At 30.7% G+C, this 288,358-nt stretch overlaps 10 protein-coding genes across 20 annotated transcripts; 2 read left to right on the plus strand and 8 right to left on the minus strand.

The window, feature by feature from the left end:
* Positions 1-15,744: 15,744 nt before the first annotated feature.
* Positions 15,745-27,737, minus strand: LOC132948498 (calsyntenin-1). The gene is made up of 15 exons (XM_061018989.1): positions 27,271-27,737; positions 22,945-23,105; positions 21,705-21,826; positions 21,434-21,642; positions 21,172-21,318; positions 20,905-21,096; positions 20,293-20,556; positions 20,085-20,212; positions 19,508-19,685; positions 19,244-19,417; positions 19,022-19,154; positions 18,758-18,957; positions 18,390-18,694; positions 17,899-18,303; positions 15,745-17,829 (listed from the first exon to the last, which is right to left on the minus strand). Exons 1-15 carry the CDS (start codon positions 27,359-27,361, stop codon positions 17,614-17,616), a joined length of 2,925 nt encoding a protein of 974 aa, XP_060874972.1. The 5' UTR covers positions 27,362-27,737; the 3' UTR covers positions 15,745-17,613.
* Positions 27,738-41,981: 14,244 nt separating this feature from the next.
* On the minus strand, positions 41,982-47,053 carry LOC132949589 (synaptotagmin-15-like). Of its 6 annotated transcripts, none has more exons than XM_061020566.1 (9): positions 46,922-47,053; positions 46,498-46,660; positions 46,109-46,305; positions 45,412-45,522; positions 45,054-45,340; positions 43,737-43,937; positions 43,548-43,674; positions 43,315-43,420; positions 41,982-43,169 (listed from the first exon to the last, which is right to left on the minus strand). In XM_061020566.1, exons 2-9 carry the CDS (start codon positions 46,550-46,552, stop codon positions 42,838-42,840), a joined length of 1,416 nt encoding a protein of 471 aa, XP_060876549.1. In that variant the 5' UTR covers positions 46,553-46,660; positions 46,922-47,053; the 3' UTR covers positions 41,982-42,837. The 6 variants fall into 6 exon arrangements, with proteins under 6 accessions (XP_060876549.1, XP_060876546.1, XP_060876548.1 ...); XM_061020563.1 differs by having other exon boundaries at positions 46,109-46,352; XM_061020565.1 differs by having other exon boundaries at positions 46,765-47,042.
* A 9,788-nt stretch (positions 47,054-56,841) lies between these two features.
* LOC132948154 (RNA-binding protein lark) lies at positions 56,842-70,091 on the minus strand. 6 transcript variants are annotated; one of them, XM_061018500.1, is made up of 11 exons: positions 69,619-70,091; positions 66,346-66,527; positions 65,969-66,205; positions 65,220-65,359; positions 65,043-65,087; positions 64,809-64,947; positions 62,748-62,801; positions 62,490-62,686; positions 62,356-62,406; positions 58,215-58,355; positions 56,842-57,097 (listed from the first exon to the last, which is right to left on the minus strand). In XM_061018500.1, exons 1-10 carry the CDS (start codon positions 69,698-69,700, stop codon positions 58,334-58,336), a joined length of 1,149 nt encoding a protein of 382 aa, XP_060874483.1. In that variant the 5' UTR covers positions 69,701-70,091; the 3' UTR covers positions 56,842-57,097; positions 58,215-58,333. The 6 variants fall into 6 exon arrangements, with proteins under 6 accessions (XP_060874483.1, XP_060874486.1, XP_060874482.1 ...); XM_061018503.1 differs by adding an exon at positions 58,649-59,634 and having other exon boundaries at positions 56,842-58,355; positions 69,804-70,087; XM_061018499.1 differs by adding an exon at positions 58,765-59,634 and having other exon boundaries at positions 56,842-58,355; positions 69,619-70,085.
* Positions 70,092-80,246: 10,155 nt separating this feature from the next.
* Positions 80,247-90,163, plus strand: LOC132948644 (uncharacterized). Its single transcript, XM_061019207.1, has 3 exons — positions 80,247-80,501; positions 84,592-85,440; positions 87,200-90,163. Exons 2-3 carry the CDS (start codon positions 84,592-84,594, stop codon positions 88,538-88,540), a joined length of 2,190 nt encoding a protein of 729 aa, XP_060875190.1. The 5' UTR covers positions 80,247-80,501; the 3' UTR covers positions 88,541-90,163.
* Positions 90,164-120,128: 29,965 nt separating this feature from the next.
* On the plus strand, positions 120,129-121,974 carry LOC132949131 (opsin-2-like). Its single transcript, XM_061019910.1, has 3 exons — positions 120,129-120,364; positions 121,109-121,239; positions 121,331-121,974. The coding sequence occupies exons 1-3, from the start codon at positions 120,129-120,131 to the stop codon at positions 121,972-121,974; spliced, it is 1,011 nt and encodes a 336-aa protein (XP_060875893.1).
* Positions 121,975-130,742: 8,768 nt separating this feature from the next.
* Positions 130,743-132,763, minus strand: LOC132949345 (uncharacterized). Its single transcript, XM_061020195.1, has 2 exons — positions 132,019-132,763; positions 130,743-131,763 (listed from the first exon to the last, which is right to left on the minus strand). The coding sequence occupies exons 1-2, from the start codon at positions 132,224-132,226 to the stop codon at positions 131,516-131,518; spliced, it is 456 nt and encodes a 151-aa protein (XP_060876178.1). The 5' UTR covers positions 132,227-132,763; the 3' UTR covers positions 130,743-131,515.
* A 1,298-nt stretch (positions 132,764-134,061) lies between these two features.
* LOC132949344 (zinc finger and BTB domain-containing protein 41-like) lies at positions 134,062-139,773 on the minus strand. The gene is made up of 4 exons (XM_061020194.1): positions 139,451-139,773; positions 138,132-138,302; positions 135,188-135,451; positions 134,062-135,121 (listed from the first exon to the last, which is right to left on the minus strand). Exons 1-4 carry the CDS (start codon positions 139,604-139,606, stop codon positions 134,360-134,362), a joined length of 1,353 nt encoding a protein of 450 aa, XP_060876177.1. The 5' UTR covers positions 139,607-139,773; the 3' UTR covers positions 134,062-134,359.
* A 2,603-nt stretch (positions 139,774-142,376) lies between these two features.
* LOC132948114 (paired box protein Pax-5) lies at positions 142,377-221,177 on the minus strand. Its single transcript, XM_061018434.1, has 12 exons — positions 220,506-221,177; positions 207,926-208,081; positions 207,430-207,483; positions 168,267-168,432; positions 164,486-164,683; positions 152,921-153,303; positions 149,095-149,201; positions 148,743-148,974; positions 147,664-147,771; positions 146,751-146,990; positions 146,370-146,477; positions 142,377-144,751 (listed from the first exon to the last, which is right to left on the minus strand). The coding sequence occupies exons 2-12, from the start codon at positions 208,050-208,052 to the stop codon at positions 144,522-144,524; spliced, it is 1,953 nt and encodes a 650-aa protein (XP_060874417.1). The 5' UTR covers positions 208,053-208,081; positions 220,506-221,177; the 3' UTR covers positions 142,377-144,521.
* On the minus strand, positions 198,268-199,677 carry LOC132948115 (uncharacterized). The gene has a single exon (XM_061018435.1). The coding sequence runs from the start codon at positions 199,003-199,005 to the stop codon at positions 198,397-198,399; it is 609 nt and encodes a 202-aa protein (XP_060874418.1). The 5' UTR covers positions 199,006-199,677; the 3' UTR covers positions 198,268-198,396.
* Positions 221,178-267,054: 45,877 nt separating the features above from the next.
* LOC132948720 (uncharacterized) lies at positions 267,055-267,435 on the minus strand. The gene has a single exon (XM_061019346.1). It carries the CDS (start codon positions 267,433-267,435, stop codon positions 267,055-267,057), a length of 381 nt encoding a protein of 126 aa, XP_060875329.1.
* Positions 267,436-288,358: the final 20,923 nt, after the last annotated feature.

Below are 288,358 nucleotides of genomic sequence, written 5' to 3' on the forward strand. Positions count from 1 at the left end.
ATGACGGTGAGCACCCAACTTTATTTTATATATAATATATTAATATCTATACAGAATACAGATTAAAGTTTATCTTCATATTAGTATAGGTACCTACGACCTACGTTTCTCGGTTTCCATAGTAAATTTATATTAGTGTAATCCTAATTCCTGACTAGTGTGTTTTACGATTGTCATTTTAGTCATTAGGTACTTACTGAATAGTTTAGTTACAACTTACAAGGAAATATAGTTAAGCACTTCAGCAGATAAAAGAGCTACGGGCTGAACTATGACGAGTCAAGTGTATTTATTTACTTTATTAATTCCGGCATTCCGGTGGTTATTATTTATTATTAAATAATAGACAATTTTTTTTATTATTTATGTGAGGTTTCATTTGAATGTTTTAACTGTTTTGAACATCAAAAATTAGGATTACTATAGTCTATAATGTTAATAAATTGTCACTGACGTATAAATATTGTTTTCTATGAATTGGTTAAATATCGATTATTAATTATTTTTAAGTTTGATACGATGAAACTTCAGGTTCCGTTATAACGAAGTCACATGGGGAACAAAAAATTTTCGCATTATATATAAATTCGTTAAATACATTCAATACTTACATGATTGTTTTAATTTAATTAATTGCATATACAATACATATAATATATTATACATACATAGGTAAATTAGGGACATTTTAATTGAACTTGTTTCATATATTTTTATTTTTTAATCTTTGTTATGATCTTAATTTTAGTCAAAATAATCTGTTAGTTTCATTCGCTTATTATTTTTCTAAATTGTAGTTTTTTCATAAAAAGGTTAATTTTTTTTTTCATCAACAAGTAGGTATTTTCAATATCTTAAATACATCGTGTTTTAATAATTTAGATTTTTCTGATATCTATTATAAGTTTAGAAAGATACAATTTTAATATTAATGACAATGATTTGTTGTGATTATTTATTGTATTATATAACATTATACATTTATAAATGTATTTACATATTATAATTATAATAAGAAACATTGTGCTTTTTTTTGTTTGTTTTTAATTTCTTATAGTTGAAGAGTTACATAATATCAATAATCTACATTACTCATTAACTATTATAATAGTTAATAAATATAATAAACTACCTATATTAAATATAAAAATAAACTGTAATTTATACATGCTCCACATGTTTGGTTGCAAATGATTTAGTGTCATTGATCAATTTAAAAATTATGGGATGTTCTTTCATCTGTATTAATGTGGTTAGTCCAGTTATCAACAATACTAGTATCTGTAACAACAAAAAAAAAATGATTTAAACAATTGATAAAATTGAAAAAAAAGATATGAAAGAAAAACCAAATTATTATTAAAAAAAAAAAAAAATGATGATATTTTATTTATCAACTACAACTGTCTTATACTTATACTATAATGGTTTAGTTGAATAAGTAGTTATATAAAGAGTTTGAATTTACATGTATATAACATTCAAAAACATGTATATTAAACATGTTTTTATTTCTTTACAAATAATATGTAGTTAAACATGCAAAACATGAAAAAACAACAATCCACACGCTATGTACTACAACCGTAACGTTATTAGGGGGTATAGTTGGGGTATTATCCCTCTAGACCATTTTTCCTTCAAGTAACTTATACTGTAATCAGTGGCATGACAAAAACATTTTTTTCCTTAATACAATATAATATTCAAATTAAATCGTACCACTTACCACAAATCAACTACAATTATTTAGGACCTATATTTTATAGTTAGTAAGTTTATATTTTTATGCTTTGGTTATGCCTATGTTAGCTATGAGCAGAAAAACTTTTATGAATTTCTGACTGAAAAATAGTTTACAGAATTTGAAAATATTATCATGGCTATAAATAGTTTGAAAATATTACCATACATGGAAAATGGTAATTTTAACATTTGGTTAAAATTTCAAGTATCTAGGATTATTTGTTTTTGAATTACAACAAAATATCAAAAAATGATTGATGAAAATTCGTTAATAATTACCAATAAAAATCCAATATCGTAAAAATTTTAAATTCAAAGTTTGGATGCTTTGAAATTTCAAATAATTTTCAATAATAGTACGCTCATAAAAAATTAATGTTACTTTTCGGTAAATTTTTAGCTTCTGAACGGACTGAAATAATGTATTGATTTTATAACGCTATGTGTTTTTTAGATTCTGAGTGGAACGATGAATATATTGATTTAACAATGATGTGTGTTTTTTTATTTTTTTATTTTTATTTTTGTGCCTGTGCCTGTGCCTTATGCCTGTGTACACGATAAGTAGTCGAAATAATGATTGGATTTTAAACTTCAGTATCTTGTTCGATAGGGAAGTGAATATCGTTGGTGTATTGGAGAGGTCAAAATTTCCAATAGTTTTCAAAAGCGCTGGGAAACACAACATAAAAATTAAGGAAAAACGGGAATTTTTACGCAAAAACGATTTTGGTTTTTGGTGTAACTCTAAAACAAATGAACGTGTACACGTTTTCAATGGTGATTTATATTAGCATTTTCTATACACTATAAAATTTTCAAAATATTTAGATTTGTTTTGAACTAATTAGGAACATTTTCAGTTTTCAATTTTATTTGTCTTTTTGTCTAAGGATGTCAATAAAACTTTATTTGTTGGGTAAAAAAGCTTGAACATTTAATACAAGGCTCCTATTATATTGTTACAATGAAATTTGAAAAATATTAAAAACTTTAGTCAATGTTTTTATTTATAAGCATTTAAAGTTCAAAAATTGACAAAATATAGAAAAATCACGAAAATTACCAAATTATTTTGAGTTAAGAATTCATAAAAATGTCTTTTTAAAACTAAGATTTTAAAATGTAATACAAGATTCCTTATAAGATTGTCTATCTTTATAAAAAAAAAAAAATGTCTATAAGAAAGTCAAATTAAATTTTTACGAGCGTTTGAAGTTCATATTTTCACAACATTGGACATTCACTCGATTTCTCATGTAGCGGTTTTGTTATTTTATTGTTATTAAAAAACGAATAACTGTAGATACATGAAAATTTTACCGAATGTTTATATTAGCATTTTCTATACACGATAAAACTTTGAAAATAATTTGACTCTTTTTGAGCTGTTTACGGACATTGTCAGTTTTAAATTGTTTTAGTTTTTTTTTTCTATAAATATCAATAAAAAATTTTTTGTTGGGTAAAAAAGCGTGAACATTTAATATAAGGCTCCTGATATATCGTTCTAATAGCAGTTGAAAAATATTAAAAATACATAGGCACAATTTTTTTTTATAAGCATTTAAAGTTCAAATTTTGACAAAATTTATCAAATTTATAATTTAATAATTATTGTGTAGTTAAAAATGTATAAAATGTTCAACTTTTATAGCTAAGGATTGACAATTGAAAACAAGGCTCCACGTAAATAGTTTACATATAAATTACTTTATTCACAATAATATCATCAAATATACTTGGTAGTTGTAATATCATAGGCTGACTGACCGTTTTTGCTCAGAACCGTTTTTCTTATACAATGATATTATATTATTGAATTCAAATTTAACACCATCCATTACAGTGACCCACTTGTATCCTACTGTACGGCAGAGCGACATCCACTTACCCACCTTTTTTTTATTGCGATCATTAGACATTTTAATAGAAGGTTTCCAATAAGTTTTACTACCTCTATCAAAAAGAAAATGTTCACCGGAAAGTTACGCTATTTATAGCCATGAGATATTTTCGATTTTCAGTTTTTATTGATTTTTTTTTTAACTACTAAATTTGATTATTTATACAATTTAAGAGGTTACACAACGTCCCCCGCTCAGAATCGTTTTTCGTATACAATAATTTATCATTTAATTCAAACATGATATATCCATTACAACGACATGCTTGACAACTATTAAACAGGAGAGCGATACCCACCTTTTTATTTATAATTATAATTGGAACCATCAATATATTATCAATTATAATTTATAAAATTGGATGGTCAAAAGAAAATTGTTAGGAGCTATTAATACAGTTATATGGTTTTAAAAACGTATATGAAGCTACCAGCAAGAACACGTTCATAATTGTACTACCTACCAGTGGCGTATTTACGGGGGGGGATCAAGGGGATCAATCCCCCCCCCCCCCCATAGACTGTATACACACAATTAATTATAGTCGTTATTCGTTATAATTTGACGATTATTATTTATAATATCATGATTTTTTTTTTTATCAATAATTGATTACATTTGCAAGAATTGAAATATTATAATATATTGTACAGTATTCTCATTGGTATCGCTGGTCACTGGTCTGTGGTCAGTGATTATACCGGGTCATACTCTAAACAGTATCATATGGTATCAAGTTAGTAATTACGGTAAAAAGTCATATCCCCCCCCCCCCCCCCCCACCCATGACAAAAACCTTAATACGCCACTGCTACCTACTAACGGCTGCATGTTACTTGCGTCCCAAAAAAAGATATATTTTTCAGGTATTAAATTTTACCGGTAACTTGCGTCCCCTTTGTGGGTCGCAAGTCGGCTATATAATTATTATCGATATTATCTAATAAAATCACTAAAATCGATAATATCGTGTCATTAAAATCGATAGTTCATAAACCTTAATAATTAGGTACCTACCTAATATATAAATAACTATTATATTAATAACTTATGTGGGTATTAATTTATGTGAAGAAGTCAAAAGGTATGGGAACATGTATACATAGGTAATACAACTTATTGGTTGTTACTTGTTAGATTCGATAAGATATAGCAATTACGTCGATAATCTTTTGTATTTTACTCGTACAAATTATATTTTCACATATTACATTTATTCAGTACAATTCGTCTTGTTAGACCAATAGTTGTTTCTGCAAAAATACCACTCATCAATTAAAAAAAAAAAGTTAATTTAATAGTTAAATAGTTAAATTTTTTCAAGCTATGGAAAAAATGTGTATTTCTAAATTGGTTTTTATATAATTGATGGTTATAAGTTTGGATATCATGACAAAATGTAAAACATGAATTTTTTTTATTTAAATTTTGATATCGATAAATCGATATTTTTGGGACGCAATTAGGTTATAAAAAAACGTACACCGGGACGCAAATAGACTATGACCTTTTTTCCAACCTTTTTTTGCGGGACGCAACTCACCTACTGATAATAATTTCGGACGCAAGTAGTATGCTCCCCTACTAACACCAGGCACGCCCGGAGGGAGGGGGGCAGGTAGTGCAAATGCACCACCTGAGAATTTTAATAATTATTAGGATTTTTAAAATAAAAAATAAAATATAAAAATTCCTTCTATGTTAATTTATAATTTTTGTCCATGATCATTCCCAATATAGTAAATACCTATTCTAAGAAACTGCCGTCTTATAGGTATAGGGTCCAGTGATACCACGCGTCTATTAATACATTTATTTTGGTCACTTATAACATTATTATTAATTTTGTTAAGGGGCCTCACTACGGCTATTATTTGAGAGGCAAAATGTAGGCAATTTTTAATCAATTACAGTACCTATACAATAATATAAGTTTTAATTTTTACAAAGTGTTCCGTACTATCTATAGACAATTTTCTGACGAGTTCGGGTTTTTCAGAATAAAAATCGGACAACGTAAACTAACTTTAAATTTGTTAAAACTTAAGGTCGTTTGAGCTAAAATTGACGGCAGTAGCGAGGCCTTGTAACTGTGGTACATTATTATGGGTAAATATGTTTGATCCACTCATTACAATAATATATCGGTGTTTACTGTACAATTAAAATATTATGATAGCATAATTACTATTGTACACTTATAAACCTAACACTACCTATGAATTGTTTATTGTATTGTTATACAATTATATTCATATTTTAATTGCATTGTATAACAATTGCATTTAATGCTGAAAATTACAATTAAAATTTTAAAATAAACTAGTGATGAACTAGTTAAAAAAAGCTATGTGCTACATAAAATAAAAATATATTCCCTGTAACTCCAAAGCTCTAATTGAATATAAAAAATTAAACTAATGTAGGTATCAATAAAATTAGTGCTAATTCATTAAATGGTATATTTTTCAAACAATTAATAATTTTATATTACAATTAATAAAAAATTTATATTAACCATTATGAATCCTTGTATTTTTAAAAATTCATCATACAGATGCCATTAAATTAGGGTTAGGGAATGTGTGGTGGGGGTGGGGCAAAGCCCCCCACAGCTTATAGGTATTGTCACTAAAAGTATTTTGCACCTAGTGAGCTACTTATCTGCGGGCGTGCCTGAATAACACCCTAGGTTAGGTAGGATCATAATAAAAGAAGTCACTTATATTATTATATAATATTATTGTATACTTACTGATATGACAAGATTTAAATTTATATTGAAAAATCCAAAAGCTGTAATTTCATCCGAACCCATAATAAATATTTGATTCATAAACATTTTAACCTAATTGAAAAAATATGAATAATTACAAAAAATAACACTAAAGTATTACTAATTAATTTATATAGGTACTGTAAAATCACATATTATTAATCAAATAGATACCTACCTAATACATAGGTAATTATAAATTTAAATGCATAATAAATTAACAGAAATATTATTTATAATACAAATTTTATTTTACTTGTCGTTTTATTTCTTCAGGTAAGTTTGAAATTCTATATAATCGTAAATATGATATTATCTTTCTTTTCTGTAAAAGTAATTTTAATAATAAAATTATTGATTTATAATGTTAATTTGTGCCTAAATCACAATATTTATATTATTTTATAAATTTAAATAAATTAATGTTTAAAAAATTATATAACTATGATTTCAGAATATAAGTTATAGAATAAAAGTTTTTTTAATTTCATACCTAGGTAGGTACATATTATAGTTATTGATTATCATATGAATACATCTATTGTTGTTACCTTTTCATTTATCAGCGACACGGCCACGATAACAGACATCATAAAAATAACTAATTGTACATTCAATAAGTGTGGGAATAAATTTCTTAAGAAATTGTCAGTGAAATTTGAATCTGATAAAGATAAATTTAGGCAAACCATAAAAAAAAAATGAATAAGCATATTGATAAAGCTGAATACAAAAAAAAAAAAAAGTACTGGACCGTAACCCAAACTGAATAATTTCAATAGTTCACATAGTTCAGCGTGTAACAGCCGTATACTTTCCATCAAAACTGCAACATCGGAATTAGTCCATTTGCCGGACACAGCGACCAACCCCTCCGGAAGACATTTCCATAAATCATTTAATACTTCGAATCTGACTTTTAAGTTATAGAGGAAGAAACACGAAGAAGTTACAACTGAAATGTCTATAATGAATGGCGCAGAAAATAAATAGTATGATATTGTGTTAACTAATGTTGTCTTCGGGGGCCACAAAAACATCTGATAGAATTCAAATACAACAAAGTATACGAATAATACAATTAAGGTCACCCTCCAAAACTTTTTACTTGAAGCATCTCGCTGTTCAATCGTCAAACACGTTAAAAGCTGTGTAATTTTTTGATCAAATTTGATAATTCCATTAATGAACCTTGAAAAAATAAAACATAAATGTAAATTAATTTTTCTTTTTTTATTAATGGAACACTGCCCCACGGTTTAACCGTTTTTCATAAATTGCAATTTTAGGTATAATAAATAATTCCAAGTCAAAAAGTATTTTTTTTATGTAACTTTTTATTATTATTATTATGTTTGAAACTGAAATATAAACTTAATTATTATTTTTAAAAGCTTTTACTTTCATTTTTATTTTGTTGATTTTTAGATTCTGAACAAAGCATGATTTTACAATGATGTGTGTGCTTTATTAAAAATTTTTTTTTGTGTCTGACATCACCTTTTAGGACAGTAAAAGTGCTTTGATTGAACAGTAACTTTTCTGACAGGAAAGTGATCCAGTTGGTGCTTTGGGGGGTCAAAAGTAAAAAATTCCCAGTAGTTTTCAAAAGCAACATGAAAAACAAAAGATAAATTAAGGAAAAACGGCAATTTTTACGCAATATCTGTTTTCGAGAAAAATAAATCGATTATGATTTTTGGTGTAACTCTAAAACAAATGACCGTAGCTACATGAAATTTTGACTGAATGTTTATACTAGCATCTTCTATACACCATAACATTTTCCAAATATTTTGAATTATTTTGAGCTGTTTACGGACATTGTCAGTTTCCTTTTTTTTTTTAGTTTTTTTTTCTACAAATATCAATAAAATTTATTTGTTGGGTAAAAGAGCTTGAAAATTTAATACAAGGCTCCTAATATAGTGTTACAATGACAATTGAAAAAAATTAAAAATTCTTTGTCACAGTTTTTATTTATAAGCATTTAAAGTTCAAATTTTGACAAAAATACGGAAAAATCACGAAAATTAACAAATTATTTTGAGTTGAGAATTCATAAAAATTTTTCTTTTTAAATCTAAGATTTGAAAATGTAATATAAGATTACTCATAAGTTTGTCTACCTTTATCAAAAAAAAAAAATGTCTACAAGAAACATAAATTAAATTTTTATGAGCGTCTGAAATTTATATTTTTACAACGTTTGATATTCACTTAATTTATCATGTAACAATTTTCTTATTTTATTGTAATTGAAAAACGAATGACTGTAGATACTTGAAAATTTCACTGAATGTTTATATTAGCATTTTCTATACACCATAAAATGTTTAAAATATTTTGACTCTTTTTGAGCTGTTTACGGACATTGTCAGTTTCCTTTTTTTTTTTAGTTTTTTTTTCTACAAATATCAATAAAATTTATTTGTTGGGTAAAAGAGCTTGAAAATTTAATACAAGGCTCCTAATATAGTGTTACAATGACAATTGAAAAAAATTAAAAATTCTTTGTCACAGTTTTTATTTATAAGCATTTAAAGTTCAAATTTTGACAAAAATACGGAAAAATCACGAAAATTAACAAATTATTTTGAGTTGAGAATTCATAAAAATTTTTCTTTTTAAATCTAAGATTTGAAAATGTAATATAAGATTACTCATAAGTTTGTCTACCTTTATCAAAAAAAAAAATGTCTACAAGAAACATAAATTAAATTTTTATGAGCGTCTGAAATTTATATTTTTACAACGTTTGATATTCACTTAATTTATCATGTAACAATTTTCTTATTTTATTGTAATTGAAAAACAAATGACTGTAGATACTTGAAAATTTCACTGAATGTTTATATTAGCATTTTCTATACACCATAAAATGTTTAAAATATTTTGACTCTTTTTGAGCTGTTTACGGACATTGTCAGTTTTCAATTTTTTTAGTTTTTTTTTTCTATAAATATCAATAAATTTTTATTTGTTGGGTAAAAGAGCTTGAAAATTTAATATAAGGCTCCTGATATATCGTTCTAATAGCAGTTGAAAAATATTAAAAATACATAAGCACAATTTTTTTTTATAAGCATTTAAAGTTCAAATTTTGACAAAAATACGGAAAAATCACGAAAATTAACAAATTATTTTGAGTTGAGAATTCATAAAAATTTTTCTTTTTAAATCTAAGATTTGAAAATGTAATATAAGATTACTCATAAGTTTGTCTACCTTTATCAAAAAAAAAAATGTCTACAAGAAACATAAATTAAATTTTTATGAGCGTCTGAAATTTATATTTTTACAACGTTTGATATTCACTTAATTTATCATGTAACAATTTTCTTATTTTATTGTAATTGAAAAACGAATGACTGTAGATACTTGAAAATTTCACTGAATGTTTATATTAGCATTTTCTATACACCATAAAATGTTTAAAATATTTTGACTCTTTTTGAGCTGTTTACGGACATTGTCAGTTTTCAATTTTTTTAGTTTTTTTTTCTATAAATATCAATAAATTTTTATTTGTTGGGTAAAAAAGCGTGAAAATTTAATATAAGGCTCCTGATATATCGTTCTAATAGCAGTTGAAAAATATTAAAAATACATAAGCACAATTTTTTTTTATAAGCATTTAAAGTTCAAATTTTGACAAAATTTATCAAATTTATAATTTATTAATTATTTTGTAGTTAAAAATGTATGAAATGTTTAACTTTTATGGCTAAGGATTGAAAATTTAAAACAAGGCTCCACGTAAATAGATTATATATAAATTACTTTATTCACAATAATATCATCAAATATACTTGGTAAAATCATAGGCTGACTGACCGTTTTCGCTCAGAATCGTTTTTCTTATACAATGATATTATATCATTGAATTCAAATTCAACACCATCCATTACAGTGACCCACTTATAACCTACTGTACGGCAGAGCGACATCCACTTATCCACCTTTTTTTATATGAACTTGTTTCTAATATTAGGTACCTATGTGGAACTTACCCATATTTTATTGTTCATTGTTTATTATCTATTAAGTCATATTTTATTTTATTTCAATATATTGTTTTTATAAAATTTATAAAAATACCTAAGTAATTTTTATTTTACTTTTTATTATTATTATTATGTTTAAAACTGAATTTTTATTTAAAAATATAGTATTAGTATTTTTAAAAGTTTTAACTTTCATTTATATTATCTTGTTGATTTTTTTTTATATGAACTTGTTTCTAATATGTGGAACTTACCCATATTCATTGTTTGTTACATAAAAAATATTCATATGCATATTATGCATATTATTTTCTAAAAAAAATTGATCCTTTCTTAAGCTGCGTATTTTTATAATAATAATAAACATCAATACGTCATATAACTCAATATTATTTAATATTATATTATAGTTGGAGTCTTGTAGATCAGTTTTTTCAGTAATATCTACAGATGAACTAAATTAACAAATAATATGTTTATGATTTCATAAACTACATTAGATACATTAGGTACTTATTACTTATAGCTAGGGCTCGGAAGTAATAGGAGCTAAGAAACAAAAAATACGCATGAAAAAATTTCAAACGAGTAGGTATGAAAAAAAGTTTGATGATTTATTCAACTTTTGTATTTATTGTTATCGTCGCAGTCGACAATTAATTTAACGACAACGGTGCGATGAGCATTTAATCTCTATATTCAAATATTCCTATGTACAATCTTTTCGAATATATATTATTAATTTTAACTATTTTTCTCAGTTCAATAAAATGTAAAAATGTCATACAATTTTCCGCCATATTAGTGGTATTTTAAATATTATAAATTTATTTTTCCTCCTTTTAAATTTATTTTAGTGCAAATTAATAACAACATAAATGGTTTTTTTCGAGTATTGAATTCTTATGAATAAATAATCAAACTTTTTTGCATACCTACCCGTTTGAATTTTTTTCATGCATATTTTATAATTTGTTCGTGCATATTTTTCGTTTGTTATCGCCTATAACTTCCGAGACCTAACTATAAGTAATAGGTAAGTACCTAATGTATTTCATAAAATCATAAACATATTATTTGTTAATTTAGTTCATCTGTAGATATTACTGAAAAATCTGATCTACAAGACTCCAAGTATAATATATTAAAATTGAATACATATTATATTGTTGGTAGATACCTAAGCTACCTAACCTAACCTAAGTACTAAAGTACCTACCTAACTATGAGTATATTTTCTAAAGTACAATAGTTGAAACAAGTCTTAGCGGTTTGTGCAGTATAATAAATAATAATTAATAGCCATAATTTACGTAATAGGTATCTATACATAATTATTAATTATTATAATATCTCCTGTTATTATTTACTTTTATAAAACGTATTTTTTTACATGCGTTATTAAAATTATTTAAAATAGACAATAGTGAAATTCATACTTGATCGTCCACATTTCTGATATTCTTGCTGAAATAATGACAACCCAAAATTTCATAAATAATATTATTTGTATGAGTGGAAAGCTTGGATCATGAAACACATAGTGTAACGGGATAAACCGTCACTGTATTAAAGTGGTCCTTTTCAGGACCACCAAACACAACAGTATGGCAACATAATGCGACACAAGTAATAGACGCGACATATTAGAATAAGTAGTTTACCAACAGGAAAATTTCACGGAAATAACAAACAAGAACCACATTAACAAAGCGAACACCAACGGGTCGAGGTGTGGTTATTGCTTATCAAAGCAACCATCCTCGACCAATCACAGGACAACAAAGGGAAACAAATAGTATATATACCGGGACAGTTCACCGGTCAAAGAATCCACCACACCAGTCTTCAACATATCTTCTACAAGTCAACAAGCACTATAGAAGACCCGAAGACCTGAAGACCCGAAGACTATCAACGCAGCAGCAACACCGACCTGAACGACACCGGCGAAGCTGATCCGACCTAACCAGTCCACGACGACGCACCCTGAACGCACCGATCTAACGTGATCGCCCGATACCGCCGAGACTCAACAGTACCCGGCATACCTGGCTAATAAGCGCCACTTCACGGACCGACGACGCCAAGCCTACCGTGTACATCCAGCGATCGACGACAACGGAAAGCCGCCACACCGGGACCTGATTGACCCACCGACGGCAGCGTATAATATAATTATACTCCGGCGATCCATTACTGACAGTCCACCCGTTCAATCGAGTCCAGTCACACCGTTGGACGAATACCAAGACACGCCGGGAACCGACTTCGCGACGTAACTTGGCCAATCGACTATTCAGCAAGCCGACAAGTAGTACTTCGTTCCCCCCTACGGCGAGCTTATTCGAGTTTCGCCGCGAGGAAGAACCGAACCCACACGACTTGCTCGAGTCCGTGCACGGACGGTTTCTACTCTCCCCTATTATTGTATTACTTCTACGAAACGTATAGGCAAGTCCCGACTATTGTTTTGCTCGCGCCTCTTCAGGCCCGAACCCGCCCGCCGCGGCCGCTTCCTTAAGCCTGCCGCGCGGCCCGGGATAACTTGCCCCGATCATTGTAAACATTACTTATTGGTTATATAATAAACGAATCATAACAATACACAACGCATTGGTATTTACGACACGGGACGTCACGAACAGACGCTCCGTATCAATAGGTACACGCCATTAATACAAACATTCGAATAAATTCTAAAAACGTGTAGTATATTGTGTGTGTATTTTTAACTAAAAATCCAGATTTTTCCATAGTGTAAGATATATTAATCAATCCAATAAGCTTGCTTAACATCAAAATCGTTCTTAAGAAGGTTATTTTAAATACAGCCATCGTAGTAGGTAATACACAATATTTCAAATACTAGAAATTTAAAATAATAAATATTGTAATTTCCAAGATAGTAAATAATTATTTATAAATAATAAAAACCATCAAATTAATAAACTGTCAATCAATCATTTGAATACCTAGTCGTGCATATTCAATTATACCTATTGTAATATTGCTTCATAAATTATTAACAAAGCTGTGCAATTAGGAAGCACATTAGGTAGTCAACAAAATTGGTTTTTAATTTCTTCTATAATAAAATATGAACTATATGTACGAAAATGTGCTTTGTGCTTACAATATTTTTGAAAATCAAATTATAAGCCACCGTTTCATTACCGACCTACAAGTGAGCAGTGGCGGATTGGCTTCAGAACTTGGTAGCTTTTTAACGTGGTTCAAAGTTCAAACTACTCTCTAAATTTTACTGATATCTCTAAAAACAATCTTCTATGCAAACGCAGTGATTTGATGTATTGCTCTTACCTCATCTGCCCAAGCGACCAATAAAAACCATTTATACACAAAAATAATTTCTATTTTTACTATTTATCTACTATAACATATTTATATTAATCTGTAACCAATGGTTCATGCTTATTTTAGATTCTGAGCGATGCGATGAATGTATTTATTTTACAATGATGTGTGTTTTTTAATTTTTTTTTGTGGCTGTCATCACCTTTTAGAACAGTAAAAGTGCTTGGATTTTCTTCAACAGTAACTTTTCTGATAGGAAAGTGAATCTAGTTGGTACTTTGGGGGAGTCAAAAATTTCTAGTAGTATTCAAACGCGACGTGAAAAACAAAAGAAAAATTAAGGGAAAACGGGAATTTTTACGCAAAATCAGTTTTTGAGAAAATCGATTTTGGTTTTTGGTGTAACTCTAAAACAAATGACCGTAGGGACATGACATTTTGACTTAATGTTTATATTGGCATTTTCTATACACTATAAAATTTTGAAAATGTTTTGACTCTTTTTGAGCTGTTTACGGACATTGTCAGTTTTCAATTTTTTTAGTTTTTTTTTTCTATATATATCAATAAAAAATTTTTTGTTGGGTAAAAAAGCGTGAACATTTAATATAAGGCTCCTGATATATCGTTCTAATAGCAGTTGAAAAATATTAAAAATACATAGGCACAATTTTTTTTTTATAAGCATTTAAAGTTCAAATTTTGACAAAATTTATCAAATTTATAATTTAATAATTATTGTGTAGTTAAAAATGTATAAAATGTTCAACTTTTATAGCTAAGGATTGACAATTGAAAACAAGGCTGCACGTAAATAGTTTACATATAAATTACTTTATTCACAATAATATCATCAAATATACTTGGTAGTTGTAATATCATAGGCTGACTGACCGTTTTCGTTCAGAATTGCTCCACAAATGTGTACTTTTCCTGAAATATGATGAAATATGCAAATTCAAACTTTGATAAATAATAAAACTATATAATACAATAATTTTTTTAATGTAGTTACATTGTTAGAATTTTTTTTTATTCAAAAATTGTCAATATTTGTATAATATACATGTTTTAATTGATTGATTAGCATTTTTTGTTAGAATTTTACTTAGGTACCTACTACCTATTTTATATGATACCTACCCATGTACCTACCACAAATTAATTTTAGAAAATTTATAATTTTATAAAATATCTTAATTAAGAAAGCATAGATAATTTAGCAATAAATTCAAATCTGCTTTCAAAATTAATATCAGAACATTAAATTGGGCGTAGTGATTGAAGTCGTGAGCTATGTTTTCGACCAAAAATGAATCAAGCTCCAGCCCCCTTAACTTATTAATTGAAGTTAAGTTAATGGTGTTTGTCAACTTAATTTTAAACTTAATTGATGTGTTAAAAATGTTTAACTTAATTTTTAATTTAATTGAAAAAATAAAAATTAACATAACTTAACTGAGTTAAAAATATCATTACATTGCCCAACCTTGCATTTATAAAATAAAACTATAAAAAAATTCCCTAAAAATGCATTTAACATGTAAAATTGTGTGGGTGCTTAAAAAAAGTTGGTAAAAATTAAATTTGTAATACCTACACATTTACACTGTACTACTGTATTACACAGGTGGGAACCCATATGGTGAGCAGTTTGCTTAACACATTTGTGATATATATTATATATAGCACAAAAAACTTGGAAATTCGAATTTCACAGAGGTTTCTAGTAACAAATATATTTTATTCATTTAATTTTAAATTATCGCAAAAATCAGCAAATTATGCATGAATTATTAAAGTAAAATTAAGCTCATCTTCTTGGTAATATTTGGAACAGATTTTACACTTGACATAGTTGGTTTAATATACCTTATAAGAAACATGTGTTTAAATTGAATCCCAAGCCACATATATACATGAGGAATATTATTAAACCATTAAAATTTCTGCATAAGTACAGCCAACATAAATTAGACGACCAATCAAATTTAATAATATACTACAATTTATTTCCTTTATATTAGGTAGTACAGATAACTTGTTTGGGATGTTAAACATTACACAAAGAAATAAGGAAAAATACAACTGGGTATGCTTCCTTTTTTGTTTCTTGTAACTTTGTCAATAGAGAGCAGCTGAACAGCGACAATTAGTAACAGCAGTTATACTTATCATAGTGATCAGTAGAGTACTTGTAAGTTACAGGTATAAAACAAATTAACATGGGTGTCATAACAGGTGTAGGTGATTTATTTATATTAGCAGAAAAAAAAAATGTTACATTGCAATATCTAAAAATACACACAATACAGAAAATATGTTTAACAAATTATTGCACATCAATTTTTTAAAATTTTTTTTGATTAGGAATAAATTATAATTTTACTAATAATCATTAATTACAAAGGATAAAAAATAAAAATAATAATACATTTACTATTAAATAAAAATCATTAAGGATAATAATTATTATAATACCACCAATCACTACCTACACCCTAATTAGTTAATAATATATACTTATGATATACCAAAGCAAGATGTTATAATTAATACTTTTAAAATGTATGTGTATAATCTTACAATTTACTCTAAATTTACATAAAAATAATCTTATATACTTTTAATTCATTTATTATAATCTTTAGATTTTAAATATGTATTTAAATGTAATGATAATTTATTTTTCATTATTTATTTAGTAGTTATTAATTTATTGGTTATTATTTTGAATAAAAATTAGAATAAACATAAAATGTATATATTATGTAACAATATAAATCATAATATAATATGTATTAATTTGTTCACTTTTTTAACTAGTATAAGATAAGGTGATATTTGTCCATAGTAAGAAAATGTATAAATATTCACCAAGTTTACATTTGTGTCACATAAATTTGATGATACAAAAAAAAATATCACTGACAAAGTAACAAGGTGCACAGTAATTTCATCATTAACGTTGTTTTTATTATTATAATATATTTAAGTACTTTATTGCACAACCAATAATACTAAACTGCAAAACACAGTTCTTTAAAAAATAAAAATTCACGAGGAAACCTATTTGGACGGTATCAAATATATAAATGGAAACACGAACATAGGCAAGAAGTTGGCTGCTCAGGTGTTGAGAAGACGACAAGCGAGTGCATTGGAATGAATTACGGAGTAAAAAGGAGAACATTTTTGTTAATGGTTGTGATTTTTGAAAGCTTTCAAAACTATAAAACTAAACATATAATATTGATTGATCGAATGGCACATTAAAAATGCGAATATTAGCCTTTTAATTTTTTTTTCTTTTTACATTATTTACAGTCTTCTCCATTTAAAAAAAAAATTTTTTTTCTATATATATATATATGTATACATTTTATGTAAGAACACTAAATTAAAGAAAGAGTGGGGATAGTGCTAGTTAATAATACAATTTAGGATATGTCTGAAAAAAATATAAAACAAGTAAAAATTAATAAAAAAAAATCACATAATAGTATAAAGAAAGTTGCGCGGTAACAGTGTCAAGATTATAATTATACATTAAATCATGTATATTATAATATATAAATTGATATCTTTGCAAACAAATAATAGTGTAAGTTATTTGAACTTAAGTAAAAGTCTGATTGACTCCCAACAATGCCCCACTCTTTAATTTATTTAAAACTTGTATGTCTAAAAAACGAATTTCAAATATTCTAAAGCGCGTTAGTCAAGCGTTTTCGAAAGATATGCAAAAAAAGAGTGATTTTTGTTTAGTATTAAAAAATAGAATCACCATGTAACCTATAAAAGGACAGGTGCTGCAAGTCGTATTGGTGCGCATGAATTTTTGATAATAAAACACGACTTAGATAGACATGGTAGAATGATCCCATTCTAAACGAGGTGCACAGCCTCTGTGGAGACCGTCATCTTCTTCATTGCCACCACCATCATCTGAGCTATCATCATAATCATAACTCATATTGTCATCAGAAGAATCGTCTTCATTTTCAGCATGCCTATGTTTGCCAGCTGATAATGCGCCACCAGCTGCACCACCACTGCCATCACATTCCAATTGCTAAAAGTAACACAAAATATAATATTATAATATGAATGTAATCGACAGATAATAACAGTTGAAGTTTACCTCCATAGGGTTTATGGTAATATTAAGAGCCGAGTCATCCCAAGCCATCTCTGTGTCCTGGACTTCATCCTGTGATGCTTTTTGGTGAGCGGCCTTAATACGCACAATGCCTAATGTAATCATTAAAACTAAAAATCCAACGCACACTACAATGATAATTGTAACAGCATGTCCACCACCAGTAACAATAGCCTGTGCTCGTTCATCAATAGATCCATCCAAGTAATTTCCAAATATAGTTTGTGCCTGTTTTGCTTCTACGGAATGTTGAACAACTTGAGCATGAGCTGGTTTTGGTTCAGCATCATTTTCTTCTACTAATGAAGCAGCAGGCAGAGTAGTCGTCGGAAGTGATGTAGTAGTAGTGTAAGCAATGGTTGGAGATTTTGGATGGACTACAGTCAACTGAAAATATCAATTTCAAAATCTAAATAAGATATTACTAGATAAAAAAATATGTGAACAAGTAATGTTTTAACAATGTAACTCACAGTTTGTATGTATTCATTACTCAAAAACCTCCCATTCATTTCTGAACAGACCAATTTGAATTGACGATTTAGGTAGTACGCAGGCTTGAAGTTGGTGTAATGGACATCACGTAGAGCTTCTTGATAATGGAATACAATATCAGCATTGTTGAAAGCTACACCATCTTTTGAAACTTTAGCTGAAATACCGAATTTAGCCAACATATCAGCGGGAATAGTTAATGTCTCATGGTCAGGATTCAGTGAAGGATAAACAGATATTATACAGGAATCGACGCGACGCTCTAATACATTTGTCAATTCAGCTATAAAATAAAAGTACAACATTAGAAGTTATTTCAAAAATAAAATATTAAGTCAGTACTTACGATTTTTAGATTCGTAATCATAACTTTCCGGCTCAATGCTAATGGCAAGATCAGGGAAAACTTGTACACCCTGTCTAAATTCATGGTATTCCCTAGGTACTGTATTAGTACCGTTAATGATAATATTAGGTTGTTGAGGTCGGTGGACCATTATATAGCTTTCAGCAGGAGGCATCTTGACTTCACGACCACCATCACAACTTTATAAAAATAATTATAAATTAAAATAAAATAATAAAAATTCTAAAATAAATTTCAACTTACATAAGAGATGTAGTTAAGTGAAGATTGCGTCTACCGGGAGTTGGATAATCACGGCTGTTAGAATAACCAATTTTCCTCACTAATACTTCCAAATTTGTCTTGTTATCACCCTCAATTGATAATTCAGTTAACTCTAAAATAAATACATAAAAACAATAATATTAAATGTTTTCTTTAATTGACTTACTTATATATTATAAGTGTGTAATTAATGGCACTTACCACTGTTAGTTAGCAGTTCCATTCCAGGTTCCAACAACTCCATTGCAGGAACTTCTAGACTTTCTTTACATTTATGTAAGCATGCGAGTACTTCAGGTTTCTCAAGTTGATGCAAAAGTACTGATAAGCCAGCCAAATATCCTCGAAGATGATGTTTCATTTTATTTTCTGAACCTAAAATAATATAATAAAATATTATTATTATTATTAATAATTTATATTATTAGTAGTAGTAAATACTAATACAAGACTATTTAATTTTACCTTGCCAACAGGCTCCAACAGTCAAAGTAGTATTAATACCCTTAGTTGGATGCAAAGGCCAATCATCAATAACTTCAGGATTTTTGTTTTCAGATTTAAAAAGTACTCCATCAATGTATAATTGTACATTGGGAAATTGTACTGATACAGCATAGTGATGCCATTCATTGTCACATACCTGAAAATATAATTTATGCAATAATTACACTTTATTCACACATATTACTAATAATTAGGCTTCTTCAACAATATCGATATCCCAAATTTTTTTTTTTAGTAAATTTGGATTTTGGATATTATGATAATTGTAATATACCGTAATTGAAATTAATTTTTAATTTTGGATTACCAGAAACCAACTGATTTGAACACCAATGAACTTGTATAATATAATTTATTAATATTAAATATTATTTAAAAAACAATTTGTTCGAAATATCGATAATTTGGAATATCGATACCTACATTTTTTTTTCGATAACATGATTCAATATTACACAAAACAAAACGATATTGATATTTAAAAATATATTGTTGAAGAAGCCTACTAATTATTATTTATATTGTTAATATTAACCTGTGGAATTTTCCATCTCCATTCAGCTGGTCTAAAGATATTCAAATCTCCTTGCGAAAAATCACGTCTTAAAAGTAGTATAAGACGACAATTTCTTACAAACCAAGCATAGTGATGACGATTCATTTCTAATTAAAAAACATCAATAAAAACAAAAAATGTCAGCAAAGATGGAACTAAAAAATAAATAAATAAATAAATAACGTACTGTGGTCATCAGCAGAACATAAAATGTGTTCTTTAACATGCTTATCTTGGTGTGGCATAGGCTTATGTTTCATCCATGTAGAAATAGTGAATGCCGATGATAAGCCATGGTCAAGAACATCATTGGGTATAGCAACAGCAGTGCTACTGCCATCAAACTCATACATCTGATCAGATTCACGACCTTCGTCATGTTTAATTGCGTTTCCAGCAGATAAAGGTACATGATTAGCGGGTAAAAGTTCTACACTTTCTTCACTTGCTCCTATACAAGATTATAAAAATTAAAAAAAAAAAAAAATGTAATTAATTATTTAATTTCTTATTATTATTTATTAGTTATCAGTCAAAAGCACACACATTATTGGGACAACAGTTATAGACTTCAGATTATTAAATAAAAAATAAAATTATCCATATTAAAATCAAAAGTTGATAGACCATAATGGTTTCCTAATAAGTACAAAATAATAAAGGCAATATAAGATATAAGAATTGGATGTATCTTATTTATTTTTTTACAAATAAGTAACACTATTCAAGATAATGAGTGATTACTGTTAAAAGATTAATTATGTAAATAGATATTATATACTTTCAGGTTACCACTTACCACATAGTTTTCTTTGGCTTTGAACAGAGTATGTATCACGGTCACAACCTTTACCAATATGCGATGTTGCTAGAGTCAGCTTAGCATTAACATTTTTCACGTGGCATGGATCATCACATAATCTTAACTGTGCATTAGGAAACAAATCTTTACGACCGGAAGTAGGATAGTAATCAATTTCTTCTGGGATACCTAAACAATTATATAAATACTTAATAAATGTATATTAAAAATATAGTTTAGTATTGATTGATATGGTATACACACTTTTCCAACCCAATTTACAAATTCGGTTCACCTTAATAGTGACCATGACAGGAGCAGACTGCTTCATGCCACAGTCATAAGCAACAACTGACAATATGTAATTATGACTTCTGTCATAGTCTAATGGTTCAGTATTTCTGATACTTCCTAAGAAATTAACCATACAAGCAATTTAAACACATATTTTTAAAGAATATTTAGTAAGTAATAAAAAAAAAACAACAAATAACTAATTTTTTTTTAATATACTTATTAATTATACCTTCATTGTTAATAGTGAAAGGTTGATCATCATTAAGTATGTCATATTTGCAAATGTCACCAAAACGTGGAGTGCAATCACGGTCTGTGGCTTCTACTCGTATTATCTCTTCATACAACTGGCCTTCATCAACATCTTTAACATAAGATGCATCTAAGAACAGTGGAGCATATTCATTGATGTCAACCACAGTTATATGCACAGTAACACTATAATATTTAAAAACAAATTAATATTAAAAATAATTAAATTAAAAATACTCAGAACTCACTTATCCGATATCAAACCAGAACATGAAACTGCAGCAATTTCAAATTTATATGTTTTACGTTTCTCACAATTTAAAGTTTTGCGAGCTCGAAGTTCAGCATAACCATTTGGACGAAGAATGATCTGAAAATGAATTTTAATAATTTAAACTGAAACATTATTTGAAATTTAAATTTGAATGCATAAATTATAAATATAAATTTCAAAATTGATTAGGTAGACTTCCTCTGACTTGTATAATCATATATTTAATTTACACTTGTCTCATAATATAAAAGTAACCTCAGGAAGCAGGTTTCTGCGCACGGCGGCAATAATGAGTATAGCTAACGCACGCACTAAGTCCAGCATTCCTATGAAACAGGGTGCTTTATTATTCCAACATCCACAAATTTGTATTTTCATAAGATTGGTTGTCTATCGCTAGTGGCACAGAGCCACAGTCGATACTCGGTCATCAGAAATGAAAAAAAACAACAAATGCTTTGCCAAGGAGCGTGGTTTTGACTACAACCCTATAAAAACTGATCGCCACCCAAGGTTACTTTTATATAATACAGAGTATATGTTTACATGTTTTAGATTGTAATCTTTAATAATTTAACTGAATTAAATATAATTTATAGCTCAAACATTTTAGTCATATAATTTTATAATTTTAAAATTTATTTTTTTAAAATATTAATTAATTTCCAATATTTTAATTATTTTAAAGTTTTGGTTCTGATTTTACTTACATGTTTGTAAAACCAAAATACCTATTATTTTAATTTAAAAAAAAAAAAATTAAATAACAAATTAAAATGTTATATATTTATATACTCTGTTCAAAATAAGACAATGACCCGGCAGCTGAGTTGTACGCATGGTCTTGGTTTAGTTTCGTGGCAGCGCCTGACATGTCGTCGTAGTGGGGACAGCGTCTGATCGTCGCGGAACGAAAACTAGTCGCTGCCATGTCATCGTCTTATTTTGAACAGTTATAATAAAACCTATAATATTATTAGATTAATTACCTAACTTAAACTCTAGTATAATGTTTGAAAGCTAGAGTTAAAGCCCACTAAATATGACAATACATTTATACACAATTACAAAATGTAATTAAAAAATAAAACAATTATAAGAAATACTTGAAAAAATTCAAATATTATCTGCTTAATAATAAAAAAATTATTTTAATTTTATATGTCTAATAGATGCTATAATAATTAAGCAATTTCTAGAACAGTTGCGCTTACTTCAAAAGGTGCTTCTCCATGATGTTTGTTAACTATGTTAAAATTACAAACATCACCAATGGCATAAATTTCTGGAACAACTTCAACAAGCGTTTCATTTTCTTTTACTAAGCCATGATATCCACTAAGTTTATCATCAATCACCAATTTGGGTAAGATTTCTGAAAATCAAAAAAGTTATTTTAAACTATGAAAAACAAATCTGATTATTATCAAATAATGGAGTTAAATGTATTATTATCAACTATTATAAAATAACATCTGGGGGACGAGCGGTCTAAGGCGTCGGTTGTGACACACACCAGCGCTGGTTCAAACCTCGGTTCACGGGCGGCATTTTTCTTCTTAAGTCACGGTGTCTGAAGAGAAGTGCCGCCATCCCCCACCCGGGCATGGCAGATACCCACGGGTGCCCACTAAAAAATCTGCCAAAACTACACACACGTCTTACTCCCCAACAAACAAAAACAAACAGCTAATGGCTAAACTTGCCAGGTTTCACGATCAATAAAAAAAAATAAAATAACATCTGCAACAGTCTTTCATATTAAAAATTAAAATGTCTGAAATCAAATATCAATAGACTATTTTTTTAATATAAGTAATAGGTATACGATTAATGATAAACCTGCCTAATTGAAATGTAATACCTCGCTTATACTTGATTATATCTAATGATAATAATATATGGTTTGTGGAATAATCATAGATAATAAAGACATGGATAGGACATAACGTATTCATTATGTGTTAGTTTTGCGGTACAACATAGATAAGAAATTGAGGCCGTTAGCTTACATTTTTATACGTATGATTATCTATAAATTCGCTAAACTAGACCGGTTTAAAATTATCCCACACTATCCCGCACCAGGATAATGAACCATGTAAATGATAGGGTCCAAACATCCTAGTGCATTATTTTTTACACCAGTTTAGTTTAATCTAGTGAATTTGTAGTATATCTATATAGATAGTCAGATAATCAATATAGGTATACTTTTTTTGGCCTCAAGTCGTATAATTTCAATCTTTACCGATAAGACGCTATGTCCTATCCTCAGTCCTTTCCATTTTTATTATCGATGGGAAAAATAGATAATTAATTATCATTTAACATTATCTAATTAGCAATGCATAAAATATATTTTAATTGTTATTTTTAAAAGAACTACCTAGTGAAATTAGAAAAGATATATGAACAAGTAGTCACAATAAAATTATTTTATCTTTATTCATTAATTTAATTATTTTTAAAAACATTTTTCATTTTAAAGCTATTAACATTTTAAGAAAGGCTATCTTTAAACAATACAATCAGTATTAAGTTTTAAGTGCTTATAATTAATATTACAAGACATTAGGATTATTAGGTAGGTGCATACTGCCTACCTACTATTAATATCTGAATAATAAATAATACTTAATATTACCCAAGTAAGAAATGTTTAAAAAAGAATCACTTCAAAATGTTTTATTCTTTAAGAACATGGGTATTATTATGATATGTTTAAACATAAATAGTTTATTATTAGAACTTACCTATTTAAAAAGTTTAATTTACTAAAGAAAATTTAACAAAAAGTTACCGACATTGAGTGGTACATTATTTGTTAAACAAACATTTGTTAAACTGACAACTAATATATTCATTTATTAGTGCATTTGTTTTCTCCAATACTCAATTAGTACTCAGTTAACCTACCTATATTGAATTAATGAGTAACTACATACCTACCTACTTTAAGGTTTTTTTTTGTTTTTTATTAAGTATTTGGTACCTAATTTAAATATTCTCTAAACCATCTAAATAAAAAAAAATGAATGCTTACTGTCTAAAATTTAACTGGATTTTATTAACGAAATGTTTTAACTGAATAATCTTAAAATAAATGGAGCACCTAGCACAGAAATACATTTATTGAGTCCAACATTTAACTAATAATTTTACTATTTGACCAATTGTAGATACCTGGTAAGTACCATTTGAGTTATAAATAATCAAATTAATCTTGAAATAATTCCAAATATTTGATAAACAATTTGTTTTTGATAACGATAAAACAGATAAAATACCTAAGTTATTTTACGTGACATATCTATCAATATATTATATGTACCTACCTAAACGATCTGGTTAAGATTTATTATCCTTAAAAAAATTTTTTCTTTTTAATTTTAATCATAATGGTAGGTATTTAATTTGTTCTGTAACAACCTCAATAACAAACCATATTTTTAATTTGATAAAATTGAAATTGTGCATTCTGGAGGCACAATATTTTTATAAAAACGTTTACATAACAAAATATCTAAAATATAACTAGGTACCTATAGCAGATATACTACCTATATTGTATAGATTTGTTTTGTACTAAGATGAAATACTCTCAGAAATAGGTTAGTTGGCTGCAGCCTTCTCCCCCGAAATTACAGTCTTTTTCTATAGAACAACAATATATTTTATTAGGTACTAATGTACTATTATAAGTTATAATATTTCATAGCCTGTTGAAAAATAACAAATATGAATATATTTATAGAAACTGTTAAATATATAGTAGACAGTAACCTCATGAAGTAATAGATAACTTGCTAGTTTCTATCTACTATATTCCACCCCAAAAATGATTTCTATATAGGCCACTGGATATGAGGTATTCTGGATAATATGATTAAATAATAAAATAAAATGTAGGAGTGCTCAAAATAAAATTTAAAAAAGGATAAGAAATACTTACCTAATTAGATAAGTACCTACCTACCTATATATTATATTTTATTAATTTTTGTATTAATATACCTATTAAGGGGATTCGATACCGTGAATTTTCTGTTTTTATCTAACACATGAGCAACATAGTATTTTAGACGTGTTTTTGCCAAACATTCCAATTGAACTAGTGAAGCGATAAGAATTCTGAAAACAGATTTGAATTTGCCGTCAAGTCTACTTGAAATCGACTTTCCCACATCTTTGATATTATCCCCCAAATTCTTTTAAAAGTTAAAATCAAAAAATCGAAAATGTGGGAGTCGATTTCAAAAAAACTTGACGTCAAAATTCAAATCTGTTTTTAGAGTTGTTATCGCTTCATTAAATCAATTGGTATGTTTAGCAAAGAACCAGTCTAAAATTCCATGTCGCGTGTGTGTTAGACAAAAACAGAAAATCACGGTATCGAATCCCCTTAAGTTTGATAATTTAATTAATTATCAGTTATCAAAATATGCCGACATATTTTGTTTATCAAATTTACTAGGTAGGTAACTAACCTAGATAACAAACAAAACAAATTTCATAAACTCGTATTACCTAGTTTATCACTGAGCGGCACGATTTAAGATAATATAACTTAAATTGTGTACAAGTGGTAAGTTAAGTGCCTAGCAGAGTACACAGTTGAAGTTGAATAATTACATAGAATATAGTAATGTTGCGTTGAAGAATTAAAAAACTCTTATCACCGAGACAAAATACCAGTCTCAGGATAGTAAGACTGTAAGAAGAACACAATGAGGAAAACAACTATTGGCAATGCCGTTTTTTTTTATGACAGTATTAACTTTATCAGTATTCAGTAGGTACTTAAACAAAAATATTATGCAGGAATGTCGGTATCTTTTTGTACAGTCACCAATATTGTTGACGGTTTAAACAACTGACACATACAAGAGGCTTACCCGAGGGTCTTAGTTGATCGGAAAAGTAATAAAATATAATGGTTGTGTGATAAAATAAAGTGTACAGCGAACAATCTGTCGTATAAAATGATTGGGTGGGTAAACGTGTCAGAAAAACTCGAAAAGATACCTACAGATACGACACCAAGACGCCGCCATTGAAGATGAAATAAACCAAAACAGAGGCCCAGTCGCTGCGATCAACAACACTATCACAGATTCGCGGCCTACACTCTCACCACAGACTCCAACCGGCCTCCGCGCATCTCTTTCCCAATCTGCGGCACACCACCTGCCCGCCACCCACCTACGTGACCAAGCTTCGGCACGTAAATCACGTTTTTTTTAATTTTATTATCGTTATTTTATTGAAATCTCTCTTTGTCTCTCTCTTTCTCTCTCTCACTGCAACTTGCAAGCACTTCCGACGCCCGTTACGCAGACGGGTCTGCCACCGATCTTGACCGACTCCCTTCCGGGCGGCCAGACGAGGCAATAATATAGCCGTGCAAACGACACGAACCCATCGTAACACTACGATAGGTAAAAGGTATACGTGCTGGTATACGGTATATCATAATAACAAACGACGCAGCGGCCGTAAACGTCGACAAAGTCAAGTAATAAACGCGTTAAACTTACCGTCAGACGTTGAGAAACAGGAAACGAATGGGACGATCAGAGCGATAAAGGCGGCGGCGACCACGACCGACGACGACGTCTTGTAAGACATTTTCTCGGCACTGCGGGCGTTGTTACGGACGGGAGGAAAAAACTACGACGGATGACGCGAGACGGAGTTCACCGTGATTGTGTGTATTTATTAAAAACTCATGGATAATAACGGTGTTTACAAAAGAATGTACATGAAAAAAAAAAAATAACAAACTACCTAATATTAAAAAAAATATATTCCCAAGGGTCGCGGTATATGACAACCCTCAGATTGCACGTGAAAAACACAATTCCGACGTTCGGCAGTAAAATCGGACAGCGTACACGCACGCGGAGAAGCGAAACTATACACTGACATAGAAAAAACGAAAAAAAAATCAAGTAGCACACGCACGCACTCACGACTCACCATACACGATACACTCGTACAACGTTACATTACAAGAACGATGTCGGCGGCGGCGGCGGACTCTCTTCCTCCTCCTTCTCCTACTCCTCCTCCTCACACTACTCCACCACAACCGACGATAGCTGTTCCTCCACCAACAGCACACCACTTCGTCCCGCTCTGCGCCGACGACCGTTCGCGCCCTCCACCACCGCCGCAGCCGCCACCGCGACGAATCAATAATTTACATGAGTCAGAGCGCATAGTGCCGTTTTCCTCTTTTGTCCGGTGTCATGGAAGAAAAAACCTAAGCGCACCGGTGTCAAGGTCGGTGGTATGTCAACACAACGCATATTATACTGTTTTAACTTAATAATAATATAATAGGTACAACACTGCCTATTGCCTACAAAATGTACATTGTTAAATTAGGTATAGCATTATGTGCACAACAATGTGTGTGCAGAGAATAATCTGAATTTACGCTTTCGTGCATAAAAATATTCAATTTTCAACACAATAATATCGAAGAGTAAAATGTAAATGATATGGGCCAACGAATTTCACATTTGATTGCATAATGCACATGCACGGCAATAAACTCGCTGTGGCAGCCGGCAGCACCAGCCACCCTGGGTGGATCGTGGTACTGACTGGCCAAAACCGTGACCCGTCCATGGTGCATGCCTCCCATACGTCCCAGCTAGCACGTTTCGGTCGCGCCAAAACTTTAAACAGTTTAAACCCTGTGGATGGTGTGTCCGATGTCGTATGAGACATATAGTCACAAGTCACTAGACCATATAGTGCATACTGCATGCCTACATTTTTTAAGACAGATTTGAATACATTTGTACAATCATTGTACCCATCTAAAGGTATTTATGTACATGCATATTGTATTATGCAAATATAATATAATATATTGTATACTTACCTTGTGGCTTGTGTACACTTAAATTTATCAATCATTTTGAGTTTCGACAAAATATTGTTTAACATTGTACATTTCCACGTACATTTATTCAAATATTTATCTATGAAATCATTCAGATGTATTTTAAAATAAAATGTTTATTTAAGAGGACCCCACCCGCGTGTGTTGTCTCCGTCTAACGACAAGTGCGTAACATATAGCAAATTAACGCTCAGCAGATCACGTTTAGCCACATTAGTTTAAAAATTAGAGTGAATCGACCTATTATGAAACTTGATGGTAAAAACATTTTTTGTATTCGTTTGTTAGATTTTACGATTATTCAGATTTTATAAGTGAGTTATGAGCATTTTTAATTTACGCTATATTATATATGCATAACTTGCTAAACAATTTAACTATTGTAAAAAACCAACATACAAACACAGATAATGTTCTTACCATCAAGTAATAGGTGGATTCACTCTAATTTTTAAAATCACAAAGCTAAACGTGATCTGCAGAGCGTGAATTTGCCATGTTACGCACTTGTAAGACGGAGACAACACATGCGGGTGTGGCGTTCTCTTAAAATGACTAATTATTTGAATAAAATACCCAAATCTCTATGGAATTATTAGAAAAACTAAATTGTTATTGAAAATATTGAGTCTTATATAGGTACCTATACCTTATATGCCTAAATGCCTTCAGACCTTCTTACGTGAAATCGGTAAAACAAATTATTACCGAAAGTAAATATTTTAAATTTGGAATAATGGATATTAATAGGTAATGTAATGCATACATCGATATTTATTTATTCGTATGTACCTATTTTCATTGTTGGCTGTAGGTATAATATATTGATTATTGACTATAGACAATTGGTTTCCCTACAGTTTTTAGAAGTATGAATTTGTTGTGTGATTTTATCACTGTGATAAACAAAGAAATTAACCTGTAAGTACCTTGTATCTCATATAGATATGCTATATTGCAATAGTCAAGTATACACAATACACATTACACATATACATATTATGTTCATTATATTTCATATACTCAATAAATCATAAAAAAAATTGTACTGAGAACATATTTGAAGATTCTGAACGGCGCTCTCAGAGAATTTGCCCCTTTTTGCACTCCTAAAATGTCTCATGTTATATAGTAGTTAAAATGCGATGTATAAAATGACCTGTATATTGATCAAACTTAAAATTAATAATCTATATTCTCGTCTCAACTCACCAGCTTTTTTCTTTTCGAATTTGCTTAACACTTGTAAAAGTTCTCAACTAGAGACTTCTGGTTACTTTAAACCCCAACTTTTTATGCGAGTATCCCTATACCATCTAGTATCTTAGTGATTTTATTTTTATCGCCTGCGAGCCATAAATTTCTTCAAGCTTCAACTTCAACTATTAAATTTCTTAGTCATTATATGAAATTGAGCCATACTTAACACTGGGGTAGGCAGGAAAATAAATTTAAAACGTAGTACTCGATGTGTATCTAATCAGCCGGAGAACTAATTGTATGAAAAATGAAAACCATTTTTCAGAATTTGATCATCACGCGTACTTTGATGGTAAAATATCACAACGCATGCGATGTAGCATATATTACTAACATCCTCTTAGTTAGTCTAACCTATAGAAACATGACGTATGTGCACTGCAAGTTGCAACAATAGCTAAATAAAATAACTATATCCGAATTTATAACACGCTGCAAGTATAGCCTATAGGTACAAGTATATTATTATATTAAAATCTCAAGTCTCAACACATTTACACACGTTGGTATGATGATATTATGTTATGTAGATATTGTAGAGGATTTCACGATTTTCACGATGAGTACTTTGCGTACTTGTAGAAATATAGAGGTAACATGCTTAACAGCTATCTCCGCTGACTGTATAATACGATTAATAAATAACAAAACATATTAATGTACCTATATTATAATGTCTTTAATAATATATTAATAGGCAGTAGGCACCACGTATTAGGTACCGCGATAAGCAATAGATTGGCAATTCATTTTTTCTAATAAATCGATTTTAATTTTTCATCAAAGGTAGGTTATTCGAGAATTCTAGATATATCATATATTGTTACGCTTGCGGCGTACACTCAAACTTATAATTATATATTACTAGGTATATTAGTGATTATTGTCACGTAGAGTTTTAATGAATTTATTATATTCTGATGAAGAAATTTTACTATTTATATCATATGAGTAATTTGTACTCGCCTGCAGTCACCAAACATTTCAACAATATACCTAAACCTAACGTAAATACTATGTTGAATCTTGACTTTTTCATAATACAGCTATACACGGATCACTGATGCCATAATATATACCATCATCATCATAAATTATAATCAATTATAAGAACACGAATAACACCCGTTAAACTTTTCGTCTTTATAAGGGGAGTACATCAGTACATGTGTATTATTACATCTCATTCAGATACATACAATTAAAAAGTAGTAAAAAATAAAGGAATGTTATAACATCAAAAGTTTATCAATACTTGAGAATTCGCATCGATGTATAGTAAGTTTAGAGTGTAGCCCGTCATTGAATAGTTCACATTATGGATGTTTTAAATTTAAATTCAGTAATAAATCAAATTGTACCGAAACGAAAAACGTTCCTGAGTGCGGAGACGGTGCAGTCAGTCCCGGCGCGTTCCAGATTGGTGAAGGGGATGGAGGCGACCTCCCCCATAAGTCGTGTGGGTGTTCTGTTTTTGATAATAGAAAAACAATTTTTATAAATTTTGTTAATTATTTCTACACTGCTTATATATATATATATATATAATATATAATATATAATATATATATATTCAATATTGTATACAATCCGTTGATACAAACTTCAAACATATAAGTTATAAGTTTAGCAAAGCGGTATTCAAGACTAAAATCCCCCCAATCCCCCCACCCCCCGATGGAACTGACGTGAAAACGTCCCCGAGTCAACCTCAGTGTCTGCGGATATTTAATAATCTATTAATATTATTATAATCTATTTATCTATACATACAAATTAAGCGTTAAAAATGTATGTTACCTAATAAATAGAGAACTGCTGGTCCGATTTGGCCGATTCTTTTTTTGTTGTGTTTGTAAAAAAAGGACAAGGTTCTTATGAAAGAAAATTTTAGGAAAAATAGAAAATTTGGATGTAAAAAAATACAATAGTGATTTGTCCAGAAAAAAATAAACTAAATAATAATAATGTAATGTATATTGCTTGCTATTGATTATGGGCATGTAAGCATGTTTGTTGATTTGTATTATTATTTTTTTGTCAATAAATATATTTATAAATTAATGTTTGGGTGTAGATTAGACCTCTGAGAAAAAGATAAGCTAATTTAAAAAGGGTTAAATTCGCTTTTTTTTATTCATTGCAGGATTTTAGTAGGTACAGTTAAGTTAGAATTTTGTATTAATTGATTATATTAATCCACCGTATGTTAAATTAAGTAAAATCGACAAACTTAGTATAATTTTGATACTTTAGATTTAAATCATACACTTACGTACTAACAGCACGGGGTCCACGATCTACCGCAGGGAGATTGCCTACCTGATAATATACTGCTGTGAATCAGAATTTTTATTCCGGGCAACGGAAAAGTTAAGATAAGTTTTAAACACCATACACCGAATATTAAATAACGAATTGAACAAAGTTTAAGTCATATAAAGTTGGTACATTTATCGGGCAACGAAGTGCACGGGATCAGCTGGTATATTATAGTATGCATATTGTATAATGTATATAATATACAGTTATACCCAGAAAACTAAGCCGGGTTTAATTGAGCTGGGCTTTTCTGTGTCAACCCGGAGTTATATACGTTATGTATTTTATAGAAGTATATATAATATATTAATAATTAATATACAGGGTGATTCACCAAGCTAGCTCAACCCCTTTTTCAATTATTCAGTTACTTATTAAAAATCTGTATTTTTGGAATTTTTAAATATATTTAAAGACCATATTTTTAAATTCTTTAAATTTTTAAAACTACTTAAGCCTTATAAGGAGTACCTATCTTTTGGAGATACAAACTTCCGTTTTCGAATGAAAACCCCCTACATTCTACTATAGATTATATTTTAGTGAATAATTTTTCTGAAAATTACGTATCATAATCAAAATTTGAACGAGCAGTTGTCGATGGTTATATAATTTTGTGTAAGTACTAAGGATAATATTTCCACGATAATAGGTATGGAAATGGAATATAGGGGTATATAGTAATTTATATTAAGGGGGCTGGAGCGTAATCCATTCTAAGGAGTAAAAACTAGGCATTTTATATTTTAGTTTATATGGGTATTGTGAATGTGTTGAAAGTAAATAAACATTAGTGTGTTTAATTCGTAGTACCGATCACGTTGTATAAGGGAATCATAGTGACTGGATATGTACTTCTGTCATTTTACTTACGCGCATGCACAAGTCACCACATATTTCTTTATACAATTATAAACATTTTTTTTTCAAATATATTGCCAGGGATTTCAATTATTACGCTCAGTAGGATGTTCCGATTTAAATTTTGAAAGCAGATTTGAATTCTCCTCTAAATTTACTATGCTTGAATTGTCGTAAATTTTCCATATTCTATTTCAATGTATTTAAATTTAAATTATGAATATAATCTTTTTTTACTCATTTTGTTAGTAAATTTCAAAGTAAAAACAAATAAAAACCAGAAAAATAAAATTTTCAAAGCATGGGTAGATAATTTAGTGATGAATTCAAATCTGTTTTCAAAATTAATATCAGAACATTATATTGGGCGTAGTGTTTGAAGTTTTGAGCTATATTTTCGACCGAAGTGAATCACGCTCCAGCCCTCTAAGGAGGGGCGATTCTAGAGTTTATTTTCAGGGGGGTTTGAAATGAATATTGACGACTTTCAAGGATAAATCTGCCGACTATATACTTAATATTATATAATAATTAAATTTTCCTATAGTAATAATCACAGGGATCAAATAGTTATGAAATTACGTATTTTGTTTTCTATTTATTCATTTTAATGCTCACCTAGAGAAAAATTTGATTCATATTCAACTGAATCAAAAAATACTATTTTTATTTATTATATATTAGGGTTTTTATTTTTATTGCATATATAATGATATTTTAAGAACATAAATGCATATACTTTCTTAATAAATATACAGTAAATTTAAGAACATGATTAAAATAGTTTAAGTTAGAAACCTAGGTTACTAACCTAAGCTATAAGAACATTCATTTTTAATTAATAACTAATAAGGTTAGGTTAGTAATTAGGCAAAAATTCGACTTTTATGTACTTATCGAAATACTCTATCTGAATATTCTGCTTTAAAAGATGAAATTAAAACTGAATGTTGTAATTTAAAAAATGTGGGTATGTGGATGTCGCTCTGCTGTACATTAGGTTACAAGTGGGTTACTGTATAATGGTTGATATTAAATTTGAATTCAATGATATAATAATATCATTGCATACGAAAAACGATTCTGAGCGGCGACGGTTTGTCAGTGTAAAAAATCAAGATAACGTGTTTTTCATTAAATGCAAATTTTCTGGATAGTTATTTTCTCTAACCCCACACGGAACCTATATTTGGTAGTAATATTACTGAAACTCCCCGTTTTAAGTGCTATGGTTAATGGTTAAAGCTACATATGTACATGAGTTGGATCTAAAGGGGAAAGGACGTATAAAGATAGGTATCTATAAATATATCACAACAAAAACACTCCGCCACTCCTTGTAAAAAAAAGATAAGTATATATAAAAAAAAAGTGGATAGGTGGATGTCACTCTGTTATACAGTAGATTACAAGAAGGTCACTGCATAATGGATGGTATTAATCTTGAATTCAATGATATAATTTGATTGTTTACGAAAACAATATTTTGAGCGGAGACGGTTTGTCATTGTGGATATTTTATATTTTATTTATTAATAATACGGAAACCGGTAAGTTGAATTAATGTTATAAACCTACAACAAAATAAATAAAATCGTTATTCTTGTTTATTTAATAAGTGATTTCGTCGAAATTTAAACATAAAATAATTTTTGAGAAAATAAAATGAGAATATAAACATTTAGTGAAATTATCATGTATCTACAGTTATTCGAGTTTTTTGAATTGCAACAAAATAACAAATTCGCTATATGAGAAATCGAGTGAATCTAATCTTGTAAAAATATGAACTTCAAACGCTCATAAGAATTTAATTTAATTTGCTTCTAGGCATTTTTTTTTTTTTTGATTAAGGTAGATAACCTTATAAGGAATCTTGTAACACATTTTAAAATCTTTGATTTAAGAAGAAAAATGTTTATGAACTTCTAAAGTTCTAACTCAAAATAATTTGCACATTTTCGTGATTTTTATGTATTTTGTCAAGATTTGAACTTTATATGCTTATAATAGAAAAATGTGACTATGGATTTTTAATATTTTTCAAATGTCATTATTGTAACAATATATAAAAAGCCTTGTATTAAATTTTCAAACATTTTTACTCAACAAATAAAATTTTATTATAAATTTTAATTTCATAGAAAAAAAACTAAAAAAATGAAAATTGATAATGTCCTTAAACAGTTAAAAACAAATCCAAATTTTTTGAAAATTATATCGTGTATAGAAAATGCTAATATAAGAAACCAGTAAAAATTTCATGAATATACGGTCACTTGTTTTAGTGTTATGCCAAAAACCAAAATCGATTTTGTCAAAAACTGATTTTGCTTAAAAATTTCCGTTTTTCCTTAATTTTTGTGTTGTTTTTCCTGGCACTTTTGAAAACTATTGCCTTATTTGACCTCCAGAATGCGCCAACTATATTCACTTTCCCATCGAACAAGATACTGAAGTTGAAAATTGATGCATTTCGACTACCTACTTATCGTGTGCACAAACACAACAACAAAAAACACACACATCATTGTAAAATGGCTCTTGTGATATAATTATTAATTTTATAGTTAAATATTTGAACCATAGATGATAGATATCATTTATCTTTAAATAGTCTGCTTAATAATTGAATTTAGCTTGGCGTCTTTAAAACACTTGATTACTGATTATTAATACACTAAATATTTAATAATAACGTGCTATAAGATAAATATTAAGTAATAAGTTTTTTTAAAACAATTATGTAAATTTATTATGGTAGCTACAGAAAATGAATTTTGAATTTGAAACTGGTCGTTAAATATTAATCTAATAATACTCAAGGCTACGCTTTATTTATTTATATATTATACATGTTTGTATAAATAATATAATATATATTATTATTATTCTTTTTAATATTCATATTGTTTATATGTTATTACTATAGGGTTCGGGACGTCTTGCTTTTGCATGTTTTTTTACAGTGGTCGTAGTTTATTCTAGGTATGAGATTTGTGGAGGCTGAAGCCTGAAACCCTACTATTATAATATTGAAAAAGCTAAAAAAAAATTTAGAAAATGCTTGGGAGGGTTGTTATAGTTGTTGGGGGAGGCTTCTAAAAGGCTCCTAAATCCCCCCCCTACTTGCGCATATGTTACGTAAGTACGTAAGATTGTATTATTATTAATTTAATTCTCAAAAAAAGAAGATACTGGGCCTCACTGCAGCGGTGTGGTGAACGGGGTTTTATGACGCCCATTTTTGGATAGTGGAGTGGTTGGATACATTATGGTAACCAATAACATAAAACAAAAATTAAAATATTTACAGTCACATAATAATTATATGTACAACATATTATATTAAGGGGATAAAGAATGGGTAGGTACTGAAATATATGCTGGGTATCATGATAAATGTTTACCACGCCACTGCCTCACTGAGTACCTATTATGACAACGAAAAAATGAAATATCAACGAAGCACAAAACTGTGTTAAAACTAATTGACATCTAGATTGTACGAAGAAATTAAAATCAGCAGATACGTGTTCGTTTATCACGGTGTTCGCATATCACGTTATTCGTTATTTATTATCCCATTACATATTTTTTTTAAATTTAGTTTTATATTCTGAGCGAAGCAATGAATGTATTGATTTTACAATGATGTGTGTTTTTTTTTAATTTTTTAATTTTTTATTTAATTTAATTTTTTATTTTTTATTTTTATTTTTGTGTCTGTCATCACCTTTTAGGACAGTAAAAGTGCTTGGATTTTCTTCAATAGTAACTTTTCTGATAGGAAAGTGAATCTAGTTGGTAATTTGGGGGGTCAAAAGTAAAAATTTCCCAGTAGTTTTCAAAAGCGACGTGAAAAACAAAAGAAAAATTAAGGAAAAACGGGAATTTTTACGCAAAATCTGTTTTCGAGAAAATCGATTTTGGTTTTTGGTGTAACTCTAAAACAAATGACCGTAAGGACATGAAATTTTGACTGAATGTTTATATTAGCATTTTCTATACACCATAAAATTTACAAAATATTTTGACTCTTTTTGAGCTGTTTACGAACATTGTCAGTTTTCAATTTTTTTAGTTTTTTTTTCTATAAATATCAATTAATTTTTATTTGTTGGGTAAAAAAGCGTGAAAATTTAATATAAGGCTCCTGATATATCGTTCTAATAGTAGTTGAAAATATTAAAAATACATAGGCACAATTTTTTTTTTATAAGCATTTAAAGTTCAAATTTTGACAACATTTATCAAATTTATAATTTATTAATTATTTTGTAGTTAAAAATGTATAAATTTTTAACTTTTATGGCTAAGGATTGAAAATTTAAAACAAGGCTCCACGTAAATAGTTTACATATAAATTACTTTATTCACAATAATATCATCAAATATACTTGGTAGTTGGTAATATCATAGGCTGACTGACCGTTTTCGCTCAGAATCGTTTTTCTTATACAATGATATTATATCATTGAATTCAAATTTAACACCATCCATTACAGTGACCCACTTGTAACCTACTGTACAGCAGAGCGACATCCACTTATCCATCTTTTTTTTTTTTTATTTCACAATAGTTAAAAAATGCCCAAAACATGTAATAGTGTCCACTGTTCATCATATTAATCAATATAATATATTCAAATTAGTAAACCCGTGTATAAATTATTTTTATTATGTTTATGTACCTACTACCTACTAAATTTTGAGTTTTTAATTTCCAAGATTGTAATGTTAAATGGATTTTTCAATAATAGTATAAAAATTTAGCTGTAAATATTTAAGCATATTTCGATAATTTTTAGTGCAACAAGTTCCGAATCTTATTTATTACTTATTGCCGCAACAACGAGAGTAGTGGGATGGATAAGCAGCGGATCGCGGGGGCAATATTAAAATATTTTATGATATTTTCGTCGCATAGGTACGAAAAATCAAATTTAAAAGTACTTGAACATTTTTGGTTGTAACTTTTAAACCATACAACCAATCTGCTTGCGAGTTCCTCCTCACGCATCAGCACAATATTTAATATCGATTGATACCTTATATTATGGCCTTATATGTTCAGCCGTTCACCCTGTAGAGTGGGCCTATAGATTAGCACAAATTAGCATGTGTTTTCAATACTACAACCCTGGCTCCTGTTAATATACGTTAGTGACTACTCGCTTTTGTTTTACTTAGCTTCGCGCCACTATCGTCGCGCTGGATAATTATATTTTATATATTAAAAAAATTCTTACCAATACATAGGTTTATACCTTTAATCTATATAGTATAATAATATACTAGGTAGCATTAAATTAAAGTATTAAACGACAAACGTAGGTATATAGTATATTATACTATAATAGGTATACATATTATATATAATAGAATATAATATATAGCTGGTTAAACCAACACGCATCCAAACCCCTGTCATAAATGGCGGGGGAGATTTTCAGCCAAAGTATATGTTAATTTTTCATACGAATTTACCAGTTCAAACAAAATATACATGAAAACCTGAAATTATCATACTGAATAGTGTATAATATTGTATTTTTATGTGTCTGGGGTGTGAATGCCGAATGGTATATTGGTATGTGGTACGTATGTGTACTGTGTCTGTGTGCACCTACTATGTACTGCATGTCTGTTTATCTACATATTATATTTTTATATATATATTATGTATACAGTATATAAATTGTAGTCATTGTACACGATATAATATACTCTATAGTCTATATTGTACGTGTTTATACTCCGCTATTAGTATTAACGATAATAGTGGACCGTTCGACCGTCGTTAAACGGTTTAAAAAAATGCTATATAGTCGCGAATCGCAATATACGTAATATACTGCGTATATAGTAGGTACCTACATTGCGAGGACAAATCAGAACTGGTTTTAAATGCTTTAAGTAATAATTGCTATAAAAACGTATACATTATTATAGCTTATTAAATTTATTCATAATAACAATAAAAGGAGTTATGCAGAAGCCATATACGATATACGAATACGCATTTATAGTTTAACTGCATAATAAAATATTGAACCAACAGATTTGCGTACACTCCAATGTAAGTGGCGGCAAAAACGCACGCGCATATACACAATGGTATTAAAAATAACTAATAAATGTAATAATTATAGAAGCAAAACGAACATGATCAATTATGCGTATGCTATAATTCTTAAATAGTTTTTCATTTTTTTAATGCACTCTACTGTGGCCTGTGGGTAATTGATAATACTAGGTAGTTTGATAATTGTTAATTGTTAATAATAATTAGTATAATATTACCTACTGTTTAGATAATAGCGTGTGCAGTGCGTAGTGTACACAAATGCATACATACCACCACACACAGAGAACCTATGTCCTATACACTTAAGCTAAACACGTAAAATATAAAGACAGTCAATTATGAGTGTTGTTTCTCGCAGTTATGTGTTTCAGTCAGTAAATCATAAATACTACGCAGTTTTCATAATTGCGTTTATCATTATATAGCCGCACACCAATGACAAATGTTGAAATGTTATGAACAGAGTGATTCACCAAGCATCATCATTATTCCCTATTTTTTTCTCTAATAAATTTATTTGAATTCTGATTTTTAGAATCAGAGTATATTTTTTGGAAAGACCATTTTTTCTAATTTTTGATATTTTTTGTAGTAGGTAGGTACTTAAAGAATTTCCTACAGTCATACAAACTTCTGGTTTTCAAATGAAATGAAAACCCCAATTTTTTATTGTAATAAATTATTTAATGAATAATTATTTTTAAAAATGTTGATGTACCTACCTTACAATTCAAAATTCAAATAAATAGTTTTTCAGTTACTAAAATATTAGTATTAAAGATAGGTAATATTCCTTAAAAATGGTTTTACGATAATATTAGGTATAATATATTATATGTAATATCTGATCTAGTATTTTTAGATTCTGAGCGGATCGATGAATGTATTGATTTTACAATGATGTGTGTTTTTTATTTTTTTTTTGTGTCTGTTTACACGATTAGTAGTCGAAATAATGCTTCGATTTTCAACTTCGGTATCTTGTTCGATGGGAAAGTGAATCTAGTTGGTACTTTTTGAAGGTCAAAATTTAAAATTACCAATAATTTTCAAAGGCGCCCGGAAAAACAAAATAAAAATTAAGGAAAAACGGGAATTTTTACGCAAAATCGGTTTTTAGTTTTTGGTGTAACTCTAAAACAAATAAACGTAAATACATGAATTTTTCACTGGTTGTTTATGTTTGCATTTTCTATATACGATAAAATTTTCAAAATATTTTTATTTGTTTTGAACTGTTTAGAAACATTTTCTGGTTTCCAATTTTATTAGTCTTTTAGATTCTGAGCGAAACGATGAATGTATTGATTTTACAATGATGTGTGTTTTTTTTTGTGTCCGTCATCACCTTTTAGGATAGTAAATGTTCTTAGATTTCTTAGATTGCTCCTGATATATCGTACTAATAGCAGTTGAAAAATATTAAAAATACATAGCCACAATTTTTTTTTATAATCATTTAAAGTTCAAATTTTGACACTATTTATCAAATTTATAATTTAATAATTATTGTGTAGTTAAAAATTTATAAAATGTTCAACTTTCATAGCTAAGGATTGACAATTGAAAACAATAAGGTTCCACGTAAATAGGTTATAATATATATAAATTACTTTATTCACAATAATATCATCAAATATACTTGGTAATATCATAGGCTGACTGACCGTTTTCGCTCAGAATCGTTTTTCTTATACAATGATAATATCATTGAATTTAAATTTAACACCATCCATTACAGTAACCCTCTTGTAACCTACTGTACAGCAGAGCGGCATCCACTTATCCACCTTCTTTCAATTACACTCCGGTACAAGCCAATGTATACATATTTTACTGACCAAATGTATTTCCTTAAATTTCATTTGAGTTTTAGTTTTAGAAGCAAGCAGCAATTAAAAATAATATGACCTTTTAAAATAATTATTTTACGACTGAAGTTTTCATAAGAGGATACACGACACTACGACAGTAGTATATTAACCTAAACTAGCAATGTAGCCAATGTAGGTGATAAATAAGAATTCTATAATAGGTAGGTAGGTATTAGGTTATTAAAATTACAACACAGGGAACATCACTTACTTTTTAAGTTTATAAACATAAGTTAGTACTTAGTAATAATACTATACTCATTAGGCTCAACTAGGGTTAAAATACTGGGAACTACAGCCCACCTTACAAAATGTTTAATTTAAAACAACACATAAGCGGCTTATATCTATACCAATTAGGAATATTTTGGGTGGGGGGGATAAATCGTAGTCAGGTGGGGGGATAGCCCCTCGTAGTTGCGTCACTGAATATACTAATTTAACGGTTCAATAAACAAATAATTTTATAATAGTTCCACTCAATTATGAGTATTTAATATAGACTTAGACTAGCCAATATTAAAAAATATGTCACAAAATATAAAGGTTACCAAATTTTGTTTAAATTGTATAATATACAATAACACAATATGGAGCTATAGTTTCTTGATTTGTATTAAAATACGTTCCAAAAAAGGGATTTTACCACGCTCGCAGTGAGCTTTCCTTAACTGTTTTAAACCTACGGACCAGGCAACATTATTTAAATTAAAAAACGATAAGAATACCAAACAGTTTATTTAAATAATTTTGAAACTTTGCTAATTACAACCTTTTATGTATAGTTTTGTAACTGGTGATTTGTGAATATTGAACTGTGTTACTTCATACACAAATGTTTGTTTAGATATAAATAAACACGTTTTTAATAACTGTTGGGGACGTTAAGGAAAATTATTAAAACTAAAATACTCAACAAAAAAATAAAAAAGTAAAATTATAATAACAATAATAACATTAGACAAAAATATCATAACAAAAATTGAAAATACTCCAATACTTGTTTTCATAGGTACTTACAAAGAAGTTAAAAATTATAAACACTTACAATTTATAAATACAATTGTTTTCGGAGACAGGTAAATTCAATATAATATATATAATATATATAATAAGGTTTTCTCACATTATAGAAATATATTTTATCATTATTATTTTTAAATCAATAAATGTGTAGTTAGCTTTATACATAATGTCATTGATGAAATTAATATATTCCAATTAGGTAGTGTTTATAGTTAAAAATACTAAATATTCAATCTCAAAACCTTCTACATAAATGGAAAATAAAAAACCTCTCCCCTTTGCGACTGCGGACAAATATAAAACACCAGACACACTGTGGAGGAATGTCCTCAAACTAGATACAAAGGAGGAATTGAGGGACTTCACAAGGGCGATGGCGAAGCAATGGATTGGTTGTCTAAGACTCACGTTCGCCTTTAAATATAATTTGAGCTTTTATTATTATTATTTTTGTTATTGTTAAATTTATTAGTTTATTGTAAATCTATCTACCCTAGTCCTCGTTATTTTGTTAATTTAATATTTATTTAGTTTTGTTTTCATCAATAAACCTACGCCATATTAAAGAAAAAAAAAATCTCAAAAAAGAAAAAATACAATTTTACCGAAACATAATGACATTTTATTAAAAAATAATTTTCAATTTGGTAAACTACAAGTTTCAATACAAATAAAACGTTCCATTTTAACGATAAATATTATACTACATATTATATTTCAATATTTACCTACTTATATTTTTGTTCTGTGTACACTATAAATATGTTTTAAATGTATCTGAAACACCTTCTTTAGTTAATAGAACTTTTCCCCAAGGAGTTAAATCATAGCCTCTCTCTGTATACAAAAAGGGTCCAAATATTACTCTCCCTAAATTACTTTCATTCCTTTTTAAAAATCCTTTTTCTTTTAAACCAATTACTACATAGCCATTTGCGGTGGAATTTAAATCTAATCGTATAGCAGCTTTATATTCGTATGTTGCCTTAGGGTCATTTTTTGTGTTGGGCACTGATGGTGATTGATATTCCTTGATGCGTTTTCCCTTGCTAAAATATGCTATTTTCACAAAAGTTCTGGATTTTTCTAAACAAATATATTATTTCATTATTCAAAAATTTATTAGAGAACGTTTTATTAAGAAAATTACAGGTTTTAAATCATACAATATAATTGTATAAATATAATACTTAATAGTTAATATAGGTAGGTATATTATTATTTTACTAACCGTGGGGCAGATTTAAATTGTTAGCTTCATGGACCACTATATGCAAAGTTTCTTGTTGTTTTTTATAACTTAAACTGATATTGATATTGCAAAGATTTATATCAGGCTGTAGACAAACAATTATAGGTACATACATATATAAATAAAATGTCTACAAATATTTGTACAACACTAATTATTAGATATTATATTATTATAATACCTATTATTCCATTTAACATTTAAACACTTACCCAAGAATGTTTATAGAGTTTAACACTTTGCGCACCGTCGTTACTTGGTGATATATTATCTAAATAAAATAAAGCATGTCCAACTGCATCATACTTTCCTTGATATTCATGATCAAAAACAGATATCCTAAATAAATTGTGACATCGATAAAAATGTACGCAAAACATTCTCAATAAAATATTATTTACCTCAAAACTTTGTTTGTAATACACTTGGTACTTATAAAGAAATCTTCATTTACAACGGGGCTCATAGCAGCAGCAATAGTTTTACTAGTTTTTGTAGATTTTTCCTGAGGCAAAAGCGTAAGTTTCAAAACTGTTTTATATGGTCGTTTATCTTTTCCTTTTGGCGCTAATCCATCCAAGTTGTCCACACGAACAAACAGTCTATTTTTTTTTACAAATGTTTTAAATTATAGCTGTTTTATCATTACATTTTAAATAATATTATTTAAAAACATAGAGTCAATAATTAATAAACATATCGACTTAAAATAATTTAATTGTACCCTAATGCTTAATACGTTTTATACAATTATAATAACATATCATACGCTTCGTGTCTTCATATTAAGATACATATTTATACACAAACAGGCAATACAAAAGAAGTATAATAATTGGGGATTCTAATTGCGATTGCGAAAATTGGGGACAAACCTAAACGCTAGACACAATACAGTGATGGAACGAATTAGAAGCTTGGGCATAGAGAAACAAAATTACTTTAATTCACGATAATAAACTTCATCCATCAATAATGTAGTGGGTGGTGGCAACTCCCAGACAACATTTTTGTGGACGAATCCTTTCAAGCCCGTAGCCTTAGCGATTTTAGTTAATTTGTTGTAATTCAAAAAATTTAACTAAAGGGACTTGAAACTTTTCACCATTATTAACATTAATATTTTCTGTATGCAATGAAATGTCCAAAATACCTACTTGGACTTATTCTAAGCTATTTATACCGTACCTATTCACATAATTATACGGTACAATAATCTTATTTAGAATTATAAGTTAATAACAATAATACCACATGGCACTAGGCACTATATCAGTATGGCACATGATATTATGATATACACGTGATATTATGATATTAACAAATAATAAAATAATAAGTTTTTGGTAAAATGTAATAATTCAATCTACCGTATATTACTAGTTGAAAAATAAATTGATAATTTTTTTATAAATAAATTATAAAATATTCTTAGAAATATAAAAGCAGACACCACAGTCTTCGTTTGGAATCGTAGTTTGCATGCAGATTGCAGAGAATATATCATTGAATTTAAATTTAACACATCCATTACAGTGACCTATTTAATGACGTAGGTAGTACACTTGAAACCTAAGCTTACCAGGTTATACTATAATTTATACAACAGAGTGACTTCTCCGGTTTTATTTAGTACCTACCTAATAACTTTGCAGCCTGCTGCATGTACAAAGGGTATATAAATAATAAGGTTATTCATATTTTATTGATAATATTACTTTTTTGTATGTTGATCATATGTAATTTTAAAATTAACGTTCCCATAAGCTTGTTCTTGGTGTGCATTAGGATCAACCGGAGGCGCATTGTCTACTGGTGTTTTCCAAGTATTCGAAACCACCTCACTAGATTTTGATCTTATTGATGTCAATCTACTAGTGACATTAATCATAGATGTTGCAACTGATCCAAAACGATGAGGACGTGCAGTTGAACTTGATGTATTGTCGTCGGCACTTTTTGACGATAATGCAAAACTATCGGAGTCTGTAGTTGAGGTCATATCCTAAGATTAGAAATCATTGTATTATTATTAGTTAATTAGTTTTTAATCGAAAGAGGAAACTCCCTTTTTACCTGCATACTCTGAGATTTAAGCCAACCTGTAGTTTCTTTACATGATGCAGGAGAAAGATAATCCATCTTATCCTCTTTCTTCGAAAATTCTTTTTTACTAGATGTTAAACTCTTAAAAAAATAATAACGATAAAAACGCACTAACAGTAGTTTGAACGTCAATATCTAAACAATTTTCTATATTCTTGTACAGGTTATTCTTGAGTTTTTCATTAAAACTATTCAGTTTTTACAATTTAAACATATTACCGCCGTTTATATTCGATATATTTTAATGTTCAACTTTGTACAGCGACAATAAAGTATTTAAAAAAGAAATTCTATAATTCATTTGAAAACCATACCATAGTCATTAGTCAACCCTATGTACTTCAAGAAAATCATTGTTGAAGATTTAAAATTAAATATTATGATATATTATAATATTGCAGCTCATAGCAATAATCATGATTCATGATAAATACCAACCATTGTGGTTTAATTAACATGTTTTTAAATGTTCAGCCATGCTTTATATAATAATATACTTTTAATCTTCTATATTATTTATAAATTACATGCACATTTAAATGAATATACTTAATAGAATTCAATAAAAAATTTAAAAAAATGAACTGTGTATTTTTTAAGTTTTTAAGAATCTATACTACACATCCTACCGGGTATAATATTTTAAGTATTTTAATACCTAACTCACCAAGTCTGGCGTGGAAGTAGAACCAGCTCCCGCTGTTATAGGCTGTAACATCATCATACTGACACCAGCTAGTGTTTGGAATGAATTTGGAGTTTTTGGATCTTTGGGTTTATTCATTGGTTTTCCCCATTTTCCTCTTTTCTTCATGGTTTGTGTTTTCGGCGGAGGGTCATCGTCTTCGCCATCGCTCGTAAAACCTGACACAGAAAGTCCATCCTCGTCGTGAGAAATATGTCGACCAAAACTGTAATATGGTGGTATTGTGGTAATAATTAATTTCGTACGAGGTTAAGTTGTGTGCTCGTAGTTAATGTATTATTTATGTACATGAATCTATATATGCAATGCATTCGTTAAATCGTTTTCGTCATAATTTTATAAGTACCAACCTCGATATCTTTTGAACAGTGTAGTGTTCGGTACTGCCGGCAACCGAGTTTCCATTTTCCAACAGCCCTAGATTGAGGCCCACGTCTTCGGAACGACGACCGAAACCAAAATAAAATAAACAGCATCGGTAACAACTTTTGAACATTTCAGTATAATTTCACTCTGAAAAAACGAATAAACCATTGACACTCTGTTGAAAAAGTTTCAAAATCAAACCATCTGTTCGATATCATTTTGACAAACCGCAAACGTATTATAACTTGTACCTGCAGCTAATCGAGATTAGTCTATAAACCATTTTTAAAAATATCTGTCATTACTTAATAGTTAATAAATAAAACCAACTATAATAATTTACTTTAAAAAAGTTACACGAGAACATAGAACATTAAAAAAAGAAAGAAAGAATTTGATTTTGTGTACCTCTACTGGCGAATACACTCAAAATTGAGTATTGCCACCTAAAAACACTCTTGGATATACTGAAACCTCAATGTAGACAGATGTTTCGGTCAACTGTGTAAACAGTTCAGTATATTATGCAGGCGAACATCGGTGTATTGGCCCCTATCGGCGTAAAAAAACTACACAAAAGTATACCATGTTTATCGGCATAGGAAGTACATATCTTTTTATGGCGATTGTTTTATATATATTTATAACCAATCTGAAACCAGCTATTATGTATATTTAATATTTATTTATTTTTATATACAAATAATATCTCATAGGATCGACGTGTCGCATTATGATAAAAATAATATTGTATGTTGTTAAAAAAAATCTATGTATTCACCTATAAAATACGTTATTTTATAACTAAAATTGCTAAATATTATATTATGTGCATATAATATAAGATATAAAATTAGAGCTCTAGGCACTACGTACAAGTCGCACTCGAGTGGCCTATCATAATTTATCATCATTGTTTTCGCATAATAATATCACATATGACATTGAAAAGAGGCTCTTGAGATGCCGCTTAAAAAAAGTCAAACATGTTCCTTTGTTTGCACAGACTCTCCAGATTTTCCAGTTCTAGACCTCTATATTTCAATATATATAACCTACCTAGACTTTAAGGTAGAACCTTATAACAGTGAAAAAAATTAAACTAATTTTATTTTATTATTTAGCAGTGTACACACTGCTAAATATTTTATAGTTATAAATAGAAATGTATAGCCAATTAATGTAGCGTGTTAAATGTTAATTTAAATTTTAAACCTATCAAATATAAATATTGATGATTTATTATATAATGTCGTAGTGTCTATAATATAAGTGACGATTTTTAAAATAGCCTGACAAAATCTGATGAATTTCGTTTCTTTTAATGTAGGTATGCAGTTTAGATAAAGTAGACTAAGCATTTGTTTTTAACCATTTTATGACCAGTCTATTTTTTAACATAATATAAATTATAATCGTAAATATTATATTATAAAAATAATAATATTTACTGGCCAAGAAATTACAATTTTCAGTAAGTAAATATATTATATATGGCATAGTTAAATGGCCCATCTCACCACTGAGAATAGCAGCTCTTATAGATGATGATGGAGTACTATTAAAATATAAGTATACATTTATACATTTTATAATATTTTTGATAGGTATTTTCATAAAAACTGCGTCATAATTGACAATAATTCAAAAACATAAATAGACATATACCTAATATTAGTAATTATTAATTAATAAAATAATAATAAAAATATAAATAGCAATTAATGAATATATAAAGAAGAAAAACTAAATGGAATAGATAAATAAATAGACTACATTATTATATACACTGATACATTACATAAACTGTAGGTCACTAGTACTATTTAACAACCATATAGTTTAATAGAGTGTTTGTATATTTTATAAGACGTACTGTTAATAATTTGAACCGGAATATCATTCAGTAATCTCAAACCCACTAGCAAAAAACATTATTATCTTTATTTCCTGTAAAAGCAATTTTATTATAAAAAAGCGGGTAAGTGGGTGTCACTGTGCTTTACGCCTTTACAGTAGTTTACAAGTGGGTCACTGTAATGGATGGTGTTAAATTTGAATTCAATGCTATAAAATCATTGTATACGAAAAACTATTCTGAGCAAAGATGAACTGTCAGCATATAATTTTACTAAGTAGGTATATTTTATGATATTATTGTCATTAAAGTAATTAATTTTAGTATTATATGTATTAGTATTTAGTAGGTACCTATCTATAAGCTACTATCTACTACAGTAGGTTAAATTAATTTTTGACAAAAAATTACATTTGAAAATATCATTATGCGTATAAATTATAATTATATACTGTAAAAGTTTCATATACCCAAGAATAATATTTTTAAATTACTTCAAAATAACTAAAATCGTTATTCTTGGTTTTAATATCTAATTTCGTCCAAATTTGAATTTAAAACGTCTGTAAAAATAACTGTGTTTATATATTCATTAGATTTTTTAGTTACAGTATGAACTATTTATGAGAATTTTAGATTTAAATTTTCAATCCTTAGCTACACAAATTAAACATTTTATAATTTTTTAATTACAATAATTGATCATTTTCAAGATGTTGATAAATTTTGTAAACATTTGAACTTTAAATAGTTATAAAAAAAATGTATCTTTAATATTTATCAACTGATATTATAATAACTTATAAGGATCCTTGCATTACATTTTTAAGCCTTTTTAAATAGTTATAAAAAAAATGGATCTTTAATATTTATCAACTGCTATTATAACAACTTATAAGGATCCTTGTATTACATTTTTAAGCCTTTTGACCAAATGAATAAAATTGTATTGACATTTATAGAATAAGAAACTAAACAAATTGGAAATTTAAATTGTCGTGAAATAAATAATAATACTAATAACTAGTCGGAACCATCCTGCAGTAATCAATTATGTCGGAAGAAGTTAAGTCATAAACGGAATGAATCGCCTAATATTGAGGTATAATTAAATTTTGTGGATTCAAATTATCTAAGTTAAAGGGGCTGGGCCCTTTAAAACCGTAATAGATGAAAGTTATATAGGTAGGTTCATATATGTTATATTCATATTAATAAACGATGTAGATTACTTTGGGGTCATATAGTAATGAGAAAGCGGTTCCTGCACGGCCGTCTGTTATTGTAAGGGTAAAAAGGGTTTATAGGACGTATTGAGTTACTAATTAACATAATATAAAGTTATAGGTATATTTTGTACATGTATAGCCATATAGTTAGGTACCTACCAAATAAAGTAATGTTATATAAATTATGTGATTGTATTATTGTAAAACCTGACATTTTAGTTCATAATATTCTAAACGAAACGAGACAATAATGAGTAATTGAATAATATATTATTTTTGTATATACATATTACCAGACAAGTCCAGAATAATATTATAATAGCGATGTTATAGATGTTCAATAGCCATTTTAATAAATAAAACAATTTATTATACGATTTATTCATCGGTAAAATACTAAAATTTAAACTGCTCAGAATGTGACGATGATAAATCACTGTCAAATTTTGAAACGACCGTCGTTTCTTTCTTATACACTCGTTCGATACACCCACTCAAAACTTCAGCGCACACAATTTGTGTACAAAATAACATAATTTATAATATTATCATATATTTTTTATTTATCATACCATTATGTTATATACCTATAACAGTATCACTCAGTATGTCAGTAAACATATACGAGACTGCACGTTCGACCGGTTTTTCACGGATCCTTGAAAGTTAGGTAGGTACCTATTTATTGAAATCAAATACTGACGTTTCATATTTGTTAAATTATAAATTTATAACGGTTTTCTAATGTTTCGCTATTATTGTTTTGCATTATAAATGTCAATAATTTATTATTCTTGTGGAGTGCATTTATAGATACCTATATAATATATAGGTATAGGTACTAGCTGACACAGTGACACGGCAATGCTTTGCTATTGCTGGGTTTTTGTGATTGTTTTTGGGTGTAACACGCTGTGGGAGCAATGTTTTTTTTTTTCATTTTATATTTTAATTTTTAGCCATCCCGACCGGCATTGTCCGTGAGATTCGCTTGAGATTATGCGAGCAGTATATTAGCGGTAGATCGCGGACACAGCGCTGGATAAATCATATTATTAATATAGAATAATATGTTGTGTAATTACTATTTTTTTCTTTTAAGACTCGTTCAAGGCAGATTCAGTGTTGCCTCCCGAGCAAAGCGCTCCCTGGCAGACGTATATTTACCAGCGTTCGCTGAGGAAAGTCTGCCAGGTCGCGAGGGTGTAGGCCTGATGCCGTTTATGTTTAACAACGTTCTTATGTCAATAAACGATGGTGGCCGGAGGAGAAGTAATGCTAACGCGGTTCCTCCTCTATCCCACGATTAACTTGAAAAAAAAAAAGGCAGATTCAGTGTACTTACAATGATATAATATAATGCGACTAAACGGGTTTTATTAGTATTTAGTTCTGTGAATTATTCATATGTTCAGATTTCAAATAACTAGATAAACACAAATCCGTGATGAATTCGAAATAATCCGGAATAACAAAAACTATTTAAACTTTAAAGCAGGGCTTGAAACCGATTTCAAAACTGGTTTCAGAAATCGGTATAAACCGTTAAAAAATCGAAACCGAAATCAATGCCGAAAAACTTTAAATATTTTAAACTGCTATATTATTTATAATTTATATCTTAGTATATAAGTAGGGACAGTAGGGCGTAGGTATAGCCGTATATCAGAGGCGTATTTACGATTTTGGCGCCCTAGGTACACACATTTTGGCACCCATTTTTTTTATCAATTTCCTATTACTCATTGACACAAAAAACTTTTAAGCCCCATATAATTTGCATTTTACTTATACTCTCTGTTAAAAATGCAGGGCTTGAACTGGTATAAACCGTTTTAAAACCGAAACCGAAAAAAAATTGGAATGTTGTATTATAATTAAAACCAAAACCGAAATAATAATTTAAAAAACGGTATTTTTTTTGAAAATCTTTGTATCTTGACATTTTGGAAAGTTTACTTTACACAACAGGCGATTCGAACGCTCAATCCGGCGATTCAAAAAAATTAACTAACTAAGAATGAACGTAAATAGTCCAGGCCTTGAAACCGATTTTAGGAACCGGTAGAAACCGTTTAAAAACTGAAACCGAAAACAAAATCAAAAACAAAATTGGAAACCGGTATTAAATACAAAACCGAAATTTCCTAATACCGGTGTGGAAAAATTTAAACCAAAATTTAAAAAATAAAAACCGGTGTAGAAAATCAAAACCAAAACCAACATTTTTTCAATCGGTTTCACGCCCTGTAAAAGTGATAACCTAAAATATATATTTTTCCCTTATTGCATTTATGCTTCCACTAATTTAGAGAACACTTTTATTTTTTTCACTCCATTTATTCCTAGTAAAAAAGTCAACCTTTATATTCAAATAAGACAAATTATAATTTGGATTTTAGCCTTTTTTTATGACAATATAATAAGATACATTATATATAGAGAAATATGTATTATTAGAAATGTAAAAGATATTATAAGTTAAGTACAGGTTATCATTTATCAGTTATCACTGATATAATTTCTCAACAAATCCAATAAAATAAAAAATAAATAATTTTTTTTTTGTTATAACCTCTAGCGACGGCGCCCCTTTGAGGACTCAGAATTTGGCACCCTGGGGCAATTGCCCCCCGTCGCTTCTCTGAATACGCCACTGCCGTGTATATAGGTATCTTAGTACCTACCCAATTTTAAAATTATGTGTGCTGCCTAAACTTACCTATTTAACATAACAAATTTTACGTTTAAAATAATTCATTATGGTAGGATTTTTTTAAATATTTTATATTTTAAACAAGTTGTGAGTATTTTGAAATTTACAATCTTAAAATTAAAATATTTAAAAATCCTACGTGGGTCTCTAACTATTATTCTTACCCTTTTTTTAAATTCGTTAAAAACTGTTAAACCACTTTGATAAAGTAGATAAATATATATATATAGGTATGTAAATATAATTTTATGTTATCACTTTTAGAGGTCCCTAGGCGATTGTCTGATTTACTAGGTATATACTATTAAAAAAAAGTAATAATAACAGAGTAAAATTAATTATTCTGAACGTAACATTTGCCAATTGCCATGGTTTGCACTTATGCGTTAGACTTCGATAACTACACATGAGGGTTCTCCTAAGTGGTTTTGACTTATGGATATACAATTTTTATCACATAATATTAAGACAGCAAAATATAATATAAATGTAGTAATATATAACCATTTAACTTATTATATTAGTACCTATGCATATAGGTACGCATTAATATTTAATTCAGTAGGTATATATATACAATTGTAGGTATTTATATAAATGTAGCTGGTTGTATAAGTATACGGAAACAGTTTAGTTACAGAATAATTATCAATAAAAACTAACACTATTTTTAAAAAGCTACTAGGTATGGAGGTGTTTATCCTCTTCACACTCCAAAACCTTTTATAAAGACGCCCTTGATGATGAGTTATGGTAATGATGACACATGCCACATGGTAACATTGACACCTAAAATATAATATTTTATTTACAGAGATAAGTAAAATTTATCATACTATAGGTATAGTATTTATTGTAAAGACATGAATCTACTTATACTCTATAGCAGGGGTGGATCTAGGGGGGGTTCAGGAGATCAGCTGACCCACAGTTAATATTTGCTGATTAAATTGGCCTCTTTTCAGATATTGGGTAGTTCGTAGTTGGACACTTGGACCCTCAAATAAACACACATAGGTACAGTATAAATAAACTTTTTTAGTTTTATATACCTAGTACACAAGTATAGATTTCTAATCTGGTTTTAATAAGTGGCCCCTTGAAATGTTCTAACCCACAGTTTCCTAACTCTGGATCCGCCCCTGCTCTAGGTATAGGCTACCTATACATTATGGTATAGGTGTACTGTATGTCTGCATACTATAATATGGATATTGCAGGATATAGGACATGCTACGTGTAATATGTACCTAATATATGTATAGTATAGTATTATAATGCAATTATGGATGTGGAGAAAAAAAACTATGATTTTGTTGAGCAATAAAAATGCATATAGGTATAGATTGGTAGGTGGGTATTTACAATTCATACGTGCGTTTCTTGCACACCCGATGTATAAAATAAAAGTAATTTACGGTTTACTTTTACAGTTTTACATACAAAATATTAAAATAAACGAATGAATAAACTGGCGTGCCCTATAAATCTTTTGACGTGTACGCCACTTACGTATAAAACATATTATGTATACGTACGTGAGATACATACCACATACGCGCTTCGAGGGTGCAGATCGCTGCTATTACAATTTGCAGTAGGTACCTTTTATAGTATAGTCGACTGAATCGTCGGCGTGACGTCCGTCGTCGCCGCTGACAAACGGCAATAAGATTTATCGTATACATAGCTTGTGCGAAATTTCATTGAAGAAAAAAAACGAAAAGATCAAGCCGATCACACATTCCAAAAACGGACGATGCGTGACGGGTTCGATGAATTTTTCGTCGTATTCAAATCGACAGAAAAAGTACATACCCATCTAAATTATAGTAGGTAGGTTAGGATAGGTACCTATGGTTTCTGTCCAGTAAATTATATTTATTATTTATTTGAATCACTGCTAGTTCAGACTCAAGGGACCAGGATGACATGGTCCATTTTTCCTCTCTCAATTACCCAAATCAACAATGCCATTACAATTATGTTTTATTCAGTTCAGGACTTTTTAAGGCTGTTGACGGCGGGTTGTAGTTTCGTAGGTACATTTAGACCAATTAGCGGAAAAAATATTTGAATTTTTTCACTATTATTGTCTGTTTTATAGGAAATTTTTTTACCTAAAGTAGATGGGAATTTAGAAAAGAAAATTGAGTGTGTGAGCCCACCATTACACTCTGGGGAAGTAAAACTTCTTTCATAAGTATTAAAGCCCGTGAAATTATAAAAGAATTAAGGAGAGAATGAAAATAATCAATACAATAATAAAAAAAGTGCACGCCGCGCCGCCACCGTGCATGACTTGCAAAATAAATAAATAAACGTGTCGTTTCATTTTTCGTTACGATTTTATTATTTTATTATTCGTTAGCGTAGTCAGTGGCGTAATTGCAGGGGGGAAAGGAGGGGCACTTGTCCCCCCAGAAATGTTTGTGGGGTCAAGAGTATCATTTTGCCCCTCCAATTAATCCACATTTAAAAAGAATTCTTAACGAGACTGTTAACATAAAATTATAATATTATAAGAATTTTTTTCCTCAAATTACTTTATAAAATTTTATATTTATTTTAGGTTTCTCTTGTTGAATAATATTATGTTGACGTGTTGTCAGTGTTATCACAATGATCGCATTATTCGTGACTATTATTATGCGTGATTCCGGATTCGTGAACACGTTATTCTCTTAAAATCGCGATTATGACTACAGGAACGGCCCAACAGGAGGTAAATTTTTTGCTTTGGAAAATGGCTACGGCCCAAAATTATTATATGACATGTGCGTGCGAGATCCCTCCGTAGTCAGTACCTATTGCAACCGCAAGTCCGCAAATATCAAATATATTACAAAGTTTAGGTATAAACGAGTTAAAAAGAACTTTTTAAAATGTAATTTTCATTAACTTCATTTTTAATTTAACTGATCTATATTGATTTAAACTTAATAAATAACAAGTACTATTACTTTTAAATTTTAATCAAATCCAAGTTATGATAATTTTTAAATAATCAAATAATAAATATAATAAAATTATTATTGAGCAATGATGATACATGTTATTGCATTAACATATTTTACTGTTTATTATTTTAATTACTGGCTATTTACATTTATAAATTAAAAATTAATAAGTTAATTGTAAGTTTCTATATAACTTTCAACTTAACTGGGTTAAAAAAAATAGAATTACATTAACTATAAACTTTTAAAAATATTTTATTTTAATTAAAAATTATCAATAACTTGTCCAGACTCGAAAATTAGACTATTACTGACGCGTTTATAGAAAAATCAGAATATCCGGGTTACTACTATGATTTACAAATAACGACAAGGCTGATTGCCTTGAATGTAAAAGAAGTAGCCTATAAAATGTCCCTTTTCCAGTAGTATGGAGGCCCCTTAATTAGGTAAGGTTATGGTTATCTTTTAGCAAATTGGATCAAGATGATAGGTACCTTTAGAGGTCATTTTTCGATTTTCTCAATAGTTATTTCATGTTACGGGAAAAATCACCGACAAATTACAAAAACCGCTAAAAATGGGATTATATAATTTCTAAAGCTTTGTTTATCATCGTAGAAACAAATAAGAACAAAAATAACGATTTTAGTTATTTTGTTGTAATTTATAATATTTATTCAACTTACACGCTCAGAATCATTTTTCATATACAATGATATAATATCTTTGAATTCAAATTTAATACCTTCCATTTTACAGTGACCCACTTGTAACGTACCGTACAACAGAGCGACACCCACAGCCTACTTTTTTTTTTTTTGTAACTGCGTCATCAACTTATGGAACAGTAAAAATTGATTTTTTGATATACTGCTAATATATGAATAGGTACGTACTACCCAATAATGTAAGTACGTACCGTGTATGACACCACCAATTTTGGAAAATACAACATTGCAAAACAATGCTAATAGTATATTATTATATAGTTTATTCCTGAGTCAGTCAGTCAAGCTCAAACAACATTGTATTAATTAATACTGAAATTTAAAATTTCTTTTATTATTAACCATTTGTAAAGTGGGGATTTGTATGTATGCTTTTAGTAACAACTTGGCATAGATCACATGCACTCCACGATGGTGGTAAATGTTCTTGGTATTACTTTAACCATATGTTTTGAATTTAACAATGAACTATTATATGAAATATTAAAATTCCACATAGAAAAATATTGATTTTAGTTTTATCAATAAATTATACAGCTTTTTTCAGTGTTGCTGAAACATCTAGATAAAAAAATAATAACCTACCACTTATTTACCTCCATCCAGTATAGGCTCACTTCTGGATCTACCTAATAACAAGGTAGTAGGTACACTTGAAACATATTATGTAGCAGAGTAACTTAGTAACTAGTTTTTATTTAATATAGGCAATAATAGATCATTGTTAGTTATCTATTAATACTTCGTAAACTAAAATAAAATTAATACAACAAATAAAACAACTGTGAACAGTGACGGATATTAGAAAATGTATGAATAAATAATTAACAACAATGAGTATACTATTTATATTTATTTCAAATATAAAAAAATCATGAAATAATTTATTCGGCTCCACATTTTAAACTTATTATAGATATTGTTAAGATTTATGAATGCCAATTAATATTATTAACAAGTCTATAAATGGTCAAAATTCGAACCCACTTTCCAGAGCATAAAATCAACTCACATTATTTTCAAGAATAAAACATGTTTTAGGGCATTATCACTTGAAACACTGGTACTCCATACATTAAATAAGGAAGCCCTGAAAAACATAAACATAATACATTTATTCAAATTACAAAATAGATAGTCAGAAATATTGGGACACATGGCATTTTTCATTGTATAAGTATATAATAGTTTCTACTTTAAATATTAAACTCTGCAGTAATAGTTTGTATGATATTCAAAACAGTAATTTAGAGTAAATGCATTTACATTTATGCTATAACTTTATTACGTTATAGTAAAAATGAATTATTGATTAATTAAACTTGTATCAAGATAATGCTTGAATAACATTTTTAGATTCCTCTAAATGACACCGTTAAGGTGTTATTCCAAAGTTGTATACTAACTAATTCAAAATAAAATATAACATAATAAAACAACAATATTATTAAAATAATAAATGTAATGACTATTGTGGCTTTAACTTAAGAGGACACAACCACACCCACAATGTATTGTCTCTTTCTTCAAAATGTATTACATAGCAAATTTTACACTGACAATAATCCATTTTACTGTTATTTTTTGTGTTAGACTGAATAACCTATTATAAAATTTAAAAGTATGACTAATATATTGAAGGGGTTTATTGATATTTTAATCAAAATAGTTTTCAAATAATAAAAAAAATTGAATAAATTGCTTCATAATTAAAATATCAATAAAAGCCTCAAAGATACCTTAGATAATCATTTAACTTAAATGTTACAATAGGCCAATTCACTTTAGTTTAGAAAAATTTTTTTTTTTTTGTTTTAATTAGTTTTATTACACAATCTGTAAATATATTATTTTTACAATAAGCGTAAGTGTTGTAATAGATTAATAAAAAGTAACTGAAGACTTGAGCGAAGAATCCATCCAGTGATGGGACTTCTTGGAGTTGTGGATGGGTTTGATTTAGTCAGGAGGTCCCGACACTATTTTCGTTTTAAAGGGTCACCTGGAATGCTGAGGGTAGATAGGTTTGAGATTAGAGGATTTTGGTGATTGGAGAGATTTGAGTGGAATCGTTTATATAGTTTTAGCTACGACGTTTAAAAAATAACAGAGTAAAAATGAATTATCGTAAATGTAAAATTGGCTAAGCTTGCATTTGTAGGACGGAGACAACACATGCATCTTAATAATAATTATAAGTAACAAACCAATGATAATCATTAATCACGGCAAATATCAAATACGTCAGAAGTTGACATTCACAATAATGATTCATATTTAAAATGCACAGTTTTGTAGTATGGTCACTGGTCAGTGTTATTCACATTCAGCCACATGTTAATAATATTCTGCAACATAATAACCAACATCTTAAAAATGTTTGAAACCAATTTATATAATATAGGTAACAGTTAAATATATAATTTTACACAAAATATTCAAATATTTTTAATACTTTAAATTAATACATGAATAATAATATACTCTAAGATCAGATATAACTTTCTGTATTTTAATTATGAAATACTAAATTGTTGATGATAAAATCATTATTTAAAATGGTTATTGTATAAGATTGGTATTACAATCATTAATTACTGATTGAAAATGGCCATTTAAAAAAAAAAAAAAAAATATTTACCGCACGGATTTAACCACGACGACCAAGTATTCTTGGTAAATGAGTGGCCTGTTTCAATCCAATGATATTGAAATACACACAGACGAACAAATTAAATTAATTTAATGTTTGTTTACCTAAGAATGAGTATTTTACACGAATCGCAAACGCACCGGCTTTGTTCAAATAGTCCTCGGAACATCGTACGCACCGAACAGTGTACGAAAATATCACGTTTTCGGCAAACTACGAGATCGGTCGGCTGTAACGGTCAAACTAAAAAACACTTAACTAATATATAAGAGAATATAGGGACTACAAAATTAGATGGTATTATTATACTTATTTTTATTTTATTTTATTATAATTTTTTACAATGAGAATTACAATGTACTGTTGTCATAAAATTATTTGGGCTTACAATATTAATATATTTTAGTAATTTAATTAATATATTAACCTAACTGTAAAAACCTTTGACTATAAAGGCTTACATTCTAATTTTCTAAAGAAAATTTGTTAAATAACTCGACAAACAGAAATTCCAGAAATAATTGTTAATATGATTGATGTGATTATAGTGATATTGAAAAAAAAACATAGTCAATGAATCTTAAAATAATTCTAGAAAATTATTTTGTGTACATTTAAGGTAGAAAATATGAATCAATATAAATAATCTAAGAGCCCAGATAATTTAACCTTTTATGTCTAATGCCTATAAATAAAATAAAATTGTAATTTGTGACACTAAGAAATTATACTTTTTAATTAAACCTAAAAAAAAAAACCTATGTAGACAAATAATCTTATTAAGATTTCGTAAATATAATTTTGGCTCCTTAAAAACTTGAGCCGATTAAAATAAAAAATTGTTGACGGTCGGCGATGTGTGAGTGTACGGTTATCCGATCCGGCGGCGCGAATATACGGCGGCGGCACGATAATATATACACGGTTTTTTTTAATACGGCGTGTAACGCGACGAACCACGAGATCCCGAAACTCTGACGGAAAAAGAAAAACATAATCGGGGATTAACCAAATACATTTATATATGCACACATACACATACATACACACACACACACACAAAAATAAAAACAGAATAATATTAAGGTTAATAAACATGCACACTTAAATTATTTAAATAAATATCACGTATCATTTTTATCTTAAGTAAAAAGCAAAAAGTAGTATATTATAGTTTGTTTTATGCTATTGTTAATTTTTAATGAAAATAACAATTAAAGAAATATAAATAGCAATCATTCTCAATTGTTCAATATTTAGATATATTAAAATAAAAATTAATTTTATGTGCATATTTTTATTGATTGCATAGTTTCAGGTTCTCAAGACATTCAATACGTATTACCCATATGTACGATTTCTGTCTTGATAACACATTACATAATATATTTTATGTTAAGAGGATGTCAGCACACTATTTATTATATTTCTTTGGCCAACAAAATTATCCTCTATAATTTTTGCAACAGTTGATGTTAGACACAAATTGACTATGCACACAGACATTAGATAACTCAAAAATCATAAAACAATTTTAGGTAAAAGTGTTTTATCTATATTCCGCTTGGGTCTGACAGAGAAAACAAATATTGTCTTAAACATCATCTTAACATAAAATTTGCTGTTATGCGTTATCAAGACAGAAACAATATGGGTTATAACGTACTCTTAATGGCTTGAGAACCTAACACTCTATAAAGACAACTAAAATATGTACATAATATATTTTAATATATCTAAATATTGTACCAATTAAAATCTCTTAAGAATATGTTTTACATTATTATTAATACTTTAAATTTATCTATTTTCAAATTTAAAATAAAGGCAAGAGTATTATCTAGGGTACCTCAAAAAGGGTTTGATATTTTAATATTGAAGCATCTTATAAGAGTTTTAAAGTTGTGAATTTTGGGTATTGAGGCTGTTGAAAGCAAACCGTCGGATTTAGGTATTATACTATATCTATCGTGAGTGATATGTGACTGATCATTAGTGTAAGTGATTTCCTGAACGCTTTATGTAATCAAAGATAAACTACGACTAAGATTATAGGAAATCTGGTATGTACAAATGTGCAGTCGCATGTCACTATATTTTGCAATCAAAAAAGTTTCAACACAAATGTCTAAAAGACGAAAGTTTTATGTAGGAAATGGATTTTTGAGTTTTTGTATTGTTTAATTAATTAGTATAGTACTAAATTAATTTTTTTTTAGTATTCAAAATTCACCTTTATTTCAGGGTTACTAAAAAAAAAAAATCTATTTCCTTTTTTTTCAAAACTAAGATATGACTTCTGGGAGTATAATTTAATTTCTTCCGCTTATTGATCTAAATGCAAAAATTAAAGACAAAAAGACCAGCTTTCCACAGCCCTTAAATCCTAATATTGAAATAATGGCAAAAATCTAAATTTTTTATGTTAAGATAGAATAAGTAAAGAAAAAGTTTATGTTTAAATATAATAAAAAACCCTAATATCCATATTTTTTTTTTATATCCAGTTTCCCTTGTTTAATTATAGATCTTACTTACGCAGAGATAAGACAAATATTATAAAAATCTATAACTTCAATTAATGGAATAAGGTTTATTATTTTCTGGGAATAATAATGTAGTTTAGATGATTTTGTCACAAAATAGTGTTCACTGAACTTTTTTTTATAATATATAATTATTAATTCCTATAATATACTAACTTTTTATTTCAATAAAATAATTAAACAAGCTTAAAATTAATAAAAAAAAATCTAAAAGAAAGTTGTTGAAGTGTTGTAAGTGAAGCTAATTTGATGTTAATTGTTAATACAAAATTAGTTTAAATGTGCATTAAAAATGTTAAAAAAATTACAAATTTATATCACCTAAAATATTATTTTGAGATCAATTTCAAAAATATTTGTTAATATTAGTGCAAATTGTATGTTTTGTATGCAAAGACTACCTACCTCACAAACAAATAAATTATGGTATAATTTTTTTTTTTAAAAAATATAAAATTATGTTTTTTTTAAATGATAATGAAAAGAAATCGAAATTCATAAAAATTATTTTAGTAAACTATACTCTATTCTATTTCAGAATAAGCTGACTATTTGAAACCAATAATTTGTTTTAGTTCACACATAACCTATGAATAGAGCTTAGTAATCCATTGATTAATATTAATATTATGGTGCATAATAGCCAATTAATTTGGATTCGAAAATAAAAGATGGATCGATCGATAGTAATCAATGAAATATTAATGTAATCAAAAATAATTGAAAATAAATTTTGAATTATCATTGGCTTTTATCAACTTACGCTAAATGGGTACAAAAATAATTATAAAACCATATAAATAGTAAAGACACACATAATATATTTAATTTAATGACAACATTTGATTATCAAAGTCAACAATCAATCACCCAGCCTTATTTATGATAATTATAGTAAAGCTATCTGAAAAGAAAGTGTCAAGTTGTTTGTTGATTATTTTTCATACACAAGACAGTCTATTCTTATTTGGAATAGAGTATATATTATTATAATGTATTTTAGTCTTTTAGAATTTTATTAAAATATAATCAATTTATTTGTTCACTAGGAGAAATCAATTATAAATAATATATTCTTATAACAGTACTCATTCCAACATTAAAAAAGATATTTAGAATTAAAGTAGATTTAACTAAAAACCAACTTACCGACGATCATCATACGAATCCCTAGAGAAATCATCATATGCATGAGATGAACTATAAATAATGAAATTAAATGGTATACAATTATGGATATTATTTTGAGAATATATTATGTATTTTGTAGTTTTAATACTAACGATGTACGACTGCTTGACAATGGTGATCGGCGTGTGAATACATAATCTTGGTCACGCATGGTTGTTCCAATACGTGTGGATGACGATAAGTAATCGCGGCTAGATGGCATTCTTGGCATTCTTCTATCCATGCCATAACCATCAGCGGCTGTTCGCATAAGACTACGATCATAGTAACGGTCATACAAGCCTTCAGTCTAAAATCGAAATTATTAATCAGCATAAATGATAAATTACTAAATATTTTTAAACACTTACTTCATACATATGACCACCTAGTTCAGAGTGCGATAACATTGAATAATCTTCCATCTATAAAAGGGAAAATATATAATAGTGTATTACAAATACATTAAATTGGAATTTTTAAGTATGAATAAAATTAACTTTGAGAGTTTTACAGTATATACAATATATTTTACAATATTCTTAAATACCAAATACCAGTAAATACCCAACATTGAAATTTACCGGTACACCAAAAAAATACTGCCAGCTTTAAGTCATCAAAATGTATGTATTCTAATTCATAATAATTAATTTTTGAATGTATAAAATAATATAATAAATTATTTTATACATTTAATACAAATATTAAAAAAACAATGTTTTTTATACTTGATTAATGCACAAGATAGAATATCAAGAGTAATAGAAACGTTATGTACAATATCTTCTATAATAATGGCTGTTGTACTGGTAGACAAGAAACTAAACTTTCTCTGAATAATGATATCAAAAAAGTGGACTTAGGTATTTAGTGATTGCATTGGTAACTCCAATTGAAATAAATAAATGTTCTTTACAACCCACAACTCCTTGGTATTTTTACAAAAAAAAAAAATTATCACTACAAGAACATTATATCAAACTCCATGTAAAAATTGGCTAATCAAAAAACAAAATCAATTTATAAGATCATTAAGAGAACGCTACCCATACATTTTTTGTCTCCATCTTACACACGCACGACATACCAAATTGTCGTAATAGTGTGCTGTTAGTTTTGATACTAGAGTGAATTGACTTATGATAAAACTTTTAGGTAAGAACATAATCTGTGCTTAATTAACAATTAAAAATGGTCATGTATTGCTTGAAAATTAAAATATCGAATAAAAGTCAACGCTTAAGCACAGATAATGTTATCATCTAAAAAATTGATAATAAGTCAAATTACTCTAATATCAAAACTAACTGCACACTATTGAAACTAGTGAACGGAAATTGTCTATCTTACGCGTGTAAGACGGAGACAACATATGCATGGGTAGCATCCTCTTAAGCACTGTAAAATTGAAATATGAATAAATGCTGAATAAATTGAACGAAGACTGTTGAAAGGGGTTGTTTTTTTTAAGTATTTAGACCAATAAGTAGAAAATAAATAAACCTTTAAATAAATATACTTTCAGAAGTCTAATTTTAATTTTGAAAAAACATTTGAATTTGTTCACTTCTTGACTGTACTGTAGGAAATTATTTTTTTTTCACTAAAGAACCTATTACGATTTTTTTTTTTTAAAAAAAAAGAAAATTTATTTGGTACTATACTATTTAAAAAATACAACAAATCAAAAATCCATTTTCTATACAAGATAGAAATTCAAATGTTTTAAAAATTAAAATCGGTAGTGGGTGAATTTTTCTTCTGCTTCTTGGGACTTTCATGTTGAAACTTTTTTGATTGCAAAATATAGTGATGTGTATTTTTGTATTTACATTACGGATTTCTAAGAATTCCATGCACACTTATGATCAGTCACACATCAATCACAATGGATATAGAATATGGCCTAAAACCGACCCCTTAAAAATGGTTTGCTTTCAACAGCCTAAAGTACACTTTTTTTGTTTCAATAATTTATTTACTTGGTGAGAAATTATTTTGACAAGTGTACAAATGTCCATAATAATATTATTACTGTTGTGCTGGAATATTAAAATTGTTTTTTTTTTTTATTTCTGATATATATTATTAATATATCAACATATTATTGAATGTAGGTGTGTTTATTTAATTATTATGCTTAGAAAACAGAAATTTAATCTTCTATGCAGTGACTCCCTAGGCCAACACTAATGATACCATGTGGAACTGTGAAAGTTTGAATATCTCTGAACTAATCTTTAAATTTTATGATTCAATTTGATTTAATTTTATACCAGTAAAGATTATTTTTAGAACTCAAAATTAAAACTAATTCCAAGTTAGTTATTTGATACTCAAAAGTTTTAAGTTGAAGAAAATGTAAATTTGAGGCAAAATTAAAACATTATTATTTAACAGTTCCAGTTTAAGTAATACTTATTACTTACTCTTGTCATATCAGTTTTTAATCCAGTACCATAAGAACCAAGAATGCGATCACGAACAAATGAAGGCGGAGGCGGTGGTGGATAAAGCAAGGCACGTGGTGGTGGAAGCGGTGGTAAAGCATCTCTTCCATATCCATACCTAAAAAAAATACCAGTTTTAAATACAAATTTCTATTTTTTTAAATTATGGCTACGAGTTAAAGAACAATGTGCGAAATAAGTTGTAAGGCTCACCCTTCACGACTGCACTCCCGAGACCAATGGCCACCCTTGCCGCACCTGAACAAAATGTCCCATTTCATTTTTAATGAAATTCATTTCATTTTTATTTTATTTATCAAACAAAACATGTGACTAGCAAGTTACTTCTAAACACATTTTCTTTAAACTAAATAAATAAACAGTTTATACCTATAACACTGCTCTGGCATGCCCATTCCAGGTCTCTGACGAACACGGCTATTTGAAATTTGCACCTTGATTGGTTGACCATCTAACATATGTCCGTTTAAATCTTTTATGAGTCTGCTTACATCAGTTGAATCAATATGCTAAAGTTAAACAAAAGTCAATAAAAAAGTGATACTGGGATATTGACCCCACAAATTTTATCAATTAGGTGTAACTGTTTTTCTGGATTTCGAATGAAGATGGCTGTAACTGCATTGTATTGTATAGAACGTCTTTGATTGATTTATGCTACAATCTTAGTTTTTTTTTTTTTTTTATTAGGGTTAAAGCTTCGACTGCTCAGGTCATTAGCCTGTATCTCAGTTTTGTTGAAACTCCAGAAAAACAGTTATAGTACGGCCAGCAAAAAATGAGCTGCGATTGTAGCGCCCCGGGTGGCGTCTTTTCGGTAGGGCTATAGTTTTTAGATAGCCCCACTGAAAAAAAGCCACTTGGGGTGCTACAATCGTGGCTCATTTTTTGCTGGCCGTACTATAGTTTAGTTTTAAACCTTAGTAACAACTTTATTAACTTTAGTTGAGGGGTCAAATTATGTAACAAAATAAATTTTTAAACATGTTAGAATTAATTAAACATATTTAATTTATATGAACCAATAGGTAAAACTGCATATATGTATCTAATATATTGAAATATGAAGAATAAATTTACAACAAATATAAGTACACATTTAATAGATTAACACTTACCACAAAACCATAAGTTCTAACAATGTCACATTCAACAACAGTACCATATCTTCCAAATAATTCTCGTACTTCATTGGCCTTTGTTGTTTCAGAAAGATTTCCTACAAAAATTTTTGTAGTTGGGGTATTGGGACCACGGCGACTAGTGGCAGCTTCTACTTTCATGGCTAAATCATTTACCATTGAACCATTCAAAGCTTTGATAGCTGCACGGCCAGTAGTATCATCATCCATATGCTAAATTGGAAAATTCAAATTTTTGGATGAATAAAATATAAGTGTATACTATGTATTTGTATGCAAATAAATTATTTGTAATTTTACTAAGTTCCAATGCCATAAAACATTACAACTATATATTAATTTTAAATACTTACAACAAAGCCAAAATTTTTCATTACATCACATTCAACAACTTTGCCATACTTCTCAAACAGTGGTCTGATATCACTAGATGTGGTCTTTTCAGAAAGATTTCCAATGAAAATCTTAAAAGTCCGTACACTGCTGTTGTTAAAACTTGTGTTACTTTCAGTATCGGACGGCATTTTTTCTTTTACTGTAAAACATAATGTTTCATAATATTAATTATTTTTTAAAAAATGGAGTTAGCAATTAGTATAAAGTGTGGTTCACACACTATTGAATATTTCAGCTGGATGACCTAGAATTGAAATGAGGTTCTTCAGGAAATTAAAGGAGTACCAAAATAATCATTTGAGAAAATTTTAAATGTTAAGAGGAAGTAACACAAGCATACACTGTTTCCCTTCTTACAAGTGCGTATTATAGCAAATATACACTCAGCAGATTACGTTTAGCTTTGTTAGTTAAAGTATTTGAGTGAATCGACCTATTTATGGCAAGAACATTATCTGTGTTTATATGTGGTTATTTTTACAATAATCCAGGTTTTAAGTGAGTTATGAGCATTTTGAATTTATGTTATATTATAAACACAAAACTTGCTAAAAAATCCATATAGATACAAACACAATTTTTTTTTTACAGTCAAGTTTTATAATAGGTTTAGGTTTAATCACTCTAATTTTTAAAATAACAAAGCTAAACGTGATCTGTTGAACGTAAATTTGCTGTGTTACGTACTTGTAACACTGAGACAGCAAATGCTTATGTTACGTTCTATTAAATCCTTTAATACAGGAATGAACAACATAATTTGCTACTTTTTTAAAAAATAGTACCTAATGCTTACAGATTTAGATTATTTTCTGAAAATAATTTTTGTATTAAAATGTATTTTTCTAATTGGTACCTAGTTGAATTTATGAATAATCTTATAATTTGTTTTTATTAATATGTTTTCTTAGATACTCTAGTTCTACAGATTCTTACTTGCGAGATAAGGTATAAAAATAATTTTTATAGTTAGCTACTTAAAATTATAGAATATTACAGAAAATTATAAATTTGTTTATTTAATAAATATTAGTGTTTGATTACATTGTATCTGTGTACAAATAGTAATTTAACAATATTACCATTTACCACAATAATATAGTTTCTGCTATCTCTTAACTTTGTTAACTTAGCAAATAAAGAAGACTTCACTAAAATGGTTTTTAAAAATATCATTGCTTTCAATAAAAAATTAAATTATATTTTATATGTGCATACCTCGAAATAGTTAAACATTTGAAATTTTCTCAATATGTGTATTATTATACTTACATATTTCCTATTAGGTACCTCTCAACAATCCCAAATCATCCAGCTGAAATATTTAGATATACTCTTAATATTTAAATAGTTAAGAAAACAAGTAGTTACTCAGATGCTAATAATATTGCTTAAAATACTGAATTGTTTCCTTAGGCAATACGATTTATAAGGAGCTGAAAGTAGAGAGTTAACAGATGGATAATTATGTTAAGCTAGTTAAGTAATCATATAGATTTTATTTTTACCAGAGTATAAAATATGTGAGTAGGTACCAGTGTTAAGTAAAGTATAATATTATATACAAAAAATGTGTTTTCAATAATATTTTAGTAGGTAATCAGTTTTGTTAAAAGTTTTAAACAAACAGGTGAGATGTATGTATAACATGTCTACATAAACATAACTGGGGAAAGGGGTTCAGCCCTCCCAAGATTGTTTATAATCCACTTTGATCTTAGAGTCAACAATGAACATGTATGGACAGATAATATTCCTATAACTTTATTTTGCCTTTAATTAAAATTTTAAAAACACCTATATTATGTTTAATACGAGTTTAATACAACCTAACACAAAAAATATTTAGCTAATGATTCAGTAGGTAATAAAACCACAATATAAATATTTGGAAACAATAAATTATATTTCTAATAAAAACATCAGTATTAGATAATACATAATAATTATTTTTATCTGGTAGTAATTTAATACTGATTGTCGATATAGGTGTAAAAGTATTAATTATGACTAGTTTTTTAATTCACAATATTTTTATTTTTAAATTTTCATTATTTTTTAGAGGAGATACATAAATAATATAGAGACTAATATACATATTACAAATGTGATTATAGTTGTATTTATAAGGTATAAAGTATAAAGGAAAAAAATAGAGAAATGTTTAGTCCATTACAAAAATGTGTATACCTGGGCACTAAAGTAAAATAATGTTACTTAACTGCGAAATGTATCATCAATATCATTGATAGGTACCAATATAGGTACATAAAATATTAAGGTACAACTAAGTATTTTTATGTAGTAGGTACTAACTTACTTTAGTATTTACTAACACATCTATATTTTACGGTAAAATGTTTGTAGTCATGAAGTAAAAACCAATTTGTGTTTAAATAGATCTGCACACCATATGGGCTAAATATATTAGGTTTATTTAACGATTACCTACTATACGATAGGACGCAATCGGAAAAGATAGAAAAGATCGATAAAGCAATCGACGATCTCCATACCTTATTTTACAATCAAAATGTCAAGATATCTCCCCCCCTCCCCATAACTTAAAGGCCAAGTTAGCGCGATGCATGTCTACCTGTTAAAACAAGTTAGTACTCAGTAAATCAAAAAGTTGCTTACTGTAAAATAGGTATGATATTCCTATAGATAGATAATACTACAATTTTTATCAATCAATATAATATAATAGCAATACTCATAGTAGGTACACCTGATCCACATTAATTGCCGATATAAATTTGAGAATTATTTGAAACATTAGTGTTTGGAAATGAACTAGGTAGCACTCTGAAGAAATACTTCAAGCAAAACAACAAATATTTTATGGAAATCAAGTGAATAAAAACTAGGTATGTGAAAGGTTTGATGACTCACTATTTATAGATGGGAGCGATATCACAATATACCTACACAGACACAAAGATTTAGAATTCATTTAAATTAGGTTCCAAAGAACGAATTCTACCACCAATTGAAAACAATTCTTACACACAGACATGATCTGTTCACGAATTACGAATGCTAAGTACAAGACAAAACGCAGACTGTTGAGCTTTAGACAGGCTCCAAGAGGAATTTACTGAGAAACGCCAACACTGGCACACTTAAAACGCAGAACGCAAGTACATTACTATCGTAACTCCGTTAACAACAATCGCGCGCATGGGACAATGCGGAGTCGCGGAGACCCGGCGGCTTATAATACTGACCGGCTGTCTCCTCGGCAACGGTGTCCTCTTCAGTGGTACAGTCAACCAATTGTCTGCCCCGTTTGTGGTCAAAATCTCGCATTTCTCGTCTACACTGTGATGTGGATCGAGTGTTGTCGTTTTCGTTATTTACAGTATTTTCGTGTGCGTTCAAGACAACAAGGGCCACCACGTCATACACTCACCACACACGGACGATACACGACAGAATGCAGCAGCAACAGCAGCAGCAGCAACAGCAGCAGAATCGGCGGCGTCAGTCAATCGGTGGCTACCGTAGTTGTAGCGTTGTGCACACAGCGGCCAAGACGAGTTTACGTTACGTGCCAAAGTATCTGGACGGCAAGAAATTAATGAAATTTACGAACAAATCACGAAAAAAAAAAAAATGTCGAATCGTCAACGCTGAACGCACGAACAGTACACAAGAGAAGGCGGCAGTGGTTGGTCTGGTGGGAGTCGGAGAGAACCAATTCTCGGATAAAACGTCAGTGTTGAGCGTACGAAATAGCTAAGCTGAATGTGTGTGTGTAGTAAAAGTGCATGTGTACACGGTAAATTGTGTACATTTGTGTAAATTAGTGTAGCTGTGTGAGTGACGGAGTTGTTGGTGCTGCATGGAGCGCAATGAATCGGCGACGCCGCCGGGAGAGGGAGCAATTGCGCGACGTCTTTGTCTCCTCATGGAACAACCGAACGCTTACCGCCGTCGTTTATTTCTTCCATGATTAAATATGCACTCAAAATAATATTATGCCATAGGGCCATAGACGATAGACCTAATTATAGTAAATTAATATATTATTCATTCAGAAATAAATAAGCAATATAATTGTTGTGTATTATTTGTGTATTGTTCATCAATTCTGTATTATCATAAAATAATTGTTAAAACCACGAACTAAGTTGACTCACACTTAGTTCGTGGTTAAAACTCAATAACCGATCGTCCAACTTGAAATTTTATTGCACGTATGCGTAGTAATTGAGTACAGTCGAACAGCGCACTCACTTGAGTCCGCTAGAACTAAGCCCATCTATTAGGTCTATGTATTATGCATACTTTTATTTTATTTTTTAAAATAATTTAATCCTTATTTTTCAAGTAAATTATAGGTCTTGGCATCCCGATTATCAGGAACATAGTATAGACAAATTCACATGCATTCTGGTCGTCATTCTGAAAAAATAAGTTATAAATAGGTATGTATAGGTAAATGGTAATAACTAATAGGTTAGTTAATGTGCCTACTTAGTTTTACATATATTTAAATTAATATACAATTTGGAGCACTTGGGCTCACACTCGAACAGATTATGATTATTAAGTAATGTTTTTTTCCCAAAATATTTTTTTATGTTATTATAATTTTTTTATTTATTATTATTCCAACCCGATTTTAAAGACAAGTTAAAAATCTTTAATATATTTTTATATCGCTTTAAAATCTACTACAAATGGACACCCGTAGCCTTAACTATTAAAATTGAAAATGTAATACATTTTTAACTACAAAATAATTTAAAAATTTCTTAAATTTTATCAAAATTTGAATTTCAGGCGCTTATAAAAAATTAAGGACCATTTATGTGGGACTTTGTATTACATTTTCAAGCTTTTTTACCAAGCCCAAAAAGTCAACACTTTTAAAATATTTTTTAAATGCCCGTAATAGTTTGAAATTAGTCCAAATATTTAGACATTCTTTGACTCCCCCACAGTTCCACCACAAGCTAATGACCTCAGTTGTCGAAGCCTCAACCAAAAAAAAAAAAAAAATGAATAAATAAAAAAAAATACCATACAATAATTGACCTTGATGCTTCAATTCATGAGGGGAGTCGCTATCTAGTACAATATATAGATATCTGTGATATATGCGAGTTGAACTTGTCCAAAATACCTTGTGTATAGTTGTGTATCGATGGATTATCGTTAAACATATATGAGCTCGTGTATCGTGTATGCAACTATGTTATATTTTTTGCATTACGCATTTACACAGACGACACGAAAGCGTATGTACACGAACACAATTAAACTCGACATGTGGTATAGATAAATTTTTAAGCAAGTATGAAGTAGTTAAGACTATACGCGTCTATGTGCACAAGTGCACAACGCACTTTACATTTTATAAGTGAAAGCTTCTTCCGTGAAGGAGAACTAACAATTTTATTTTTTTATGGATGTGAAGTATTTTTTTTTGTGAAAGCTTTTTGAATTTATAGTTGCTGTCGTCTATCTAGTATAAAAAAACTACTATATTATAAACAATAAAAATAAAACATATTAGGTACCTAACTAATTAATTTAATATTTAAAAACTTGAAAACAATTTCAATTTATTATAATATTATATAAATTGTACTATTAAAAAAAATATATTAATTATTGAAAAAAAATGTCATATCAACAAAATAATATACTAATATAATTTAGGGATTTTTATTTAAGTACCATTATACCAACTATAGCCACTATAGGGTCTAGGTTTATCATATCATATTATTATAATTAATACAATTACAATACGTCAATACCTACCTATCAGATAGGTATGATATACATTATTCCATATGGATACTTCAGTATTAATGTTATTTTAAATTTGTTTATATTTATTAAAATATTGTTAAGTACATAGTCTAGGGCTGCCACAAAAGTTCAAGTACTGACCGGGACATTTACAAAAATAATTTGAACAACCTTTTTTTTAACGACCATTCTTTGGTGTAATTATCTGAAAAATGACATTTTCTCTTTGGCATTGTTGACTATTTGTAAATTGTAAAACTAAAAAATAACGCATAAACTAAACTAACGTCATACGAAACTACAAAATCACGATAAACGAGAATACAGACATCACACGACGTTGGTTTGATTCGAACTAATGCGAACTAATGCGAACTCAGTGCATGCATTTTGACTGACATAAATAGAATTATTCTATTATGCTATAATAGCACAGTTCAATTATTATCAGTGAAGATAAGATAGAAGTATCCGACGTGAAATTCATGGTTTTAGAATACAAATATAATTTTTATAAAAATATAATATAACTATTGGTACTAATATTATTTACACATAACCGGGACTTTTGTAGGGTCTATAGTGGGACGACCGGGACCGAAGTCATGAACTGGTGACATGTCCCGGTGTACCGGGACGTATGGCAACCCTAACATAGTCACATATAGATATAGGGATAAAATCACTTTTCCTTGGTTTCCCTAGGTTATTGTTTAAATGTATTCAAAGGAAACTATATTAATTTAAATTTAAATTACACCGTATTATTTTAGATTCTGAGTGGAACGATGAATGTATTGATTTTACAATGATGTGAGTTTTTTTTTCGTCTGTCATCGCGGTTTGGGGCAGTAAAACTGCTATTCGATTTTCTTCAACAGTGTCTTGTTTGATGGGAAAGTGAATCTAGTTAGTGAATTTGGTAGGTCAAAATACTTATATATTTTAGTATTTTACTATGGTACCTTATATAATTTATAGGGTCCGGACCCCCCCCCCCCCCCCCCCATTGACTCGTGTCTCGTACATGTTAAATGTTGTGTTTTTACATGATTACCAAAGAAAAACAAATTTTATCATACGATACGAAGGATTTTGTAAAATATTTTCGAAGCTTCAGTTATCAACATTTTCAATTAATATCGTGATTTTATTTGTTATCAGTTTGGTACCGAAAATGGTTAAAAAAAACTGAGTTCTTTTTTTAATTCAAATATTTTGTAGTTTTGTACATTGCCAGTATCTACAAACACTCCTTAAAAAGGTTGAAAAGTTATCTAAAACCAACAATGAATGAAGTAGGTAATGTATTTTAGGATATATTTGTATAAAAGTTATAAGTTAACATAACTATATTAGATTCTGAGCGGAGCGATGAAGCTAGTGGTTTTACAATGGCGTTTACTATTTTTTTTATCCTGTATACAAAATTTCTACCAGAAAGATGAGTGCGTCGATGTCAATATGTAGTATCTTATATTTTAGCAAATTGGATCAAGATGGTACTTTATTAGGGAGGACATTTTTTGATTTTCTCAATAGTTATTTAATGCCACGGGAAAAACCACGGACAAATTACGAAAAACCGCTAAAAATGGTATTTTAATTTCTAACGCTTTGTTTATCACCATAGAAATTAATAAAAAAATATATTTCAATATTAATTCAACTTATACAGGCTATAATAAATAAAAACAATATAAAATATCCAGACTGACAAACCGTCTCCGCTCAGAATCGTTTTTCTTATACAATGATATTATATCATTGAATTCAAGTTTAATACAATCCATTGAATACATTTACTTGTAACCTACTGTACAGTAGAGCGACATCCACTTACCCACTTTTTTTAATTTTGTATTGTACATATTTAATAATTAAAAACTCAAAAATTTTAAATCGTCTTATAAATATAGTATATTTATTTAATAAAGAGTAATTGGGTGGTGTGGGGAACTTTGCAGCCGCAGCCGGCCCGCGTACCTTTTTTATCTGGCACTTCCTAAATTTTAAAATTTCGTCATAATATACAATTTTAACATTTACCTGTATTTATAAATTCCGTTGTTCGTAGATAATAAATTCGTACAATAATCCTATGGCAGTTGAAATTGAAAAGAAAGATGCTATTCACTTTAATTAGAATTATGGAATTGCAAACAAATCCATGTTTATCCACATAAGAGATTGACGTGTGCTCTTTTGTAAAAAATATCCACTTTAAGGATGTTGTATAGATTTTCCATTTTTTCATTAAAAATATTATGCAATGTTGATGGAAATATATTGGATAAAAAATAAAATAATATTTATATATTTTCCATGTCCGAACGGGCTAAAGGTAAAACTAAAAGGTAAGCTCAATAAATAGGTTTACCAGCCATAAAATACGAGGAGCCCAATTGGTACCTTACTGATTCTTAAATACAAATTTCGTTTTAGGCACAAAACCAGTTAGTTGCGAGGAACTCACCAGACATGAAACATCACACTACATTAATATAGTATATTTATAATGCGTTTGTTTTTATAATAATTTATTGTCAGTGTTGTATTTTTATAATTAATTTCAATAAAACAGGATTAATCCGACTACGGTGATAATTAAAATTAACACCTTATAAAGTATTATAATTTATCAAGGTATTAAAATATGTGATTAATACGCCCACGGATCAGGCACACATTAAATATGAAAATACCACTTAACCATTACGTAGGTACCTTAATTACAATTTATTATAGCTATAATTATTAATGTTTACCTAATTATTAGTATCAGAGAAAATGGATATCCCTTGCCCCACAAAATGAATATCCTTGTTTTTCGTATACTCATTAAGTAGATAGTTCACTACCTAAATCGGAACAACAAAAGAAAGTGATTGGAGCTTCATAAAAATATAAAACATAAACGTATCCAATTTATTATCGTATCAATCCAATCATGTTTATAAAGATTTCTTTTTTTAATATTTATATAATTATAACCTAAATTAAACTCTGAATTTGATAATTAATTAATACATCAAATATTAAAACAGTAAGTAAATTTAAAAAAGATGGGCAAGTGGATGTCACTCTGCTGAACAGTAGGTTACAAGTGGGTCACTGTTTAATGGATAGTATTAAATTTGAATTAAATGATAAAATACCATTATATACAAAAAACGATTCTGAGAGGAGATGGTTTGTATCAGTATATCTTATATTATGTTTAAACCTACCTATTGTTATTACTTATATTATTATAATACGATAGCCGGTAAGTTGAATTTATTAATATATTATAAAATTATAACAAAATAACTAAAATTGTTAACCCTGGTTATTTATAATATGTAATTTCATCCAAATTTAAACATAAAAAAAAACAGTGTTTTTATATTTTTAAGATTTTTTGGTTACAGAATACCCTATATACTTACGTGGAACCTTGTTTTACATCTCAATCCTTAGCCATAAAATATGAAAATTGTATACATTTTTAACAACAAAATCATTTTTAAATTTTAAATTTGATAAATGTTGTCAAAATTCTAACTTAAAATACTTATAAAAAAATTGTGCCTATGTATTTTTAATATTTTTCAACTACTATTGTAACAATACATCAGGAGCCTTTTATTACATTTTCACGCTTTTTGGCACAACAAATAAAATTATATTGCCATTTAAAGAAAAAAAAAAAACTAAAAAAATGGAATGTCCGTAAGCAACTCAAAAACAGAAAAAATATTTTAAAAATTTTATCTAGTATAGGAATTGATACATTAACATATGGTGTAAATTTAAAGTATCTACTGTTTCTTGAATTACAGCAAAATAAGAAAATCACTATATACGAAATTGAGTGAATATCCAATCTTGTAAAAAATTGTACTCAAACGTTGATAAAAATTTAATTTGACTTTAAGGTAGACATTTTAGATTCTGAGAGAAGCGATGAATGTATTGATTCTACAATGATGTGTGTTTTATTTTTATTTTTTTTTTTGTGTCTGTCATCACCTTTTAGGACAGTAAAAATGTTTGAATTTTCTTCAACAGTAACTTTTCTGATAGGAAAGTGAATCTAGTTGGTACTTTAAGGGGTTAAAAGTAAAAATTTCCAAATAGTTTTCAAAAGCGACGTGAAAAACAAAAGAAAAATTAAGGAAAAATGGGAATTTTTATGCAAAATCTGTTTTCGAGAAAATTGATTTTGGTTTTTGGTGTAACTCTAAAACAAATGACTGTAGGTACTAGCATTTTCTATACACTATAACATTTTCCAAATATTTTGACTTATTTTGAGCTGTTTACGGACATTTTCATTTTCCATTTTTTTTAGTTTTTTTTTCTACAAATATCAATAAAATTTTATTTGTTGGGTAAAAGGGCTTGAAAATTTAATACAAGGCTCCTACTATATTGTTACATTGACATTTGAAAAATATTAAAAATCCTTATAGTCACAGTTTTTATTTATAAGCGTTTAAATTTCAAATCTTGACAAAATGCGGAAAAATCACGAAAATTAGCAAATTATTTTGAGTTGAGAATTCATAAAAATTTTTATTTTTAAATCTATGATTTTAAAATGTATTAAGAGAGTATCCACAAGTTTCTCTACCTTAATCAAAAAAAAAAAATGTCTTCAAGAAAGTCAAATTAAATTTTTATGTGCGTTTGAAATTCATATTCTTAGAACTTTTTGATATTTACTTGATTTCTCATGTAACGATTTTGCTATTTTGTCGTTATTCAAAAACCGTAAATACATGACAATTTTACTGAATGTTTATATTTTCATTTTCTACACACCATACAATTTTGAAAATATTTTGACTGTTTTGAACTGTTTACGGACATTGTCAGTTTTCAATTTTTTTAGTGTTTTTGTCTATAAATATCAATAAATTTTTATTTGTTGGGTAAAAAAGCGTGAAAATTTAATATAAGGCTCCTGATATATCGTTCTAATAGCAGTTGAAAAATATTAAAAATACATAGGCACAATTTTTTTTTATAAGCATTTAAAGTTCAAATTTTGACAAAATTTATTAAATTTAAAATTTAATAATTATTTTGTAGTTAAAAATGTATAAAATGTTCAACTTTTATAGCTAAGGTTTGAAAATTTAAAACAAGGCTCCACGTAAATAGGTTATATATAAATTACTTTATTCACAATAATATCATCAAATATACTTGGTAGTTGGTAATATCATAGGCTGACTGACCGTTTTCGCTCAGAATCGTTTTTCTTATACAATGATATTATATCATTGAATTCAAATTTAACACCATCCATTACTGTGACCCACTTGTAACCTACTGTACAGCAGAGCGACATCCACTTACCTACCTTTATTTTTTATTTTTAATATTTAAATATTTAAATATGTTAATGTCAATTACCAGTGAAAATGTCGTGTCATTTGTTATAGAGATACACTAAAAACCAAAATCGATTTGGTCAAAACTGATTTTGCATAAATTTTTCCTTAATTTTTATTTTGTTTTTTCTGCGCTTTTGAAAACTGTTTGGAATTTTTTATTTTGACCTACGTTACCTAATTTAACTTTGGTTAGTACATTTATGCTGATGGGAATTTATAACATGGCTTTATTTTTTTATGATTTTATTACCGGGTACGTTTTTTCCCGCTACGTTTTTACCGGGGACTTTTTTCGTTTACCGGATAATATTTCTGCTGTAGTCTATAGTTAATGTTTAATAGTAGTATGAATGCTAATAAATGAGTAGTTGTTGACAGATAGAAAGATGGGACACGTTGGACGTGCATACTACTACCTATATATGCTGCAGAGGTCGAGATTATTAGGTCGATAAGTTGATTAAAAGAAACTGCAGTTATTATAATGAGTTTGTTCACACATTTACATTCATATATAATATATAATTTATTAATATGGTAAAGACTAAAGACATATGGATTGGAAAATGAAATATAATTACTGAAATAAAATATATATAAGTATGATTAAAAATAAAAAAGGCTATTCGATTTTAAATTTAATGTAATAAAAAAAACAAAGGCAGGTTAAGTGGATGTCGCTCTATTGTGCAGTAGGTTACAAGTTGGTCAATGTATAGTAATGTATTATATTAAACTTGAATTAAATGATATAGGTAATACCATTGTATAAGAAAAACGATTCTGAGCAGGATATTTTATATTGTTATTATTTATTATAGCCTGTATAAATTGAATCGATATTACAATATTATTATTTTTTATTCGTTTCTATGGTGATAAGCAATTCGTTTCAATTAAAATCACATTTTTAGCGGTTTTTTGTAATTTGTTGGTGGTTTTTCCCGTGGCATTAATTAATTATTGAGAAAATGGAAAAATTACTTCTTTAAAGTACCATCTTGATCCAATTTGCTAAAATATAAGGTACTACATATTGAAATCGAAGCACTCCTTCTGGTAGAAATTTCGTATACAGGATAAAATAATAAAACTAATACCATTGTAAAACCACTAGCTTCCTCGCTCCGCTCAGAATGTAATAATTTCACTTTAGTATTTTCCCTGAAATTAAATTCATATCAGAATGGTCGTTTTTATTGAAATCAAAAGTACTTTAATGTTTTAACTTTTACATCTATAAAATATAAATATAATATTATTTTATTTTTTTGAATTGTTTAAATATTGGTACTTACACAATTTGTTACAACTTAAATCAGTATATAAATATTTAAAGCAGATTCAATGATATATAACTTACATGTATGATGTATCTAATACAATATAATATTAGTAGTATAAAATGGCAATGGGCGAAATCGTAAATTAAAATAAATTAAATTAAATCACATCATTGAACACAATTTGACTATTAGCCAAGGCAAGAGGGTACATAAATACATAATGGATATATTAGTAATCTGTACCTAATAATTATTATAATTCATATGATATTGATAATATGAATATTATAAAATAATCAATCTTTGATAATTTGAGATTTTTACACTACTGAGTAGTGAGTACAATCAAAATTATTATGGGCATAATATCAAATTAAATATTTATGTGTTATATTTGTACTGTTTATGAATATAAGTTATGTAAACGGGAAGGTTATTATGATTATCATGCATGTACATATAGAGCTTATACAAAATATGTACTGTTAAATAATCAACAATGCAAGAGTTTGGATAACCAATAGGTATCTAATCATTAGGTTGGACAAGTATAGGTAGTAGGTACACTAATACACTATAGTCTGTAGGTAATCAATTGACAATTAGTGCACTCAGTAGCAAGCCACAGTCCACCGGGACTGTAAATATTAGTTTAAAAGATACTGAAAAATTGTTATACCTATCGTGAACCTTAATACTAATTGTTTGGAAGTAGGTACGATGTGATTGACCTTTTACGTTGGTAAAATCAGAATAATTTTCTACTTTAGTAACTTGGCTTTCACAAAATGCCAAATACACTTATGCCACGTGTACTTGTTTTCGACTAGTTTTATGAACTTTGCATCGTGTCGATGGGATATCGCGATAAAGAGGTGTAGATATGAATAATACAATCATTTAAAGTCGTCGACACCTTGAGGATATAGTTAAAATATTAATAATATTAAAAAAATTACGATTTGGTGACGGCAACGGCCACTCGTATAAGGTTACACTGGCATACCAGCGTTAGGAGATCGGAATCCGATTCACTTTCACGGTGAAAAAAAATTTCTCCGAGACAATATGTCAACAAGATTACGGTGAACCTGAAAACACGATCCATCGTAAAAATTGCGATAATTATATCTTTGTGTCCTTGGCGGGAAAGCTGCAGATAGCGTACGAAAGCCGTACTCGCCGGCAGATATTATAGATACACAATAATATGAATATCGATGATTTCGTAGTCTCCGGTTTAGTTTGGAAATGAGAAGATATATGGGGAGAGAAAGAGAAAGAAGAAAGAAGAAAAAAGTAAGATGGATATATTTATATAGAAAGAGAGATACAGAGAGCGAGAGAGAAAATTATGTTCACGATATTGGAGGGGTAAAGTGAGTGGTGCCCAGGAACTTATAAATATTGGTTGGCCAGTGACCCAAATATCATTCGTACATATACGTCGTGACCTTGGTCGTGTGTGCCGGGCATGCCATCTTCTTAACCGTCCAGTAGTATAGTAGTTGTTAGTTTATACCGTACCTATTAGCCAGTGCCCGTCTATTGCGCGACGTTTAAGTTCAACACCTGCACGCGTTTTGTCAGTCGTCGGTCATGGCCGGATGCTGAACCTTACCAAACTATAATTTATTGGAATTTACACAACGTGATCAATTTAAATTTAAAGTAAGTACATTAAGTATTATTATAATAACATTATTTATTAGGTATATACTACATTTCGTTGTATAAATAATACGGAAATCGTTAAAGGAATGCAACGAGGTGACCGGAAGCAAAATACATACTTATTTATATATTTTTATTCTAAGATCTCGGATTGAGAAAGATTTTGGTTTTACAATACTTAGGTAAGTCGGGCTGCATGAAAAATCACTTAACATTTAAAGTATTAATAATGAGCTAATGGTCCTTTAAACATGATTTAGTGGCCCATAATTAATCCATTAAATTTTATTGAAAGTGTAACCCGGCATTATGGTTTTATTTTTCTGAACTTAAAAAAGATCAAAATGTCATATTTAGCAATTCTAAATACCTACAGGTAATGGAACAATGCATTAATATATCGTAGACGTTATTTTTTTAGCTTCCTTGCAGTAGTGATCAATAGAACCACGAAAAACTATGAATTAATAATTTAAACAAATACTTGATTATTTGACAAGATGTTGACCATTTTCAATTGAACTCAGTTGGTTAAGGTTATTTTAAATAAACCACACAAAATATAATGATTTTTTGTTAATTATTAGTACCTATAGTATATAGGTATATATAGTGTATAGGTATACAATATGTTAATTGTTCAACTTTTTAATAAATACCAATAAATTAGCTATTTCCGGTAAATATTGATAAACTGTTAGGTTAGATACGAATTAAATATTAGCTACAGTAAAACAGTATAATATTAGATCAATCATTAAAGATCCGTTTAATTTTGTAATCTAAAATCATGTTATAGCTAGGCGTCTGTCGCACATCCGATTGTGATTGTGGTTGAGGTTGTAAAAATGTAAACACTTATTTCTTAGTCGTATGCCTACTTTTTCGCTTAGCGTGCATCGCAATAATAATATAACCTGGTTTGTTCTACTGACCAGGTCAGTATATTGTACCTATTCAAAATTATACAGTTCTTGCACTTTCTAATTTTATTTATTTTTAAAATAAAGCTAATACATAACACGCAGGAAATACTTCGTGAATTGTTCCAACAGAGTAGAATGTCCTCTTAAGAGTTACGAAAACTGAATACTAATGATGATTATTTTCATTCGTTCCGAATACACAAGTTTAGGTCGACCGATGACCGATTTGACGTTTGATAAATTCGTCGTATTGTCTTGTGTAAGATCTATTTAACTGTGGAATATCTTTGAAAGTTTGATTAATAAGCATACCCCCACATAATTATTGTAGTTTTATATTGTCAACAAAATTACCTTAGTATCCTGACTCATGAGGAATGTGGTTGTATTTTATAGGGAGTCATTAGTCTTATAATTAACTCTGTTTAGTGATTACTAGATAGTAGGTACCTTAGTGCAGTTTATTAAATAATATGATTACGGTATAGCCTGTAGGTATATATTAGCTTATATTATGTACACCGTAAACGACGTATGCGATGTGCGAAGATGTAACACATGTACCTATTATATTACATCAACGATTTACGCGTATACTCCTGTCTCCTACGTAATTAGGTAGGTATAATACAAATATTGAGTATGGGTATTAGGTATTTATTAAATAGCGACTCACCCGATACCAGTGACCGTCAATCTATTTATTATATTATATTACATAAACATCAAACACCAAAGGTAGGTACACGAAAACACATAACCACATTGTCCGATATTATTATTAAATAAATTTCATAATATGGGGTTTTATGGATTTCGCTGTTTTAATATCAATCCGCTAGACATATTTTGTTTATATTGACATAATTCGCCGATTATTGATTCCATAAATTATTATATTTTTGTGGCACACTCTTTATTGACAAATTTCCATTAAATATTTAAGAGTCTCAGTAAAAACCTATGCTTTATTATAAAATGTACAATTTTTGTATAAAACTAATAACAATTTCAAAATTAATTTTTATATGGCGTAACATAAAACGCGCACAAGACTACAGTAATTGTTACTATTACGTTTCGAGTAAATTTAATAGTAGTATTTGAGCATAATAACTGAGAACATATTATTGGAAAATTTAAAATTATAATCGATAGGACTTGCATTTTTATTTCCAACAATACCTATGTAGGTACGTGTAGGTAATACATTGTTTTTTGATAAAACTTATAGATAAATATATTATATATATTACGAAATGAATACCTGCGATATGTCATACGTATAGTATATATAATATATACGTTACAGTTTAACGTCGTTATTTGTCGTAATGTTTTATAATTATTTTCATAATATAATACTCAGTTAATAATTTGTGACTGATTTATTAGATAACTAATAAGCACATTGAATAGTTGATAGATACCTAATAATATAGTAATATATTATAGTGAGATATCAACCGTCAACTGGAGATTGAAGTTAATCGCCATTTCAATATACCTACTGTACAAAATAAGCTTTAAACTCATATAGTTGAGTGTTTTTAAAAGCATATTATCGGGTAAAAGTTCTACTGAACAAACTTATATTTTATTGTATTGCATTAAATATGAATACCTAATAAAAATGTTTTTATTTAAATTAATAAATAGATCTTTTTAGTCTATCTTCATCACTTGCCAAAACGTTTCAAAAAGATCATCTTATATTTGCACGTTAACGGAATTCAATACATACATCATACACACACACACAATACACATGCATGCATACGGGTTTTTCTATTTGCTCCAGTGGTTCCGATTAGTTAGGTAGCGAAAGCAGTCTATAGACTTTCTTGTGTATGCGTGTGTTGTACAGATAAACCGGATAATAATAATATAAGTCTCTAACCGAACGACGTCTTGTGCAGTAATTATATTATAAACCACTTTCTTTCCGGTCGCACCCGAAATACAGACAAACACTGTACTTCGCGAATACCTATAATACCCACATTTCACTGTAAAACATCGTCATCTTAGTCCTGTCAAACCACCAGCAGACCGATACCTTTCCGATCGAGTTCTCTGTTCGTTAATCATATTACCTATAAATAATATGTTGCAATTCGAGATCGGGGCTTTCACTCAGAAATCAGAACTCCATCCTCATAGCCGATTAAATCCGAAACGAAACTCATCTCCCCATACTTGACATTATACTTACCCGTCGCGATCAGCCATCGTAGATGTCGATGGCGAGAGCGAATGCGTAATCCGGTCAAAACGTCGTCATCTGTGTGTGCTGTAGCAAACAGTAACCATTATATTTAAGTTGTTTTAGATATCACTCTTCAGTGATTTTCGTTTTTAATACGAGGGTAGTACTTAGGTTTTGATTAACAACATTTAATATCAAGATTCACTGGGTAACGGGTTATACTCGTAAATATTAAATTTAGAAACAAAAACTTTAATTTTCTTTTTATAAAACTTCGAACTTGCTAAAAATTATTCCTTAGATAATATATTGTAAAACAAATAATATCTATATTGTGTGATATAGTGTATACGATATTAATGTATAGGTTATCAACATTTTAATATTGTATAGATATGCCTCTTTATGGAAACTTCAGTCGATATTCGATAATACAAATAAAAGATTAAATACCTAGTCGTCTGCAGATTTCAAATTAAAACACCAGTTTGTAATAGGAAAAGAATATGCAGATTACATTTTTTAAATATGTTAGTCATTTATTAATGATTGATTGTCCTCTTCATAATTTTCAAATTCCTTTCAAAGTCCCTGTACGTTTTATCCGCCAATATGTTCTTTTTAACCTTACTATACTTCTTCAACTAATTATAGTTTTAATTAACCACTACGGCGGTGTATGTCTGTAGCCAATTCTGATCCCTCCTTTTCTACTTTGTGATTACAATGATTATTATTATTATTTTGTATAGGTAGTTTAATTGTACACTGATTTTTGGTTATAATATTAACTACCGCCCGTGTTGTATAATTAAAAATAAAATAAATAATGTATAATATCTTTATAAATCTAAACATATATATATATATATATATGTACTTGAAACGCATTGTAAAATAAAAGTCTATTTCACAGTCAATAAAATAAAATACAATTTGTTTACATTTTCAGATGAAAGTAGCGCTAACTGTCTTAGCGCTCGTGACTACCTTGGAGCTGGTACTAGGCGTACCGGTTTATGGTCCTCCACAACCATTGCCAACTCCACAAAAGTATAGGCCTCCAAATGGTGCACCCATCCCCGCCAAGTATCCTCCTCATCCTAGTGGTCATTCGGGAAAAAATGAATTCTATTCGAAATTTAATCCTCATTCACTACCACCGGGCTTACGTGGACCCGCACCCCAACTGCCACCACCTTTTGCTAAATATTCTCATCTGCCACCACCCGGCAAACATCAACAACAGTACCAACAACAAAACCAACACCAACATCAACATCAACAGCAACATCATCATCATCAACAACAACAACAGCAACAGCAACATCAACAACAACCACACCATTCGCCTAACAGCTTAAGACCAGTAGGACCACAGTTCCAGTCGAAACCACACTTGCTGCAGAACGGCGCTCCTCATCATTCTCCTCAACAGGGCCAAGTTAATAGCGGCCCTGAACAGCGGGTACAATTAGTACCAGCACGGCCTACTCCTAAGATAACCAACGTCTGGACGGGACCCAAATTATCTGGATCACCCGATTTCCCACCGCGTTTCCCCGATGCCACCAACTCCCTAGCACCGGTGACTGCAGCCCCGTTTCTGGAAAAACCCAGTGGACCTTACATAATTAATAGCGACGACGAGAGGGGACCTATCAAGACTATACCAGCACCGAACCTGAACCCAGCAGACAAACCAGCCAACTTCGAAGAACAATTGTACAGGGCACAACACCAACAATCGTACGTTCAACCTTTGGACAATTCGATAACCGATGAAAAACCCGCGTACCAGGTATAAATAAGTATATAAAATCTATTATAGTTTCAAATAATTTATTAGAAATGATAATGGATATATTTACTTTATAAATATAATAAACTACTTATAGTATAGGTATTTATTAGTTATTAAACATATACAATATACATGACTATCTTGATAGCATATATTCATGCACCTATACACTATGGCACACCTCGAGAAGTTCACGAAAGTTAAATAATGTACTGGAGTTAATAAAAACGTATGTATATTTTATCTAGACGTGGTAATCATTTTTTAATATATGGTTAGGTAGAATTAGCTAATTAGCTAGAATGTATCCGATAAAGGTGTCCGATATCGATAATATCGATGGACAATAATGTAATAGCAGGTACCTATTGGTACAATAGTACCTAGTTAATTATAGTTTAAAATGTGTAGACAGTTGTCTTTAAAATACATTCGTGAAAATATTAACATTACTTTCTCTCAAAAGACAACAATAGAAATTATGAGGAAATAATAGGTAACAAAAAATCAAAATTTAAATTTATGTCAAACGCAATGATAAAATTAAATGTGTAATGTCAGTTTCATTATAATAATATGGCATTAAATCAGAGAAAGGAAAGAATGATTGTAAATACATATTATAGACATAATAATCGGTAGGTTCTTACATAGCGTAGTATCTAACTACCTATATTATGCTACTCATTGACAGTAGGCAAATTCATTCATAAGTGCACGCGAGACATGCACATAACATATTATTAGAAAATGTATGAAAAAATACGAAATTATGTACCTATAACTGTTAAAAATATTGACCATTTTTTATTATTCTATATAAGTAACCTACTTTGCTGGAAATCTGGTCCTATTTTTTTATAATTACCACAATTATAAATTTGTATCGGGAAATTGATATTATTTTAAAAAAAAAATAAAAGTTTCATAAAGCACGATGATTTCTTTTTTGTTTTAAACCAATGACTAGAACAATTTTTAAACTTCCAATAAGAACTTTTAAATTTACTGACAAAATGTTGACTGATGTTTTAGATATAATATATAGCACAGGTTTTTAAAATGCTGTAAAAAAATCAAATTGTAATAACAATTTAAATAATTTATTAGCATTGTATTTAAAACATTTATAGTTTATGAAATGAGTTCCACTAAATAGTAGAGTGTAACATAAATTTATCTAATTGCAATATTATAAAAAAATTATTTTATACCCAGTATCGATAAAAAAGTTTGATTTTTGTTTCTTGTTTATTTTAAAATTAAGTAGGTAAATTTAATTTACCCAATTAACCAAATTAACTATTTGGTAAATTTAATCACATTAATTAATTAATTTAAGAATCGTTGGGATCAAAGATCGATAACGATATATTGAATATACAAATGTGCTATTATCTAATCCAAATAATTGAATCAGTATTACAAGTTTTAGAAAACATTCGTCATTGATAAAAAAAAACGATGAACTGGTATTCGTTAACCTCGGTAATTTGTACAGCGAGTTGGATAATTATTATTATATTATCATAATTGAAAACTCATAAATATTATTTAATATTATAATTTACAATTAGGTAGTGCTTTCACTGGATAGCTTCTTCCCTCACGTTTTCATGTACAAAATATTATATCACATATTCTTATTGTGCCCAAGGGTACAGATTGTATATATCTTGTTAAAAATAAAAAAATAAAAAAATATTATAATTTTATATTGTATCAGAAGTGATTCTCACAGCGTACCATGTTTCAGGTAACCGAAAACCCGAGTGGTTACAAACAATTTAACAGCCAACCGTCGTACTTCGCCCAGGACTTAGGAATAACGTCATCTGTCAAAGTTCCGCCCAACACAGACTCCAACTCAATACCAACCGTTCCACTGGACATCGCTCTGCAACAACATTTGGAAAATCAACATCATAAACAGCTGTCAGCCGAACATATTGGATCCACAGATACGTTGACGCCACAAGAGCTGTACTCGCTGCTGAACAGTAACCAAGCCGCTGCCGTGGTACCGCAGGCCACATACATGGTACCGCAAACTGTCATGTACGCTGTACCACAACCACAGTCGTTGGACCCGCAAGTCGGCCACCAGATCCAGTACCAGGCGCAGCCAGTCCAACTACAGTACGCACAACAGCCTACAGCCACAGGTGTTCAGTTGCAGTATGCACAACCAGCCACTGCCGATCTCCAGTACTTGCAGCCGCAAACGGTCCAATACCAGCCACAAGCAGTCCCATATCAACCACAAGCCATCCAATACCATGCTCAATCTGACCACTTGCAGCAGCCGTATCAACAACAATCGGCGGAACAGTACAGCGCGCAAACTGCCGCTGCTGAAATATCAACGCAAAAACAACAACAGCAACAGGAGCTTATACAACAGCAACAGCAACAGGAAGAGCAACAGCAACAACAGGAGCAGCAGCAGTATTCGCAACAACAACAACAACAGGTCCAGTTACAGCAACAGCAACGTGAGCAGCTAAAACAACAGCAACAGGGGGAGCAGCAGCAGCAGTTACAGCAACAACAGCAGCAGCAATTACAGCAACAACAGCAGCTGGACAACGACGTTCAGTACCAGCAGGAACAGGACGACTATGAGCCCAGGAACGGCGACAAAGGATCAGCAGAACAACCACCCGCAGCAGTGCCAGAGGACGATGAACACGATCAGAGGAAGTTGCAGAGCATCCGAGACCAGTATTACTCAGCCGTCCCCAACGAACAGACAGCTAGCGTTCTGGCGCAGATCGCACAGTCGGCGGCCAACAACGATGAGCCGAGCCGAGTAGCGGATGCGGCGAAACCGGCGGAAAAATCGCCGACCGATCAGTCAGTACAGATGCACACTTCGGTGCAGATTCAACAGTCGGTGCCACTTTACGAGGGCACGTACGCGTCGTCGAGGCGCACCAACCAGGAGTATGCGGACGAGGGCGGCGAGACCGACGAGCTGATGGAAGGCAGCGAATCGGTGGCCGTCTCCGAGTCGTCGTCGTCCTCGGTCAACGGACACGCTCCCAATCAGTTCCCGTATAGCGCGGCCAAGATAAACGCATTCGCTGCCAACTAGTCCTATACAGTATTCCCCGTCCGGATATGAATAACGCGACTTTAATATTTGAACTAGCTCAGATATTATAAAAGCTATTATTATCTCTAAAAGCGACACTATATTATTTTATAGTTGATATTTTTATTTTTTATTTACTAATTTATTTTTTGAAGACAAAACATCGATGTCCGTGTCGTCATACTGGATCGCAGTGAAATTTATTTGTTGTTTGTAATGTTTGTATTTATTTTTGTTTTAACTCATGATCGAAACGGACGGCATCGACACTCGATAAGCGGATTTGTCGCACGCGCAGACACCCTAAATTTATTATTTATATTATTTGTATTTTTATACGTTTAGTTTGGTTAAATTAATACCTATGCTATTTTTTTAAGACTCAACTACATGAACGATTGCTCAAATTTTAAATTATGACCCACATGTCATGGCCACGTGGCATTTTTCTAGACAATAATGGGCTGAATATTTTGTAGATCGACTTGAACCTGAATTACAAAATGCAGAGTTGAGCATGATACTTAAAGAAAAGTATCATGATACATGCATTAAGTGTATGTATCTAGATACTGTGATAAACGGTACTCCATATTTTATATTTCCAATTTAATTGTATTAACTATTAAACGTCTATACATTAAAACGTCTTATAAAGTCATAAAATATATTAAATAATACAACAAGTCAATACACATTATAAATGTATAACTAATACATAACTCATTACTCTTCATATCATAGTTAATACAATACGGTATAGGTACGTTAATAGTTAATACACATAATAACTAATACACCAAAATTAATAAATTACATTTTAATTTTTACTTATAAATGTGTTAATGTGCTATACGGTAAAAATGAATACATAAATTAAATTTGTTATAGTTAGTTTAGTTAGCTTATCAGTACTTTTGTTTTTATTTTCTATTTTATGTGGAATGACCTATACGGTTTCACTCATATCTAGGTAGTAGATTCATATTTTATGAGAACGAAAATTCCAGTTTAGTTCTTATCCGTATGACTGTAAGAGTATATAGGTATACGGCCATACTGGCATTTTAATTTAATTAAATTGTTTTCAAATTATATTATAATTTTAACATTGTTAAATTATTTTAAGTTTCGGGTGTCCTGCAAATCGAAATCAAATTTCTTGGAACTATTCAGTACAATTGTTTACAATAATAGTATCATGTATTTCTTGTCAAAGTAAGATACATAATACTATAGTATAAAATATATCACGATAGTACGATACATTATACTTGATACAATTATATCTTTGATACTGCCCAACCCTGGTTACATGGACAACCCATAGACTTAATAAGTTCAATTGGTGCAAAAAACAGTTATGCCTAAACATATACCGTTAGTCCTAGGTACCACAGCAGCTCTCAATACTAATTTCAGTATAGGTAACGACATACATAAAAAACTCATGACCTATTTATTGGATAAATTTAAGTTAACTTGATATTTATTTTATGTGAATATAGAATATTAATTATAAGAATAAAATACACAATTCAAAAATAATTTAATCAGAAGACATGTAAACATTATGGAATTGTTCGTACAATTTAATAAAGATTTACAAGATTACTCTGTAAAGTGTATTGTGTATTTATTTACCTGTTTAATATTGTTACTTATATTTGTAGAGTATGAATATACCGTTCGTATTTTTTTTTTAGATTCTGAGCGAAGCGATGAATGTATTGATTTTACAATGATGTGTGTTTTTTTTTTTTTATTTTTTTTTGTGTCTGTCATCACTTTTTAGGACAGTAAAAGTGTTTCAATTTTCTTCAACAGTAACTTTTCTGATAGGAAAGTGAATCTAGTTGGTACTTTGAGGGGTCAAAAGTAAAAATTTCCCAATAGTTTTCAAAAGCGACGTGAAAAACAAAAGAAAAATTAAGGAAAATCGGGAATTTTTACGCAAAATCTGTTTTCGAAAAAATCGATTTTGGTTTTTGGTGCAACTCTAAAACAAATGACCGTAGATACATGAAATTTTGCCTGAATGTTTATATTAGCATTTTCTATACACCATAACATTTTCCAAATATTTTTACTTATTTTGAGTTGTTTACGGACATTTTCAGGTTCCATTTTTTTTTGTTTTTTTTTTTATAAATATCAATAAAATTTTATTTGTTGGTTAAATGTAGGATATTGGATTAATGATAAAAATGGTGGATTTGTGAAAAGGATGGTGGATTAGTAAACCGGATAGCTGTAAAAGTTTTTTACTACGCCAAATCAAGAAATAAAATTTCGGACGGTCATCGAACTAATCATATAGCCGCCTTGATTAATTTGGGGTCTAGCAAGTCAGTCACTTACCTCGACGTTGGACTTATATGTCTAGGCAACAAAAATGGAACGTTCATTACTGCTGCAGAAACCGTAAATTAAGTAATAAATTACGAGATAAAAAATGTAAAACATTTCGGGCGTCCATGCAAATCATATGGCCACCGTATTTTTTTGGGTGTCTAGCAGGTCAGTCGAATAATGTGCGGCGGCCGGGTCACTTCATCAGGTTCTATGTCTCGGCAACAGGTATGCAGCGTTCATTACTGTCACCGAAAACGCAAAATTAAGTAATAAATTACGTGAAAAAAATTCAAAACATTTCGGGCGTCCATGCAAATCATATAGCCGCTGTCTTTTTTTTAGCTGCTAGCAGGTCAGTCACCTCGAATGACGTTCGCCGTAGTAATAAGGGTAGGCTATCGGACTTCGTCGGATAGCGGACAATGTGCGACGGACGGGTCACGTCGTCAGGTATGCAATCCGACTGCGTCGAATCGCGGACAGCGTTCATTACTGTCACCGAAAACGAAAAATTATGTAATAAATTCAAAACATTTCGGGCGCATATATTCAAGCCTGTATATAGTAATAGCGACACGGCGGCGGCGCTCTCCGCGATGTCAATCGGCCCCCAGGACTCGTTGCGAACGAAGTACATCTAGGAGGGAACGCGAATAAGGTTTCAACGGGACTGTGCGGAGTCCGTAAAAGCGGTAAAACTCGAATTTTGAAAAAAATCGTAAAATTTTCGTTAATTACGAATAATATGATAAGGCGGAAGTGATATCAAAGAGTAAATAACGAAAAAAAAAATCCGGATTACCACGGCCGCCGCAAATTAACGACAATCCCGGCGGCCGGCATCGAAACCACGACCATCAAATCATCCGCACATACGCCTATACCTACCTACTTACCTATCGAGTTGAAAACCGGTGTCAAATCTGTGACTCTTAAGCCGTAATGCGCAAAAAAATCTAACCCTCCGACGCATATATTCAAGCCTGTATATAGTAAGAACGACGTGACGCCGCTAAATTAATTATTGTTGTTTATCAATTACTTATTTAAAAACTATATTTACTAAACGTACCTACATAAGCAATATCAAATAGTATAGGCATATCATTATACAATTTAACTACCAGACTTTACTGAAATATATGAAGATCTATTTGTTTATTAATATTGTATTATATGGTATCTGCAGCATTATAATTTTTAATTTCCTCAACCAATCAAGTCACTTAAAAACTGTAATGAATTATGTGGGTACTACATAGTATACATGTAAGTTAGTTATATAGTATTATTGTCTATACAAGTAAAGAACCATATAATCCAGCCCTTGTTAAATAATATAGGTGGGTTGCTCAATAAATGTGTAGATAATAAAATAGTATTAATTAAATATTAAATTGTTTAATAGTATAGTCATATCATTATACAATTTAACTACCAGAATTTAATTAAATACATAATAAGTTATATTTTGTCTATTAATATACATAATTTTACTGACCTAAAAACTGTAATATTTTAAGTACCTACTACGTAGTATATTATAAATTTAATATTTAACCACATAATCGTTTGACATGTGCTCAAAACCTACCTATATAAATAATATCAAATAGTATAGTCATATCATTATACATTACCTCAACAGCTCAACCAATTAACTCACCTAAACTGTAATATATTAAGCTCTACATAGTATAAATGTACGTCAATTATGTTACTATTGTCTATTCAAGTATAAAAGAACCACTCCATATAATCCAGCCCATGTTAGATGAGATAGGTGCGTTGCGCATAAACTATAAATAATAAAATTTGTAGATAATAAAATCAAATATTAATTTATTATGTATTAAATAGTTTATTTCATATAATACTCATAATTAAACCTACCTATATAAGTTGTTTCAAATAGTATTTAGTCATATAATCATACAATTTAATTTCCAGACTTTAATTAAATACATACATTTTTATTTTGTTTATTAATATTGTATTATTTAACAGTTTTGTATCATACATAAAATTTATAATTAGCAAGTTACCTCAAACAATCAACTCCCCTAAAAACTGTAATATATTTAGTACTACCTACATAGTATACATGTAGGTTAATTATATTACTATTGTCTAATTCAAGTATGAAAGATCAAAGAACCATCCCTTATAGTTCAGCCCATGTTAATTAATTTAGGTGCATTGCAAAAAAAATAAGTATTATTTATTAAATAGTTTACCTATTTCATATAAATAATACTCATAATTAAACATAGCTATATAAGTTATTTCAAATAGTATATGGCCATATAATTATGCAATTTAATTGCTAGACTTTAATTAAATACATAAAGTTCTATTTTACTATTGTATTAATATTGTAATATTTAGAATCTGCTGCAGTTTATTTCGTCTGCTACCCTAAATTTATGATTACCAAATTTGACTCACCTAAAAACTGTGATATATTATGTACCTACTACATAGTATAGGTATTGTATATTTAATCATGAGCATAAAATCAAATTAATAAATAGATAATTAAAAGGTAAATAACAAATAATTGATATACACAGCTATTGCTTTTATTGTCTACATTTATCGAGCAATATTTATTGGGTTCGATTATGTGGTTTAATATTAAATATTATAATATATTGTAATACACTCTGCGTTAAAGTATTCGAACTCTTCTGTGACATCCATCGTCGAGCTAAGATATTATTATATAATTTAACTAACCCAACCACCTAACCACCGTATCAACCCTTAATATTTAGACATTTATTTATTATAAAATGCATGTACCTACAGTGACCGAGTATGCAAAAGTCTGTAAAATATAAAATTGATCTCTTCTATGCATATATATATATATATATGCCTGTATATAGTAATAACGACGCTGTCCGCTATCCAATCTCCGCCGCGGCACTCGACGCGAACAAAGTACGGCCGCAGGCGGTCAATAAATTTAGCAGGGAACGCGAATAAGTCTTCAACGGGGAGGTTCGACGTCTTCAAAACTTAAGGACAATTTCAGATAAACTGATGCGCATGTCTCGTGTGACATAATATAATCTATTTATATTTTTGTTTTAATATTGGCCATGGTGGAAAATCCTTTTTTGCATAAATAATTAGTTGTAAGGAAAAGTAATAGTTTTTTTATCGCATTAATTGAAAGTTCTGGATATTCATAATGTACTGCAAACCAAAAATCTACAAAAGTTTCATTTTTAAATTTATATTTATGAGATAACCATAGGCGGATATTTGGTCACATCCATGGGGGGGGGGGGGGGGGGGCTTAACATATTTCTGTCTATCCATTAGCGTAAACATACATTTTTAAACGCTTCAATCTACTAACTAGTGGCTACTCAGTACTCCTTTATTCTAGCAGAGGCACCAAGTATATATAGGTATATTAAAATACACAATTTATTTTGACATCTAGTGTGGTTTGTTACATTCAGGGGGCCTTAAGCCCCCTCCCCACAAGTCCCCCCTCCAATATCCACCTATGAAGATCTTTTATCACAAGAAAGTTCGATAATCTGAGTTTTAATCCATTGAAAATCGTCTGCACGAATATCCTTTGGGAAATAACTATTTAATGCAATTGATATTTTATTTAAATATAATGAAATAATTGTTTTGATATCAGTGACATTCACCAAGTCGTCTACTTCTAAAAACTCGCTAAGTACAAAAAACATATCAATATTTCCCTTTTCTACTTTGTTTTTGTAAATAATAATTTAATTTTAAACGAAGTAATTTTTTTTGACTGGTAAAAAATATCAACATTTTTACCTTGCATTGACAAATTTAAATTATTTTGCATAATAAAAATATCACTGTCACAAAAATAGTTTTTCAAATCAGAATTTTTGTTGTTGAGAAATTCTAAGACTTCATGACGAAGTTGAAATAGTCTGAACAGGCATTTTCCTCGAGAAAGCCAACGTACTTCTGAGTGAAGTAAAAGTGATTTAACGTTTTGTTCATTTTCTTCGCAGAGTTTGTAAAACAATCTACTATTTAATGCTCCAGATTTAATAATTAAAATAAATAAATAAATAAAATAAATTTAATAATTTTAACAGATTCACTAAGAACTTTATTTAATTCAGTTGACATTTTTTTTGACACAAGTGCCTCTCTTTGAAGCATACAATGAGTTCATTCGGCATCTGGGGCTACTTTTTTAATACGTCGTACCACATCAACATCCGTTTACCCGTCATCGATGCCGCACCATCAGTCGCGTAGTTACGTCGCGTGAGTATATATATCACTGTTTATTACCTAATAATTAACATATTAAATTATAATATTTAAATTTATTTAAAGTATGATTATCCGTATCTTGAAAATTACTTAAAATGATTTTATGTACAAATAATTTATCTAAGTGTATAAATTATTATTAGGTACCAAATAATAATAATACTCTATATAATTATTATAGTATTGTGGAGTAATGCTATTTAGTAATTACCTACTTAAAATTTATAAAAAATCTAGTAAATATTTTTTTGTCTTGAATATAGTCACAGTATCTTTGGAGCTCTATACAATGAAATATTTTTTCCTTCACTTCCACTAGCGTATCTTGTCTTACAGCCTAGTACATAGCATCTATTTAGCATTTTTAGTTATTTAATTTACCTATTAAACTTTTAAAATAATATTTGAGAACTTAACATAATATTTATTGTTCGGTAACTAAACATTCAATAGTAGACATTTAAATGGACAGTCATAGTTCTTATAATAATTCTAATACATTTTGAAAAATATTGGGAAGGGATTTATATTTTAAATACTATTTGTTATGACTAGAAGCCTACCTCTTATATGTTTATTTTATTGAATTCGTGAATATATTTATAAAATACATTAGTTTGGTCTATATTTAATACACCATAATAGCAAATAATTAATAATATAACCGGCCTTCGAGTAATGTGGCGGTGCCTAGCGGTATTCATGTTAACTAAATTTTTGCCGTCAAAAATTGTGCCACTTTTTTCGCGGAGTGTTATCACTAAAGACCGGATTTATATGTTTTTACATATCGTTACTGGGTCTATGCAGTCTTATGAGAGTAAAAAATGTGGATGATTTGTTCAATTCTGAATGCATAGAAAAAAGTTTTTTTTGCATATTTGAGAATATTTTATGGGTTAGAGAATATTTAACTCATTTAGCATATTTTGGATATTTCGTAAATTGTGAGAAAAAATTTGTATTTATTTTTAATTTTAATATTACGGTACCCAGAAAAAATTTTTTTGAACATTTACAATTTTTTATTTTATCATTTCCAACTCTTACTAAAGTGCAATAATTTTCCATTAGAATACGAAACTTTAAATACCTAATAATTAACTCACTGTTAATATAAAATTGAAAAAAAAAAAAATTTTAAATGCATACTAAAGTAAATATAATGATGTTTATTGATTATTTTTGCATATTTTTGCTTTTTTTTGTATATTTGCATATTTTAGCATATTTTTTAAATTTTTAAGAGAATATAATGAGAATATTTTAAGGTTTTTTCGAGAATATTAGCTTCATATTTAAGGTATTTTAAGAGAATATAAATCCGGTCTTTAGTTATCACCTTCTCTTCTCTACATCGCGGTTCAGACTTCAGATCATAGGTAACCAAGACCCATAGGCGCAAATAGCATATGAGATTTGGGGGCTGAAGCCCTAGCTACTAAATGAAGCATTGAAGCATTTATACAAGTAATTAACACCAAAAAAAATTTTTGATACAACATATTGTATACTGCTTACTTAATTACAATATTGACAGAAAATAACACTTACTAAACATTTTTTTTTTAAATGTGCTATTTCATGTAGGTACTTATAATAGTTGTCAAAATTATATTTATAATATATAATATACATTATACACCACATAACTTTTAGGAAAACAATAGGAATTATTACTGTAAGTATGGCTTTAGAGCAACAATTAACAACAAAATAATATAATTATAGAACACATTTTTATTTTAAAAATGTACCTTATACATTTTTAGAGCTGTATTCTTCGGTTAGATTTAGCAAACGTGTTTAATATTGTTTCAGTATCTACTTTAATATATTTTTCAATATTCAATATTGCTAAGTTACTAAATCGGCGAAAATATGTGGTACATCATTGCCATGTGCGGTTTATTTGGACCCCCCGGATATTCTATTTTTAACAAAGGTGCGTTTAACGCATAAATGCACGTCCCCGCGGCCCGCAGCTCACCACAGTGAATAGTGATACTGTCTATAGTCTATTAGTGATAACTGATAACTTATTAGTTATTAATTATTATAGTATAGCCCGTATAGGCGTATAAAATATTACGTATAAGTATAACAGCCAAATGGTATATCAATATGAGCTGCAACAACAGACTCCGTAATAAGAAATAAGAATGCTTATTAGTTATTCCTTATTACTTATTATCCTTAGTTCTTGGCTAGTTGGATTTCACATTATTACTATACAATATAGAGGTATCAATTTACGGCTAAAATAGCCGTTATCGTAACCGCAAGTCGCGACCCATGGTCTGGGAAATGCTATTATAATTATTAATGTAATTATTACGAGCCATGACATTTATAGAAAAAAAAATTTTTATTAATCAAATACAATCCAAGTGAGGACGGTACAACCAAGCTAGTTACCCAACAATTTTAATACAATTTCATTTTTTTTCTTCATTTTAAAAAGCACTGAGTATTTTCAATTTTGACCTCCTAAAATTACCAACTAGATCCAATTTGATTCCAAAAACATACATCGGGCATCGAAGCTTATGATCAGACAATTTTTTCTACTAGAAAAGTTGAAAAGTTACAAACATCTTAAAATACCTCAAATAAACGTCTGAAATTATTAGACTGGGCAAAATAAAAATAAAATTGTAACTAATTTTCAAGCAGCCCCCCCCTCCATTGAAAAATCCTGCGTACGCCACTGCATTACACTGTGCATATTATACTTTAAAGTTTAAACTGTTTGAAATATAACTAATATTAGGATTTTCATTTTTCATATTTGGCTACTCACTATAAATACAATTAATAAATTCAGTTATTTTTTTTTTTAAGTAACTAGAAAATATTGAATTAATATCATTAGTCTACAAAATATCCAACGGTTCCGAGGCAAGTTTGTTGTTAGTTCCTGAACAATATTTTTTTTTCTAAGGCAGGGTTGTTAGCCCAGCGCTAAACCCCCAACCTGGAGGACCAGTCTACTCCAACCAATTAAGGTCAGAGTAGGGCTATTGCAGTGTACTTACTAAGTACACTGGGCGATGGGCAACTTTCCCTACGCCTAAAATTAAGTGCAGGTACTTGAAAAAAAGGTTTCTGTTTTTTTTTTATATTTAAGTTTTAGCTACGTTATTTCAAAGTTATTATAATTATTTGTCATTCTCATATTAAATATTTTTCCTAGTATATTTTTCCTACTTCAATTACAACAAATACAGATATTTATTTGTAAAAAAAACACTTATAATAGATTTATTTTAATAATTTATTTATTTATGTGCTTACCTTAATATACTCCGAAAGAGCATTGACTATTGCTTCACAAACTTCCGGAACTTTAAGTGATATTGACTGAGTAGATATTTTAAATTGATACATCATGCTATAGTAAGAAACTCCCGTCTTGAATAGAATCCAACATAGTCACTTTGAATGGAGAAGAAGTTGTATGTAGTACAGTTGAATTTTGCTTTTTCATTTCTAAGAATTAAAAATTGTTTAAAATTCATTAAAACAATTAAAAGTTATTTAATTCTAGTACCAACCTATAGAACCATTAGAATCCGATGATGAAACTTTATTATATTCAAAGAAGTTTAACGTGAGTCAAAATATTTTGGACATTAAATGACATACCTATATAAATTAGTTGATTTTAACAAGAAGTAAAAATTAATTTAGTGTTATTAATTTTTTTTTAATATTAGCTTCTGAGCGGAGAGATGACAAAATACGTAAAAATGACGAAAATGTGCAAATTATTTTGAATTAGAAATTCATAAATGGTTTTTATTGAAATCTAAGGTTTGAAAATGTAATGCAAGATTCCTCATAAGTTTGTCAACATTTATTAAAAATAAAATGTGTACAAGAAAGTCAAATTAAATTTTTATGAGTGTTTGAAGTTCATAATTTTACAACATTGGATATTCATTCGATTTCTCATGTAGCGATTTTCTTATTTTGTTGCAATTCAAAAACGAATAACTGTAGATAATTGCAAATTTCACTGAATGTTTATATTTTCATTTACTATATAGCATAACATTTTGAAAATATTTGGACTCGTTAGTCGTTATAAGCTGTTTGCGGAAATTTTAAATTTTCAAATTTTGATTCTGAGCGGAGCGATGAATGTACTGATTTTACAATTAAGTGTTTTTTTTAATTTTTGTGTCTGTCATCAGGGCTGGTTGGTTGGGCGATGAGTTACCGAGAAAATCTCGGTGGGCCGCTTAAAGTTTGGGCCGGTCGTGTGAGTGTGAGTGAAATTAAAATCATGTTTAAAATACGATTGGCCACCTATATAAGCTCGTAATAATTATAGACGTAATTTTAGGCCACTGAATATGTAAATGGGCCGCTTATAGAAGTGAAAATCTCGATAGGCCGATACATACCAATCCGTCCCTGTCTGTCATCATGGTTTGGGGCAGTAAAACTGCTTCGATTTTCTTCAAAAGTATCTTGTTCGATGGGAAAGCGAATCTAAGTGGTGTATTCGGGAGGACAAATTTCTCAATAGTTTTCAAAAGCGCCGAGAAAAACGGAAATTTTTACGTAAAATCGGTGTTTGATAAAGTGAATCTAGTTGGTACTTTGGGGGGTCAAAAGTAAACATTTCCCAGTAGTTTTCAAAAGCGGCGTGAAAAACAAAAGAAAAATTAAGGAAAAACGGGAATTTTTACGCAAAATCCGTTTATGAGAAAATCGATTTTGGTTTAGGTGTAACTGTAAAACAAATGAACGTATATACACGAAATTTTCGGTGGTTGTTTATATTTGCATTTTATATACACGATAAAATAGTTTAATTTGTTTTGAACTGTTTAGGAACATTTTCAGTTTCCATTTTTTTTAGTTTTTTTTTTTATAAATACCAATAAAAGTTTATCTGTTGAATAAAAAAGCTTGAAAATTTAATAGAAGGCTCCTAGGTTATTGTTTCAAAGGCAGATGAAAAAATTAAAAATCCTTAGTCACAGTTTTTAATTATAAGCATTTAAAGTTCAAATTTTGACAAAATACGGAAAAATCACGAAAATTAGCAAATTATTTTCAGTTGAGAATTCACAAAATATTTTCTTTTTAAATTTAAGATTTAAAAATGTAATACAAGATTATTCATAAGTTTGCCTACCTTAATCAAAAAATAATGTCTACAAACAAATTAAAATTAATTTTTATGAGCGTTTGAAGTTCATATTTTTACAATACTGGATTTTCACTCGATTTCTCATGTAGCGGTTTTGTTATTTTGCTGTTATTCAAAAACGAAGAACTGTATGAACATGTTACTGAATGTTATATTATTATATTTTATACAAACAATGACATTTTTAAATGCAACTTTTTTCTGGAAAAAATTATATAAGCAATTACTATTTGTCGGATGCGCCCACTCGCAATACACTAATTGTTTTATGAGATAAATTTTATTTTTTATAAATTCTTATATTTTTAACACGATAAATAATATATATTATATAGACATTTTGTTTAAATGTTTTTGAAGGGGTTCTTATGGATATTTTATATAAAATTAGAGGACTCGATTTTCGATAATTCATTTTCAAAATCCATAAAATCGTTTTGTATTTTTTGTTTTTTGTTTTCACTTTTTTGATTTGTGAATAATTGGTATAATAAATTAAAATATCAAAAATCTAGTCCTATACGTTAACAGATTCAACTCTTCTCTTCAACTTTTGTAAGAGGTTTTTTACTCTAAAACCAGTCAGTCAGCCGAGTTTTTTGAACTAAAAAAATAAGTTTTTACTCTCAGCCGTGGCTATCACGGCAATACGGTAATGCAAGGACGGTCGCGGGCATTGTAATATATCGAACACAATCTTATAAGAAAATTGTAGAGTGATATACTGATATAGTTGATTTTATAATGATTTGATTTTATTTCATTTCACGTAAATAATAATATGAACATAATAGGTATATATAAAAATAATGCAACGACGTGCGAAGCGCAGACCGTCGATAACAGACCGGTTTTGACCTGCCGGCTGCCGGCGGCCTGGATTTCGGAGCTAGGAGGGGACAAACGCTGCCCCTAGAACGAAAGCACTACATGACGGGCGTAATTAAATTTTTTTTACTGTAAAACATGCTAATTTTGTTCCAATAATACAGCTTACAGAATGGGTTTAGAGCAAAATACGTTAATTAAAAGTTGTAGAGAAGAGTTATATCAGGTGACGTACAAGACTCGATTTTCGATATTTCATTCTCAAAATCGATAAAATCGTTTTACGTTTTCACTTATTTTCACTTTTTTACTTGTGAATAATTGGTATAAAAAATTAAAATATCAAAAATCGAGTCTTATACGTCACCCGATTTAACTCTCCTCTACAACTTTTAATTAAGGTATTTTGCTCTAAAACCATTCAGTAAGCCGTATTATTGGAACAAAATTGGCATGTTTTTGTACGGTATTTTCGCCCGTGTGGCGTCCTCTTAAATATTGTACAACCGTGTACAACGCAATGGTGAAATCGTAAAAACACAAGGCGCGTCGAGCCAGGACAAAATGTCACACAGACGGCCAACCAGTGATCACAGGCTACAACAGGCATAATTAGGAATTTGGTTTGGGGGGGGGGGGGGATATACGTTTTTAGCAAACATGAATGGTCATTATCAATATTTTGATCAAAATGTTAACGGTAAAAATAAAGTTTTTGGGGGGGGGGGATCCATTTCCCTAATGACCCCCTAATTACGCCCCTGTATAGAACAACTAGATAGCAGACTATAATTTGTTATTGAAGCCGCGTCCCCGTCCCTTCCGCTCTATGCCTAAACGGCAATGTTTTTGACACGCTTGTACGCCGGTCTACGCCAGTATTATTACAACGGACTAAGATAGAATGGACTGGAAATGAGCGTCGAGGAAGCGGGCTGATGATGTGCCGGGTGTGTGGGTACTTATACTTGTACAGGAGGGGGGGATATAGCGAGGGCTACAACTGATTACAACTATTAATATTCATCAATCATAATACAATTTACTATTTACCATAATATGCTACCTACTCTTTCGTTTGTTGTCTCCGTCTTACAAACGTACGACACTGCAAATTTTGGTTCAACTAGTTTCAATAGCCTGCTGTTAGTTTTGATATTGGAGTGAATAGACCTATGTTCTATTAATGAAACTATAGTGAAGGAAAATTTGCTATATCGATATATCGTAAGCGAGACAACAAATGCATAGGTAGATCGCGTCTGATTTAGCCCAGACTGCCCGGTTATCCATTAGTTATTACAATATTACCATATTTTAACATGATAAAACTGTAATACGTAAAAAAAAATAGGTAAGTAATAGTAGTAAATAGGTACCGTAAAATGAGGTGACTCCGGACAGATATGAACGTTTTTTCAAAAATCAACTTCAATAAATTGTTTCTAAAATTATGAAAAAATATACAATGTTCTTTAGGTATGTTGAAACCATACAGCAGAATAATAATCATAAAAGTAATTAAAGTTCACACTTTTTTTTAAAAGTTGAAAACTGTCTGAAGTCTCCCGCAAAATGGGGTGACATTGGACACCTTTTGAATTTCATTAAAAACCGATGTTAAAATTACAATGGTTGACTTCAGACAATGTAGATATTTTTGAAAAAAATTTAATAAATTTAAATAAAAAAACACCAAACATTTATCGTAAATACAACATAATTTATTTAAAATAATTCTTTACTTTTCTATAAAAAGGTCAACTTAAAACTTGTTTTTTATTTTTCTGTTTTTACTGGTCGTATTGTCATTTTTTATATCTAAAAGCACCAACTGCATTTTTAATATCATTAGGATTATAATTTATAATTCTTATACGAACGACCTCTTACATTGTTGACATATGATCTGGACATAGTTTATGTGTTTTCCGAAGTCACCCCTCGTTTTGTAATAATTAAGACGATTTAACACTACAGTGTGAGATCAAATAACTTAACAATTTGCACATATTGTGGTCTGTATAATAATATGTCTGACGTAAATTATTGTTATCACCTATATCACTATTATAAATTATAATAGGGCAATAGCCAATAGATATTATTCAATAGTCAATACTGCAGACTACTGAGTTATATAGTGTTGTAGTCGTTGTAGATAATCAAAAAATCACAAAAAGTTACTATAGAAAAATAATTTGAAGTGAGTAATTAGTATTGATTCTTTTTTCCTTTGTATTTGTTTATAATAATAGCCAATACTCAATAGGTATATGGCATATCAAAGAAAGCTGGAAATGCAAATTTTAAAAATTGTTATTAAAATATAAAATAATAAAAAACATGAATATATTATTATGCAAATAATATTATAAATGTAATAAAATAAAAATAATACTATATTGTTTCTAAAATAATAATACAATTGTAATGAAATAAAAATGATATTATAATATTTACAAAAAAATATTATTTTCATAGCGGTATTGTAATAATAGTATATTATAGAAATAATATCATTGCGATTTTGCTACCTGGGTAGGTAATATAAGGAAACCAACTCCTTACGTGAGCGAATAGACGCGGGGTACGGGAAGCTCTGTGCTCCGTTCTACTTTTGTATATTATGTATTCCTCGCTACACTAAATTATATTTATTTTGAAAACTAAAGTTTAGTTAACATAAAAGAACATAATACAACATTAAAAACAAAAAAAAAATGTTCTAAACAATAATTTAATGAAAATCGGTATTTTTACAAAGGTGGGCAAGTTAATGAAAATAACTAACTGTGGCAAGTTATACTGCGTTCAGTTAATTTAAACGTTAACAAAACAAAATTTAACTAGATAAGTCTAATTAAATTAATTAATATGGTAGTCGGTAAGTTGAATTAATATTATAAAATTACAAGAAAATAACTAAAATTGTTAATTGGACTTCGATTTTTAATTTCGTTGTTTAAAACAAATATCATAAAAATAACAAAATCTTGTGAAAATTGGTCACATTCAAAATCGTATTACATGGTTTAGAAATAGAATTTTAAAAATCTAAGTCCAATGTGCCCTGTAAAAAGTGTTTCTCTTTAAAAAAAAAAATTATCGAAATCGGATGTTTTTGAGCGAAAAAATAGGTCACGTGCAGGCCCCTTAATACGTTCGAGTGCTCAAAACTTTTTAATATTATCAAGATCCCACCTATGAAGTCTTGACCAATTTTATCGGACAAAATATAGTAGGTAAAAGAAACAATGAATTTCCATGAACCAATCTTTGTACGAGATCGCATCAATTACACTAAAATATCTGTTAACTAAAGAGTTTTACCACATTTCGATGTACTTACTTAAAGTTTCAGTTGTTGCAATTTCCTTATTGTTACCCGAGATTGTGTCACAAGGATATGTTGTTTTTTGTATCTATCATCATAGTCATCACTCATCACTTTTTAGGGCAGTAAAAATGCTTCGATTTTTAACTTCGGTATGTTGTTCGACGGGAAAATGATTCTAGTTAACGCATTGAGGAAGCCAAAATTTAAAATTCCCATTAGTATTCAAAAGCATCGGAAAAACATAAAAAATATTAAGGAAAAAACCAGAATTTTTACTCAAAATTGGTTTTCGACAAAATGGAGTTTGGTTTTTGGAGTAACTCTAAAACAAATTACCGTAAATACGTGAAATTTTCACTGAGTGTTTATATTAGCATTTTCTAAAATGTAATAAAAGATTCCTCATAAGTTTGTTTACTAATATAAAAAAAAATCTCTACCAGAAAGTCAAATTATATTTTTATGAGCGTTTGAAGTTCAAATTTTTAAAAAATTGGATATTCACTTGTTTCCTCATGTAGCGATTTTCTTATTTTGTTATAAATTGTAGTTAAAAAATGAATAACTATAGACAATGGAAATTTACACCATAATATGTTTATTTCCTCATTTTATGCGTACTATTGATAACATTTGATGTAGGTATAAACTGACAATATGCGATAACGATAATCTACTGCCGATGCGCAAACGATGTACGATATTTTGCCACAGGTAAACAGATAATGCGCAAATGATGTACAGCCATATTTATAAAAGTATTTTTCACTCAAGATAATATTTTCAAAATATTTTGAAGCTTTTTGAGTTATTTATAGGCATAAGAAATTTTCGATTTTTATAAGTATTAATTATTAGTATTTAAATTCTAGCCACTGACGAGGAACCTTGTAGGTACCTAACACATTTTCAAGCTTATATAAATTTACATTTAGTTTGTGAATGTACCTATTGATAATTTTTTTTTTTAAATTATTCTACCATATTTCATTAATTGTAGGTATCTATTATACATAGATTTTTTTATTTATTATTTAACGACAATACAACATAACAATAAAGCGTTTAATAATATTATGTTGGTTAATATTGTTAATATTACTTTATATCAATTTTATTTATATAATATGCACCTACTTAAACTGACTACCTTTTATTTAATGTCTTATTGTCTTATAATAAATAGGTATAGGACATAGGTATTTATTAAAATTACTAGTAATTTTACTTTTATATAAATGGTGTGTTACTGTGTTATGGCTTATGCATATGAAATGCCTTATGTGTATAGAATAGTAATATATGAAGTAGGTAAGCATATATATGAATTAATAAGAGTTAGTTAGTAAACGATTAATGTAGTTCAATTACACTAAGAGTACATAATATTAGTTTAAAAGTATATAATATTATAATTAATATATATACACTAGCTGATCCCATGCACTTCGTTGCCATAAAAAAATGACAACTATTAAAAACATACTGTGATTGTTCAAATCCTTTTGGATGTAACTCGCAACAGTAAGTGCAATTCAGCCACCCTGGTAGGGTTGCAGACAATTAGCAACGGTATATTAAATAGACAACCGACGAGAGGTTATAAGTGAAACACATTGGTATTCAATATGCGACAATCCGATTTAATGCATGCCTGATTAACCAATATACAAATAAAATACTAATACGAATATGTTATAAATAATTTAATTAACGATTAAACAATGACAACCAATAATTATTATTATTATAGCTTTAAACCATTTATAAACAAACATTTCCACTGTAAATCTCAAAGTTTCCGTTTGAGCACCTCCCTTTGTTGGACCTAAGGGTATCAAAAATAGTTTACTTCACTCTCTCAGGCGTATTGAAAATACATACAAAATTTCATTAAAATCGGTCAAGCCATTTTGGAGGTGTTTGGCGACATACATTTTTAATATTGTGACATGATAGATTTTTATATAATATTAGAAAATATATATATTGTAATAAATTAGTAATTACTAATTACCATATTTAGTGTGTATATAGTTTTTTAAAATTATATAATTATATGTAGATGGGAACATAGTTATTTATTTTTAGTATATTATAATGTACCAACAACCTACTTATAATAATAGTAGTAAATAACTTCTACAGAAATAATACAGGGTGTATCTTATGTCACTGTACAAGGGTGTTTTTTTAACAATTATGGATCGATGATAATATGGAATTTCAAAATGAATTTAAAAAAGACGTGTTTCTTTATTTTTAACAGGCAATTTTTTTATAACAATTTTAACACGCAGTACCAATATAAAATCAACTTTTATTTTTCAAATGGTAACCACTATATTTTTTGATGGATTCTGGTAAAGTTTTTTTTCTGAACATTTTGACAGTCAGATGATCAATTTTGGTTCGCTAGGTTATTAACTATGGTCCTTTAAAGTTTAGTATAATATGCATTAATACTTTTAACCAAAATACCTAATTTACAAGAACTAAATAATTTTATCTTATAACTACTTTTTATATACTTAAATAGTTAAATCGGTAATCTAAAATGCTCAAAAAAACAAACAAAATTGTTGGCAAACATAGTTCATTATTTATAGGAGAAGTACTGGCTTAGGAGAAGTACTGGCAACATGGTTGCTTCTCCGGTCCTCAATACCAAAAGAAAAAAAAAAAGTTTATTATTTATATTATTTTTTCATGATATAAAATTTGGAACATAATTGTTGTTTTGTTTTTGATTCAATAAATATTGCATTATATTATTGTAGACATATTGTTTGGTCCTTAATAACGTAGGTATATTGCTTAACACAAACACAATTTTGTGGTTTGATTTAAATAAATGTATTATTCAAGCATACATTTTAATAATGTAATAATAATAATAACGGTCAGATCATTGAATAAACTACAATAAATTAAAGTTTAATTAGTGTGTAGATACATCGAATTATAAACGATTACATCGTTGTATATCAAATATATCGGTTTATGTCGACTTTAATCCGACTGTGTTTCCAAAATCGGTACTCACTTACAACTAACACGGGGGGAGGGGGTTAACTATATTTTCCATTCTTCAGTTACCTACGCTACCAACGTGGTCGGCAATCCACCGCAGGTGGATTGCATACCTGGTGATATACTCTTCTCATTATGTCCACGATTCGACGCAGTCGGATTACCTACCTGTCCTACCTATGTGATTTGATGACTGATAGCTAGATAATCGAATACACCTATCGCTCTACACTTTTTAACAACAGGAGATCGTAGCCAGCCTATCCATTAACAACGTTTGTGACGGTTTGCTAGACACTCTAACTTTTAAACATTCGCGTTAAAACGTCAAGCCTTATCTCCAATCCATATCATTAATTCTTCTCACAAATCCTAAATTTTCGTTTTCAACTGTCGTGACTTTTACTCCAAAATCTGTACCCACTCTCAGCGAGTCCAACGCCCCCCGAGTTTCACTTAGAGCTAGTTAAATATAAAGTAGACAGTAGCCTCTAAGTAATAGACCACTTGCTAGTTTCTATCTACTATAGCCCACCCCAAAAATTATTTCTATATACGCCACTGCTGCTTTACTCTTATTTGTGACCAAATTATCGTGATAACAGAAACATATTTTTTTATTTAATGCATTGCAATACAATAAGTCATTATATTTTAATAGTTTAATAAATTATTGTTTAATAGTATACTTTTTTGTATTATATTAATAAAATACTCAAATATTATACTTAACATGAAATAATACAAAACAGAGATTTTATATTGATGACCATTAATTTTAAAATTATTAATTTAAGTTTATCAAAAGTTTAAAAATATTTTAAACAAATAAAATCTCATTATTAAACATATTCACCACGTACTACTAATCAAAAACTAATTTATTTAGTTTATTATATCTAAATAAAATCTAACATATCAATAGACAATAATTAAAATAAATATACCTACTTTCGTATAATTGAGCTTTGATAATATTAAAGAGTTAACATTTTATGAACCAATACTACAAAAAAAAAAATCTACTGGAATTAAATATGGAGTGCAGACTAGCCAATTTAAAAGTGTACCTCTAGCACTTAATTTGTTTAAAAAATGGCAATGGATATTGAAATAATCCTTTTTCCACGAATGTATTCCTCCATTAGATCTCCATTAAGGAATCTTTTAGAATAACCTTCGATAAAAAAAAAAAGAATTACTATCAAATTACTTTTGATCAATATAATGTCAATGTTATAATAGAATACTCATACTTCTCGAGTTAAATAGGTCTAAAATGTACTTATTTAATTATTTGTCAAAATATTTCAAACATTTTTTTTTTCAATTTCCTCGAACTAGTATCGTACTTTAATGAATAATATGAATTAATTAATGAACTTTAGTATTTAAATATCAAGAGATTATTATAGGAAAGTTGAAATACGACGGTGATGTAGCTTTATTGCATATACAAGACGCCGTGTTAACATTATATAATTATTATTATTGAAAGGCTTAAAAAGTATATAAAACGAGGTAGTTGCTCTGCTGTATAGTAAGTCGTAGGTATCAAGTATTTATCGTCATTGATGAGGTCACTCTAATTTATGGGTTAAATGATAACAAACAAAATGCTATTCTAAGCGGAGATGGGCCTGTCAGCCCATAATAGTTCTAAGGATATTGTATTATTGTACACTTATATTGAGTAGTAATTTATTCCTCTATTATTAATATTACGTAAACCTAATCATCCCTGAAAAATATCGTATGTTCTTTATATTATTGTAATAATAAATGGCATAAAATTAAATTAATACTATCTAGAAATTGTTATTTGTATAGATAAACTGGATATTATAATATAGAATTCCCGAATGAGGATAATATTTAAAATATACACATCATTAACTAGTATATAATATTACAAAGCAGAGACTTGGGGGACCACCCATCGAATTTTTTCATTGGCCGTCTCTTACGCTAGTTCGAAAAATCGTCAGAGGAGAGAAGAGATAAAGAAGAGAAGAGATTGGACTACCGGCAGCGTCGTACAAGCAATATTGAGAATTCGTATAGACTAATAATTAATAACTTAATAACTTAATACCTTACAAGCGACGCGCGCAATCGTGTGCGTGTGGGTACGTTTATTGTTGCTGCGATGTTGTATACCTATTACTATATTGAGTAATTTATTTTTAAAATTAACAGCGTTGCTATTATTATTATTTTAATTTCCATTTTCTACTGCGACCTGCGACTATATAAAAAGTAAAATGCATGACAAAATAGATCTATTTTGTCATGGTAAGATGTATATTTAAATAATTTGTTGTACCTATGGCTACCGCTATTATATTTAAAGTCGCACCACGACCACCAGCACCCACGAGCCACCACTGAGTACTAACTAGATTCAGTTAGCCATCAGAAACCACTCGCAAAGTTTAAAACAATTTTTTTACTATAAACCGTGTTTATAGTCACACAAAAAAAATATGAATACATTATTATAAAATCAATTTATTGATTCATCGCTCCGTTTATAAAAGCTAAAATGCATACCCCTATAATAAGTGATATACACAAATTGAAAAATGTCAGTAAAATATCAACACTTTTTTTCTACGAACAGTCGTCAATATACTCCTAGTCTATACGTTTGTGAAATTACTTTGATGCACATTGTGTGTATGTTTATGTCAGAAAAGGCCGCTGCCCTGTTGGCAACACAGGAAATAGTACGTAAGTTAAGTGCATCTTGTTGACTACCACCTTCAGATTCAACGTGCCAATACGGCAAAACCAATAGATTGCTTGCTTCCCTCGGATTCACAGAATATAAAATAGCTGAAAAAATAAAATATTTTTTATTAACTTTGACATATGACTACAACAGGCACAAGTTAATTCATATACTGTACTTAAGGTTATAAAAAAAATTGTAAAATGTGTGCACTTGAGTCTTGAACGATGCGATCATATACCTACGTATAATTATGAACGGTAAAAACTAAAAGCTAGGTTTAAAACTAAAGTTGAATTGTGTAATTGTGTAAGCAAGTGCATTTACATATGACACAGTATAATATTATAGTTTTTATAACGGTTATGAAGTCAGTAAGTGGCAAGTCACAACAACATAATAAAACAATATTCTTAATTCATAATATTAGGTACCAGCTAGGTACCAAAATATGTTAAATGTTTACCATACAGCTCACTACACACCTAGTTTTTACTCTTTAGAATGGATTACGCTCCAGCCCCCTTAAAATTACATTATTAACACCTTTGTCACAGGCTTTCTGGCTTTGTCGTTTGATTAGGTTTTTATTAGTTATTATGACTTTTTAGTTTTTAGACTAAACTTTTAAATATTTGGAAAAATAAGATTTATACCACTCATTTCATATACTTACATTAGAAATTTAGAATAGAACCGGATTTGGTCAGAAATAGATCTCAGATATAGTGTTGCGCACTTGCACAATGTACATACAATAATTATCAATTAAGTGGGTAGGTAATTTTTTTTTTTATTTTATTTGTTTATTTGTTAATTTTTTTTTAAATTTCCCTGACGTTGTTATATAAATTTATTGTTAATACGTATTACACATTTTTGACACTAAGAAAAACAGATATCAATAATATAAATAAGTGAAAGATGATATATGAAATAACTTTTATTCTAATCAATATTTAAATTTTTTTTATATATAATTTAGTCACTTGCGCCACACTTATTATATAAAAAAAATTATTTTTATTTATTAATACTGAAAATAAAAAAAAATTATATGAACAAATTCATAATACCCCATTTGTAAATCTGATTATAAGAACAATTTTGGGTGGTAAATACAATTATCTAAGTCATGTAGTTTGTTTTTTAGAATTTTTCAAAATATCAATATTTTTTGAGTAAATTTATTTAGAACGTTATAATATTTTTCAAAATATTATTTTTGGGAATTTCCTGACGAGTATATTTCTTAAATTATTTATTAATTATATAACTTTCACAATTTTTGTCATGCATTTAAGTAGCATACATTTTTTTTTCTTCATCAGATCTTCCTGTTTCCTTCTAATGTATATTTCTTTAGCATAAGACCAAAAACAAATTATTTTCCATGTAAACATAACCATTGTAATTTATTAAATATTCGATGTAACTAGATATGAATAAGATATAATATCTATATAAGAATAAAATATACATTTTAAGTGCAACTAGGTTATCTATTTGTCACCGGATAACGCTACCGTCGATTTCATATATATAGGTAGTCCAGACGTCCGATGCATTGGCTGGGTCTATCAATTGTGAGCTCGCGCGCAGTACGCAGTTGTGTAGCTGTAACAATTTTTGCTCGTATTTCAAAAGATATATTAAATACATTATGAGTATTAAATTAGTGTTATACATTTTAAATCCCCTATAAATTATCATCATTTTTTTTTTAAAATTATTTTCATAAATTAATCTGGCGTTTGGGAAGAACCACTGCACGATGAACCTAAAAGGTACCTAGTCATCTAATAATATATTTTATAGCATTTAATTTCGTTTTAATAACCATTAATTAATATACATCATGAATCATTATTGTTATGTGATAACTAGAGGCTGGAATAATATTCTCTTAAAAAGTTGTAAATATTCATCCAGTATTCTTTAAAAATCATAATAAAATATGCAAAAATATGCTTTTGTATTAATATATTCTCTTAAATTAAAAATATGATTTTATATGCAAAATAATATAGCTTAAAAAAAAATTAAACTCATTTGCTGCGTATCATATCTGTGAACATTTTTTTTGACGCTTGAAATTGAAATTTAAAAAAAAATTTCCTAAAAATTTAAAAATTTAAGTATCAGTGTACCTATAATGGCTTGCATTTGTTTATGAAATAATGCTTATAGAAGACGCTGACTTCTTTATTATTGTTTATTATACAAAATAAGTATGCTTTTATCTTAAAATACTCTGAAATATGCAAAAAAAACTTTTTCCATTAATTTACACGTTTCAAAGATTTCGAATCACCGTCTGACTGCAGCTTTGATTCAAAAAAATATGCAAAAGAATATAATTTCAGCATCTACTGATAAACTAAATCTACTATTTTAAAAAATCTTTTACAAGATGACTGAACAGGATAAATAAATACATTTTTTCTAAATCGAGATCTTTATATTTTTTTGTCTTCATAATCTATTTAAAAAAAAATAAAAACTGTTAATTAAGTAGGTAACCGCTCCGCTGTAGGTACAGTCGGTGTCAGATTGTATCTCGTCATTGATTAGGTAACTGTGTTGGATGTGTTAAATAATTGTAATTCGATTATTTATCACTGGCCACTGCATAGGTAGGGAAAACGATTCTGAGTGGAGACCGCCAGTTAGCCTTTTTTACCAAGTATATTTTATGACATATTTATATTTATATTATAGTAATTTATTATACTATTGGATTATTGTATTTGTTGACGATTTTAAATTTTAAGGTCATTTTTGCATTTTAGGATTTCTATGGCATTTTGAAGTTTTCATAAATTTAAATTTTAAATTTTACTTTACAATTTTTTGTACATGCTTTTATATAGTTTTTATATAAATTTAACAAACTATATTATCTATGTACAGTCGTACAGGAAAATAAATATATAATCTAAAACTATAAAAAATAAAAAATTAATTTTTCAGATTAAAGAAGTCCAAAACGATAATTTCTGTCAGTAAAACTTTTTTACAATTCTTTAAAAGTTTAAAATGTATATTAATATTTAAACCAAATTTATATTAAAATTTATATCACTATTATAAAAAATAAAAATAATTTAGGGCATTTTTTAAATATTTTTGTATGCATTAAAATCATCAATAATGATTATGATAATCGACCCAGAAAAAGCCAAGGGGGAGAGCAACTGCCTTTACCCCCCCCCCCCCTTCAGACACCCTAAGTAATATACTAATATAGAAATAATAATTAATATGTACCTACACTTTTCTACAAACTACATACGATTCTTTTTCTATTTTGTAATATTATTTTTGACCTACTATCATTACTATTTATACACACCAAAATTATAATTTCAAAATTAGTTATAGTAACAATATTAGATTCTGAGCGAAGCGATGAATGTATTGATTTTACAATGATGTGTGTTTTTAGATTCTGAGCGAAGCGATGAATGTATTGATTCTACAATGATGTGTGTTTTTTTTTTTATTTTTTTTTATTTTTGTGTCTGTCATCACCTTTTAGGACAGTAAAAGTGCTTGGATTTTCTTCAATAGTAACTTTTCTGATAGGAAAGTGAATCTAGTTGGTACTTTGGGGGGTCAAAGTAAAAATTTTCCAGTAGTTTTCACAAGCGACGTGAAAAACAAAAGAAAAATTAAGGAAAAACGGGAATTTTTACGCAAAATCTGTTTTCGAGAAAATCGATTTTGGTTTTTGGTGTAACTCTAAAACAAATGACCGTAGGGACATGAAATGTTGACTGAATGTTTATATTAGCATTTTCTATACACCATAAAATTTACAAAATATTTTGACTCTTTTTGAGCTGTTTACGGCAATTGTCAGTTTTAAATTTTTTTAGTTTTTTTTTCTATAAATATCAATAAAATTTTATCTGTTGAGTAAAAAAGCTTGACAATTTAATAGAAGGCTCCTAGGTTATTGTTTCAAAGGCAGATGAAAAAAATTAAAAATCCTTAGTCACAGTTTTTAATTATAAGCATTTAAAGTTCAAATTTTGACAAAATACGGAAAAATCACGAAAAATAGCAAATTAATTTGAGTTGAGAATTCATAAAAATTTTTCTTTTTAAATCTAAGATTTGAAAATGTAATATAAGATTACTCATAAGTTTGTCTACCTTTATCAAAAAAAAAATGTCTAGAAGAAACTTAAATTAAATTTTTATGAGCGTCTGAAATTTATATTTATACAACATTTGATATTCACTCGATTTCTCATGTAACAATTTTCTTATTTTATTGTAATTAAAAAACGAATGACTGTAGATACTTGAAAATTTCACTGAATGTTCATATTAGCATTTTCTATACACCATAAAATGTTGAAAATATTTTGACTCTTTTTGAGCTGTTTACGGACATTGTCAGTTTTCAATTTTTTTAGTTTTTTTTTCTATAAATATCAATAAATTTTTATTTGTTGGGTAAAAAAGCGTGAAAATTTAATATAAGGCTCCTGATATATCGTTCTAATAGCAGTTGAAAAATATTAAAAATACATAGGCACAATTTTTTTTTATAAGCATTTAAAGTTCAAATTTTGACAACATTTATCAAATTTATAATTTATTAATTATTTTGTGGTTAAAAATTTATAAAATGTTTAACTTTTATGGCTAAAGATTGAAAATTTAAAACAAGGCTCCGAGTAAATAGGTTATATATAAATTACTTTGTTCACAATAATATCATCAAATATACTTGGTAAAATCATAGGCTGACTGACCGTTTTCGCTCAGAATCGTTTTTCTTATACAATGATATTATATCATTGAATTCAAATTTAACACCATCCATTACAGTGACCCACTTGTAACCTACTGTACAGCAGAGCGACATCCACTTATCCACCTTTTTTTCGGTGACAATAATATGTAGCTACAGATTATGTAATTTATATAATGTAGAATCTATTTTATACAAATACCTACTTTCGGTGGTGTATCGTGTGTACATATGTTTTGTATGCCCCCCAGAACAGTGAGGAAGTAACTCCAAGATAACAACGTACATAGCGACTTTTGTACAATTCTCTAAAAACAATGACATAGTAGGAGTAGTCGGCATGCCACTAGTTTTTTGTAGACTTGTAATACACTAACGCTACAGCTACTCCCCCCAAAAAAAAGTAGCTCGCTGCCTCGCTACCGCTGTCGCTACTTTTTTAACTTTTTACTTTTTAACTTTTTATCGATTAGTTATTGAACCAATTAATCAAAATATCTAAAATCAGGCTTCTTACGATCGTTAAAAAAATTCTTCTCTACAATTTTTATTATAGGTAGTTTTGCTGTAAACCACTTCAATAAGCCGTATTACTTGAATTATCTAACTATTTGGGTATGATAAAAAATACTAATTATTACGATATCGGAATAAATAATAACTATAGGTATATAAGAAAAAAATCAAAATTAAATCAAATGTTATAACTAGAGTTAGGATGTTGAAGACCTAAATAACACACACACAAATTCAACTGTAAAAGTAACAATATATCAGACTTTGTATTGAATTTTCAAGCTTCTTTACTTAACAAATAAAATTGTATTGACATCTAAATAAAAAAAGGAGGGTAAGTGGATGTCGCTCTGCTGTACAGTAGGTTACAAGTAGGTCACTGTAATGGATGGTGTTAAATTTGAATTCAATGATGAAATATCATACTATAAGAAAAACGATTCTGAGTGAAAACGGTCAGTCAGCCTATGATAATACCAAGTATATTAATTGAACCTTGTTTTCTATTTTCAATCCTTAGCTATAAAAGTTGAACATTTTATAAATTTTTAACTACAAAATAATTATTAAATTATATATTTGATACATTTTGTCAAAATTTGAACTTTAAATGCTTATAAAAAAAAATTGCGCCCATGTATTTTTAATATTTTACAACTACTGTTGTAACAATATATAAGGAGCCTTGCATTAAATTTTCACGCTTTTTTACCCAACAAATAAAATTTAATTGATATTTATAGAAAAAAAAAACTAAAAAAATTGAAAACTGACAATGTCCGTAAGCAGCTCAAAAAGAGTCAAATTATTTTCAAAATTTTATCGTGTATAGAAAATTCTAATACAAACATTCAACGAAATTTTCAAGTATCTACAATCATTCTTTTTTTAATTACAACAAAATAAGAAAATTGTTACATGAAAAATCGAGTGAATATCAAATGTTGTAAAAATATGAATTTCAAACGCTCGTAAAAATTTAATTTGACTTTCTTGTAAACATTTTTTTTTTTTGATAAAGTTGGATAATCTTGTATTACACTTTCAAATCTTAGATTAAAAAATAAAAATTTTTATTGAATTCTCAACTCAAAATATTTTGCTAATTTTCGTAATTTTTCCGAGTTTTGTCAAGATTTAAACTTTAAATGCTTATAAATAAAAACTGTGACCAAGGATTTTTAATATTTTTCAAATGTCATTGTCACAATATAGTAGGAGCCTTGTATTAAATTCTCAAGCTTTTTTACCCAACAAATAAAATTTTATTGATATTTGTAGAAAAAATCTAAAAAAAATGGAAACAAAAATGTCCGTAAACAGCTCAAAATAAGTCAAAATATTTGGAAAATGTTATGGTGTATAGAAAATGCTAATATAAACGTTCAGTCAAAATTTCAATTTTTCTTTTTAAATCTAATATTTGAAAATGTAATATAAGATTACTCATAAGTTTGTCTACCTTTATCAAAAAAAAAATGGCTAGAAGAAACTTAAATTAAATTTTTATGAGCGTCTGAAATTTATATTTTTACAACATTTGATATTCACTCGATTTCTCATGTAACAATTTTCTTATTTTGTTGTAATTAAAAAAAGAATGATTGTAGATACTTGAAAATTTCATTGAATGTTTGTATTAGAATTTTATCAAGATTAATAAAAAAAAAATAAAAGACTTATATTGTATTTGTATACTTGGCCCCCTATATAATATAGACTGACGCCTCTAAAAATAAAAATGTCTTGGGTTTTTCTGTAATCACGGATCACGAAAATCATCTTTTTCAACTTCCACCCTCCTTCAAGATACAAGGTGTAATTACATTTTTTGGTAAAAAAGTTATTTATTTATTTTTGAAACAATTGAAGATAACCATTTTATAGAGTTTATTTTTGTGAACATTTTGACTTATCAACATTTTATTTTCATTAATTTCTTGATTTTTAATAATTTTTTTTAGTTTATAGGTAAAAGGTAAAAAACCAGTTTTTGCCTGAGCGGCAAGTCCGCTTCTATGGCTAATGGGTATATCCTCACGGGACACAGTATATACAGCTGAAACTTATGCTATTTATGAAGCACTTAAAATCATCTCGTATTCTAACCTTATAAGCAGCAACATCATTATCAGCGACCCTTTAAACTTTCTCATCAATCTCAAACCCCTATCCAAAAAATTAGCTTTTCCAATTCATTCAGAAATTGATATTTGAAATAAAAAGCCAATATGGCTTTTATAGGTCCCCCTCACACATCGGATACCTGAAAACGAAAACGCAGACACGACAGCCAAATGAAAATGAAGCCACCTCATCTCCATTATCAATAAAAATTAATACATCATCATCATTCGAAACGTTTAACATAATCCATAACAAAAATACAAAATAATGGAAGAATAGCAGACATTTTGGAAAAATATATCTCTCTCCAACAAGTTGATAAATTTAACTGTTTTTAAAAAATTTTTAATACCCTTCTGACACAAAAAGCAAGAAAAGAGGAAGTAACTATTACCCGAGCTGAAATAGGCCACTCTCACCTAATACGCAGGCTAATAAAATAATACCATTTAGCCATTTAAATTCGTAATTATTGTTGTCATATTTTTATTTTATTTTATTTTATTTTCAGTAATAATTTCCGTTGCGTCATCGGCAGCCCCGAACTCGTTATCATAGTTAGTTTTTAATTTACGGTTTGTTTAATTCTTATGTAATATTGACATATTGTCTAATATATATGAGTAGGTACCTATCAACAGAGCCGTAAGAAGCTCATCTGACACCAGAAGGCAAGTTTAAGTATATATGCACCCCCCTTACGTAAAAAATTCTCATTAATTCTAATCTAATTTAAATACTTATAAGAAAAAATTGTGAGTACCTATATGTACTTTTGATAGTTTTAAACTAACATTATTATATTAGGAGCCTTGTATTACATTTTCAAGATTTTTGACCCAACGAATAAAATTAAAAATTTTATTGACATATTTACAGAAAAAAACAAAATAAAAATTGGAAACCGAAAATGTCCGTAAACAACTTAAAACAAGTCAAAAAATATTGAAAATATTATATTTTATATAAAATGCTAATATAAACATTCAGTGAAAATCTCATACCTATAAGTATACAATCATTTGTTTTAGAGTTACACTAAAAACAATAATCGACTTTGTCAAAAACTGATTTTGCTTAAAAATTCCCGATTTTTTTCATTTTTATTTTGTTTTTCCTTGCGTTTTTGAAAACTACTTCGAAGTTTGACCACTCAAAGTACAACTAGATTCAATTTCCTATCAGAACAGATAATGTTGAAGAAAATCTAAGCATTTTTACTATCTTAAAAGGTGATGTGTGTTACAAAAAAAAAAACAAAGATATGCACATCATCAGTGTTGAGCCGAGATAAATATAATTTTATCTAGATAAAGATAAAGATATATTATAATTAATAATGTTATCTAGATAAAGATGAAAAAAACTTTTTTTTATCTAGATTCATTATCGGATAATTTTTTTGTATATTGGTTTATGGAACTCTCTGTAAGCTCGTAGAAATATAGAATAACTTAATAGTATGTTATCAAAAATGTCGATAGTTATTAGTAAAAATCACCTACTTAATAAATCACTTAATTGTCTGCCTATAAATTATAATAAATAAAACCCGTTTAATAAATTAAATTATCTGGATAAATTCATCTAGATAACGGTGATTTTTATCTTAGATAACTGTGTAAATTAATAATCTCTATTTATCTATATAAGATAAAAGATAAAAGAATATTTATCTAGATGAACTCAACACTGCACATCATTGTAAAATCAATATATTCATAAAATCTAAAATTTGTCAAGCCTTAGCGCCCTCATTGCATTGGCGCCTGAGGCAAATTTTTCAGTCGCCTCACCCTAGCGCCTCTACCTATCAATAATATTATCATATTATACTTGGTTATTTCCAACATCTCCCCGACCTAAATAGTAAAGACTCACGCAGTCACACCTCGCCACTATAGGTACATGACATTTTGCAACTTTTGTGGATATGCTGTAAAATTTGTAGTGTACAACGGTATAATTACTGTTTAGATTAAACTTATAAAAATAACAGTAGTTTCTAATATTTTGTTTTTGTTTTTAGTGCATTATTAATGGGAGTTATGGTATATATAGGTACTAAATATGAAGAATGAAGATACAAATTCAAAACATTGTATTCAGTGTAAACATTGTAAGCAGTCCATCATTATACATATTCGTATTTTTATCCAACAATCAAATAGATTCAAATAGATCAAACTTTTTGCAAAAATGATGGTGAGACCCAAATGGACTAACTGAAAAACTATAGTCATTCATATACCTATTCAACAATATTGCATCATATATTTCGTGTAATTACGAGAAATTAGGTTGTGTCATTCTATATAATTTAGTCCAAAACCTTGCTATACTAATGTTACAATTGTATATACCATATCTGGAAAAATATGTTTAAGTACAGTATCATATTATAACTTCGGCGATAATCTCGTTAAAATGATAAACGAAGACTTTCAAAATGAAAACGAGATCCACGTTCACAACGAATATTTTATTAATATGTGGAAGAGCAACAAGTTATTTACGGACGATTACATAAGGTTAATCAACAGCCATTGGTTAGAATTCATGCCTCCAAAATCCTACTTGTACTACGGTTGGGGAATTTTGTTCGCCATTGTTATGATACTTGGATGCACAGGAAACGCTCTAGCAATATTCATTATATTAAAGTTAGTATATTATGTAACACACCATATCATTATAATTTATAAAACATTAAATCCCGATACAATTGAAATGGCATAATATATCATACAAAATACGCAGTTCTGGTTTTAATGTCTTTAGGTACATTTTAATAAATATGTTGCAGGTATCTTTCTATTTGCATTATTCAACGATTGGATAGGTACTTGAAAATAGCTACGCGATTATAGACACACACACACACACACACACACGACTACATTGATAATCTATTAGCTATGCCCATATAAATAATATAATATTAAGACATTTAATATAGTTCAATACTAGATAAGAATTCACAATAAATAATTTTTAGTGTTATACGATAAACATTATATTATAAACTATATAAATATAATAAAATAAAATACAGAAAAATCCTAACATTTTTTATTTTTATAAAGTAATTTGAAATGTAGCACGTTCATTTAAAAGTGGATTCGGTCCGGTAAATCATTTTTTTCTTTTAGTATATTCATAATTTAATTTGTAATTGCACTGTACATAATACATTATCATATTGTAATAGGACTCACAATTCACAGTCCGTATATATGAAATAAATAAATATAGGCAGAATCAAAAACAAAATTCTGATTTTTGGGAGGAGAGGAATCCAATTAGTTCCCTTATAAATACACATCTAGCTACCATGTCATGGCATAAATAAGCAACATTTATAACTTTATATCTTATAAGATTATAATATTATGTGTTTTTTTTAGATTTAAATCTTTACAGAAATCGATCGATATATTGATGTTAAACTTGGCCATTAGTGATTTAATTTTACTAGCAAACTCGACTGTGGTTATATATAACAGTTATTACCAAGGTCCAGCTCTTGGAAATTTGGGTTAGTAAACTACAAATCATAATTACATGATAATATTATACCTTTACCTACATTACCTAATTTCAGTTTTATTTTCGTTACGTTACTTTAGGCTGTCAGATTGATGGATTTATTGGTAGCCTTACCAAAGCCGTGTCCACCATGACATTAAACGCCATATCGTTGGATCGATATTATGCTGTAATACGTCCTTTAAAATCGCTGGGAAAACATACCAAACATAGAGCCAGGATATGGATCGGCATGATATGGATATATGGATTACTGTTTTCAATCATACCGTTATTAGATTTTGATTATGGATTCACGCCAACTGGTTTTTTAATAAGTTGCACTTTTGACTTTTTGTCGGATGATATAATAGATAAATGGATTATGGTGATATTCTATATTATAAGTGCTTGGTTATTACCATTTACCATTGTATTCTACTGCTATATAAAAATGTCGATAGCTGTTTACGCTAACTCTGAAGCAACAAATAGTAGGATTGGGCAGAGTTCAACAAAGAAGAAGACCAAATTTATTTTTGGGCTCATGACAATGAGTGCAATGGTGCTAAATGCAATGACTTTTACACCAAATGCAATTGTAGTAATTCTCGGGGTGTTAGAAAAAAAAGAATTTATAACACCGATTATAATGATGTTATTGTCGTTATCTAGCAATGTATGTAGTTGTGTAAATCCGTGGTTATACATAATCCTACCAGAAAGCTCAAGAACTAGGGTCTGAACATAGGAAATTTCGTTATTATAAGTCCCACACAACATAAAAATATTTTATACTTATGCTAAACATATTTTCAGTGAAATCATATTGTAGTCAAAATATTTTTTGATTATTGTAAAATAGTTGCGTAAATAATTAGGAAATATTTTAATTATATTTTTTGGCTCAGAAGTTCATATTTCGAAAATATTTTCAAAAAATTTTAATCATATATTTTAAAAATGTTTTATTTTTAACGATTTTGCAAATCAATATTTTGAAAATATGAATTAGTTGCCCAAGAAATATCAGTAAAATATTTCGAAATTATTTACGCAACTTTTTTACAATAATCATAAAATGATAATAATAATATTTAGAAATACTTATATACAAATAAATAATACACTTAAGTATTATAATATTACACATGATCTTTAATGTTTTTTTAATAAACCTAATTCATAAAATAAAATAATAATACAATGCCATCATAGTAGGTATATATAAATGCATTCACTATAAAGCTATAATAAAGCTATATGAAATTATATTTGAATAAATTAATCTGCATAAGTAATAAAATAAAATAAAAAAAGTGGATAAGTGGTTGTCACTCTGCTGTACAGTAGGTTACAAGTGGGTCACTGTAATGGATGGTGTTAAATTTGAATTCAATGATATAATATCATTGTATAAGAAAAACGATTCTGAGCGAAAACGGTCGTTTATATATAACCTATTTACGTGGAGCCTTGTTTTAAATTTTCAAACCTTAGCTATAAAATTTGAACATTTTATAAATTTTTAACTAGAAAATAATTATTCAATTTTAAATTTGATAAATGTTGTCAAAATTTGACCTTTAAATGATTATAAATAAAAATTGTGACTATGAATTTTTAATATTATTCAACTACTATTGTGACAATATATAAGGAGCCTTATATTAAATTTTCACGCTTTTTAACCAAACAAATAACATTTTATTGATATTTATGAAAGAAAAACTAAAAAAATTGAAAACTGACAAGTTCCGTAAACAGCTCAAAATGAGTCAAATTATTTTCAAAATGTTATCGTGTATAGAAAATGCTAAATGCTGAATAAACATTCAGTGAAATTTTCAAGTATCTACAGTGGTTTTAGAGTTACACGAAAAACCAAAAACAGATTTTGCGTACAAATTCCCGTTTTTCCTTAATTTTTCTTTTGTTTTTCACGTTGCTTTTGAAAACTACTGGAAAATTTTTACTTTTTACCTCCCAAAGAACTAACTAGATTTACTTTCCTATCAGAAAAGATACTGTTGAAGAAAATCTAAGCATTTTTACTGTCCTATAAAAGGTGATGACAGACACAAAAATAAAAAAACACACATTGTAAAATCAATAAATTCATCGTTCCATTCATAATATATTTCAAACACAAATCGTTTTTAAATTTAAATAAAAAATTAGAATAACATAGATTTAAATGTTGTAATTATAACTACTAAATTATATGTATTTTTAACTACAATAAATTATAGTAATCAAATTTTCCTGATTTTTAATGCAAGGTTCCTGATATATTGTTACAATAGCTGTTAAAAAATATTAAAAATACATAGGCACAATTTTTTTTATAAGCATTAAAAGTTCAAATTTAGACAAAATTTATCAAATTTATAGATTAATAATTATTTTTTAGAATTTATAAAATTTATAGAATGTTCAACTTTTATAGCTAAGTATTGAAAATTTAAAACAAGGCTCCACGTAAATAGGTTAAATATAAATTACTTTATTCACTCTTAAATTGTTATGAAACTGTGGTATCAACACCAATAATTTAACGCACGATTAGATAGATATTGATTATATAGGTTTTATTACTGGTTTAACTTTAACTAATTGTACAAGAAATATAATCTTGTCTGATGAAGTAATAGGAAAATTCCATAGAATTGCATTTTCTTGTTCAATATTACCATGTAATTCTTGAGTCATAATTAGATGTGCCTCATTGTCAGTTGCTTTACTTTCGATATGATCCAATTTTATTAGAATTTCCTTAATATCATACTAGAAGGAAACTACAGTGCGATATAATTTGTTCATCAAATCTATAATATGAACCAATTTTAAATAGTATTTATATTTATATTTAATATATATTAAAGATTATTTAAATATATTTAATGAACATAAATTTGAAAATAATTCCAAAAGAAGAACCTCTAGAAGAAGTCTTATCATTTCCTAATTGAATAGTATGGCTTTTTTTAGTAATTTCTAAAGTAAAAATAAAAATATTTATGCAAACTTAATATTGATTTGTATCCAATTTCTTTTTACACTGAATGGTAGGGGTTTCGGTTGTTAGTAATTTTACAGGTGTTATAATCCATGACTTTTGGATAGGACTAGATGATTTTTGTTTATCAATAAGAGGCGAATTACTAGCACTCACATTCCATTTAAAAGGAGATTTATTTTTTTCAATACCTATTAAACAAGAAAAAATATATAATTATATAATGTTTTTTATATAAATATAAGACTGAAGTTCACTTATTGGTACCTATACCATATTATCACTATTGTTTCCATCAAAATCTAATATAATATTGTTTCAACAACTTAATAAAATATAATTGTATTCATAATAAGTAATCATATATTATTATTATATATTTAAATAAAATTATATTATTTAAATAATTACTTATACCTAGTTACTTAATGAAATAATTACAAATTATTTTTGATCCAGAAGGAAGTGAAAATGATTGTATGATAAGGTGTTAATTATATGTATTAGTTATTTGTTTAAATTTATAAATACTTGATTTTAAATCTGAATAGCTATGACTATTGCATTGCTGACTAAAGTGGAGCATAGTCATCACCATCAGAATTTACAACGAACTCTTCATCACTACCATTATCTAACGTTAAAAATGTTTTAAAAATTATACCTTATTTATTATATTATATTTTAAAATATTTGTTGAATTATAATAAAATATATTTTTATTATTTACATGGTAAATTTGAATCATATTTTTCTTGTTATTTAATATTACCTTTAGTTATGTAATGTCCATCAGTTACTGTCTTGGTCTATGACCATAGTTTTAACATTACTATAGTAGCCTTAGAATTGTTTTTGTTATTAGCATCTACAACAAGAAATAAAAATATTTTTATTATTTACATGGTAAATTTGAATCATATTTTTCTTGTTATTTAATATTACCTTTGACTATGTAATATCCATCACTCATCAGTTAATTGATCTATGACCATAGTTTTAACATTACTAGTTGTCTTAGAATTGTTCTTGTTATTAGTAGCTACAATAATGATACAAAATATAATTAAAATGTATATTATATTAAAGTAAGTGTTTATGTTTAGAGCTATAAAATATTCAATGCAGATTTATGAATATATTTAGGCGGACTACTCAATACTGAAGGGATTTTATTTGCAGTTATCTTCATCATCTTTTTTTTACTAACAGTATTTATACGATTAAAATTATTATTGATATGTCTTGATGATTTTAAATTTTCTTCACTGATGTCATTTTCAAATGCGGATAATTCAGGAGTTTCCTCTGCTTGTTTTAATTTTTATATGCCTTTTTTAAGAGGGCGCACTAGTAGACGAAATATGGCATAACAACATGGTTTCGTTATTCCAAGAATACGGCTTATTGAAGCGGTTCACAGCAAAACTACCTGTTACAAAAATTGTAGAGAAGAAATTTTAACAATCGTATAAGGCCCGATTTTCGATATTTTTATTAATTAGTTAAATAATTAATTGATAAAAAGTTTAAAAAACCGTATTAATTTACCATCCAATATTAGACGATTGGAATAAGATATAAAAAATCGGGCTTCTTACGTTTCTAGGAAAAATTTTCCTCTACAATTTTTGTGATAGGTATTTATATTGTAAAACGCTTTAATAAGCCTTTAACTGCCTTTACCCCCTGGCCTCGGACGCCCTTAGTAAAATACTAATATAGTAATAATAATTAATATGTACCTACACTTTTCTACAAACTACATACGATTCTTTTTCTATTTTGTATATTTTTGACCTACTCTCATTACTATTTATACACACCAAAATTATAATTTCAAAATTAGTTATAGTTACAATATTTTAATATTTTAATTACATGGTTTTTAACTTTTTATCGATTTGTTATTGAACCAATTAATAAAAATATCTAAAATCAGGCTTCTTACGATTGTTAAAAAAATTCTTCTCTACAATTTTTGCAAAAGGTAGTTTTGTTGTAAACAGCTTAAATAAGGTTCCGGGACATTTGCGGTCGGCACCTTTTGCGTGCCATTTGCGGTCAATTTATTTCTATCTACCTGAGGATATCCATAAACCACCTCATGAGACTGGTATCCTTTGGATGAATGTACTGATGAGTTAGATTCATAGATTATGATATCGTCCAAATAGACGAAGGCCCTGAGTCCCTTATGACCTTATTCATTAGTCTTTGGAATATCCCTGGTGCTCCTTTCAAACCAAATGACATCCTTAAAAACTCGAAATGACCTTTGTCTGTGGAAAAAACCGTTTTCTTAGTCTGATAGATTCATTGGTACCCGATGGTATCCATGTGCTAAATCCAGCGTAGTGTAGTATTTGGACCTACCTAGCTGGTCCAATATGTCTACGATGTTCGGAAGCGGAAATGCATCTCCTACGGTGACTTCGTTTAAGCGATGAAAGTCAACACAAACTCGATATTTTATTTTCCCGTTTATGACCGGCTTCTTTGGGACGACCTGTAGGGGCGCGTTCCATGGCGATTCACTATTTGATATTAAGCCTTCACGTTCAAGATCTTCCATTTGATCTGTGATTACTTGACGATGCCGTTGGGGTAACCGATATGGTTTCACATGAATTGGGGGAATCGTCGTTGGGGTCCGTATTTCGTGGGCTACGGCAGAAGTTGCTGTGACCTTGTCTCCTTCCAAGAAGTATTGTCTGAGTATTCGTGACAGACTTCTTCTAATGAAAACTTTTCTTCGGAATTTAAATGCGTTGTGCGAAGGGCTTCGTTCAACAGGGAGATTCGGTTCCCGTTAATCTGAGGTTCTGATTGCTGTTGGGGCTGTACTGTGCGCACCAACGCTTCGTGATACGGTTCGTATTCAAGATTAAGAACTATGTCTGATTTATTAGGAATGGTTATCTTGTTCGTTTCATAGTTGATGATGATCCGATTTGATGCCAAGAACGGCCGTCCGAGAATACCATCATGTGGTATTGGAAAATCGGAGTGTACCATTTGGAAATCTGTGACGATTATATTTTCTCATAATTTAACATCTAGATAGGTCCATATGAGTCTATGAGTCCAATTGTAGACACCAGTGAGTCATTGATGCCTTTAAGTTGGAATACTGTCTCTTCAAACACGATGGTCTGGTCCTTTAACGATGATATTTTTATGAGGTTCAGTTCACTCCCTGAGTCCAGAAGTAACATTGAGGTTCCGCGGATAGTCTGAGAAATATGGCATGTTACATGGTCTCGTTCTAATTCTGACTGGAAGTAGAGGATTTGGTTGGAACGGCTATTCGGATTTCGCCAACCGGACGTCCACCGTTGACTGACGAGCGGATCACTGCAGCTAGTTCCACGCTCCGCACGCGCATGTGCGTGCCAAAAACAACTATCAAACTTCATATCTTATCAATTATTAATATAAGTGATAAGCATTTGTCCAAAAACGGATAAGAGTGGATACGGCGTTTACCCTGGTGGTGTTGATAAATATTACAATATATATTTATTAATTATTATCATTAAGAACCTTTTTAAGTATATATATATATACTATAAAGTATAAATAAGTATATACTCGTATATACTGCCGTGCTAAGCGAAAAAGCAGTATCTCCAATTTTAGTCGAAATTGAGATATTGCTACATGGGGGTTAACAATGTGGTTTTGTACCATTTTTCGCAGTGAAAAAGCAGTATATCCAATATTTAACATTGAAATTTAGCATTTGAAATTAAGAAAATAAACAGTAAGTCCATAATTTTTGTGAAACTAGTAGCAAAAATACAGTAGATCCCAATAAGTAGCAAATAAGCAGTAAGTGACGTGGAGTTACTGTTATTTCGCTTATTTTCAAAACATTTTAAACAGTAACTAAAAACACAGTATCTCCGTATAGTTACATAGTACCAGCCATGACTTTCAGCTTACACCATTACTCGTAGTTGATGAATTTGGAGCTGGTTGCCCAGTTGCGCTATGTTTAAGCAATAGAATTGATTCAGTGGCTATGTCTAGATTTTTTCTGTCTGTAAAAGAAAAAGTCGCTTTAATTTCAACTAAAGTTCTTATGTCAGACGATACCACAACATACATTAATGCCTGGTCTTTTATAATGTCAAACCCGCAATATCACTTACTTTGCAACTGGCATGTAGACAGAAGTTGGAGAAAAAATCTGAATAAAATTAAATCTCTTACTAAGCAGTCAGAAGTGTATAAAGCTTGTCGTACGTTGATGGAAATTTTGGATATTGGTCAGTTTCAGAATTCCTTAGAGTGCTTTCTTGAAAAGTGTGAAGATGATGTCGAAACAAAAGATTTTGGGATTTACTTTAAAAGTTATTATTCCCAACGATCCAAAGCATGGGCATTTTGTTATAGACTTGATCTATCTTTAAATACAAACATGTACCTGGAAGCAATGCACAAGAAATTAAAATATTGTTATATGCACGGTAAATAAAATAGAAGAGCTGACAAGTGCATTAGCTTACTTATGCGTTTTGCAAGGGATATGATGTTTGAAAGGACTATACGAATGATGAAAAACAAACCTACTTTTCGAATGGAACAAATAGCACACAGTCATCTCCGAAGTATTAATATTGAAAGCAGTAAAATCAAAAAAATTGACAAAAACACATGGCTAGTACACTCGAAAACGCCAGATAAAAATCCTTATACTGTTTCATTCAATAATTCAGAAAATTGCATGGGATGTCCTTTGGCATGTCCTGGTTGTCATATTTGTGTCCATCAATTTACATGCACATGTGTAGATTATAAGATCAAAGGGAACTTTTGTAAGCATGTGTATACCTGCATAAGAGTATCTGATAAAAAAGATATTGAAATAAATATTGATGAAGATAGAGCAATGTTAGCCTTTGAAGAGCACAGTAATGATGTTGTCCAAGGATCTTAAATAACATTGGTAGATCAAAAAGAATCGGTTTCCATTTTGACTCGCTTTACAGCTTTAATTAATGCAACAATAGGAATCGCTAGTACTGCAACAGATGAAGCAAAATTAAAAGGTATTAAAAAGTTAGATGAATTAATGAAGATCTTACAACATGGCCAGATTGATTCTACAAGTTCCTCTGGCCCTCTTTTTTCAAATTCAACTAACTTGCCCAGCCATAAAAATATTGATCAACAACATTTCCATTCAACAAAAAAAAACAAACGTCAAATAGCAGGCTATCAAAACCAACTGAAATGCAAAAGATATCAATTATGTGTACAATGAATAGTGAAGGGCAATCAAACGATGTTGTTCATACCGACTTTGAACATGTTTATTACGATGCCTCTTCGAAACCACAATAATGAGTAACAGATTTATTATATGTTTTATTTGTATTATGTAATGTGTACTGTAAACGTTTGTGACTGAGTTATTAGTATTTATTATGACTATATTAACCATTGACGATTGAGTATATACTTATTTATACTTTATAGTATATATATACTTAAAAAGGTACTTATAATGATAATAATTAATAAATATATATTGTAATATTTCTCAACACCTCCAGGGTAAACGCCGTATACACTCTTATCCGTTTTTGGACAAATGCTTATCACTTATATTAATAATTGATAAGATATGAAGTTAATAGTTGTTTCTGGCGCGCGCATGCGCGTGCGGAGCGTGGAACTAGCTGCAGTGATCCGCTCGTCTCATAAGAACCCATGTTCAACTCAAAAGGTGCTCCTTCTGGTTATTCTGTGCTTACACCGTCTAGCTCGAGACCGACACGAAAATATTTGAACTTGTTTTGAGCTGTTTACAGACAATTTCAAATTTCTTTTTTTTTAGTTTTTTTTTTCTCTGAGGAGAAGTAATGCTAACGCGGTTCCTCCTCCGGTCCTCGATTTAACCGAAAAAAAAAATATTTATTTAATAATTTTTTTTTTCTATAAATATCAATCAAATTTTATTTGTTGAGCCAAAAACGGTCAAAGTTTAATACACAGCTCCTGATATAATGCTAAAAGAGCACAAGAAAAAATTAAAAATACATAGGCCCCATTTTTTTTTATAAGCATTTAAAATTCAAATTTTATAACATTTATCAAATTTTAAATTTTAAAATGATTTTGTAGTTCAAAATTTATATAATTATTAACTTTAATAGCTAAGGATTGAAAACTTACAACAAGGTTCCACATAATAAGGTTATTCTGTAACCAAAATCTCAACCGTAATCTCAAAATTGTAAAAACACAGTTTTTTTTATAGTTATTGTATGTTTAAATTTCATATTAAATAACCAAGAATAACGGTTTTAGTAATTTTATAATATTAATTCAACTTAAAGGCTACCATAAAAAGTATAAAATTACCAATAGTCGACAAAATCGATTTTAATTTTTGGTGTAAAAACTGTAACTAAAAAAAAATAAGTAATATACAATATGAATTTTTCACTTATAAAGTTTATATTAGCATTTACTACACTCTACACCTACGTCCTATACATAATACAATATTCAAAATATTTAGACTCTTTAAGCTGTTAATAAGCATAAGAAAATACCCATGATAACTAAAGTTAAACTTAAACTTAAGTTAGTTAATCATGAAAATACAAAGGTGGGCATTAACTTAACTAGTTGATTATTTTTGTTTTTAACTTATTAACTTATTCAGTTAAAATTATTATTGTTGTAAATTAACTTTTTACAGTTAATTATCATTGTTGTGCAGTTAAGTTACCTAATTTTCTTTTCGTGTCATGCGTAATCAACTAGACGATACTAATTCGTTGACACTTTTTCGATTTTATCATCAAAATATATACTTAGTAATATCATAGGCTGACACGTATTGGCATATTCGCTCAGAATCGATTTTAGTATACAATTATATTATATCATTGAACATCATACATCACAGTGACCCATTTGTAACCTAATGTACAGCAGAGTGATACTCACTCACCCACCTTTTTGACATTAGTTTTTAAAAAGGTGGTACTTATAATATCATGTTTTGAGTATTTAGCAACTGATCATATTAATACAACGATATCATGGGGCAGATTTAGGTACCAGCTAATTAATAATCCCAATGAATAAAACTTTTTTTGTATTTTCCCTTATAATTGTAGCCTACAGAATAAATAAAATATAAAACAATTTTACACATACGACATACAATAATATTCTTTTCTATTAGAATATCAAAAAATAAATTATGTTACATACAACTCCAGAAAATGCGTTAAACTTGGTTTTATAGGACCGTTTTGACCACTGCCCGTCTGCGATTACTGTACACATAGGTACCTACTCCATCTTTATCCACATTGCCGTTTTCTAATGCTATCTTTCGTTCTTCGTCGCCGGCTTTTGCCATTTCTTCGATAGCAGTGTCTTGAATTATATCACTTATGTTTGAAAAATGTTTAAGATACGCAGTAGAAGATATCGACGGGACTTCAATTGAAGCTGATAATTGATTGAGTTGCGTATGGCCTATGCCTATATATGTCATTTATAATATAAAATACAAAAACACAAAAATGTGCAAATTATTTTGTAGCTAAAAATTTAAAAAATAATTATAAACTAAAGTCGAACGTTATTTTGTAAATATTTTTTAAAAACATTTGAAGTTAAAATTTGTATAAGACTCATCAAAATAATTATGTTAAATAATAGACAATTAATAACTATCAATATCATATCCGAAACCTTTGAGAACCAATATATACAGAACTACCAAAAAATACATACCAATAGCTACACTGCCATTTATTATCGCTTGATTAATTGGTAAATAAGGATTTTCATTTTCATTTTCCGTAGAAATACATGATGTCATGCCACCCATTTTGCATTCAAAATGAAATGTTGAACTATACCCTTTTCTAACTTCCATTTTAAAATCCATATCAATAAATGAAGACCCAAATCTTTCATGCCGACTATTCATTATTTGCATTAAAAAATGTCGTATATCTACTACCCTGCGACCATCAAGTAACCTTCAAATCGTTAAAATGATTATATTATTTTATTTTTTAATTTAGTAAAAAATATTTTTTATAAAAATTCAATACTTTGTTATTGTTGTTGTTTCGTCATTAGTGCTTGACTCATTTTCAACACATAAGCTATGTGTCATAACACTTGATGTATTTTTATTTACAAAACTAGTCACTAAATACTCTAGCTGGTGTACTATGTGCAATTAACAACGAATTACCATCAAAACATGTGCTATTTAAATTATTTAAACACAAATCCGGGTTCATATCATTCAAATTATTGTCATTCGTCGAAATGTCATTATTATCAATGGTATTAATATTTGAAATAACATTTATACACGACTGATAATTATCATGTTCAGATAAATTAGTTTCCAAATTGTTCACATGAGTTCCAGAACTAAAAATGAAAAATAAGTCAGCTATAAGCAGTACCTAAAAAAAGTGTCGATAAAAAAATGTTGGGTGCTCAAAAAAACTTGAAAATTTAATACAAGCTTTTCCATAAGTTTGGCTTACAATAATTAGATTTGTGTCTACTTACATTATTGTCATTATTATTTATTATAATGAATAAGTCCATGTCCATGAAATAATGTATTTTTATTTTGAAGGTAATATTTAAAAGTACTTATCTCACATTCTTACGAACCCCGTTACGAACTTCTTTCATTTTTTTTTTTAAAGAAGTCTTACCCGATCGGGTTCCTTTCTTTACGACGGCGCGAATTTTTTTTTGTGACATATTGACAAAACAAATTTGTCACAAAAAAAATAGATATGGTTATGTTCAAGAGTATACAAATTAAATAGGTACAATGTATAAAGTAAAAAGGCCACTCTGATCTTGATTAATTACAATTAGGTATAAATTAGACAAGTATCGTAATAACTAATATGTAGTCATAGACAAGTATACAAGTATGTAGTAATCCCACAGCGGCACAGCGTATCCTGTCATAAGGTGACCAAGATTAGACTGTCGATGGCACGACCAAGTGTAGCTTATAAAATATAAATAGTTAATTTGTAATAGCCATTGATTATATAATATAATATATATTATTATAGTCTATATTCATTATTCAAGATAATAATATTATTATCGAATTCTGATTATCAGAATGTTATTTCTGTCACAATAATTCGTTAAGACGCCAGACGGTCGTCCGGTGCGGGCCGATGACGAAAAACGCGAGTGCTTGAATGGAGTAGGGGAAGCCGCGTTGTGCCGTTTTACGCCACCAGGGAATAATTCGATAATAATTAGAAAAATTATTTTACAATAATTTCACATGCTAAAAATTGTTTTGCGCGGGACAACTTTACTCCTTCAATATTAACAAAAAAACTACCAAAATTTTACATCCCTATAAAGAAGAAATTTATCTGTGTCGTAGCGTCGTTATTTTTTTGATAACACAACCCAATAATTTTTAATAATTAATTGAAAAATACAAAAAAACCTAATGTTCTCAAACCAATAACTTTAATCGTATTTATGTTATCCAACAAATAAAAACGCTACGACATAGATAAAATTCTTCTCTATGTGTTGTACAATTTTGGTTATTCTATTATGGTGCGAGAAAAGTTGTCCCGCGCCAAACAGTTTTTACAACCGAATTACGAGTGGTGTGGCGTCCTCCAAATAAAGACAATATTAATTTTAACTAACTGTATTTTTTTCATTCATGATTTATAAGTACATTTTATTGCATAAAATGTATTAAATAAATCTGTAATTATTATATTTTAAAAAGTAATGTTACATAGGCCTTTACTGTGAATTGCCATAATTAATAGCCTTAATTTGGATTTGATAATTAAAAAACAGTAAAATTAATATTATAAAACAAAAAAATATAACGCCAACATTTGTAATAAACACTAATGCATATTTAATATTTATACCCACTGTTAGGCAGTTAGTAACTTAAATAATTTTCAAAATTAAAATCCACATTGAAAATAATTTTGAAACGTATTACTTTGCATAAATAAATAATCGTGTATACAAATATAAATTCAGTCATGGCATATTAAAAAAATTTAAAAATATTCTGCTTGATAAACTATTAAAACTATACATTTTTGGATAAATGAGTTTCTCTATGATTTAAAACTTCTTTAATACCAGAAAAATATTTTCCACACGTAGTGCACTCGTACATTTTGTTTTCTTTTTTCTTAGGTTGGTGTACAGAATTATTATGTTTATCCATTGCTTCTTTAGTCGGTAAGACAACATGGCAAATGCCACACTCAATTTCAATCATGTGCTCAAGATCAATATGTTTGTTTTTTGCCGCATATGTTGTGAACATACGATCACAATGATTACAGCTAAATGTACTTGAATGACTTGTATAATGTACTACCAAATGGTCTTCCATTTTTTCCATGGTATCAAAATAAGCATTGCATGTGACACATTGAAACTCCAACGGAGTTTCATTATGATGGCAATTGGCGTGACGATCAAGACTTTGTTTGTTTGAAAATCTTTTCTCACAATATTTACAAATATGGGTAACATTATGATACATTGACACGTGTCGCTTGAGCAGCCCTGAAGTTTTGTAATAAGTTGGGCACTCTGAACACTTGAAACTACCCATGTCTAAATGAAAGCGAGCTCGATGACTAACTAGGAACATCATTGATTCTGCTTCAAAATTACATTCACCACAAATATATACAACTTTACCATTTTTAACAATAACTAATGGTTTTTCATTGTCCAATTCATTTTCAGTTTTTATTTTTTTTGATTTATGTTTTTCACTGTCAAATAAAGATACATCTGCATTTCGTTTGAAATCAACTGATGTACTTTTCTTTTCCTAAAATATATAACATAATCTTTAAATGAAAAATTGATTACAGTTTTAAAATATTTTTATACATACATTGTTAGTTTTTGAACCTTGATAGCTGTTCAAATTCCCATTCAATTTTTTTGCAATAATATCTGACTTTTTTTTGTCATTATTCATGATTTCTTTAATTGAACTTACATTCTCATCAATGTGCACAGTAGATCTGCTTTTTGTATCAACTGTGACATTAACCGGTTCAATTGTTAGTTCATCACCATCAACTATATTGTATAAGCAACTATCAAATAAATCAGCTGAAGAATCTTGTTCTTCTAAGTCTAACTTGTATGTAATCTAATAAAGTGATACAAAGTTAATTAGTACATTCATAGTATATTGTTTAATAACTAAAGCTAGGTTTTATATGCATTTGAATGATTTTTTCCTTAAGTCCAAATTGATCGATTGTAAGATATGTCCAACATTTGGCTTATTTTTGAAAATAGAACCATTTTTTTTTTGCATATTTTAAATAGATTTTTGAGAACCTTGTTAATTTTTATAATATTGTTAATTTTAAATGGCATTTATTTAGTGAACGTCTATATCAGGGGTGGCCACAACAAGGCTCGCGAGCCAAATATGGCTCTAGAGCCAGTTTTGTGCGGCTCTAAGTTATTTCTATAAATAAATGTTAAATAAATATTCCTTTATATGCTATAAAATGAAAAATGCGTCTTCATTTTATAAACATCTTTTAATAATGTTCACTTCGAATTAGCTTTATAAATTTAGGCTCCCAAAATTAAGATTAGTGGCCATCACCCCAAGGGCGCATGAAGGGGGGCAAGTAGGGGCAGTTACCCATTCCTTGTCTTTTTCTGGGTTGATTATTATATATTATTATTGATGATTTTAATGTTCTAAAAAAACAAAAAAATGCCCTAACAATTCTAAATAGTGCACTAAATTATACATTTTAAACTTTTAAATGATTGTAGAAAAGTTTTACAGGCAGAACTTATCATTTAAACTACTTATTTAATCTGAAAATTAACTATTTTTTTTTCTGTACCTATAAGTTTAGACTTTAGATCATATATTTATTATAAAAATCATATAAAAACATGTGCAATTTTAAAAATAAAATATTAAATTTAAATTCAGAAAAACTTCAGAATGCTCTAAAAATCTTTAAACGCAAAAAATGACCTTAAATTTAAAATCGTTGAAAAATTCAATGTAGGTATGTTATAAAACGAGTATTGCGTAGATTTGGAAAACAATGTAAAGTGCATTATAATCCCGACCTCAATCATTACCGTTGTAATATAAAATATCGCAAAATAAACTTTTTTTAAATTAAAAATAAAAAGTTTTTTTATTACACTCGATTCAGAGTTAGAACTAAGAATATTGCTTTTATAGATTATGAGGTGTAGTGTCAATCAAGTTTTTACTTTTTTGTAAAAAAATTAAATGTTTATAGGTGGCATACCTACCAATAGCTACAGCTTTTTAAGTTTGTGGTATCAATGACTGAATAAGCTAGAAATATTTAATTTTATAAACTACCTAATATTATAAAACCAACTGTAAAATTTTATCTATTAAAAAATAATGTATTTGATAGCTTAAAATTACATAACAATTAATTAAAACTAATGCTGTAAGATTAAGTTTTAACTAACTATATATGTACATATAATTCATAAATATTTTTACATTCCTTGTCTATATGAAAGAAAATATGTCATAAAAATACTTTATAACTAATAGGATAGTGAGACAAAAAATGTAAAAAGGACAAATTCCTGCGGATGCCCTTGCATCACCCCTGGTCTATAGTATTAGGTTATTTGTCGAATTATTATAAATATACTACCTACTGAATCTTATCTTGGTCGGACAACCGGTAGAATTAATTTTTCAGGTGGTTCAACATTTAAGTACAAACAAGCATACAAAAAAAATTAATTTAAGGAGAAAACCTAGGTTTTTATATTTCAGTTTATATGAGACTTGTGAATGTGTTGAAAGTAAATTAACATTAGTGTGTGTAATTCGTAGTACCGATCACGTTGTGTAGGGGCATCATAGTGACTGGATATGTACGTCTGTCATTTTACCTACACGCATGCACAAGTCAGCACATAATACTTTATAAAATTACAAACATTTTTTTTCAAAAAATATTGGCAGTGACTTCAATCACTACTCTTAGTAGGATGTTCCGATTTAGATTTTTAAAGCAGATTGGAATTCTCTCTAAATTTAATATGCTTGAATTCTCGTACATTTTTCATAAACAATATAGATGTATTTAAATTTGAAATATTAATATGATCTATTTTTACTCTTTTTGTTAGTAAATTTCTAAGTAAAAACAAATAAAAATCAGGAAAATAAAATTGTAAAAGCATAGATAATTTAGTGATGAATTCAAACCCTGCTTTCAAAATTACTATCAGAACATTATATTGGGCGTAGTGATTGAAGTCGTGAGTTATGTTTTCAACCGAAAATGAATCATGCTCCAGCCCCCTTAAAAACTAAATCTAAACAGTCTAAACAGTCATTCATCAAAAATACATAGACAACCAAAATAATCAATCAAATTTTCCTCTAGATTTATGTCAAGAAATGTTAGAATCTGATATACCTTTATGGAAGTTAAATTATCCATTGTATAAGAGTTTTTTAGAAAATATACCGGCAAATGTGTTCCTGACCAGTCTACAATTCACAAAAATAATATTTCTACAGTTAATGAAAATACTATTTCTTGTTCAGAAATTGAGGATGGGCCGATTTGGTTTTCAACTGATGAGCCAACAGACGTTGACATTCGATATGTTTGTAAGGTCATAGTTGGTCTTCTCCACGAAGACAATTATTCTAAGCCTTATCTATTAATTTCCAAACTATTGGTAAAATAAAAAAAAATGTAATATTTGGCATATTTTGGTAAATAAAATGCGTATTTTCAAATTTTTTATTGCATATAAATCCTTGCTTTATTAACAAGACTTACATTTAATGGATCATCTGATACTTGAATATAAGTAAAATGTGTGTCCTTGTGCACGTTCCTTGATAATTCCAGATCACATGCTATTGCTTTACTTTTAAAGTTGTAGATTAAATCTAGGGTTTCAGCACAAGTTACACAAATATTCTGAGGAAAATCATCATTCACTGTCACCTGAAAAGTCAAATATTGTGTTACATTTTGATAATAATATTAAATATAAGTACCTAAGACCTAAGTTACATTTAATCATAACAGCAATCTAAAATAATGTAGGTACCTACACTATAAAATAATTAGGTACCAACTTGTTTGATCTGTTATCTTTATTGATTTATTTATACTTAGCTATACAAGTTTGGTTTAAAAATATAGAAAAAAGAATTGAATTAATGGATTCAAGTACATTTCAGGATCTAAATATAAGTTAAGTAGGTATATATAAATATTATAAGCATAAAACAGATTGTTTCATGCTGTCGGAAAATTTATCATAAACAAATTTCGATAATATAATAGATAATAGTATTTGTATGGCATATATAATTGTACCACAGTATATTATTGTCAAGAAATACGCATAATAAATTTTTATAAAAAAATAACTCCTGGAATATAGGTTGGTAGACCAATTTAATTAGATTTGGTTATGTAATGAAACGATTATGCATTTTTAACAACTAGATAACTTTAGACACTGGAAATTTACAAAACTAAAGTACCCATATCATTAGGTTTATAGGACATATTAGTCTAGAGTAACTGAAAGAGGAGTATCTAGTTAGATAAATGTAATTAAGGCCACCTTCATAACATTAAATAATTTGACATAGGTAATAATGATAATAAAAAAGGTAGGATTATTATATTTTAGGGAGGTATATTGTATTAAATAATACCTAGTGCTATTATTATAAAGTTACCTCCCCACTAAGTTTAAATTGGAAGTAGTGTCACTGGACACTCCCTTCCCTCAAGATTTTCATGTCCTGTAATATTCATCTCATCATATTTACTTATATAAATTTTTATATAGATTGTAAATTTTCTTAAAAAAAAAAAAGAGGTAGGTATAATGGTATAAGGTATGGAAATTTTAATGTTGGTACATAATTAAACCAATTTTTAATGGGTAAGTGACCTAACCAGATACAAACAATTACTCAAGTATAATATTATTTTGTTCTTCAGTGTTATTATAAATATAAAATCAATAGGTATGATAGATTGATAGAATTTAAACTGTATTTTTAAGAGTAGTTATCGAACATGTTATATAATATAATTTGTATTGACAATACTAAATAAATGACAAAACATACGATTAGTGAAGTACAGTATTGAATTTTTTCAACAATTGATGTATTTTTGTCAACATGCTGTCCTATGTGAACTGTTACATTGGTAGAGCTGAAACATAAACGGCAGTCATCCAATTTTTCTTTCATTTTATCTATTACATATTCGCGTTCTTCCATATTGAAAAATGATTAAAAACTACAGTTTTAAAATAAAGTACCAATTTATAGAATAAGGAAAGAATAACAATATTTTAAATGAAAAAAAATAACCGGGACAATCACAAATCATAATATTCAGTGTATTAATTAAACTCGATAGTCGATACTTCGATAGTCGACGATAGGACCAAGCTGTATCAATACACCGTTTTAATATACGATAAAAAATAATATACAATTTGATAACGGACAATAAATTACAATGTGACCAACTGCTGTACTGAACCACTGCAGTACGGTAATTTTAGGATTTCGTAGAATGTTTTAGCATTTAGCGGGATTTTTGAAATACGTAATTAATAATATTATTATGTTGTTGTCTAGGCTATAATTATAGGCTCTAGAGAACCCAGTGGCGACTCGCGCAGTCACGCCAATGTGTATATTTGTGGTGAGTACTGAGTAGTGTACTAGAATACTAGATGGTGTGAAAATAATGAAGTTGAAAAATTACAAGCTAGATAGGTACATAATTATGTGTACATTTTGAGCACTCGTTGTTCGCAGTTCTCCTAAGACACAAATCAGCTTTTACCACGATAAACCTATGACTTATGAGTCATGACATTATGGCGTAGACAATATTATAATTTTAAAATATAATCTATGAGGTGTATTTTTAGATTTCGAATGGAGCGACAAATTTATTGATATTACAATGATATGTGTTTTTTTGTGTTTATTACACAATAGTACAAATGTACAATACATGCACTTAAACCTATAGTAGAAAAAAGGCTTTGATATACAACATTGAGGGTGGTTTCTAACAGAAAAATTGGTACTTTTGAGAGGTAAAAATAGAAAATTCCCAGTAATTTTAAAAAGTATCGAGAAAAAAAAGTGATGTTATAGTTTTTGGTGTAACTTTAAAATAAAACACCGTAAATACATGAAATTTTCACCGAATGTTTATATTGGAATTTTCTATACATTATACGATTTTCAAAATATTTTGAGCTATTTAAAGGCATAAGATAATTTCGATTTTTATAATTTTTTTTTATTGTCGATAAACATTTTTTTGCTTGGTTAAAAATATGAATATTTAATGAAAGATTCCTCATAATTTTTTGTTAGTGAATATTAAAAAAAAAGTTGAGTGTATATCCACAATAATTTTTTATGAACGTTCGAAATTAAAATGTTGACCAAATTTATCAAATTGAAAATTTTCAAATTATTTATTATTTAAAAATGTATTAAATTAAATTTGTATAGCTAAAGATTAAAAATTTAAATCAAGGTTCCACGTAAGTAGATCATATAGATCTTACTGTTACCGAAAAATTTAAAAATATGTAAACACAGTTTTCATCTATAGACATTTTAAGTTCAAATTTGGACGAAATTAGATATTTAAACGAATTAAATAGGTATGATTTTGTTATTATGTTGCAATTTAAAAATATTATTCGTTTTTACTTGAAACTTATACACACAATGACATTTACAAACACAATTTTTTAATATTATAGGCTTACAGACGATTTTCGTTCTGAATTATTTTTCGTGTACAATATCTTATATCATTGAAATAAAATTTAACACATCCATTGCAGAGACATCCTTTAGACACATAGACCTAATGTACATCGGAGCGTTACTCAATTTCCTGTTTTTTATATCTAAGAATTCAAAATTGAATACAAGATTCTTCATAAGTTTTTCTACCTATAACAAAAAAAAAAGTTTACAGGAAAGTCACTTTCATTTTTATGAGCGTTTGAAGTTTAAATTTTGACAAATTAGGATATTCATGTATAATATAATCATTTTTCATCCAACATTCGCACAACTTTCATATTTTGTTGAAAATCAAATCAGAATAAGTACCTATATGAACACTTGAAATGTTTTGTTTGACTGACCCACTAAATGGCTCGGATTGCCACGGAAAGCCACGAATTCACCGGTTGACAGTTCACTACCCAACAATGCTGATATCGAGTTGCCGTCTGCCCCGATGATGGCTGACACAGGATACAGGTGTCGACAGAGCCTGCAACATCCCGACAAAACGTAGCAGTGCAGCTTGAACGGACCCAGAATCCACGGTTAAACGTAGCTATATCGATCGTTATGGAACCAGAAGAAATTCGTCAGGAGCATGTTTCGATGTGCATAAACATAGGCGTGCTGCGTGCGCGTAAAGTATTGGGCTTAACTATAATCTATGTCAAAACTTTTTTCCTATCTGTTACTTAATTTATATATTATAATACAACAATACATTCACTAATCTTAACAATGTAATCATTTAACCATTGCCCTCGGGGCGTTTAAACCTACAAATAAAAAAAATATATTACTTAGTAATATTGGCTGACAGATTGTGTGTACTCAGAATCGTTTTTCGTATATAATGATTTTATCATTGGATTTAAATTTAATACGTTTATTAATAATAAATTATTGCTATAACCTACTCAATTGAAAATCACAAGGTACACTCGAAACCTAATTTCCCACTTTTGGCAATTTTCAACGTTTATAAATATAATGTTTATAGGTACTTATTCTTAATATGGTTATCTTTTTTATAAAGGAGTCAAACTATTAATTATTATATACTTGCGTGCATGATGATTTTAGTATAAAAGAAAATAACTGTAAAATTGTCATTAAAAATCGACTTATACAAATTAATAACTAAGTTTAGTACATTTGAATACCGAAAACTTCACTGAATACATAGATGATGTAAGGTTAAGATAATACAATGATATTTATGAACAGACTTCTTTTATTATCTTATAAGTATAATAATTTGTTTTTACAATTTATATTCATTATTATTAAGTACAATTTTGGTCACATAGCATACTTAAGGGACCTCAAACATCTTAGTTATGCATAATATACAGTTTAATCAACACTATAGTTTTATCATAATAATATATCATATTTTTATTAAAAGGAATTTCAAGATCTTCTAAAAGTTTTCTTTGGTAAGTAAGTATATAACATAATAACTGGTCGAGTGTCTAACACAGAATAAATAAATTTCTTAATACAATTGTTTGAAGTCATGAAATGCCTACAAATTAATATGAGAATTATATTAGAATTATTAGTTATTACATTTAAATTGAAATAAGAAAAATAATACAAAAATAACAAATAAATGTATAATAAAGACAATGCTATGTTTTACATTGTTTTGTAAACATTTTTAATAAATAGAAAATGTCTAAAGATTTAAAAATTTAAAAATATGTAAGTACAAAATCACTTAAGTGCATTGATTAGTGCGTTGAAGCATCACTTATTGACTAGGGTGTGTTCGATTTATGTTTAAAAAAAGTACTCGAATAGGATACATAATAATACTTTTTATATGTATAAATAATAATAAAAAAAAAAATAATAATATTGATAATAATAATAATAATAATAATATATAAATACATACAGACATTGCACATATTTCGTCTCACAGACGAGTAAAATTTGTTTTGGATTTTATAGATAATAAGTTGCACATGAACAAAATATGATAACCTAATTATTTTGGTTATAACAAATTTGTTATTCATATATGTTAATTATAATTTGTTAATTATATTCGAATAAAATTAAAATTAGACTAGAATTTGATTAAAAACAACGTTAAAAAAGATCAATTGTTTCGAGAGAGCATTAAATATGAGCTTTATTCGTTATCCTTGTTCAAATAAAAATAAAAGTAGTGGAGGTACATAATATATAGGTAGTCTTTAAAAATTAATTAAGTAAGCAACAGAGAACCACTGTTTTACAAATTTAAATGAAGGTATCTAATTAAAAGTACATAAATCCAATATCTATTGGCTAGTCACGAAAAATGTTTAGATAGAGTGTAATTATTATATTAAATATAGTTACATTTATAATTATATGTACATCAAATATATAACATATTATAACATTAAAACTCACGAGTAATGATAAACAAACCGCGATTTGATCGATTAATATAATGCTATGTATAGAAATATACATAAGATTTGGATTCTGTACAAATAACAACACTATAAATATATCTTTGGTTTTCTATAAAAAAAAAAGCAGCTAATAAGGGGAAAATATATTTAGAGTTGGTAAACAAATGTATTACAATATTATTATTTCGTGTTCATAAATCATAGTTTATATTCTAAAACCGTGCCTACCTATGCATGCACTACACGATTATCGACTCAATATTTCATCAATTAGATTAAAACATTATAATATTATAGGTACAGCGTTCTGAGTTTTGACTTAAATTATTCAAGTTAAATTGTACACGTCATATACTATAATATATTATGTAGGTGTAGGTATATACCAAAAACGTTTATAAATAAAAATAATAAACATTTTCGGTAAGTACTCGTTAATCGGTAATTTTGAATGATTTTTACAAAAATCTGTCTACACGCACTATTGGCGGTTGATAGCTTATAAATTATCAGGCCGGCGGGGGGTGGATCTGTTACGAGGAACTGGTAAAACAACATAATATAAATGATACACAGCGTCCCCGTTACTTCTTATCGCTTTAAATCGGCAATCGCCGCGCTTCAAAAAATAGCGAAAAAATAAGAATCAATTTTCATTGAACACTCCATAAATATCGTTCGAGTATAGGTACCTAACCTACTCTACAGGGTGGGTATCATCGTCGTGACATACACAGACACATCCTATATAGTAAGTAAGTTGTACCTAGTCCTGCTATTCCTTAATTAATACAAATCGTTTTTGTACATCGCCTACTTAATATTATTATTCGTACATAAATGCGTTATATTTATAACGATAGTAACATAATATCGTTATTATATTATTATCTCGTATTAATTATTTTTGATGATGGCGCGGGCGTTCTCTCTCCGTGTGGTCTCCTCTAACTTATGCCGATGTACGGCGACGTCACTGCGCCCGGGTTGTTGGCCTGGCACGGCGATGACGCGCTGCCCAGCGGCGACGAGGCACTGGCGCAGGCCGCCGAGTTCGCCCTCGTGGCCGCCACCGGCGATCTGGCTGCCATGCTGGCGCTGCTGCCCGTCTCGTTGCCGCAGATCTCGTGAGCGTTGTTATTGTGGCCGTTGCTGTTGTTGTAGTAGTAACGGTGATCTGTAACATACAATATATTATAACAACGGTGTTATATGGTATAAATCATTATGATATGGGCCGCTTTAGCAATAACACCAATTTTATTGTTATGTTTTACGTGCTTTAAATGAAATCGTGGTCAAAATGTCAGACGACTGACCAGAAACCCGGTCATAAAATAGCTGTAGGTGAGTTTGTTAAAGAGGGGGCTCTATAGAGTTATTAGTTATTACTTAATGAGTGAAACGGTCGTCTCCGTCTTACAAGCGTATACTGCTATGGTAAAAACTAAAAATCGCTCCCCATAATATTAACCCGTTGTGGTTGTATGGTCAATACTTATTTCTTGGCATATTATATGAATTACTAAAGAAAAATATTACCCGTGTTCTGTGTGCAGAACCATTATGGCATTATTTAGCATTTTGCAAATGATTACAGTTTTATGATTTTTTACGAATAATAGTCAAAATATTTTAATTTTATTACAAAATGAAAATGTAAAGGTTGCATTTTTCAATTGAATCATGTATGAAATTATTGTAAACAATTTTCGCAATAGGTCATGCTTTCTACATTTACATCAACCAATCAGCAGTAATAAGTAAATTATGGAGAGCAGATTTATATGAAGTATACACCTACGTGTGTTGTGTGTATGACGAAGATGACTGTTTCACCATTGCGCTTTCTTTATAATATATTCCTACCTACTTAGATACATATTTTATGTTTAGTTTAGGGCGTTTAGGTGCTGATCATGTATGCTACCTATTATTTTGATCAACATTGGTAACCCGTTTAGACAAAATAATATTACTTACATAACGTTTCCCTCGTTATAATCGAACTGGTAAGTTGTAAGCACAAACATCCTAACCTAACCTAGCCAGTATAGGTAACATATATTATATTAGCTGGAAAGTTGTATGTACTTGCACATAGTACACACATATAAATACCTACTTTAACTGTTGGGACATGGAGTCATTTGCCTCCAATAGGCTTCTCCGAAAATCCAAGTAATTTAGTATTGATTGTTAAAATAAATTAAATGGGCTTCAAGCATTGCGTAATGGATATGTTCAGGATGCATTCCTGTGCAACAATCATACCTAAACATTCTTTAATGGTCGTCAGAATACCTGCCATCTACTAGATCTGCCTACCATTATTTATTAATTTAAACGAAATAAAGCCCGATACAATTTAAATCATAATAACAAGGTGAGTTTGACAGAAAGAGAATAATACACATAAAGAAATTTATCAATAAACGATTTATGAATATAACATAAATCACGTATAAAATCTTATTGTATAATAATAATAGTAACATGTAATTCATTATGAATTAAATGTGGTTTTTATTAAATTAATTTTTTTTATTTTGACTTTACTCCCTTTGGATGGATAAACACGTGCACTATATTTTGATGGCCCCCGATAATTTTATTCCTAAAGTGGCCTTCTATAAATACTATACATTGGTGAACGCTGCAGAACTATATAGTGGACTAGGGGGTACTTTACCTATATGGGTACTATGTACCCCCAAATTCAGTATAATAATACATATCGTGCATGGCCGTGACCGACGGACTCGCGTAGACCAAAACTCACGCGAAATACCTACTGAGAAGACCGCTGGTGCCTGTAGGGTTGTAACTGTAACCGGCATATGGGGACGACGCGTACTGGTTGTAGGGCGAGCTCGTGTACGACGCGTATTCGGTGCCGGCGCCTGAAACAAAACGGGAAAATAAGTTATTAGATATCATTATACTATAAATGCATTTTACGTAAGTATATTATTATTATCTTTCAAACTTGGGGCACTTGGATGCACCCCGCCAGGAACGAAAAACAATCGATGGGTTTATCAGCGATTTGAGCGATATCACCCACGACAAGATTATACGATGCAATACGTGCAGGCAGTATATCGACGACCGTGGCCGTCATCGGTGCAGTCTACAATAATATTATTAATGTTGCGGGCTGGCGCGCGACTTACCTGCCGTGGCGTAGTGTGTGGTGAAACCCGGTAACATGGTGGGCGCCGATGCCGCGTACACCGTACCGTTGTTCTGGTTGTTGTTGGCCGGTTGCAACACGGTCAAGCTCGACGGGTCGGGCGATCCGGCGGGCGTGACGTCAGCCGCTGACAGCGACAGGGAGACGCCGCCGGACTGCTGAGGTCCGGCACCGCCACCACTGCCGCCGTTACTAAACCCACCAGGGGCGGTACCGCTATCTACGCGAGACAAACCATCACAACAAGCGTAAATAAAACGAAAAACAAAATGTCATGCGATCGGAACGCCGAGCCGGCCGGTCAATACAGCACCTAGTGGATCCTGCCATCATTATAATATTGTGTAATAAAGTTATAGTCTGCAGTGGCGTATTTCGGATAGTTCTTAAACATTTTTTTTTTATTTTTGTGGGGTTGTTTTCGGTGAGAAATTTTCCCGGGAAGTAAGTTAGATGAAATGTTATTTTATATAATTGGTAGGTACTTATATTTGTATTTCATTTTCATTTATAACAATTATTATTACTGTCTAACGATAAAACTAATTTAATTAGGTGCTGATATCACAAGGCGAGGGAGTGCAAAGGAAAATGTTCGCGAATAGCTACGGACTGCGGAGTACAGGGGTTGGCAAATAAATGTGTATTTTGGGGGTGGCTCGGGTAACAAGATCCTAAATACATGTAGCACTGCAGTTAATATAGTTGTTGGTATATGATTAACACACTGCATAATAAAAAATATAATTTAACATGTAGGTACTATGTACACTGGCGGCACTGTCAGCGAAATCCATTTTGACCGGCCCACGCGGCGGAACTATAATATATTCTAAACATTAAAAACGAAAACACCAACGCTTTCGGTGATCATGCCGTGGTGGAAGACTCACCTGTGTGGTACTGTACGGGTGACAGATGGGTATGATCTAAAACGGTACTAGGACTCATCTTTTGGATCTCTTGCATCGTTAACGGGGCAAGGGGAGTGACTCCGCCTACTGGACGAAAAAAAAAAAAAAAAAAAAACAATAACAAAACACTCTACGTAAGTACATATAACACTCTCTAAAATTCTACTACGGTTCTATCATAATATTATACAGGGACACAGAGTGATTCATCCAGCATCCATTTTTTCCTCAATAGGTAATGCACTTTTTCAAATTCTTGAGATTTTTTATATTACTTAAAGAGTGTTCTGTGGAGACGCAAACTTTTATTATTCAAATGAAAACATCACTTTTCAACCGTAAATTATTCAGTGGATAGTTTTTCTGAAAGTGTTGATGATTAAAATCAGAATTAAGTAATTTTTGAGTTTTTTGACTTCGTGTACTATAAGTATAACAGGTCCATTAAAACGGGTTTGGAAGATATGAGGGCTACGGTGACTAGAAAATTTTAGTAATATTGATCATTCAACATTAATAATTTGTAAAAATGGTCTAAGTATAATAAATACTAGATCCAATAGGTATTACGAAAATACAACTGTTTTATATTTTGGTGAAACTGTTTTTAAGGACATTTATCTCGAATTCCCGAATATAAATATTTTAGTCATTGAGAAACAACTCGTTCGAATTTTGAATTAGGTACCTATCTAGATCAAAATTATTAGAAAAAATATCTAATTATTCAGTAAAAAGGGAGTTTCGAATTTAAAAAATAAAAGTTTTTATCGCCACAGAACATTACTTGAGTGGTACAATAAATCTCAATGAGTTGAAAATACGGTTTTTAAGTATATTTAAAAATTTAAATATCAGAATTTGTATAAATACATTATCAAACGAAAAAATGGGGGTGAGCATGCTTGGTAAATCATTCTGTATACAATATTAAGCTACGTCATGTACTTAAGATAACACAATTTATTAGTAGGTACATTATACTGGCACTACACTCGGCGGCTAATCATGCGCACCAACTGAATTTGATTACAAATATAATTATTAGTATCACTCACCGAGCGTGGTGGGCACGGGCGGCGTGTAGACAGGTGTCGCGTTCTGGGCCTGTTGCTGTGGCGGTTGGGCCTGCATGCTCTCATACAGGTCGGCCGACAGTGGTGTCGCCGAGAACGCCGTCTGATTGGCGTCGTAGAACGGTGACGTGCCGCCGCCGGACGTGACGCCCGCCGCGTTCAGTTCCGAGAACAATTTGTGTTCGTCTTTCAAACACCACTTTCCGGGCCAAAGCTGATGAGAAAAAACCGTTGTTTAGCGTGTTTTTGCGGGGGAAACATAATATTTGTTAATGATAATATTGGGGACAGGTGCGGATAAAGGACAATATTGAAAAATCAAACGAGCGCTTACAGATACATTTGAATACAGCGACGCGTCGCCGTTGTAGTGCACTTGAGATCGTTCCCTCTTGATTTGCTGCTGGTGGTCCGCGTGGCCGTTCAGGTCTCGGTTTTCGTCTGCGGGTTAACGAAAAATAATAATTTATTAACATGGAGGTTTTATATAAACAAACCACGCGTTTTGGGACCGGGTCGCCTCGCCGGGGTTCCGATACAAAAACGTCTCGTTAAAGTTCGGCTCATGATTGCGTAAATAAACAAAAAAACAACATAAAAACACGTCACACACACACACACACACACACACACACGCGCGCGCACACGCACCCGTACGTACATATTATACATACATACGCATCCGGGTCCTGACCCTTTCGGAAAATAAAAACACCGACTATACTACTACACACAAATATTCCCCCGGGGTCAAAGAGCAGATTGTGTTTCGCTGCTTATTACCCCGTTCCCGTTGGGAATATGCATTCAAAGCTTTAAATGTCAAACTAATATATTGAATTACGCGAGTGTTCCCCTCCCGCCGGAGCTTCCGAAAACACACGGGCCCGCGCGCGCTTAATGTTGTCAATTCGACATAAATCTGATTGCTCGCTTTGCGCTCGACGGTAATGGCTTTCCGCGAAATAATGATCGATTTCTATCGACTGCTTTTAAATTTGTCGCGGTCGGGCGGCGCAAGAGGTGCACTTCACGTTATTATTATTATTATTATTTTTTTTTTTTTTAAGAACCAAGTGGAAAATGTTCTCAAGTCTTTGCCCCTCGAAAAAAAGAAGGCCGTTAATCACGTTACTTAATTTGCTTGAAATTATTGTCCGTGTGCTGCACTGTGCAGTGACATACTTAGCGCAGGCAAACCATAATGTTACCTCCTATAGTTCCTATTCAATATTCTGAAAACCTATCGCATATCGATAAATAATATACTATACATTATTAAATTATATTTCGTTTGAAACTGCAGAGTGCTCGCCATTTTTTTATATTGATAATAGGTATAGTTTCATATGGATTATGCTATATATATATCTGATATTATTTATATATTTATCTGCAATTATAATCATAATGAAAATGAAAATAATATTGTGGACCCGTCCTAACTTACAAGTTATAGTTTAAGGGTGTGGGGGGGGGGGGGTTGTATAGTACACAATGTTATTGTTATCTGACCAGTTCCTGGTGGTTAAAAATACGATTTTGCCCCCTGACAAATAGCGATTAAACATCCCATGAGATTTTCTTGTTTTGAAAAACGAAAATTCACACTTTATAAAGATCGCTTGGACAGTTGGACGAACATAATATATATAGCTGGGAGTATCGATTTTAATTAATTTGAAATGCCTGTTTATAAATAATATAAACTTTTTTTTATTTTATCCGGATTACTTTCGATGTATATATATATATATATATATATATATATATATAATACACTGTTTATGTAACAATACAATATAGACAAAGACTTCGAATATACACAGACCGTGAAAGGGTTGACGAAGACAAAAGGGATTTTAAGTTTGTCAAAGTTTTTGGAAAGCGTGTACGGGTGTATATATAAATATACGTGTATATAAAAGGACCTTTTCAATATCGATGGCGTATCGCTGTACAAAGTGAGCCTAATGCGTCGAAAGGAAAGGAACGATACGAAAGAGAAAACCCTTTACACGGATACCCAGACAGGGTGAAAGGCTTTTCGTTCGACTATTCAATTTGCTGTTTGCCTACACGTATCTTCTAAGGGAAAATAATTCTAGACGCTCGAGATGCCATTTGACAATAATATTCAACGCACGTTTTATACCCTCAAAATTGTTCCACAAATCTAAGTGGATTGAAACAAATACAATATTGTTGAGCACGGTTTTCTTTTTCTTCTACGCCCGATGTTGTTCTAAAGTGTCTGCGCTGTGTAATTTGATTTTCAGTGATATAATATAATATGTATAAATGTATAATTGTATTTGAAGTTTTACGGTATTTTATTATATCTAATGTTTGTTCAAATTTAAGGATAATTCAAGTCATCAACATTTAGTGTCTTACAATAATTTAAAAATATTATAATGTGCCGTCAAAATAATCCGTCAAAATTGTTTTTTTTTAATTTTCCTGTAGAAAAAATATAATTTATAGTAAATGATAATAATAATAATATATAATTTATTAAATTATTATTAAAACGATCACAATTTATTTATTCAGGAAACCATACGTGTATCAAATGTGATACAGGTTAATAGTTTATACACACTTATGAGTCATAAAATATTCATATTAAATTTGTTGTCTTTAGAATATTTTTGATTAAACATGTCTGGAATTTGGAATGTTGTACAACGTTTTCAATATAAACAGGTATTGTGAAACTACAAAAATATAACGATAAAGTACCTATTTAATTGTATTTTAAAAGTAATTTATTTTGATTGAACAACGGTATAGATCTTAATTATTTCCTCGCGCAAATAAAAAGTAAATATTACATTATACATTGCTGGGAGTATGGACGATTTTATTAATGCGATAAATAATTGAGAATATGAAGTACGGTAATTTTTCTGTGCCCTGTTTTATGAAAAATGTAATTTTTAATTTATAACGACTCGTGTATTATAATATACCGGTGGAAATATTTATAAAAAACAGAAAACTTAGAAGTACGTGAAAAACTATGAGGACACGGTGTTCTAAGCAAGTAAGATTGTGCGTTGCAATTTAGACATCTACCTCTTTCATCCTTACCGTGGCACGAGATAGTCGAAGGGCCAACGGTTGCAGCAGTACAGTATACCTACTACTACTACTACTATATTATATACTACCGTTATTATTATTAGTAGTAGAAGTGGTAGGTAGTAGTGGTAGTAATAACGCCAAAGACTTTTCCAACGTGGCTGTAACGCACTTGGGTGGAAAGTAGTTTTCTACTTCCACCGTCAGCAGTCGTGGAGGAATGGGGGGGGATATATTATTATGTTCGTAACGGTCGACCGGGCGGCTGCAGCAGCGCAGCGGCGGCGACGGCAACGGTATAAACTTATCGGAAAACGAACGAACGCACACACACATACATATTTATGTATATATATTATATACATATACGGGCATACAGAAAAGGAAGACGGTGGTCGAGAGGAAGGCGGGCGAGGTTAAGGGTATGTGTAGGAGGAGAGTGAAGTAAAAGCTTTCGAAGGATGTCGCCCTCGCCCGGAGGGACGGCGCGGGCCGGACAACTATGGCGGTGTAATGGAGCGTTGCTAGGTAACAATATAGCTTGTAGAACTTTTCGGTATACCCTTCGTCGTCGCCGTCGCGCGTCGCCGTCGTCATCGTCATCGTTATCCTCTTTATCCACCTCCCACTCCTAAGATGCAGCCACCGCCACCGTCCAACCACTACATATATTACTACTTTTACCTATCCACTAAAAACTCATTCAGAGAGAACACACATTGCTCTCGCCCCCACCCCCCAACCTCTCAGATTCCAAACCCAAACACTAACCTAACCATACACGGTATGCGTTTACTTTACATTATATTATTAATCCTGCAGGTTCCGGTAATCCGGTGTGGTTAGTGTTGTGTCCCGTATGTCCAATATATATAGAAACAGTATGTTTATAACACGTTAAATATGTTAAGTAAGGTTAGGTAAATCGTGAACTTGCAGAGCTTCCAAACTATCCCATTCTGCAGGTATTTCCATCCCTCAGCGATATCGTAAATATATATATAAAAAAAGTTTTACCGGAAACCACGTGAATACCCTCGGAAGTATAAATGTATAGTAGACCATATGCTTACCCGTGTGATGGTGATTCTGGTGTTGCTGGTGATGGTGATGATGGTCCAGATCTCGTTTCCGCTTGGCCGTGGTCACGTTACCGTTGGGGTCGTGTTGCGGTATACCGAGTATGCCGTTTATGCTGTACCGGTCGTGGAGGTGGCCGCCACCTCCGGCCGACTGTTGCGGGGCCGGCGCGTGGGCGATCACCGACACAGGACCGGGACCTTGTTGCTGCTGTTGCTGTTGTTGCTGTTGCTGCTGTTGCTGTTGCTGCTGATGATGTTGTTGACTCGGTGGAACACCCGTGCTACCGTTGCTGTTGCTGTTCTGCTGGTGGTGCAGGCTCTGCTGCTGGTTGTGCACATGTTTCGCCTTCTCAGCCGCCTTGTTTCGGACGATCCTGCAACAACGCGATATAGTATTGAACACCAGGTCGAATGGTATGGAGTCGGCACAATAATTAAAAGCAGCCCCCCGCGGCAATGAGCATATTTAACGGGTCGGAAAACAAACATTATAATAGTTATTGTCGTCGTTCTGGCGAGTTGCACCAAAACTTGTGCCGGGCGCCACATAATGATATATTATACTGTGTACTGCACGCATACACTCGCCACTGCGGAGACTGCAGTTGTTGTGCCCCGCGAAGGAACATATAAAAAGCAGCTGTGGAACCAGTGCTACTCCTCGGGGACCGGCAACTTTTAAACTCGGGCCAAAAGTTACGCGCCGGCACAATGCACGCATAACTATATTAAAAGCTTCGCGGTCCGTTTGTCCGAAAGCCCCGCAGAAACAACGTACGATATACAATGCATGTATATATTGGGGAGAGGGGGCAATGCTCACCACACCTTTTGACGTAGCGGATCGCCTTCTGCGAGCGCAAAAGTTTTCTAAGTGCGGAATTGCGTTTTCCCTGCACCGAAAATTATAGACCACGTTATATTATATTGCTATACACATATATACATGCTCTCCGGCGTTTGATTAGACGATGTTCCGCACCGTATCGTTTGCCGCGTTGTTACGCGTTTTGCGTTACGCGTTTTACTACACGCAGATGGGGAGAGGAAGAATGAGATAGAGAGAGAGAGAGAGAGAGAGAGAGAGAGAGAGAGAGAGAGCGATATAACCGTTTGGTGACTTATGAATTAAAAAAGTGAGCCAAGGGGGTGCGAGAGAGCCTATCGAGTAGATTAATAACTTAACGCAATAACAGTTATGGTAATTGTCATAAGTCCAGGAAGCTCGGTGCGCACGTGCCCGGCCCAGTGACGTGCACGTGCCCTCTCTTCCCGTGAGTCCTTTTTCCCAAACTAGTTTTTAATACTGTAACGATTCGCATTAATCATCGTCCCGCAAATTTATTACGGTCTTTCGGCGGCCACCACCCTCGTCCCGCGCTGAGACAAAAGCCACGATTTTTCTCATGATATGCATTCCGATCGACAGCGAATTTAATGCGCGTCCCCTCCATTGTTGTTCAAATGTCAAAAATATCCTTTAAATTTTGCGGGCAATTATTAACGCAATAATATAACAATATATTATATTATTACACATAAACTATTGCTTTAAAAAACTATTCGACCACGGGCTTTTAGTGATTATTGTTATTATCATTATTTGGTGTACTGTTTGTGTGTGTCCGATGGTGCGGACAATGGGCCGTTTCGACTTTTGTTTTTGACAATCATACATTATTCAGTCACACGCATTTTCCCCAAAAATTGTTACGGGCTACTAAACAAAATGCATGGAATTAAACGGAGTTACTTCTCTATTTGTTTATTGACATAAATGAACGCGTGACCGGACGTGTCAACAGGTAAAGTTTAAAAAAATATATAACACAAAATAACCCTTGGTGAACAGTTAATTGTTTGCACAGCTAATGAATTAAAAGTAAACAGTAGGTTCGGTACTAATATTTATTTATAGAGACTAGGATTGATTGTTTAAAAATTAAATTGCTTTAATAGTTAAGTTTATTATTAAAATATCATTTCAGTAATAGGTACCTACCATTGATTGTAAATATTAATATCTAACAGTCTATATTTTATCAATAGTAATACACTGTATAAGCGTCAAGCGATATTAAAATATATTGGGTTTACTATAATTAATAATAGTTTATAAAAACTAATTTTGTGAGTTGTAGGTTCTTCGTATCTCGTATATGGTATATGGATATTAGATGGCCTTAGCTGGCAGCTGCCGATGCTTTTCAGATCAATAAAAATAAATATATTTATAATGTATTAGTATATAACTTATAATTCGAGATACAATATTTTAATATAAATAATTCGAAAGCTTATAGGTACTTCATAACAATTTATAATATAATGATATTAGAAAGTTAACAATAAATTATAAAATATTGAATTTGTCAAAATTATTATTTTCATTTATATTATTGAAATACGGTGACTGCGGAGGTAAGCACCTAGGCATATTTTAATAATTTATTATTATTGAAGCAATAATTTTCATATTAAGTTAACCAACATGCTTACATAATTCAATAATTATTTTACATTTATAAGATCATAGTATTATTAAGTAACTAAAAATTATTAGAAAAAGTAATTTTATTTTGACAGATAAATAGGTAGTATTTGACGTGGTTACCGAATAATTTCTTAGCACAGTTAAGAATTTTGAATTTGAACTATCCACATAACGACCGAACTCAATTATTCCGTATAATAATATGTTATTATTCTTGCATTAAGTTTTATTCGAGACACGCGCTAAAATTGTAGTCAAGCGGTAAATAACAGTAATAATATTATTCAGTGTGTGTGCATCTTGAGAGTGTGGTGTGGTGGTATATTATAATATAATGGCATATCAATGAGTTTTGTGAACGAGGTTTTTCGCGGGGCAAACATGTTCATCGAGTATATATGATAATAATAATAATAACAATAATAAACTGCTGCAACGTACAGTAGGGTCCGTCGAGAGGGGGCACACGTCCCTTTTATGGTTATTGTATGAACCTTATATAATGTTATATTGTGCAAATGGCGCATTGATGGAGTGAAGCCGGTTGCTGCGATCGTCCACACACACACACACACACACACATAAACGCATAAGTCAAACTGACTTTGCTGGAGTTGCGCTGCACACAATGATCAGCAGGGAGTCTTTGGGCAGATGCACGTACACACACACACACACACACATACACACATGCATACACACCACACAGACGCTCCTCAAGCACGTCCCTGCAGTCGAACCGCGAGTGCGTTATGATAGATTTTTTTTTTATATAGGTACCTATATATTATAATTCATCGCGAGAACGGCGGCGGCGGCGGCGGCGGCGGCTCGTACGTACATATTATTATTATAATAATATAAAGCATACATAATAATATATTATAAACATAAAATAATACGTATCATGTTCTAAAGACGTTAGTGCAGTGATCACCGACCGTGTTTCCTATACTTTAAATATTGTATGTATGTGACGATGACGGCAAGCGCAGACCGCAGTAAAACGTTTCACTTGTAGCCGGAAAGCCAGCGCACGTTTCGCCCGAGAAAAGCCTCTCGAAACGCACGAGCTAACACGCACCACGACGATTTGCCGGGCGAACTGATGGTATTGGTGTTGATGTAACGGGGGTGTGAAGCGAGGGGGTGTTTTTTCGATATTTTGGATTAGGGTTGCTGCGTTGTCGTCACAAACAACCGTATAACAACTTGCAGTTAAAATAAATCGATGCTTAGAGATTTTCCGCAACGCATATTATCATTATTTGTATTGTATCATAATATTCTAGTAGATTAATAAAACGATACGTGCATTATACAATATCATTATTATTAGAATATTATAGGTACGCGCGCGCGGTAAGTATAATTAAGGCAAAACTGCAGCCCGCAAAATAAACGTCGAAATCGATCTTTCGTTTGTAATTACTCGCGTTGTATATAATACGTTTTGTAAGATATAATTAGTTATTTTGTTAAATATAATATTATATTATACGCGTTTTACGCGTTCTTCCGTTGCGCTTTACTAGGTTTGACTAAACTCTCAGTGTTTCTTCCCTTTTAAGTGTTAAGCTTTCTGGCGTAACGATAGTTTTATAAAAAAAATCACGATATATATTTATACGCAATAGATGCATATCTACTCAACGAGCATAATTATAATTGTAATATTTTACACTTTATGCCGTTTATTAAATTTAACATAGTGCGCAATTAGAATTTTTTTCTAATTTATAGATTCTTGTTTGTATTTTCAATCGTGCAACCGTTAATAACACAATTTTAAGCGTATATAAATAGTTAATGTTAAATTCTATCAATTTTATCATTATAATATTATGAAAAGACATCATCGAAATATTGTATTAGTTCATTATTACTTAAAACCGCGGTGTAAACGATGAGATATAACATAGGGGTAATATGCGTGATTAAACAAAAACATTTCAAATTAACTTTGCGGGTTTATATTCAAATGAACTAGAAGAAGCTAAATTATTACGGTAGTCACTTAAAGTTTAAACAAAGTAGTTAAGATGTTAAGTTCACTAGAAATTTAATTTTTTAACTTGACTTGAAATGTTTAACTATTTAATAATTAATACAATCGGTGTAGAGAACTTTTACGAATAGGAGAATGTAAAATAATTATGGTAAATATAAAATCAATGTCATCAGTAGGTACCTATTTGAAATCAATATAATTGCGGACGGCGATTATTTTATATAATAATGTTTATTGTCCTATTTTTTTTTTATTCTCGAAAATATTTTGTAATACAAATTTATTAAAATTAATCTTGGTATAGAAGTTGTTGAAATGTAATAGATACCTACTTATTAAAATTAAAACTAATAAAACCAATGTAGTAATAAAAGTTTTGTCTTAATTAGGTTATTTTATAATAATATCCAACCGAACATATATTATTTTAATTGTGGACCACGAAATAATGGCTTAGAATATTAGATACTAGATTAGTATACCGCGTTCATTATGAATAAAATAATACAAAACGTATATATACACCAAGCGATTTAGAAACCGGTAATGTCAATACCTATTTACATATTATTTATGTATACCTATACTGTGCTTGGTTAAAGTGGCAGTTGTGAGTTGATTGACTATTAGGATGCAAATGAAATCTGGGTTAATTGGTTTTCCGGTTAAGCGATTATCTCAAAACGAATGTCGTTAAAAAAAGTTAAAACAAGCAAAATACTCGGTTTCACAGTTAAATTTTTTTCGGTTGCGGATCGATTATTATTTCGAACAAGTCTGAAATGTAACGTCCTGATGGACTAGTACTGTACTATTCTGTACTAGTATTATTATATTATAGTGTAAGTATACCAAAGCGTCTTATTATCATGATAGTAATAATATGTGATGTATTATTATAAGTTGTTTCAATAATGGACGAACTATTATTGTTTTTACACTCGGTACCTACTACACGTCATCGTAATAATGTCGTCGAACAAGCACAATATAGCATAATATTAGTGATCGTACAACAAGAGGTCCGTCCAACCTTTTTAATGATATCGTTTTTTTTTTTCCAAGACGTGCATTATTTTGGGTCCGTTTCTCAACCAACACTGGCATACCTAATATGTATTTATAATAATAAACAATGAGCATGTCAAGAGTACTCTGCACTCTTTAACTATATGTACCTACCTACCGTATAACAATAATAATAATAATAATTATAATATTGCCGTGGTATACGATACTACGGTGATAGAAGTGCCGCGCGACGCGATTGGTTGCGTTTTAATGGTATTTGCCGCGTCCGATTGGCCGGATACGCGGCGTCGGGGTGGAATTATTGCCGTTATATATTATTATGATTATCGTAAGGGGTGCGCGACCCTTAGTATTCGTCGTCGTTATTCCGCCACTATGAGCCACCAGTGACAGACCCGCGTATTACATACACCGTTGTCGTAATCGCAGATTATGCGTGTACAATATAGTTCGCCTACATGGAAAATTACATTATATTAGGTGCCCTCTATTCGCTGCGTCGTTCTGTTGATCGTCGGCATGTTTTTATAGCTCTTTGAAAAAATTACAGTACTTACATCCCTCAAAAAATGGACCATGAAGTTTATTTTAATTTTATTTTTTAATTCTCAGTCATATTTTTAACATTTGCGTCAACATAATATTATTATATTATATTAGGTAGATATTAAAAAAAAAAAATGAAAGATTTTAAACAATTTTTTTTTTTAGATTTCAAGTTATTAAAGTTAGTATATTGATCGTATGACATAATATTATATATTATTATAGTGCAATAGTATATCACATACACCTATTTCTATTGTTATTTGTTTAGTTGAAATATATATAAACTGTATGGTGACACAATAGACACACTATAATAGTAGGTACCAGCTAGATATAAATCGTAGAAAATAATTACAATATACCTATACTTAAACATTTGTAAAATGTCACAACCCAATCATTAGTGATAATTTACCAACCTATAAGGATCGTGAATTACAATTTTTGTGGCTATTGAAACACAACAAAATATCCTATTGGCTATTACTATAGTTACTTATTATAAAATTTAAATACATTTTTTATTTATTTAAAATGAATTTAAACATATTCTGTAATAATTATCAGGGTAAAATGTATAGATTTCATATTTTTATCTTAAAAATAATAAGTCTTCGGTTAAAACCGGAATAAACCCGTACTATTTGCGAATTCATTTTTTAAAAAGAAAATTACAAACCATTATAATATAATGTAAAAATATTGCTGTGAAATATTTACTATGATATTTTGTAAAATAAAATTTATTTGCCATCTATACATAAATGTATGTATAGATTGTATACATTTTAACCATAAAAACAGAATAATATAATATTTGTATGTATTTTATTATCAGTTATTTGAACTTATTTCCTACTTGTTACTTATTTGGATTGAAATCATTATGCTTCTATTAATTTCATAATTCTTATTTACCTAAGTAAAAAGCATATTTTATTATAATCAAAAAGAACTTGTAAATAATATAGCGAAAACCATTCTACCTCTAAATATCTGATCCGAGATCTGATCAGACTTTATTAGGTTATTTAAGGTTATAAAAACCTAAGTAAAGTTTCAATTTTTATGATTCTAAAAAAGGTTTCCGATTTTATTAATAGTTTTTTTGGATTTACCTCTAGTTTCGTGATAAATATGACTTAAAATAATATAATATTATATAGCTTAAAATACTTAAACAAGACAATTTAGAAAATAAACTTCCATATATGTAGGACCTATGTGACGTGTAAATGTACCTATAATATCATTATTTTATTTTTGTATTGAACGTAAATTGTAAATTCTTGTATTCATTATGGACAATTCTTCATAAAGTATATTACGTTCTGAATTAATTTCGTATTTTTCGTTTATTATATTTTTATTATATTTCGTTAGATATAAATATATTAATTAAACGATTATTTTCTATTAATCTGGTATTTAGATAGAAACTTAGAATAAATTGTTTTTTTAATATCTTAAATATTTTATTTCATATTTTCATATTTTTATATTTTTATGAGTTGAATTTCTCTAACTGTTTAGTTTAAATATGTATAAGGTGCTTTTATATAATGTAATATGTATAGGTATATACGTATCATACAATTAATATATTACTAAAAATACTTCTTGAAAATGAAATATTATTTGTTAAACAAACATGAAGTATAACATATAATGTTGTACCTAATTTTGTAATTTTTTTGATAAAAAAATGTATCTATTAAAACCTAAACAGTTTTTGGTGTAAAATGTATGTCTCTTAATGGATAGATTTTATCTACAGTATCATAGTAGGAAAACTGCAGCGTAAACTCATACATTTATACCCTACAGTATAGGTTACCCTATACCTATTTAATAGTTATAATATCTACATTGTACACAAGAATGAAATTTCACGAATTTAATATTCGAACATATTATACTCGTTCAGCCATATTATTGCGACACTATAGGACACATTTTGTGGTGTGATGTTTGTGGTTATATAGTGTTGTTAAAGTGTTTAGCATGACGCGGGTTCAGTTTACCGTGGCAAATCTGCGGTTTTCGTGTGGATACTGGAGAGGGAAAGATTGGAAAACGCCATTGTGCTTACGTGTGTTTTTATTATTTTCCCCTCCAACTCAGTACCCAGTTTTCGTGTATGAAACGCGTGATAGATAAAAAAAATACTACTGAGCCTATATTTATACTCAGCTCTCTCAGCGATAATAATAGCTATATAATATTATAATATATATATAATATATTATAATATACTTAGTACTATCGATCTATATGATATTTGTACGCCACAGCCCACGGGTCTCTATAATGAACATGGTAATTAAATTGTCTTGTTACTTTGTCATCGGATACTGCACGCATGCCCATCGTACGAGCTCGATGCTTGAAATGCTACAAACTCGACATATGTGACGCAGATAACATCTTCGGATCACTGCATATTTTGCTTATGATGATGTACGGCCCACACCCTCGGTCGATTTGTCACATTTAATAAACCATCGTCGTCGGATTTTCACAAACGCACAGACAGGGAGAGGGCCAGTTTTTGGGGTAGATTGTCATCTCGACCACAAGTACGCCGTCATTAGACACGGCGACGTTTATATTATCGAGTAATAAAAACCTGCAGCCGATGGTACAACGCATACTGCACATACGGTGTTCACATGGTATAACATAGTAACTGGTAATATGCGAGGAGATTCTAGCGTGGTATCGCACGCGAAAAACTCTAAAGGGGTACAATTTTCCACGGTTTTCCGGTCGAAACGAAAGGCGGCGGGCAGGCGGCATAGCCGGTGTGTGTGTGTGTGTGTGTGTGTCAAGGAGGAAGTCGAGAATAGTGACTTGGTTGGAGGAGAAGACGCCGAAGGGGGGGGGGGTGAATGGCTGCTCAAAGGGTCGAGAGAAAAAAAGAAGGGAGAGATCGATATCGCAAAGAATCCAGCGCACGTCTCTTTTCCCATTTGCCGTGTCGGCGTGCGCGCGTATATATATATATAAAATTATACGACTACGTTTGACAAAAGTGTATTTTCTTCTATTTTCTTTAAGCACATACACACACACACACACATATACACGCACACATACATATATGTTTATAATATATACACGGTTTACATTCGTTTTCCTGTACGCGCGCACAATTATATTATGTTCCTGTTGTATTCGACTGTGTCCGCCAAAACAGCTCCTTCGACTCAGAATTGTTGAATAACTGCAGCGTTATTCATATAATATACTTGTTGATGATAAAATTGTATCACTCATATGATTTTTGTAGGTACATATATATCCATGTTTGAACTATGTGGCAACAACATCGAGCGTGCGTGGTGTTTTGACTCGAACGCTCGCGCTCGCTTTGAACGCCTTACGCCACTATATAGCTGCTGCTGTTACTTCGAAAGTCGAAACTCGCCACTGTGAAATGTGATTTTCGGATGGTGCGCGCCGTTAAACGCAAGGGACGGGTCATTGAGTCATCGAGTCATCACGATTCCGTGCACAGAGTGTTATCGTTTTCAGATTAGCCTTTTTAGACTCAATCGCACGGAAATGATAAATGGCCGTATGTACGGGTGTGTACACTGCAGAGTGTGTGTATACACTCGGGGCGCGCGCCCGCCACTGGAATAAAAAGACCTCTCTGACATGAAGTGCGAGGGTGTGAAAAACGCAGACAACAGGTTGCGCGTTTCCGCGCGACTTTATGAAGATAATGATATTAATAATAATAACACGACCCGATGATTTTCGCAGCACAACAGATGTGCCGCCGCCGGTCTTTCCGTTTCGACTGGCCGTCAATGATTAACAGCCTCGGACGACGACAACGACGATGATCGATAACAATGTGAGTTTAGTGAAGCTTAAACATTGTAATGTGTTGTGTATTATTCGATGTTCAAGGGGCTAGTCCGGGTTTTATTTTAGCAGTGAATATTTAAAATAGACATAGTCGACGCATATTATTTTATCATGTATCGTCTTACTGTAAGGGTGTTTTCACGTGTATTTTTATGCTTGATTAGGCGTATTTCAATAATATAATAAACAATAATAATATCATATTATAATTATTGTGTTAGATTAATAAAAGTTTTACAGTTCAATTCTCGATTATTTTGACATTTTCTTTAGCTTAAAATTATTTCAACATTTTTTAAAACGTAATTATTTTTGTGAAAGAATAGACAATTATTTTATAATACGTATTGATAATTATTTTGAAATTGGAGAATTTTATAGTGTAGCGTATAATATAATATTATAATACAATATCAATTTTTATTAATACAATAAAACGTAATAATTAATTTCTGTATGCGTGTTCGAAACGTTTTTAAACGTATATTATGTACCAATGTATTTGGTATTTCTCTTTTTCGGATGTGATATTACTACAGTTTCCTTTTATATTTTTACAATATATAATATTATAATAAGTATTGGTTATTATCAGTAATTATAATTGGAAATTTCTCAACGCCAAGAAACCATTACGTAATTTCCCATTGTCGTTTTCACTGTCGGTCCTTCTTTGTTCCATGACGAATTTTATGAATCCACGTTTGATTTGTTCGCACATACTACCTACCGACTTGTGTTATTTGCGTTGCAAATTGGACGGTAATATTATTATCATCTACGACAAATGGTACAACCATGTTGGACTTCAAAAGTATAAAGTTTCGTTTTTTCGTTTGATACAGCCACATTATATTATATCGGTATTATAGCGCTCTGGTATAGTAAATGTGCTTGCTTCAGTCGTATACTCGTATATATATATTTATTACAGAGTTGTATTGGTAAGGAATTTTATTAAAACGCTGTCGAATCCCACGGGTGCAGTCGCTTCTACTACTTTGCGATTAATAAAAACATATACACTACCAGCCCCCCCCCCCCCTTCGTTCATATTCCAATTCCCGGGCGGTACACCCTTTTTATTGTTATTGCTTTCTATCACCATCTAATCATGTAATCTCTAATGGCCCCTCGATAAAGTTACTGTAATAACCCAGTGGTCTTTATCTTAATCAAACAAGTTGTTGGATTTAAAATAAAGGGAATACAACTATATTTTCGACATATGGTCTATTATTATTACTTATTAGGGTTATTTGAAAAAAAATTATATATCAAATTTTAAAAATATGCAATAGAATTGTTATTTGTATTAATTATAATTATTTTATTTAAAATAGAAATACCTATGTAATAGTCTACATTATAAAAGTATTAGGTACACTGAGTTATTACAGAAGTGAGTGTTATATCTTATATAGAATATGATATAATATTAAAATAAATATTATAATATAATAATAATGTAGTACCTAACATATATTTATATATATTAAGAGATAAGTCACTTATGCCTTAATAATATGTATACCATCATCATGCATTTTAAACTATTTTATTAAAAAAAATAATAATAAATATCGCTTACCGATTGATTGACGAAACGCTGGGTACGTTGTCTTGTGTACAAACGCCTTCTGCCAACAGTCTGTCCCGGATTTCCCAAGCAAACATAGTAGGATTCTCTCGTTTGTAGTTCGCTATGGAATCTACAACAGGCGCAGTAGCTACTTTTGGTTTGCTACCTCCGATTACTCCAGCTTTGAAACTTCCAGTTTCGTAGTACCTGAAAATGGACAAAATGTTAACATTCGATAACACAATATAATATTACATTATATTATAATATTATTATGATTGCAATGGCGGCCACTCGCGTTTTGAGTTCGTGATCACCACATTTGGTTTTCTGTAAAAGGCACACCTCCGAGTGTTGCAAAAAACAATGCGTCCTTTTTACCATATGAAAGGCCTTCTCCCCGCGACGGTGGTCATCACCGGGATATGGAAAATGACCGTTGGTCATTATATGCATATGAAGATGCCCTACTTCCGGGACACGATCCCGTTTAAAACAAAGGAGTTATATAGTGATTATTTATTATAGTAATAATATACGCAGACACATACATAACATTATATATTATCATTGTGTTTGGAAGATAGTAATTTTTTTCGTCCTTTCCACGTCCCGCGTACAGTATATAGAAAATGCAGATTTTAGTCTATTCATGTAGGTCCGACCATTGTTTCCGGTGCTTTTAAAAACGACGCTGAAAAGTATTTGCATGCCGGGCGTGGAACGCGGTGAAATGTTAATATCACTGACGCTGTTTAGTTCGAGTATTGAAAATAATGTACAACGCTTTTTTTTGTAAAAAAAAAAAGAAAAAATGCATAACTGCTAGGAAAAAATTAGTGAGCTTGCTATTAAAACGGTTCAATTAACACGCCGCAGTGATCGCGTTGACAATATTGTCTCGACGCATTAAAAACGCAAAGTTCAGAGCAGCTTAATTGGAACAAACGAGTCGTTAAATTAGAACTGTGTTTCTAAAGCGGTGTATTTTTTCGACCCCAAAATCTCCGTATCTAAAGTGGTATTTATAGTACATAGCAGTTTGTCAATGTCTACACCTGAGCCAAAATCACGGAGAGTCGAAAATACGATCCGGTGTACACGAATCACAAAGAGTTTAAAGTCATTTTTTTTATCCGAAAAAATACACAGACTCGAAAATATATTATTCTTGGACGCACGGCCGACGAGATACGATTATTAATTCGCCCACCCCTCCCCGGCCCGACCGGACCCTACACACCGCCGACCCGGTTACAGTCGTCGTTTGCGCCGCCACACGATATTATAATATTATTATTGTGTATCATACTGAATAAAAATACCTATGTTGAGTGCTTTTTATAACGATCCAGGAGCCTGTCTTCATATAATACCAACGGGCACACAAATAATATTGTGTATGTGATTGTTATGACTTACATAACCAACCGCGGTACCTATATTATAATAGTATACACACTATCACTATAGTCACTATAGGTACCTATACAATATATTATTTTTAAAACACCAAGCGATAGTATACAATTGCCTACTAATTAATATTATATCGTATACATTCGTACACGATAATTATTTATAATAATATCGTATTAATATGCATATAGCATTATTATTGTATAATGTGTCACGCAGGTCGGATCGAAACCGCCGGATATATAGCTGTACAATTTTCACAAATTTATCAATATTATACACGGTCCCGTCAACCCTTCCGCGTGTGTTAGAAATCGCATCATATTTAATATAATCGAGACTCATTGTTCGCGGGACGGGCGTATACAACGATTTTTCACGGTTGTTTTTGCCACCGCGGTCTATATAAATGTATATGTGTGTACCGCCGACCCTATATTATAATATAATAATTTCGTCGCGTATATTATTATTATTATTATCATTATTGTAGGTCTGCCGACCGAACTAAAACTGTATTATACACCACCGCGTATATAGAGCTAACTCAATTTTGCACTTAGTCTGGGCACGCGCGCGCAGGCGGTGACACTTCCCAGAAGCCACCGCACGGATATAATACACGCGGCCGCGGTTAATGTTATTATAAAACTCGCCGCGGGCGGAAACTTGCAGCGGCGGCAGAGGCTGAGGGCTGACAGACGGCGGTGGTGGAAGAAACGGATCGGATGGGAGAATACTCTAAGCGATACGTATAATATACGACGGAGTGGCAGCAAAATATCTTAAATACGAAAAACCATAAAAAAAAGAGAGAAACAGTTTTCGATTGTATATTTTTCAACTATTATAACTACGATGATATTATTCCAATATATCATAGCTTTTCGTTATAATAAAGCTGCTGGCATTAAACGATATGTAATTTATATGTATGTGGGCATACAATATACCTATTTTAATATTATTTAAATGTTTGACGATAGTGGAAAAATTACTGAAATTGCTTTCAGTCGGGTAACGATCGAGTTTTTGCAGTTGCAGAGATTGTATGAAGCGAGGCTTACGTATATATCTATAAGCGTAGGTATAATGCAATCATATATTGATATTAAGTACACGAATAACTTTGATAACGGATTATATTATTATTAATGGTGTGAAAAAATTATATAATATTTTAACTGTATACTCGAAATCCCAACGCGTTCGATAGCGGCGTATTATCATATAAATTATATACTATATACAATTTATAATTTTTAAATCAAATTTCTGGTAGTTCTATTGCGAAATAATATACGCACGTATATATAATCTATATATCTATTGTATTATGTGTATATACTATGTGTAGACACAATATGAAGTTTGCGTACTTGATATTTTTTTTTGGTAGGTCCACTTGTGCCTTAATGCATAATGCATGTAATACACCAGCACGCGTAACCCGTTTCCGCGAACAAAAAAAAATAAATGGCAAAAAGATTCGCGTATAGAGCGTACGGGTGAGAGAGAACCGGAGAGTAACATAAAAATTAATAGCGGCGACATGGTTTTTACGACCTTCTCTATTTTATTAGGGTATGTTTGTAAAAAAAAAAACAAATACAATATATATATGTATATATATTATACAGGGACGATATTGTCCCAGGAAGAACCGGAAGCGGGGGAAAAACCCGTGGACATCAGTTGCGGTCGAGGCTTGAAAGAGTAGATCCATTATCTTGGTTCCGGTATACTATGGTAATTGTTTCATATATTGAATTGAACGTTACTAAAAAATATATATATGAATACGAAGAGAAGAAAGGAAATCGTCCTTAGGATCATAAAAAGTCGGTGGTTGTTTATTTTAAAAGGCTTTTAATCTAGTGGTAAATATAATAATCCGCGCTTGTTCTGGGAGCACGCAAGTTAGGACCATTTTAAATACAGCTGAGTAGCTGCAATACACGAACATTATCCCGGAGCAATGCATACTATCATATACATTAGAATGTATTACCCTTAGTAAGTCACAGCCCGCAGGACATTTTTTACCGCTATAGATCTCGGAATAGCCGAATGATGGTATGGACCAGCGGACAAATTTTATCCGGCTCGCAGACAAGAAAAAAAAAGTAAAAACCGATAATATATACGTTCTAGCGTTGCGATATTTATCATTTTTGTTCATTGGTTTTTACTGACGTCAACAATATTATTTTGGTGCCCCCCGAATAATTTCCAGATTCCCACTGTGGGCCTTCAAAAATATTAATTGTTGACCCTTGGTGTGGACGCGGTTTAGTATAATACAGTTTGATCCACATGCGATCGGAAAAAATAAACTGTTTTTCTATCGTTTTGCAATAATTATTATTACCTGGACAAGATTTTCGAAACGCATCCGTGAGAAACTCTGAGCTGCCTGGATATGTCGCACGGTCGGGTCCCGTTGTGAGCCAGTTCGACTATCCTTTGCCTGACCAGGTCCGGTAACGGTCGGCCGTTTACGAACACTCCGCCCAGTTGATTTACACCACCGTGACCTGCGAACGACAATAAATAATAATCTGTTAGTGTGTACACGTTAAATAGCCTTGGCGAAGATATACAAAACAAAAGGATCGATTTCAAGTATTAAATATTATTATGTACCATAGCTGTATATAGTATATAATACAAATATTATATATTATATCGTGGACAATAATATACATCGCGTATTTTATATACATAATATTATTGTACACGAGTACACGGCGATTCGATCAATGCGTTATATTCTTTTGTTCGTGCCGTCTTCGCGTATATATTTTACACAGGTTATTATCGGATACCGTGTTATATATATGTATATCATATATCATACAACGCCACACCGCAAAACGTCGAGTAAAAAAATCGCCGAAAACCGATAATTGTTACACATAATGTGCGTCTAAGTATCATTATAATACGCCGAACGATCGTCGCGTATAATATTATTGTTATTATCATATACCGCAATCACGTATTGTCCCGGTTTTTTATCCGCTCATAATATTATGATATACTATTATAATATTATATTTGGTATACATTCCGAACGTCCACTTCACACGCATGATATTGTTGCACTGCGACGACCATTATCCCCATCGCAACTTAATGTTATATGAACCTATAATAATACGATATAATATTATTATTATACGTGTGAGTGCAACACAGCGATATAATATTTGCGCGACCACGGCGACATTATTTTTATGATGATCGATTTCCAGTTTACCGTCTTGTACGGGACAACAAATTTGGCGGTGTTTAATATTATATTTGATATACTTGTACACGGTAAAATGATATAATAATGATTTAAAATAATACATAATATTATTATTGTACACTATTATTTACGGGTGCTATTTAGGCTCGTCGTTTTAATTAAACCATCTGGCCGCATTGTGTAAGGGCGCGTGCGACGGTTTAATACAATCATTTTGTTTACAACGAGCACACACACAATATATTATAATATAATGAGTGGCGGTCGGAGGACGGTCCGAATCGGACGGTCGAAAAGTGTGAAAAGGTCCGGTTCGGCTGACCAACAATGTATAATAGTATATGTACATAGTAATAATAATACGAATATCGTACGAAAAATCTATCGTGCTGGGTCGTTTGCACGTGTGTGTGTGTGTGTGTGTGTGTGTGTGCGGAAATTCATGTTTGTATATAATATAATAAATATGTGTGTTTGTGGGTGTGGTACGTGGCGTTTACGATTACAAACAGAACTACCCGCAGTCGTGTGCGCGCGTATCAGATGGTCTAACGAGATAATCTCGTTTGGGGCTTTGCGGGGGTCGGCCGACGAATTAAGCAGATTATCCTCGAGTACCGACGACGGGGTTAAGAGGGCGGTGGCTATTAAGGGTCGACATGTTGTGGCTCTCGAGTCTCCGCGCCGCCGTGAAAACAATAAACCTCCGCTAATTTATATTTATACGTGTAAATAATATACCTACTGCTATGCGGCACCTCCGCTGTGTATTATACACAACGGTGCGCTTGTGTTCGGTGAAGAGCCCTCGAAAGACGACCACGCGATAAATACACCGCGGGGTGGTATCGTCTCCACAGTAATATTATATCATAGGAAAACTATTATGATATTGTTTTGGACGTTAAAATTATCCGAAACCCCGTATAGATTATAGAATGTTAGAATACCGGAATACGTGAATTCGAGAATAGGAATAATATGCGATACGTCGATATCGTATACCAACAATATATACTTTATAGTACCTATGTATTATTATTAAGGTTTAATGTATATTATATATTTTTATTTACTTTTTAGGTACCGCCGCCGTCTAACAAAACTTTACATCGTTGCCATTTCGAGTCGCGTATACAATTCAATTTAAAAAAACAAAATAATAAAATACGTGTACTCCGGTGGTCGATATAGACGTAAAAAACACACTATGTAGTGTGCATTAAAAGATAAACTGCCCACATTGGATCGGTTTTTGTTGCGAAAACAATCAGTAACTTTTCCAACACGGAGATTGCAGTTTTATCCCTGTTAAGAGTGTTTGGCCCTTTGGGATTACTCGCCCTTGTTGCTTTTAATGAATCTACCCTATAGAATCGAGTGTCGATTAAAGGGCCACGCGCGCGCACACCACTCGACGTGTATGCAATGTATATATTGGTCACCCCGTGTCTGAAATATAATCATGATGATATCATTATCGATATTACAACGAATTACTTCACATACTTAGTGGATTAGAAAAAATAAAGTATATTATGCCTAATGTTGATTGTTTGAATTGTCTATATTTTGGACTTTCGTATCATTAAGTAATACACTAATACGTAATGACAGCTGACCTATACCGGGTATACCCTGAATTTTAAAAACTGTACAGTTATAATTTATTATACAGAAAAGAATGATTCATCCATTGTTTAATATATCATCAAAAAAGTAATTTTATTTTTATTTTTTAATTATAAGTCGAGTCTGAACGATTTTAAAAGTTTTAATAAAATTTAAATTTAAACGTATACTGGCATGATAAACACAAAAAAACGATGACCAACAAAAATAGCTTCAACTGCTGCACTGGTCTCTATACAGCGGCAGTTTCGGTAATTTGTGGTTAATTAAATCTTTTATTTTTGAGATACAAAAGTGAATATTTGTCTGGTCTACAAGACAATCAAGAGCCGTTGTCGTCCGCCCGAATGGACCGCGAAGAAATCTTAATTGGACGGTACCAAATATCGTGCCAGGAGAGTTGCATACGTTGTATTATTATTGTGCCAATCAAGCCCGAGCGTTTTTTTTCGGCTAATTGGTGCGCGTGTATACCTACCTCCACGACAGAATTAAAACAAAAATACAATAATATGTTGGGTAAGATATCGTTATTGCCGTCTCTCCGGTTGATTGTCGTTTTATTGCGTTCGACTTCGATAACCTTTGCAGGGTATTATACTAATATGGGTACTTGCAGTATGTGCGCGATGATCGCATGTTAATATGTTATGGGTAACCTGCACAATCGGTCAATCAAACGGTGCTAAGTCTATTATAGCATAATAAAGCTAATAAAGCACTCGAACTAGTTAAATAAGCAAATGTAATACCATGTCATCGTAATGGTTATACATAAGCTACGATTATATTATATCTTAAAACCGGGTACATACATAGGCGTAATCTGGGGTAAATTCTTGGGGGGGGACTGTGGTAAAATTAAAAATCTATAAGGTAAAATGATGCTATTGGCCACTTAGTTAAATATTTGAGTCCCCCCCTGCCCCCCTCCGATTACGCCTATGGATCACTCGCATCATAACCACGGTGCGTGGTGTTGGGAAAATGAAATTTTTCGTCGCCAAATATTAAGGGTTTAACAAAATCACTATAAGTTTAATATATTATATGCGTGTGAAACTGTGAACTACAGAACAAGACGCGTGTGATACGTTATAGTGGTGTGTACCTACTATTATACTGGAACACTGACTATACAATATGAAAAACGTCTTTAATACGATGTAGGTACACGCGGTATCGTATAATATAGGGCCTAAACATATTTACAATCTATAGGTACCTATAGCTTAGTCTAAAGCTTAGGCTCGGGACGAACCACTCAGACATACGGTCAAACACAACTTCACGAGTATTATTATATTATGTTAGAGAGCTCTGACAACGTAATAAGAGACGACCTATAGGTGCTACGACATTGCGATATCGTTTACCGCCCGTCACTGCGAATCAAAAAAAACATTACACGTGAATATTATGCGCGGTACTCACACGTGTAGTATTCCATCATGTTCTGGTTGTACCGGTACGCGGCCGTCGACAGGTCCATGGCCGGCCTGAGCGCGGAGAACAGTCCGATGTTGCAGGACGGGTCCAGTTTGGTGGCGGCCGCGCCGAGTTCACCGACAACGGAATCGCAGCCTAGCACCATGCCGGCACATAACACGCACGCGGTGAACACGAGTCGCGAGGGGGTGTATAATTTGGCGGGGAGGGGGGAAGGAACCGTGTGACCGATGCGATGTGCGACGACGATGACGACGAGACGTAGAGGCGACGAGACCACGAGACGACGAGACGACGACGACGACGACGACGAGTACGACTAACGGTGTGCGTGTGTGCGCGCGCGACGACGTGCACAATATGTGTATCCGCCGCCGCCGACGACCGGCCGGGGTGGCTTATGTGCGGCGGCGGCCGTGTCGTCGTCGTGGTGCCTATATGCCGCCGCCGATGGGCGGGACAAAGGGATTTTCGCGGTGGGGACGGCCCCCTCCCCACCGTCACCTCCGCACACCGCAGTCGTCTACATAAGCAGCGCGGAGTATGATTTTTCATCTTTTTCTCCTCTTGTCGTATAATATTATACTATTATCATGTTATTCTATTTATTATCTCTATCTCTTTTTGCATAGATTATACATAATACTATAATAATACACACGATTGCCACAACGGCCAGAGAGAATCGGGGAAAAAATGAGATGAATACGTGAAAAATAATAAAAAAAATATTATTTTTATCGAGTGCAAATTATAAAATTCTCGCAAGAAGTAAAGTTTCTTTAATACCTGCTGTAAAATATCAACTGTTGTATAACCTACGCTAATAATAATACCACTATATATTTGGTTCTGGAGGCTGCAGGTTGTACGGTAGTTGGTAAATGTATATTTTCTTACATGGTTTTTTTTTTATAATTTTCATCCCAGACGACTGCATGGTGTCAAATTATACGATATCTTGTATCGCGAGTCCTAATCCTGCAGTTTACTCACTCAGTTTATGTGAAGTAGAACATTTTTTATTTATTCGCCGTGCCAAATTTGTGGGTTTCGTAAACATTTTAAATCGTCCCCGTTGGAGCCACCCCACGACGGTGCGCACTTTGATTTTTTTGGGCCCCCGTCAAAAATCCTTTCTACCGCCACCGTGTATCGCGAGAGAGACGTCGGGGTGGTGGTGGATGACGCATGTGCCGCGCGGAGTATCCTGTAGGACCCTTTGCCATTGGCCAATGGGCGGACCGGAAACCCGAAAACGCTTTACGTACGCTTTTTTCACCCTTCTCGATCTCCGCGAGCGTCCCCCCTCACCATTTCTCTCTCTCGCCCCCTCCACGACTTTTCCACTCTGTCGTACGCTTATATAGTGTATAATAAATACGTATACGCGTGGTGGTGGTGGGGCCGTAAATATTTAATAAGCGCCAAAAGTCGAAAAAGCCAGCACAGAGCTTTTTGTGTTATTAAACCGCGCCCGCAAAAGCTTTACAGGCTACAAAACGTTTGTTTCCATCCCGCTCGTCCTCTGTGCCATGTAATGGTTCCTTTGGGGAATGCCAATCGAAATGCCACACATAAGGCAAAAACCCGTTTATATATATATATAGGTACGATACATACCACATACGTACCTATAATATATTATTATATGCGGACGTTATTTTTTTTTCGAATCGAGGTTTGATATACAATATAATATTATTATGCACACGCGCATATAACTAGGACTTACATTTTAGTAAAAAAAAAAAATGTATTAACTATTTAAGTCTATAATATCTATTCGCCTTTTAATTTCTATGGGCAAGAATATTGACAGAAAAATAGAAATAATGATGCGAACGTATAAGAGCCGCGTACACCGGACGACCGCAGCTGCAGTAATTAAATGTTTAACTTAACGCCTCCTCCTGGCCCTCCGAAGTAGTGCTATACGACGTGTACGCACAATCGTCCGTGACGCCGAGCCGGCCGTCGGCGGGCGGCGTCAATCGTTTATCGGCCGCGGCTGCGTCGCGCGGCGTACATTACGTGATTTGCGTGTGGCGGCGACTGCCTTTTTGGCCACCGCTACCGCTCATCAAAAGACCCGTTAAACGACGTGTGACGTTCAAATCATTTTTTTCCCCTCTTCACATATGCATTTCATTTCGCCCGCCCGCGCGCACGCACACGCACGCACGCACACGCACGCCACCGGCCGGTCTCACACGGCTGATCCCGACGCGAATTTGTCGCACGCTCGTGACGATTGTCACACGACGACACGTGAAAAACGCCACTTAACGTGTACGGCGTACACGCGCGCCGATGGTACCGTATGACGTGTGCGGTGCGCGGCGGTTAATGATGTGCAATGACGTGTGTACCAGTGTGTGTGGCTGCGCCGCGGTGTCCGTGTGGGTGGCCGACTCGATGACGGATTCGCCTGGGCGTGCGCTGCTCGCGGTGGCGGTATACCCTGCGCCGACGATGGTCCGCTCGGAAGACTTACGCGACAGTCGCCGGGTTAGGTTAAACGATATAATATTATAATAAATCGTAATATTATTTATAGATATCGCCCGAAGCCCAAAGATATAAGAATATCATATTATATAGTTGCTACTGAAATGAGCGATTACGGTTCTTAATATTTATATGGTACGGATTTAGATAATCATATTAAAATATTATTAAAGTAAGAAACAGCAAACAGCAGAGACTGTGAGAGAGACCGAGGCAGAGCGGTGCGAATTCTGATCGCGGATGATCGATCTGCCGGAACGGCTATCGTCGATGTCGGTGGTGTTAATTGCAGGTAGCCTTTTGACCAATGCTCAAACGCCACTGCCGGCTAAACAAATTACATATACCTTTTACGGACACTTTGAACGGAACCGTATTTTATATTGAACCTATAATATATTATATTGGCGGGCGGTTTAAGTATATCGACGAGACGACTGTCGTGGTGCCGGAAAGTCATAAAAAAAAAAAACTCGAAAACGTTACCTATACATTGAATAGAGAAGAATAAAATACAAAAATTCTTTACATTGTCGTCGTCGTCAACCGCGTCCCTCGCAGTTTCAGACGCTGCACAAGTCGGCGGTATATAACACTATTATTATATTGTTGTACGTGTGTCCCCCTCTCGACTGCGCGCACAATGCGGAGTTAATAAATTCAGGATTGTCACGGCTACCCCGCGTGGCTTGTGTATATGTAGGAACAGGAGGTATATATGATATGTGTGACGGCAGCCGTGTACATATATAATAATAATAATATATATCCCTATCGATTAAACGCCAGGTTCGTTTACTGTAGTGAGAATGAGTGAGAAGGATGTGAGGAACTGCGAACGGGCGCGAGCATACCGCGGGGGGGGGACACTTGATCGTAAAAGCCTGCAAAAGGTGTGTTGGCATGCAGGTAAATTTAATAATAATAATAATAGCAGTGATGCAGCTGACAGCAACATAGCTACTGAAGAGGGATCCGATGAGCGTACACCTATGGGTATATATATATATATAAGTGTGTTATGAACTACATATTATGTACAGTCAGATGTTTACCGAACGATTACCATTGATCCCAGATGAAAAAAAAATAATATTAAATGCAATATTGTTGTTCGTACACGACACGCTATAAACAAACAAACTAGTTTGTCGAAACTCGTTTCGGGGTAGATAATAAATATTATTTTTAATAATATCATCGTCCCATAGGCCGTTTCGAATCTAAAAAAACGTCTTCGTCCGATTTGGCACACATTTTATATAATATGCGATGCGTATTGTTTTCGTGTACGTACCTACCTACATAATATTATTGAATCGCACTTTTGCTTCAACCGAATGTGTACCGCGTAAAATGTATATTATTATGTTATATATGCGGCTATAATACACGTACGATGTATACGTGATTCTGAATTGTATATCATGCCTAGGAAATCGAAGACTATACGAATATTATATGATTACACGTATATAGCGTGCACCGCTGGTCGTCGACGACACCTAGCGACGACGAAGGTTGCATCGCAGTTTCGATTTCAGTGCGGCTTGTGCCTTCGGGTGTGTCCGGGAATCACGAATATCTCACAGTGCTCTTGTCACACGAGTGCAATTGAATATGGCCAGTAGGTATCGATTACGCCGGTCGCCGACCACAATGGTCCGGTTCTCTGTTCGTATTTCCTCAGCTCGTTACATTCGTACTCACTACTCTCCAATTGTATGCGAAGAAGACGCTATAAAAATATAGACTCTGGTGGGAAATTCTCACGATTCCGAAGTTTGCTGGAATATCTCTTCGACTTCCCCTCGATATCACCACCACACTATACGTAGGTATAATATTATTTTATTCGTATGCCCGAAGAAGCGCACGGAGAAGCCTTAAGATAATAATAACATAATATATATATGTGATCACTGTCCCACACATACACATACGTATACACTGCAAACATAATATAATATGTATATGATATAAATCATATTTTTATGTTATATAAGCTAAGAGTGGTCTAAGTTCTTATTTTGTCAGCGTTGTGAGAGCAACAGCGTGGTGGTCGGGGGGCGGGGGGGGGGGGAGTTTACCTTCAGCAAAAACAAAATCATTTTTAAATGGTTATTTGATCATCATATTCTAGGCAACGACGTTTCATCACGAGCATTTTCTGTAAAATCAATACCTATAAGGTAGTAGTATATCTAATAATATCTAAATGTTTGAGAACAATAATTATAATTGCTTATAGTCAAAGTGACGAACGTCGCACTACTTGATTTTTTTTTTTACCAATTATTATTAATATCAGGCTACCTACTTGCATTATGCGTTCATGATAATATATACAACGCATATACACGTCGTAATATAATTGTTGAAAGATTCATGCGCTCGACGACAACGACGTTATGAATGTTTTAGAACCTAACTTTGATAATAAATATTTCGCAACTCGTTTAATATGCTTTATAATGATATTCATTCGGTCGGGTACAAAAGTGCAAAACAAGCCTTTTATAGGATTCCATTAGAGACGTGTGCATGCGGGAAAGGGGACCGTAGAAATTTCGTCGTTAAGGAAAAATTAATTCCAGGGTTTGTGAAAACGCTTTTTCTGCTTTGATCGAGGAGACGGTGGGAAGGTTTATATGTTCAAAAGTGTAATGCGGTTGCGGGAGAGGGAAGCGGTGGTTTGTTAAGTTTTTTACACACACACATCATAAATATACGTGTATATAAATAAACTGTTGATATACATCAAATGTGTGTATTTTGGATAGCGGTGTGAGTTTGGGTAACTGGTGAGACGTCGGTGGTGGTGCGGTAGGAGGATCGAGCTTGTATTTTTGCCATTACCGTTTTATGATACCGTCGTCAAAGAGATGGAGAAAGAAACGGTGTACGTTAGGCGGGGATGCGTATACGCGGGTTTGTAGAGATGTTGGTGAAGAGGGGATGTGGTAGACGGAAAGATAAAGGCTGTTGTGGGCGGAAAGCACTTAAAAAGCTCCCCGCATTGTTTATTATACACCCGGTTTCTCAAGATTGGATTATCCCTCGGAAAACGACCGCAGAAATAAATAATACCGTGGAGGGCCGTTCACGGTCCGAGGATCAAGGATCGCACAAGCCCGCAATGCCGTTTGCAGATTATGGTCGCAACACTTTGAAACTTCACCGGCACGAGTGTACGACCTCCGCTACTCTCTTTTTCTCTCTCTCATACACACACACACACACACACAGGCGTTGGCCTTTGAAATATTCGACGAAAACGCGGGCTCACCACGAATGATGTATAAATGTATATTATGTATTATGACTGCGTCGAAAAACTCAGTATAGTTCCTTTTATTTTTTGTATTTTTTATTTTTCAAAAGTAATTTCAAGATGATTTTGGGAGAAACAAAGACGATTTGGACGAAATCGAATTTTCCTATTGGTTATCGTCGAATTTTTTACTTTGATAAAAATTCTGAATTCATGGCTGGATGAATGAGTAAGTTTCTCATTGTTTTCTTTTCGGACATCTTTATTTTATGATTAGTGATTACGTTCATCGCGATTCATCACTGTCACAATGCCGCGCCGTGGCCTTTGATTATTATTATTATAAGAGCATCGTAAGTTGGATTTGACTCCGTCGGGGTTTTCTAATGAAACTGTCGTTGTCGCCACCGTCGCCGTAGTGCGCTAGGTCAAATTTGAATATAATTCGCGAGACCGGCGCGCAATCAATCACGACCCCCCGGGTAAGGGGTAGTCGACGGTCCGCGAAATTAAAAAAAAAAAACAGAAAATATAATACCTCTGTTGTATGGTAGTAGAAAACCGGATCGAGAATATATACAGGGTTGGCGGGTGGGGGTACACGGTCATATTTCACAGTTGCGTGCACATTGCGGGCCACGAGCTATAGCGAGATGAGAACGGAGTGCTGCTGAATTTATCATTTTCAAAATAATATGACGTGCCCGAAAATACGAAAACAAAAAAAAAATACGAACGAAATAAATATTTTATCCAAATTGAACCAACGAAATAATATTATTATGCAAGCCGAGATTAATCTGATTTATTTAATGTCTACAGAAACCATTTTTATTTTCGCCCGAGATTTTATTCCTAATTTATAATTTTAAAACACAAGTTATATCTTTTTTTTATATAAATTGGAACAATACAGACAAATCACTGTATTGTATTATGTATTGATCATTATTAAAGCTGTCGCTCAATATTATTGATAATGTCTATTTTACTAATTACATTTTGGTATAATATAAATAAATTCAATAGCATTTTTTATTGATATATTTTATTATAACCAAGTTTTGATAAAGAATTATCTGTTCTATAAAATAAATGAAAATAATTGTTCTCCAAAGTAATATTTCAATTTTGTTAGTAGGTAGGTATATAGTATATACTATAAAATTATAATATGTGTAGTATTTATTATGATATAATAATAAACATTTACAATGGTCATACATTTATCATAAGTATTTTGTATTCATTATTAATAAATACCATGTTTTGTAATAAATGTTTCAGAGAGAGTATATATTACATAGGTACATTAATGATAAATACAATTATTTTGACATTTATTAATTATTGTTGACGGTCATAGTATAATTTTAGAGCATTTTAACAAAGAAATAACTTGTTATTTTTATAGTATTGTATAATAAATATATTTAAATTATAGCAATAATATTGTTATACAAACTATATAATTATTGAATATAAATCCAAACCCTAGCGATGATTTATACATGCTTTCAGATTTAATATCACAACACTACCACATCCAACGATAAAAATCATTTTAATAAATCCATCATTAAACTTCATAGACAAAAGTGTCACTAATGACTCATTTTTCAAGTATTCGTGGTTTTTAAATAAAAACAACAAACAACATGCTTATTTAAATATTTAAAAAAATTAGTTGAAGACATGTTTTTGATTTTTAAAATATCATGTATCACAATAAGGATATTTTTTGATGTTTTTATTTAAATAGTTACCTGATAATTTAAAAATAAAAATAAAATCCATCAAATACATTTCTTTAAGTTATTTAAAATTATTTTTTTTTATAAAATAGTAGATTGTAGATACCTAAATAAAATCGATTTAAAAATATTTGTATATTATAGTCTTTGAACTATAATTTATATTTATATTACTTTAAAAATGAAATACCAATTATATAACCACGATACCCAAAATAGGTAGATACTATTTGCTGTATTATAACAAAATGTAGGGCCGATTATTCTTAATATTTGAAGTAAATTCAATTATGTAAGTGTTTTTACTTAAGTTATTGTTTTTTTACCAGAATTTATTTTTAAAATATTTTATTCAGGTAAATGATTTTTGAACGCTAATATATAGGTACTAAATTGTTCAGAAAGGTACTTAAAAAGCGTAAGCCTATATGTTTTTAAAATAAGTAAATCCTTTAATCCATAAAATTAAACCTGATTATTATTTTGCTGTCTACTAGTTTATGATATAAATATTGTAAATTTAAAAACTCCAGCTGTATCCATTGGCCGCAGGAAACCGAAACTAATAAGATAATCTCATACATCACATGTTAGCGCCTGACCGGTTTTAGGATACAAAAATATGTCATCCCTGTAAGTGTTGTAAGCAAATGGCGTTTGTTTAGGCGAAACCAGTGTATTATGTTGGTTCAATCATGACCGAGACGGTGGCTGTTCACGTACGTGTGTGAAACATTCAAACAAACTAATTGGTTTCCTTTATTATTATATTATTTTAATAAAATATTTCAACAGTCATAAAAGTTTTTTAAAATTTTTATTTCTAGCGTTTTGAAAAAAAAAATAAAAATAATATCGACGATATTCAAGCCAGCACCCCACGCCACATCGCTCCGCCTCTGTTTTCAAATGTATTTATACGCACCCCTTCTCATACACTACTTCTAGATATTTATTGCACCATTACGGAAAGTTCGTTTTCTCTCAGTTATTTTTCCTCGGCTTTTGTTATGGCCTAAAGACATAACGCACGCACCTTTTTCTTTTATTTTCTCAGTTGCTTTTTCTCTTATGTTTTTTTTCCTTCACTCCCCCGGTGTAATTTGCCAAAGTGGAAAAGCTTTGAGATGGTTACAAATCGATTTGCGGGAAAAGGCGAAAGATGCATTTTTCTCGTTTCTATAATCTCACTTTTTATTTTAATAAATTCAGAATCACTCTTAGATTGGCGAACGTGAAAAGAAACCACGTATACCTAAATCGTGTATTATACTCTCTACGGAATTACAAAAATGAAACAAAAAAAAAAACAAAAAACTTTATTCCCATCACGAGGTAATAATACCTTTGAATATTAGCCATGAGATGTTTTGTATATTAATAGTACTACTACTACTACTACTACTACTAATAATAATAATAATAATATCAATCACTATTACACTTTACCCTTTATACACCACCTGAGTGTGACCAATTGGTCGAACTAGAAACAATCAATAATTGTGATAAATTTTGGATAATTTGGAACTCCCACACTGGCGGATTGTACAGGTGTCACGGAACGTTACGCGTTGTGTTTCGAAAAAACGACGATTTCAGTACCAAAACAATATAATATAATAACAAAAACATCGATCGATTCTCGATATTTTTTCTCTTTCCATTAGGTGCATTTTTTATTATTATTATTATTATTCTGCTACTGTCGCATAGATGTATGTAGCTACATTCCACTGTACTACGTGACTCGTTTGCGTTGGAAATTGATTAATATCGCTGATTTGGAAAAAACGAAGGGTCATCATCAATAGCACATGTACTCTAGTAATTCACTAAAAGCAATAATTTCCAAAGGAAATGGCACTCGAGTGGTTGCGCAAGATAGAACAATTTTGTTCGAAAAAAGTAAGTAAATAAAACAAAACAACAAGTCGAAGAATCAAAATTAAATATACTTTCACGTATACTATTCAAAATATATTCTGATTGGAATCATGTTACAGCCTTACAAAATAATAAACTTTCGTTATCATGACAAATAATTCATGATAATAGATACATAGGTACAAGATAATTACAGAAACTGGCTACTCGTATCTTTACTGAATATAGACGCGAGTGTTTTCATATTATTACATTGAAAAGTATAGCAAATAATAAATCATCACTAGGCCGAGAAATTGGCTTTATTCAGAAATATTTTCAGAATTACGGTTGACGTAATTTATTTTTAAATATTGAATAAACCAAAAAACAAAAATTCCTTAGAGTAGGAAAAAATAATTCAATGCTATTATACTAACTACAACCACGATCTTTTTATGAACCACAATATTTTTTTGAAAATTCCTTAAAAAAAAAAAAAAATAAGCGTTTACAGAATAAAACAATAGTATAATATACTATGATTGTAAAACCAATAATCAATACCTACGAACAAATTTCGGTAAAAGTTAAATCCGTTTTCGTACATAATATAATATTACAATGTATACTCGTGCAGTCGTCTTGTACAGTTATACGTGGGCACGGGGAAACAATCGTCCCGCACACGCTATTGATTCGGCTTTTGTATTTTATGATTTTCGTTTGCCCATGTATTCGGTATAGAACGAATAATAGTGTATAAAAGAGAAGAAAATTACGGAATAATAATGCGCGCGTCCTATTATAATATAATATAATATAGCTACCGACTTTATTATAACACGTCCATTTACTCTCAGTCTTGTCGCCGCCGCAAAAACGGGTAATGATAATTGATTGCGGGGCAATTTTCGGGTAATCCGTAAAAGATGAGAACACGGCAGCAGAAGAACCGGTGGTAGTGGTAGACGAGGTGGCTGGACGGGGGAGGACCCCGTTTTATTTTTCATTATTTCGTGTGAGGTCTTTATTGCGCCGGCTGATCGTTTTGTAATGGGCCTCCAAAAACACGGCGGTCACGACTGTCGGCAGCGGTGACGACACGGTTTTCTCTTCTATTCTGCCCCGAAGCACGCGAATCGCGTAGACAAATCGACATTTCATACACCGCATAATCATATCTATATACATATTATGCCTATGCGCAGGGACCCGATATATTATAGGACCCGCGATCGTGGTGTTTAGCGGGAAGGAACGTCTTCATCGGTAACGTCTATATCAAAATCGTGGGAATTAAAAGAGATTTAGAGATATATAATAATATATCCGAGATGAAAATATAATAATAATAATAGTAATATTATTGTCATCACGGATTCCGACACAATGATGGCTTTAACTCTGTCCGATGTGATTATATAGACTATAAGTTTAAAACTGAAAATCGAACCAACACATTGGGAATACTTGGAGTCGATTTGTTAATATTAATACACGTATTATCGAATAAGAATTTAAAAAATACCTTTATTTATCGGAATACCATCGCTTGTCATATTAATTAATTTATATTTATCGTGCATATTATGCCTACACACACGTTCAATGTGTTCGGCTGTCCTATAAAGAATATTTCAAAAATATTATTTTAGTTGTGAGAAAACTGGGATTTTATTTTTCCAATGTTATATTATTATGTAGCGGTTATGTTGAAGAGTTTCATTATAAAAAAGTTATTGAAAAGTGTGACCGAAAACGTTCTATTTTATAAGTACTACCTTCACATTCCAAGATCACCTCCGTGGTTGGGTGTCGTTTCCTTTTTTTTTCCTGTACAGTTGGTATAGGTACCCGTTTCCTGTCTTGTGTATTACACGCGTATATACATCGAATAATGTAAAACAAAACAAACACTATTTCATTGTTACTTTTATACTTAGTATAGGTATATTTTTCTTTGTGCGAGTGTGTGAGATACAAAAAAAAGGTTTATTTTTTTGTCCAGACTACCGCTGCCGCGGAGGAGCAATTGCCGCCGCCGCGATGTGCGACTGCGGTCAGAACGCTGCGTACGCGCTAATCACGGCCACTTCCGTTTCATCCCACCCAGTCAATGAACATTCCTCCGATGAACCGATCATCAATCAACTCGTACACCGTCCTAATGGTTTTCCACTATATTATTCGTTGGCTTTATTTTTCATTCCGCGCCCAGTACCGCACAAGTATCGTGTGCGTGTGTTTATTTTTTTACGTTATGTTAACTGTGCGTCGCTTATATATTATTGACTATGTGCACCTACCTATTAGGTACTATTACAAATATAATATACGCGATATTTATTATTCATTGTAGTTCATTGTTTGAAATGTTATTCAACCGCAATAATAATTAGAAGTGCATGAAGGAGATACGTTGAGCTAATGAAACATTTTAGCTTTTAATTTTCGCAATCACTGAATACGAAAACATTCAATTTATGTTAGTTTAAAGCAAAATACAATATTTTTTGAAACTTTGTTGTTACACGGGTACTATATAATAATATGATCACATTTTATCAACGTTCTAACTCGAGTTTCGTTATCCGTATCGATGATGATTATAATATTATGTGTTATTCTATTACAATATACACAATCAATAAATCATCGTTATAATAATAATGTGTAATAAAATATCGTTCTTTTGTGTCTGCGGTATATTCACTATGCTATCTAATCGACTAGTCCATCTCGTCGGCGAATCTTTTTTGTAGGAAGCCGCGTACTGTAATCGGTTCGTCACAGTGTAGGGCGTGTAGAGAGCCATCGCCAGTGGATGTGGAATAGGGCCGTAGTGGAAACGGGTGTGGGGTGGATAGGAGGGAGGAGGTATTCACTCTGGTTACATTTTTAACAGGTAACAATGGGATACAAGATGATTGCATATCGGAAACCCCACCCTAATTAGTGACGTCATTTCCGGGCTTAGAATCCACAGACATTTAACATAATTTGAATCCCCTCTACTATTTTCCGATTTTGCGTGTAGACGATTTATTCGCTTTTTATGTGTGGCGCACATTTGACATGGTCCCACGGTCAAATGAATTTCGCTTTCGAGACCACATACAAGGCGTAAAATCATTGTTTTTCATATCGATAGCAAAAGCGATAGACTTAAACGATAGTGAATTTTGTTGGGAAGTTTGTTATATAAAACACATTTTTAGTGTTGATCACAATGTCACAACTCACAACGGACAATTTTTTATCCACATATAATCACTAAATTGATTATCGGGTTTTAAAAACTATTTAGTTCAGTTAAATTTCTTCACAGTTACGTAGTTTTCATCATTCGAAGCGACTTCGAAAATGCAGTGTTTGATGTGTTTCACATGGGACGCGTATCAATTCGCAGAATTTTTAACCTCGTGTCGACTGATGTCAAGGACAATGTTATACTTAATGCAAGTCGAAGAGGGTCGGATGGGAATCGCTCCCATTGCTACAGAACGTGGAAACCTATTGTTTTTACCACACATATAGTATCAAGGTTATGATGCAACTGCTCACTATATTTATACATAATATAAATGTATTCATATTTTTTATGATGTCAGTCTAAAATTTTTGTGGTATTTTTCGAAACTTGGTTATGTTTTTAACACCGACTTCTCGCTCATTACAGCGTCCGGTCGATCCAAGGTTACCAACAGAGTCCTTCCACAATGAACTGCTGTCGGTCATCGGTTTTATAATCTGCCACTATACCCAGTCACCACAAATAATACAGATAGTTTCTTCGGTTTTTGTTCGTTGCTGTTTTTATTTTATTATTATTATTAAATTTTACTATATTCTTTGGTGTCTATTATATTCTATGTCTCGTCAGTCGTCGGTGACAATCATCAATATTGTAAATCAAATACCAATAGTCAATTAAACTGGTGATATCTTATATTTTTAGCTAGCAAGGATGCAAATACGTATACGTTTAATTATTATAATTTTTTTTTTTTAATTTATGCACAATATGAGATTCATAAATGTTTTGAACTTAATACTGTCACAGTTAGTCGGATTTGATATGGGAGGAAAATATAAAAACAAAACCGCAGACATATTATGACGACGACGATTCAGTTACCGAACCGGTATTATTCTGTTTAGGAGGCAGTGTAGCAGTTAATGGTCCGCGGCTGAGACCTTGCCCGAAGCTATTTCACACTACGCGACGACGACGGTAGCATCAGACACCCATGAATGGGATGTTTGTACACATCATATATAGCAAACACCGGGAGCAGCTTCTGGTATATGAAGAAGAGAAAAAACGTATGAATGGATCGAACCGGGAACCATGCGTGACCGCCGACCGTTGCTAATCACCACAATGTTCGGTCAGCTGATCAATATGATCTCCTGGCTCCACAATGTCTGCCATCGTTCATGGTTCATCTATCTTGTGGGAAAACTTATTAAAATTACTAACATACTAGTAACGTTTTCAAAAATTTGTCACAGTTCTCGGGGAACACCAAACATATTGCAGGGCGTCATACGTTTCCTTCAAAAATCAATAAATTTCCTATAGAAGGGATCAAATCATTGTCATAATATTAAAATAGGTAGGTATCATAAATCGTTGACGGGTCTGTTAATAGTGATCGACTATATTTTTCAATTAAAGAAAATATGTAAAACCGATTTTTTTTGTATCTAAAGCTGCTGTACATAGACAGTAATTCGTTCGCTATTTTAAAATTGTTTTTTTTTCAAAACAACAAGTATATATATCTATACGAAACACTGGGTGGATATACACGCGTTGTCGGCTCGGACATATTAAACGTCGGTATAAAACTCAATGAACGACGGTGGTGGCGGCTGCACTATAGAAGCATTGTAGATGAATTCGTGCCGCATGGTTCATTAGATATGCCCCACATTGATCATGCTGACTGGCAGGTTCACAGCAGCCACCACCGCTACCGCCGCCACCGACACCGGCCGACGACGGGGACGTGCGCTCACGGACAAGACACGTATCGTCGTCGCGGTCCTTGGCCGGTGAAGGGGTGGAGGGAACTAGACATTTTTATGCGTTTTTAGCCAGGCGATACCGCCGGGGACACATATTATATGTATATTGTTATTGTTATATAGTTGGTGTCCGAACTTCCCGTGCGTGTCAGTAGGTACATAATATTATTATAATATAATACTCACTACATAATATAATATACATAGGTAGGTAATTTGAAAAAAAACATTGCAGTTCTCGACGTCTCTGCGTGTATATATATAATAACGTTCTCCAACGGTCGTTTTCAATGAATTTTCTCCCGCGTTTTCACCGATATTTATCGAGCTTCTCGGGCACACGAACACCATTTCGTTATTATTTCCAATGAGCACCTGAGCAAACGTCCGAAAAGAGGATATGGCCAATTTCCGCAGTACATCGTATCGATCACGCGATACACTGGCAGCAGGTTTTTCACTTTTTTCACTTGTTTTGCATTTGACTTGGTAGACGCGTATTGTATATGTTATACGTGTTTAAGCGTGGGAGTTCTTCTCGAATCATCGGTGACGATGGTCGACGCGTAAACATGGCGATGCGAACGCTTGAAAATCAGTTTTATTATAATTTTTTTTTTCACAGACACATACACCATCACTATTTTTCTTCTACAATTCACGTTTACCGAAAGCCGTTTTTGGACAGTCGTTCCCTTTTCAACGTGATATTTTTAATCATAATTGTAGTAGTATGGGAACGGCCTTGAGCACGGTTTCATTGTGTAACCGCACCGACTTAACTGGTCTGACATCCTTTACCGCTTGTCTACTCACACACACACACACACACACACACACACACACACACACACACTCACACGCAGGCACGCACACGCACGCGGGTGCAAGCCTAGCTGAGTTGAACGATAAGCTCCTTATTATTACATAATATATTATATATGCGAGACTCAAAAATCAGGTCCACATCCGTCTTTTGCTAGTGGTCGTCTTAATACCATCGCGGTGTCATCTCAATCCGTATAATACCTATACGTATATACGTGCAAAACCATCGCAGTAGTGCAGGCCGCACGCTTTACGTTTCGGCGCGAGATCCAATCGAGTAGGCTGCTCTTTGACCCATATCCAAGTTTGGTCTACTTGTTCTGCTGGAACGCTCTGATGCGCACGAGTAAAGAGCAAAAACCGTCTTGCTCGACGTACTGACGACGCAGCATTAGTAAGAGGGGGGAGGGGTAGGGGTGGACTTCACTCATTCATACCGACAGTCAGCTGTGTACGCGTGTGTGTGTATGTGTTTTGGGCGCGCGATTTCGCTTTCAGTCTGACCAGAGGCGATCGATGACGGCGGTCGGAATGACCCCAACGCGCGACGACGACGCGCTTGGCCAGCCGTCCATGGTGTAGCGCATAAATGCACACAAAAACGCGTCATCGGACACCGTTTCTGTTGTTTTGCCGGTGTGTCATTCGCGCGGGGCATAACGGCGGCCAATATCAAGGACGTCGCCGAATGTGTATCAATGGGCTAAAGTGGAAAATCTGACCCAAAACGAGACCGACCGTAGGTCTGGTGACGTGATGTGGTAAAGTCAAGGTATACATCATAGACTTTGTTAGATCTACATAATATGTTTACTTATATATAATGTTGTTTATCTTTTATTAACTGCAGGTGTATACCGCTGCTGAGGGCCGGCATGGCGTTATCGTGCGAAATCTAAACGCGTGTAAACAGCATTGCACCGCCACGACGATATTCTGCGTATATTGGTACACTGCACTGACGACGGGCTTTGCGATTTGGTGGAAACTCGTGCGATCGTATCTTTGGGCAGTAGTGGTCGGTGGTGCGGTCGGCGTGTGTCTTTCACTCGCTCAAAGCACGGGGCCCGTAGGTAGGATATTGCACATACGAACAATAATTATTTATGGTGTCGTTTGTGCCGGTGTTTTTACGCCGGCAATCGGCGGCGTGCGCACAATAGCCTACTTATATTATAATATACGTGCGCGTGTGTGTTGTAGAGGTGCGGGATAAATTACGTCCACTCGGATGAGAGTGAAATAAAATAAAATAAAATAGAAAAAACATCGACGCCGATATATATAGTGCACGGATTATAGTTGTAGTTGTTGGTATATATAGAGACGAGAATATTTGAATATAAAACGCGTTTCCCGGTCCGCATAAGACACACGATATACCTATATAATGACGTATTGTATACTCGTGTTTATATGGCAGTGTTCGAAATCCGTGAAACGTTTGCGGATTTGCGGAGACTATCGCGCCCTGTTATCGTAAACCGACAGTGGACACTGCGCGTTTGTAGTATCGTCGTCGTAATCCGTTCGGGATCGGATCCCCTCGGCGGGGAATACTTACATTATTATTCATTACTCCTTTGTAACTACACTTATATTATATAGTGTGTACGATGCACGGTGTGTTACGGTGTAATTCTGTTTCGATTTTTTTTTTTTTTAACATTCTGTCTTAATAAGTAGAGAAATCCAAAGATTTCCTCGCGACTCTATCACGATTCTCAACCCGTTCTTAATTGGATCTTGTCGTCCGGAATACTTTATATTAATAATATTATTATATTATTACACATAAACAAACTGTTATGTATCACGGTGGCAGTGCGGTATAACAACAATGATTATTCTATATTAAAATATAAAATTCTTTTGTGGGATGAATACTTCATTTACATCTTAATATTTTTCTACGTCGATATATTGTTGTTTTCGATGACGGCATGCGGTGGTTGTAAAAATAATAAGAAAATTAGACACGGAAAGTCAAACGTTTTTTTCTTCGTGTAGTTTTGCCCAAACGATATACATACGATAAACTATGTGTTTTTCTTTTCTTTTTGTCAAATAAATTCAAAAACAGCTGATATGTATGCCAACATGAAACAGATATTGCGTATATACGTAGTATTATTACATAGTACCTATATAAACTATTCCTATACCTATTTAAATATATATAATATAATATAAATACAGTCAACAGTAAAAATAATAGTTCATACACATGAATTTCACGTATATCATATACCGGAGTGTGGACGACTAATAAGTATATAAAAACCTATACAAAAAGATTTATAAAAAAGTAACTATATGATTAAACATAAAATATTTCGTTTGCATTGTTGCAGGATAATAGGATATTGGGCTTTGAAGTTAACGAAATGTTCTACGAGTCTTTTTGGAAACTAATAAGAAAATATTTACGTACGCGTATTATAACAATATTCGGTCGTCAATGTATTCTCCTGCAGACGTCGACGAATCGAAAATCTTCGCGATCGGCCGGCAGATTTATCGTTTATTATTGCGACGGCGGCGGCTACTTTCGACCGACCGATTTCCCACAGGGCAGCACCGTTACACGAGCCTCGCGCGCGCTCAAAAGTCGTGCACCCCCCGTACACGCCGGTCGTCGAACATCGTCGGTCCGTAGCTCGGCAACGAAATAATAATAATAATAATATTATATATACCTGTAAGGTAAACACGAGGCTGCCGAGACGTGTTTATATATATGTATAATAATAATAACATTATACACCCGGACCCATCGCCGCCGAGTCCCGCCGAAGAATATTTTATATAATATTGTATCCCGGCCGGGCAATTTGTTGTTGCCCGTTGCGCGGGCGTGGCCCACTGTCGAGGTGTGAAAGCCGGTACATAAGCGTTAGTTTTTTTTAAGTTTTTTTTTTTTTTTAATAGCGCTATATAGCCGTTTGTGTGCGTCGTTATCTGCATGAGTTATAAGGTCGTGAGTGTTTTGAATTTTTTTTTACCGCCGTGTTTTTTCCTCGTACACACACGCGCGCGCGCGCGCCCGTACTCTCCTGTACGGCCATACACAACACCTTCGGGGATATCGGATAGTGAGTATACGCATATTATATATATAATATATATATTTTATAGTGAGCTTATAGGTGATCGAGAGAGGCGGCGGCAGCGGCGGTGGCTTACTGTATATATATTATAATATATTGTCGGCGCGCTGGTAATAAAACCGCAAATCGGTCTCGTGCATCGACCGTACATTATGTGTATCGTAGGCATACCTGTATAATACTATAGCCACATAATGTGCATGCGCGTATTGTATACGATTTGTTGGCTCCGAATCGTCCGCTAATAATAATTATGTGCGTATTTAATACGCGCGTATCGTGCGTCGCAATCGCTCGTTTTGGCATCGTGATTTTGTGATTTGTTTGGTTATTTTCTTTCCAAATGTGACTTTCGTATTGGTGTATATATGTATATATATATATATATATACCTAATACATAATAATAATAATAATATGTACCCTGTATGGGTACCCTTAGGATATTTCGTTCTATATACACACCAAATATACGAAAACTGATGGCACACATCTGCTTTTTATGCGGCGTCGTCGCATGCGTATATTGTATAATATATATATATACGATAACGGTATATCGACTACGGTATACCTAACCTTACCTATACGTGCATCATTATATTATAATTAGGTGTATCAAAATATTATAACGAATATCATATTATTATAATATTGTATAACCCGACGAAACGATTACATTCGCGGCTATAAAACCAATTAATCATATAGGTAGTAAGTACTATATATTATCGACGTTGTATACGACTCGTACGTCAAGATTATGACGTAGGAACCTATATACGAATCATAACACTCGAAACGCATTCGTACATAACATTGGTACCCATACGAGTATAGAATATATTATAATACGCGTATACACACATACGAGGGATTGGTCGTATACATTCGTACCTACTATATATTATTATACATCATTATCGTATCATCTATACCTACTAACTGTGATCGTTTGAAAAATATCGTATCCGCGCATCGTTAAACGGCTAGTGCTTATTGTTTATCATTTCGATGGAAGTATAGGGACACAGAGAGAGAGAGAGAGAGACAGAGAGACAGAGAGAAATGTTTAGACTACAAATTCGTGCCCTTTCACCTATTTCGCATTTATGCGTTATTATATTGTGCGCATACGTCGTATATATTATAATATACGCGTATAGAGGTACCGGCCGCGTATACACATAAATGTTGTTATGATATTATATGTGCTACACATAAAACGACGCGCGCGCCCGAGAGATACGATCGACCAGAGTCGAACACGATTCTCGACGGCGGCGGCAGACGTGCGGCCCCCGCGAGAGTTCGACCGGCCCAACCGACCGATACGCGTTTAATTTATCGGGTCCGTATTTTAATAATCTCTCTCATGTGTGTGTATCTGTGTATGTGTGTGTGTGTGTGTTTGTGTGTGATGCGCAGTAGAACAGGCGCGCAGATCCGATACTGATTATAATTATCCGACCGACGGTCGCCCCGAGTCATTATTCGTCGTCGTCCTCGTCCTCGTCTTCGAAATATTTAGGACTATTTTATTGAACACGAACTGCAGTTCATCGTGCCGACTCTATACACTGTAATATAACATTTCATCGGATTTTCGTTTCCAAGATTTATCGTTGAGCCGCGATAACGATTAGGTTTCGTACAAGTATTAGAGATACACGAGTTGAACGATCTGGTCAACGGTGCAGCAGCGGCGGCGTGCGTAAAAGGGAAATAAAAGGGTGTGCAGCATCCACGGCTGCTGCTGGTTTTGGTAAGGTACCAAGGTATATATGACGGTCACCAACGGGAGATTAACGAAATAAGAGAACATAATTAACTCGGTGAGAAGTGCCCAATATAATGATAATTTGCAAACCTAGAATAATCTTTATGTTATTTCTTCCCCGCCACGTGGATTACGATGATTATTAAAATCGTTTAGTTCCCACGGACACCACCTCTATAGGACGCATAATACAAGTACAAGTACAAGTAGCCCGAGTAGGTACCTATATATTACATTTATATACTGAATACGAATTGCAGTGTTCGTATATTACATTATATTACCGGGCCTAAAATCATGTGCAGTACATACCGCTAAGAAAATCGTCACTATACTCTATTGCCGTAGGAATTCCTTTAGAGCATTAAACAATATTAAAGTATAATTGTATTTAAGTCGATTATAATAATTATGTACCTTTAATAATTTCATTTTAGCTATATTGGTATTTTGTAAAACAGGTATACCTACCACTCGCGATGAACGCACGTCAGTTAAAAATATAATACAAGACATTTTAAAATCAAATATCGGACCGTAATAGTACTGGTGAAACAGTGTAATAGACATCTCGCGTCCGGTGGAATCCTCGCGATGCATTTTAGTGTACCCTGCGCGACAAAGACTTCCATAATACCTATATATAGGACTATAGGAGTGGTAGACGCATTGATCCCGTACGGCCGTACATTATAATAATATGTGCGCATAATAATAGCCTGGCACAATTATTATTATCGATAACGCGAATGAACTGCACGAAACGGAAAGTTACGGAAAGTAGAGATCGACTTTTCGAAGACGACAAATTCACTTACCTACGTATTATTATAATAATATAATAAAGTATTATGTACTGCAGGAGATATAGACCGAGTGGCGAGTACATTATAATATTATCATTATTGATATTATTATTATTGGTAATAGTAGTGCATAACTAGCGTGGAACCTCTATATAGCATAAGCGCGTATATACAAAATAAAAGTGTATATATACATACATAGTATTACATACATACATACATACTATATTTATATATATAATATACGCGTAATGGATCAGAGTTGTAGTTGCTGTACGTTGTAATTGCGTACCTATATATACGCGTTGCACGTGTATATAATAATAATATGATAGTATAATATAATATAATAACGGCGTATCGGTCGGAATTAAGACGAAATGGAATATTGGTTTTTTTCCTTACAAAAGTACACATACGCGCGGTGTACTCTACGTAGGTATAATAATATATAATAATGCAGTCGGAATCGTATCGACCTCGTTAGCGTTGTCGTCGTAGGCCCGCCGCCGTCGATTAAACACGAAAAACCGTGTACGGACAACTATAATAATATTATAATATACCTGGACGGCTGGACGGCGGCAATGTGGGCTGCGGAACGGGTTGCGCGCGTTAATGCGGAAACTCGGCCGATAGTAGACGGCACACTCACACACACACACGTACACATAAATACATACATACACACATACACATATACACACATACACATATACACACATACACACATACACACTCACGAGTAGGTATTATACATATAATACACACTCACGCATGCACATATTATTACATGTGCGCGCGCGGCGACTTGCATCGGCTCGCGCGAATACGACCTGACAACTGTTTCTATTATAATAATACAGTTGTCGCCGTCGTGACCACCACGTTTGGCTCCCGTTTCGCCGTATCATTATAATATTGTATAATAATAATAATAATGATAATAATAAAAATAATAATGATGTTAATAATAATATTATAATATTTTTCGTAGACGCGCGACGTCGAATCGGCCCAGTTGTCCTGCAAGCGCGGGGTTCACAACGCTATAAAACATTACACTGAACGTAAAATTAAAAATGTTCCCTTTTGGTGGTGCAGATCACACCGGAAGAGACGAGTGAGTTCTGGTATATATATATAAACATACGTACCCCAAAATGGTATAATGTAATAATTGCATAACGAATTCGCGTCATCATGTGTGCATATAGGTGTTATTATATTATATTATGACGTCGGAGCGGCAGGCGCCCCGCGGCCGCCGTATGGGCTTTTCGCCGCTTGCGCGTGATGATTGACGGTTCGTAATGTTTTCCGTTTCGCAATCTGCCGTCGTCTGTGATATTATTATTATTATTATTAATATTATTGTTGTTGCTGTTACGTTGTCTATACGCCTTTGTGCTACCGTATACTTGACACCTATATACACCTACCGACGACGGGTAACCTATACGGCGATTACGACAGATGGTCCAGGGATAATTGAAAACGAAAGATGATTTTGCGCCAATGCGAAAAAAAAACATAGACAATAATCCCCCGTGACGATTCTTCTTATCCAATAGGTTGTGGCACTCGAGACAAGAAATAAAAAAAAAAACAAGCGCTTTCTGTAGTGGCCTGCAGTGGCGGTGTTTACCGCGTCACCGGAAGAAGATCATCAAAAACTGAGCGAAATTTTTTAACATCAAAAATATTATTAAGTGAGCATGTTATACTCGATTAGGTCCGTTTGTATTTATTGTACCTAGGTCTTACAGTTTTTTCTTCTAAATATTTTTTTTTTAAGTATTTTTTTGGTAGGTGTTTACAGGTTACTTGGAAAAGTCAATATATGCATCCTTAAACTTATAAACACCAAACGGTACCTAATAATAATAATAATGATGAATATACATTTCTGATGAATTAACTATCATTATAATATTATGCGTGCTACCTATTTGAAATATTGTAAAATTACGGACTCTTATCTATTCCATGATATAATATATTTATATTAGAAAAAATTTAGTGAGACTGTTTGGGATCGATTTTTAGTAGAAAGTGTACTATACTGCACTGTATTGTACGCACTATGCACTATACAGTTAACGCGATCAAATCATGAAATGTACTGTTTTTTTTTTTATAAGCTATCATTTATTTTATTTTTCAGTAGGTAAATACAGGAAAAATATATTTTTCTTTCCGAAAAGTGTATGACTATAAATTATTATTAAAAATGGATAATCACCAATTTGTCGTAGACTTCTATTAGAATAATATATGCCTAAATAGTACAGTATACTATGCCTACCTAATTTATATAAACCTATATAATAATATAACATACATTATAATGTAAATTGTGTCACTCGCTCAAATATACCGCCCACTGTTATAATATGTACTTATGTAATATATTAAATAATGAAAATTCTAAATAAACCTGTGCAGTACGGCACGTCGTTTCGCGTTAACCCCCAAAAAATTGGACACAATTTTTCGTTTGTTGCATAACACACTACTGCAGCGGCAGTTGCAGTGCAAGCACGGCCAAACCACCGCCGAGGTATATATGGATAGCTATACCTATATATATATATATCTACATATTGTAATAAAATATCATTATATTGTAGAGTTATGTTTTTCGGTATGTCCGACTGACGTTACGAAAGCGCCGCCAAACACCACTTCGACATGCACATTACTGGAAAAACTGCTACTGGTGCCCAGTTACGCGCGTGTATTGATATATATATATATATATACATACATTATGCATGTATATAAACAGTACGCACACGGAGATTTAACGCCATTGTGCCTTTTTTCGCCTCCGACACCTATTCAAAATTATTGTGTATATACATATAATATACCTCTGCTGCACAGTGGCGGCGCGGCGGCGATAAAAGAGAACAAATAAAAAAAAACAACAACAACAAATCGGTTCTTTGTGTTACTATATTCTTGGTGTTTTTTTTTTTACCTTCTATATATTATAGATACGTACAATCTATATAATATTATATATACCATTGTCGGAATACACGTACACGTATACTTACGGTGTACGTGTGAGAGTGTGTGGAGATAATCATGCAAAAAGTACGTCTATATACGGTGTCATCAAACCCTTAATCTGCCGACGAGCAAACACTCACACACACACAAACACGCGTGCGGAGTATATATTATATTCTATAATATTCTATATGTGTAAATATATTATTTGACGTGTGTGTGTGTGTGTGTGTGTTTAGAGATGAGTATACGAGTACGCAGACATAGTATACGCGGGTACGTAATACGATCATTCTTCCGAGTGTGGAAAACGTTCACGTCGCCATAAGACCATGACCGATCGTAAATGGGCGAATTACGGAAGTGAATAAGTCTAAAAATAGACATTTTATTTCTGGTGGTAGTTACTAAACGACGGAGATTCGCAATGAGTTATGTTTCGTGTGACGTGGTCCAAATTATAATAATCTTAATATTAGTTGAATAATATAGTGTTGTTAAGCACCGGGAAACGTTGCAAAAGTAAAATCAAAGTATATTTTAGCCTTTATTTTGTTTTAACCAATGTTACAAGCAATTTCGTACGGACAAAATGTTCGTGCGATGTAACATTCCATAGAAAACAGCGATATTTAAATTGACTAGTTTGTTGAAATTGTAATATAATATTTAAAACAAAACAGGTGATTTCTCGATAATTAAACATTTCAACTATACCTATACCTATGCCACATCTTTTAGAATGAAAAAAACCTTATAATATTGTATACTATAATAATATAATTGCGTAAAATTATCATTTTCACGGATGAATAAAGATCTTATTCATTAAAAGACACAGCGAGTATGTGATGGGTTTAATAATTATTTGCTTCTACAATAATAATAATTAGAGGTATCGCGAGCGCATGAAGTAAAATATGTTTTTTTTTAATTGGACCGAACCAAGGTTGTTTATTGTGTCACATCGTAATCGTCGTTGCGTTTGTACTGCTGCAGCGCAACTAGGTATAAGCTAAAGGGTCTAATTATACTTGCCGTATTTGAAAAAAAAATGTATAAGTTAATAAAACATTTCAAATTGTTGGTAAAATTTCTCTGACCACGTTTTCCATTGAAAATAATTAAAAAAATTCCTGTACGTATCATATTCGTCACAGTTATATTATTATGTGATTCACTCGTAAATGAATAGAAAAACGCCGCAACCTTCTCCTGTACATACCTACGTTGTGCCTATATTATAATAACGCTGCAACTATTGACTATATAAACCTCCTCGGGTTAGGTTACGGTCAGACTATATCCGATTTCGGCCGAACTATATTCGGCCGAAATCGTCCAAATTTTCGGATCAAAATTTGGCGGTCAGATTGGATCCGAATGGATCCGGAAAATGTATAACTATTAATTACCTATGCATAATAGACGTTCAAGTTTCAGTTGTGGTTTACATTTTTGTCAGGATGGACGTCTGTAACCACATTTACTTGTTAGAAACAAGCCCTATTTTAAAATACTTACTGTTACATGAAAAGAAAAAAAAAGTCTGGGTAAATACAATTTATGAAGATAGGGAAAGATTTGGTGAATTTCATACTCTTTTTCCTAAACTCCTGGAACAACCAGTAAAATTTTACGAGTATATGAGGATGACACCGAAAACTTTTTTCTACATTCTTGATAAAATTCGTTTCCAGCTTCAAAAATATTCAAACTTCCGAATTTGTATTACACCTGAAGAAAGACTAGTAGTTACATTAAGGTAAGTAGAATATCATGTATTGTAAATATTTATGTAGTGAGTAATATTTTATATTATATAATATGTATATCATATAAAAAAAATTTATTAAACAAACCTAGTATTTAAAAATTAAGCTCTTCAAAAATAATTACTTTAGTAACAAAAAAAAAAATCATACGCCCTTTCAAAACGAAAAACTATGTATAAATTAATTATGTATGAATAATACTGAAAAAAAAAAAAATTGAATTATTGCTTATTACATAAGAAAAATTAATAAAACGAGCGTTACCAAACTTAAAAACGAAAATTACATTTTGACACTATTCAAAAAATATATCAAATTATAAAAAAAAAACAATTAATTTACTTCAAAAGATAAATTATGAATTATAAAATTATATAAAACATTAAAATATAGGTATCAATACTTAATAATATGTAGAACTGGTTGTAGCAAAAGTTTGATTGGGTTGTTGAATATAACTTGTAACGCATTGGTTAGAATCATTAGGTATATTAGAATATGCTTGATTAATAACTTGTCTTGATTCTTCGGAACGTAGTGGTTGTAAAAAACTCAGATTTAAATCATTTTGATTTAATCTATTGGTGTCACATCTTTCTTGTTCTTCTAAAAATACTTGTTGCAACTTATGTCTAACTATCAATTTTCTATTCTCTGGAAGTTCTTGCAAATAAGGTACCAAACTTACCATAAAATGGAAACTTTCGTCTTCAATTATGCTTTTTTTTTTTTGTGAATTTTCATTTATTTTAGTAAAATGGAGTAATTTTTGTCTTTCGATATTTAGCAAATCACTAATTGCATCATGTTTATTAGTTTTTCTTTTTTTCGCCGGTAATTGCTCATATGAAGAATCCATACCTATTGTTGTTTCTTGTAGTTTTTCCGATGTATTTAAGTCTTCGTTTACGACGTCAATACAGTCGCTTTCTGGTGAATTAACTTCCATAGCGTTTTCTAAATCGTTTTCTAATTCATTCGCCAACATTGGTGTAGAAATATTACATATCATTTGTCTTGGTGTTTCGATATCCTTTAAGAAAGACAATGTTTCATAAAATCTCCACTTTGATGAGCTTCCTCCAGAACCAGACCCTGTTGGTTTTTTGCTCTTATTTAATTCCTTTTTATACGTATCTCTTAAATTTTGCCATTTGGTTTTTAGTAAATCGCCTATATTAAGAAATAGTTAAATTATTTAATACAATTGTAAAATGTATGTAAAAATGTATCAAAGTAAAGTGTTATTTATATGATTTTTAAAGTGTATCCAGATAATTCTGTAACCAAAAAGATTAGAAAATATACAAAACCACAGTTTTTTTTATAGTTAATTATTTTTATAGTTAAAATTTGCACGAAATTATAATATATTAAATAACCAAGAATAAATATTTTAGTTATTTTGTTATAATTTTATAATATTATTTCAACTTACTGGCTACCATATTAATAAAACAATATAAATATAATATAAAATATCCTAGACTGACAAACAGCTCAGAATCGTTTTTCGTATTCAATGATATTATATCTGTGACTCACTTGTAACCTACTGTACAACAGAGCGACATTCACTTACCAGCTTTTTGGAATTTGAAATGTTTTTGAGTTAAAATAATATTTGACGAAAAAATTACATTTGAAAATTTCATTGTATGTATAAAAAATAATAGTACTTTAAAAGTTTCAGGTTCCCACAAGTAATATTAATAATATTTTTAAATTAAAACACAAAACTAAAATCGTTATTCTTTGTTTAAATATCTAATTTCATCCAAATTTAAACTTAAAATAACTATGAAAAAAAACTGTTTATATTTTTTTGATTTTTTGGTTACAGAAAAACTACTTACATGGAACCTTTTTTTAAATTTTCTATCCTTACATATAAAAATTGAATATTTTATAAATGTTGACTACCTACAAAATAATTTGTAAATTTTCAATTTGATAAATTTCGTCAAAATTAGAACTTTAAAAAAAATCTTGCCTATATATTTTAATATTTTTAAGTGGATATTGTAACAATGTATGAGGATCCTTTTATTATATTATCAATCTTTTTGATCCAACGAATAACATTTTATTGACATTAATAGACAAAAACTAAAAAAAATAAAAAATTCAAAATGTCATTAAACAGCTCAAAACGACTCAAAATATTTTTAATATATATTATTTCAAGTACAGAAAACGATAAAATAAACATTTGGTATAAATTGTATGTAACTGCGGTTTTTCGTTTTTGAGTTATAACGAAATAAGAAAATCGTTCAATGACAAATCGATTAAACATCGAATCTCGTAAAAATTTGAAGTTCAAACGCTCATAAGAATTTAATTTGACTTTTCTGTCCATAGACATATTTTTTTGTTAAAGGTAGATAATTTGTTAGGAATATTGTATTAGATTTTTAAATCTTAGATATAAAAACAAAATTTTTAATGAAGTCTAACACAAAAAAATATGCAATTAATTTTCGTGATTTTGACAAATTTTGACCTTCTGAATGCACCAATTAGATTCTCTTGCCCAGCAGGAAAAATACTAGAATTAAAAATCGTATCATTATTTCAAAAACTTATCGTGTACTCATTAAAAAAAAAAAAAACATCATTGTAAAATCAATGCATAAATTGCTCCGCTCAAAATCTAAAATAGGCTATTTTGAACTTAAAAAAAAATTTAAGTCACGTTTAATTTTCTGTATTAAAAAATAAAAACATTGTACTATAATACGTGTATAGTAAGCGTCTGTAAATACTAAATTATATAGAAACTTTTTGAAAAATGTATTAGAATTCAAGTTATTTTGTTTGTCATGTCTTTATGTTACACTCTTTGATATAATTAAGAAATAATTTAAGAAATATACTCATGTTAGCAAATTCCCATTATTAATATTTTGAAAACAATTATTACGTTCTCATTAATTTACTCAAAAAAATATTAATATTATAAAAAATTCTAAAAAATTAACTACTTGACTTAGATAAATGTTTTTATCATCGAAATGGTTCATATAATCAGATTAACAAATTGGCTCTTTTTTTAAGCATTTAAAGTTCAAATTTTGACAAAATAATTCAAATTTAAAATGTAATAATTATTTTATAGTTAAAAAAGTATAACATTTTCAACTTTTATAGCTAAGGATTGAAAATTTAAAACAAGGTTCCACGTAAATATGTTAATATATAAATTTCTTTATTCACAATAACATCATAAAATATACTTAGTAATATCATAGACTGTTTTCGCTCAGAATCGTTTTTCTTATACAATGATATTATATCATTGAATTCAAATTTAACGCAAATTTATAAGTGTTTTTTTTTTAGTTTGTGATTAGGTTTAGATTACCTACTTACACATTTTAAATTATGTTTTAGGTTTCTATCAACGGGAACTCCTTATAGATCATTAGCCTTTTCATTTCGTATGGCACATAACACGATCAGTGGAATAATTTATGAAACATGTAACACCATATGGAATGTTTTTGGACAAATACATATGCCTTTCCCGACGAAAGATATGTTTTACCAGATTGCTCACGATTTCGAAATACTATGGAATTTTCCAAATTGTATCGGGTGCATTGACGGTAAACACATCCGCATAAAATGTCCAAAAAAAACTGGTTCAATGTTTTATAATTATAAAAATTATTTTTCGGTACATTTGCAAGGAGTGTGTGATGCAAAATATAAATTTATTACAGTGGATATAGGAGCATATGGAAAACAGAGTGATAGCGGTGTATTTACTGAGTCTAATATATACAATTATCTAGAAACAAATTCCTTTAATGTACCGCCCAACAGACCACTTCCAAAAACAAATATTCCATTGCCTTTTGTTTTATTGGGAGACCAAGGATATCCACTAAAAGAATATTTGATGCGACCATATCCATGCACCACAAATTTAGATCCAGAAAAGGAAATTTTCAACTATCGTCTTAGTCGAGCCAGGCGTATGATAGAATGTACATTTGGTATATTAGTATCAAAGTGGAGGTGTCTAAAAACGGAATTGCAAGTAAATGAAGATCACGTAGACACACTAGTTAAATGTATCTGTTTATTACATAACATAATTATCGATCAGGAAGGGATTGATGATACGTTACTTGTAAATATTCATCAAACAAATGTAGAAATTGATATGTCAAGACGAAACAACCGCTCTAAGACTGAAGCCTATGCAATACGTGATAAATTCAAAGAGTATTTTAATAATATTGGAGCTGTTAATTTTCAACTACCTAATGAAGTCAATAATATGAAATAATTTTAACTTAAAAAAATTGCAAATTGTGTAAGCTATAGGTATTTTTATACCTTTGATTGTAGGTAGTCAGGTAGATACCTAATTTATGATTATTAATAGTTTTTAAGATTTAAAATTAGGTAACCAATATATTGAATCTATCACTTATATAGTTATATTAGACTATTTTTTCTAATATATAAGACATAAGTACTATATTGTATTATGAATAATAAAAATTAATTTTTATTGGTATTAGTGTACTTTAATTTTAATACTTACTTTTAATTCCCATTTCCGTTGCTATTTCATCCCAAAGTTTCCTAATTATGTCTCTATTGTGGTAATGTTTTGATTTTTTATTCCACAAAGCATTGCGGTCATGAACTAAACTAATTAATTTTTCTGAATCAACCATACTGATTTAAAAAGATACTCAACAGTCAACACAATCAAATCTGATCAAATTTTAAATACTCAATACAATTGAAAACACAGGTCCAACCAGGTTCACGCAATTGAACAAAATGAACAAGTAGGAACAAAAATAATTTTATATTCCAAAACAATTCTATATAAATAAATACTATAAGTGGTAAAATATGGCCATTTTTGTCAATATGACGAAAATAGTTCATACGTACACCATGCGCACCGGACGGATTCGGCCGGAAAAAACAAAATATTTTGATTTTGTCCGACGTCGGACGTATTCGGCCGAATAATTCGGACGTAATCTGACCACAACATTACGTTTGAATCGTGATGGTTTGAACATTTTCGTGCAAACATGATTGGGTCGATGTTTTAAAACGATACATATATATAATAATAATAATATGCAGGAGGTACCCATATTATATATTTACTGATCAGCCGTGGACACACGAAATTGATGCGGAAATCAGTCTGTACACATCGTAAAAACGTTATCGTTTTATCGTCCCGAGAGCGAAACGCTTGTACCACGTCAACCCAAGAAAACTATACCTATACGATAGTAATAATAGTAACATAATATAAACGAGACGATAATATTAAAATATACTGGCCGCAGCAGAACATCAGATCGTGTTCCTCACACGTGTAAAAAGCGTGCAAAATTGCGTAATTTTAATATTAACAACTGATTTATAATAATAATAATTGTCAACGGTTATTATATCCGAATGATAAAGCTTTATATTTTTAAGAAAAGAAAAAATATGATAGTCGCACTTTTCCTTAGGTTCGTATAAAGATATGCCGGTACGCTACACTGCGGCAGGAGCAGGACGCCCCGAGCGACGGGGAGTAAAAAAAAATATATATAACATGTTGGACGTTGGTATAGATACGTTAAAAACGTCTCCGAGAAAACGGTTAAAAATAATAATAATAAAAAATACGTTTCTCGTCGGCGAGCCGTTAAACGGAAGATTTCGGGGGTGTTTGACACAATCGGACGATTTAAAACGCAATCAACTACACGTTAATGACAAGGCCGCGTAACAAGTGCGAGCGCGGGTGGGACCTGTGGTGTTGGTGCGGCGGGGGTGTAGTGGCGGTGTACGACATGTGGTGAAACCGTTGCGGGGGGCAGATGCGCGGCTCTCTCAACCGCCGCCGCCGCCGTCAACGGACGCGAAATACACCCACCACTGTACACATTGTATAATAATATGTAATACACACACACACGTATACCTATATAATACGTACACGTATAGTGTATACAGTAATAATATAATATGACTACTGTACAACGGAAAAAAAAACATACTATTTTCATTATCTTCGCCCATTGTTCTTGAGGAAGCACGCTTCTTCGTACGAATGGATAGTATAGGACGAAAAAAAAACGTCCGTTAAAAATAATTACGACTTTCGACGGTTATTTTAGTTATTTTTTTTTTTTTTGCTTTCTTGTTTTGAGATGACCATTTTTTGTGAACGGCCGTTATCGTATTTCCCACACCCAAAGGCACCATTAATAAAAAAAAAAATAAGACCACTATAAGATACAGGCTTGCATGCACTCACGTTTGGTGTAACGTATCCTGGATACAATTTTAAGATAACCTAGGTGTAGGCCAACAACTTTCGACCACGGTGTATAATATTTATTTGGTACGTTACTAAAACGGTTGTGTTTAATACCAAGTAAATGTTTTTGGCTGCAATATTATTCTATATTGAGTGCACTATATATTCAGTGCCCGAAGAAAAATGTCAATGAGTGCTCGAGCATCATGTATTATTTTGTCACCTGGTTATAGGTATACAAATCGTATCTTTAGGATATTTTACGGGCACTAGCTTCGAAACAATTTACAATATTTGGGGATATTCTGGACCTGCAACACCGCCCTCCAAGATACGGACTTATTCGGTTAGAATTTAGGACGTGAATACGTGATGCGTACGAACCAAAATGCATCGGTCGCGGTGGTTACTATTATACCTCTCCATACCATGTTCTCTGCACTGTCATCAGTCTTGTCAATATAATAACTGATAACAGTAGTTTGAAATAAAAAAAAATGTAATAAGACTACCTATATAACTTGATAGCATATGACGAGTGTGATGTCGTCGCACTGAGGACAAGAAGAGAAAAAACAACGGATGTGTAGGCAAATAGAGTTTATAGAATGTATATTATAAGTGCTTGCTAAGCAGTTGAGAAAAGCCTCGTCGTCGGTGACACGGTAAAACAATACTAAGCGGCGATCCGGATTTAATAACTGGTCCATGCTAATACTCTAGTGTGTGTCCGGTCGTGATGATGAATATTTAAACGTAGAATTTTTTTCCCTACTATATCTTTACATCTCTGTCTTTCTCTCTCTCTCTCTCTCTTCCTCTCTCTGTCTTACACCATATTATTCTATCTCTCTCTAGCTTTTCGTTGTTTAATCAATCCAGACGGCCCTCAATGAGCGCCGGCGAATCGCCGAGCACGATCTCATGAATAATTCACCTGCGGTCCTCCGCACACACCCGCACCCTTCGCTAAACTTTAGCCTTCCTATGCTAATTTTGTAACTGGAACTACTACTGTTCAGCAACAGCATCAGCATCGCTGCACTATATACGTGTACGCACATAATAATAACGCTATAATAATATGTATGTATAATATTATAATGTGTGTATGTTTGTTTATGTTCAATTAATGTATCTGTCTCGTGTATCATAACCAATAAGCCACCGGCAGTCTTGACCTAGGGCATTGTGAGCAAATTCTTCGGCGCGTGTACCGATATACAGATACATGGTACATTATACTAATATAATATTATATACCGCTAGAGTACATTATACCGATTGTAACTGGGTAGGCAGAGTAAGTATAGGTACTCAAATAGTATTATTATTAATAATACAAAATCGACACTGCAACATACGTCCGTATGAACCGTATAAATAACAATCTATATTCCATACCAAACAGTTACGACTCACAAACAAATCAATCAGATGATAATTGTGCGTAGGTACACTCGCTTATATTATACGCTTATGTAATTTACTGTAGTTGGAATAACTGACTTAAACCGTAAAAAAGCTAAATGTAGTTTTTTTTAAGATCGTAAAAATCACTTTCTACCGAAATAAATCTAGTTATATTATATCGTATTTTATGGATATAGCCAATATGTCGGAATATAATATAACGATTAATCCATTGGGCGTGTGTATTATTATAATATTACAGTCTGGTTTCAGTGTTTCACGAGGTCGTTTAAACGATGGTGACGACGACAACAGTAGACTTTATTCACGCTATAGTGCTTGTTCTCCGGTCGCATTTCACTTTACGAGCAGCGTTCTAATGTGTATGACGCTATTATATAGTTCGAAATTCAAATTCTGGGAATTACGGCTACCGCCTCGAACTTTACATAGGTATCTTTAAATATCTAATACCGCATTACAGCATTGAGTTCAACGAATTGGAAGAAAATAGCGCTTTTTAATTACTATTTTTACCAAAGAAAGCGAAAACGATAATTTTTCTATGGGTCCACCTGCAGTAAATAGAATGATAATAATATTATGAATTATTACCGATATATTATAATCGGTATAGGTATTCAATTATTTCTCCCGAAGTCTGCCTCCCATATACTATTTACCATTTTACCCGATTATGTACCTATTAGCTATTTAGTATGTTATATTTTAACAATTTACCAATTTTTTATTACCATCACGCCGTCTGACGTCGGTAACGGTCTCTGACGATGTTCATAAGTAAGGACGACACCTGTTGTCCAACTCCATCCCATATGCTACATGCGAATTAATCGAGTCGTGTCTAGTCCATCACATACGGACACACACACACACACACACACACACTCCAGGGCGTACACGGTATTTCCATTATATTATGCTACAATATTCCAACATTTCCAACACGGCGTGTGTAAAATCATATAATATATTGTTTAAAAAATAGATATGTGTATTGTGTAGGTATACACATACGAACATACGCGGCGGCGGCGACGACAATTTATCGGCCGCCTTTTATATTATTTTATACGTGAACGTAGGTCTATAGACTGCGGTATAATATTATATATATTATATTATTATAATATATGTTTCGCGCGTGCCTCCTTCACCCGGCTATATTACATTAGTCGTGATCGACCGGATCGATCACCGCCCGGCCCGGAGATTACGATTGGATTGTATTATTATTATACGATAGGTATTATACACAGGTACAATACTATTATAATATACGCTATTATTTTTAACTTTAAACGGCAAGAATCATAGGGTTCCGTGGCTATATCCCGACTCGTGGGACTGTTAAAAGTTATATTGTACATATAGGTATAATACACAACAAAATTAATATATTTCGGAGTAGATTGCTAACTTTATTGCAAACTAAGTCATATAAGTACTTTTGTAGTAAATTATATTATAAGGTGGGGGCACGCGTGAACATCTATAAATGTGTACATTTTTATTTATTTTTTGATTTCGTGTTGTCAGTCTAGTACCCCTTCCCCGAATATATAAGTTCCTGGACTGTGAAATGCGTAATAAAATATATAATAGCATCACGAGCTACGCAACGAACCCAGAACAGTATTAAATTATACGCAAGAATATTCGACCGATTTATTTACGATGTTTTATTTTTGCACTTACCTTCTTGTGAAAAACCGTTGACGCTGCTACTGCTGCTAATGTTTCCCGATCCCACTGAAAAAAAAAACAAAAATCCACAAGAAGTTTATGTTTCATAAGTCATAACCTATTCACGGTTTGTATATACATGCATCGCTTCAGCTTTACCCTAAATCCGGTTTCAAAAATAGTATCTGTTGACTAACTTTTGAGTCAAGTGTAAAATATTTTATCTAGGTATGCCTAATTACCCGAATAGCTAGTTAGTTTATACCCCTACAGTATTTACGTAACTCAATAATAGTTAAAGCTGCAACATATTATATCATATAGGATTCGTGACACAACGACGAGTGACGAGTGGACCAATTTAATTTGTATTAGGTAGGTATATAATTGTTTTATACGAAATAATAATCAATGATTATTGATAGTAATAATATAATTATTAGATTGGTTATGATTTTAGTACGTATTATAAATTATAATATATTATACAATGTATATTTCTACTTACCATCGTCGTGGTGCATCTGCTGTTGTGTCTGATGCATAAGACCTTGCGAGTGCATCTGATGTTGTGGCATATTATGAGGGTGCAAGGAGCCCCCATGGTGCCCCAAACCCAGCTCCATCCCAATCATAATCCCTTCCACGGTGTCATTCACCTCGTCTGAAAAACATAATTACACGTTGATTAAATTCTGCCAAGAAAAGTACAATGAAATGCATAGGATTACTGATAATTATATTTTATACAATGGTAACACCTAATGATGGTATACATAGCTGAGTTATTACAGAAATATTGTTATTAAAAATATTTGTTCGTCACATGCGTATAGATATATTTTTATACAATATTTCTAAATTATTTTTCTTATTTCTCTAGTATAACTTCTATAGTTATTGGTATTTACTTCTTTTTATTTGTAATAATTCGTTTTATGTTTCAAAATTAAACGTAAGTTTAGATAATGTATAATAATATTATAGACAAATAAAAACTAATCTTATTCAATTTTTTTATGCGTGTTTTACTAACATTTTTTTATTTACCTAATTATTCAGTTTTAGTTTACGACTTTATGTGGATATTTATATTGTATGAGTAATATAATACGTAAATAAAATATGCAAAGAACTTTGGGCCGATGCAAATAGTTTAAACTGACGTTTGACGGCAGTCTTTTACCGTAGAGGTTACTCCGAACCCTCGAGGTGTTTAAGATTTTTGCTTTGTCATCGTGTCATTACAATCATTACACAAACGGTCAATAGTTTTCGCTATCCCGGTGGCCTGCCGCGCTCGTTGACAGTCTGCTACGCTCTTATTTGTTCTTTGGCTCATACCGTGGTATACACACATATAGTACATAAGCACGTATGACGTATCTTATATTTTAACTCTTAGGTTTTTTTTTCAGATCAATTTTGTAACAACGCGAAGACAACATAAAATTATTTCTACTATTGCATTTACTAAATTTTTGTAGTTTTTGGTATTTTTATTATTATTATTTAGGTTGCCAACACTCTCTCACAAATACGACGTTTAATGGTTATATGCGTTATAGGTTGGTAGGTATGGATAGGTAGGTATACACATTTATAGCATATTATAATATACCTTTTTTTTTATCGGGATAGGATATATATTATATTATTGTAACGACCGCGTTTATGTAAATGTCCCGAGTCGTGCGGATAAGTACACTGCAAAAGAAACGAAAAAGTGTGAAAATTGAAGCTCGTGATGACGCTAGCGGTCAACCACTGTGGGGTGTCATCTCTGCGGCGTGCGCGTGTGCGTATAAATCTCGATCACGCGGGTCCGGTCAGAATCGTGGCTTGATATTCTTCCATTGCACCGGGTCATCTCGCGTTGTGTGTGTTTGATAACACGAAACCAACATGAAGGAATGAGAACAGAAAAAAAAACAAGGGAAAAAAATGAAGAAATGAGGTAAAAAATAATATAAAATAAAAGAAGAAAATAAGAGAAGAAAAAATTCCCGTGAAGCTACGCGGATCGGACCCGTTATGCTCACGTGTGTCACTGCACGAATGCAGACTCCAGTGACAATCAGTTCGTGGATATCTCTCAATAAAATTATCTCAATACGAAAAGCTTATTCAAGCGTCTCTTCGAATATATACATGTATACATGTAGGTATAACACATTCGCAGAGGAAATTCGTTATCGAACTGCTGTAAGAATAAGGATAATATTGGGCGTACCTATATTCATTTATAATATATTATTATTAATTTTGTTATAAAATGTCCATAATTTGTTAAGAGTATGAATAAGTGAGACGTATAATTCTATTAAATAATATCATGGCACTTGCTATCTAATTAAAACGTCAAACGAATCGTCTGGGCGATTTAAATACCTAGGGAATTTCAACGTTTTTATTGTTATGAGTTCACCGCTCAATGAGTAGGGGGGAATCATGGACGTATACCATATTATCTACTTCAGTACAATATATAATATAGTCCGAAATTATATTTTCATGCGCGCTATCATTTCGCGTTGGCATTTTGTTCACGTGCCTCATATAAATCGGGTTTTATCTACCGCGCGATGTATAAATTATAATAGGTTACACAAATAACGAAAACAAATGTACGAGGGCGGCGCGGTGAGCGTGTGTCCGGCGTGCCAGACGAGCCGGTGCGATCTATATAAATAATAATAATAATAATAATAATATTTCTATAATGTAATACCGCTAAATAAGAGGAGGAGGCGAAACGGTCGGCGATCGTCGTCGGCGTTAAAGAACGCCGATCGCGGTCGCGGAGACACGCGCTCGCTCGCGAGATTATAATAATATATATAGGACATAGGTACAGTAATAACAACAACGCTCAGAGTACAGTTTGAGTTTGATTTGTCCACGAGATGCGTCCGGTAGAACCGCCTTAATGCGTGCACGTTGTATATCATATTCATTCTTCAGCTATATACCTCTATATTAATATACCTACATATATACTATAATATCTACTAAGGTTGATACTTATAACTATTGTTGTTGTTGTTTTTATTATTATTATAATTATGACGTGTGTTTTATTATTTCGATAAGGTGTTATAGGAGTGGGCGGCGTGTTATTTGTGCGTGAAAACCCGCGGAGCATTCGACAGGTGCCGAGGTGTGAGCGTGCAGAAATATATTGTATTATAATTCTTATCATCGCTACAGACGATTTTACTACTGGACTATTATACGAACGACGTGTTTAATCGATTCGATGGCACAGCTCTGCAGGTTGCAAGACGGTCTGAACCCTATATAACATACGAAAGTCCGGCGGCCTATTTGTCACGACGGCTGGGCCCGTGCACCGCGAGTATATGGCTATTATCGTATTATATATTATATTATATACGAGTACATAATAATATAATAGTATACGATGTGCCGCACATAGGCACTTATGTATATATTATATATATATATGTGATATGATACGTTACGCGGCTCAACAGTTGACTTTCAAAGACTTTTTTTTCGTTTTTTTTTCACGTGCCGCGTATATATAGGTATATAAGCACACATTGCAACCATATAATATTACGATACAGTAATAATAATATTATCATGACCACTCGCGTGTTGTAAAACCGCGTTGACATTATACATTCACATAGACAGAAGAATAGAAATTTAACCTCATTTTTTTTTTATTTAACCGCTTTATCAATCATGAAATCGGAATAATATTTGCGTTTTTCTGTGCAAAGAGGGGAAAAAAATTAAGAGAACGACGGCAAAGTGAAATAAATCATTGCTTTCGCGGAGTAAACTCGGATGAACCGACGACGGCGTGGTACATAATATATATTATGTGCGTAAAAAAAAACAATGTAACGCGTGCACGCGCAGCGCAAGTCGCGTTCCTACCTTATAATAAATCGTTGTCGAAGTAAACGTCTCGGCGAAAGGCCGGCTGTTTATACGTCGGTCGCCGATGACGATTCTATTCCCATATATACAAACACCTAGGTATATATTATATATTATATTATATTGTAAATAATTGTAATATTGCAGTATTTGTTTACATTTTAGACGAAAACATCGTTAGTATCAAAGGTGTAATATTAATACGATGTAACTACAATGATATTATTATGATGCAGCCAAAAACTATTCTCGGTAATACATAATAATAATTTTATATATTTCAGACTTTATAAGTAATATATTATAGTCATTATTATACTTTAAGAGTACTGCTATATATATGTATAATCTATTGACTTAGCGCGTGTCCACAGCTGCGTGACCGTATAATAATAATAATAATAATAATAATATAACTTTTCGACGTGCGCGGGACTGCGGGAGTTTATAATCGCTTATACACATGAGTATACGATGTATATACTATCTTAACGAAATACATAAGTATGCAATATATTGGTAAACCTCTATGTACATGCGCAAACACTTCGGCGTGTTGTACGCGTTTGACGCAATACAGATGATGGCTTAAATTCGTGTAGGATAGTTTACCACAGCAGCTTATATTTATTGCCTATACCTCATATTATGATATATGAGAAAAGCGCGAAACAGTGAAATAGGCGCATTCCTAATAAACAAAATACTCAAAACGTATGCACACATTTATCTTGCTTCTTATATTATGGTGAACATATATTATTATATATATAGGTATTGAGTAAAATAATATTTATATAAGTCAAATTACACTTTATTTCGTGTAAAATGTCGTTTCTAGATTACATAAAATAATTAAATACACCTACTCCATATTAAATCGTTCACTTGATTTTCAACGCTATAACCATGAATAATATTTAAAAATAATTTATCGTCAAATTGGTCTATTTTAAATCATTTATAATAGTACCTACATTAAATATTAAGTATTGTTTTGGTTATGTAACATAGAATTCCTTTTGTTAGTTTTTAGATAAAATTGTATGTTATTATAGGTAACGACGTTTTGTAGAAAAAAAATGTAATATCGTAATTGGGGACTTGTTAACATAATGACATGAAATCAATTTAATACTGCATTGGCTTTCACGTACTTTTTAATGATGAACTTAAATAATAACGAATATATTTTTTAATGTAATAGAATAAGAATCTATATAAAATCCATTATATAGATTATTACAGAAAAATATAAACAATATTTTTGAACATTTATTTAATATTGAAAAAAAATATGGCACTTAGGACTTACGTAAACAGTAGTGATCAAGGTATTTTTTCAAAAAGAAAATATACATAACGATTTACAATACTAAGGATAATTTTGATAAATTATGGCAAAATTAAACCTTGTGATTTTCTATAGTTTCGCAAATGTGTATCTATTTTTTCTTAAGGACGCTCGGAATAAAAATTAGTTAATTTTGCATTAGAATAAAAAACGGTTATCCTTCATTTTCTTGCTTTACCATAAAGACTATTATAGCTGGTAATTGTACTCGGAAGTCGGGAGCTGTTTATTTCTGAACTAAACTATATAATAATATGAGTAGCTATATAATATTATATGATTATATTATTTTGTCACATAAAAAACATATACTATGAACAACTTAGCTAGGTAATAAATATTATATATAATCCATCTGTCGATGGCCCTACTAATTTCCTATACATTTTTACACATACTTCGATACTCGTAACTTGTATAAATTACAGTATTTTCTTAAGAAAGAATAAAGCAAACAATATTTCAGCCGTATTAATAAGAAAAAAAGAAAAAATGGGGTTTAAGGTTCGTTAAAACTAGAATAGATTTAACGAAAATTAATTGACTGTAATTTCTCCAAAATAATTTTTAAATATTATATAGTAAACTATTTTGTCAAGTTGTAATATTATTTTTTAACGTGATTTCGTTTAGGCGTATAGTATGAGATATATTGATAAAGTACCTATTTATCATATCATCATGCAAAATGTATACGGCTATAATAATTAATTATAGATACTCTTAAATTTTCTCGGGGTCAATAATTTAAATACGTTTTTCCCAGACCCCTGTTTCTGTTTCAGATTATAATATAATTTAGGAACAGTCACTAATTCAGGAAGGTCGATTCAATTATTTTACCAAACAGATAAATAAGAAAATCATTTATTAAATATATATTGTTAGTATTTTTTTTATTCAGAAGTCCTTGCGAAATTGTACGTGCGTGCGAGTATTTTTTGATAACAATCAATTTTTAAACTATAGAAAAGACGGTCAGTCAGCCTATAATATTACTAAGTAAATTGTATGATATTATTGTGATTAAAATAATTTATTTTATTAAATTAGATATTAGTACTACCAAAAGTTAAATTAATTTTGCTAAAAAAATTGCATTGAAAATGTTATTGTGTGTATAATGTATACTTATAATAATGTACTCTAAAAGTCTCAAGTACCCACGAATGATATTTTTAAATTACAACGAAATAACTAAGACCGCTATTCAGTATTCTTGGTTTAATACGTAATTTCGTCCAAATTTGAACTTAAAATGTCTGTATAAAATATCATTATTTACATATTTTTAAATTTTTAAATTTTTAAATAATTTTAAATGAAAAAAATCGCTCCACTTAGAATCTAAAACAAGTCTAAAAATATGCCTGTGATTTAAAATGTAATTTAAAAGGATCTTAATCCTCATTATTGTTTTCCCGTTACACTATGCACATTTCACTGCATATTGATTGGGCCTGAATAACTGAATTATGTAATTATCAAAAAAAAAAATATATATATTTTAGTGCCAACTATATAAAATGCATATCTTATTATACATTGACATTCCACTTGTTATCGAACGATCACCTATTACGGAAAGCTCAGACTACTTAGTTGGCAGGTGGGAATATTTAGTAGGTAGGTATACAATATGCGGTTTTAACAACACTCTGTGCTATTTATCTTTAATTCCTGCAGGCATCTAAGTACATATTATAGGTGGGTATAATACCTATCAAGGTTTTGTTTTATTCAAACGGAACGCGCATAAAACACATTCGCTTCTATAATACAACGTACTTATACATAAATATATATATTATATTTATTTGGTGCCACCCTCATTTCGTTACATTATATTATTATTATCATTATTATTATAATAACGCGCGAGTAATATACCTGCATCTATACATCACACACCATCGTGCACTGCAGAACCCTGTGACATCCGACGTGGCAGCAGTGGAAACGTCACAGACAATTAACGTCTATTGTGACTGCAACGTGTCTGCGTGCTGTTAGGGGTGGGCGAGGGTTTCCGTGGGGCTTAATAGTGACGGAAGAAATAACCCTGTGTGTACTGCAACACCTCTCGGTACAATATAATATCATGCGGCTGGTAATAAGGAATTTTCGGACGACAGATCATACTTTCAGTTTACCTATCCAATAATAGGTGTGACGCGTAATATAATACATAATATTATATACCTAGATAGCCATAGAGTAAAATCGATTTGGGGAAGTTTGAGTAGAGATCCAAAATTCAAAAATTATTCATACCAATCAAATATTATATCTACATAAGTACATAACTATATATCGTTATAATATTATTATATCATATCATATTAAATTATAATTTATAACAACCTGGCCCTGCTCCGACCCGTCGGTATTATTACGGCAATGAAGTAATAAGACTATATTATTAATATATTTTAGATTTCGTTATAAATTATTATATTATTATTATTTCACGTGACGATTTCCGCGATCTAAATAAAACGGTACGAGCGGCGTAAAGTAATAATGTAAATCGATAAATATATTATATAAAAAAAAATTTATCTCTGCAGTTACGAATGACCGGAAAAAGAACCGATGGTTACGCAATTAATTGGATTTTCCATCTGGGACGGGTTTCCACTGTTGGAAAATTTAATCTGCCACTTTCTCTTGAGGTTTTTTCTTGTTCATTTCCTTCTTATGTATAGGTTAGGTGTAGGTTTATATATTATATATACGCTTTTATTAAACACCTTTTTTCCAATCAACCGATTGTTTTTTTTTGTGGTTTTTCACTAGTTATTTTCTTCTTCCCCTTCATAAAATACACACGCACGCACACACTGCACATCGCCCATATATCAAACTTACTATACTTACGTTCCTGCTAATTCAATAAATACCTAGTTAAATAATTTTTTAGGATGAAATTGAATTTCCAAGTTATTAATATTTATTATTTTACAAAGAAAAACATTTTAGAAAAATGTTTAAACTAACGTTACAATATACCTATAAACCTATGATAAATGAGAAAATACAGATTTTCCTTTTTATTTTTCGTATAAAAAAATAGTATAATAATATAATATATAATACCTACACCTCTTTAATAAATATATCCATGGTATTAATAATTTTTGTGAAATCATTTAGGTACTTTTAATTATATTTTTGCTTGTATACGTAGGTACCTATATATTTTTTGATAATTATAAAAGTAATATTGAAAATGTTATAACTGTGTACAATAAATGTAACAATATGCATATGAAGTATCATTTAAAAAAATTTCGTCTTGTTATAACTATAGTCTATAGTTTTATGTTTCAAATTCGTTTCTAAAAAATCACATTTTAAAGACAAAATAAAAATAAAATGCAAATAAGGTATATAAATTACTTTTGTGAAATTATATTTATCTATTTATTTAGATTCATTTTCTTATAAAGAAATACTGTGGGCGACGGAGTGTCCGAGCAGACTAAGGGGTCGTTTGCGGCGCGCACCGACGCCGGTTCAAAACCTCGGCTTCGGGTGGCATTTTTCTTCGGGCAAATCACGGTGTCCGGAGAGAAATGTTGCCATCCCCCACTCGGGCATGGCAGATACCTACGGGTGCCCACTAAAAAATCTGCCTAACTAACAAATACACGTGTTTAAACCTACAATACCCTTCCCCACAGTTAAAAAACCACCCAATGGCCTAAGTTTCCGCGGGTTTTTTATAAAAAAAAAAGAAGAAATACTGTGCTTTATTGAGAAAAAGTCATGTGGAGGAGTACTGAGTAGGTTATTAAAAACAGTTACATACTTATCATATAAATAATAAAAATTAGCACTATACCGGTAACTACATAAAATTTAATTTCATAATATTCAATAAAAATAAATGAATACCCATACTATAGGTAGTAGGGACTAGATAAATAATTGATACTATATAAAAACAATTATCTAAACAATAATCTATTTATAATGAGTAGGTACCATCTAATATTAATAATGATTCAAAAAATGTTTGCTAATTTTCTCTACTAAAAACCAATTCTCTTAATATTGAGAAAAATATTCAAAATTTTTTTTGGTTTTTCAAAAATGATCAATAAACATTAAACTAATCTATAATAATATATAAATTAAAAATGTACACGTCTTTTGTATTTGAATAAGATTAAAAAAAAAAAAAATAATAATAAAAATTAAAATTAAACATAATTTCATGTAACATAAAATATAATATTATAATTTTTATGGTTACCTATATGTCTCAAAATTGAAAATTATAATAATAATTGAAAATAAAAAAAAATACTAAGCATTTTGTATTCAATTTTTCCCAATACTCTGAAGTATGCTAAAGAAGTTAAATTGTTCTTTAACTCATAAGAATTTCTCAAATATTTTATATAAACTATTTCCTGTCAACTCACTTGTGTTGAACGAATCGTCCACATGTTTTACTATTAAATAAAACTGCATATGCTATCCAGTAATGAAATATAATAAATAATAACCTTAACATCCGACTCCAAATTAATGAGTAATAACTATAATCTACAATAAATTTTAATATAAATCGTAAAGAGGGCATTTGATAGTTATTATGTTTAGTTGTGTTATGCAATCAATAGTTTATAAATTCGAGTTAAATCGAGTTTCTTGAAATAAATATTACTTTCGTAGTTTCGTGTATCTAATTTTAACAGTCAATCAATAGGCTCAGTATTATAACTGTAAAATTAAGATTAAATATTTTTTTAATTATACTAATATAATAAATTATAACATAGGTAAATAAATATTACCGTTTGTTAAAAATGTAAACTAAGTATACAACTCATAGTTTTTTTATAGATAAATAAACACATTTTTTTTTTTACAGATAAAAATACAAAAATCCCCAGAAAGAGCCTATAGCGTCAAAACACAACTATTCATGTTTTAAACACCAGAAATTATATTATATTTAATTCAAAAGTACCTATAACAACTCTAAAAACGTATGAAGGGACCTACTGTTTAAATGTATGTGATTTAATAATATTTTGATTTTACTCGTGAAAAACAAGTCACATTTTCGTCCGTTTTAGGTAGGTACTACCTAGTGATTTTGACTTGTGACTATAGTGTGATCACAAACACGTATAATATCTAAATCAAGTCTCGGGGAACAACTGCACTGCAGCGGACGCCGGCCGTCTGGGTGTTGTGTACAACGATTCACGGTAGCGCGCAATAATTATAGTGTTTATACTATATTGCTATACATAATACCTATGCCCATAGTGTTCATAATATAATATCATTAAAATATATTGTACAGACGTTGGGTGCGGGTGCGGCGCATAGACGTTTGACGGCGACGACTATGACTACGACTAGGGGACCCGTCATCAGCAGTATAACCCGTAATTATTATCGTTTTGTGTTGTCCTTGATGTCTGTGTGAGGCGCAATGTCAGCAGCTGCTGTTCGACTCTGATAACGACACAAAACTGTATACTCATGCACAATATACATATGTATAATGTATATATGTATAATAAATATTGTAATTTGTAAGTTCGGAGCAAAAAGGGTTGTGACGTGCTCGCTGAAATGTCAATGACTTCGTTGGAGGCCGATATATTAGGAATTTGTGCGAAAAAACGATTATACGAACTAGCGCAAGTTGAGCGCTTCTGCACTGTGCGCGCGCGTACGCAAAAAAATGCGTTGTCCACGATGTCTAGATAGTCATATTATTATTACTATATTGTGTAGCCAACTTGCCTATACCGAAAAGTTTGATCGCATTATCGCAATGACTTAAGTTTATACTGTGTGTGTCGTGAACATGTGTTTATATATATATATAGGTACCTCTGTAATTCTGTATATATTTTATATAATTTATGTATATTAATATATTATTTGTACCTATAGGATATAGCCATATAGGTAGTGGATGATATAATAATAATTATGTATATGTATATATAGAGTACATGTGATAGAAGAATGGTAATCGGCGGAAACGACAACAATAAACGTGAGGCCCGGTAAAGCTGGGCACCGACCTGTGGATTCACCCGCACGTCGTTTATTTGTCTGTCTGTTTGTTTTTTTTTTTTGCTTATCAAGAGCGTACGAACACAATGATTTTTACAAAACATAATTATGCATCACAAGCACAACACACGAAACTATAAAACATAGTCTGATATTGGAATTTTTAAAATAAAAGATTTAAAAAATATATGATTGTAAATATTATATTATAATATATTATATCCTATTATACTCTATGCTACTTCATTTTATAATACAATGAAATCTACCCTAACGGACACCTCTAAATAACGAACGTACTTTTGAGAAAAAACATCAATCTTTTTACAAAGTGAATACGCTGAAGTCTGCTTAGCGGACAACATTTCAGCACCAGAGTATCCGATGTTAATCATCTGTGCTTTCACTGTATCATTTAAAACTTATAGTCTTGGAAAATCTTTTTTGTGTGCCAAATCTAACTGTACTTCAATTTTTGAATTGTAATATTATATTGATTGTTTTTTTTTCCATCAAAACTTCATTCGCCTTTAAACTCCTTCTGTTTTTCTTTTTCATGATATAAAACTACCCTTAACCACCTTAAACTGATATAAATAAAATTATTCAGTTTTTTATCAATACTCAAACATGATTATTTAATTTTTTTAATGTTTGGTAATTGTATAATATTGTTATGTACTTAATTTATTTTGTTAGTATGATGCTTGCAAATATACATAACATGGATATTAATTATTATGTCATAATATAATAATAATCCTCAATCAGAATTTAAATGAAGAAGAAAACAATTTTATTGGATTTAAGTTAAAATTATAATTTTATTATAACTATAACCATTTTTTGGTTCAATATTACCACAAATAAAATGAAATATTAGTTAAAATAAAATGTTATAAATAATAGCTATTACCTATAGTCGTAAAATAAGGAATTTTAATGACAAATATTATCATGTAAGGAGGAAAATAAATAATCTGTGCTGAAAGATTTTGAACTGTTGCCTGTTGGTATTGCGTTGATTAAATAATATTTGTATTGCAGCAATGATGATAATTAAAATATATAACACTATATTAACTCCAAGGGAAAATATTCAGTTTTAGGCTTGTTTATTTATTTGTTTTTATTTTTATATGAAAACAACTCAGTGTCACGATAAACTTAATGATGTGACTATATATATAAATTATATATATAATATTTACGAATTATACAACGAATGACCGTGGGATATTATGAAAACGAGAGGAAAGGAAGTGTGTTTACGGCTAACTACTGTCGGAAAATATTGAAAACATGTGCACGCATGTGTGGTCAAGGAGATGTTATTTTTTCAAATTGTACTTGCACGTTGTACGTAATTTCAACAATAATATATTATTATATTGTATGCAGAGTTTAAGTTAATTATTAAAATATACCTATATTAGATATATTATAGGCTGAAACTTAGGTTTATTGTAAATTTTAATAAATATTATCGATATTGAATTTTAGTAGTTTGGTAAAAATAAAGTTAATATTTGTCGAAAAAAATAATATGCGAATATTTGCTATAAAATCTTGTTTGAAAAAATCGTTTCTGGCGTTCCCTTGCGTTAAAGTCACTTGGTTGGCGTGGTAGGTAATAATGACATAAATATTGTATCTTAAATATAATATAATTTTATTGGTTTTTACTTTTTATTATGGCATAAGTTCCATGGGTCGCGGGTAAGTGCATTATAATATAATATATAAGCAATATATAGTTACTTACCAAAAGCAGTGTGTCGAAGCGCGTTCCGGGGTAGGTCCTGTGTTCCGAAGCTGGAGTTATAGCTGATGATTACGCAAACGCACACTCTCGACGGATACGCTCACGAAATCGGTCGTGGCGACGAGGGTGATAATAATATTATATTATTGTATACAACTGACGAACACCACACGTCATATAAACGGTTAATGATACATATTGTATACTATGATATTATTATCGTGTTGACGGCGCGACACGGCGAAATCGACGATTTATGAATAATAATAAGAATGACGATTATGTTGACGATAAATTAATATATTCAATAATGATATTATAATATTATTGTTTAATTCGTACGGAATTAATATTCGAAATCCGGTCGAGTGGTCCGAAGGGCTGGAACGTCGATGCGCACGGGTGCGGAGAAGCAAACCGGGTGAGAAAAAAAAAATTACGATAAGTCAATCGAAGCACAAACACCGCACACGCACACACAACCGTTTTTACACACACCGGCGCGATCGCAAGCTCTCTATATGGTCTACCGATGGTGCGTCACGACCGTCGTCCGCCGTGCTCGCTGGTTAGGCACTGCTACTATGCGCGCGGAGGTACCGGTCTGTACTATGGTCCACTGGCAAACCAAACGCTCGGAACACCGTCTCCCCCGCCGCCGTCTCGCGGGCCGCACGCCATTGGCCCGGAGCCGGGGCCGCCCGCAACAGGTGCCACACGCGCGCACACACACACACGCTCTGGCGCGCGCATTTACCTGTCGGGTACACACGCACACGCGGCTACGCGTTGCCCCCCATCCCCCCTCCCACCCCATATCGTCGCTAATGCTTCTAGGGGGGAGGGGGGGGATTCGGTATAGGCGGGGGACGCGACGACGACGACGACTACTTTATTGCCGCCCGCGTCTTTTTAGTAATTTCCCGCCACAGAATAAGTTTCACCATAATAATAATAATAGTATATTTTATACGTCCTACCAGCCATCATATTCCGCACGCTACACAATGTTATATTATTATTATTATTGTACTTGCCATACGAGCACTGCAGAGCACATAATATTATTATTATACCTACATCACGCCCGGTGTACTCCGCGCCGTGGTCATCGTGCTGCAGCACTGCAAGTAATTCGCTCGACAACTATGACTAAGGCGCCGCCGACATAACTGAGTTATAATATATTATGATATATTATATAATAATATAGTATATGCCGCAGTGCAAGTATTATAATACCGTCTTTTTGCCTCTGTGTATAGGTATGTCAAATAATTATATAATATTACATAATATTACACGCTATATTTAAAATATTGTCTCTCGCTCTATATAGTATAATATTATTCACTTTAACGAGAATATAATATTACACTAGTTAATTACATTTTGGATTTTCGAAAAATATAACACGTACATGTCCATAGCCCCGTTCATCTAACTTTTCACGCACTTTTCAGTAAATATAACTACGATTATTTTTTTTTATTAAAACTGTAATATATAACTTATTCCCCCCCCCCCCCCCCCCCCACACACAGACACACACAAGTCTGAGAGTTTCCACAATGATGGGCCACCCTCTTCACGTGATTTCCATATTGTTATTAATCTTTGTTATCAAATTTACTTATTGTATATAATATATTAGATTGCAAAATATATAGGTACTAATTTGTTTAAATAAAAAAAAAAAAATAAAATAGGTTATTACATAGGCCTATCTTATTTTGATTCCCAAAAAATATATAAAATATTGTTACACTGTGCGAGTAGAATATTATAGCTCTATTGTTTTTCATAAATATTAAACAATAGCTCAACGTACATACTCAGTATTTAATTAACTTTGACTATTAGGTATATATATTAAATTCTTGTTTAAAGCATGCATATATTATTATATATATTTTTAATTTGGGTTTTGTTTGTTTGGATATACAACGTTGTGTGAATTACGCACTAATGGGGATTAAATATTATGTACCTGCTTATATATATTTTACATGAATATTAGTTAATTTTTAAAGCATATAGTATTTTTCAATTAAAAATCCGTGAAAAATTCGATTATTAAATCATTTCAACCATTTCATTCATTTTAACATTACTTTTGCACACAAATTATACAATATAAAATATAAATTATAATAGTATATTATATAATATCGATTTGTATAGGTACTTTCAACGATTCCAGAAAAGTTTAATAAATTGTTGTATTTACTGTTTTGTATGTAGGTACCCATTCAACAAAGTAAGTTAAATAAATCTCTAACATGAAACATTTTTAAGAGGTATAAATTTAAGTTACTATATTCCACATTAGCTAGGGTCTGAACCTGCAGCTTTCGTGCTGCAACGCATACAAGGTGTTTGAAATTTGATTTTTCAAAACGTTTAACCTATATTATTTATGGCTAGTAGCCAGTAGGTATATATAATAATATAATATTTGTATTTATATTTATTAATTTATTTACGAAATATTCTTTGGTTTCTTATTTTATATGCTATATACGTGTTATTATAATGCACTACAGACAGAAATGAAAAATAAAAATATACAAAAAAAAAACCAAAAAAACAACAACACTATACGTCCTGTGTCCGAGTCTTGAGCGTTTTCACTCGACTGCACTGCGAGTGCTCAGTATATAGACTACAGTATACTCGTTAAATACTTTACTATTAGTTGGTATTATATTGTAGGCACTAGGTGTATATAGTTGACCGAGAGATATCTTATGCAATTACTATATTACTGCAGTGGGGTGTAGATACTCATGCAGGCCTATACATGAGGTTATTGTGATATGTTTGCTGTAATATTATTGTTGTTATTTTTATTCTCACGCGAACAAGACGGGTCTCGAGTATATAAACCTATCTAGAACATTGTGTCGTAGACTTGTATATTATTATAAATTGTAATATGTATAGTATATTATTTAGTTATATGTATACAGCCCGGTGGTAGGTACATAATGTCTATCTCGTTTCTTCGGGAATAAAATTAAAACAGAAAAAAACAATGTGACCACTCCTTAGTGTATAGGAGGCATTTACCTACATACGTGTATTTTTTTTATGAACATCGTGAATTATATAATATTTTAACTTGTAAATGATATACACCATTGAGACATTGACTATAGATCATAGTATACATAAATGTACTATAAGTACTCGATGATGATGATACACAAAAGTACACAACTATAATAATATATATAATATCTAGGTATATGTATCTCAGAGTTCTGACCTCATACATATATATACATTATACCTACCTAGTACCTACATCATAATAATTTAGTATTAAAGCTTATCTAAATATAATGTAGACACAATGGGATATATTATGTTATATAATATAGGCGCTTTTATCAAACAAATATAATTTCTTCATAGTTTTCTTTTTAAATGTTCTATATAACACTTTTATATTAGATATAATAATATGTAATATGTATGCCTAAACCTAATATAATATTATAATTTATCATATTCACATTTTTAGTATTTTCTGAGTTTTAATTTTATGAAACTACACGATAATAATTAATTTATTTGACCGTCATGTTTATGACACAATTACTGAATTACCTATACGTATTATGTTTAATTAACATACGTATATACGATGAGGTCTTCAATATATTACGCAAACAATAGCCAATAGGTATAGTTGTATATTAACAACAGAGTCTATAAAGGTAACGCAATTCGTATTATAGCAATTACAGTGTAATAATGAACATTACACGATATAACGCGTATCGTAAAATTACCTGTACGCCATATTTAATTCTAAATTTCTTATAGTTACCTATTTATATTTATAGTTGGATAATATAAAATATAATTTTCTATTTATAGGTATTAAAGCTATTTATTTTCATTTAGGTTTTATAATTAATAATTATCATGAGCGAATTCATGATTATTTTTTGCAGATGAATTTATTTTTATTTATGTACGTTGATGAACGTTGATAAAATTATTATTATTTAAATATATCTAGGATTGTTGTATCTAGGGTACATTTTCTGAGGGGGCATACTATAGTTGGATATAAAAAGATAGCTACGAAGAAATTTTTAATCCTAATTTATTGCGGCCAAGTTTTTGTAGTTTACATCTGAGTTGTGGCTCGATTCATTTTATCATTTTAAGATGGGTCTATATAATATGGAATATATAGTATATACTATCATACATTCAATATTTTACTACAATAAATTTAAATAAAAACGACAAGGCAACATTTTAATCTTCCTATTATAGAAATGACGCTACAGACAGTCTATATATGGGAAAGAAAATTGAGTTCTATAATAAATAGGTAATATTTATTTTTATACTTTTAATTGGTATTTACCCATATAACACGACGTGCCAAAATTTGTAAATACATTAAATAAAAAATGTAAGCCACAATTGTTATTATGTATGGTATGCACCATTGCACCCTAAAAAATGCTAGGCCGCAATGCAGATGAAATTTTTACCACGGGGCGCAACTAGTAGCCAGTAGCCACCCAAAATATTAAATACCTTACTATGAAGTATGAATTTATAAACAAAAAAACCCAATAGTAATCCTAGCAACATAATATTTAATGTGGAAAATGCATAAAGCACTAAACAAACACTGTATAGATACTAGATATGTACATATTACAACATATTATATACAGAGTGCTGAGTGATTCACCAAGCATACTCACCCTATTTTCTCCTTCATGAATTTATTTAAACTCTGATTTTTGGAATTTTTAGTTATACTCAAAGACCATATTTTTAAATTAATGAAATTGTTTTTACTACTTAAGGAGTGTACTGCAGTGGTGATACAATAACTATACAAACTTTGTTTTTCAAATTTTTTGAAAACGTTTATGTACCTTATTCAAAATTTGAATGAGTAGGTAGTTTCTTAGTTATTAAAATTTAAAACGTTTGTATTAATTCCTTAAAAATAGTTTTACATAAATATAAAATAGACATATAACTGGATCTAGTATTTATTATACTAGGGCCATTTTTACAAATTGTTAATATGATAGATTAATATTAATGACTACAATTTGCAAATCACCATAGCTTCCATATCTTATTAGCCCATTACTATCAATTATCACGGACATCATTTGATAAAATATTTTAAGCTAGGTCAAAAAACCTTGAAAATGTAATACAACGTTCCCCATAAGTTTTGCAATATTTAACAACAAAAAAATACTTTACAGGAAAGTTAAATTAAATTTTTACTAGCGTTTGAAGTTACACCACAGACTATATGAAAATAAAATGGACCTAAAAATGAAAATCTTACATTAAATATTAATTTATCATAAAACAAAAAAAATTTTCGAAGGGGGAATGCCTTCATTGCAACCTCCTCCCCACCACACACATGTACGTACACCACTAAAATACCATAATGTCCATAACTGCCGATCACTGCTACATCTAATATTACCTATAGGCTATAATCAAGATATGAATACTGTTACTGGTATATTAAATTACATAATATGATTATCGTATTACTCTGCAGTTTTTCTCAACTTCTAATAGATGATACCTAGGTATTATGAATCATTTTGAGTGGGTCATCAACAAATTAAAAAATAAATATAATATTTTTATTTTAGAACCTGTATAGCTATTAGCTTATGTACCTATACTAGTTTAAAATAACGTCATACAACTGTATACAACATTATTATAGGTACATTATTATTCTAACAAACTTAAACTGGAAATTGGTCTTGAAAGCGATAAATCGTATATTCAAGTGTACATTTATGATTAGCTGTTAAATCCAAGGGTCATTTGGCGTAGTTTTGTAGCCCTCAGCCGCTCACTTTAAACTTTATTTTAAATATACAACGTCGTGAAAAATGTGGTAAATATCTTGGGCTGTATATTAAATATTAATAATAATTATTAACACATATAGCCATATAGGTAATGCATGTGGCATAATAAATTAAAGTTAAGAACCACACTGCAGGTATTACCGACAAAATGATTGTAATATTTTTAGTTACCATTCATTTGAATAGTATATGCATAAGACGTGTAACATAATAGAATACGATTGCAGTTTGCATTTAATTTAAAAAAAAAGACAAAATTAAGAGGATGAACCATAGAATCCTCTTATTCAAATCTACTGTAAAAATAGACTGTAGCATTATACTCCGCACTTCGGGATTGGAACCAGCTAATAATGATAGGTACTCAGTATCTCGCCTGTGAAAATAAGTAGGTACCTATAGCCTATAGGTACACAGCTGTGCTGCAGTAATTTCGGGCGCAAAAGCCATAAATAAGTTGATGAAATGTTTTTATTTTATTTTAAACATTATTTTATGACTTGATGTTGCTATAAACTATATGAATACGAGTACCTATTGTTTATAATCTTAACAAATAATAATAACACACACCATATTCTTACAAGAATATATTATGTATAATATATATTATATTATAATTAGGTAGATATGTTGAAGTTCTAAAAGTTAAAATAACATCTAAGAAATCCAACATTTATATTATATACATATTTGGCAAAATGCTCTGCAGGTAATATTATATGATATTAAAACAATACATTTGGTGTTAGTAAAATGGGTGTTATTGTAGATTATGTACTTATTAATCAACAAAATCAACATAGGTATCTTACTTTTACGAAATCCCCATATCTTTATATTAAAATGTATACATATATAAATATATTATAGGTACAGTCGGAGGTATAGTGGTACCTACTAAGATATGATTCAAATGTAGATTAAACAAAAACAATAATAAAAACAAATGAAACACTATCCGACAACCACATAGGACTGTTGTTAATATTTTGTTTGTGCATTTTTAGGTAGATATATTATATTATTACACTGTACTGGTACCTCCAAGTAAATGCATTTAAATATTTAATTGATATGTGCATTGTGCACGTATAATATACAAGTGATGCGGGTGTTTTTAAATTGTATAGCAATATCATTGCATGTTTTTAAGGATGTTTTCAGTACTAGGTTATGCTAAAAACATTGAAGATTAAATAGAGCAGCGTGCCTATATTTCTTAACTTGACTAAAATGAAAAATATTTTATTTTATGTACAATCTATAGGTATCTATGAAATATCTATGAAATAGGTATCACTGAACGAAAATTCATTAGTAAATTCAATAATGCTTAATTTTTATTTATTAACAAATAGTTATATGTTAAAATAAGAATTATTATTTTAATTTGAAAAATATATTATTGAGTTAAGAAAATTTATAGGTAAAATCAACAAATACTATCAGTTTAATTAATTATACACATAAACATTAATTTAAGAAAGAAATACATTGAATTAATAGACAGGTCATTCAATTTATAAAAAGCATTTTTAAATCAATAGAGATTTGTTAATTTTTAACAAACAGCTTAGTAAATTTAAAAAATATTACATTGTACAAATTACAAAATATTTTTATCGAAATAACCATACTAATATTTATTATTAACAATATTAATGTTAAATTCAACATAATATTGTTAAAAATAAATCCTATACAATATTTTGATACCCGTATTTTTTCCAGTGTACCTTCTAGTGTAGACAACTTTTTTTTTCTGTTATGTGATAAACATGGAATTTAGACAAGTGGAATAGTTTATCGTTTTATTTATAATTTACCTATTAATATTCAAGCTGATTGGTGAAATGGAGAATAATAATATATTAATGTTACTTATTATTTACGACTATCAAACTTCAAAAGGTAAGTACTGAGTAGGTAAGTATAATAGTTTAAAAATAATATTTTTCGTCGTAACATAGATGAATATCCAGCTAAGTATACAACTTAATATATTATAATATATTATAAATATCATTATTGATTAATAGGAATTTAATATTTAACCACTTTTTGCTTCTATTTACTGCAGTAGTTCTTGTTTTTAGAATTTCACTACGTATTCTAATTAATTGATTGTGGAAATCATAATGATTTCCTAATAATATTTTCCATAGGTACCTGCAGATACTTATGGACTTAAGATAAATATCAAGAAATATCAGTAATATTATTATTGGAAAAACTGTAAAATACTCGGAGATTCTGTTGATACTTGGAATCCAAGGGCTACAATCGTGTATTGTGTTCTTTAACTAATAATATTATGAATATAATAATTTTTATGCCTAATTTTTTTTCATATTTTGGACACTTTTCTTCTTGATTTTGACGAGGAATCATCTCTCCTCAATCTCTGCCGAGTGTATTATTCACTATTCACTGTTTCACCGTTTTAAATCGTGTACGTACTTTCGGACTTTCCTATAGTATAACTCGCATTATATATCTGTTGCCTACAGTTAATTAATTATTCATTTGTGAATATATTGTTTTACCCATTGGCTGCTTGTAATTCGTAAGTACCTACCTATGTGTCTATCTATATGTTTCAAACTTATATCTACACACCGGTGGCATGACTTATGTATTTATTTTTATTTATGTATATTTTAAAGCTTCCCTAATATTATCATATACAATTATTTCTAATAATATAATATAGCGTACACATTTTTGACATTAGGAATAATAAATATCAGTAATATAAATTAAATAATAGATTGATATAACAATATAATATTACAACAAAATTTTTTTAGTTTGTGAGAATATTGTAATCACATTGAAATCGAAACATTATATTTTTACTAGAAAAATGTGAAAATGTGTACAGACAGGAAAAAACACACATTGTAAAATCAATACATATAGCTATCATCCTAAAAAATATTTATAAATTATAATTTTCAAAAATGATGTTTATATAGGTACCTATTTACATTTATTTTATTTTTTATTTTTTAATGTAGTTACATATTATATTTTATAATTTATTATTTGAATGTTGTTTGTTTGTATATGATAATGCTATAACACAATACCTAATAATGTTTATTTAGATACCAACCTAATAGTTTTTCAAAATCATATATACTTATTTTGTCATATTTATTTAATATATTATAATTTTTCTATCTTTAATATATATAGGAACCCTGTTTGATTTGAATATAATTATTTTTATTATTAAAATGCCCCCCCCCCCCCCCATTATCTAATATTATATAACAATTTACCTACAAATTGTTATTTATTTAATTTATGTATCTTTAATTATATTTATATAGATACCTATTATAATTATTATTTTTATAAATAAATTTGACTATGTAAATTATTAATAAACATATTCATTACAATAGAATAATATACTTGGTTATTTTTTCACTATAACAGAAAAATGGTATGTTTGTATGTTAGTGGGTTCTGGATTATATATAATTTGTGTTTACACAATATATTTGCGAGTAAATAGAATATCTACAGACTATACAGGTATTTTATTGTATTTTTAGGTATCTATGAAATATAAATTTAAATAAATATGCAATTAATTTCATTTTTTAATCCAATAATATACAATTATAAAATTAGTTGATTGTTTATTAAATTGATTATACTTACTTTTTTAAAATCATAAATATTCTATTGGTTCAATTATTTAACATTATTAAACTAAGTATATTCTACTTAAGTTCAATAATAACCATTTTGATAAAATTAACAAAACTGAGTTATTTTAACAAAATGTCGATCGAATATATTATTGATACTAAGATGAAATATTAGTTAAACTAAACAAAAAAAATATTAATTCAAATAATTTGTTAATTCTTATTTTAACAAATTTTTCATCTCAGTATCAATAAACCTATTGTTGCCTGAATATTAACTATGATATTATTAATTTAATCTATATTTTTGTTAAAATGACTGGTATTTTTTAAATTATATACTTTCTTATATTGTAACTAAAGAATTTTATTATAAACGTTCGGTGAAAATTTCAAGTGTCAATGATTATTATTTTTAATTATTACATTTTTTAGTTTATTTTTTATAGAGCTTGGCATTTATTTCTTCTGGCCAACCCACACCCAGTAGGTAATAATAATTATATTATTAATTATTATTAATTATTTTTGATTATATTGATTTTTATTACAAACTGTTCAGAAAATACTGTTGTTACTCGATGAGATATCCTAATACTGAATTGGTTGCCCATTATATTATCATTATAATTATAACATTGTATAATACTCACTACTCAGTTATATTATAGTAGATTTTTTTTTAATTTCCACGAATCATTAAATGTTTAGCTTCGTCTATTATGCTAACGTCTATTCTACATCACGGGCCACCGGGTAAAATGTTTTGGAAAAATAGATTGTTCTGAAAATGCAGTCACTGAGTATACTGCAACGCGATCTACTGGTGCGTAACGACTATAGTGATTGGTACATTAAGAGAATGCGTTGAGAACGTTATTGTGCAACCAGCATGTTATTATTATTATTATTATTAGTCGCTAAAACTTGAAAACATAATATTTTATTATTTTATTACTAAATAGTTGTTATAAATTATAATATTACTTATAAGTAATATGTGTAATGTTTTTATACTATAAAAATGTTATTTTATGTATTTGATTCTATACGAGCAAAATATAAACATTATAATATTATTATATTTTCTGGTCAAATATAATATTATTTTAGATTGATTTTACAATGATGTGTGTTGTTTTTTTATTTTTTTTGTGTCTGTGTACAGTATGAAATAATGCTTTAATTTTCAACTTCAGTATCTTCTCCGGTGGGAAAGTGAATCTAGTTGTTGCATTGGGGAGGTCTAAACTGCCTTAATTGAGTCTTAATTCTCAGTAGTTTTCAAAAGCGCCTAGAAAAACAAAAAAATTAAAGAAAAACGGGAATTTTTACGCAAAATTGATTTTTTGACAAAATCAATTTTGGTATTTGGTGTAACTTTTAAACTACCGTATATTCATGAAATGTTCACTGAATGTTTATATTAGAAATTTCTATGCACCATAGAATTTTCGATATATTATTGTGACTCTTTTTGAGCTATTTATAGGCATAAGACAATTTTGAGTTTTATTAATTTTTTTAAATTATTGTCGATAAAATATTTTAAGCTAAGTCAAAAAACTTGAAAACGTACTACAACGTTCCTCATAAGTTTTGCCATATTTAACACAAAAAAGACTTTTTTTAAGGGTTTTACTTTTAAGGATAAAAATGTAAGACAAGGTTTCACGTAATAGCAGTTAATTGATAATTCAATAACAAAAATATCTAAAAACCATAAAAAATTTTTTATAGTTATTTTAAGTTCAAGTTTATATGATAGGACATATTAAATTACCAAGAATAACTATTTTTAGTTATTTTGTCGTAATTTTATAATATTATTCGTGGATACTTGAAACTTCTCAAGTATATTTTGTATATACAATATATAAATATTGAAATGTGGTAATATGAAAATTATATTAATTCAACTTATCGGCTACCGAATTAATAATAACAGTATAAATATAATATAAAATATCCTAGGCTGAAAAACCGTCTCTGCTCAGAATCGTTTTTCGTATACAATGATATTATATCATTGGATTCAAATTTAACACCATCCATTACAGTGGCCCATTGTATATAAATGTATAATATTGTGATATAGGCAATAGCCTAAAATTGTAAGAACTTTAACTGTTGATTAAAATAGAATTTTAAGCCTTTCATCAACGTTTTGGATATTAATGGTTAGGTACTTGGAGGAAGGCACATTATATATATAACTAAATTCATTTTAAATTTAACGTTAAAATGGTTGTACTGGCAAGTGCCAACTACATAAGTCTACCTGTCTACCTTTATATAAGGACAATAAATACTAAGGCTATTCATATAATCAAAAGAAAATATAGTACTAACCTAATTATGGAAACAATTATATAAATAGGTTAGATCTTCTAAAAATATACAGTTATGAATTTACAAAATAAATACTATAAGCCGCCGAAAAACACGTATAATTATATATTTAAGCAACTGTATTTTTGATAACTACCAAACAGATTATTTAAAAGTTTTATTTTGGACTGGGTCACATAAAATATGCTTGCACGCCTCACTGATAAATATTCAATTGCGGCACTGCAATTATGACGGCCTATTAATATCAGATAGGGTACGATAAATAGATAGGTATAGTATATATTCTTTAACTTGGTTACTTATATTAGGTACTCAGTTCCCTACCTATATATATTTTTGAATTCTATTTGCCGGATATGAGACTAAACTGTCGGATTATACTAGGTATATACGAGTTATCATAAAATTATAGTTCCAATCTAATAATTAGGTTTAAACAACGAAACTTTTATGTTGCAGCAACTAAATTTAATAGTTGATTATACTATACGGAGTTAGCATACAATTATAGTTCCAATCTAATAATTCGGTTTAAACAAACAAACTCATATGTTGCAGCGACTATATTGAACAGCTGATTGTACTGTAAGTAAGTAAGTATTATGCCAGTAAGTAAGAAAAAATATTTTCAATCTAATAATTAGGCTATAATAACTTATAACGTTATGTTGTAGCTATTTAATGTCGATCATTTTCAACCATATCCAACACAGTGATATCAACTATAGACGATTAGGTCTCCCAACCATGTTGAATGATAGTCTATATAGCTTCCATGGTTTATGGTTGGGCTGACTATTTAAATAGTAACTGTAACTATTTATTTTTTCCGTGCACAAATTCCTATAACTTACAATTTTTTAGGTCTTGTATTTTGCGCTTGCGCAAAAACTTAACTTTTTTTGTGTATCCTGTTATTGTGTACAAACGGCGTATATATTAAATTAGTATATTTGTGTATATTATACATATATGTATACAGGGTGTATCTTATGTCATTGTACGCAGGGTTTTTTAACGATTATGGATCGATGACATAGAATTTCGTTAAAACGAAAAAAGACGTGTTTCTTTATTTTTAACAGGCAATTTTTTTATAATAATTTCAAAATTTTTTTAAACACGCAGGTGTACCAATATCAAAATAAACTTTATTTTTTCAAATGGCAACTACTATATTTTTTTAATGGCTTCTGGTAAAGCTTTTTTTTCTGAACATTTTGATAGTTAAATCATCAACTTTGGTTCGCTAGTTTATTAACTATGGCCTTCTAAAGTTTAGTAAAATCTACATTAATATTTTTAATTGGAATAATTGGTATAGGTTTAATTTACAAGAGTTAAATAATTTTTTCTTATAGCTACCTTTTTTACACTCGAGTAGTTTAATCTAATAAGTAATGACACTCTCTCAAAAAAAAAAAAAACAAACAAAATTGTTGGCAAACAAAGTTCATTATTTTTATTTTAACATACAATCATCAAAATAAGTATTATTATTTTAATTTGTTATTATAGGTAATCGTAATTAATTACTTCACAGTTACTTCGATCCATAATCGTTAAAAAACCCCGCGTACAATGACATAAGATGCACCAAGCATACTCAGCTCCATTTATTTTCTCTAATAATAAATATATTACAATTCTGAATTTTGAAACTGTTAAGTATATTTTAAAATACTTAGATTTTTTTATACTATATGAGTATATACGAAGTTTTTTCTTCTAATAGACCCATAACTTTTTATTAAAATTGTTGAGGAGATCATTTTTTTGAAAATGTCGAAGTACATAATTCGAAATTCAGGTACCTATTCAGTATTAAACTAAAGAGGACGTCACATCCACATCACATCCGATGTCTGCGTCTTACACATTTTGTAATAGGTGTTTTATTCTAACACCAAAATTGAGCGAGTTCTACTCATACTGCGTAGACGCGTTTTGTCTATGTCGTACGTGTGTAAGACGGAGACAATACATGCGGGTATGACGTCCTCTTAATGGGATAATAATAACTTATAATAACTTATTGTAATAATAATAATTTATTTAAGTGCTAAGGATAATATTCGATATGAGATAATAGATTTAGAAAATATGTGTTTTGATTATTATTGTAATTGATGGTAGTAGTACCTACATATTTCAATTTATTATATAGATTATTAAAATTGTCCGAGTAGGTAAGTACCTATATAGTTAATAATTAATAAGTACTCAAAATATTATTACATCTATTTTATCTTTCATGTAAAACAATTATTATTATTAAGGACTATTCTAAGATATTCTTAGTACGGTTAAATAACTCAGAAATTAGCCAATATATTAACGATTTAGATCACGGGAAAAAAAATTATTATAATATTATAGTTAAACAAATTGTAGTAAATATAACTATTTAATAGGTAAAATAACTAAAATGATTTACTTATTATTACTATACAAATATAGTTATTAGTTATGGTTAGGTTTACTATAGTTTAAAGTTAATGCAGTTATTAATGTTTGAATTAACTAAAAAATATAGTTAAAATAGCGTATTTCAGTTCGAATAACTATAATAACTTGACTATAATATTTTAGTAAATCTGATTAACCTTATATAGCTATCCCTATAGCTATCCTACTATTTTTATAGTACAAACAACTATTTTGTTTTTTCCGTGATGAATTAACCTTTTTTCGTTATTAAAGGAAAAAATGGTAGGTATGCGTTTATACCTATGTATTTGTGGTTATTTTAGTCATTCGTCAGTATTATTCCGACTCTCAGGCTGCAGCCTAATCATTAAATAATATGTCAGTATGTCACTCTCATCCGTCATCAGTAGGTATACAATTTATTATTGTATTATGAATGTTGTTTTGTTAATATTTATTTTGTATCTATATGTATAATATAATATATTATATTATTCCGGGTTGCATGAAATATTAGTTTATTAAATAATTGTTTAATCAAATAAAATGGACCAATCATGCGTTTATATTTATTGGACCATTAAACCGTGTTTAAGGGACCATTAGCTCACAATTGATTCATTAAATATTTAGTGATTGTTCACGCAACCAGGAAATAATAATTTAATTTAAATTCTTTGATATATATTAAAAAATAGTTTGTGACTGATAACACGAACTAGGTTTTAAAAAAACCCGATCACAAAACCCAAAAATTTCAAAAATTATTTTTGACGCAGACACCAAAACAGGAGAAATAAAATAAACCGCTCTCAAAACTGAAACTGAAACCGATAAAATTTGAACGGTTTCGATCCATGCCTGGTGGCTGGTATAGATCTATACCAAATCTGAAAATGTATAAACTAATTCGTTTCGTCGTGACATCGTCGTACTGCACACCACTTAATGCAAAAACGGTTTGTTCAAAAATCAAAGGAAACGGCAAACAGGCAGAAAAATGTTTACGACGACATAGTTTTACTCAAACTTACTATAACCGATGTCATATTTTTCATAGATTAGTCCACGGACTAAGATATAATGGACTGGAAACGACATGGTTGGGGGTCGGGGGTCGGGGGACGGCCACGAAAAGGTGTCACTTATTAGCTGATAAGAATACTGTTTTTGAAGTTTTCAGCGTTACCGGTGGTTTTATTTGGCTACACAATTTGTATCTTAGTCCGTGTTAAATGCAGAGGGCGCTGTGAACTCCAGGAACACAGGCGACCCCCCGCATTTTGCCTCTTGTACATACATTCATGGCCGTGATAAGCTGCTCATTTCCAGTCCATTATATCCTTAGATCATATACAATGGATGGAGCTACTTAAATAATTTGCTGTGTCCAACATAACCCCCTCTTATTAGTTATTTTATAGTGATTGTTGGCGAAACGCAAGCGTAATAAGTAATAACTCGTTATACCTTGAAATCAAATGGGTGGCGGGGATGGAATGTAAAGCGGCATAGGCGCAACGCATGCGCAACTTAGGGGTTATGTTGGACACAGCTCGGTATACATAGCTCCATCCATTTTATATGATCTAAGATTATATCTTAGTCCGTGGATTAGTCTTAATCTTAAACTTTAAAGGAATCATTGAGGTGGACGTGGAGAAAAACGGTCAGCGGCACCACTGTTTTCCGTGCCTGTGCCTTGTAACACCAACGGAGTTATGATAAACATCGTGGTAGGTGATTAAGTAATCAGCTAACCAGCTCGTGAGTTACGTAAGCCATAACTGAACGATGGTTACTTCGACCGTGGTCAACATTGTAATATATATATATGGTATACTATATTATAAAACAGCGACCGGGTAACCACGTTAATTTCCGCGTCGTCGGTCAGTCTGAGACCCGAGTAAAACGTGCTGGTCATTGGCCTTTTCTCCACTTCTATCGTGCAGTTCGATTCGCTCGATCAAACAGTTTATCGTCATCCGCGAGTGCGTATTATTATAGGTAAGCGCCAGTAAGTTGCCAGTTATTAGTATAAAGTTTGGTTGTTACAACTCTTGTGCATGACAAATACTCGCAATTCGATGATACGCGTCAAGTAATAGGAACATAGTATTTTTTTTTATAAAACATACAAAACTGTCATCATGTATCGTGAATATTATTTTTATAAATATATTGTCATCATAGTTTTTGTGGCAACATTGTTTTTGATATAGCCTGTATATAGTCATTTATTAATTTTTATTCCACTTGCAGAATATTGCATAATTTGATTTTTTATGAATGCCTCCTTTTCGACCGTATTTTTCGCTTTAAATTCCTTACAGCAGTACAATTCATTTTGGTGTAGCTAGCTGCAGTCTTTACTTCATTTAAGGTTACATTACAATTGGTATATAATATATTAGGATATGTGATGACTATGACTATGGCAGTCGTCTCAAACGCTTAATTCACAAGTCACAATATTAATGCTGATAAATAATCAGCTCAATAAAGTCAATCATATACATAATATATATTAATCATCGATATCTAACACAATTGAACACAAACGTTATATCAAAAATAATGATTGGAAATTTGTCCACAGGTATAAGGTAGTATGTTATATTTGTCTCCCAATTCGTATGTCACCTTTTTAGGTTTTATCCGCAACTCGCATTGTTTTTATTACTTTGTCGCAATTAAGATACACCGAGTATTTGTGATGGATATTCAGAGTTTGGTATATTTTGTTAAAATTTACGATTATTTGGGTGATCGTTAATTACACGAGTCACGGGTACCTGTCTTAATTGGATGGAAATACAAGATGGCATACTGCAGTATAGGTATGCCGTGGTGTGATCTGATATAACTGAACATAGCTGTGAATATCGATTTCAAAAGATGCTATATTATGCCGTTGCTAAAAGCTCATTATTATTGTTTTTTTTTTTTTTTTTTTTTTTTTTTTATTGATCTTATAAACAACCCGGCATCTGTGGCCATTAGTTACAGCTATGGTGGTACAAACGTTAATAACAATAGGGGTTCATTATGCTATCGTATTCTAATAACTATAAACTGTGGAAAAAAAAAGAACATAATATTTAGATTGAGTTATATAAATTAGTTGATTTTAGGAAGTTTATTATCTTGTTGTTGTCCTCGGATTCTGGTCCCAGTGCGGAGCCGAGTGTCGCGTCGATTCCGATCTTTTGTCTATCTTGTTCGTACTTGAAACATTCCGTAATTATGTGTTTCACGGACAATCTTAAACCACAAGCATCACATAAAGGAGCTTCTTCCTTGGCCATTAAGTATCCGTGGGTAAGTCTAGTATGTCCGATGCGCAGGTGGTTTAATATTATTTCTTCTTTCCTTTTTAGAGAACTGTTAATCCATCGGTTGATGGAACTTTTAATTGTGTTCAGTTTGGTAGTTTGTTGCTTCCATACCCGAAGCCATTTGTCGTTGGACATCTCACTAATATGGGATTTTAAGTCATCGTATGTTAGCCCTGGTAATACTGTTACTCCCGAGTTTGAGGTGGCAATTTTAGCCTGTTGGTCTGCTAGTTCGTTACCAATGATGCCTGAATGTCCAGGAACCCACATTAGCGTGATATGTTTGTTTCTAATTGAGGCCTCGTTTAGTTTATTTTGTATTTTTATTGCGATATCTCCAGGTTATTATTATTATTGTTATATCGTACATTATAGTGGTATCTTCTGGAATTGTACTATACGTGCATATATTTTTTTTTATTTCATACGATCCCTTTAGAATTGTCGTTGAGCCATCACGTGCCGCACAACAGTAATCTGAAATTGTTAAAAAATGTTTTCAAATACAATTTTTTTATTGTCGCCACGGCTTCATTGTCCTTTTCCCGAATGCTATATTAACTGATAGAGGCCATCGTTATTATTGGCATTTGGCAATGTTTTATGAGCGCATCATAATCCTTATAAAATGTAATTAGTTAATGTTTATACAGGTATACCTACGCGCGGAGTCCAACTTGACGGGTTCCCATATATTGCAATATACCGTGTCGTGTAGACTTTAGAGTTATTTTTCACATTTCAGCTTGTAAGTTGTAGGTGACGCGTGTTACTAAAATGTGTCACCTGTATTCACCATTGATTTTAGATATACAATTATATTACAAAATATATATTATAAAATCAGTAGTCTTGTGAATTATGGCACGTATTATGTGGTAAAGCTTAAAATATTAAATACAAGATAAAAACTTATCATTGTTAAAAATGGCTCATAATATGGCTGTATAATACAATATAATATAATATTAGTATGTGTTATATATATAATAACTTGTATAATATAAATAATTGTTTTTATTTACCTTCATTAATAATCAACTATAATATATTTTTATGTATATTTTTAGCACAAGTACTTTTTAGAATTAAAACCTATAAATAACAACTATATAATATAAGCTAAAAAGTATAAAATGTAAGATAAGTCCTCATTGTCCCTCACACCATGGTACAGCTGCATGCTCAATCATTACCTATTCTTTGAAATAAACACATAATAATAATAATGGGTATATCATGAAATATTATAGTTATACATAATGAATATAACATAGAATGGAATTTGAAATAAAATCGTTGTCAGCTAATATTTGGGAAGCCAATTTTGATTAATTAAGTGGCTAATATAATAGTAATATACACATGTGTGGTAATAAATAAAGGTTTCTATTGTTTCTAACATTTTTGGAAAATATGCTGTGGCATTATTTGTTGACGTACAATAAAGTGTTTAAATATTTAGAATAATAATAATTATAAATTTGACAATTACTATTATTTTACTTGGGTAGTAAGTATTATAAATTGTATATTTAGTGAATAAAGGATTCGGGTGCTAAGCCCTATTTGAAACTTTAGAGTTAGAAATTATACACATACGTACGCACCTCGTGGGGTCCGCGAAATATAATGATAATATAACCTGACAATATACTGCTCGCATAATCACAAGCAGGACAGGAATTAGACTTTCGGATGCCCGGGGCAAATCTTTTTTGAGGACTCTAGCAGTAATACAATTAAAAATACCCAATATCTAAGTAATTAAGGAAAAAATGGAAAATTTGCAAATCATATAGGTAACCAATGAAACATTTATACCTACTAAAATATTTCAAGGGAGCCTCAATGCTGTTCTTCCGTGTTTGTAGCCCAAATGATACAAATACAAATCAATATTTATTTTTAAAGAGTTGGTTTTTTTTTCATAAATTTCTTAAACCAAGGAGCAAAAAGTTTTCATTTTTTTGTAGTAATCCGGCATCTGGATGCCTCCCAAATATCTGCTTTCCAGGGCAAGTGCCCTTAAAACTCTTCGTCAAATCCAGTCCTGATCACAAGCGAGTCTCACGGACAACGCCGGGTGGGATTGCTATAAAGCCTATAATATAATAATATAATCGAACTACGTACCACCATATTATGTAAGTGTTCACTAAGAAAGCATTTTCCAAAATTCACATTTTAAAGTGGTGCTTATACACAAGTATTTTAAGATTCAATATGATCGATGACAATTTTTAAGTTTTGACACCATTTCATCAAATATTAAATAACGAGTTGAAAAATGTTTGAATTATATTACAGAGTTGGAATTTTAAATGCAAAACGAAGTGCATGTGGTTAGCTAGTATTGTATATAAATATATTATGGTATAATATAGGTAGGTACCTGCCGTATATATTATATCTACATAATATTATATTATATTATGTTGGTAATAGGTATACGGTATACGCAATGTACATTGTATGTACAATACCTATGTGGCTATAAGTATCATGTTAATATATTAATTATTTTTTTATGCAATATATAGGTATGTACTATTGTGTTCTGTAATTCAAATTATTTTTAAAATGTCTATGATAATATAATACAAAATTATATTACAGAGTGCAAAAAAATTTCATAGCATCCTAAAATCTACGCACTTTATACGTGGCATCGTTTTGTAATTCGTTAAGTATATTATTTAGGTATAGGCATATTGTATATTTATTATTTATTATTACTACAGATTACTCCCCGCAGTATCATCTATTATCTACACCGAGTTTCAAGTGGATATTATTAGAACTCAAAAACTTTTCAATATAAAACTCTTTGGCAACCAATCATGCGTGATTTTTTATGATGTTTGTTAGAACGAATATATTTATTATTTGTATAATTATATATTATATTAGTATGCAGCTATATTCTGTTTTTCATATTAAGCAGCATTGAATTTAGTAGGTACTATATACAAAATAATAATTACTTAAGTACTTACTTTTAATACATTTGTTTACAATTTCGATATAATATATAAAAAAAATATCTACATTCAGGAACTACAATTGAAAAACATTTTTATTAATACTTTAATTCGATCATAATATTTTTAAGAGTTGGTATTTTTTACGGGCAACGAAGTGCACGAGTTCAGCTAGTATAACATATATTTTACAATTTCACATAATATATTATATTTTCAAACATTATCACGTAAAAATAAAAATGTAATGTTGATCATGCTATAATAATATTATTATAATATCTAGGCATAAGGCGTCGATCATGAAATATTATATAAGATTATATTAAATTATATTATGTATTTAGGAATATAATATTATTACTATAAAAATAATATAATACATTTTCGTAAATCGGGTACCTACGTATATTATATACCTATATATGGGTACACGGTGGGTTGTTGAGATTTCCCTATCCAGCGGCGGACAACGCGTTTGCCGGTTCAATTGGTGTAATGATTTATTTGGAAGTGGTAGCAGTGCGGGTGAGCGAGAGGACCGGTCCACCTTGGAGGGGGTCTAGGGGGCCGGGTTATATCCCCCCCACGGACCTGGCGACCGTCCAATAAGGTTCGCTCTGCGGAAGGCGTCACGTCGATTATTATTTTTTAATTTCCAGTTAATGCCTGTAATATACCTAGCCACCTAGGTATCCACCACTATATACATACAATATACAGCTATATACTCTAGCTATTAAAATATATACGTACTTGAAAAGACAGTGCGTAGACCTACTACCTATATATGTGTAGGTTTATTATATAATGATTATTATTATCGCCGCCTCTTATCGGAAAGGGTATTCAACCACTGTGTATAGTATTTAGTTTGCTTTATTATAGTATATGTATGTACGCGACGAAGGTGGAGGCCATTGCGCGGACACTATATTATATACAGGAGCAGGCGGCGGAGAATTGGTCGTTGAACTCTATTGTCGGCGAAGGGGGGTGGGGGAACAGGATGCGTTGAACTTCTACAACGCGCGCGAGGGCACACGCCGTGGAATTGTGGAAATACACGAAATAATAATAAAAATAAGAGAAAAAAAAGAAAATGGATTTGTCCGTGAAAATTAACCGCCGAGACGGCAATATGGCTGCGAAACGAAAAAAAATACGATATGGTCTTACTGTATATGCAGAGAAACCGAATATATTTTTTTTTGTTATTTGGGGTTTTTCACAACTTATCGGTAAATATTATTGGGTATTGACGAATGATAAAAAACCTACAATTTTTTTCACACTTTGAAGCGCTGCAGTTCAATACACCCTCATTCGCTGATAACTATGGACATTGACTCGCGTTATATCGTGAAGAAATGAAATTCAACAGCCACAAAAATACGTCTTACACATTGTACAATAGGCTGTAACGCATAGGTACATCTTACTGTCATATTTTATATTTTAGGTAAATATACCTACCTATGATTTTAGAATATTCCTTTTGGAGAATTGAAACATTGGACACTGGGATGGATTTGCATATTATTATATATTATGTTTGTAATATTATATTAGGTGCGAAAAAAGCCATAAATGATAAAAAAAAAATGTAACGCAGTATACCTATATAAATGGTTATAACAGAAAACATATTAAATCTGCAGGTCGAGTATATATTGGCGACAACGATGCATTTGATGGGGTTTTTAGGGCCCTAGCTGCTTAACCGATTCTGGAACATTAGAATTTTCTCTTCCCTGGGTATGTGTGAGGCATTCGGCGAAAATATGCTTAATATTGATATTGACCTCACAGGAAGACGGAAGTGCATAATGTATTGGGTGTCCTATATTTTGATAATTCATTGTTGGATATAATTGCGAACAATATAATATTATGTGATAGGTACGGACTTATATAATTGTTGGATACATTAAAGGAATAATGTTAATATTGTTTAAGTTTCAACGGCATATGAATATTATTCTTGTAACGCTTACTTGCTCAATTAAAATGTAATGTAGGTAGGTAATCGATAAAATACACTCAAGTAATGATTGAATTATACCTATGGAAATCGAATTAAAAAATGTACAAGATTTCACCGAAACATAAAACAAATGTTATAATATAATATTATTTTTATTTTATTATTTTATTATCATATTATGTATCTTACTTAAAACCACCGTAGGGTCATAGGCTCGAAAAACGGTTTGAGTATATGCTTGCAGGTGAATCAGTCCATAGTTACTTACTATATATACTGTTTATGATGGAATAGATCACTTATTCACTTATAAGTTATAATTCGAAGCAACGAGTTGTGATCCAAACGCTAATCGTGTTATAGTTATCAATTTAATTCAATATTTGTCCATGATTACCTATTTATTTTAAAATGTAGGCATACATTTATAATAGTTTTTGTATAATATGTACCTATATAATATATATAGTATATCTACGTGAAATGTTTGATCATACCACAATAATAGACTATCATCCATATAACTATTAAGATTTCCCGCTATAATGTTTTATCAAAATTTGTTTGATGTAATCCAAAGTTCCAAACTAGGTAGATTGAAAGAGTTACAAAATGTGACCCCTGAGGAACATTCAAATCTTTTATTTTTGAAAACAATATCACTGTAGTAGCATTTCAGAAACTTTCCTCGTGGACGAAAAAAGTTTTTCCAGTCCATTCAAACAGAGGCAAACAAAAATTTAAATTGGAATGTTTCTCAAAGCGAGTACAATAAATAAACTACTTGAATTACGCAATGAATAAACTTTTGAGAAATCCTTAATTTGTAATTAAGAGTTAAAGTTACGGGTTATAAATTAGAAGTTAAAAAATTAAGGAAATTACATAATATAGTTTCTAAATCTTTGCTAGTTTTAATTATGTCGTATGTAGAAGCAAATTTATAATTTTATGCCTACCTACTTTAATATTATTATTATAATTATGTATAAACATTTCAGCGATTACACAAATAATCCACTATAATAATATGTATGATGGATGCGTCAGTACATATACAATATATTTGTTCATAAATAATTGAAATTGAAATTTATCTTTATTCGATTTACAAACGTGTTTATTATTTTGAGAAAATATTATATTTTTAAAGTGTTTACCATATTTTTTTTTTTATTAGTTAAATTGTATAGTTGATATTATCTTTTATGTATTATTATAAGTATATAAGTATACCTATGCTATAAATGGGTATTATTGCGATTTTCAATTTTATTTTGTTTTACGGTTATATTTTTTATAACTAGCTGGTCTCAAGCACTTCGTCGCTTGTAAAAAATTGTGATTGTTCAACTCCTTTTGGGTGCAACTCAGCCTCCCTGGTAGCAAAATCCGACTACATCGGATCGCGGACAATGTGCGACACCATATCAAAAAGGTAATGTGTAAAGATTCGATTTGATGCATGCTTGCACGATTGGCCCGATCAACCAATGTCAGCCAATTAAATAATAAATACTAATGTCTACTAATTATTTCTCCTATAATCAATAGCAACCATTTATGAACAAAAATTTCCATCATAAATCTCAAAAACCCCGTTTGAGCACCTACACAGGTTGGATGACCTACCGGGTCCAATTGTGAACATAAATCATCCCAGGAACCACTCAAATACACAAAAAATTTCATTGAAATCTGTCTAGCCTTGGAATAGTAATAATAATAATAAAAAAAAAAATTACAATTTTAATAATAATAATTATTATTAAAACCAATAGCAACCATTTTCAAACATTCTTTTCCATGATAAATCTCAAAATCCCTGTTATTTGAGCACCTCCCCGGGTTGGACCTCAAATTTACGTTTTATATATTAGCCTATTTTCTTCCTAGATGTCTATTCTATCTTCGTACTAAATGTCATCGCAATAGCATGAACGGTTTAAAAATGCATAAAGGACACACACACACACACACATATACACACACACAAACATTCATTTTTATATAATATATTATATAGATGATTATTCTGATATCGCTTTCATATTCTTTATGACTTAATGTCTTATGTATTGTTAATATAATATAAAGGATAATAAGTTATCAATCATTTTACTTGAACAATACTTTTTTGATCTCAGTTTTCAATTTTAATTTAATTATGTCTTCTATATGAAATGTATATTCCAATTATGTAATCATATTAACATTTGATTTTTTTTTTATTTATATTTAAATAAGATTTCCCCATCGTCTATATGGAAGATATAATAAACACAAATTATTAGAGAAATAAAGAGAGTGTATATACATTAATGGAGAAAGAAAAAAACTAATGGAATCACTATACTTTTGATATAATTATTTAGTATTATATAATAGGTATTAGTACTAAATAATTAGTATAAGTCATAATAGACCGTAAATCAGCTTACGTATTTAAATACATTTGTATTCATTAATAATATAATTATCTAGATAGATTCTATTTATATAGACGTTCAGTGAATCCATTGAAAACTTAAAGTAGGTATAATAGTATAACCAAGTATATGGATTCTTTCATATTACCTATAGGTAATAGTATATACTATTAAATATATAATTTTATAAAAGAATAAGTAATTTTTATTAAAATGTTTTTGTATACTTATAAGTTAAGGGTAACATTAATTTTATAAGATATATTATACAAATATCACTATGATCATATCATAGTATTGAGTATTTGAGTATACGATACATATATATATCTACCACATGCTCATAAATTAATTACATATTAATCTTTTATAATGGTACTGATGTTTATATACCTACTATATTATATATATAATAAATTAGAATCACCTATCGACAATTAGACATTAAAAAGTAAAATAAACTATATAATATTTGTCAGCATTTTATCTAGAGGACCTTTAAATTTACAAATTTAAGGGAAGAACCAATCACCCACAAAATGTATCTCTAGAGTCTATAAATTCGCCCCTGCTAATAGGTTATGCCATGTGATACCAATCACAATAACCTATAGTCCAAATTTCTTAAAAGCCATGGGTGTGTCGTGTGCGATGTCCAGTACGACGTACAAATGTACAATACGGTTTTTGAATCATAATCAAATAACACAGTCATGAACGTCCGATTTTTAAACCAGATTTTAAGACTACTAAATACAATTTTTCTGAAAAGGATCTACCGTCTAAAACGATAACCTAACCTAACCGTTCCACAATTATTACAATATCGACAACATAGACAAGCTAGCTGTTGAGATAAAACCACGTGTCTGATATTATAAATACCCAGTAAATTGATTATATTTCAAAGTAATTTCATTTTAAAGAGTTAAATTTTTTTTAAAGATCATCGTGATTTTAAATGTTGTAATAATGCGGTTATCTGTTTCCTGGATTTATGACATTTCTTGAAGGGCTTTCATCTAGAGGCATGAGGCTCAGACGCTTAGTGCTCGTCTTGCCATCCTATCGGTACGCCACTGCTTAAAAAGATGCCAGTGCACTGTTTGTTTTCTCTTCCTGCCCCACCCGTAATATATTAGACAAAACGCATTAACACATAATCATTTTTTTTATGTTTTTGAATAATCTTAGAGTAAAACCACCCATTACAAATACGATAGAGAATAATATTTTTGAGGGTATGACATATCGAATTTTTTAAATATTGTCTCAACAATTTAAATATAATTTAAATATGCAAACACATTTTTAATTTTGAAAGTCGAATATAAAGACAAATAATAATAAAATTAAAACCGATATGCCAAAATCTATTATCTTCTATAATTTTTGTAATAGGTGATTTTACTCTAAGATTACTCAAAAATCAAAAACAATGATTATAGGTGAAAGCGTTTTATTTATGTGGGTTGAGACTGTTGAGAGAGAAAATAACTATTGCGCAGAAATCCTCTTAAGTAAGACAAAGTTAAGTAAGACACATATTATTATAATACCTATATTAAAGTGATATATGAACTTTGTTTTCATATTTGCAATTTTAATGCTATTTTATTTTATAAAAAATGAAAAAATGTTGTGCTAAATAATACACGAAAATACATAAAATGTACTTTTACTGCAGTAATGACATGTCATAAAAATATTTATTATTGATATATTTTAATTTATTTATTTTCTAAGAAAACCATTTTCATTTTTAATGCTTTATCTTATAGTTGTATTTTTTAGAGCATACTATAGCGCAAATTAATGAAGATTTTAGTTCTATGATTTCATAGTTCCAACTGTGCAGATTTTTACAGTTTATATTTTACAAGTTACATTTTAATATGTTACGGATAGAGTGAGCTACACGCGATTAATTTACTGCAACAACGACTTCAACTATGTGCTCATTCTACGCCAATTAAAAGCGTTAACGTTGGTTTATATATAAACTACTTTATATATATACCTACCTGCATCACAATGATTAATTTCTTCTACCCATCTGACTATATGCGGTATACTCACATATTATATCGTTCAAAATATCATAGAGGCGTTGAGTATTATTTTATCGCTTTTGTATCCACGAATTGTATTCAATATCTAATAATTGAACAATAGTACAATATTAATATGTATGGTAAGTATAAACTGCAAGAGCTTTCGATTAATATTCAAATTTAACTATGATATTTATGGTAATAATAATTTAATATAAGTTCTAAATTACATGTAAATATTGAAATATTTATAGTAAATTTATAGGTACCTATACTCGTATATTACCACATACTTTTCTGATTAATCCTCAAGATGCTAGAGATGTATAGCTCAACAAATGTTTGCTTTAAAATCACAACAATAAAATGCTATAGGGAATATTTTGTCAAATAGATGTTATGTAATCTCTGTACCTAAATTACAATGTTATACATAATATTAACATATGAATTGTTTTATTCGATGCGTAGAAACAACATGTTGTTGAGTAAGTACTTGAGTCTTGAGTGAAGTATGTCAATTGCCAGTATATACAGACATACAGTGTACTTATGTGCCTTATTTCTTGATATAATATTATATTATAATAGAATGCATATATATATCCAAACAACTTTGTCAATACTCTATTTACAGTAGTTATATAATATTATTATGTATGTCCATGGGAATTTAGGATAGTATCATATCATTGACGTAGTCGTCAAATAGGTACCAACATATAAGTCGTCGTAATAATAATATACGCTCTCCATTTAAATAATAACTGAACCAAAAATTAGGTACTTACTCAAATTGTTGTTAGTGATATTATATATATTTTTTTTATTACAATTAGAAAATCCAATTGTCATATAGTTTTAATTTTTTTTTTAAATTATGAAGTTGATATTTTAGGGACGTGAATAATAATATTGCGGTGAAAATTAAAATACGTATTATTATAATAATATGAAACAAATAAAATAGCTAATGTAAATGTATAGACGGTGTGTGCTTCTCCAACTCCCCTCCACCATATTTAAAACCTTAAAAAAAATTATGCAAGTAGCATGTATTGGCACAACTAATTTCGTGCCCCGGGTCAATGAAACGTATACGTAATGCCTAATGCGTATGGCATGGCGTATAGTACATATTATGGCATGTCGTACATAATATAATTGTTATAAGACTTTTGAAGTTTTCGTTAGGTACTAAAAGTTGGTCTAAAAAATTGAAGTAGGTATATATTACGGTACGTTGGCATACATTATAATATATTCCCTTTATAACCAACAATAAATAGCAAATCTGGGAGTATTTAAGAAGACTCCATACCAACTATTTTTTAATTTTTTTTTTTTACGAATTCAAACCTTATTAATTTTGTCTATTGTATCATTATATCATAAATAAAACAATATCTAATTGGTAAGAAATCTGGTTTGTTATGCATTTCATTAGAGAAATATACATAAGCGTAATGCTCATAATGTTTATTTATTTATTTATATTAAATCACGCTTTGATTTACAGTTTGAATAAAATAATAGGTATGTTGAATAATATCTATTTTATTTTATTATTATTTTTATTATTATTATTATTATTATTATTATTATTGATACACTGCAGTGGAATAGAAGTCAGATACCGACTTTATATAGGTAGGTACACATTCCGTTACACTGGTTTCAAATTGAATTTCCTCGTAATCGGTGGCAATAGGTTTTGTAATTACACAGAAAAAAAAACACTAGTAGGTAATCCAAAGTGGGTGAATGTGGTTTCATGAAAGTTTCAACAATAAACACCGTGCGATGATGACTGTTTGATTTGAATCACAAGGGTGAAACAATCCGACATGGATACCAACCGAAACCAATCGGCGCTTCCTTCGTGCACGTGAAATAAACGCGTAGGTAGATAATATATATAGTGGGATAAAACAAAAAAAAAATATTACAAAATACACGGAGGGCTAGAGATTTATTACGATTTACGTTTCATTATAGAGCCGACGAAATGAAATCAAACGAAATCGATATTGTTTGGGAAAACGAGTGAACAAAATTCACCGCTTGAAATGCGTAAATTTCATAATTTGATAGACCTCATACAATTCAATACTTAATACTTAACAAACACGATATTAAGCAAAATCCAATGACAGGCTAATAACCTACGCTGTCGAAGCCTCAATCTTTAAATAATATAATAACGATAGTAAAAAAAATTCACCGCGTGCGCACATATATCAATATAGTTGATAATATTATATATTTGAGGTGTATACCTGACAGATTATGACCATAGGTATATAATTATACAATATACCAAGTAGAATATAGATAGGTGAGTACTCATTTATAGATAGGCAATAGAACCATCGGTAGTTTCGTCCCCCTCTCTCCCCGCAATATCAAGTGTTATATCTTTTGTACTGTACCTATGTTTAAAAACAATATAAAACCCGTCCTTTTAATTTATCTTCTCGTTGCAATATGAATTTTTTTCCTTTTTTTTATGCAATGGTACCGCTGAAATAATACAGTCAAACGGAAATCATTCGTAATCATTGTGAAAGCGTCGGCGACGACGGTGGTTAATTAAACTGCGGCGTGCAGCTATAAGAACCTATGTCTAGCTATACTGCTACTGTTGCAGTTTCACGGTAAAAGCAAATCAAATTTTATTTGTTTTATCGTAGTGCCACGTTATAATTACACGACGCGGGAAAAGTGTGTATTGTATATATATATATAATATTATAATATCATAGTGTATTATTAAAAAATTATTTTCACGGTGAAATGTTCGGTTCCGCTTCACCGGGCCCCGTACATAAATGATTAGTTTATTTAAGCGCGAGTGCAGTACATTATCGGCGTATTGTCGGTGAACGACAAACGGTCGGGCGACATAAACTATTAAGCAACCGCGTGGTTTAGGTGTTATACCACATACCAATATCTACCATCTATTACGCGAGAATAGTTGCGTATTTAGAACATATTATTATAGCATAATACATTAAAAAATTGTATTATAATAGTAGGAGGTATCTACGAATAGCCAATAGGGTTCTGAATTTGATAAATATTTCAAAATTTTAAATTTCACTTTTCATGAAACACTTCAATGAAATTACAAAAAACGTATAGGTACACATTTGGTTTGTATTTACGGATGATATTTTGATATACATTATTATTAGTATTTATTAGTATTTATTAGTGATTACACCTAGGAAATATTATTAATTAATAATTTATCTACGTGGACGGACAGTCATATATAGTTCAGATAAATTTTTATAACTTATATTAGTTATTATTTCTCGTTATCATAAGCAATTGCAGGTTCTCTATTATTATCTTAGTTGCTTTTTGGAGCCAAATGATGGTTTTTAATTTGTATAAACACATTTCGTTATTGAATTATTATTCAGAAGTTTGGCCTATTGTTAGTATAACTACCCTTTAGTATAATATACTAATAAATAAGTAAAAACTATAATAACTATATATAGGTAGGTATATACTATAATATAGGTTATAAATATAATATTATAATTAGAAATAATTGTTAAAGTATATTAAGTAACAAATAATTACTAACAAATAAATATAAAATATCAACAATTTTTTTAATTTTTGTTTATCTTTGTTTCGTATAATGAACATTATAAACATATTATATACATTTTAAACTGTTGTCTTTATCTTAGTATATGGTAACTAAATATAAAAACAATTTGTGGTTTTTTTAAATTTAAGATATATTTTTATTTTTAAAATAAATAAAATATGCCAATAAAAATAAATTGTTATTGGCATACGCCAAGCAAAATATGTAAGTAAATTGAAAATCGTAAGTTTAATTAATAAAATATTTTTGAAATTAAAAATAAATAAATAACTTAGGGAACTTGCTCCTGTTACATAGTAGGTTCGAGTGTTCGTCAGTAATCAACACGTATGTCTTCATCATTAATGTGTTTAATTTTAAAATTCAATTAAACGCTCAATACTTACGTACAAAATGGTTCTAAGCAAAAGAGACGAAACAATTTGAACATCAAACGCTTATTATTATTGTGGAACTTACTCCAATGCGTCACTCGGTGATTCGTGTATTTTTCTTTCTTTCCTTTTGTTATCAAATTCACTTATTGTTCTTTACGTGAGTAGATTGTGTAATAAAAACATATAAAAAAAAAAATTAACAACACTGATCAAAAGGAATTTTGAAAAATGTATTTTAAAATTGGTGTACATTTTTTTTGAAGGAACGTTATATGACATTCCTAAGGTATTAAAATTAAACTTTTATCAATTTTTAATAACGAAATAATTTGTACATTTTTGCAATTTCAAAAAAATGTGAATTATTGTCTTAACTGCCTAATATGAGAACAACTTTCATTATACACCAATAAATAACTCTTTTACATTTTCACATTTCAGTGTTTTGAAATTGTTGTTAGCTTGGCTTTTATTTTATATAGGTACCTACATAATGTTCTTACTTTGATGCGTACATATTTTGATATTATGACATTCCGCTATTATTATGGAAAATGTATCATTCTTCATTACACTACGTTTTTAGATATTTTTCAAATGTAATTTTGTGCATCATTATTATTTTTATACTTTTTTACGCAACATTAAAATTACTACGATCGTTTCAAAATTGTGGCTACAAATAAAATATCACATTGAATGTTCCACGATTGCATATGCCCATAATATTTGCATATGTTGTATTTTACGACTTACATAATATTATATTATTATAATGCGTGCGTGTTTCTTCGACATAAAAATATTTATACTTTATTTCCGTAATAGTTTATGTGGTTGTTTGATATGCTTATAATACTTATATAGTTATATATTTATATGAAATTAATTATTATATAACCAGTGTAAATTTATATACTCAATAAAATCATTTTTTAGGTATTTAAGTTTTCATTTAAACTATTTTCTAATGTGTGCTTTAACAATAATTAATTAATATTAGTGAGGACAATTAATGATCGAGTTCGGTAAAAAAAATTTGAAACAGTAAATTAAACATTTGTAAAGTATATTAAATATTAAATTTTAATATAATAATATTTTGTAGGTACTACAATGCATTTTTTGAATTTATAACAAACTACCTAAAACGTGTGTACTTATAAATTATAACTATATTATAACTATATAGTATATTATATATAAATATATTGTTATTATACCTATACTTTATAAATCAATTAGACCACTTTTAAGTTTTATTATTTATAATTATTATTCTTATTTTACAATATAAAAATGTTGCTCATAGGTATTACCTATTATCGAACATAAAACAAAATATTGTTAATTTTATTTATCAACTAATGTTTTATAGCACTAAATTATAATGCATAACGTATATTATATATAGGTACCTACCTAATCAAACTGTGAACATGCCTATTATTTTAAATAATTGAATATTTTTCTCTTAGTTGTTACTTGTGTACTGTTTTATAAATTATTTAACATTCTATGATACCTATGTTAAATGCTTAATTAATGTAGTAGGACATAGTAAAATACCTATGTGACTATAAAGTATAAATTATTATATTATATTATGTTGAATTATTTAATTATTTGCTTAACTCAAAATTAACAAAGCAATTAATCGAATCATTCATAGGTTGGTACCTACTTATTATATGTTCCGATATTCGTACTTTTTAGGTACAATATTATATGCTAAGCGAGTTTAGAAATTGTTAAATGTTTTGATCAAATTTTAGGCTAAGAAGCTTTATATTATACTAAGAACTAACAAATGACGCATTAATCCTTACTTAGAGTAAACCCCGTTTATAGGCAAATTTTATCAGTAATGAGTAATGACTAATGAATAATATCTATGAACCATGAAGTGTACTAAAGAAACCTAAAGAAAATATTAATTAGCTAATAGCCAATCACTTACAACAAACATGAATTTATTTCTAATGAACCAAAGGAAACAAAGTTAACCTGACCTAGTGCAATACATATGCGTAACGGTAGACGTCTTTTATACCAACTTTATGCATAATTAATGTTTAGCTTATAATATAATAAGTCTATCAAAGAATATATAAGTATCAAAAATTCAAAAACTAAGCTTTTAAATTGTGTATATTGACAGCTCCTATTCGTCGTCCAACGATTTTCCAATAGTTTGATGCTATCTGTCATACTATAATTCAAAATTATATAATATTAAGATTTTCTTAAGTTAAATTTGATAATTTTACCCGATTGGAATGTATTTATTTTTGAATATAACCTGTGTGTAACACCACATAAGTTAGAACTTTAAATACTGTACAATTTCTGAAATAGGTGTACCTATTCTTATTTTTGAATACTGCAGAAGAAATTGATAATTGTATTATTATTTATTATACCCTGAAGACTCTATAATATATAGGTACTTTATTTCTATATTGCCTTTGCTAATTTATAGGTACCTACAGTAAATACTTAATACCGAATAAACTAAATTGTCTGATTAGATATTTGACAAATATGTTGGGGACAAATGACATAGCAATGTTTCCTCCAATAAAAAATTCTACGCATTATTAAATGTACAAACGATGAATTTAAACGCACTTTAAATAGTTTAATTTTTATAACATATAACGTTTATGTTTTCAGGTAATAATAATAGAGTTATGTAGGTAGGTATATTTATATAAAAAGACCACCAAGCACACATTTCTAATCAAATGTATACTTATATAATTATAATTCAAAACAGTTTTGCTTAAAAAAGGTCAGTGTGCCGTAAACATTTTTTGAGGAGTACGGTGTGCTTCGTTTAATAAAAGTTTGAAAACCACGGATCTAGACTTATCTAGAATATACCTACTTGTATATTAGCGGTAATTCAACTACTTTTTACCATCTGTAACAGTTGTCATAAATAAAAAATACCTAAACTCACATATCATATACACCTTTTAAAAAGTGGATTTAAAAAAGCAGCTTATCAAAAACCAATAGAATGTACATTATACAGCGAAATTTTTAGTGTTGGTTATACATAGGTAAACATAAGGTGGCTTACATATTAAGTAATGAGTTATGTGATGTACTCTAACAACATGTATACAAACATACAATTTTTTTTATGGAGAATGCATTTATTTTCATTTTTAATAACGTCTTGAACTTTTCTTATGTATAATAATATATAGGTATTAGGTAGGTTACATAGAGGTACATCTTCCATTCGTAGTACGGCTTAAAAATAACCATTATTAAACATTTCTCCATGTTTTGATTTATGAAATTTTTGTTCATTAAGAATAAGAGAAAATGAGAAAATGAACAAACTACAAAGAAGAAAAAGATTAAATCTTGCTCCGCTCCGATTAGAATTTTAAAAGTGGGACAAATATCCTCACAAAAAAATAAACATAATAATAATAAACACAACCATCTATGTACACTTAAAACTATTGTTATTATTATAATGATGAATAATAAAATTACGATTATTATTTTAAGTGTAGGTACATATTTTAATAATATTCGTGTGGAAATCTTCCAAAGTCTGGGAGTGTATTCGATTTGGCTACAGAGCGTGTTCACGAATTCACGATACGCGACGTATATCAACCTCGCGAGAAAATTATGATTATATTAACATTATAATATTTACCATTCGACGATCGGACGGCAGCGCATATATACCCACTGTAATATTATTATATTTTATATACCAAGGTGTAGGTTACGCGGGCACGTCGTCGCGCGGTATATAAAGCTGATTTCGATGGGGTGGAATGTAATTTATCATATTATTATTATACATTTTGTGTGTACCTATTATATACATATAATATGACGTATTCTGTGTGTGTGTGTGTGTAAAATAATAGTTTGTACGACTACGGGCAAACCAAATACGCCGCCGCCGCCGCCGTGAATTCTACCCGACTAAACAAAACGAGCACGTAGCACGTAGTACCGCCGCCGCCGGTCGGTAGAGTAAAATAATTACGTTTCATTTTTTTTTTTCATTCGGTTTCTTTTGAGAAAAAAGATTTTTTCGGATCGTTTTTTGTGTTGTCCGACAAATGTGAAGTATAACACACACACACGTTTATAATATAAAAGATTCGTATGTTACATATGCGTTGTACCTATACTAACTTCTACCTGCCTAACTATACAAAAAAAAAAACAAGACTTTGGGATGGGTATCCGTTGGTATGGGGTTCCGGTTGATTATGTTATAATGAGGGCGCTAAATGATGTAGCTACCGCGTTTAACTCGGCCTGGTTCCCATAGGGCTTAATAACCCTTCGCCGACACCCTTAATCGGGTATAAAACTATAAACCTGCGTAATATTACGGTTTGTATTAAAAGAATAGCGCGCGTTGAATGAACGTCGAAAAAATGTACGTCTTGAAACGTTACCTATATCACGTCCATTCTCAGACGAGTGTGTGTGTGTGTGTGTGTCTGCTTCGGATAATTTATATAATAATATACTTATAATTACAATGGTTCTTTTTTTCCTATCAATGGTTTGTGTACCCGTTATAAATTTTCTTTCATTGACCATGTATCATAATATTGTATAGGTACCTATATCTACTAGTTTTTCATTCTAATAAATCACAACACCAATGCGTAATGACAAATAAAAAGTGTTGAATACAAAATAAAAGCCAATAAACGTAATGAAAAATAAATTTACCAAACGCATTTACGCCTAGTTGTAATTTAACTCCAAGTTATTTCGTCTGTACCTACTTAACGGTTTACCACGCGGTACTATATACTAGCTACTGGGTACCTATTTATTTACTTTTCCATACATAACACTATTTATTTTTAATTGCATTGTTAATAAGAACTGAACCATTGTTGAATCTTTCGATACCACGCTGCTACGGTGCATAGTGCAATCCACATTATACGACAGTGGTCACGTCGAAAGGAGTCATTTATCAATCTGCATCATTCTGCAAGTACAGTTTTTGAGAATTTCGTCAGTACTTTGATGTAGCACTAGGTTGTCATAATGATGTGTTTATCCACCGTTTGCAGTAAGTCAATGCAACGTTTGATAACGTGTCTGGTTCGAGGACCATCTATTAACCGTCAACGGGGTTTTCGTCTGCAAAACGAAAAATTACATAGAAAGTAGGTATTTTCGTAGAAATCACATTAATGTATTCGGATGTAATGGTAGATATCGACTAATGTATATAGTGTATGTAGATATAAGAAATCCTTTGCATAATATCCACATTAAAAAACAATTTAAGTATAAAATACTTTTATATATTATATATACTATAGATATCATTTTATACTACTATTTAGTACCTTAATTTTTCTGATTATTACTAAATGTTGTGATGTAAATTAACAATAAATTGTATAGTAATGTAATAAAGACCAAATCAAACGAAAAATACTGCAAGTTGTATCTAATCAATCAATTAAGAAATATACATTAGTTAAGTATGGTATATTTATGAAATATTGGAAATACATAATAATTGAAACATAAAATTGTGTGATCCTTTGATTTGCAATATAGTAAGTTTTTATTGTTTAGTGTACCTATTTCGACAATGTACCTATCTTTGTACTCGTTTTGTACAAATAGAAAAGTATCTAGGTATAGTACATTAGTTGTTGAAATCGACTGATATAATATAATATGTAGACATGTAGTGACTGCACACAGACATAATTTTAGAATTAAAAATATATAATTTTTACGTCTCCGTGTTTTTTGAAGAAGGTTAGTAGCGCGTGTTAATTTGAATGACAATAATACAAATATACACGTACACAATATAACAATATTAATGTAATGTTATACGAACTGTTATTATTTTTTAAACCACGAGCGTTTCCTATTGGTTTGTTTTTGTTTAAACTGCGGACAAGAGTACTAGATAAATAAAATTATACATTATAATTTGATTTTATCTCCTAAATATAGTGACAACAAAATAAAAATAATTTTTTTTTATATATTCTCCAATTATTATAGGAGACACGAATGAAAAAATATTTAATTAGAATTTGTCTTTATGCTAGTGTTTATAATAATACATATATACCTGTATGCAGAATTAAATTCTCATTTGCAAACCAATATTTAATTATAAAGTATAGTAGGTAAGTATAAATATTAAATACGTATGTAGTTATAAAATAAATAAACACAGAGCCATGAATATTAGCATTTATATTATTGTAATAATGAAAGAAAAAATATTTATTTTTTTTTTCTAATCAGTAGGTATAGATGCACGTTAATAATATAATTAACATTTAAGGCCGCCTGGTGTCTATATAATTCATAAGATTCGTCTTCTTCTTTCTTGGCTTTTATGAGCCATTTAGGTCCATTGTCGCAACAACCATGGTTTTTTTAATATTTTTTTCAGTGCACTTGCCTCCATCCATCTCTATCTTGAGCTAGTTCTTCTCCGTTGTTTACTCCCAACCTCAGTACATCTGTAATTCTGTGTTTCCACCGCTGTCTGGGATGTCCCTTCGGTCTTTTTGTGTTCGGTATCCAACTCGTGGCCAAACCAATAGACCCTTTGGACTTTCTTACATGTCCAGCCCATCCCAGTCCTCTGCTCTTAATGACTCCAATCATACTGGTATCAGCATATAGTTCTTCTATTTCCCGGTTTGTTCTTAATTCGAAATCCTCTTGATTGTTTCGTTTTGGCCCAAATATCCTTATGAGCACCTTCCGTTCAAAGGTAGCTAGTCTATTTTCATTCGTCTTTGTTGTTGCCCATTAGTAATTGCCCAGTAATATTTGTAATACTACTAACATGATATCAATCACCTAATGTATTGTGACACGAAATATCTTAAGTTCCTACTAAGGTTCCCTAGTTAGGTTGGCTTCCTATAGTGCATTATCATTTAATCCATGTTTAGTATGATTTTCCGTATGTATTTTTTAACATACATTATATCTTATTTCCATAAATATAATATTTCGTTTTCTCTGTTCTAGAATATAATGACCATAATTACAATTTACTAAGTTAAAACAATGTTCAATGTTGTAAGATACACTACTATATAGAACCATATATTCATATTTTATTTATTATTTTCCAATTGAATAGCGGTAAAAGCGCTATATAGCTTGTTGGTTATCAAAATAAATAGGCTAAATAGGCTTTTGTGAGTAGACTAACCTTGTAGTATATTGCATGGAATCTCGATTGTAACAAACATTTTGATGTTAGTAAATAAATAATATTATTATTATAAAGTCGCAAAGAAAAGTTCGGATTAAGGACAATGATCGAGAAACTATAGTGTTGGTGCACTATAGCCACTAATACAGTAATACTTATACTTAGTGGTGTATTTAATGGGGTTGTGGACGATCACGGGTTCGTCTCAACCTGAGTTAATACCTATTCACATCAATATTTAAAATATTACAATCGTATAATACATGACTCTACGGCACACTTATAATCGATAATGCAGTAACACATTATTATAGTAGGTATACAGGGTGTGATTCATCAAGTATATTAACCCCCTCCCCCGTTTTTCTTCAATAATGCAGTATTGCAGTGTTTGTCATTCTTAAAAAGTGTCCTTTGTATCTAAAAATGTCTGTATTTCAAATGAGAACACCCCTTTTTTACTGTAAATTATTTAGAGGATAATTTTTGTATTCTAAATATGTAGTTTAGTAGTTTTTAATTTATTTAACTTTGTAAACCAAGGATAATAGGTTTGAAATATATGAGGACTATGGTGATTTGAAAATGTTAGTACCTAATCAATATTAATACTTCAACTAGATACTAGATCAAATATTACATATATTTTATAATTTTGTTAAACTATTATTTAGGGCTATTATTTTTGTATAAACATTTAATATTTCAAAAACTATACTCGTTTGAATAATGAGTTAGGTACATCGAAATATTAAAAAAATCTACCTACTAAATATTTTACAGTAAAAGGGGGATTCTCATTTAAAAACCAGAAGCTTGTATCGCCATAGAACACTCTTTAAGTATAGAACAATAATTCTGAAGAATTTGAAAATATGATGTTTAAATAAATTTAAAAATTCCAAAAATCAGAATTTGATTAAACAAAAAACGGGAGCGGCCTGCCTGGTGAATCACTCTATATATATCAAAACTATATTATTATGTCTATATAGTACACGCGTGCGGACACGAAGTCTTCACGGTCCTCGTCCACTTCCGGCAGTTCCGTTTCTCACCTCCGGCATCGGGGTATAGGCGGACACCCCAAACACGGATTTAGTGGTAGTCGTGGTGGCGGTGGTGACGCGGCGGCCCGGTTAAACTGTTCCGATGTTTGCTCGCTCGCGGAGAGAATTGTTTTTCAATATCCGGTGGCGGTGGCGGTGCGGTTAGCGATTCGAGTCGGCGCCCGTGGGAAACTCACGGTTCCGCGTGCGTGCCGCATTTGCTGGGTGTTTGTGGTGGGAGGGGGGTGGCGGAGACAAGCCGCCGCCGTAGTAATACCTACTTATATATTAAGTGTAGTATGTATGACATAAATATATAATATTTTATGTACGCATAAGACGCGCGCGCCCGTTGTCTCTCCCATACCGTCCGGCCGCGGCTGTCATCCTTGATCGATCCCGCAGTATATTATATATATACGTGTATTATTACATGAGGTATGATATTGTACGGCCGTAGCGCCGCTTCCGGTGTCTGTATACGCGCTCTTAAACGATATTATATCATTGCGTGCGTGCCTGCCTATACCTATATATATTTTTTAAGGTCGTGTAGCTTGGGAACTTTACACGCCGTCACCCGCAACCGGCGAAACGTCACACTGGCGGCGGCGAAACGGTAAGTCATCCCGTCTAATTGCTCCAGCCGCAGCCGCACCGTTCGAGCCCGTCGTCCTCTTATACTATAACCATGTCCGTTACACACTGTCGGCGGCGGTGGTGGTTGTGACGGTAGTCTGTAATACCCGTTTTACTTTATTATTATTAGTATTGTATGTATTATAAATTTAGGCTCAGCGGATCGTATTATTCCTCAAAGTTGGTGATTGGGTGCGGGATATGATGAAAAGGAATAAGTGTAGGTGAATTGGATGGGTTTGGTGCATAAATTAGTTTTCACATGGTATGCGGGGATAAGATACACCCACTCATCCTTTCATCGGCATCACTTTGAACAGCGTAATTCTGCACCAGTTAGATTTTTTAAATACCCTGTATGAAAACAATGAACGTACCTATATAAATATCTATAAATATTATTTTCTTACTTTTTTATATTATTTATTAGTAAATTAGTTGAATGCAAAAAAAATCTAATTGGTCAGTGATGTTATTATTTTAAATCTTTGTTTTTCATTTTTTGTTTTTTATGATTGCCATTTTTTTGAATTGACATGCAGTGAGCATACAGTTAATAATAACCTTTGTTCACCCAATATGATATAAATAAGAAGTTAACTATACACTTTTAGGGCGTCTGTAGGTCGTCTCCGGATTTTATGATATAGTATATTTTAAGTATTAAGATATATTATTAAGAAAATATTGCAAAATAGTAAAATTAAATAATTTATAATAATAATAGTTACAAATTAGGAAGTATCTAACATAAAAATAAAAATAAAAAGATAAATGATCTCAGTCAATAATGGTAAATGCCCCACGTGCATATAAAAGCAGTCCTGTGTACAACAGGTCTTCAATACACAACAGGTATTTCGACTTGTATAGTTCTGGTGTACAGGTGGGACAAGTAGGTACAGTTAATTTTGGTAATCCGTTTACGCACTCACGCACACACCTACACACACACACACATCCATACATAACCGGTGAACTATCCGTCTCAGATGGCCGAACCACGCGAATAATATTATAATATTATGATTTATGAAGTTATACCACACCATTATTATTATTAAATTTGTAGTTGTTTTTGTTATTGCTGCGCATATCGAATATCCGGAATATCGATGCTATATTTTGTACATCAACCCACATAATATAGTCCATATACTGCAGGTTATTATAATATAGTGTCCACCAACAAGATCATGTACATAACTGTAAATAAAACGGTAGGTATTCCGTTAACATTATGCTATATTTTTGCTCTATTTTAAGTCACGCTCCGAAGTATTATTATAAATTATAAACGTATATGGTTCGGCGCAGCCCGTTTAAGTGCGATGGCCGATCGGCTTAAACACATAGGTTGAACCTACCTAATTAAATAGTAGGTAGCAGTACGGTACACCGCATTATGGTACATTTTTACTCATTTTTACATTCCTTAAAGCCACGAGACGCCAAAAGTTGTTTGTGTCCATACGACTAGCTGTTAACTCGATTTTACTTCTTTTACGTCGGAACAATTTTTCCCTGCGTCGTTTTAATCCCAAATGTCTACATTATTGTACGACAAAATAAATTTTTATAATCAATTGAGGTGTTACTGTTAATTATTTTTGACATTTTGTTGTGTAACCTACCTGTAAGTCCTCAAAAATACAATTCTTTTTAACCCTTTATGAAAAAAAAATTAGTAAAAAATGTTCTTCCAACGATTGCACAGTAGTATAATGTTAATATTTTGTAGTATAATGTTGTGTATTAGACTCAAAGTCTATAATTTTAAATTAATAATTTGTACACATTTATACAGTTACGTTTTGTTTTCAGGACGATTTATTTTACTAAAATTATAAGAGAAATCTAATAATGGTTTGTTTCAATTGCATTTTAATAAAGCTAGGATAACCGTAACACATTTATTGTTATTATGTATAATATTATTACTTCAGTGCTCTACATACTTGGCTTGCGTAAAATTATAATTTTATTTCTGTGTTTCAAGTGCTTCAGAGACAAATGTACTTAAAAAAATACAAGTTATTTTAAAATATAAAACCAATTTCTATGCGATATTGTCACGACCATGTTGACAATAGATTACACATCATTCGTAATTAATAAAAAATCAAAAGATAATCAATTTAATTCAAAATAATAAGCTATTTAAAGTGTTTTTCTATACAAATGAATGTAGTACGTACATAACATTGTCCGTATACTACAGTTTATTGTCTCGCATGACATATATTATAGGGTCTATGATAATAGACGCGAATATTTTGAACAGAAAACTAATGATCACCTGTAATACCAGGTGTTCAGCACCAAATGTCGAAAAAGAAATATAAATTATAATACACATTGAACATCTACTTTAAACGCGAAATCCAGAATTAGAAAATAACAATTTAACGAACGGACGTCCGAGGTTCGGTCGTTAAATGGGATAAATTTTAGTCAATGCAGTCGTTTTTGTATAATATAATCAGTAACCATGTGCTATATTTTCTGATATTTTTGCTTAAATATTGAATTTGTATACATTTTGTTTGTCATTTTCTAGTTTCAACCAATTAATAATAATTGATTCAAAAGAAGTAGACATAGACATACCAGGGAACATAATAATATATAATCTATACTTATAAAATCCAAATACCACTCACTCACTGATCACTGTATCTCAAAAACTACTCAACGTACAGACTTGAAATTTGGAATAGGGGTTCTTCTCATATTTTCACCTTGCAATAAGAAAGGATTTGCCAAAATTCGCATTTTAAAGAGGTGCTCAAACAGGGACATTGAAGTTTACATTGGAAATTTTATTTTTATTTATTAATAGTTCCCATTGGTTACAGTCAACAGTAGAAATTATTTGTGTTTGTTTATTATCGGTTGCCATTGGTTTTTTGGGCAGATCAAGTACAAGATTGGATCAATTCGAATTATTGAAAATTGTCTACCAAGGTGATTGGTGAAAGAGTTGCCTTTGTCCGCGATCCGACGTACTCGGATTGCCTACCGGGGTGGTTGAGTTGCACTTACTGCAGGCTGCAGCATGTTACACCCAAAAGTAGATTAACAATCATCATTTTTTTAAGATTTGCGTTTTTTTACGGGCAATGAAGTGCTATAAAAATTAATACCATTAATACCGTTAGAAACATTTCAATACGTTTTCATTAACCGTTTTTTATATTCACTTGCCGATCACATTAAACGATAAAATTTAAATAAAAAATTATACATATCATTGTCCAAAAACAAAATAAACAACCAATCACGGGCGAAGCTGTGACGGGTCGGCTAGTTATTTATATTTATTTATTTCAAATTATTAAAAATATTATCTGTTACACTCATTGTATTAGTTAAAAATATTTTTTATCTGCGTATTACTTATATTATTTAATGTTTGTTTATATGTATAATATGATAATAAAATTGATATTGTACTTTTGTTAATTAGATTTCATAATGAATTAGTTCATTAATTATTTTAGGGAATAAAAAAATGCCAGTTATTATTAATAATACAAATTATGGTATATTATATACCTATATGAAAATTTAATTATGTTTCTATTAAAAAATGGCAATGCCTGCAGTTCCTACTCCTAATTTTGTATGTGCATATAATATAATATAAATAGCATGGTTGAAATTTACAGGTTATTGACTCGGACTGTTAACATCAGAAACAAAATGGCTGCGTAAAGGCCAAAGGGATACCACAAATATCAACTTTTCTTATCATCAAAAACACGCTGACAAAAGCCAACAAATTCAAAATTCCCGCGCATGTATATTTCATTATTATTGGCTCCCTTTACGTTGCCATGTTTGTTTTTATCATCAAATATTTTATTGAGAAGGGGTTTAAATGTAATAAACTTGTATATTTCAACCACGAGGGTTGTCGCTGTATAGTATCTAACATACCTATATACACCGCGCACTTTTTACTCTACCATATTATATGACTATATAATATAGATGTTAATAAAAACGGAACGCTATCGTGGTTACGGTATATAATATATAAAACATATTCTTGATGTTAAAAATAAGAGTGCCCGCAAAAAATAAAGATTCATGCATTTGCATGTGCGTATAGTGAGGACGAAAATTAATAACATTGCGTAATACGCGTTGGTAGCCGACTATATAGGTACAACTAATAAACTTCCGCCCGGACACGAGTAAAAAGCGTCCGGCTAAAAACTACAATACAATATATAAAAATATGATGCGATGCAATATAAAATGTAACTATATAATATACAGTGTACACTCAGTCGGTGTAGGAATTATATACAGTCGGAAGACGCAGCCGTCGTCATCGTCAATGCAACGCGTATAGAGCTTTTGCCACGGCGGCCGGGTGTTTTCGGCACGGCCACTCACCGTAGTTCCTTCCAGAAGTCAACTGTGCGGAACTCTTGTGCCGTCGGCGCACTGCGGACCGCACGTATATTATAATATACCGTGGTAGCAGTACCTACCTACCTACCTACCGCTAATAGCACCATAATATATAATATACGCGACGAGCATATTATACGCATATACGTGTACAGCAAAAGTAGAAGACCCTTTGGCACCTGCCGGCGAATCATTGGCCCGGCAAATTCCGGTATCGTGAGTACGTTTGTGTGTGCACTCTCTGCGTTTTTATTTTTTGGTCATTACCGGCCGCGTATAAGACACATGGCGCGACGACGACGACTAAAGGTTGCAATGTTATTATATCGTGTGTGTGTGTGTGTGATGGGCGCGAGCGCGTGTGTGTGATACGGTTTTCTTCTATGGGAAAAAGCACAAGGTGCTAATACCCCCTTCTGCAGGACGCATATGGCGCCTTTATTGTTGTGGGGGTGTGTTATCCACACATAATTCGTCCGCACAAGAAAACAATATTATAATATATTATTATATAATATTGTTGTATATACACACACACACACACGATGTCACGGGCCGACGACCACGGTCCGGCCGGCGGCAACATGATGGGTATTATATAATAATATCATTATGTCGTATATAGTATGATTGTGTACTCTGTTCGTGTCTTTGTCGCGCGTTTCATATTTTGGCGGGCGATCCGACAAGCGGCGAAGAGTATGGGCACACGCAAGCTAAAAATAATTCCATTACAGGTACAAGTGGTGTAGTTACCGTGAACGGATTTGCGTATTTGTAAATGTTTACCATGCAGGAGCAATGTACGATTGTCGATTTACCTATATAACACGCCAATCCCCTAAAATCCCCTTTAATAGCTGTGGCAGGTATTTTATTCGTTGCTGGAACGCGAGGGTCCGTGGGCAAATAGATTTCACTTCGAGATGTATACCACGCGTATGTGTCAAATAAGTCAAATTATGGGTAGTAATCTTTACCTCTATTCTTCCATTAAATAAAATATTGTATTGTAAAGAAAATCAAATACGATTATCGGCTTAAATCGAATTTAAAATATCTTGAAATAAAATCTCTAACCGAGTGACTGATAATAACGTCAATTACTAACAATTATTCATAAAACTATACTATAAATTATAATGGGTTATGCATTTCGAAACGAAATACATTTTGCACGGTTAGGTTAATATTATAATATTATGTGCACAACGACCACGATGCGCCACGCTGGAGAGTTCATTATGATAACCACCGATGTAGACCATAATATTGTATAGATTTTATATTTAAAATAATATTTGATATTATATCATATCATTTATTTTAAAGAATATTATAGTAAGAAGACAGCTAGACTCTAAATTATAAAAACTTAATTTTTTTCATACCATAATCCTTTTAAAAATATTTGATATTATCAAATTGTGTAAAAAAGTGTGTTTTTGAATGGTTAATTCGTATGGGTATTTATATCGCCGTCGCGATGCTTCATTCAAAATCTAAGATGAGTATTTGTATTTATTAATATACAATTTATTATTTTAAACATTAAGATATATCTATAAAGACATACAGTTACCAAATAAGTTAACGTAAAATGTAAATTTTGAAGTTAGTAAATATTATGTATGTTAAGTTAAATACTTAAAAATAATGATTATACATTTTTTACTGTTTTTGATCAGAGCAAAATCAATAACAATATCTGAATTCACGTATTAAACTAAATTTGTACCTATTACTGGAGATTAGACATTTTTAACTACAAACTTGAACAGATAAAAAAATCATTAACTTGTCCAGATTTCAGCAATGTCAATCGAGTAGGTAATAGGTATGTAACGCCATCTATTTGTTGAAATTTCACAAATTTTGTTCGTTATTGTATAATCAATCGTAATATATATTTAAATATTATATTATAATAAGATATCTGTTTATAGTTTTTATTTATTGTTTATTAAAATATCGACACACCATAATTTTTCCATTATCATATTATAAAATAATATCATGGTGCGGGACCGGTTAGCTATGACGACCGCGGTCTCGTCAGTCACACGGCTGACCGCGGGGACACGACGACGCCTGCTTGTTGGGGTTGGCGGCGGCGGCCGTGTTGACCGAGTCTTCCTTGCCGCCAACCGTGCACACCTTTTTGCAGATCATCTCGCCGGTGTCGATCATCTGGCCCTGCACGTGCGTGAGCATCACGTACGTACGGCGCGCAGTGACCGTCGGCTCGACGCCGTGGCCCAGCCTCGGCGGCCGGCTCGTGATCCACACGCGTTCCACTACGCCCTGTCCGGTAGCCGTCGTGTCCCTGTCCTCCCGCGAACCCTGCACCACGCACGAGTCCAAGTTGTACGTGAAGTCGGTGTTGAGCTGCGGGTCCTCCAACGGCACACCACGTTTCGATTTTGCGTCGGTCATTGCGACGATCTCCACTCGGCGTCAAATTTGACGTAGGCGAAAGTCGATATTTTGTTAAAAACGATGTTGTACGGTGACTGCAGGCGGGTCTGAAGCGATTGAATTTTTTTCCGTTCAATGTCCGTCAGTCGTAGCTGTGCGTAAATGTAGCCGGCGGCGGTGTCTGTTCAATAATATTAAAAAGTATAATATTGTAATGCGCGTTCATTAGTAAACAAACCGACAAGCGTCGTGTGATGAGTCGTCACGGGCGACTGTTTGAGGCCAGAAAAATAATATAATAGTCACCACGACCGTCGACTGCATTATGACAAAATTGTTATTATGTGTTATTTTCGCCATTGATCGATATTAACGCAGCCCGCCGTCACCAAAATCCATACGAAAGGATACTGTTATCGGACGATGAGTTCGGCGCGGTTCCGATGATCGCATCATAATATAATATTATAAAAATTTAATTCTGATTTTTAAAATGTTTAAATATATTTAAAGATCATATTTTTAAATACTTATGAAGTGTCCTGTGGATATACAAACTTCTGTTTTTCAATTACGAACCGGAATTTTTACTGAAAATTATTTAGTGGATAATTGTTTTGAAAACGTTGATGTACCTAATCAAATTTGAATGAGTAGGTAGTTTCTTAGTCAATAAAATGTAACTAATAATAAAGCTAAGTGTCAAACTAAACAGGCCGGGAGTCTTATAATTTAGAATCGAGCAAATGGTCACGTCCGGATAACCAAAAAACCGATACTGATAATAATATAACAAATAATATGTTCATATTCTTCTTTGTTTTAAACCGTTACACAAGTTGAAAGATTAATCTCTTATTTCATAATATACGTTTAACGCTCATACTCCAAACACCCTAGTAGCTCCGATGTGGGGCTAAGTCCATCACTCTGTTGGAAGGGTAATGAGTCCCCCGGCCTTCGGAGGCACCTTCCTTTTCTTATCCTAGGCTTCGGTCAGTCGGCATGGCTGGGTTGAAATTTAGATTTATTTCTCAATCATTTGCACCGTTACCCAAAGAAGAATTATTCGCTACGGGGTCACACCTAGCTCCCATTTCAGCTTTGAGACATATAATTTCCCTTTGCCGGCTACTGGTAAATTTTTGGCCATTCGCCCATATTATGAATTACTAACCAGTGGTTTAATATGGTTTAAGAACCGTCGGCGGGTTAACCACTCCACTCCATTCTAAACGGGCCCATTCATGGTATATACCTAGGCACTAGGTATATCTATCATCCCCATAACGCGACATAACTGCAAAAATATACGTTGTCGAAACTACCGTCAATACCTTATAATTTATAATAATAATACATTGGCGCGAGATGTCTTGACAACAAAAACGTACGTTTTAATTTCGCTATTGATTAATTTCAGGCTGACGAAAGGGTTGATAAGGTACTGTTTTCGCTTATATACACGTCATGACACATAATTATACAATATTGTATATTATGCGGTATTATATATAGTATACAAGGTACTTCCGTCGAAAAGACCCGGAGCGGAACAAGCAGCTAGCCTTCGTCTATAGACTGCCATCCGATAATCTATTGTATATAATCTATTATTATATTATATTTTACATTATTTTACGCACGCGTGGGGCGGCGAACGTCTCGGCGGCACGTAAAGGTCGGCGGAAGAACTAGTCGTAATAGTCGTCGTCGTCGTCGTCGCCGCGGTCCGGTGGCCACGAAAGGTTTCCGGTCGAGTCGCGTGGCCGGCGGACGGCGGCGACAGCTGCAGCTGCTCGCGCGGCCCGGAGCGCAAACGACAAAATTGTTGCCTTTATAGCCGCCCGCGCACTGCAGCGTACCGAATAACACGCTAGCTGTTCCGACACACGAAACAAAAACATTTTTCAACACGTCACGTACACAATATTACAATATATTAGGCACATTATTGTCATCGTCTTCGTCATCGGTAAGTACGCGTTTTTGTTTTTGAACTGTTCGTACTATTCTCTCTTGCAGGCCGCACGACAAACGCATATTATTATTATTATTATTATTATTATTGTATCCATCACAATGGATCATCACGTTATTGTACGTACCTGTCTATCGCGTAAAATCGTTACGGATGGACGTGGGTAAATGGTGTGCATGATGGTGTTCGTTGTCGTTCGCCTGCGCGGGGTGGACGGTCCGTTTGTGTCAATAGCCGTGTAATTAACGCAGTTTTTACCCCCCAAAACGACCGGAACGTTACGGACACAGATCGCCGGGGTGGGTCGTGGTTTGGACTCGCGTGATTCCCGGTGGGTGCGCGGCGTCTTGTCGGCCCGTCCGCGCGGAGAGTGATTCCCGTACATATTTAATTATGTTCGACAACGGCGTTTAATACATTTAAGTATAGGCAATGGATTTACGTACCGTAAGCCGGGGTAAGTTTGTACGATTTTTCAGCATTTTTCAATTTTAGGGCTCATTTTAACTGGGTAGTTGCACTTAAAAAAAAAAAATAAAAATATTGACATAAATGTGTGGGTTCATACACGTCTTCTGCGAAATCTAATTTTTAACTAAAACTAGAGAAAAATATTTACTAAAAAAATCATTGCAACGATCTCTATTAGCTTTTATCTATATAGAATATAATATCGTGAAAGGCAAATATACACTACTCGCTATTTCTCAATAACGACAAAACGTGTAAACTTGAAATTTGGAATAGTGGTAATTCCTGTTATAGTTGTCAAGATGTGCATAGTAGGGATTTTAATAAACTCGCATTTTAAAGATTGACTCACACAGGATTTTTGTCTAAATGCACATATACTTTTTACCAAAATTGAAAAATATTTTTAACATAACATTCAAAATAATGTCTATTATGGTAAAATACATTTTCTTAAATAACATTTTTTAGGTAGGTACGCACTGCGCCTTGGTTTTAAAGCATAATAATTTATATATAATATATATTATACGATGTAACTTAATGAACGTACCTATTTTTGTTGAAAAATGTAAAGACGTGTATAATTTTGGTATAATTTATAATCACCCACTGGTCATTTTTCATTTTGGAACCATGAAAGATTAAGTCGACCAGGAACTTAATTAACACGATTAGCTCGTAGTTTTAATGTGTTTAATCACTTACTTGTGTAAGTATCTTGTTCTTATATAATAGTTTATATAATGGATATTATACTGAATGTTAATTAAACAATTACAACACCATACAATATTAATTGCAACAGGAAATTAAGCCAATTATTTAGCTAATATTATAAGACCTTAATTTTTTTATTTTTTATTTATATAAATATAATTTTATCTATTGTTATAATTTATATTTTCTTTTCTTTCTTTATCACGACAGGTTTAGTTTATTTTTTTCAAAAAAAAATGGCATACACATGTTGCATAATTATTATAGTAGCGTATAATATTATATTATTATTTCATATACTATTACTTGGTAGCTAATATATTATCGACTAAGTAGATAAGTACTGTACTAGTGTAGTAGTGTCAAACAATTTCAAGTCTATCTCAACCCTACGAGGATTTTTAAATTACAACAAAATAACTGTAGTAAAAAAAAAATGATTAGGTAGGGGAGACCGGGGCTAATTTTATTTCCCACTATCAGAATTTCCATTTTAAATACTCGAATTTGTATGTATCCCTTCATTAACATGTAAGCTATGAAATCGTACCATTATATTATCGTCTAAATATTTAACCCTTTTAATTATTAATATACCTAATTGTTAATTTTTGTTTAAATAAATCTAATTTTGTCGAAATTTAAACTTAACAATATTTAGTATATAAAATGAATAAAAAAATTGTATATAATATGTATTTATTCAATTTTTAGGTTTCTGTATATAAATAAATTAAATTTCTGTTAATAGAGATTAATAATTATTATAACCAGAATATTTTTTTCAGAACTTCTTTTGAATTTATTTTATCATGATTTGCAACAGTGTCGTAGGTGTTTTTGGTAAAAGTGGAACGAATAGAAATCAAACTATCAAGCTAATAAGTGAAAAAATAATTTTTTATATTAAACTAGTACTTACTTTTAAATGTATAGTACAATTTGAATATATTTTATGCTCATTTCCCATGGAAAATATAAATTGTAGGTACATTTTTTTTTGCCTTTCACTTTATTTATTAATATACAATAGGTACAGTAAACTGTTAAGTCATACAAAACTATATTATTCGTTGAGGATGCCATCATCCTACATTTATTTAAAATATTAGATTATTTGTCTGTATCAATTATTAGTTTTTATTCATTATTATTTTTAAAATTGAATTACAAGCCCGGTGACTATGGCTATACGCTGTTGTAGGAGTTATGAACTGTGGTTGGTAAGGTAAGGTGTTGTCGCGGTTATTGCGGTAAGCAAACGTATATGTGTGGCAAAGTTTTTACTACTACGAACCCGGATGGTCACCCATCCGGGAGCTAGTAGCTGCGGGCGTTACTTACTTTCAGTCGCATTGCGCGACTGGGAGCAGCCAACGCTCTGCTCCAAGCTACTTAGTTTTTATTGTTTTATACAATATTGCGTAGAATTGGTATCCCGCTCATTCTTAAAATGTATCATACTTTTTTTGACAAAATATTTTATTGAACAGACCAATAATTTATTATGTTCATAACAAATTGTTTAACTTCATCAAGGTATTTGCATATTATAATATAATGGTTTGACTTGCAGTTGGCCTTATATGAAGGCGTTATCATTTATCAATTAAATAAGACTAAGTATATTTATTGGTTATAATTTATTATAATATACAGAACCTGTTATTTTATTTATAACTGTATTTATGTTTATTGATATATATGTACAACCTATAAAATAAATGTTATAACAATATTTTGAATATTTTAAACTATAATAAATATAGATGCTTAAGTTATTGTAAGATGTTTGTCGTACTATCTACAATATCATATAGAATGGTTATAAATTATTAATTTTAATATTAGTTTAATTATTTTTTTTTTTAGATAATTATTTATGATTCACAAATACGTTTTTATAACCATGACAATGAAAATCTAACAACAAATTGATGAAAAGTCAAAATATGTGTACCCAGCCCAAAAACATATAAGAGATAAAAAAATGTATGTAAAAAAATGTAAATAAAATTAATAATAACATCTTATCTTTAATAAATAACATTTTTAAATATATACTTAAAATGATATTTTTCATTTTCACTACATGGCTGCTCACCAACCTACTCCTAAAATTCTTCATGAAAATACATCATTATTCATTGTGTAAACTAAAAATTACTTGTTTCATTCTGAACAGAAAACTCGTAAAATCGTATTACCTACCTAAATATAATTTATTTTACGAAATATTTTAGAATGTTATCCAAATACGATTTTTCCAACAATTTCAAGTGTATAAAAATAAAAACAATGCGAAATATGCACAAATATGCTAAAAATAAGCACATAATGCACACGCTACAAAAATTCATTTTTCCTAAAATATGACAAATTATTGTGGAAATTCAAACTTTGTATTTGATTTCGCCATTTCATGAAACAAATGTAGGTATAGCTTTAGAATCAACTACGACCATTACAAAAAAAAAATATGCAAATGCAAGAAGTTCTGAACCCTATAGTTATACTATTACCTACGCTTGTAAAAACATTTTAAATTAGGGGGGATCACTGGATCTTAACAAAGGTGAAAAAAAATTTACCTGGTATGAATGTGTTTATAATCACTTATACAACTCTATAGCCTGTATGATCATAATACAGGAAACATTCTTTTCTTTTTCGGCGTATACCTATGTTAAATATCGTTTTCAAGGGCCGAGTAACAAACCAATACTTTATTATTCGGCTTGGTCTTGCAATAGTACCTTTTGTGTAACATATTATTTTATAAAATTCGTAAGCAATAACTGATTAACACATTGGCGCGGCGGGGATAGTGTCACCTGAGCTATGCATTGCAGCGGTGTTGTCTTGTGTGCATATATATATTTATATAGCAAAGCAAACCCACCGGATTTGATAATATAATTAGCCGGGTACAACGTCGGAGTCGGTCGTGTCTTTTTCGTATAATTAACCGAGACATAATACGTATATACCTACACAATATAATATATTATAATGCCACACACACACGCACACACACACACACACACACACACACACTCACACGCGTTGATTTTCTCCGGGACGATATTATATTGTACGAATGGCGCACGCGCGCTTCTCGTCCGTCGTCCGAGACGATCTCCGCGCGGAAGGCGGCGGGACACGCGCCGCGGCGTACCGTTCCGGTGCGTTGGCCGAAAAAACTTTCTTTATATTATTATTATTATCATCATCATCATCGTATAGGTATATGGTACGCATGTCGTGTGCCGCGATGACTATATAATCACCGGCCGCCGGTAAGCCGTTGTAGTCGCTTCTCTCGTGTTATTATCGTCGTCGTTATTATTATTATATGTGTTATTATATATATATTATATATTATGTACAAGCGAGGAGGTACCTACACAACTGTATATTATAAAGACTCGTGTTTTTACAATTAAGTAAAATAAAAAAATTATACGGCGGAGAAGAAGAGTGGTGGCGAGGGGGTGGGGGAGAACATAATAGAAGTGGAAGAAGAAGAAGAAAAAAACAATCGGTTTCGGTCTGTAGACGCGTAAGTTTATTGGAGCGGCATATGTGTGTGTGTGTGTGTGTGTGTGTGTGTCGAGGGGCACGCGTCCGTTTTCTGCTATAATATGTACCGGTGTGTGTAAGGTACTTATTCCGATGCCGTGCAAGACACTGAGGAACATATTATACTTCGGCGGAGGAAGCAAAGAACACGAGGAGGTGGTATATCGCGTTGCAGGTATACTGGCTGTGTACTAATTAGTGGAGGCGCGCGACCGAGGAAAAACCCGTGCTCCGCGGACCGGCACTATAGCCGCCGCCACTGCCGCCACTGCCGCCGCTTGTTGCTCTCTGCTCTTCCACACACACACACACACACACACGCACATCTATGTATTCGTCGTTGCCGATAACAATCTTTCTGGTCAGCCTCTGTGACGCCGGTACCGCCACGCCGCGCCCGTCTCATCGTCAACGTCTTGACAGTGCCCTCGTGCCGGCCTAAGTACCGCCGACCATATAATATAATAATATAGGCGTATATATGTATACATTATAACATTATGTGCTGTATAATAACAATAATAATAATTTCAGTGTAAGTATAGCTCTCCGCCTCCAACTTTATAACGAATCCCCGGCTCGTAAACGACATCTGTCCGAAATGTGTCCACCTTCGCAGCGGTATCGTATCGTCTGAAAATCGTATTATCTATATTGCATGTGGTTTAGTTTTGGAGGGTATATACGGTGTATACCCATTTATCATTTGAACCATGTGAAAAATAATTAAGTTTGGTTATCATTGGTTACCTATAGTTATACTATTTAAGTGATGTATTAAGTAAGGTCCAAACGATATACTTTTTCGTGAGCGAAGCGAGTGGCTTTTTGAAGGGTTGAATCTGACTAGTCTTGCGCGCCTTAAAATACCACAATATTAATTATTGCATATTTGCATCATTGCCTTAATTTCATAAATGCGGACGTATACCCTATTTTTTTTTTACGAAAACACCACATTATATTATTATTATATTGAATACACACATAGGTTATAGGTACCTCTGATACCTACTAAATATAAGATATTCGAATCATACACCGTACCGTTAAACTTGTTTTATAAATTTATTATTATGCAGTTGTCGCCGATTATTATTATCATGGATAATTTTATCAATCGTATATTCAATATTGTTTTCAAAAAGTGCAAGTACCTACCTATAACATATTTCAATTTTCGTTTAGTGTTAAAAATCGGTTTATAGTTTACGTTTTGTCTGGTACCTAAGTGATTACTTTAAGCGGTGACCCCTGTAATTTATAAATTATAATATAGGCAGGTAAGTATACCTACACCGGACACCATCACTGCAGAGTTCCGTTACAGGTAAATGCTCCAAGTACAATATTCCTTCGTACGTCATTCGAACCACGTATTGGGTTATGCATTATGCGACGACAACATTTTTGAATAAGAGTCATAACATAATATAATATGTGTTACATTTACAGTACGATCGGTGTTTGTTATATAAATATTAAATTTATCAAATTTAAACAGAAAATTGAAAAAATAAAGTAACTTTTCAAGAACACCACGTATTACACGTATACATATATGTATAACATATTATTTTTTTTTAATTGATCTCGAGCCCAGCAACTAAGGCCATTAGCTATTTTTGTTTTGTAGGTTTTTATGTCGGTAGGGAGAGGAACACGTGTGTGTTAGTTTTGGCAGAATTTTTGGTTTGGGCACCCGTAGGTATCTGCCATGCCCGGGTGGGGGATGGCGGCACTTGTTCTCCGGACACCGTGACTTGTCCGCTCGAAAAATGACGCCCATAACCGAGGATCGAACGAGGGTCAGCTGCGTCGTAGCCGACGCCTTAGTCCGCTCGGCCACTCCGTCCCCCAACATATTTTTATACTGTTTTAAAAGGATAGACTTAATTTGAGTATATATATATATATATACATTAGTTATATGGTCATTATAAAGTGTTTTAAACAGTAAAAACTTTCAAATCATAACAGTTTAATGCAAACAAAATTTTATAATTTTATAATTTTATATAATAAACATTGTGTGGTGGGAGTTATACTGTAAACAAAATGTTCCGTACATTTAGGTACACTTTTTTTATAAGTATTTGTGTTGCTCCCTCTTCATACAAACCTATAAGCTTCTTCCCAACATTCTCCAAAATTCTGGAATAAATCATCTCAAAATAAATTTACCCGATATTAACTGAGAAAAAAAATATTCCAAACGCACAATTCGGCTTTAGGAACAATTACTTTCTCTTTCCCCAACTACACAGGGAAGTCCACATATTTCCTCATCCCTAGAGGAAAAAAAATTGTTCTGGTGTTTTTCTTGACGTTGCACAGGCGTTCGATCGGGTCTGGCACGAAGGGCTAATGTTGAAACTTTTATTCTTACTCACTCCGTTATTTCTTACCCTCAAATCATTACTGTCAAACCGAATATTTGTAGTAAAATGTGAAGATGAAATCTCCAACTCACATCCTATAAAAGCAGGCGACCCCCAACGCAGTTTCCTTTCCTCGGCTTTTTACAATATAAATATAGCAGTCCTACAACAGACCATGGCATACAGTTCAACAACACCACAATAGCTAACTTCGCCGACTATACAGCCATAACTTGATCCAACTCCAATATAATCACTGCCACAAACAACCTTCAAGACAACCCAACTCAACTACAGGGTTGGTTCGGTTATGGAAAATTAAAATCAATGAAATCAAATCCCCTCACATCACCTTTACCCTCGCACTAAACATATTCCGTCTGTCCATCTTAATGACCAGTTAATCCCCATATACGATTCTGTAAATACCTAGGTATCCTCCTCGACAAAAGACTAATCTGGGCAAATCATATAAAAGAAAAAATAACTTCCTTTAACTTAAAACTACACAAATTAAGACCAATACTCCGATCAAAAATCTGTTAAATTAACAAATCATTATTCTACAAACATAATATGTCTTTACTAGGTACGTCACACAATCACATATGGCATCCAACTCCGGTGAACCTCTAAAAATTCAAATTCAAGCGAATTTCAAGCTCTCCAATCAATGACTGTTCGTGTACTTTCTAATTCTCTATGAATCAATAATCGTACTCTACATCACGACCTCAACTTACCAACAATATACTTGCAACCTATTATTCTAACAATACATACCTTCTAAGTTCATAAATTGAACCTTTGATGAAAGAGGATTGAACCTTCCATCACGCTTGCCACGTCTAAAATTCAAATTGCCATCCTCTTTATTTATTGTATTATTTTGTCTAAACAGATTGTAAATAATATCTTCTATAAAAAAAAAAAAATAAAAAAATAAAAGTATTTGTGCTTAATCAATATATTATTACGAACTCAATAAGATTTTTATTAATACTTATATCAGTTATTACTTATTACCTATACTAGTGGATATCAATATTATATTGCTATAATAAATAAAATATTATTTTAGTATACTTATCTTAATTTAACATTATAATACTATTATGAAACACTCAAACACTCCACCTCGTGAACCAAATATTATTAAAATGATGTATTATTGTGCATATGAATACAGTTGAACGGTAAAAACAAAATATCGGTAAAATTACCGAACTCCTTTCTCTAATATTGTATTGTATGACATTTTAATGACTTATCCTAAGTGTGTTTTACCTGACCGTATGACTTAGGCAAACTATCAATAGGGTGGTTATTGGGATCTTTTAGTCAGTTATAAGTCTAAAATATTATGATCTTTATATATTTTTGCATCACAGCTCCAAGACAAGAAAACAATTTAAAATTGATTAAGTGATCCAAATCGTAGTTATGCGTTATAAAACTTTTATTTACAATGGCCTTTTTTATATTTTACATATTATTTACACACCATTAATATGGTGTTCCACGTGAATAAATCTTTGTGTGTGCAGTGTCGCCAAATAATTGTTTTCACAAAACAAATTTCTTCAATCCATTCGTGGCTTTTTTCTGATTGTTTCAAAACGTTAGTCGTTAAACTAAATTTCGCAATCAATGTCTTTAGGTAAATACTGTAAAAAAAGTAAATTATCAAGTATAACTACATGATTACTTATTAATTGTTATACATATTTTCTAAACAGTAAACACATATTATATAATAATCATAATACAATAAAATTACTATAGTAAGTTATTATTATTATTTTTTTTATTCATACAGATAAATATCAGCCTAATGTTTATATTGCTTATGGTGTGGTTTGATAACAATTATTGTTTTAAGTCAATTTTATATATTATATATATTATTATGAGCATTTAATTATTAGAAAATTTACTAAAATATTTATTAAATATTATATTGTTATTTGTTAGACTGTAGTAAAAATAAAAAGACGTACATAACTTTACTGCGTCGTATTTTGGTTTATTATATGATTTTATAACGCACACAGTAACATGACAGTTATTCGATTGCTTGGGTCATACAATTAACCATTTAAATAATATAATAGTAAATTACATAAATAAACTAACATAACATATTAATATAGACATATAGTGGCAGCTGATAACAAATTACTACTTCAGTTGGATTTTGTCTGAAACACTTGATTCTCGAATATTGGAATGAACGGTGCATTAACATTCCTTGTACATAAGTATTAAGTAGGTACCTACTATATATTATAGTTAATAAATAATACATTTATTAATTTAGTTATTACTTATTACAATTTACGGGCATGGCCACATGTACAATATTATAGTAACAAATAACAAATAACGATACCTATTGAATACAAGTTATAATAATTGTATAATAGTTAACTAACCGAACCTAACGCGCCACCGTCTTGGCGTTTTATAGAATAAACTATAAGATAATAATTTTAACAATGAAATAAAAATTATTATAAAAGATTGAGAACTTAAAACGAAATGAAAAATCTAGTAATTTAGTATGTAAATTAAACTAGTTAACTATAGATTATTGCTAGAGGATAGTAACATATTAATATGGTGATCTTAACAAATATAAAATAAATCATTATGGTGAATGTTGTGGCTTCACTTAAAAGTTTATCAGGATTGACAGAAATGAGTTATCCGTCTCATTATTGAGTAATATTTGAAAAGAAAATTGTTATAGATATAAAACTACTCTTGTTTGTGCGTTTAAACGTTTCTACGCACTGTTTAAGAGGACGTCACACCCGCACGTATTGTCTTTGTCTTACACACGTTCGTCATAGACAAAACGCGTTTACGCAGTCTGAGTAGAACTCTCTCAATTTTGGTTCTAGAGTAAAAATTCCTAGTTTAAAATGAAAAGATAACAATATTTCGAAGAACCAAACGGTGCGTTTTTTTAAAACACTCAATACATTTTTTAGAAATAACGACCATTTCAACCGACCTGTAACTATTTTAAAAATATTTTATTATAACACTGAAATATTCTCATATTTCAATTTTATAATAGGTTTTTTTATTCTAAAACCGAAATTGAGCGTTTTGTCTATGTCGTACCTGTGTAAGACGGAAACAACACATGCGGATGTCCTATTAAGATTCTAAATTTAAGATAACAAAGATATTTTCATAACCATAGTCCATAACATAATTTTGATTTGGTTTTACATTTTTTCAAGTTGATTACTATAATATCTATAAATAAAATAATTTTTCTATGGAACTTTATTATTCAATTAAAAATTACATTTTCATTAAAAAAATAATAATAGGTATTTATATATTTTACATATTATTGTATTAACTTTTGTAATATACGTTCAAATAAAATAACAATATTCTATAATATATAAATTAGATGAGAAGACTGCAGTGTCATCCGCTGTGAAAATTAAATCAAGAAAAGTTCCAACTATATACCTATTATAATTTTAATCATTACTTAACATAATTATTTTAGATTCTGAGCGGAATTACTGTCGATATTTTTAGTAGACATTTGAGGATACAATAATAAGTAATACTCATTTAGTTATTTTTGTATAATTGACTTTAGGTACACGACAAAAAAAGAGCCAATCGGTTGGGAAACACTGAAGGGCATGAAAATAAATTCAATAGATTACCGATAAACTCCTGGTGTTTGTGTGTTACCTATCTACTTAAACCAGAAGCGCACACACACTTAACATCATAAACAATTCATGACAGCAGCACAATATAATACTGGGGTCGTAACATACTATATTATCCAAATACTGATCGGTATATATATATATATATTTTTTTTTTCAAAATCAAAAACAATACAAAACCTGTTGCATTAAATCGGTTTATTGTTATTACGACGTTTCGTCCGGTGTCTGTACCCCCAAAAACCAATCAACAGTCGACCGATAGATTACCGACGGTAGGACCTAAATATGACGGTCCTAACATCTCTCTCTCTCTGTGTCTCTCTCTGACTTCTCACTAAAATGGTATTTTGATTCAGGTTATTTTTATTTTAACTCTTATCTTTTCTATCGCTAGACCAGCGCCATTATAAAAAAAATAAAAATAACGATAATAAGCATTAATAAATTAAGACATCATGTGACTACCGTGTTACGCGCATCCACGTCGGATTTGTCAACTGCTATACTACAACACATGTACAGTTGTACTCTAATGGAGCGTTGTCTGGGCGCGATAATTGGACTGTGTAGAATATTATTATAATATTGTACACGTAATACGTGTGGCTTCCTTATTTTTTGTAATCGGCAGCAATGCAACGAATTCGTTTGAGGTTCATCGACATTTTCCATGTGGAAGATTCTGACTAATATGTCAATAAAATGTAGTAAGTACAACACCTGCTGTATATTTTATTATGAACACAAAGCCTGAAAAACGTTCGACACTCTTATAATGGGTAGAGATATTAATACAGCATAAATACAATAAAACTGATTAAAATAAATTACCTAATGACTAACACAGATTATAAAATTACATTTTATGAACTAAAAATGAAATGTTAATTATATACTACATAGTGTAAGCCAAAATTATATTTTTAATTCGCTTTAATTCTTATATAATAATTATATCTACTGTAATATTATGTAGGTAGGTAATAAGAATGTATATGATGTTTTAAATTTGAAAAGATTTTATTTATTTCTGTAAGTACCTATCTATTTTCCTCTATACGTATAATTCTGAATGTAATCATGTTTAAAATAAATTAATAATTATCTATAGTAAAATTGTATTGTATTTCTGGTTTTTGGTGAATAACATTATTTACTACGATTATAGTTGGAAATTGGTATAATTTAATATATTATAGAGCATTATAATATATAAGACTAAACAATTATTTTGCGCTCGCACACTTGTGTATTTTATTGCTCATTCTATAAATCATAGAATCATACAACTGTGTATTTTATTAATGATACTCGGTAAGCCTATATGTATTGTCGTATTGATACAAGTGCATATTGTCATATTGAAGCATTTAACGTGGAGTTCATTAAATTCTTTAGAATTAAAGAATTTAATAGAGATGTATTAAACACATAATAATAATTATTAGTTATTATAAACCACGGCCCATATTGGAATATAGTCTTTTTGCCAAAAATAAGCACTTTAAGATTGGGAAATGCATTCGTTAATAATAAGACACACTTTAAATCTCTAGTCTATACAAACTATTTTTTTTTTTGAAAGAATTAAACAAACAATAGTTATATGAATAAATGATAAAATTGTATGATGTAGGAAAACTAGTAGTATTGAAGTAGGTATGTAAAATATTACAATTTACAAATTTTCATATTGTACAGAAAATTTATATATAAACCGTAAAACAGCTCCTGAGGAAAGCTTGATTAGTCACTAGGTACTAATACTATTGATTGTCATGAGAGACAATTACCAATTGATTAATAGGTATTAATATTTATTATCTAAAAACAAAACTGTATTTATTTTTATATTTACTTCAGATTTTAAATTTGTTTTTTATTTTTTATTTAATATAAAACAATCTATCCTGAGCAAAGCCGGAAAACTCGGCTAATAAACACTAAATATAATGAGTAAAAATAAGACAAATCTTGTAGTAATAGGAAAAAATAGGCTCGTGCTAGCTATTAAATACATCCTGCTAGCACATGAAATAAATTAATTTGCATACGTACTTATTATATTGTAGTAGTATAATAATTAGTAATTTATACAATATTCAACAAAAAAGAAATTTAGCTCCGCTTTCTAAAAACACACAATTAAATTTTGATTATTTTAATGAACAATATACTATAGACGGTAATGTATAGTACCGCTATAAAAAAGTGTATAATATATAATTATTACACTATACAGTGTAATTCAATCTTGTTTCCTTTGTACATCATATTATGCATTTATAATGTTGATTTATTATTATACTCTAAATTTTGCAATTCGTGGTTAAAGATCTTACAATAGATTTCTTTAACCAAGGTGTTCGTTTATATTTAGATAATTATTATTTGTAACGAAAAAACCTCTAATGAATAGGTAGGTTCTCATATGGCCACATATTATTATTATCCATACTAATTTTTTTGTTAATCATCATGTTGCCCTTATTATTAATGAATTAACGTTTTCAGTTTATTATACTAATATGAGGTTTAAAATATATTCCTACGAAAAAAACTAATCGTTGACAATACGTTTTGCTGAGATGGTATTTATTTCTATAGGTAGTTTTAATACAACACGTACAACTCTCAATAAAATAACGAAGTAAATAAATAAATATTTAAAACATTGGTAATGAGTTTTATATTTTCATAATAATTTAAAAGTACACTAGTTACTTTATTACTTACATAATAGTATTATTCATTCATGTATTAAATAAGATAGTTTTTTGAAGTATAATAAGAAAATATATTGCGTTAATAGATTAAATTCAAGAAGTTATAGGTGGATCTGAATTTTTTATTTATTGTCTTACAAATGTAAGAGTTAGTTGGATATTATGAGTATTAATAATTTTTGTTTGACAACAAATAAAAACTTAAAAAACTTTAATAATCTCAACCAATTATTAATTGATGACTTTGAGATGCGTAAGCGTCGATAAAAAACCGAATTTATTCAATGATAAAGCTAAAAAAATTCAAAAAATGTTAGAAAGCATTTTCACGATTTCGTACTTAGGTACTTATTATCTAACTTAATATAAGTATGTCTAAATAAATGGATTACTGAATTATTCAGGTCAATAATCGACAGGCCATTGCGTATGAAATGAAACTTATTTTAAAAGGTAAACACTTTACACGAGCAGTTTGACGTGAGTTTATTTATTATTTACGCTGTAGACAGTGAGAGATTAACCGAATGGTTTAACCTGATCTTTCTATCCGATCCATCAACACAGCTGAACCAGTTTCTTATCGTTAAAATTCTGACAAAAAAAAACTTAGTTTATAGTAGGTACTCGTGTAATATTATTATATTATATTAATGTTATATATGCCACTAGGACGTTAAAAATGGGAATTATCGACGTATGCCTCAACGTAATAATCGATAAATCTTAAATTCAATCCAATGATTTTTCAATCACCGGGATGTTACACCCACCTTAAACGGCAATATATTATCTTAGTATAATTATTTAAAAAAATTTTAACATGACGTATAATTGTATTATATTCCCATTTGTCAATGTTATAACTTGCGGTAGACACCTACCTAGTGTATTAATAATTTATTATTATATATTTGTTTCAAGTTAAATAATATTTTTAAAAACATATAGGTAATATAAGTATGTAAATAATATTTGGTTTTGTTTAAATATATTAAATTTAATTAAAAATACTACATGTTAAGAAAAGTTTGATTAAATTATTAATAATAATATTTAATATTCAATTATTTTAAAATTTTTAACTAAGAAAATTTTTGAAAACTATATTTTGTTCCATGTGCTTTGGTGTCATATTTGAACGAAGGTCGGTTAAAATGTTTTTATGTGTGCTAAAAGAACGTTTGACGTCAACTGAAGCCACAGGAGCATATTGTAAATCTGTTATCATAGCCGGCGAAAAATTATCTATAAGTTGTACTTCATTATTTCCATTCAAAACTTTAGCTACGTTTTTCAAAATGAAGAGCCCTTGATTATTTTGTTGAAGTTGGTTTTATTTTATTTCCATTTTCTCCAGGTTCTAAAAATTAATCGATTATATTCTTTATTATACGAAATATTCTTTTATCTTAAAATATTCCCAAATATGCACAAAAAACTTTTGCCATTAACTCACCTGTTTTATGATTTGTAATGACTGCATAGACTCAAAAAAAAATATGCAAAAGAATATAATTCCGGCCTCTAGTTATAACTTATAAGCATTAAACATAGTGATTTTTGAACTAAGTGCTCCCCCCCCCCCCTCCCGCAAATAGTTGATGACAACAATATATACCTGATATAATATTTTGATTTTGATCTTAGATACTTAAACGTCAAAATAAAATCATTAAGTTTATACCTGTTCAGATGTCCTATATTCTATAATGAAAAGAAACATCAAGTCCTGTTTGTTTATTGATTTACAGGAGTTCGATAAAAATATATCACTTTATTAGATTATTTAAATTCAGTCAATTCAGTACATTATTAAACGTTATATAAAATGCAAATTATTAAATGTCTTAGTTTTCATTCATATATGTGATCCATCAGTATACAAAAACGTTCAAAATTAGAAAAAATAAATTCTAAATAGGTATTTTATATGTAGGTACGTAAGACGTAGATACATATTTAGTATAATATATTATTTTATACTATATTATACAGAATATGACTAAAGTTCATCTAGTTGTATCTAGGCATAACATTTATTTTTACGAACATATCGAATCATCGTTTTATTTACTTCCATTTATTTGTATATTTTAAATGATATATATTAATAAAATAAGTAAAAAATAAATAAAAAAATAAAACGAAATAGTTTTATATTATTCAAAGATTTTTTTTTAGAAACTTAAAAACAAGATAATTTATGTACTATATTATAATAAAGCATATAGATACAGCTTTAATGGTAGTTACTACTTACTAACATGTAACATGGTTTTATTTAGTGCATTTCACAATCTCCATACTAACATTTGTCTTATTACTAGGCGTTAATTAGATAATTATTATAACGACAAACTGTTCATAATGTTCATGTTATATGTAAATTAGTCATCTAATTTTTCTGGACGCCTACAGTGTTCAATAAAAAAGCACATATGAACGCAATAATGTAAATAGGAAATACGATTATACGAATCGAGTTGCACTGTCAATTGATGACGGAATTTAATTCAACCAATTCGATTTAGCATTTAGTCATGTAAATTAAATTGTATAATATAGCTGACGGGCTTTTAATATATTGATGGTATTCCACCAGGGAAAACCTTGTTCTCTATGTTAAATAATAGGAAATTCATTTTTTCAAGAATTTAATTTTGATGGTGAAGTCACGTGTTCGCTATATTATGTACATGCATAATATTATATTATATTCATTATATTCCTCAGAGACTCGTTTTATGACTATTACACAAACATTAATTAGGTCTTGTAGTGGTTTTTTGTTGTATTACTAGTGATAGTGGATCGTTGGCTTAGGCGGCGTAAAACATAATAAATTAATACCTACCTAATGATACATTTATATAATATTGCAATAACTCGTATTTCATTTCCAATCTTGTGGTTTGCCTTATTTTATTTACATTGTTCATAAAATAAAAGGTACATACATATTCTACAATATTATACTTACTATACTACAGTATGTTATTGAATCATATAATTTAGTAATTATTGTAATAATAATTTAGTTGTAACTTTAAAATCCTTGTCCCATCAGTTATTTTACACAAAAAATCAGTGACAGTCTTAGTAAAAAAATTAAAAATATTGTTCTATATATATTATATTTATCATATTCTCATTCCGAATTGTATAATGGCTAAACCAGAACCACAATCCTATTACTTATGCGATTACATGTTATGATAAACCTTTTTGCCTAAGGTTTACGAAAAAAAAATACAATCTAAATAAAACATATAATTTTCTTAAATAATCTAAGTAGGTAACTATAGTAGGAACAATCGCGTTGAAATAATAATAATCGAAATTTTACTATATCTATTTGTACAGATACATAAATACAAAATATGTTATATTAAATTATACATTTATATAATATAATACACACTATACACTTTAATAATAAATAACCATTACAAATCCACCTGATTCTTTTATTTATTATATTTGGTAAACATTATTTGGATCGAGTTAACAGTGCATTATAATAATACATTTATATATATATATTTAATTTAACCCTTGATTCAGTGACCATGGAGAAATTTGACTGCTTTTAACAGGTCCATTGTTCAACGTGTATATACGTATACTATATATAGGTACAGTTTGTACCGGGGTACACATAAAAAGGATATTACCGTCGGTTGTTTCCGGTAATTATTATGGACAAAAAAAAAAAAAATAAAAATAAAAGAGTAATTCGGACTTAGTTTGGATAAATTACGTATTCACGGAAATTAGGGACTGGAATTTATTCAGACGCAGATTATGGAACGGACACCCTGCGACGGAGAGGCAATGCATTTTGAATAATTAACAATGCTAATAACAGGTGGCTGTTTCGATTAATGAAAAAAAAGAACACAAAAACGATATAGGTACCGCATACTGCAGTATCTCTGTTCATTACTATATTATGATGTTATATTTTGTTATATTACATTAGTCACATACGGCCTAATCTGATATTCGATCGTTAGTTCTCAAATGAATTCCACTGGCAGTGTGACGTTGGCGTTCCGCGTAAAATTAATTATTAAAAATAATTTATTAACACATCGTAACACGCATAGGTAACCAACAACTTATTACCTATGCACCATTCAAATATATCACACGGTCGTTTTAGCTGAATCGAATATTTTTTCTCACAGATATCCCAGTTATATATACTTTTGCTTCGCTATACATACCATAACGTGTGCACAAAGTCGTGTATCGATACAATGTTCAACATTTTTATCGCAGTCGACGTGTAACATTTTTAAATCTGTAAGACAATAATGAATGTATTTATCAACAAATAATTAAACAATTAATGTGTTTGTGTAATGTACATGTCATTATAATCATTGAAAATATTTTGAATAAATATTTCATTATAGGAAAGCGTATAATTTAACGAACAGTCTATAACCTACATACCGTTTGTTACATGACGAAATCGGTAAATTTCTCTTAAGTATCTATTAAATGTGTTTCGTCACTAATGTATTATATTATATGCATACTTATACATATTATTAAAATCGGTAATCTAATTAAAAATTGATGGATTTGGGCACCAAATAGATTATTGGCTTTTAAAACCATATTCGAGGTGGTTATATAATATCAAGAACCTCCAAAAGATACAATAAGTAGCTGATTAACATGAAAATCCATCTAATACTCTTGTTGTACTTTTAATTTCTATTTTTTTCTGGTATTAATGATTGATTGCAAATTCTATGTAAAAACTCAAATTTTACTCACTACAGTGGCCCAGTCAACTCTTGAATCCCACCTGCTTAGTTTTTATGATTTTCGTTAAAAAAAAATAATCTTTTTTGTGTTTATGTGTCTTTGGTGAACACAAATGTAGATTACTTCTACCGAGGGTAAAAACGAAGAAATAAAATGTTAAATTTAATAAAAAAAAAAATTATCATCTCTTCAAATTAAATTCTCGAAAATAGCTCCTGGGTTCATATTAAATAATCGGGATACCAATAAAGAAGATATTTCTCTACATAATTTTTGTAATATTTTAATGTAACATTGTAAAATCATTAAGTACCTATCTATGTCGTCAGTTCATCATATAAAAAAAAATATAAATAAAAATATAAACAGTAATACATTATTGACACATTGTTTATACTTATTTAAAAATAACACATATTTCAGTAGTTTTGAGTACTTGATGGACTTACGGGTCCAAAGGGTTATTGAATTATTATGAATATTATGATCAATATGTGTCTATAATGCTTAAACAGTGCCATATTATGTACTGTACCGTGAAAGAAGCAGGTGTCAAGATAAAATAAAAAAAAAATTTTAAAT

Source organism: Metopolophium dirhodum, chromosome 7 (assembly GCF_019925205.1).
Source record: "Metopolophium dirhodum isolate CAU chromosome 7, ASM1992520v1, whole genome shotgun sequence".
Taxonomy (NCBI): Eukaryota; Metazoa; Arthropoda; class Insecta; order Hemiptera; family Aphididae; genus Metopolophium; species Metopolophium dirhodum.

What these genes read in the sequence shown, in the direction of transcription:
- LOC132949131 (XM_061019910.1), top strand. Translation starts at nt 120,129, where the DNA reads ATGATAAACGAAGACTTTCAAAATGAAAACGAGATCCACGTTCACAAC. An exon ending in GCAATATTCATTATATTAAA is followed by an intron (nt 120,365 to 121,108) that starts GTTAGTATATTA and finishes TGTTTTTTTTAG; the next exon opens with ATTTAAATCTTTACAGAAAT. An exon ending in TCCAGCTCTTGGAAATTTGG is followed by an intron (nt 121,240 to 121,330) that starts GTTAGTAAACTA and finishes ACGTTACTTTAG; the next exon opens with GCTGTCAGATTGATGGATTT.
- LOC132948114 (XM_061018434.1), bottom strand. Translation starts at nt 208,052, where the DNA reads ATGATTGGGATGGAGCTGGGTTTGGGGCACCATGGGGGCTCCTTGCAC. An exon ending in GCAGATGCACCACGACGATG is followed by an intron (nt 207,484 to 207,925) that starts GTAAGTAGAAAT and finishes TTTTTTTTTCAG; the next exon opens with TGGGATCGGGAAACATTAGC. An exon ending in CCAGAATCACCATCACACGG is followed by an intron (nt 149,202 to 152,920) that starts GTAAGCATATGG and finishes GTTAACCCGCAG; the next exon opens with ACGAAAACCGAGACCTGAAC.
- LOC132948498 (XM_061018989.1), bottom strand. Translation starts at nt 27,361, where the DNA reads ATGTCTTACAAGACGTCGTCGTCGGTCGTGGTCGCCGCCGCCTTTATC. An exon ending in ATGTTCTGCTGATGACCACA is followed by an intron (nt 20,213 to 20,292) that starts GTACGTTATTTA and finishes TTTTTTAATTAG; the next exon opens with AAATGAATCGTCATCACTAT. An exon ending in TTACCATAAACCCTATGGAG is followed by an intron (nt 17,830 to 17,898) that starts GTAAACTTCAAC and finishes TGTTACTTTTAG; the next exon opens with CAATTGGAATGTGATGGCAG.
- LOC132949589 (XM_061020563.1), bottom strand. Translation starts at nt 46,643, where the DNA reads ATGTTCAAAAGTTGTTACCGATGCTGTTTATTTTATTTTGGTTTCGGT. An exon ending in ACTGTTCAAAAGATATCGAG is followed by an intron (nt 46,353 to 46,497) that starts GTTGGTACTTAT and finishes ACCATATTACAG; the next exon opens with TTTTGGTCGACATATTTCTC. An exon ending in CAATTTAAATCTGCCCCACG is followed by an intron (nt 43,170 to 43,314) that starts GTTAGTAAAATA and finishes ATATTTGTTTAG; the next exon opens with AAAAATCCAGAACTTTTGTG.
- LOC132948644 (XM_061019207.1), top strand. Translation starts at nt 84,592, where the DNA reads ATGAAAGTAGCGCTAACTGTCTTAGCGCTCGTGACTACCTTGGAGCTG. An exon ending in ATGAAAAACCCGCGTACCAG is followed by an intron (nt 85,441 to 87,199) that starts GTATAAATAAGT and finishes ACCATGTTTCAG; the next exon opens with GTAACCGAAAACCCGAGTGG.
- LOC132949344 (XM_061020194.1), bottom strand. Translation starts at nt 139,606, where the DNA reads ATGGAAGAACGCGAATATGTAATAGATAAAATGAAAGAAAAATTGGAT. An exon ending in TATCAGATGATCCATTAAAT is followed by an intron (nt 135,452 to 138,131) that starts GTAAGTCTTGTT and finishes TCACTTTATTAG; the next exon opens with ATTACATACAAGTTAGACTT. An exon ending in AAGGTTCAAAAACTAACAAT is followed by an intron (nt 135,122 to 135,187) that starts GTATGTATAAAA and finishes TATATATTTTAG; the next exon opens with GAAAAGAAAAGTACATCAGT.
- LOC132948720 (XM_061019346.1), bottom strand. Translation starts at nt 267,435, where the DNA reads ATGACCGACGCAAAATCGAAACGTGGTGTGCCGTTGGAGGACCCGCAG.
- LOC132949345 (XM_061020195.1), bottom strand. Translation starts at nt 132,226, where the DNA reads ATGCAAATAATGAATAGTCGGCATGAAAGATTTGGGTCTTCATTTATT. An exon ending in AAATGGCAGTGTAGCTATTG is followed by an intron (nt 131,764 to 132,018) that starts GTATGTATTTTT and finishes TGACATATATAG; the next exon opens with GCATAGGCCATACGCAACTC.
- LOC132948154 (XM_061018499.1), bottom strand. Translation starts at nt 69,700, where the DNA reads ATGCGAGATTTTGACCACAAACGGGGCAGACAATTGGTTGACTGTACC. An exon ending in CGTTGCCGAGGAGACAGCCG is followed by an intron (nt 66,528 to 69,618) that starts GTCAGTATTATA and finishes TATGTTTTACAG; the next exon opens with TAAAAGAAAAAATGCCGTCC. An exon ending in GATTCGTATGATGATCGTCG is followed by an intron (nt 59,635 to 62,355) that starts GTAAGTTGGTTT and finishes TTTTTCCGTCAG; the next exon opens with AGTTTCGGGATCTCGTGGTT.
- LOC132948115 (XM_061018435.1), bottom strand. Translation starts at nt 199,005, where the DNA reads ATGATATGTAATATTTCTACACCAATGTTGGCGAATGAATTAGAAAAC.